General features: G+C 36.2%; 1 long non-coding RNA gene and 1 pseudogene across 2 annotated transcripts; both read left to right on the top strand.

Moving 5' to 3' along the window:
• Nucleotides 1-22,711: 22,711 nt before the first annotated feature.
• LOC307185985 lies at nucleotides 22,712-138,076 on the top strand. The gene is made up of 3 exons (XR_013828228.1): nucleotides 22,712-23,167; nucleotides 23,814-23,909; nucleotides 137,946-138,076. It is a non-coding gene; the product is annotated as an uncharacterized lncRNA (long non-coding RNA).
• A 115,849-nt stretch (nucleotides 138,077-253,925) lies between these two features.
• On the top strand, nucleotides 253,926-255,212 carry LOC307185888 (syntenin-1-like; annotated as a pseudogene). The gene is made up of 2 exons: nucleotides 253,926-253,958; nucleotides 254,205-255,212. The product of its transcript is annotated as a syntenin-1-like (transcript).
• Nucleotides 255,213-257,262: the final 2,050 nt, after the last annotated feature.

The following is a 257,262-nucleotide window of genomic DNA, read 5'->3' as shown; positions in this document are numbered from 1 at the left end:
CATATTCACCAGACATTGCACCTTCGGATTTCCATTTATTTCGGTCTTTACAAAGTTCTCTTAATGGGAAAAAATTCAATTCCCTGGAAGACTGTAAAAGGCACCTGGAACAGTTCTTTGCTCAAAAAGATAAAAACCTTTAGGAAGATGGAATTATGAAGTTGCCTGAAAAATGGCAGAGGTAGTGGAACAAAAGGGTGAATATGTTGTTCAATAAAATTCTTGGTGAAAAATGAAAAATGTGTCTTTTATTTTTACTCAAAAACCGAAGGCACTTTTTGTCCAACAAAATACATTGTGTCTAATTATCTTCAGTGGGTATGAAGGTCCTGGGATCTTTGGTATCGTTTGTTAGCTTTGAAAAATGCCTCAGTTAACTCCACCCCTCCATCAGTGCCCCCCATCCCCTTGCCCCCTTGGAAGTGAGAGACTGATTGGGAAGTTTTGGGGGCTGCTAAAGTCCATTTAATGTCTGGCTGAAAAAATGCTTTTGTCTTTCTTAGGCACACTGAGATAACTCTTGTATTCATTAATTTGCTCTTCTATCCTCACTCAACAAATATTTAAGAAGTATGTTACAACAAACACTAGAATAAAGAGTAATGAAGGTTTGACTATGTAGCCAAGTCTACTTTTACAGTTGGCAATATGGCAGCAAAAAAGCAAATGTACACTGGCTCACAGACCAATTTCCTTGCTTGAGACTCACTCACCTGAGAGGACTGTTACCTTTTCAGAAAGGATGGGTTGAAGAATTAAAGTGCAGTTTAACAGGCTGAGCAGAGATTCTTTCCTCTTTAGGAATATGGAGCCCAAATTGAAAAATAACCTGCCAACCCTACCCCTTCATCCCCCTGTGGAGAGGAAAAGGAAGAAAGAGAGAGAGAATATGAGAGAGAATAAGAGAGAGAGAAAATAAGAGAGAGAGAAGAAATGGACAGAGATACAAAGAAAAACCATTCTGTACCACTGGAGACATTCTTTGAAGGTTCTCTCTCTCTCTCTCTCTCTCTCTCTTTTTTTTTTTTCAGAGAATTCCAAAACAATAGGAAACATCCCCGACTCTGAAAGATGCAAAGAAATCTGCTACTGGTTCTGTGAGGAAACAAGGATTTATGATAGCTTTTGACATTGAATATAGTCTCTTTGGGCAGCTGGGTTCTGCTTCTTCAAGCATGTTTCAAGAGGTGGGAATAGGGCCATGAAAAAAGGACAGAATCAGAATCAGATGTATTGAGGCTCTGCTCTATCAGTTGCTAGATAAGACCTTTAATAATGTGCTTAGCTTGTCTAAATATTCTAGGTTCTATGTGGATGGGCTAATGTCCTTTATAAAGTTATTGTGAGGATTATATGAAACAATTGGCATATCACACTATCTTCAAAGTGTGCTTTCCATGTTAGCGTGTTATTTCTACTCTCCTAAGATTTTTCGAAGTTCAGGTAGAGATACGTAATTGATGTGGGGGTGAGTGATAATCTCATGAAAAAACATGGAGGTATATTTAGGGTGTACAATTATTCTTGTGTAGGAAATTAGAAGTTTGAGGTCATAATTGAAGTTTGCATTGCTTCTTCCTACTGACAGTTGGATCTTTCAAACAGAGACAGTAAAAAGTGAAAGATCTGCTATGCTTATGGTATAAGTGAGTAATAGTTTTCTGATGTATTCTTGGCTTTTAGTTAGGTATGGGGTTAGGGATGAAGAGCAATCCAGAAAAAACAGCTTTCATTCACGGGTGTGAATGCCAGGAGGTGGGGATCATTGGAGGCCATCTTAGAGGCTGCCTTTCACAGTAACCGAATTCCTACTTCTAACAAGAGCATGAAGATAATTGGAATTACTACCATTTTCAGGAAGGACCCTGCATTACCACTGCAAATGTAGTGTTGTTTTGAGCTAATTATAATTTATACTTGCTGAAATGTATGCACTAGTTAATGCATTTGTAGACTTGACCTTAAAACTTAACTTTTACGACCTTTTATTTTTTTGTGTATTTACTGCCTTTCTACATTTTTAATGGTATTCTGTTTTTATCAGTTCTTTGTTACCACTGCCCCATCCTCCCCTGATGGAAAAGAGAAATGTAAATATGTTTCAGAACTGGCATAGGGAATTGGATGCTGTATTCAGTTTAGGGCCAAGAATGATAAACTGTAGTTGACAGCTTGAACCCCAAAGATCATTTCCTCTGAAATATACTTTGAAAATACAAGTAGTCAAGATTAGGATAAAGTTGTTTTTTTTTCCCAATTCTAAAATTTTCTTATTATAATTAGGCAACTTACTGGGACAAGGACATTCAAGTTTTCAGTTTCTCCTATAGATAAGATTTAAAGGAGACAATAAAATCAAAGTATATAGCTGGAAGAGAATCTTAGAGATGACTTACTCATTCTCTCACTTTACAGATACAAAAAGTGAGCCCCTACAAGCCTCAGGTTCAAAGATACCTCAAACACAGTAATGTAAAACCAGACTCATGACCTTCCCTGCAAACATGGTCCATTTCAGTCAACGGCATATGCAAGCCCCAAACCTGTAGGTCCCTGTGAACACTCTCATCCACTATATCCAATTCATCGTGAAGTTCTATTCATTTCACTCCTCAAATAAAGTATATTTGAATCCATTTACTTTTTTCCTATGAAACACGTACCTGGTCTAAATGACCATAAACTACATTCTGGATTCCTGTAATGGTCTCTTCCCTGATTCTACTCTTGCACTTTTGTAATCCATTCTCCCCAGATTAGCACAATAATTCTTTTAAATGCAAATCTGATGCCATCACTTCCATTTCTTTACATTGCTGTTAACTTCAAGACCAAAATTGTTAAGAAGCCCTCCCAATATCCTGCAGGATCTGGCCTCTTCTGTCATATCTGATGATTCTCTCTTCCCCTTACCTAGGGACCTAAAGTTCCTTTTTAAACTACTCTGCTGCTTCAGGGCCTTCCTTTAAAGACTTTCCTCACCTGGACCAGTGTTCTCTGCTCCCTGTGTCCAAACTATTCATATCTTGGGTCAGATATAACTTCCTCTAAGAAGCATTCTTTAACCTTTCTGATGCAGTCAAGGTTCCCTTATATTCTAATGTCACATTTGTAATTATATTTTTAATTTGTGTGATTATTTGATTACTTCTTATTTTCCTCACCAGATTGTGTTAGGAGGACAGAGGAAATGAATGTTTTGTGCACCATATTATTTCACTATTGGGCACAGAATTTGAGATCTAGAAACACTTTTGTGAACAATGTCTGAATGAATGAGTTGCGTCTTGAACTCAGGTCCCTTAACTCAGGTCCGGTGTGATTTCTACCACATTTTGCTGCCTTTTCCTCTCTTGTTAAATAAATAATTCTATCTTTTAATTGAAAGTGGAAGAAGCATAGGAGTTTTAACTTGATAGTGAATTTAAAAATGGGAGGTGAATAATCACTGAAATGAAAAACCAAGGTCAATTGTTCATAATGGAATTGCGTAAATAAAAAAACGAAGCACACACAAGACAGTGCTAAAAAATACAGAGGGACATGGGGCAACAGGTAAAAATTAGTTATTTTAGCATTATCATGCTAAAATAAAAGCAGGGACTATATGTGTATGTTATAAGTGGGCCCAGTGTAGAAAGTAAGTTAGAAGGACACAGGAGCGGAGAAAAAGCATCTGTCACACAACCATTGCTAGCATACCTAAGAGAGATACGCAAAGCAATGGCTTCTTTTTAAGCTCTAAAATGTAATATCCCAGACTATTCACTTTTCTCTAGTTAGTCCTGAAAAACTGTACAAACACTGATCCTATTGATATTTGGTTATGGCATTCTCCTCTACCCTCACCCTCTGGAAAGATTAGCTTAAAGTAAGGAAAAAGAATTTTGATGACCTACTAACCTAGTTAGATTATTAGAGTCAGACTTTGGCCACAAAATGATTCCCTGTGATTCACACTGGGCCTTGAATAAATATCCTAAAACTTTTGGCAAAAGCTTTAAAACATTTTTTTGCACAATATTTTTTCCCAAACAATGAGAAGATCTACCTTGAAAGTTATGACTGAGGTGCTTGGAATTCTGCTGTCTCCTGTGGAGGAGGCAAATAGAAAAGACTGCCAAAAAAACTAAACCCCTGGAAAGGATGGACTTTAAGCCCTCTCTCAGGAAATGATCACTCTACATCTCACACCTGGGTAGAGGTATGCATTCTTACTAACATCCTGAGTAGGACTGTGTTATTTTAAAACTGGCAAATGAAAGACTTGCCTAGACCATATCTGACTGTGTAATTGTTATTAAGGATGATCACTCTAACAAGAAATTGCTTTTGCACAAGTATTCACAGGCACCAATTCAATAATTTTTGGATTCTATGCAACAGTAAAGTAATAAATATAATTTTAAAAGTACTTATGTTTGGAAAAAGGAAAAATTAGTGTCTAGAGAGAAAAGAAGAAAGAAGAAGTAAGATATCTGTATCTTTTTTACTTCATACAAAAATCTTTGCTATTTATATATAGTAGGTCAAAATTTTTCAAATAATGACTTATATGAAAATCTTAATTTCTAATGAAAGTGCCGAACTTGGATTTGATCCTGAACACATAGGCACATCGTGTCTGGTTGTTCAACCCCAAGGAAGCAGAATATATTAAATGAGGAATTGTATTTTCAACTTAAAAAAATCAATAATTGGGGATAGAATTTTCCTTTGCTATTTATTTTATATTACATGAAAACCCTTCAAGAAATACTTTACTTGTGATATTTGAACAGCGAATATCAGTGGCATTGTCGAAACTTAAGGCAATAATGCAAGTTATTTGCATTTTGGGGGCTTTAGTTTCTTAATCCATAAAATAAGGATAATTGTTCATTCCGTATATATATGCCTATTCTAACCACTTCATATAACAGTATTAAAATAAGCAGCAAAATTAAACTATAAAGGAAAACTAGGGAAGTAGGAAATTAAACACACCCCAAACATACACATACACACAGAAAGTAACTCACTTTCCAGGTCTCCCCACCTTTTTGTTAAAGGAAAAGTAAACACATTTTTGGTTTTCAAAGGTCTATCTTAGAAATGTTACTGTATCAATGACTACATTTACTAAGTAAAAAGAAACAATAATAAACTTCCCGATGCCATGGCTTAATTTAGTATGGGTTTCATACGTATCTCAATGGAATGTTTTTCTGCCTATAGACCCCGTTTCCTAAGGTTCTATGAAGCAGAGTTGGGCATCCTCTGTCCTTACTCCCCCAGCACCAATAAAAGTGTTAAAGCCTGTAGCCTGCAGTAGAGAAGCCACAACACATAAAACAATAAGTGTACCTTTTATAACTGGAAAAGTTTCATGGTGTAAGAAGATAGTACCGTTTAAGTAAAATGAGGATTTGATTATTTTAACTATGATTTGCAGTCACTAAGTACTAATTTTATGATCTATAAAATAATTGATGAGAATCCTGAAATGCCTTATTCCAATTTCAAATTATAAATGGAGGATTTATAAAACCATCTACCAAGTTTTTATGCAAAGAGGGCAATATTTTGAACAGTTATAAAGCTCATGGGATTTATCAAAGCAAAACAAATTAGAAGCATTCTCACTTTGCTTAGCTCTACAAGGCATAAACAGATTAACTGGTCTTTCTTTTATTTCTGAGATTTATATCTGATAGCTTGCTCTGAGCAATATGATTATGAGTGGAGAACAAGAGAATTTCTTATTCCTTTTAAATTCACGTTACTAAATCTCAGGGCTGCAGCCATTTGCTAAAATGCTCAGAGTTTTAGCACTTAACACCATCCTGCTTTGTGTAGATTAAAAATACACTCATTGACTACATGAATGAATAATTGTCAGAAATTGAATAGCTTATATGTTAAATTTCCATCCTTGAAAAAATATGCTGTTTTTGTTAAATCTTGAGATCTTTCTCTTAACCTATTTTTTGGAGTTCACAAGAGGCACAATATCAGACAATAGGTCAGAATTTAGAAAACATGGTTTCTCTGTTAAAAGAACATAACAACATAAAGAGAGTAGATATGTCTTACTTTATAGAAATTAACCTGCCCAGCATGTGTTATAGATAAAAAGAACAATGGGGTGGATGAATAAACCAATACGTCAGCTTATCTGGCCTAAATCAGATTTGTAATGGGCATTTTCCAAAGTGGGTGTGTTTTTCTGGTTTCCCGTCTGCCTGGTCCTCCTGATTTAGTGATGTGTTGTGGACTCCCTCCATTTGCAATCATTCTGATTCATTTCCTGGCTTTTAAAGTTCTTTCCTGGAATATTTTCTTCTTGGGCTGCCATCTCAGAAGCAGACCTCTCTTCCTTCTTTGGACTTATTCCAAAATCAACTATGTGCAACTCAGGCCTTTGTGTGAAGACTTGACAAACCAAGGCCCAGATCCATTTACTTTTAGCTGTAAAAGATAAAATAACCAGACGGAAGCAAAATACCTCCTTTAGTCTTTTTTACCTTGGTCTTTTAAACAAAAGTTTTTAAATAATTTTATTGACTTGTAGGAAAAACACAATTGATAGTGTTGACTAAGAGGATCTGTAACAATGAGAAAGCATGATAGGCACATTATTTTTATTTTTTTATTTTTTACATGTTTATTGGAGTATAATTGCTTTACAATTGTGTGTTAGTTTCTGCTTTATAACAAAGTGAATCAGTTATACATATACATATGTTCCCATATCTTCCCTCTTGCGTCTCCCTCGCTCCCACCCTCCCTATCCCACCCCTCTAGGTGGTCACAAAGCACCAAGCTGATCTCCCTGAGCTATGCAGCTGCTTCCCACTAGCTATCTATTTTACGTTTGGTAGTGTATATATATCCATGCCACTCTCTCGCTTTGTCACAGCTTACCCTTCCCCCTCCACATATCCTCAAGTCCATTCTCTAGTAGGTCTGTGTCTTTATTCCTATCTTACCTCTAGGTTCTTCATGACATTTTTTTCCCTTAAATTCCATATATATGCGTTAGCATACGGTATTTGTCTTTCTCCTTCTGACTTACTTCACTCTGTATGACAGACTCTAGGTCCATCCACCTCATTACAAATAGCTCAATTTCGTTTCTTTTTATGGCTGAGTAATATTCCATTGTATATATGTGCCACGTCTTCTTTATCCATTCATCCAAAGAGGGACACTTAGGTTGTTTCCATCTCTGGGCTATTGTAAATAGAGCTGCAATGAACATTTTGGTACATGACTCTTTTTGAATTATGGTTTTCTCAGGGTATATGCCCAGTAGTGGGATTGCTGGGTCATATTGTAGTTCTATTTGCAGTTTTTTAAGGAACCTCCATACTGTTCTCCATAGTGGCTGTATCAATTTACATTCCCACCAGCAGTTCAAGAGGCTTCCCTTTCCTCTGCACCCTCTCCAGCATTTATTGTTTATAGATTGTTTGATGATGGCCGTTCTGACTGGTGTGAGATGATATCTCATTGTAGTTTTGATTTGCATTTCTCTAATGATTAATGATGTTGAGCATTCTTTCATGTGTTTGTTGGCAGTCTGTATATCTTCTTTGGAGAAATGTCTATTTAGGCCTTCTGCACATTTTTGGATTGGGTTGTTTGTTTTTTTGTTATTGAGCTGCATGAGCTGCTTGTAAATTTTGGAGATTAATCCTTTGTCAGTTGCTTCATTTGCAAATATTATCTCCCATTCTGAAAGTTCTCTTTATGTCTTGTTTATGGTTTCCTTTGCTGTGCAAAAGCTTTGAAGTTTCATTAGGTCCCATTTTTTAATTTTTGTTTTTATTTCCATTTCTCTAGGAGGTGGGTCAAAAAAGATCTTGCTGTGATTTATGTCATAGAGTGTTCTGCCTATGTTTTCCTCTAAGAGTTTGATAGTTTCTGGCCTTACATTTAGGTCTTTAATCCATTTTGAGCCTATTTTTGTGTATGGTGTTAGGGAGTGATCTAATCTCATACTTTTACATGTAGCTGTCCAGTTTTCCCAGCACCACTTATTGAAGAGGCTGTCCTTTCTCCACTGTACATTCCTTCCTCCTTTATCAAAGATAAGGTGACCATATGTGCATGGGTTTATCTCTGGGCTTTCTATCCTGTTCCATTTTTCTATCTTTTTGTTTTTGTGCCAGTACCATACTGTCTTGATTACTGTAGCTTTGTAGTATAGTCTGAAGTCAGGGAGCCTGATTCCTCCAGCTCCATTTTTCTTTCTCAAGATTGCTTTGACTATTTGGGGTCTTATGGTAGGCACATTAATTCAGCATTACGAGGCACTTCTGTGTCCAGTGCACAGTCTCCAGTCATACATCCTGGGTCTTCTCCCTGTATCTTCCAGTAAATCCTTAATTGATTCAGAGGCTTACTGGATATCTCCATACCTCATTTCCATCCCTTGTATAAATGAGGAAAAAATTATGGTCACTACCGTCTTTTAGAAAATAGCTATTTAAATGTTTTGTTCTCTCTTTTTTTTTTTTGTGGTATGCGAGCCTCTCACTGTCGTGGCCTCTCCCGTTGTGGAGCACAGTCTCCAGACACGCAGGCTCAGCGGCCATGGCTCACGGGCCCAGCCGCTCCACGGCATGTGGGATCCTCCCGGACCGGGGCACAAACCCGTGTCCCCTGCATCGGCAGGCGGACTCTCAACCACTGCGCCACCAGGGAAGCCCTGTTCTCATTTTTTAAATCCATCAGTCTGAAGATTCACTCACTACTCCTCTAAAACTTTTGAATGTTTTAACAATCCATTTGTTGTAGAGTATAAGTAGCAAAAATAATTGCAGCTGTCCTTTGTATCTCAGTCTTCACTAAAACAAATTAATACTTGACTTCAAGCTGCTAAGCACCTAGAAGGTCTCAGAGGAAAGAATTAATGATTTTGTTTGCATCTTGTTTTCAGTTGGAATATAGTGGTACAAAAAGTATATTCTCAAGTTATGAAAAATATTCATGGTTATCTTTTAGTAGAAATATTTATTTTAGAATAACTAAAGTTCAATCTATTTATTTGTGCAATACAATTGCATATACTTATTTTTGTGTTAGTGACTGTAGAAGAGCATGCTTGCAACTTATTATTATTTTTTCCCAGCACATAATGGAAATTTGGAGATGTCCGTATGGTTTTGACTTCATGGTAATGATTTTTGTGCTTATGTAGGTCTTCCAAGTGAACAGAGAAAAATTCTCATTCCAAGACTACTGGTGTTAACCAACTGCCATTCAGATTTGAGGTCTGGGTAAAAAGAGAAGGAGAGAGAATGAGTATAGCACATAATCCAGAATGTGTAACATATTCTTCATATAAGCAGTCTGGTACATGGAACTCCTCCAAGCAAAATTATGCATCATGAATCTGTAAGAACACACTGCAGATTTAAAAAATGATTTCAGTTTCATTTCAAGGGTGGAGTGCCCCACAATAGAGATTATAGTAGGCTAGTGGCAACATGTACAGTAGATTGGCTCCCAAGCCTAGTTCATTGCTGGAATCTCCTGGTGTGACCCCAGCAATGCTAAAATCAGAAGTTCTAGCATATGTCCTGAGAATTCTATTATTTTAAATATTCAATATTTTAAAAATCTCTCTAGTATGGGAGTTATCCTTGTAGTGGTCAGAGAGTACACATGAAGTCAGAGAAGCCAGGGTCTAATTTTGCCAAGTCTCACTTTTCTTGTGATTAAATGGAGGGAAATGATACCTGTTCTGTAAAGTGCTGCAATATGAGAGTAAACCATATGCAAAGCACCTGCTAAAAAATTGTCTCTCAGAGGATAACCACTCTTTTAAAAATTGATAATAAATGTTATAATGCAAGGTGAAGAACTTCAACCAGGAGAACAAGATTTGTTAAGTGGGACTAGAGAAGAGTTCAGAAGCTGAGGGTTAAGAAATAATGTAATAAACAAGAAAAATGGTACATGAGGAAGTGGATGAGCAATTCATAGTGATGACAGAGATGCTGATGTGGGAGGTGTGAATAGTATAGGTCAGAACCATGGAGAAAGTGAGAACCAAGTTGTCAAATATTGTTGAAGGATCATCCTGGAGAGAGAAGCAACTCAGAACTCAGGGAGAAAGTCCCTGAAACCTAAATCAAGAACCAATGCAAAGAGCCTGGACAGCAGAGATCAGAACCTTCCACGTGTGAGAATGTGGCATATAGTCCAGCACTAGGTTACTGTTGGTACAGTCTTCCTAGATTTAGGGGATGGGAGCAGGGAATGGGGAGCACATAATTATGGATCATGAGTGAGCACAGGCAGTGCTGGACCATAGTGTCTGAGGTGATGGTACAATTCTCTCCATTTGCTTTTCTGTGGATATTAAGAAACTGATCAAAAGACCAAGGCAGTTGATATTGTTCTCACATTTGAGCAGAACATGAGGAAATAGATGTGTCTTTCATGACAATAATATGACACCATATTTTTATTAATTAGTGTAGAAGATTTTCTCTCAACATAAAGGTCGAAAAAAATGGGCGGCTTTGGATCTGAGAAAGGCAAAGACTTTCCTTGTGAGGAAAATATAAACTGAGACTTAGAGGTAAAAGTAACAGCATCATTTCAGAGGAGAAAGTGGTCAATCAACAGAGTTACGAGTAGATTGGAAGTGGATGCAATGATTGAAAATAGAACAATTAGAATATTACTGCTACATTTATTTGGGTGTTGCACTTACTGAAATTTTACTATCTAGTCCAGATCATAGGATAATATTAGATTTTAAAAAGCCAATTTTTATATTATTTTTTCCTATTTGATTTTGGTAAAGGCATTTTATTCCTTTGAGGTTCATAAAATTATTCACATGGTTTTAATCTTACTATTTAATTGTGTAAGTACCAGACAGAACTAGATTAATTTCTTGTTTGAATGTTGTTTACTCAAAATGTTTAACGATGTCATTTGAATACTTTGACTGAGGCATGACCATTTAAAAGCCTTCACAGAATCTAGGAAACTTTAGAGATCTGACTTTCTCTTATAACAAATATATTAAGATGTTACCTTTCCACATTAAATATTTATACATAATTAAATAAGTTGAGTTTCAGTGCAGTTGAAATAACGTACAATTTTGTACATACGTTATTATCAGTTAATAATAATTTCAATTTATAATTTTCTTTTCATATTTTTGAGCCCATAAAAATTTTAGAGTCTTGAAAATCTGACAAGCACAAAATGCAGTGCTTTTAAAGATTTATGGAAAAACAATTGGTCTAGGAGTAGGGAGTATTTTACATATGTAGGATAACCTCTTAGAAAAAGTACATCTTAAGACTCATTACAAAGGAGTAGAGAGAATATTTGTTGATCCATTAAATATCCCATTTCTCAAAATAATAGGATTTAGTGATTAGTTTGGGGGGTTGATATATTTACATTTATGTGGTCTCTTTCCTGAAGTATCTTGTAAACTACTTAAGACATATCTTTCTTTTTAGGCCTCGTTTTAACCTCAGGATCAGTCTAGCAACTTCTACTTAGTAAGAGTTTATAGATTAATTATTCCTTCAAATCTAACCACCTCCTTTATTTGTTTTTTTCGTTTTGCTTTAACACTGTGAGTATAGTTCCTATGTTGGTGGCAACTTGCAGAAATCATGAAAACGTGTCACTAATAGATTGTGCAATATTTAAGGATTTACTGTGACTTCCTATGTTCTAACCAACAGAAAAATATTTTAACAGGTCAGCATATGGGTCTTTGTATTAAAAATAACCTTCTCAAAGTTTACGTCTTTGCATATTATTGAGTCTAATGCCAGCGCTGAGCTAATATATAAGTAGAAAAAAACATCTGCCATTTCGCAGGCTTGCTAATAAAATTCTGTTACAAATTAACTGACCCCTTTGCTAAGAATTTTCTAGTATGAAGAAAATTTGTCTTATAAACATAGTAAAATCCAATATGTATAATATTTATGCCAGATCTAATTTCATCTACTTTTCCTTTTCAACTGACTGTTTAAAATCAAGTGGTGTTGAAAGGCATTGTGCCACATCTAAGCCTGAGATGCCTTAGAATTGTAACTTGGGTGGAGGTGCAAAAACAAACTGGTTCACAGGAAATTTATTGTAAAAAGGCCACAGGGACCACTAATTTCATGGTGCAGAGCAGATTCAGAAAATCACCTAAGCCTACAATGTTGCTGTCTTCGTATAGTCAAATAAAAAGATACAGTCGATATAACGGTGGAAGAATGAAATGGGTAAAATGGGAATAAATGTCCTAAATTATTATTAAATAGTGGAATTGACTTTTATTTTGAAGTTAAGTTTGTTTTTCTCTATTTTTGCTAACTTATTTTAAAAGAAAATGATATTACCTGTTAAAATGTCACTCATTTGGAAAAATATAAAAAATGTACCACAGATATTATCTCTATATACAAGTAATGGGGATTAAATGAAAAATGTTATTCTACTATATGACATTTGGGAGAAAGAGAACAATGAAATCATTTAGCAGTTTTTGAATTTGTAAAAACATAATGTGAAAAAAGTAGCCAGCATATCTAGCCAGCCTACATCATTACAGATTCTTACATGTCTATATTACTAAGAAAGAAACAAAAACAAATGAAAATTATAGAGGATGACATACACCATCTTAGTCATAGCTTTCCGTATGTTTCCTTAACAAGTTTTGGTTACATCTAAATGCTTCTAAATAGGAACAAAACAACTCATTAGATTTTTGCCTGAGCATGTGCAAGAAAGTATTTGTTCCTTAGAGAAAAGCAAAGGGAATGATATAAAGAGTGCAGAGAAGCAAGGAAAAAGACATCTGTGTGGTCTGATAGAATAACGGATGCAGAGTCTTGTAGAGAGATCCTTATGTATTTGAGAATGTGCTGGAACCCATGACAAGAACTTAGTCTAAGTAAAATAAAAACATTGCCAAATATAGAGGACCACAGAGTAGGGTCCCAAAGTATATTTGCTGAACCTAATTGGATAGCTTTCAATGTATTTGAATATCTGGTTCATGTTTAAAAAAAAAAAAGCACTGTTGAAAAAATCGGTAGCTGCTGCTCTCCTTCCCCAAAGCTATTACCATGGAAACCACACTCCACTTTTAAACAAGTATGAGTGTTTTGGTCTCACGTACTTAGTGATACTCTTTTGGCCATTTTCAAGATGGTGGTTTTTCTTTCCCAAACATTAAAGCCCAAATCCTGATGTAAGAAGCCCTGTGAAGACAAAACAAGGTCTCAAAACCCTTTGTTAAATGGAGATGAAATACCTACCTTTCAGTATAGCTATGAAGATTAAGTAAAATGATGTTTTAAAACACACTAGTATAATAATTGTGATAATAACACTAATAACAACTGTTATGGCTGAATTGTGTCTTCCTCAAAATTCATATTTTGAAGCCCTAATTTCTAGTACCTTAGAATGTGAATCTATTTGGAAATAGGACCTTTAAAGGGGTGATTAAGTTAAAATGAAGTCATTAGGGTGGGCCCTAATTCAATCTGACTAGTGTTCTTATAAGAATAAACTTGGACACAACAGAGAGACACTATGAATGCTCCAGCACAGAGGAAAGACCATGTGAGGATAGTGAGAGAAGGCGGCCATCTGCAAGCAAAGGAGAGAGACCTTGGAAGAAACCAAGCCTGCCAACACCTTAATCTTGAACATCTAGCTTCCTGAAATGTGAGAAAATACGTTTCTGTTGTTTAAGCCACCCAGTCTGTGGTATTCTGTTACTGCAGCCCTAGAAAACTAATATAATAACAGGGATTGAAAACTTACCATAGTTTTTACAATTACTACTGTTCCTTGGTACAGTCGCTGAATCAAATTAGAGGATGGGTGAGGATGTGAAGGGAGCACTCCTCCACCTTTGCCTTTAACATCCTGGTAGACCAGCTGTAGTTCAGGCAATTAATTGTGTCTTAGTATTGCAAGAACAGAGAGAAACAATCTCTGACAGTAACTGACAGGGTCCTTCACAGTTTATCTTTGGTGTGTTACTTAGCTCTGGATGGAATCTACCTAATTATCAAATAATTATTATTATTTATTATCAAATTATCAAATAAAATCTGCATATTATCAAATAAAATTATCAAATAAAATCTGCATATTTTATTAAAGTTTTATTCACCATTCTTCCTATGGAAATTTAAATACACAATAATGACTCAGATTTTACTTTTCTTTCAAATTTTCTTTCTTTCAAATTTTGAGCGTGGAGTGATTGGAAAGGAAAATCCATTCCATACAATGTATTTGTTTACTGTATTCTTGCAAGGCATCCTTCATATTGGTTCAACTTGGAAGATCTACCACTGTTTTCTAAGTAAGGCCAGTTTTACTTTCTCACATTTTAATACAGATTTATTTATTCTGGTGAATATGGTATGTTTATTCTTTCTTTCTTAGCAAGCAGGAAGAAGTCTGAACCCCAATTAAAAATGCAAATTTGGGTTTCCCTGGTGGCGCAGTGGTTGAGAGTCCGCCTGCCGATGCACGGGACACAGGTTCGTGCCCCGGTCCGGGAAGATCCCACATGCCGTGGAGCGGCTGGGCCCGTGAACCATGGCCGCTGAGCCTGCGCGTATGGAGCCTGTGCTCCGCAACGGGAGAGGCCACAACAGTGAGAGGCCCGCATACCGCAAAAAAAAAAAAAAAAAAAAAGCAAATTTATTCTAAGTCCAAAATTGGGGGAACCACTAAATAGATGGGCAAAAGTATTATGATGCTTTAAGAATGCCAGTAAAATTTCTGTTGGTTAAGATTTCTGTACGTGTGTATATATTATATATGCATATATATGTGTATTATCAATTACATATTAAAAGTCACCTATACTGTATGTTTACCTATCCATCTGTCTGTTATCTTCTATCAAATCCATTTTAACTTAGGACGTATGTATAGATTAGGTGATGATTAAACCTTAGAAAATTAATTAAAATGATAATTCTTTCTATGAGATTAAACATATCTCAAGCTATAGATACCAACCCACATGTTAATTTCAGTGTTGATCTTTTCCTTTAAAGAACAAGTCTGATTACCATTTGTAAATTATTTTTAAGGCAGTTAAATGACTAATATCTTGGCTCATTTACCTGAGAGAGAAAGCAAAATTGAGAAGACTCATTCAAAGGCATATTGACTACAAACTGTGGTAATGCTAGAGTTTCTAATAAAAATCAAATATGTAAGGTTTATTTATACACATTACTAATGCCTTGGGACATCTTAAATTTGCAGTATGTGTACACTAGTTTTTCTGCAATTTAATTGAATAAGGCATACTTTGTAACCTGCTTGTTTTGGTTACTGTTAGTTTCTTCCTGACTCTTCTAGTTTTTCTTCCCATGGTCAGTTAGTTTTTTATGTTTGTTAAAACACATGTTTAATCACAAAATGACATCCTTTAAACCAAGGAATAGATGTCTTTCATAGACTATCGTAGTATTACTAAAATTGTGCTAATTTTGTATTTTCTTTGCTGTGTATTTTTAAAATAAGCTTTGACAAGCCCTTACATTTATTTTTTCTCTAACCCTGCATATTTGTTATTTTGAAATCAGATACTGTTGCTTTTATACTCGGGTAAGAGAATAATTTTGCGTGTTAAAGAGCAGGTGAAACATTTAAATATTTTTGTTTTTGCATTGGAATAACTTACTTGGAAAAATAAATCAGTATAAACTAATATTTTAAGATTTTCTAGGGACTTCCCTGGTGGCGCAGTGGTTGAGAGTCTGCCTGCCGATGCAGGGGATGCGGGTTCGTGCCCCGGTCCGGGAAGATCCCACATGCCGCGGAGCAGCTAGGCATGTGAGCCATGGCTACTGAGCCTGTGCGTCCGGAGCCTGTGCTCCGCAACGGGAGAGGCCACAACAGTGAGTGCGAGGCCCGTGTACCGCAAAAAAAAAAAAAAAAAAAAGATTTTCTAGGTGCTTAATGCATAGTAGAATTGTAGTAGTTTTTGTTGGATGCATAAATGAACAATAATAAATTAAAATGTAACTACCATAATTTGGAAAAAACTTAAATTTTTAGTTTATCATTTTTTAAAGGAAAATATACGATATATACGATATATTTTCCTACCACTTTTATAGATATTTTGACTGACAGATTCTTTTCTCAAAAAGTAGCTCATTTGTAATATCATGAAGGTAGTAGTTTATTGAGAGTAAGTTTTGATAACTTGTCAATAGTAGTTGACTTCCACACTGTGACTTGTACTCACATTCCATTTGAAAACTGATCACCTTCACTGTTACTGAGAGTATCTGCCTATAGAGCATAAGAATACTAGATCACTCATTCTTGATTTGTTCATTATGAGTTTGGCCATTAGCTGATGACAGTGGCTGTGGTGGTCATATGGGAGGTTTTTTTTTTAACATCTTTATTGGAGTATAATTGCTTTACAATGGTGTGTTAGTTTCTACTTTATAACAAAGTGAATCAGCTATACATATACATATATCCCCATATCTCCTCTCTCTTACATCTCCCTCCCTCCCACCCTCCCTATCCCACCCCTCTAGGTGGTCACAAAGCACCAAGCTGACTCCCTCTGCTATGCGGCTGCTTCCCACTAGCTATCGGTTTTACATTTGGTAGTGTATGTATGCACATGCCACTCTCCACTTTGTCCCAGCTTACCCTTCTCCCTTCCCATGTCCTCAAGTCAATTCTCTAGTAGGTCTGCGTCCTTATTCCCATACTGCCCCTAGGTTCTTCATGACCTTTTTTTTTTTTTTTTTTTAGATTCTATATATATGTGTTAGCATATGGTATTTGTTTTTCTCTTTCTGACTTACTTCACTCTGTATGACAGACTCTAGGTCCATCAACCTCACTACAAATAACTCAATTTCGTTTCTTTTTATGGCTAATATTCCATTGTATATATGTGCCACATCTTCTTTATCCATTCATCTCTCAACAGAAACTTAGGTTGCTTCCATGTCCTGCCTTTGAAAATAGAGCTGCAATGAACATTGTGGTATGTGACTCTTTTAGAATTATGGTTTTCTCAGGGTATATGCCCAGTAGTGGGACTGCTGGGTTGTATGGTAGTTCTATTTTTAGTTTTTTAAGGAACCTCCATACTGTTCTCCATAGTGGCTGTATCAATTTACATTCCCACCAACAGTGCAAGAGGGTTCCCTTTTCTCCACAGCCTCTCCAGAATTTATTGTTTATAGATTTTTTTAAGGATGGCCATTCTGACTGGTGTGAGATGATATCTCATTGTAATTTTGATTAGCATTTCTCTAATGATTAATGATGTTGAGCATTCTTTCATGTGTTTGTTGGCAAGCTGTATATCTTCTTTGGAGAAATGTCTATTTAGGTTTTCTGCCTATTTTTGGATTGGGTTTTTTTTTTTTTTTTTTTTTTTGATGTTGAGCTGCATGAGCTGCTTGTAAATTTTGGAGATTAATCTTTTGTCAGTTGCTTCATTTGCAAATATTTTCTCCCATTCTGAGGGTTGTCTTTTCGTCTTGTTTATGGTTTCTTTTGCTGTGCAAAAGCTTTGAAGTTTCATTAGGTCCCATTTTTTAATTTTTGTTTTTATTTCCATTTCTCTAGGAGGTGGGTCAAAAAGGAACTTTCTGTGTTTTATGTCATAGAGTGTTCTGCCTATGTTTCCTCTAAGAGTTTTATAGTGTCTGACCTTACCTTTAGGTCTTTAATCATTTTGAGTTTATTTTTTTGTATGGTGTTAGGGAGTGTTCTAAATTCATTCTTTTATGTGTACCTGTCCAGTTTTCCTAGAATCACTTATTGAAGTGTATGCCTTTACTCCATTGTATATTCTTGCCTCCTTTATCAAAAATAAGGTGACCACGTGTGCGTGGGTTTATCTCTGGGCTTCCTGTCTTGTTCCATTGATCTATATTTCTGTTTTTGCATACTGTCTTGATTACTTTGTAGTATAGTTTGAAGTCCAGAAGCCTGATTTCTCCAGCTCCATTTTTCTTTCTCAAGATTAATTTGGCTATTTGGGGTCCTTTGTGTTTCCATACAAACTGTGAAGTTTTTTGTTCTAGTTCTGTGAAAAATGCCAGTGGTAGTTTGATAGGGATTGCATTGAATCAGTAGATTGCTTTGGGTAGTAGAGTCATTTTCACAATGTTGATTCTTACAATCCAAAAACATGGTATATCTCTCCATCTATTTGTATCATCTTTAATTTCTTTCATCAGTTTCATATAGTTTTCTGCATACAGGTCTTTTGTCTCCTTAGGTAGGTTTATTCCCAGGTATTTTATTCTTTTTGTTGCGGTGGTAAATGGGAGTGTTTCCTTAATTTCACTTTCAGATTTTTCATCATTAGTGTAGAGAAATGCCAGAGATTTCTGTGCATTAATTTTGTATCCTGCTACTTTACCAAATTCATTGATTAGCTCTAGTAGCTTTCTGGTAGCATCTTTAGGATTCTCTATGTATAGTATCATATCATCTGCAAATAATGACAGCTTTACTTCTTCCTTTCTGATATGGATTCATTGATTTCTTTTTCTTCTCTGAGTGCTGTGGCTAAAACTTCCAAAACAATGTTGAATAATAGTGGTGAGAGTGGAAAACCTTGTTTTGTTCCTGATCTTAGTGGAAATGCTTTCAGTTTTTCACCACTGAGGATGATGTTGGCTGTGGGTTTGTCATATATGGCCTTTAGTATGTTGAGATAAGTTCCCTCTATGCCTACTTTCTGCAGGGTTTTTATCATAAATTGGTGTTGAATTTTGTCGAAAGCTTTTTCTGCATCTATTGAGATGATCATATGGTTTTTATTCTTCAATTAGTTAATATGGTGTATCACATTGATTGATTTGCGTATATTGAAGAATCCTTGAATTCTTGGGATAAACCCCACTTGATCATGGTCTGTGATTCTTTTAATGTGCTGTTGGATTCTGTTTGGTAGTATTTAATTGAGGATTTTTGCATCTAAGTTCATCAGTGATATTGGCCTGTAGTTTTCTTTCTTTGTGACATCTTTTTCTGGTTTTGGTATCAGGGTGATGATGGCCTTGTAGAATGAGTTTGGGAGTGCTCCTCCCTCTCCTATATTTTAGAAGAGTTTGAGAAGGATAGGTGTTAACTCTTCTCTAAATGTTTGGTAGAATTCGCCTGTGAAGCCATCTGGTCCTGGGCTTTTGTTTGTTGGAAGATTTTTAATCACAGTTTCAATTTCAGTGCTTGTGATTGGTCTGTTCATATTTTCTATTTCTTCCTGGTTCAGTCTTGGAAGGCTGTGTTTTTCCAAGAAATTGTCCATTTCTTCCAGGTTGTCCATTTTATTGGCATATAGTTGCTTGTAGTAATCTCTCATGATCCTTTGTATTTTTGCAGTGTCAGTTGTTACTTCTTCTTTTTCATTTCTAACTCTATTGATTTGAGTCTTCACCCTTTTTTTCTTGATGAGTCTGGCTAATGGTTTATCAATTTTGTTTATCTTCTCAAAGAACCAGCTTTTAGTTTTATTCATCTTTGCTATTGTTTCCTTCATTTCTTTTTCATTTATTTCTGATCTGATCTTTATGATTTCTTTCCGTCTGCTAGCTTCGGGGTTTCTTTGTTCTTCTTTCTCTAATTGCTTGAGGTGTAAGGTTAGGTTGTTTATTTGAGATGTTTCTTGTTTCTTGAGATAGGATTGTACTGCTGTAAACTGCCCTCTTAGAACTGCTTTTGCCGCATCCCATAGGTTTTGGGTCGTCTTTATTTCATTGTCATTTTTTTCTAGGTATTTTTTGATCTCCTCTTTGATTCCTGCAGTGTTCTCTTGGTTATTAAGTAGTGTATTGTTTAGCCTCCATGTGTTTGTATTTTATACAGATTTTTTCCTGTAATTGATATCTAGTCTCATAGTGTTGCAGTCGGAAAAGATTCTTGATACAATTTCAATTTTCTTATATTTACCAAGGCTTGATTTGTGACCCCAGATATGATCTATCCTGGAGAATGTTCCATGAGCACTTGAGAAGAAAGTGTATTCTGTTGTTTTTGGATGGAATGTCCTATAAATATCAATTAAGTCCATCTTGTTTAATGTATCATTTAAAGCTTGTGTTTCCTTATTCATTTTAATTTTGGATGATCTGTCCATTGTTGAAAGTGGGGTGTTAAATTCCTCTACTATGATTGTGTTACTGTCTATTTCACCTTTTATTGGTGTTAGCCTTTGCCTTATGTATTGAGGTGCTCCTATGTTGGATGCATAAATATTTACAATTTTTATATCTCCTTCTTGGATTGATCCCTTGATCATTATGTAGTGTCCTTCTTAGTCTTTTGTAATAGTCTTTGTTTTAAAGTCTATTTTGTCTGATATGAGAATTGCTACTCCAGCTTTCTTTTGGTTTCCATTTGCATGGAATATCTTTTTCCATCCCCTCACTTTCAGTCTGTATGTGTCTCTAGGTCTGAAGTTTGTCTCTTGTAGACAGCATATTTATGGGTCTTGTTTTTGTATCCATTCAGCCAGTCTATGTCTTTTGGTTGGAACATTTAATCCACTTACATTTAAGGTAATTATCGATATGTATGTTCCTGTTACCTTTTTCTTAATTGTTTTGGGTTTGTTATTGTAGGTCGTTTCCTTCTCTTGTGTTTCCTGACTAGAGAAGTTTCTTTAGCATTTGTTGTAAAGCTGGTTTGGTGGTGCTGAATTCTCTTAGGTTTTGCTTGTCTCTAAATATTTTAATTTCTCCATCGAACCTGAATGATATCCTTGCTGGATAGAGTAATCCTGGTTGTAGGTTTTTCCCTTTCATCACTTTAAATATGTCCTGCCACTCCCTCCTGGCTTGCAGAGTTTCTGCTGAAAGATCACCTGCTAACCTTATGGGGATTCCCTTGTATGTGTTTTGTTGTTTTTCCCTTGTTGCTTTTAATATTTTTTCTATGTATTTAATTTTTGGTAGTTGGATTAATATGTGTCTTGGCATGTTTCTCCTTGGGTTTATCCTGTATGGGACTCTCTGTGCTTCCTGGACTTGATTAACTATTTCCTTTCCCATATTTGGGGAATTTTCAACTATAGTGTCTTCAAATAGTTTCTCAGCCCCCTTTTTTTTCTCTTCTTCTTCTGGGACCCCTATAATTCGAATGTTGGTGTGTTTAATGTTGTCCCAGAGTCTCTGAAACTGTACTCAATTCTTTTCATTCTTCTTTCTTTTTCTGCTCTGTGGTAGTTATTTCCACTATTTTATCTTCCAGGTCACTTATCCGTTCTTCTGCCTCAGTTATTCTGCTATTGATCCCTTCTAGAGAATTTTTAATTTCATTTATTCTGTTGTTCATCATTGTTTGTTTGCTCTTTAGTTCTTCTAGGTCCTTGTTAAACGTTTTTTTGTATTTTCTCCATTCTATTTCCAAGATTTTGAATCATGTTTTCTATCATTATTCTGAATTCTTTTTCAGGTAGACTGCCTATTTCCTCTTCATTTGTTTGGTCTGGTGGGTTTTTACCTTGCTCCTTCATCTGCTGTGTGTTTCTCTGTCTTTTCATTGTGCTTCACTTGCTGTGTTTGTGGTCTCCTTTTTGCAGGCTGCAGGTTCATAGTTCCCATTGTTTTTGTTGTCCTCCCACCAGTGGCTAAGGTTGGTTCAGTGAGTTGTGTAGGCTTCCTGGTGGAGGGAATAGTGCCTGTGTTCTTGTGGATGAAGCTGGATCTTGTCTTTCTGGTGGGCATGCCCGTGTGTCGTGTTGTGTTTTGGGGTGTCTCTGACGTTATTATGATTTTAGGCAGCCTCTCTGCTAATGGGTGGGGTTGTGTTCCCGTCTTGCTAGTTGTTTGGCATAGGGTGTCCAGCACTGTAGCTTGCTGGTTGTTGAGTGGAGCTGGGTCTTGGTGTTGAGATGGAGATCTCTGGGAGATTTTACCCATTTGATATTACATGTAGCTGAGAGGTCTCTGGCGCACCAGTGTGTTGAACTCGGATCTCCCACCTCAGAGGCACAGGCCTGACGCCCGGCCGGGGCACAAGAGCCTGTTATCCACATGGCTCAGAATAAAAGGGAGGAAAAAAAAGAAATAAAGAGAGAAATACTAAAGTAAAATAAAGTTATTAAAATAAAAAATAATTATTAAAAATCAAAAAAATTAAGAAAGTAATAAAGAAAATAATGAAAGAAAGAAGAGAGCAACCAAACCGAAGAAGATATCCACCAATGATAACAAGTGCTGAAAAGTATACTAAAAAAAAAAAAAAGGACAGAGAAAAATGACACAGAGAAGCATACACATACACACTCACAAAAAGAGAAAAAGGGAAAACATTATCTATATCTATATCTATATCTATATCTATATCTATATCTATATCTATATCTATATATATATCGTTGCTCCCAATGTCCACTGCCTCAATTTGGGATGATTCCACAGGTATTCCACAGATGCAGGGTACATGAAGTTGATTGTGGAGATTTAATCCGCTGCTCCTGAGGCTGCTGAGAGAGATTTCCTTTCTCTTCTTTGTTCTCACAGCTCCCGCGGTTCAGCTTTGGATTTGGCCCCGCCTCTGCGTGTAGGTCGCCTGAGGGCGCCTGTTCTTCGCTCAGACAGGACGGGGTTAAAGGAGCCGCTCTGGCTCACTCAGGCCGGGGGGAGGGAGGGTTACGGAGTTCGGGGCGGGCCTGCGGCGGCAGAGGCCGCCGTGACGTTGCACCGGCGTGAGGTGCGCCATGCGTTGTCCCGGGAAGTGGTTCCTGGATCAGGGACCCTGGCAGTGGCGGGCTGCACAGGCTCCTGGGAGGGGTGTGCAGAGTGACCTGTGCTCGCACACAGGCTTCTTGGTGGCGGCAGCAGCAGCCTTAGCATCTCATGCCCGTCTCTGCGGCCCGCGCTAATAGTCGCGGCTTGTGCCTGTCTCTGGAGCTTCTTTAAGCAGCGCTCTTAATCCTCTCTCCTCACGCACCAGGAAACAAAAGAGGCAAGAAAAAGTCTCTTGTCTCTTCGGCAGCTCCAGACCTTTTCCCGGACTCCCTCCCAGCTAGCCGTGGTGCACTAGGCCCTTCAGGCTGTGTTCACGCCGCCAACCCGTCCTCTCCCTGGATCCGACCGAAGCCTGAGACTCAGCTCCCAGCCCCGCCCGCCCCGGCGGGTGAGCAGAGAAGCCCCTCAGGCTGGTGAGTGCCGGTGGGCACCGATCCTCTGGGCGGGAATCTCTCCGCTTTGCCCTCCGCACCCCTGTGGCTGCGCTCTCCTCCGTATTTCCGAAGCTTCCCCCCTACGCCACCCGCAGTCTCCGCCCGCGAAGGGGCTTCCTAGTGTATGGAACCCTTTCCTCCTTCACGGCTCCCTCCCACTGGTGCAGGTCCCGTCCCTATCCTTTTGTCTCTTTTTTTCTTTTGCCCTACACAAGTACGTGGGGGAGTTTCTTGCCTTTTGGGAGGTCTGAGTTGTGCCCTTGTTCAAGTAGGTGTTTTGTAGGGGTTGTTCCACATGTAGATGTATTTCTGATGTATTTGTGGGGAGGAAGGGAATTCCCACGTCTTATTCTTCCGCCATCTCGAAGCTCCTGAGGGTGTGTTTTTTCTTTCTTGACACCATCCTGAAAAGTTTAGGAGTTGCTTTAAATTTCCTCTTTCCTCGTCTTTCCTTCCCTTCTGGATTGTGTATATGAATATCATTTTATAGCTCCATCATTGTTATAAATATAAACAGGAAACATTTATAGGGTACATTTTGTATTTACATTAATATATTGAAAGCTTTCTGATCCAAGCAATTGTGTCTTATCAACTTATTTTCTCCTACTTATATCCATTATAGGCTTTGGAATCAATATCAGATATTGAATATCTGTCGAATTAATGATTGGCCTGAGTATCCTTCTGAGAAGAAGTGTTCCATTATTAGCTGTATGAGGTAATGCTTAATTTGTTTTAAATTATGCTTTCAAGTTTTAAAGCATAGTCCTTTAACCCAGTATTTCCAGATTGGTGAACATACCTTATAGATACCATTTATGTGTTTTTAGAAAACCCATAAATGTCTGAATATATCTGGAATTGATCAGATTAAAATTTTTCCATTAAGAGAAATGGGCAAAGACTGAGTGCTTGCTGAAAAATAGAGTTGTATGTGTAGACTTGAATTTGCAGTTTGAGAGATGTGCACCCTGTGGGCAAATCGTGGTATCTGCATTCTATGAACTTACTAAATACTTGAAACAATCAATTGCATGTGTATGAAACAATTCTTAGACTTAGCTGATACGTGGTTAAACAATCAGAAGAATGGTACAGATAGTAAGTTCCATAAGAGTTCAAACACTATGGTCTGGAGGGGGTGAGAAAAATTTCACTGAAGGAAGTGGGACCTTAGAAAAGTTGTGAAAAATGCTTGGAAGCTGATGCAACATTGTATGGTTCAAAGTCCTGGGATACTGCTACCAGCCTGTGCTGGTATCACACTATCCCTAGCCTTGGGGAGCCGTTGACTATGTATGGTCTCATTAGTCCAAGACGTGTGGGACACCTATCTAATAAGCTTCCATACCATCAAGGGTAGTATTTTTGTACCAGATTAATAGTTCCGGTTGCTCTTCCTCCAAGAAATGGATCAGTGCTATCATATGTCATATCCCTGTTTAGCACCATCGTAACTAAAAATTTGATTTCAAGAGTACTCATCTTCACAGAAACTCTCATCCTTGTACTGTTCTGTCCAACCCTTAATCTGATTCTCCTACTCCCGTCCCATTTCCCTTTAGAGCCCTTGTTCTTGGTCAGAAAACTACCCTATATGTTCCAGCTCTTCTAGGAACATTCTCTTAGATTTTCATCTTAACAAAAATTGCTTGTCCCTTTATAACTGTTAGCTTTAATGTGGCCCTCTCAAGTAAAAGCTGCTTGTTCTTTCTCACACTGACTAAATGAGGTATAAGATAATGAAATAAAAATTCAAATTTTAAGGCAAAACAAGAAAAACTTAAACATAAAATTTTTCTTTGCCCTTTGGACCTCCTCTCTCCTCTCCAGTGTGCATTGTGCAACTGCATTATGTGTTAACTACACCTCCCAGTGGCAGAAGTACCTGCTCAACCATAAAGATCAATTTTTCTCCTGCTGCTGCCAGCCATATAACTCCTTAGAATATAACATTCCTTTCTAAATCCTGTAAGGGGTCACGATGACCCACCACTCACCTTGTACATGCAGATATCTTTGGTGAGCTTTATGGATAGTGCTAACGTATCATTTCCTTTAAAGATAGTGACTGGTGCAGAGCAGGCTGGTCAGAAGACCTGGGGAGATACTGTGAAGCACCTAGTGCAAGTTCTTAGCTTAAATACTTATGACCTTATTAATGTTACTAGCTGTATTACTTGTATTCTGCCCATTTTACAAGATTATTGTCTCTTGCATTACTAAACGTATGTCGGACCTTCAGATAAAATTAATCATGATTAGGTGACTTGAAATGATTGACCAAATATATAGTGCTATAAGATCAATCAGTCACGAAACGCCTCCCAAACATTTGTTGAAATTAAGACTGAAAAGGGAAGGGATTGTAAAATGAAGAATGTTGCCAACCATCCAGTCCTACAAGAATCAAGCCATTAGCCACTATAGTCACTGACGTATGATACACCCTGAAACGAATTCAGGGTGAGGTCAGAATGAGGCACTTTGTGCTCTGGGAAAACTTGCAGAGCTGGCCCTCAGATAGAAATTTTTAGGAGAAAATTTTATGAACCCAGTTTCTTGCATCTTCCCATACTTAGAAAAGCGCTAAAACCATTAACTAAGGTGTCTATTCTTCATGACTAGCAGCAACCATCTACTGAGATGTGTGCTTGACTGCACATACCCCTTTTGCCAAAATCACATACATAACTAGCCTCCCCCCTTACCTCATCAAAACAGTTCTCAGAGCTCTCTGAGAGATTGTCTCCCAGGTTATAATCCTCAGGTTGGCTTGAATAAAATTTTCCATTTCTTTCTCAGATTGACTGTTGATTAATTTTTCATTGACAAAGAGGTTGGGTTGGTGTTTTCTTTGATTTTTATTTCCCCTACTAGCTCTTCATTCTTCTCCCTCCTGCAAATGCCTACTACTACTCTTGAGGTTCATGCCACCAAATTATATCCCTCTTCCATATTTTTTTGTCATTGTTGTCTATTTACCTACTTATTAAAGCCCTTTTATTTAAGAATATAGATTCCTAAATTCTGTGTATTTCTTTGTGACTTCAGAACCACATAAATAAATCATTCAAAATTATAGCTTTTTGGTGCTTTGGTCTTCTCATCTTCAGATTTCTTTTTATTTCTCTTGTCCAGCCACTTTCATACTGGGTTTTTTCAGAAAATATACCACTTCTGAAATCTTGGTTTTCAATAACCCATTCACCCATAACCACTATCTACTTTTCTGGAACATTTATTCAAGTATCTCTACTGCCAAAATTTTTCAAGTACATCAAGACTGTAATCCCTACTCACATCTTTTTGGTGGTCCACTCCAAGGTTCATTTTTTTCTCCTATTCAGCCTACTTTGTCTTTATTCTAATTACTTTGTTGCAGTTTTCTTCAATTCCTTCTGCCCCTGTTCTTCCATTTCATTTACCTTGCAAAATGCTGCCATTTGCTTTTGTGACTGAACTTCAGTTGAGAATATTTGTTAGAGAAAGACCACATGGCTCTGTAATTTAAAATATCAAACTTCCACTCAATACTATTCATTGACTGCCATTTTCTTCTAATGGGATCATGTTTCCACTTTCAAGATAAAACTTCCCTCTCCAAACCACCTATAACTTCTCCTTCACTGTTACTCTCAATGGATCATTGTGCTGTTTTATTTCTTCCCCTTTCATTTTCACCAAAACCCCCGGTTACCGGATTTCCAGGCCCACCATTCTGTGCCCAGCATTCCACTGAAATCTTAGCTGGATCAACAGTAACCTTCCACTGTCTACATCTTGCTCAATTTCCCATAGATGGATAATTCCTTTTTTTTTCCCCCTCACCTTTGTCCTTTGGCTTCTGCTTCACGACCTATTGATTTTCTTTAACTTAATGGTACCTTGTTTGTTTCCTCTGCTGGCTACTCCTCCTCTATTAGACCTTTAAATGGCCCAGGTTTCCTAATTCTGGGTCCTAGATCTTCTTTGTGTCTTCAACATACTTTTTCTAAGTGATCTCATCATTTGACATAGATATGAATTCAGTATTTATTCTGATGACTTTCTAATGTTTATATTTATCCCTGAGCTCTTGACTTGTATTTCAAACGGTTTATCTGACATCACAACTGGATGCTTCACATACCTCTCAGGCATATCCTATTAGGAAGCAGAAACTCATGAGTTTCCATTCTAAATCTCCTCCTTAAACTCCTCTCTTTCTTTGACACCTTAGCAAATAACATCAAAATCCATCTAGTTGTCTCTTCTAGAAGCAAAAGAGTAATTTGTTATTTCTTTTCCTTGCTATACCAATCTATCAGTAAATTCTGTTGATTGTATCCCCAAATTATTCTCCAAATCTGTCTGTCTACTTCTCATCTCCACTTATCTATCTCAGTTCAGGTCACTATACTTTTTTTTTTGCCTTAAATATAGCTTACTAACTTATTTTTTTATGTCTATTATTGTTCCCTTCAAATCATTCCCTACAAAGAAGCGAGCATGATTTTTAATTAAATCTAATCATGCCATTCCTGTGCTTAACACCCATCAATGACTTCTAATTATACTTAGAATATAAAGCAGACTTCTTTCCATGACCTACAGAATCACACATGCTCTGGTCCCTGCCTACTCTTCAAATCCATTGCAAGCCACTCTCCTAATAGTTCACTATGTTATTGATACTCCGGTCTTTTAAAAATTTAATGAGCCCATCAAGGTTTTTCCCATCCAGACTTATTTGTAATCCTTGTTGCATCAGTATGAAAATCTTTCTGTAGGATTCAATTTCAATGCCATAAAAATTTCATTTTTGGGCTTCCCTGGTGGCGCACTGGTTGAGAGTCCGCCTGCCGATGCAGGGGACACGAGTTTGTGCCCTGGTCCGGGAAGATCCCATGTGCCGTGGAGCAGCTAGGCCCGTGAGCCGTGGCCACTGAGCCTGTGGGTCCGGAGCCTGTGCTCCGCAATGGGAGAGGCCACAACAGTGAGAGGCCCGCATACTGCAAAAAAAAAAAAAAAAAAGAATTTCATTTTTGTCTTCCTCATTCCCTATTGATTTCCCAGCATCTAGAATGGTGCCTGTCACACAGTAGGTGTTCAGTAAGCATTTACTGAATTAAATACATGAATACATTTCATCCCTAAGGTTTTAGCTGAAATTTCCGCTCCTCAGATGGGCCTTTGCTAAATCCTATTTCTGAGGTAGCTCCTACTCCAGATTAAATTACATTTCATCCACCCCTTACCATTGTCGTAGTATCCCATAACATTTTAATTTTCTTCCTAGCAGTTTTTATAATCTGCAATTATCTTGCTTATTTATTTACTTGCTCGATTATTATCTGTGTTCTCTAGTAGAATACAAAATCAGTGAGGGCATCTTCTGGCTTGTGTATCACTGAAACGTCAGTGCCAAGCACAGTATCTGCGCACAATAAGCCTGTACAAAACCCCCCAGGAAATATTATGAAACAAATTAAAAAATAAGGAAACAAGCAAGAGCAATATGAAAAGATTTCTGAGGAAAAGATGAGGGAAGATGAAGGCAGACTATGATAAACACAGTTTAGTGAAAGTAAATATAAAGAATCTGTTGTTTACCCCATTAAGATTACTTATAAAAATGCCAAATTGCACAGGTTCTTTTATTACTCATCTGGAGAGTACAATTTGTTCTTCCCCTTTATTTTTCCTCCTTTTTCTGAGCCAATTTCTTATCCATGATAAATGTTCTCCCAACCCCTAGTCATGCTGGTTGAAATTTTTTTTTTTCCAGTCTTTGATGTGGAAAATTTTCAGTGGCTTTGGAAATGTAAATAGATTAGTCAGACTTTTTTTTTTTTTCCCCTCTGCTAAACCAGGAATGTATTCCTCCTCCGATAGGATTTTATCTAGATGTTTAGTAATCCTGCATTTTATGCATGCCTGAACTTAACTCATAGCTGTCCCTATGCTGTTTTATGGTTGTCTGTCTTTTCTACAAAAAAATATTGTCTACCATGGTTTTGAGTTTTTTTTTAAAATTTATTTATGGCTGTGTTGGGTCTTCGTTTCTGTGCGAGGGCTTTCTCTAGTTGCGGCAAGTGGGGGCCGCTCTTCATCGCGGTGCGCGGGCCTCTCACTATCGCGGCCTCTCTTGTTGCAGAGCACAGGCTCCAGACGCGCAGACTCAGTAATTGTGGCTCACGGGCCTAGTTGCTCCGCGGCATGTGGGATCTTCCCAGACCAGGGCTTGAACCCGTTTCCCCTGCATTGGCAGGCAGATACTCAACCCCTGTGCCACCAGGGAAGCCCCATGGTTTTGAGTTTTTAATTTAAGATATCCGTTCATCGAAAAGTGTACAAAATATGAATATAGAGATCAATGATTAGCCACCTTTCAGATCAAGAAATTAAAAATTACCAGCACCACAAAAGACCTATTTTTAATGCACTCCCAATTGCTTTCATTTCCCTCCTCCACTATAGTTTGGTTTGATTTAAAATTCACACAAATAGAATCGTAAAATATGTATTTTTTTTAATGCCTGGCATCTTTCTTGCAACATTATGTCTCAAAGATTCATTCATGTTGTTATGAGTAGCAGTATTTCATTCTTTGTCATTGCTGTTTTTTGTTACACTGCACAAGGTTATCACAATTTATCTATCCATTTCATTACTGATGGCAATTGGGGTTGTTTCCAGTTTTTGGCTCTTATGAATAATGCTGAAAATTCTTCTACATGCCTCTTGAGATACTTGTGCAAGCATTTCTTTCGGGAACGTCCTGGTAATGGAATTGCTATCTTACAGGGTATGTATATATTCAGTTTTAGAAGATACTGCTTAACAGATTTCCAAATTCTTTGTATTGATTTAACATTAAGCAACAGAATATGAGAATTCCATTGTTTCATGTTCTTGCATCTCTTGATACAGAAAGTCCATTTGATTTTAGCCATTCTAGTGGGTATGCAGTAGTATTTTACTGTGCTATAATTTTCCGGGTGACTAGTTCTGTTCCACACTTTTTCATAGATTTATTGGTCATTTGGATATGTCTCTTGCCCATTTTTCTTTTGGGTTGTGTGTTTTTTCCCTATTGATTTTTGTATGTATGTTTTATTTATCCTGCATATAAGCCCCTTCTCAATCATATGTGTAGCAATATTTTGCTCATTTTTTTGACTTTTTTTAACTTTCTTAATGCCATCTTTTGATGAACGTAATTGCTACATATTAAAGTGGTTTAAATGATCATACCTCACCCTTATTGTTAGAACTGTTTGCTTCTTTTGTAAGAAATGAGCTACCTAACTCAAGGTTGTGAATACATGATTTTGTATTATCTTATCAAACTGTATTGCTCTCCTTTTCATATCTAGGTCTACTCTCTATCTGGAATTGTCTTTGTTTGTGAGATATGGGTAACATTCATTTTTTTCCATGTGGGTGTACAATTAAACCAACACCGTTTATGGTAAAGCCCATCCTTTATTCACTGTGTTTTAGGGCTACTTTGCCATAAATCCAGTGAGTATACTTATGGACTCTGTGTTCCATTACACTGGTCTATTTTTCTATCCTTATGCCAACAAAACACTGCCTTAATTATTGCAGCTTTATAATGTCTTGATTTCAGTAAAACAAATCCCACCTTATTTTCCTTCAAGAGTGCTTTTGCTATTCCTTTTTCTTTTTTTTAAAAACTATTTTTTTTTAGAGCAGTTTTGGGTTTACAATAAAATTGAGAGGAAAATACTAAGATTTTTCATATATTCCCTGCCTCCACACATGCATAGTCTCTCCCATTATCAACATCACTCACCAGAGAGGTAATTTTTTTTACTAAGAATGAACTTACAGTGACTCATCATAATCATCCAAAGTCCATTGTTTACCTTAGGGTTCACTTTTGGTGTTGTACATTCCATGGATTTGGGCAAATGCATAATGACATATATTTATCATTATAATGTCATACAAAGTATTTTCACTGCCTTAAAAATTCTCCGTGTTCTGCTTATTCACCTCTTCTTTCCCTTTTCCACCCTTGGCAACAACTGATTGTTTTATTGTCTCCACAGTTTTGCTTTTCAAGAATGTAATATCATTGAAATCATACAGTACATAGCTTTCTCAGATTGGCTCCTTTCACTTAGTAATATGCATTTAACATTCTTCCGTGGTTTTTCATGGCTTGACAGCTTATTACTTTTCTGCATCCTCACCAGCATTTGGTGTTGTCTGTGTTCTGGATTTTGGCCATTTTAATTGATGTATAGTGATATCTTATCACTGCTTTAATTTGCATTTTCCTAATGACATGTGATGTGGAGCATCTTTTCATATGCTTATTTGCCATCTGTATATCTTCCTTGATGAGGTGACTGTTAAGGTCTTTGGCCCATTTTTTACTTGGGCTGTTTGACCTTTGGCTGTTCTTAGCCCTTTGTGTTTTCTTATAAATTTTAGAATCACTTTGTCTAGCTCCACAAAAAAAACAAAAACAAAGAACGTGTTGAGATTCTGACTGGGATTGCATTGACTTTATAAATCAATTTGGGGAACTTAACTTCTTTATAACATTGACTCCTCCAATATATAATCACAACATTTCTTTACATTTTTGTAGCTCTTTTAAAATTTACATATAAGATTTATAATTTTCTATGTGGAAATGTTGCACATATTTTGTACATTTATTTTGAGTATTGATATTATTTGGTGCTATGTAAAGAGCATCTTTACATATATTTTTAAAATTATGTGGTTGTTTCTATTTAAAAGTAAATACAACTATTTCCTGATGGCTAAAACATCTCTTTTTGAAAATATAATGGTAGGCAACTGAGGGACTATGTAGAGAATAAAGGTAATGCTGAATATTTAAAGGTAAAATTCACATAGTTTTTGATGTTACTTGTGAATCATTCATTCATTCATTCATTCAAACCTTGATGAATACCTTCCATTTACCAGATACCATGAGATTCATGAGGGACATAAAATGGTCCCAAATACAATGTAACAATTCTGTAAAAGAGGCATGTATAGTACTGTATACATGCCTCTTTTACAGAATATATATATTTTATATATATATTTATATATTTTATATTTTATATATATTTGATGTTCTCTCTCTCTATATATTCTCTCTGTACATATATACACATTATGACATATATATAAATTTTCTTTTTTCATGTGTATCATCTAATTTAATCCCTTTGACAGTCTTGCGAATTTAGTTTTATTAATTCTTGTGGTTGGAATGGAAACTCATACAGGATAGATAATCTCTCCTTAGGTCCCACAAGTTATAATTAAGGGGCTGGTACTCAAACTCAGGTCCTGGTCTCTGAGGGAGGAGCCCATTCCCCTGTATCATAAACTTTCCTTGGCACTGAAGTCCCACCAGTCTATAAGGTGCAGGGTTCCCAGGGGAAACATTCTGATAAATAGAGGTCAATGATGAGATCAGCATGCATTCCCCTGGAATGTAAACTCCGTGAGAGCATGTGCATAGTAGATGACATGGCAAGGGAATGGCCTGCACAAATGAAATGATTACAGGCATCTCTTTGATCTTTAATGGTAAGTTTAGTTTTCTAAGTTGTTTTTCTCCAGCTTGCAAGCTAGGATCTGAGTCACACCACAATAAAGCAGTTGAAAGCACATTTTAGCTCAGACTTAAAGATCCTGAAAATAATCATAACAATTTTGAAAGCAAAAAGTGAATCATTTTTAGATATCACTTTATTCAAGTCATTTGCTGTAACTCCTTGTCATATATAATTAACTGGCTCATCAATTCACCTTCTGACCCTCAATAAATTTGAGAAACTTATAAAAAATATGTAATTCTCATTTGAAAGGTATATTGGACTGTATCCTCATGCCTATATCACTAGTACTTTGTCAAAACCTTGGGGAATGTGAGTTATCTGTTTCAAATCAATGGAGTAATTTTAGATATAATTTACTTAATTTCTTCTGTTAGTTACATATAACATGACAACAGTAATTGTAAATTTAATTCAGAATTTTTTTTTTTTTTTTTTTTGCGGTACACGGGCCTCTCACTGTTGTGGCCTCTCCCGTTGCGGAGCACAGGCTCCGGATGTGCGGGCTCAGCGGCCCATGGCTCACGGGCCCAGCCGCTCCGCGGCATGTGGGATCTTCCCGGACCGGGGCACGAACCCGTGTCCCCTGCATCGGCAGGCGGACTCTCAACCACTGTGCCACCAGGGAAGCCCAGAATTTTAATTTAATTTACAAATGTGTTACAGAATCGTAGAAATGGAATATTTTTCATATGTAAATATGAATTTTCTAGGTTTTCTATTCTGTTTTAGAGGGCTGTTTATTTCTGCTCTAGTAATACAAACCTACCCTAATCATTATAACTTTCTGCATTTTTAAGAACTGAGGTAAAATTAACATAACATAAAATTAATAATTTTAGGATATACAAATTAGCCATATTTAGTACATTCACTATATTGTGTAATCACAATCTCTATCTAACTCCAAAACATTTTTGTCACTCCAAAAGAAAATCCCATACCCATTAATAGGTCAGTCCCCAGGCCCCCTATCTCCAGACCCTGGAACCATCAATCTGCTTTCTGCCTCTATGGATTTACCTATTCTGTATATTTCATATACATGGAGTCATATAATAGGTGACCTTTGTGTCTGGCTTCTTTCACTTAACACATCGTTTTCAAGGTTCATTCATATTGTAGCATACGTCAATACTTCATTCCTTCTGACGGTTGAATAATATTCACTGTATGGCTGTACCACATTGGTTTATTCATTCATCAGTCGATGAACACTTGGATTGTTTCCACCATTTGGCTACTGTGAAGTGCTACAATGAATAAAATATTCTTTAAAGGTTACTTATTTTTTATCTCTCACCCAGTGCACCATTACCAACACTGGTCATATATACACAGTATGAGTCTGATGACGGTACTTCATAAAAGAAGCTATTCCAATATTAGTCAGCAGTAATTGTTGGATAATTTCTATATCTAGCCAAAAATTAGTGTTATCTAATTCCATTAAAATCACTTTAAAATGTATATGCCTATAAATCACTCAGAGGAGAAACTGAAAAAACATGCTTAGGATGATGCTTAGAAGAAACTGAAAAAAACATGCTTAGCTGCATATGATCATATTTAAAAAAACAATCAATTTATCTAATATTTTTTAATTAACTAAAAAATGCTTTAACTCCTTTTTACTCTAATGGGAAATCCTTAACTTATGCAGCTCTATGAACCTTGATTTCATTTACTTGGTAATTCCTAGAAATTTCTCCTCCTCAGACTATTCCCTGCATTCACAGGGATTTTTTATTTTTGACATTTGCAAGAATTTTTGAAAGCTATCTTTTTACTTAGAGCTGAAAATTCTGAAGTATTTCCTTGAGGATTCAAATTTTGTTTGTGTGGAAAAAGAGGGGACCAGGAGGAAGGAACCAATTCTAATAGTATTGCAGAAAGGCTACTGTTTAATGCTCCTCTCCTCTAAAAATAAATGCAAACCCCAAAACTAGCAATTTTTTTTTGCACTTTGACCTTGAATGCATCACATCACATCCTGTCAGTCACTCATTGACATTATTTGTCATCTAGAACATTTCATAGTATCACTTATGTCTGAGCCACTTCCCCTAATAAGGCTTTTAGGTGGATATGGATATGTAATAAATCCAAGTTTTACTCTCAGGTGAATTTACATTTTCTTGGCTATAGATAAGCAGTAACTGAAGTGAAAAGCTGTCTCTTCTTACCCCCTTTGGATGTAATGCCCCTGCAAGTGTCTCTTTGCCACCTCTGTGCTATTGATGGTGTCATTAGCTCAGTCTCAATAGGGACAAAGCATTTTATACATGGAACAGAAATGCTTTTATACTGCTAGATGAGTTTTCTGGGATTTCAAACACTGCCAGTTTTATTAAAGATGGATGCCTACACAGTGTAGGAACATTAATTGAAGTTTGTTCAAGGTACCCATTGTGAGAAGCTTGGTTTTTAAAAAATACCTTTATTTTCTTTTACTAGACTTCATTACAAAGGTTTCTTGCTTTATCTTACTTTTCTAGGCTTGTCTGTATTTGCACTTTGGCCAAAGCAAAAGATGAGTTCCAGGTTGTAAGCAAACATCCAATAGGCAGGACTAAAATTATTCGCAAGATAGCCTTTTGGAAAATAGTCCTTCTATTACAGACTGTTTGCGTACCCCAAACTCATGTTGAAACCCTACCCTCCCTTCTCATGTCATGGTATTAGGAGGTAGGGCTGTTGCGAGGCAATTAGGATTAGATGAGGACCTGAGGATAGAGCCCTCATGAATGGGATTTAGCACACTTATAAGAGTCATGAAAGAGCTTGCTTCCCTTCTCTGCTCTCTACCATGTGAGAATGCAAGGAGAAGTTGGCTATCAACAACCCAGAAGATGGCTCTCACCAGAACCTGACCATGCTGGCTCCCTGGTCTCAGACTTTCAGCCTCCAGAACTGAGAAGAAATAAACTTCTGTTGTTTATAAGCCACCCAGCGTATAGTGCATTTGTCATAGCAGCCTGAATGGACTAAGGCTTTGCTTTCCACTTAGAGTCTCTTATTTTATGAGACTTTATAAGAAAAAGAATGTTCTTAATAAGGCATTCAGTGCATTTAAAGGGCAGTGTTATTTATCTGTTTCTTCTCATGTTTGAAATTGTCTTATGTTTTCTTTGGTCAGCATAAATCAGGTCAGTGTTCTGTGGCCTGGGTGTAGACATGATATACACCTCCTGTGGTACACACAGGATAAGGGTCTGTACGTGATGCAGGATTCTAGAAAGGGATAAGTTGCTACAGATGTAAAATGAGATGAAGGGACTTGCCTGAGGTCAGGAGTACACCCAATGTCAATATTGGCAGAAGCAAAGTATCTACAGATCCCAAAGTCATGTTTTTTCACACAGTATTTTTGATGTAAAGGTGTAAAGAATTGCACAGGGGATGGCAGGGGCATGACATCAATCTTGATATGATTCTCCACTTACATGACAGTTGACTCCACCAAGAAATAAAGAGTGGTACTTGTTTTCCTATTAAAAACTGCGTAAACGGCAACTTTTTAAATAGTCTAGTCTTTTCTTATAATCAAGTTCCTTTGTCTAATAATTGTAGAAAAGAAAGGTGAAGATGTACAGTAACTTTTATAAAATAAGCAGTGATAACAATTTGATAAATGTATTTTGGATTTCATTTAAGCATTACTCCGTTAGATAATATATAACAACAAGAAGAGTAGAATAAACCATCTGGGTTGAAAACTGTAGGAGAAAGAGACTTAGTTGGAAGCTTGTACATTAAATGAAAATATTGTACTAGAAGAGTTTGATTTTTGCATGCATGGTGGCAGGCAATTAATTTCTTGGCTGTGTTAACTCATGTTTTTTAATTCAAAGCTAAACGTCTGGCATTTGAAAGAATGCTTAAAAATGCAACTTATAGATAAGCCTATTTAGAATACAGTAAACTGAGGGCATCGGGTAAGTAGAGTTATGAAAAAATCTGTGCTTGTAAACACCATGACTTCTTTCCCTGCCCTCAACTCTCTTCCCACCCCTAATGCATCTCTTAGGGGACTCCTTTTTCAAGCAATCATTTAATGAGGGGTTACTATGTGCCAGGTATTATACTAGGTGATTTACACAGATTATTACATTTAATTCTCAAAACAACCCTGTGAGTGAAGGTTAACTGGAACTGCTGTGAAACCTTTTTTGACGTGGAACTCACTCTGAATTGACAACTCAAACCTGGCATATTTTGTTCCAGAATCCAAAAAGACCCACCAAGCGTGTGTCTCTTTCTTTGTGGTAAGTGAGAGGGTATAGCAAATTTCTCTCTTTCTAAGTGATATCCTGACATTTCTTAGACATGGACCTCTGAAACTTCTCCAGTATATCTTTCACGCTCTGATGTGCATGGGTCTCATTAAGGCATCTAGGGTTCTTCATTCCTGATCCTAAGCTTCATTTAATATAACACTGTCAATATAATAAACAATCCAGCATGACATTCTATGGCATATAAAGACTATAGGGACTCTATGATGAGAGAGGGCCTGAGGCAAAATGGTAAAGATACACTTTGTCTCGGAGAAGCTAACTACTTCTCATTATCTTTTTAGATTTTTAAAAAATGCGTTAAGCCAATAGTTGTATTCTAGTACTGGGGACTATAGAGATTTTTCCTTATATGGAACTGCAGATTAAGTTTGTGATAAGGCTCAGTCATTTTCCAAGACTTATCAAGCTTTGCACCAGCCAAACAGGCTGTTGAAATGGGCATATGGTATGAATCAATTCTCCTGCACTTAAAACATCTTTTGTTACGGACTTAATGTTTTCAGTTTACCCAGGCAGTGGTATCACTTTTAGATTGCTGTATTTTGAGGAGGGTGGGGAAGAAAGGGTGAGGGGAGGGGAAGTTTACTGAAAGCAGAGAGAATATCTATATGGAGAGGGCCACTGGACAGAAGCTGTGACATTCAGAGGAGACGGAGCCAACTCCCGGCCTCCATCAAGGAGGGACCTAGGTAGGGCTTCCCTGGTGGCGCAGTGGTTGAGAGTCCACCTGCCGATGCAGGGGACACGGGTTCGTGCCCCGGTCCGGGAAGATCCCACATGCCGCGGAGCGGCTGGGCCCGTGAGCTATGGACGCTGAGCCTGCGCGTCTGGAGCCTGTGCTCCGCAACGGGAGAGGCCGCAACAGTGAGAGGCCCGTGTACCGCAAAAAAAAAAAAAAAAAAGGAGGGACCTAGGAAAAAACACAAATGCCCTGAACTCATTCTTCTCTACCCTCCCAAATGTGCTGATGCCTCCTATTGGCCAAACCAACCAGAAGCCAGAGGGGGCTGCAGCTATGCGTGCGTGCCACAGAGATCAGCCTCTGGGAGAACAAGCAGAATAAATAAGGATGAGAGTATGATGGGTGGGAATACTGATTACTGAAAATAGCCAAAATACAGGCCTTTCACAATTTAAGTACATTGCTGCTAGATGTGAGAGGGAAATGAACAAAGCTGTAAAATTATGACGTTTACAGCATCTTACACGTTTCTTTCAAGCATGAATCTTGGTCTACATTTTACTGACTCTGTTCTTGCATGTCACTGGAAGCTCAGTTAACTTCTGTGACCAGTTCTGAATTCTGTACTTGGGATCACCCTTTCCATCCTTCTTTGTTTAAAGCTGGTCATTTGAACCGCTTCCTACAGAACGGCTACATTTTCAAGCATCTAGATCTGAAGATGCAAAATAAGTAAATTAAAAAAAATAAGAATGCTTTGATTTCCAGGATCTTATTGGCTGGATAAACATCATTCCACCGAAGCTCTTCTCCATTAAAAATCTGCTCATATCTGTGTCTTTTCTCTCAGGGATTGACTAGGGATTATTTCTGTTCTCTCCTTTGGTTGGATGAAAGTATTTGGGGATGACACTTGCAAGTACCTTATGCCTCTCCTAGCTATTTCTTAAAATAACTATATTTGCTTGTTATTATTTTCTGTGTCATGTAATCAAATATTTACCTTCTCCATAGCAGCAATAACTGTTCTTAACACCATTTACTTGCTTCTACAATAGAGCTCTTTTGACTAATTCTTTTTTTTTAATTCTTTTTTTTTAATGTCCAAAAATGTGCGTTTTACATTACATGTTGGAGGGAGCTGGTGCCAACCAAGTGGCTGTGGAATGGAGAAGTTTTTGTTCTGTTTTGTTCAATCTTGTGTTTCTGGGTGGGGTTTTGAGCTCATAGATTGTGAAATACCAAAATCATATATGTGGAATCTAATGTACAATTATTTCTAAATCATAAATAAGCTGTAAGTAGTAAATTGAGATTCCAAGTATTTTAAGACACAACAAAGCAATACCTCTTTAATTTTCCACTTCAAAGAAAGCCCCTCACCAATCAAACGTTGTTTGCCTCACATTGAATTCTAAATAATGCAGGGGAATTGACATTCCAGAAGAAAGATACTCCTAAGACTGACAAGAATCCTCATTCCTGTCTGAATTTATATAGGCTAGAGTTTGAGTTTAACAACTATAGGAAAATTTAAAGGGAATAATTTAAAACTTAGAACATGTATTTTCTCTTACATTGGTTAAAGGACTTTGGACTACAAAAAAAAAAAAAGAAAAAAAGAATGAAATCACCCATGATAAAACATCTGGTTGAGTTTTGCTGTTTCTTTACATTTTAAGCATTCCAGCTTTCCAAATTTGAATGAATAATATTTAAGTGGGATAATTGTTACTGTTCATACTGCTTATCTTTCAAAAGAGAACATTGCATTGTTTGTGGAACCTTAGTACTGTGGGAAATTATTGTTTTTCATTCAATTTACTTGCTCAAACTTTTTGGTGAACATTGCATACCCTAGCAGAAATGGTGTGGTTTAGAAAGTAGATATTCTACTCTCAGTGACTCAAACTCTCTACTCAACCAAACCCAGGGTGAAAATGTCTGTTGGAACACAGAACTCCTTGTCCAGTAAGTGCACCCCTTAAAGAAAGGAATTTGGAAACTACAACTACTTAAAATTTAAGGCTGTTTTTAAGTGAAGAAGAATATTCTTGTTTGATTTTATTTCATGCAGATTTTGCTTTTACAAAATGTGGAACAGATGGAAAAATTCAATTACCATCGTAGCAGTTTTTGCATATCTATTCCATTTGAAAGATAAAGATGATGAATATAACTTCCAAATTACCATTAATTTATGTGTTTCAGTGAAGATCAGCTGGTGTATTATTCCTTAGATAATGAAACATTTTTAAAGAATTTTTATTATGGCAAATTTTAATTGTATAAAAAGTAAGAGAATAGTATAATGAAATCCCATTACTCATCATCAAGCTTTAGAAATCTTGAGCACAGAATTAGTATTTTCTATCATAATTTCAGAAAATTGGAGAATTATAAAGTCTACAAGACATCAGCCAAATATTATGACAGTATTTTGCAGATGTGGTGGTTGAGAGCTAAAGAAGTTGAACGAGAGCCATGTAGGGAGCCTAGGTCCATTCCTGGAAAGTGGTAGGTCACCACTGCTATTGGTAGTAGAGAAACTTCATCTTTGGTGAAAAATCTTTATCAGAAGTAGAAGAGCTTAGGGAAATGGTTGAGAAGCACGGATGTCTAAACCCCCCAAAGAAGGTGGAAACATTAACAATTAGAACCACCAGCTCTCAGAGGGGCAATCTGAAGTGGACAGTGTGTGGCCAAATCCCCAGATCCAACAGTTCTGTAAGCGGGATGTCCCCAACAGGCTGACACTCAGAGCCAACTACTCTGTGGTAGAATTATGGGTAGAGAAGAGCTGAGGCAGTGAGTGACAGATACTGAGGGGGATTATGCAGCCAATTACAGGGGGGAAAGAAAAGAGAGGCAGAAGCTAAGATCAGAATCAGAGATCAATTTTGATTGCCCTCCCGTTTGTTTGTTTGTTTTAACATCTTTACTGGAGTATAATTGCTTTACAATGGTGTGTTAATTTCTGCTTTATAACAAAGTGAATCAGCTATACATATACATATAATCCCCATATCTCCTCCCTCTTGAGCCACGTGTTTTTTAAAAATGCTAACTAAAAGAATTTTGGACTTTGATGATTACCTCTTTGTTTATGCATGAATTCTTTATGTAAGTGTCAAGTGGTGGTGCAGCTTCTTGTACTTTAGAAACATCTGGAAGCCAGTACTCGTGCTTGTGTAGAATCGTCACTGAGATTTTTTTTCCAGGACAGGGCCTAAGGTTCCAATAAGCAGGGCTTGCCTGAAACTCTGACATGCACGTGCCTACTTTTAATCAAGTGTACTAGAATCGTTTATCCACCGACTTCCTTTGAAGATAAAATGAGACAATAAAGTTTTATGTTTCTGTTATAGAAACTCCTAGTCTTTTAAAACATTACTTTTCTCTCCATTTTTTTTCTCTGAAAGTACTAATTAGGTAATAATCTCTTTGGCATGTCTTCAAATTGTCTTCTTCAAATTATAAAAAATGGATCACTTTTGGACATTTTCTAATTTCACAAATGAAAAACATAATATTTTAAAAATAATATTACCCTATAAAGCAAAATATCTTAAAATCTGGCCAAATATTTTGCTTATTTCATCTATTTTAACACGTGTGTTTTATAAAATCTCAAATCCTGTTGTAGTCCCTGAGTGTACATAAGGAATGCTGAATTTAGGCTACTATTTGGTCAATTGGTAGGAAACATCTTTCAGTTAATACAGTTTGTTGTTTTAGAAATTCAAACAAGCATATAAGCAATATCTCATTCAAAACTGAGTCTTTCGCAGTTTAGGAGTAAGTTAAATCAGACAACAGAATTTTTATGAGAATCAAAGTGTCTAAAGTGAGATTGGAACACTTACCAAAGAAAAGAAGTTTTTTTTTTTTTCTTTCTATAGTTCAATAGTTCAAAAAATATGTGAAGCAATCAGCAATCATTAGCATATTTTTTCTGGCATAGTTTTTCTGATTAGTCCACTCTAATTGAAGAGTAACCTTAGGGAATAGCTCACAAGGTGTTAAATTCGATTGGAGAAGAGCCACACATGGATCAGGGGACATGGATTCTATCAGTGTGGTTTAGCTGTACACTGCTCGGTGGCATCTGATGGGGCAGCCACGGAGAAACACAAGTGGGTTGGGGATAGTAAGGGAAGGTCACAGACAGGAAGTACACGTATGGTGCACAGATAAACTTCACTTAATTTGCATTTGTGCCTTTGGCTGATTTCATTAGGATAGTAACATTTCCATGTTTTCCTCTGTCCCTTGATTTGCTATTCAACAACGCTTATAATCAAGACTTTGATTCTAATGCCTGTCTAAACCTATTTTCTAAGTTTAAGTACTTTGTCATTTGTCCTTACCTTAGAGGAACTGACAAACTATACATTGTCACACTTAAAATCTTGGCTTTGTATTCTTTTGATCAAATATACCCACTTTTCTTACTCAACCTCATACCAAGACTGAATTAAAATTTTTTAAAAAGATTTCTTTTGGTTACTGAACGATTCCCTAATAAGTATTGGTGTTGAGGACAGAAAGCAAATTACCTCCCTATTTCTGCTTATTTTACTGCTCTGTTTCCAATGTAGGATGCTTATTCATTCAGCTACAGTAGGCCAAAAAAGAAGGGTAGTTCCAGCTGTGAAAAACTGATAATCTGAGCTTTTCTTGGACTAGAGGCTGATGAGTGAATGAAGATAAATATATCTGAATATTTATGAACACTATATATTCTAGATTTTGACAGTTTGATTTCACTCTCGCTTAGCTCTTTCCAAGTGACCAAGTAACCACTTGATGTATTAGAGCATTTTTAAAAAGGGGAGGGGGGAGACCCTCAGAGTACCTTTTTTTAAAATCACAGCATATGCCACCTTCATATGTCTTCCTCTACTTCCCCCCCCCCCCCCCCCGCCAGGTTACAAATATTCATCAGTCATTTCTACCTTTACCAATTAAACACTGATGAATTGAATGCCATTGATTACGAAGTGGTACACTGAAATACTATAATGTTAGATTGCATATCATTTAAAAATATCTTGATTACTTAAAAACTCAACTCTTCAAATATTCAGAACAAAACTACTGTGTTTTTACATTGATAAATTTCTAAACATGTCATGTTCTTAGAAAATAACTAATAGACTTGGAAAGTATATCATTATTGTCTATGTCTATCTCTCTCTAACCTGCTTCCTCTATTTGTATTTGTGTAAATATGTACAAAAATGTCTATAATATATACTAAGTATATTTTAAATGTTATAAATATATTGTCACAAGAAAATATAAAGGTTTGTTTATGATCTCAAAACAAAAATGCATTAAATGTTTGAAGTGTGTTTTAACATATGTGTGAATTCGTTGAAGCCAGAGGTGAAAAGGACTTTGCAGTGTAGTAGAATCAGTTCTGGTCTTTCTTTGTCTAATAAGTAAAGTGTCCTGTTTCTATGGAAATTGCTTTTGGGGAAAACAGTAACTACTATTTTAAGTATTAAAATACCCATGGTATCATAAAGTCAATAGAATGATTTACTGTTTAACGATAGAAACACTCTAACATTTAAAATATATTGTACATTTTGAGCACAGCACATATTTTATAGCTTAAAACTAAATTTCAAGGAGTTTCTTTTGTTATTAAACAAATGGTAAACTCAGTGCCCCTCCAAACATCTACTATATATTGCTTTTAAGAAAAATATTTTTTAAATTGTGTATAATATTTGGTAGTACATTGTGAAAAAAAGTCCCTTTGACCAAAGTTGGTCAAATTGGCCTGGATGGTAACGCCATAAAAGAAACAAGACAAAACAAAACTACGTTACCACAAAAAATAGAGACAATTTTTGTTGGAATAATTTTTACAGGTGATTTTTAACAGATTAAATATGACATATATGTTTTCATGTAATTAAATTGCATAACATTTTCTTTCATTTAGCCAAACATTACCTATTCTCTGCTAAATTAATATGACCCATTACATTCATGATGTACTGCAGAAATGCTCACTCAATTTCAGCATCTTCTATAGCACTTGTTGGAAAATATAGTAACTGTCTTCTTCAAAGTCAATGCAACTGCATCTTTGCAGCCCTGCCCAGAGCTTTTTGTAGATCATCTTGCTGTTTTGCATAGTACAATGATTATGTTCTCATTTGTCTGGATTAGCCATTGCTCCACACCACACTTGAGCAGTTGGATTCTGGAAGGCAATGGGCAGAGGTGGCAGTCTTTTCTTTTCAGATGTTCACGCCTCAAGGCATGTCCAGATTTGCAAAAGTTAAGAGGATTGGTGTTAGCTGGCTGAGAAAACAAGGAAAGGTTTGTTAACCAAAAGTTGAAGGAGCCTTCCTTCCTTGGTCTTCTGCCAGCTTTGGGCTCTTAACAAATCATTTGCAGACTACCTTGGTGCCTTTAAGATATATTAACAATATATCAGGCATTTCTTTCATCCTCCTTATTTACTTTCTCCTTTCTCTATTCCTTTCTCTCCTTTGTCAATAATGGGTTTGGGGAAGGGCTCTGTCAGATTTCGGGAAGTGTTGCCTCACTCAGAATAAAACTGATGTCAAGGGGTGGTGTCAGTGGAGATTTTCAGTTAAAAGCCTTCAATCAAAGCTCTATATTAAGGCAAGGGATACAATGTGAATGCTGATGTCACATAGGGTAACAATCCTTTGACCTAAAGCATATCATCTGTCTTTGTTGAAGTAATATTTCTTTTATCTTTCCTAAAGTAATTCTTTATGAACCACATGAGTTAGCAAGGTATTACACCAAAATAAACCACAAATCAAAACTAAAGCAAAACCCCCCAAAATTATGTTAATCACTTACCATCAAGAATCTTACATTGTAATAATATTTAAGGGAACTCTAAAAGTCTCCTTGATTTCTGAATTGCAAGCTCTATTTTCTAGATTTGTGCCTACTGATAATTTAAAGTTGATAGTTAGATCCTGTCTCCTGCTATCTATACTTTAACTTATATGGTACAAAAACATACTTCTGATTTATTTAAACAGTGTATTATATAAAAATAAATCTGTGTGTATTAGAAAATATTGAATATAAAGAATAATACATTAATTATTCAGGGTGTCCCAATCCAGAGAGGCTTCAAAATAAGAAAACTAAAACAAAATGAAAGAGAGAATTTTCAAATAAATATAGACAAAAATATCCCAGACGTGAAGAGAGACAAAAAATTTTTAGGTTAAAGGGGCTTGCCTGGTATCAGGCAGGATTAATGATAAGACCTACACACAAAGATATCCTGATGAAGTTTCAGAATTCTAAACCTAAACAGAGAATCCTAAAAGAGAGAAACAGATAACCCACAAAAAAAAAAAAATCAAGAATCTGACAAATCAACAATTGTAGCAGGAGAACATAGTTCTGTGGACTATGGCTTCTTCCCCATGTTTATATCTGCTTTCTGAATTTCAGAAATTAGTTACTATTATCATATCTGTTGATAACTCCAATGCTTATCTTTTATTTTCTTCACTATTGGGGTGAAGAAAATAGAAGACATTTGAAAATTAGTTTTGAAAATTAGTTTTCTGCCATATAATATTCTCTCAAGAGGGAAGAAGTCCACTACCCTGACCTAAAATTTAGAATCTTTAGATTCCTTAATCAAAATGTCTTCATTTAACTTAAGTAGATTTGTGATTGCTGTCTGGCCAGGACTTATATTGTCACCTGCCCTTTGTACTTTTGTGTCACTCAGCTGCCTGATTTCAATATTTTGCTTCAGAAGATGATGATTATCTTTCTGAATGGTACAGCTTACAGTGCTCGCGATATTGATGTTTTTACCTTGGTAAATATTTCTTAATATGATGACAGTGCTCTTCTGACTCACAATAAAATTTTAAAATATAAAAAATAGATTAAAGGCTATTACTGCACGTAATACTATAAAATTGAACATGCTGTAGTGCTATTGATGCATTTGAGCGTGGAGGTTGCAGTCCAGTCGCAGTGATGGGTAAGGCTGGTTGTCACAAATCTGTTTCTCAGCACTGAACTTTATCCCACTTAAATTGTCCAAAGAAATTCCAGAACATATAACAAAACGTCTCCTCTCCATTTTTATGTGAGATGAAAGAAAAATACTGCAGTAAGGATTTTGCTGACAAGTACATTGGAGGATCAACTACTATTTAGTTTTTATTCTTTTACATTAACAATGAAACAAAGCCTTAGGCAAACACTGATTCACTAGTTGTTACATAATTTTTTGACAAGAAGTTATATTATGAAAGCTCCCTTCTCAGAAGTAGGTATTTTCTTAGGAGTCTTTAAGATGTTTAAGTCTCTCTTCACACATTAGCTACTCTATAAATACTAAATGCTTTCTATAACAGTGCCATGTGAAGTTCTTTATCAAAGCCTCACAACAACCCTATAATGAATGTTCAATCATTATCCCCTTCTTTCAGATGAGGAAATGGTAGCTTACAGAGATTAAGTAGCAGGGACAGGGTACTAACCCAGGCCCAACTATCTGTGATCCTGCTGTGCTCCGCTCCCTCTTTTAAATGAAGGTATTTCCTGTTGTACATGTCTGATTAGGAACCCTCTCAGAGGGATTATTGTTGAAGAGCTCTAAAGAAGTTGCTAAGAACTTTCATAAGAATCTCATGTAAATTTCATTTCATATATAACTGTGTTCATGAACCATGTTAACCTAAAAAAATGGACTGCCAGATATTTCTCCAGCAAAAATGGGTTTATTCAGGATCAGCAGAGAATTGCAGTTTGGGGTCTGCAGCCATGTTGAGCCACACGCAAGTTCCCACACGGGAAGGGAAGGAGAACACTTTTATAGAGGGGAAAAGGGACTTGAGAGGGCTGTAGTAAACAACGGGTCTATGGCTTTTCATTGGCTGAGTCCTTGCCAGGAAAGAAGAGGCATCTTTTTTCTTCCTGTTGGGCTCTGCTCTCCTTATAGGGCATGCAAGTTCTCCCAACCCTATTTGACTGAGATTTCTGTTTATTAATTTTTTACAACCATTATGCAGGCTCAAGTCTCTTTTTGAAATCCTCTCTGTTACTGTACAACCTCAAAACAATTGCCAAATCCTGTTGTTTAGTATCTGTCTTCTCTACAAGGTAAGCTTTTGTCTTGTGAAGCAAGCACCATTTTGGTCTAATGATATTTCTTGTGTCTAGGAAAGTGTTTACTTAGAGGAGTTACTCAATAAACATTTGTTAGTGCAATGATATTTTTCTTACCTGTTTCCCCTTTTCAACTCCTGCTGTCACCAAAGATGAAGATAGAGTCTTCAAAACTTTTCACCTGGGCTGTTAAGTACAGTCACCTTCTCTTGGTTGACCTTTCAGTCTTCAGCCTCTTTCTGTTTCTCAAACCTGCCAAGCACATTGCTGCCCCAGGACCTTTGCACTCACTGTTCACTTGGTAGAAACAATCTTCTCCCAGGGGGCCATGTTGCTTGCTCCCATACCTCTCTTGGGTCTCTGCTCAAATGTCCTCCTATTAGTGAGAATGCCTGTTTAAAATAGCAGCCACTCTCCACCCATGGCTGGGTATCTGATTATTGAGATTTCATCCCGCTGTTTAAGGTTCAGCTTAATTCCTTAGGAATAGCTCAGGGTGAAGCCAGTGGGGTGGTAGTTCATACAATCCCAGAGGTAGGGGGTCAAATGTCGAAGGCCTGAGAGACAATTTTGAGAACTATAACTTTTGCTATGAATGGGAGAAGGAGTTATTGAAGGAGAGAAATGAACAGGGAGATCAATTAGAAGGATATTTACTACTCTAGGTGAGAGAGACAGACAGACAGAAAGAATGGTATCTTGGAACCAGGTGTTAACAGAGGAAGATATGGATAATGGATAATATATGCCAATGAAATAGATGTAGAGTGTGAGACAAAGAGAGGAGTCTAGAATGACCTTAAGGATTATGGCCTGAGAAATTGGAATGGTGGAATTTTTATTTACTAAGTCGAGAAAAAATTTGGGGGAACAGTTTTTAATGGGATGATAAAGATTTCAATCTAGGACATGTCAAGTTTGAGAAAATATTTGATATTTAAGTAAAAGGTGATAAATAACCAAATAGAGGGGTGAAGTAGACAGTTGCATGTAAAATTCTGGCATTTAAGGAATAAATCCAGACTTGGGATATGAATGTAGAAGTTGTCAGTGTGTGTGTGTGGTGAGGCTGGGAGAGATCACTAAGAAGTGAGGGCAAATAGAGAAGAGGTTCAGGCTGAGCCCTAGGACACTTCAGCCCTTAGATGCGGAGAAACCAGCAAAGGAGACTGGGAGAAAGCAGTCAATGTGATGGTAAGAGAACAAGTAGAGTGAGCTGTCTCAGAAGACAAAAGAAGGTGTTTCAAGGAGGAAGGAGAGATCAGCTGGGTCTGTACTTCTGATGAGTCATATAAGGTTTGGACTGAGAAATGACTAGTAGAATGAGAAACATAGAGGTCATGTCCAGCCTTTAAAAGAGTTCCGGTGTAGGCGAAAAAATCTGGTATTCAAAGGAGGTGATAGGATGTAACCCAAGAAAAGAAAATATGTGCAAAGAGGACGGGAGTGTGAGGCAGATTTTGGAGAAAACAAGTAGTTCCCTTTCTAAATGAGAATTAATGGGTAGTTCCTGGCCATCAAAGACTCATTACCTGGCATAGGTATGGGATGCATATATGTATGCATATATTTATGTGTGTGGTTGTATGAATGTGGACCATTCAAAGTTTAAGAGCAGGACGGTAACACATCCAAAATTATGCTTTAAAAATATTATGGTGGCATCAGTATAAGCAATGAATTTAGGAGACATAATGATTTCTCTAAGGGAATAGTGAACTGAATTAAAAAAATAAAGCTAAATTCAGCTTCACCTTTTTCATTGTTTCTTTAGATTTTTATTCAAACAAGCAGAGTTGACACAAAACAGTCTTGAGAAATGTGGGTAGTGAAATAACAATTGAAAATGCATGGTTTAAGCATGAAATTTAAAAAAATCAGATTACAGACTTAGATTTAGTGTTTGTGTGTTTTATAAAATCTCAAAAATATATAGAAAACATTCATTTTGAAATTCTTGAGAAAAGTGTACTTCATAATCTATGGCAAGGATGTTTACTAGTTCATCTAATATAAAAGTAAATATTTAACTACAAAAAAATGTTTCATATGTGGGCTGGTGAAACTGCTATGAATTATTCACTCCGTAAAATATATTTGTGTTTGTATTTTCATGGTCCATACAGCACTAATGTAAAACAGATTTTTAACAGTACTTGTACATTTGACAGAGCTGTCGTGGAGCTAATGTAATAATCCTGTATCCGTATATGATCAGTGATGTAATCATTTGATGTATATATTAATGTTTAGTAACTTATACCCAGAAACTGGTGATATTATAAACTGATTTTCCAGAATAATAATATAGTGATTGGAACATTGGATTAACTGTCAGGTAAATTAGACCTGGTTAGCAACTCTGGATCTGTTTCATCATCTCAGAAAAACAGTATTTACTTTGTCTTCTTTTTAAGGTGGAAGGAAGGATCAAAGAAAAAATAAGATACATCCTCTTCCAGTGCATCATTAATGTTTATTAATATTTTAATACTATTTTATATTAATAAAGTAGAAATTAATTTTAATTTATATTATTTCTCAGTTTGTAAATTGTACCAAGAACCTGTATATTAAAGTGTGAGTGTATATGTGTGTGTGTTTAAAAAAGAAACATTAGTGGAACAAGAAAGAATATTTTGGTATCTCATTTTTATTTGTTTCAGCAGATGTATTCGATTTTAAAATAGTAATATGAAATAAGAATTGAGCTGCTGAAATATTTTATAAACTATCTTATTACAACCAAATCCAGAGATCAAGTGTCACTTAGCTTTAGAAAACAACTTCATTTATTAAAAGAAAAACAATCTGTCTTTCTTTCATATGACTAATGATAAGTATATGTTAGTTTTCCTCATATGTTTGCTAGATTTCTTTTCCCACCCTATATGTGATGACTTAAATTCTGTAATTTCTGCCACATTTGGGTCCAGATCTTCACTCCCTCACAATGTTGGAATGCCTATTGTTTGCGTGCTAATCTGTCTCACGCATTCCTTCTTTCTCCTGTGCTTGAGCTCCATTTGTTCTTGATTCATATTATACAATTTGAAGAAAATCAGTTTTCAATTTGGCCCACTACAATACGCACATATCCTTAGCATACTCTAGACACACTGGAAGAGAATTTATCATTTTGGCCTCTGATGGGTGCTCTTTCCCAAGAAGGCTTATGAATACATTTATTTTACAAAGAAAAAGTAATAAAAAAGACAGTCTACCTTTAGGACAAAATAAAGTACAGGTTGCTTGTTGTTGTCACCCCAACTCTCTATGGATCTCTTGCATTTTCTGCATGCCTTGTGAGTCTTAGAAGATAGATGTATCTTCTTCTTCTTTACTCCCTCTTGAGTAAAAGGCAGGTATGTTTACTGCTCATTATAAAGGTTCAGGTTTCCTGAACTAAAGGTTTCTTTCCTATAATGCAAACAACTGCATATGCAGGTGTCACCTAGTCCTACTTTCATCACCCTGTGGGAACTGGGGGCTTAAGGAAGCTACACAAATATGCAGGCTACTTGTTGCACGCTATAGACTGTACGTTTGTGTCCCTCTAAAATTCATATGTTGAACTTAATCCCCAATGTGATGACTATTTGGAGGTGGGGCCTTTGAGAGGTGACTCCATCCTCATGAATGGGATTAGTGCCCTTATAAAAAAGACCCTTTTATAGAGAAAGAAAAAGAGCTCCCTTGCTCCTTCTTCCATGTGAGGACACAGAGAGAAGATGGCCACCTATGAAATAGGAAGTGAGTCTTCACCAGGCACTGAATCAGCCTTGATCTTGAACTTTCTAGCTTCCATAAGTGTAAGAAATAAGTTTCTGTTGTTTATAAGCCTCGCAGTCTATGGTATCTTTGTTACAGCAGCCTGAACAAACTAAGATATTGTGCTATGAGTAATAAAACTATTTCTCAAACTGTGGCAAGCTAAATAGTTAGCTTTCAAGTAAGATAGAATCTAATGACCTTCAGAGATTTTGACAGTTTTGGTGATGAAGATGGGATGCTGATAGAGACATGGCTTTCTGGAAGAAGGATGAAGGCCATGTGGGCCAATTAATGAGATCTGAGAGAAATCCATAGGTATCAGTAGCAAATGTCTTGGCCAAGTTGAATGGTCAACTGGGCAATAAAAGATCCTCTACTTTATTGACTGTTAATGAGGAGGAATTGGGGAAGTTAACTACAGACTAAAGCATGTCTTGGTTGTTCTTAACTCCCCTCTAGGTGGGAAGAATTCTTTATCAATATGGGGGACAGTCTCAGTTCTGCAGTTCAAAGATTCTTCATGGGTAGCCAGAAGATTCTTCCCCTGTGATGGTTAATTTTATATGTCAACCTATCTAGGCCCGCATACCCAGTTTTGGGTCAACTACCAGTCCAGATGTTGTTGTGAAGGTATTTTTTCAGATGTGATTAACATTTATATTAGTAGAATTTGAGTACAGCAGATTACCCTCTATAATATGGGTGGGCCTCATCCAACCAGTTGAAGGCCTTAAGGGAAAAGACTGAGGTCCCCCAGGGAAGAAAAAAATTGGTCTCTGAATGCTGTTGGATTCAAACCTGTAACATCATCTCTTCCATGGGTCTCTACCCTGCCAACCTGCCTTGCAAATTTAAGACTTGCTATTTTCCACAAACATGTGAGCCAATCCTTTTTGTTTTTGTAACATGTTTATAGGAGTATAATTGCTTTACAATGGTGTGTTAGTTTCTGCTTTATAACAGAGTGAATCAGCTATACATATATGTATATCCCCATATCTCATCCCACTAGCTATCTATTTTACATTTGGTAGTGTACATATGTCCATGCCACTCTCTCACTTCGTCCCAGCTTACCCTTCCCCCTCCCTGTATCCTCAAGTCTGTTCTCTATGACTGCATCTTTATTCCTGTCCTGCTCCTAGGTTCTTCAGAACCATTTTTTTTAAACATCTTTTTTGGAGTATAATCGCTTTACAATGGTGTGTTAGTTTCTGCTTTATAACAAAGTGAATCAGTTATACATATACATATGTTCCCATATCTCTTCCCTCTTGCGTCTCCCTCCCTCCCACCCTCCCTATCCCACCCCTCTAGGTGGTCACAAAGCACCGAGCTGATCTCCCTGTGCTATGCGGCTGCTTCCCACTAGCTATCTACTTTACGTTTGGTAGTGTATATATGTCCATGCCACTCTCTCGCTTTGTCACAGCTTACCCTTCCCCCTCCCCATATCCTCAAGTCCATTCTCTAGTAGGTCTGTGTCTTTATTCCCGTCTTACCCCTTGGTTCTTCATGACCTTTTTTTTTTTTTTTTTTAGATTTCATATATATGTGTTAGCATACGGTATTTGTTTTTCTCTTTCTGACTTACTTCACTTTGTATGACAGACTCTAGGTCCATCCACCTCACTACAAATAGCTCAATTTCGTTTCTTTTTATGGCTGAGTAATATTCCATTGTATATATGTGCCACATCTTTTTTATCCATTCATCTGTCGATAGACACCTAGGTTGTTTCCACGTCCTGGCTATTGTAAATAGAGCTGCAGTGAACATTGTGGTACATGACTCTTTTTGAATTATGGTTTTCTCAGGGCATATGCCCAATAGTGGGATTGCTGGGTCATATGGTAGTTCTGTTTTCAGTTTTTTGAGGAATCTCCATAGTGGCTGTATCAATTTACATTCCCACCAACAGTGCAAGAGTGTTCCATTTTCTCCACACCCTCTCCAGCATTTATTGTTTGTAGATATTTTGATGATGGCCATTCTGACCGGTGTGAGTTGATATCTCATTGTAGTTTTGATTTGCATTTCTCTAATGATTAGTGATGTTGAGCATCCTTTCATGTGTTTGTTGGCAATCTGTATGTCTTCTTTGGAGAAATGTCTATTTAGGTCTTCTGCCCGTTTTTGGATTGGGTTTTTTGTTATTTTGATACTGAGCTGCATGAGCTGCTTATAAATTTTGGAGATTAATCCTTTGTCAGTTTCTTCATTTGCAAATATTTTCTCCCATTCTGAGGGTTGTCCTTTCGTCTTGTTTATGGCTTCCTTTGCTGTGCAAAAGCTTTTAAGTTTCATTAGGTCTCTATTGTTTATTTTTGTTTTTATTTCCATTTCTCTAGGAGGTGGGTCAAAAAGGATCTTGCTGTGATTTATGTCATAGAGTGTTATGCCTCTGTTTTCCTCTAAGAGTCTGATAGTGTCTGGTCTTTAATCCATTTTGTGTTTATTTTTGTGTATGGTGTTAGGGAGTGTTCTAATTTCCTTCTTTTACATGTAGCTGTCCAGTTTTCCCAACACCACTTATTGTACAGGCTGTCTTTTCTCCATTGTATATTCTTGCCTCTTTTATCAAAAATAAGGTGACCGGGATTTCCCTGGTGGCACAGTGGTTGAGGGTCCGCCTGCCAATGCAGGGGACACGGGTTCGTGCCCCAGTCTGGGAGGATCCCATGTGCTGCGGAGCGGCTGGGCCCATGAGCCATGGCCACTGGGCCTGTGTGTCCGGAGCCTGGGCTCCGCAGCGGGAGAGGCCACAGTGGTGAGAGGCCCGTGTACCACACACACACACAAAAAACATAAGGTGACCATATGTGCCTGGGTACATCTCTGGGATTTCAATCCTCTTCCACTGACCTATATTTCTGTTTTTGTGCCAGTACCATACTGTCTTGATTACTGTAGCTTTGTAGTATAGTCTGAAGTGTGGGAGCCTGATTCCTCCAGCTCCGTTTTTCTTTCTCAAGATTGCCTTGGCTATACGGGGTCTTTTTGTTTCCACACAAATTGTGAAGTTTTTTGTTCTGGTCCTGTGAAAAATGCCATTGGTAGTTTGATAGGAATTGCATTGAATCTATAGATTGCTTTGGGTAGCATAGTCTTTTTAAAATGTTGATTCTTCCAATCCAAGAACATGGTATATCTCTCCATCTGTTGGTGTCATCTTTAATTTCTTTCATCAGTGTCTTATAGTTTTCTAAATACAGGTGTTTTGTCTCCTTAGGTAGGTTTATTCCTAGGTATTTTATTCTTTTTGTTGCAGTGGTAAACGGAGTGTTTCCTTAATTTCTCTTTCAGATGTTTCGTCATTAGTGTATAGGAATGCAAGAGATTTCTGTGCATTACTTTTGTATCCTGCTACTTTACCAAATTCAGTGACTAGCTCTAGTAGTTTTCTCTAGCATCTTTAGGATTCTCTATGTATAGAATCATGTCATCGGCAAACAGTGACAGCTTTACTTCTTCTTCTCCCATTTTAATTCCTTTTTTTCTTTTTCTTCTCTGATTACTGTGGCTGAAACTTCCAAAACTATGTTGAATAATAGTGGTAAGAGTGGACAACCTTGTCTTGTTCCTGATCTTAGAAGAAATGATTTCAGTTTTTCACCATTGAGAATGATGTTGGCTGTGGGAATGTCATATATCACCTTTATTATGTTGAGGTAATTTCCCTCTATGCCTACTTTCTGGAGGGTTTTTATCATAAATCGGTGTTGAATTTTGTCGAAAGCTTTTTTTGCATCTATTGAAATGATCATTTGATTTTTCTACTTCAGTTTGTTAATATGGTGTATCACAATGATTGATTTGTGCATATTGAAGAATCCTTGCATGCCTGGGATAAACCCCACTTGATTATGGTGTATGATCCTTTTAATATGCTGTTGGATTCTGTTTGATAGTATTTTGTTGAGGATTTTTGCATATATGTTCATTGGTGATATTGGCCTGTAGCTTTCTTTCTTTGTGACATCTTTGGTTTTGGTATCAGGGTGATGGTGGCCTTGTAGGATAAGCTGGGGAGTGTTCCTTCCTGTGCTATATTTTGGAAGAGTTTGAGAAGGACAGGTGTTACCTCTTCTCTGAATTTTTGATAGAGTTCGTCTGTGAAGCCATCTGGTCCTGGGCTTTTCTTTGTTGGAAGATTTTTAATCACAGTCTCAATTTCAGTGCTTGTGATTGGTCTGTTTATATTTTCTATTTCTTCCTGGTTCAGTCTTGGATATTTGTGCTTTTCTAAGAAATTGTCCATTCTTGCAGGTTATCCATTTAATTGGCCTATAGTTGCTTGTCATAATCTCTCATGATCCTTTGTATTTCTGCAATGTCAGTTGTTACTTCTCCTTTTTCATTTCTAATTCTATTGATTTGAGTCTTCTCCCTTTTTCTCTTAATGAGTCTGGCTAATGGTTTATCAGTTTTGTTTATCTTCTCAAAGAACCAACTTTTAGTTTTATTGATCATTACTATTGTTTCCTTCATTTCTTTTTCATTTATTTCTGATCTGATCTTTATGATTTCTTTCCTTCTGCTAACTTTGGGGGTTTTTTGTTCTTCTTTCTCTAATTGCTTTAGGTGTAAGGTTAGGTTGTTTATTTGAGGTGTTTCTTATTTCTTGAGCTAGGATTGTATTGCTATAAACTTCCCTCTTAGAACTGCTTTTGCTGCATCCCATAGGTTTTGGATCATTGTGTTTTCATTGTCATTTGTCTCTAGGTTTTTTTTTAATTTCCTCTTTGATTTCTTCAGTGATCTCTTGGTTATTCAGTAATGCATTTTTTAGCTTCCATGTGTTTGTATTTTTTTAGATTTTTTCCTGTAATTGATATCTAGTCTCAGTGTTGTGGTCAGAAGAGATACTTGTTATGGTTTCAATTTTCTTTAATTTACCAAGGCTTGGTTTGTGACACAAGATATGATCTATCCTGGAGAATGTTCCATAAGCACTTGAGAACAATGTGTATTCTGTTGTTTTTGGATGGAATGTCCTATAAATATCAATTAAGTCCATCTTGTTTAATGTATCATTTAAAGCTTGTGTTTCCTTATTTTTTATTTTTTTAATTTTTTTTCTTTTTTGCGGTACGCGGGCCTCTCACTATTGTGGCCTCTCCCATTGCGGAGCACAGGCTCCGGACGCGCAGGCTCAGCGTCCATGGCTCACGGGCCCAGCCGCTCCGCGGCATGTGGGATCTTCCCGGACCGGGTTACGAACCCATGTCCCCTGCATCGGCAGGCGGACTCAACCACTGCGCCACCGGGGAAGCCCGTGTTTCCTTATTTATTTTCATTTTGGATGATCTGTCCATTGCTGAAAGTGGGGTGTTAAGGTTCCCTACTATGATTGTGTTACTGTCAATTTCCCGTTTTATGGCTGTCAACATTTGCCTTATGTATTGAGGTGCTACTATGTAGGGTGCATAAATATTTATAATTGTTATATCTTCTTCTTGGATCGATCCCTTGATCATTATGTAGTGTCCTTCTTTGTCTCTTGTAATAGTCTTTATTTTAAAGTCTATTTTGTCTGATATGAGCTTTCTTACTCAAGCTTTCTTTTGATTTCCATTTGCATGAACTATCTTTTTCCATCCCCTCATTTTTAGTCTCTGTGTGTCCCTAGGTCTGAAGTGGGTCTTTTGTAGATAGCACATATATGGGTCTTGTTTCTGTATCCATTCAGCCAGTCTATGTCTTTTGGTTGGAGCATTTAATCCATTTACATTTAAGGTAATTACCGATGTGTGTGTTCCTATTACCATTTTCTTAATTGTTTTGGGTTTGTTACTGTAGGACTTTTACTTCTCTTGTATTTCCTGCCTAGAGAAGTTCCTTTAGCATTTGTTGCAAAGGTGGTTTGTTGGTGCTGAATTCTCTTAGCTTTTGCTTGTCTATAAAGGTTTTAATGTCTCCATCGGATCTGAATGAGATCCTTGCTGGGTAGAGTAATCTTGGTTGTAGGTTTTTCCCTTTCATCACTCTAAATATGTCCTGCCACTCCCTTCTGGCTTGCAGAGATTCTGCTGAAAGATCAGCTTTTAACCTTATGGGGATTCCCTTGTATGTTAAATGTTGTTTTTCCCTTGCTGCTTTTAATATTTTTTCTTTGTATTTAATTTTTGGTAGTTTGATTAATATGTGTCTTGTTGTTTTTCTCCTTGGATTTATCCTGCATGAGACTCTCTGTGCTTCCTGGACATGATTGACTATTTCATTTCCCATATTAGGGAAGTTTTCCACTATAATCTCTTCAAATATTTTCTCAGTCCCTCTCTTTTTCTCTTCTTCTTCTGAGACCCCTATAACTTGAATGTTGGTGCGTTTAATGTTGTCCCAGAGGTCTCTGAGACTGTCCTCAATTCTTTTCATTCTTTTTTCTTGATTCTGCTCTGCAGTAGTTATTTCTACTTTTTTATCTTCCAGGTCACTTATCTGTTCTTCTGCCTCAGTTATTCTGCTATTGATCCCTTCTAGAGAATTTTTAATTTCATTTGTTGTGTTGTTCATCATTGTTTGTTTGCTCTTTAGTTCTTCTAGGTCCTTGTTAAATGTTTCTTGTATTTTCTCCATTTCATTTCCAAGATTTTGGATCATCTTTACTATCATTACTCTGAATTCTTTTTCAGGTAGACAGCCTATTTCCTCTTCACTTGTTTGGTCTGGTGGGTTTTTATCTTGCTCCTTCATCTGCTGTGCGTTCCTCTGTCTTCTCATTTTGTTTAACTTACTGTGTTTGGGGTCTCCTTTTCACAGACTGCAGGTTCATAGTTCCCGTTGTTTCTGGTGTCTGCCTCCAGTGGCTAAGTTTGGTTTAGTGGGTTGTGTAGGCTTCCTGATGGAGGGGCCTGTTTTCTGGTAGATGAGGCTGGATCTTGTTTTTCTGGTGGGCCGGACCACGTCCGGTGGTGTGTTTTGTGGTGTTTGTGACCTTATTATAATTTTAGGCAGCCTTTCTGCTAATGGGTGGGGTTGTGTTCTTGTCTTGCTAGTTGTTTTGCATAGGTGTCCAGCACTGTAGCTTGCTGGTTGTTGAGTGGAGCTGGGTCTTAGGGTTGAGATGGAGAAATCTGGGAGAGCTTTCGCCATTTGATATTACTTGGAGCTGGGAAGTCCATCGTGGACCAATGTCCTGAACTCAGCTCTCCCACCTCAGAGGCACAGAGCTGACACCCAGCCAGGGCACCAAGACTGTGTCAGGCACATAGTTCAAAAGAAAAGGGAGAAAGAAAGAAAGAAAGAAAGAAAGAGAGAAAGAGAGAAAGAGAGAGAGAGGGAGGGAGGGAGGGAGATAAAATAAAGTTATTAAAATAAAAAATAATTATTAAAAATTTAAAAAGTAATTTAAAAAGAGAAAGAAGAGAGCAAGGAAACCAAAGAACAAATCCACCAATGATAACAAGCGCTAAAAACTATGCAGAAAAAAAAAAAAAAACCCTCAAAAAATGGAAAGACAGATCCCTAGGACAAATGGTAAAAGCCAAGCTATACAGACAGAATCACAGAAAGAACCATACACATACACACTCACAAAAAGACAAAACGGAAAAAAATACATATCCACAAAATCCACCACCTCAATTTGGGATGTTTCTCTATCTATTCAGTTATTCCACAGATTCAAAGTGCATCAAGTTGACTGTGGGGATTTAATCCGCTGCTCCTGAGGCTGCCGGGAGAGATTTCCTTTCTCTTCTTTGTTCTCACAGCTCCCAGGGTCTCAGCTTTGGATTTGGCCCCGCCTCTGCATGTAGGTCGCCGGAGGGCGTCTGTTCTTCGCCCAGACAGGACGTGGTTAAAGGAGCAGCTGCTTCGGGGGCTCTGGCTCACTCAGGCCGGGTGAGGGAGGGGCATGGAGTGCGGGGTGAGCCTGCGGCGGCAGAGGCCACCGTGACGTCGCACCGCCTGAGGCGCGCCGTGCGTTCTCCCGGGGAAGTAGTCCCTGCATCACGGGAGCCTGGCTGTGGCGGGCTGCACAGGCTCCCGGAAGTGGAGGTGTGGATAGTGACCTGTGCTTGCACACAGGCTTCTTGGTGGCGGCAGCAGCAGCCTTAGCATCCCATGCCCGTCTCTGGGTTCCGAGCCGATAGCCGCGGCTCGCGCCCCTGTCTGGAGCTCCTTTAAGCAGCGCTCTGAATCCCCTCTCCTCGCGCACCAGGAAACAAAGAGGGAAGAAAAAGTCTCTTGTGTCTTCGGCAGCTCCAGACCTTTTCCCGGACTCCCTCCCGGCTAGCTGTGGTGCACCAACCCCTTCAGGCTGTGTTCTCGCAGCCAACCCCAGTCCTCTCCCTGGGATCCGACCGAAGCCCGAGCCTCAACTCCCAGCCCCGCCCGACCCAGCGGGTGAGCAGACAAGCCTCTCGGGCTGGTGAGTGCTGGTCGGCACCGATCCTCTGTGTGGGAATCTCGCTGCTTTGCTCTCCGCACCCCTGTTGCTGTGCTGTCCTCCGTGGCCCCGAAGTTACCCCCCTCTGCCACCCGCAGTCTCCGCCCACGAGGGGACTTCCTAGTGTGTGGAAACCTTTCCTCCTTCACAGCTCCCTCCCAGAGGTGCAGGTCCTGTCCCTATTCTTTGTTTTTTCTTTTGCCCTACCCCGGTACGTGGGGAGTTTCTTGCCTTTTGGGAGGTCTGAGGTCTTCTGCCAGTGTTCAGTAGGTGTTCTGTAGGAGTTGTTCCACATGTAGATATATGTCTGATGTATTTGTGGGGAGCAAGGTGATCTTCACGTCTTACTCTTATGTCATCTTGAAGGTCGGATCCCTCATATTTTTAAAGGCTCTTATAATCTGATATGAAAAAGGCAACCCATGCAATAGAAAACAGCAAAGATGATGAACAGGTGAATCATTGCAGAACATCTCTCCCTGCTAACTTGGAATCACAGCAGAATATCTCAGAATGCCACAAACCTAACTTTCATATGCACTGGGAAACCAAAAAATTTGTGTGACTCACTTTCTTGCCATATTTGCCTTATTGTGGTGATCTGGAACTGAACCTGAAATATCTCAGTCATGTTTGTACTTTGTTTTGGCAGCCCAGCTGACTCATAGATTTTCTAAGATAGACCCTAAAAATTTATGGTATTTGTTAAGTTGTTTCTGTTCAGGACCCAAGGGGCCTGGTTGAGTTCAGTACCACCAGTTTCTCTCATCCTGCAATTGCAACTCTAATGAGATATTGTACGGAACAAATTAAATGGATTCGGTTCCAGCTCCTGTGGGTCAGATTAATCAGAGTTGGTGATGGAATGGCTTACTCATGAAAAATTTCACCAGATGTCAAGATGACTTAGAAGTGAGGGGTGGTTATTGTTGGGAGACAATATAGTTGTCTCATGTTTCTGAGGATGTTGTGAGCAGAGGCACTGACTATTGTTCTCGACTATCTTTACAAGGATGTTTGTAAAGGAACAGCCTTGAAAGACAGAGATAGTGTTTCCCTCTGGCACAGAAAGCAGGCTTGCTTATTGCTCATAATAAAAGATCTGAGTTCCCTAAGCTCAGGTTTCTTTCCTGTATTGCAACCCACGATGTGTGTGCAGTTGTTATTCAGCCTTCGTGTCGCCATCTGGAAATTGAGACTCTAGGAACTGCTATAAAATATGCTGATGCTCACACTGCTTGCAGTGCCTTGACTAATCAAGTGTTTGTCACTGACCTAGGAGGCTTGTGTCTTCTGCCAGCATTCATGAAACTGTAGCAAGCCTAACTTGTTAGCTTTTAAGCAGGGTAAACTCTCAGACCCTTAACAATACTTGAAAACTGGAGGAAAATTCTCCTTCTTATTGAAAGGAAAAACATAGGAAACAATTGAAATCTATTTCAAATAATCTGTTGGTCAATTGGGGGCCACAGTCCCCTTAATATCTGGGAAGATTTAAGGGCTTTTAATTCTCCCTCCTGTTTTCTGCACATTTCTAGATCAGTTGCAATGGATGCCTTCTGGACTCCTGCATAAACTTGATTCATTCTCTGAACGTGCTACTTATCTTGATTGTGGGGCTGCTTTTGTGGGAATATACACATGTCAAGACTCATAAAACTGTACATTATATATATGTGCAGCTTTTGTGTGTCAAGTATACCTCAATAAAACTGTAAAAGAAAAAGCAGAACATTTTTTTTTGCTGTTTGTGACTATCCTGTTAGATTACACATCTCAAAACCCACTCACCCCTAGATTTTCAATAAAGTAAAATATATGTATTCAGTAAAAATAATTTTGTATAAATATATATACATACATATATTTTTGAACTAAAGAATGGGACAAATATGACAGAGAAGAGCATAACAAAAATTCAGAAGGTAAATCAGGTTATGTAGGAGACTAGAAGATCACAAATTTTTTTTGGTCATTTTTATAATACTGTGTATGTTACTTCTACATATGGCTATAAACTGCTAAATACAACGTTATTTTTCTTTAAAGCTTTATTTTTTAAAAGGCAATAAAGATAAATTTAAAAGTCTTACATTTACTCACATTTTTACCATTTCTTCAGCATTCAGACCTCCCTCTATTTATCATTTTCCTGATGCCTGAAGGACTTTATATATACAAACTTTAATTTTAATATATATTAAAATTAAAAATGTTATATTATTTATTGTATAAATTATATGTAATTTTATAGTGCAAATCTATTAAGCTTTTGTACATCTGGAAATATTTTTATTATATATTGTTTTGGAAATTATTTTTACCAAGTATAGGGTTTTGGTTGACATTGTTTTTCTTTCAGTATGTTAAGACATGGCTCTCCTGTTTTCTGCCTTGCCCTGTGCTGACATGAAGTATTTGGTTATCTGTTCCTCTGGAAATGACGTGTCTTTTCGTTCCCTCTGACTGCTTTGAAGATCTGTTTTCATGTCTGTTTTCAAGCAATTTGATTCTGATGTGCCTTTGGTATGATGTTCTTCACATTTGGTGCTTGAGATTTGTTGGGCTTCTTCAGATCTGTGGATTATGCTTAATTTCAAAACTATTTGGCCATTATTTTTGTCCTATTCCCACCCTCCCCCTTCTTCTTCTTTTTTTTTTTAAAATTTATTTATTTATTTACTTATTTTTGGCTGTGTTGGGGCTTCATTGCTGTGTGCGGGTTTTCTCTAGTTGCGGCAAGCGGGGGCTACTCTTTGTGTCTGTGCGTGGGCTTCACGTTGGGGTGGCTTCTCTTGTGGAGCACGGGCTCGAGGCACGCAGGCTTCAGTATTTGTAGCACGTGGGCTCAGTAGTTGTGGCTCGCGGGCTCTAGAGAGCAGGCTCAGTAGTTGTGGCACGTGGGCTTAGTTGCCCCGTGGCATGTGGGAGCTTCTTGGGCCAGGGCTCGAACCCGTGTCCCTTGCATTGGCAGGCGAATTCTTAACCACTGCGCCACCAGGGAATCCCCTCCCCCTTCTTTTGGGGACTTGAATTACATGTACATTAGGTCACTTGAAGTTGTCCAACAGATCACTGCTCTTTTTGTGTTTTTTCAGTCTTTTCCTCTCTCCCTTTCATCTTGGATAGTTTCTGTTGCTATGTCTTAAAGTTTACTAATCATTTCTTCTTCAGTGTCTAGTCTGCCATTAACCCCATGCAGTGCACCTTGGGCTCCTAAGCGGGCGAGAGGAGCAGAGAGGGGCTCCAGCGGCTGGTGTCAGCAAACATGAATACCTGTGGGGTGAAAGCTGGTGAGATCTGCAGGATGTCCCTGGGAACTGTGCTGGCCTCGGTTGCTTCTTCAGTGGTGAAAACTTCTGGGTTTATACGTCCAAGCAGTTCACTGTTAACCATGATTGCTTCTGCTGTTGACTGTTACAGGTAGTCCCTGCTTTTCTTCCTTGTTTCTGACATCCCTGTATGTCTCACCTTTGCTGCTCTGGATGGGGTAATATCCAAGTGGGACCTTCCTGCCCTGAAAGGCCGGGGAAGCTGGTTACTCACCTGGCTTGCTCTCCCTTTTCCAGGGAGAACAACTCTTTCTAGCTAGGGAGATCCCTCTTGGCTCTGAGCAGTTTGGAAGATGGGATGATGCAGCCAGAAATGAAGCTGTCTTCTTTCTCTCTTTTTGTGGTTCTTCTCAGGTTTTTTTGTTCCACTGTGTTGCTGAAGTTTTTTGTTGATATTGTGTGAAGAGGAGGCTGGGGTCTCCTATGCTGCTGTAGTGGTCTGAAGCCTCCTCAAAAACTGCTGTTTTTGAGAGGAAACTCATTGGAGCAGATGATTAATCAATTTAAATTAGATTTTAACATTAAAAAAAATACTTCCTCTGAGAAAACTACTAAACCATTATCTGGTTTTTAATATTGACCATAGTTCAAAGTTAGTATTAATGGCCAGTGTGTAGCATTGTAAAATCTCAGATTCTATGCTTTTTTTTAAAGCCACAAAGTCACGTAAATTAGAATCATTAAATTCTAAATTTGAAACACATTCTTTTATACTGTATTCAATCTGAATACGTCTTTAATAGCACTGAGATCACTCATTTAGAATTTATTAAATTTCCCCCCATTTTATAATCTCTAATTTGAAAGCTCTTCCATGGTCAATAAAGAGTATTTAGGAAGAACATGATAGTGCCTTACTCAGAATAAGACAAGGACACAAAATCCTAATGAATCTTAATGTATGTGGAGCACTTTACACCAGCTCCCACACTCAGTTCTCATGAACAAGTAAAATAAATATGATCACTTCTAGTTTACAGATAAGAAATTGGGTTAAATGAGTTATACAGTATCATATAGGTAGGAAAGACCATTTTTCTATACTGAATCAATAAATATGTACTTTTATTTGGGGAGGGTATTATAAAATTTTTTTTCTCAAAAGCCAGTCTTTGCTTATGATGATGTACACTACCTTATTTTTTAAGAAATATTGATGAAAAACAAATGTGTATAAGAATTATTTTAAACTAGCTGTGATTTTTTTCATTAATATGTAACTACTTAAAATTTTTTCCAAAAATTTGAAAAGAATGGTAATTTATCAGGGTTCAGTTATAAAACATACTTAACAGAAAGCATAATAAATGAAATAATAGAAGAGGGAGTTTTAAAATGTACAATAGCAGTTTAGAGTAGATATCATAACAGAGCTCATTAGACCAAATGTAGATTCTGACAACTTCCTTATTGAATCATTTCTTTAAACTTAAAGACTTTGGAGAAATGTTCTGAAAAGTCCCTCAAAGATCATCTAATTTTTCCATACTTGACTTTTGAGAGTTGCTGCAAATAATCATGTTCTCTTTGAGCCTTTTCACACATCTTATTTGCTCTCTTTCCCTGTAACCTTCTCATGGCTCTTCGCTAGCAATTGTCTATTATTCTAGATCTCACACAAGCTCAACAGCTCTGCAGGTTTTCTTCAATCATTATGCAGTGCTTGTGATGATTTCTTTTTGTCGTTTTACAAATGAAGGAACAATGAAAGCGTAAGAAAAAAAATCCTTTGTAAAAAATACGTTTCCTTCTTTGTGGTGGTCCAAATTCCACTGGATATTACTCAATTTTGTCATAAACTTGTTTCATATTGTACTATGTAATATTTCATTCATAGAATTCTCTGCAGCGCACTTTTCATATTTTCTCTATTCCTTTAGGCAAATTCTCCCAGTTTTTATTTTTCTTCTGTTTCCAAGGCTCTGCATACATTTTCACGTTTCATTAGTAGTTAACTTCAAAATGCAATTAGAAAGAATTCCTTTGAGGATAGCAGGTATAAACTGGCTTCTTTCTGCTCCATCCTTTTTAAAGAGCATGGAAAGATTCTTTTCAACTAAGAATGTTTAGAACAGAGGCCAAAAAGAAAATCTCTAGGCAAATTATTGCTATTTTGGCATTAGTATAGCATATGTATTGGTCATTAAATAAGTCATGCCCCTGCATTTGTCTTTTATGTTGGTTTAGCAATAGTAAGTAACCCAGCTGAAAGACAAGCTTTTGGCACCCGGATTCTTTAAAAGTAAAAATACTACATTATGCTTCAGGTTCTCTTAGTTAACAAAATATCAGATTATTTTACTCTGTGTTTAAAACTCAGCATTGAGTAGTATACATGAAACATGACTCTTGGGTTAAGAATCATGGTACACCAAAGAATTGAGGAGAGTTTTATAAAAATATGCAGGAGACTTTCTTAAAATACTCCACAAACTATGCACCAGAGTCATGCAACTTTCAGAATGCCGTAGGATATCTCAGTGTATCAGGTATGGCAACTTCTAATTACCGGCTATTTGATTTTTTTTTTTTTTGCGGTACGCGGGCCTGCGCACTGTTGTGGCCTCTCCCATTGCGGAGCACAGGCTCCGGACACGCAGGCTCAGCGGCCATGGCTCACGGGCCCAGCCGCTCCGCGGCATGTGGGATCTTCCCAGACCGGGGCACGAACCTGTGTGCCCTGCATCGGTAGGCGGACTCTCAACCACTGTGCCACCAGGGAAGCCCGGCTATTTGATTTTATAAGGGCAATTATCCTGGTGAGAAATGAAGTAGAAAAATTTAAAGGTATGGACGTCTTTATGGGCATGTAAAAGAATATCCCAGGGAAGCTGCTGATGACCTTATTAATAATAAAAAGGAAACAAAATCAGAAGTATCCTGACTCTTAACAGCTGATTAGTTGTTATGTCAAGATGGTACATAATCAGTGTCAGCCAGAATTTTCTAGTCGATGATTCTATGGTGAAAAGTTCTCCATATTAAGGGCCAGGGGTTGTGTAAGGAAAATTGAGAAGTCCAAGAGCAGTCCTAGGCATTCACAGGTGCCAGATAGTGTAACTGTACTCCAGAGAGGAAGAAAGATTTAGAGATTATTTCACATGGTGATGCCCCCAACTCCAACATTGATTTGATACATTGATTCACCATTATGGACTGGATATTAAAGATTTATTTATTTATTTATTTGTTTATTGACAAGCAAGTTCTATTTAACTCTCAAGGAACAGAAAATCCTTGTTCATAAAACTTCTTACAGAACAAAGAAAAAAGCCAAGCCATTAAGTTTAATTTTGAAAACAAAGAACAGGTAAAAAATATTGGCTAACTTGACTTATGATATTGAAAAACACAAAGAATTCAAATCTAGCAACGTATTAAAAAATAGTACATTGTGACTAAGTTGAATTAATCATCAAAGTGAAAGGACGTTTCAGTGTTTAAAAAAATCTTTCACTATAATTTACCACATTAATGGCAAAGAATGAGAAATTGGGTGATCACATATTAAAGATTTATGAGTGGTTGAGTGTGTACTCTGGTGCAGACTTGCTTGCTTTCAAACCCTAGCTCTACTAGTTAATGACTATGTGACCTTGGACAAGTTAATCATATCACCTTTGTTCCAGTTTTCATATCTGTAAAATGGGGTCATAAGAGTATCTACTTTATAGTTTGTCGTGAGCAGTAAGGAGTGCATTGATGCAAAGCACTTAAATAGTCTAGTACATTTTCTGGTACTTAATAATTTTTAGCTTTAACTATTACATTAAAATATATAGTTCTAAAATATGATTCATTACTGCAATTTCAATTTATTTCTTCTTGAACATCTTTCTGTGTTGATTCAAAACAATTAGTCAATGCATTCTTTGACTTGATACCTTATACACTTGAGTTTCAACATCATAGGAGCAAGGGTAGAACATGCCATAGAGTCAGGCAGGGAGCTTAATATCCCCCAGAGACACTGATAGGAGCTTTTGTTGGTAGGATCTAACAGCGTCATAGAGGAGGGCATTGGATTAGGAAACAAAAAGACCTGATTTCTGGTTCTGACTCTGTCAGTGACTATTTGGTTTAGAATAAATAATAAACTTTAGTATGACATAATCATTATGGCCATGACAGGCTATACATCCTCCCATTCTAAGACTGCTATGCAAACACATATGATGCCTTCTTTGTATACTTCAGTCCAGCAGTAACAGTAATATGCTTTCGTAAATATAATTTTCTTTTTGGGGGGGGCATTGTCTCCAAAAAGTAACATTTTATTATTAAAGTTTTTTCAAATTATTATTTTTATTTAAATTATTTTAGTTGAAGTATAATTGGTTTACAATATTATAGTTTCAGTTGTATAATAGTGCTTAAAAATTTTTGTAGATTATACTCCATTTAAAATTATTATAAAGTATTAGCTATATTCCCTGTGCTGTAAAATACATCCCTATAGCCTATCCATTTTATACAACGTGGTTTGTATCTCTCAATCCCCTACCCCGATCCTGCCTCTCCCTGCCCCCTCCCCACTAGTAACCACCAGTCTGTTTTCTATACCTGTGAGTCTGTTTCTGTTTTGCTATATTCATTCATTTTATTAAAAACATTTTTTAAGCTCCATTTTTATTTTTTTCTTTTATTAAAGTACAGTTGCTATACAATAATATATGTTACAGGTACAATATAGTGAGAGCAAGTGGGCACTCAGCATGTGTTGGAGCGTGAGCTGAGGCAATCTGAACACCATTCAGAGCGCTGGGCCACTTCCGATCTGCTGTGTCCATGAGCACCAGTAATGGCTACCCCCGCCCCATTGAGATGCCACGTCAGGTCTGATCTGGCCCCATCCCCTATAACTTCATACTGTCCTCGGCCACAGCAGCCTGTGCTCTAGTGTGAAGGTATGCCAAGGAGCAAGTGGGTCCAGAGCAGGGGCTCAGTTCGGGCAGTTGCGGGAAACCAGTCAGAATCCTGAGCGATTTCAATTTACTTCCTCTGTCGTGTTTTGGGAATAAGCAAATGTGTGCATGCTCTTCACAAGCAGAGTCTGTGTTTATTACAACCCTCCTATAAGTCCCGTTGGTTTTCGAAACAGCTAAGGGGACTTATCCTCCTGGTGTTGGACCCTAGGGCTGGGGCACCCAATACGTGGATTGAACCAGTGACTCCCTAGGTAGAATCTGTGAGTCTGTGTAATCTTCCTCCTCTTCTGTGTCCTCTCCCGGGAGCACAGGTCCTGACCTGTTTGCTTCTCTTCCCTTCCTACCCAATTCCTCATGGATCTTTCTTATAGTCTTTGTTGTAGAAGAATCTTTATGCCAGTCTCCAGTTAGTTTTCAGTGAGAACTGCTCCACATGTAGATGTATTTTTGATATGTTCATGGCGCGATGCGACCTCTGTGTCCTCCTTACTCTGCCATCTTGATCTCCTTCTCCCATAAATATAATTTTCAATGCTGATGCTGTATAAGTTTTCAAAGTTCTTTTAAAAACATTTTAATAGTAACTACCTTAAACAATTATATTGGGCTGGTCAAAAAGTTCATTCTGGTTTTTCAGTAAGATGAACGAACTTTTTGGCCAACCCAATATTACATGAATTTATGCATGGCAACTTTGCTATTAAATCATTACACTTAAAATTTCTCCATCATCATTTAGTTTTAAGTAGAAGTAATCATTTTGCATCAATTCATTCACCCAATGCTTTAGTTTTATATTCTCCCCCTCTGCCCCCTCTTTTTCATGTTTATTCAATGTTGAATATACACTATGGGTTGAGAATTATGATGTTACACATATCATTTTATTAAATAGCTTCAGTTTTTTTACAACACTGTCTAATCCCCGCAAGAGTATAGGAAAGAAACAAATCATCAAAGGTAACTTTAAAACAAGAAAGAAGGGCTTCCCTGGTGGCACATTGGTTGAGAATCCGCCTGCCGATGCAGGGGACACGGGTTCGTGCCCGGCTCTGGGAAGATCCCACATGCCGCAGAGCGGCTGGGCCCGTGAGCCATGGCCGCTGAGCCTGCGCATCCGGAGCCTGTGCTCCGCAATGGGAGAGGCCACAACAGTGAGAGGCCCGCGTACTGCAAAAAAAAAAAAAAAAAAAAAAAAAAAAACAACAAGAAAGAAGAAGATAACATATGCATTTAAAGAAGCAAAGTTTGATTGTGAACATGAAATGAACTTTGAATTTATGAAAGGAAAGAAGACAATATTTTTACAGAAAGAAAAGCAGGGACTAAGAATCCCTTGCACTTACAAATTCTAGTCACATTGCTCTTGCTACAATTTTTAAGTTTAAGGCAAGAGTCCATTAAATGTTACTGACAAGATCTGATTAAAAATTGACACAGACATAGGCATTTAATGGCTGGCACTTACACTACTCTTAATTTCCTATCTCTCTAAAGAATGTATGAGAAGGAAAGTCTTATTGAATGAAATCTAGGCCAAGCAAGCAAATGGTGGTGGGATTTCTTTTAGATGAAGTAATTTAAAATTGAGATTTCTCAGAGAAGTATTTTTTCCTTGCAGACTTTTATAACAGTATCCTTAAAATCTGGTCATGGCAAACTGGAGAAAATGATCCTTTAAAACCTAAAATTATGCTCAATTCACTTCTTTGAAATCAGTTCTGGGAAAATATCCATATCATTTTGGAATAGCAAACAGATTTGTCTGGTGGAATTTTGCCAGAAAAGAAGTAATGTAGGCATGTTATGCTCTATTGTGGAAACATGAAGCATCCCTGTCTGCTAATGATTCATGAACAGGAAGATGAGGCATCCTTGCAGCTATTACCTCCTCTCTTAAGCTGAAATACCATGCTGTTCACATCATTGCACATATGTTCATGTTGGTTTAAATGTGTTGTCATTGTATATTATTATGCACAATGGTTAGCCTCCTATTTGAAAAAAACAAAACAAAACAAAAAAACCATTATATCACATAGCACTAAGTATTTTAGCTATTACTTCAACCTAGCTGAACTTCTACATTAAAATTACCTTGGTTATGTTACTAGGTTACATTTTATCTAAAAGAAAAGCAAGGCTTTGTAAGACTTGCTTAATTCTCTGTCCATTTAATAGCTAGACATTATTATTATAATGGGTAGCATTAGTAATAACAATTATCATATAATTGACAGTTACAGGAAGATAGCCAATGTGTTCATTCTATGGTATTAAATAAGGCACCTTGCTTCCATTATCTCATTTAATCTTTCAAACATTCCCCAAATGTATATGTCATACTTATTTTACATATGAGGAAACTGTAGCACAGAGAGGTTAAGCAGTGTGCCCAAAGTCACACAACTAACAATTAGCAGAGCTGTGATTCAAACACAGGTAAACTTTAATACAGGTTAAAGCTATAGGAGAAGGCTTATTGGAGGAAGTGGCTCTTAAAGTGTTTTAAAAACTAGTCATGAGTTGATGGGGAAAATACATTTCTGATATGTGGAATAATGTGGCCACCAAAGAGGGCCACTAAGGCAGAAAACGTGTGGGAAATATATTTGTATGAGCAAACTGGAGAGATGGATAGTAAAGAATGCAGAGAAAAATCCTATGTTACTCAAACAATAAAATGATTGTCTTTGCAAGAAAAAATTAATTAGTATCAGGCTTTAATATAATTCATTGGAAAAAGTGTCTCTAAAGTTTTGAGGGGAAAATATTATTTGAAGAAGAGTACCTATATTTCACATAGGAGACAGATTGAAAGGCATTCTCAGAAATTTGTGAAATGAGAAAGAACACAACTCCCACAGTTGCCCTGGAGAAGTGAAAAAGAAAAGGAAAACCCTGAAAAAATATGCTAACTGAGAAAAAGAAAACCCTCACGATTGGGAAAGGTGTAGCATAGTAGAAAGAAATGGATGATGAGACCAGTAAAACTTAAAGCTGTTGTCTATAAGTTGTTAATATTATTATAAAATAATGCAACTGTCAAATAGTTCATAAAAGTAAAGATAAATAGTGTAAAGTAATAATAAAATCTGGAGCTAAGTTCTTGAATTACTCCAACAAAACAGCAAGACAAAGAAGTATGAGGGAGGTGATTAGGGATAAAATTAAGTTTTATGTTAAAATGGGGATGTGAGTAGTTATTGCTTCTTTATTTATAATATGAGAGAAATACATGTTCACATTTAAGAAATATGAAGATAATTACTAATAGAATTAAAAACAAGATATAGAACTCCTAAATCATTAAAGAAAAAGCATGAACTCAGAAACCATGTTCAATACATGAAGATAAAAATAAAAGTTAAAGAAACATAAAAACTACTAAGGATAAAGCAGAAACTAACACACCCTTGTAAAGCAATTATACCCCAATAAAGATGTTTAAAAAAAAAAAAAAACTACTAAGGAAATATAAAATAAAATCACAAATAAGCAAGCTTATACACTTTTAAAATAAATATGATTGAGTACAAATTTTTATTAAGAGAAATGTTATAAAATAATTCAATGGTATACTATTATGAAACAAAAATCAAATGTTAAACTAAAGGAAAATTAAAATAAATATTGCAAATATTACCCAGTCATTGAAAGCAGAAGGAAATCAAGGGCAGCAGTAATAGTAACAGATCATATAATAATTCAGTGGAAAAGAATTAAAAATGTCAAAGAGAATTGTGTATATTTGAAATTGTCCAATCTACAATTAAGATATAGCAATCACAAACATTCATGTTTCAAATAACATAGTTCCAAAATGTGTAAAGCAAGAAATATTAAAAGTACAAAAAAGTAAAAGAAGGGGAAGAAGTTCCAAGCAAATAACATAGGAGGTTTTAACCTGAGTCTAGTATATATATATATATATATATACACACATTAAAATTCTCTTTTATCTGGGTTTTTGTGCTTGTCCAGTATTTTCACATCTGTTACCTAAAACTATCTTTAAATATGTGAAAGGCCTGTAAACAAAGATCCACTGGTTATTACTGTGGTCCATGCTCCTAAAAAGGTGGAATAGGTAAGGTGGGCTAGAGACAAATATAAAAAACAAACGTATTTTCTAGTTACAAAGGCTCTTAGTTGCGATTTGTAGTAGGTCTGAGTACAATATAAACCAAATAACATTGCACATGAAGTAATTCACTTCTGTTAAAACTTTTGTATGCTGTTCTGGGTGACGGGTGGGGACTATCAGTGGTATTTAATATCACAAAAGAAATATAGTTGTGTTCATTTTTTTAATCTAATATTTCACTTATTTTCCATTTCCATTCCTATTGGGGATGGATTCTCTTTTACAATAAGTATTTTAACACCTATTTCCCCAAATCTGTGGCTGCTGAATGCTGAACCAGTGTAACAATATCAGCCACAGTCAGACCATAGACACAGAGGACTCAGATTAAATTGTCTGATTAAAGAAACTAGAATAAGAAACATACTTGTCAGTACCAGCTGAATGGGTTAGGAGTGTTGTGAGACAAGCAGAAAAAGAACCAGATAAGAAAGGTCAAACTTTAAAATGCCCTAGGTCCTAAGTGAGAAGCAGCTAAATCCTGATATCAGAATTATATTTTGTACATTCTTTATAGTTACTATATATAACCACAGATAGTAAATTATATATAATTCTTAATGTAGAGTGTAAGTTCAGTAAGAATTAAAGCATTTGTTTTTAGGTGGTGAAATGAACTGGGAGGATTCTGCCACCAAGAGTGAGGAAAATTGAGGTTAATAGCATTCCTTAAAGAACAGTCTTAATGAGGCTTTTGTGTTAAAGAGGTTTCCATTTTCTGCCTCATTTCATAAAGACAATAAAGAAGTTTCCAAGATCAGTTATTTCATAGTCAAGAAAAACTAACCAGATACTACTCTCTGTGGAGGAGCACAATCTCTCCTTATATGTAGAACCTGGTTACTTGTTGGGCTTGGCATTGAAGTGAGTGGAGTCTTTGTCTTCAGGCTCTGAAAGCTCAATTCATCCATCCTCCCTGTTGCTAGAGCTGTCACACTGAGACTATTCTAGAAAGGTATATTCTCTAAGGTCTTGAAACTCAGAGCAAAAGAAATCACAACAAAGTTTCAAAGTCCAAGCTCAGTATTTCTCACACGGTCAAAAAAGAACCAGTTTCAGAGTAATTTTAGAAAATGTTAAAGCAAATGGTTCATTTGCCATATACTGGGACAGGCAGTGCATGCTTCTACATAGATCTAAGCTCCATTACACAGTCATCCCTTTGCAGAATTTCATGTTTATAGCATTTAAGTGGGGTAATTTCTTTACCTGTAGAAAGTTGCTAATTATTCTCAGATGAAGAAAAGCATGGGAATTGGAATAAAAATTGTTCTTCATTCTGAAAAAAAGCATGATTTGATACCATATAGTTTAAATATGGTATATCTATACTGTATGATAGTGAAAGAATGAAAGGAAAGATGTGCCTATACCAGATATAAATTGCAATTTAACTTGATATAAAATATTTGATTTTGTGAGAGAAAGTATGAAATTGAATTTATCAATACAATGAGCTTTAATTTTAAAATCGTTAGCTCCAATTTCTCTCCACAAATACATTTTTTAATGACAGGAGAAAGCAATAAGTGAATTTGTAATTAAGAAGGTGCATATTCAAAGAGACTTTTTTCTTTATCATGCATGTTTCACTACTTATGTACTATGAAAAGTAATTGTCAGTATTTGTTTTTAGTTATTATACTGACATTCTATTACTCTTTTCCAATTCCAATATCAATTAAATGAAAGCTTTGCATATGTATTTTTATTGTGATCCTTTCAAAGTTACCAGTTATTTCTTGTATAAATTCCTCTGTTAGATTAAAACCACCAAATATAGGTAGGTAAATCATACTTCCCTTACAGTTTAGAAAGTGGCATTTACACTGGCAAATCTCTCAACTATCATCTATTGAGTTTAACAAGGCCATCAGTAATTGTTCAATGGTGTAATCATTTTCTAATATGTTCTTTACTAGCATGCCATAATATATAACACCCAGAGGACTAAAAGGAATTTACAGTGAAATAGCATGAAATTAACTTGATAAGCCTTTCCATTCATCTTCAATAATGTTTTTTTTAACTTTAAACACTGGTGACTCTGTTTCAACATTGTGGAATAAGAGAAGTATTTTTCCACTCTAGTTAAATAATGTCATGATATTGTAGATTCTTCTGAGAAGCTGTACACATCTGTGCCTGACTGTGTTTAATGGGCTCAGGAAATGTGGGAAAAATGCCTTCCTTGTATTATTGACTACAACTTACATATTTCAAGTTGACTATTACATAGGACTTCTAAATATTTATTTATTTTTTCCTTTAGAGAAGAATGCTGAGATGGAGAGAAATATCTTTAAGAATTTTCTTCATTTGGTTTCAAAAAAAAGCATGAGGAATTTAATTCTAATGTTTTAAAAACTCTATCATAAAGAAAATGATAAGGGAATAATTCCATTCTCAAAGTAAACACCGGTATATTCGGGAAAATGTTAATAGGATATATATAACTTTGTATGAAGAGGGGACAGTCCTTCTCCAAATAATGCACATTATTTCTTTCTATTTCCTTAATTATTTTAATCAGAAAAAAGAACTAGAGTTCAGAATCAGGGTTTAATTCAGAGAGAGGAAATAGAAAATTATCAGGGGTGAGGTAATATGTAGACCCTCCCTAAATGCTACAAAATAATAATGAAACTTATGAATGTATTATTTAATTTTGTGAAATAATTTATAGCTTTCTTTATTCACTTCTCTTCCGTAACTGCAAAATCCCAAAAAGCAAATGATTAACAACTACAAAAAACATTGCAATCTGAGAAGGAACTGAGAAAACTGAGGGGCACAATAATTTTAGTACTACATTTGAACAGATTTGGGAAGGCAAAAAGAATTTAAAATATCAGACAAAAATATAATCTCAGAAGAAATAGAAAATACAAATTTTCAGTCAGCAATTTTCCCACCACCCAGAAATAAACTTCTCTGATTGCTGTGGCTAGGACTTCCAAAACTATGCTGAATAATAGTGGCAAAAGTGGACATCCTTGTCTTGTTCCTGTTCTTAGAGGAAAGGCTTTCAGTTTTTCACCATTGAGAATGATGTTTGCTGTGGGTCTGTCATATATGACCTTTATTATATTGAGGTAGGTTCCCTCTATGCCCACTTTCTGGAGAATTTTTATAATAAATGGGTGTTGAAGTTTGTCAAAAGCTTTTTCTGCATCTCTTGAGATGATCATATGGTTTTTATTCTTCAATTTGTTAACATGGTGTATCACATTGATTTATCTGCATATATTGAAGAATCCTTGCATCCTGGGATGAATCCCACTTGATCATGGTGTATGATGCTTTTAATGTGTTGTTGGATTTGGTCTGCTACTATTTTGTAGAGGATTTTTGTGTTATGCTCAGCAGCGATATTGGCCTGTAATTTTCTTTTTTTGTAATATCTTTGCCTGGTTTTTGTATCAGTGTGGTGGTGGCCTCATAGAATGAGCTTGGGAGTGCCCCTCACTCTGCAATGTTTTGGAAGAGTTTGAGAAGGATGGGTGTCAGCTCTTCTCTAAATTTTGATGGAATTTGCCTGTGAAGCCATCTGGTCTTGGACTTTGGTTTGTTGGAAGATTTTTAATCACAGGTTCAATTTCAGTGCTTGTGATTGGTCTGTTCATATTTTCTATTTTTTCCTGGTTCAGTCTTGGAAGGTTGTACTTTTCTAAACATTTGTCCATTTTTTCTAGGTTCTCCATTTTATTGGCATATAGTTGCTTGTAGTAGTCTTTTATGATCCTTTGTATTTCTGTGGTGTCTGTTGTAACTTCTCCTTTTTCATTTCTCATTCTGTTGATTTGAGTCCTCTCCATTGTTTTCCTGATGTGTCTGGCTAAAGGTTTATCAATTTAGTTTATCTTCTCAAATAACCAGCTTTTAGTTTCATTGATCTTTGCTATTAATTTCTTCATTTCTATTTTATTTATTTCTGCTCTGATCTCCATGATTTCTTTCCTTCCACTAACTTTGGTGGGTTTTTGTTGTTGCTGTTTTTCTTCTTCTTTCTCTAGTTACTTTAGGTGTAAGGTTAGGTTTTTTGTTAGAGATTTTTCTTGTTTCTTGAGGTAGGATTGTATTGCTACAAACTTCCCTCTTAGAACTGTTTTTGCTGCATCCCATAGGTTTTGGATCATTGCGTTTTCATTATCATTTGTCTCTAGGTGTTTTTTTTTTTTTCTCTTTGATTTCTTCAGTGATCTCTTGGTTATTTATAACATATTGTTTAGCCTCCATGTGTTTGTATTTTTTACAGATTTTTTCCTGTAATTGATATCTAGTCTCAGCGTTGTGGTCAGAAAAGATACTTGATATGATTTCAGTTTTCTTAAATTTACCAAGGCTTGATTTGTGACCCAAGATATGATCTATCCTGGAGAATGTTCCATGTGCACTTTTGAAGAAAGTGTATTCTGCTGCTTTCTGATTGAATGTCCTATAAATGTCTGTTAAGTCTATCTGGTTTCATGTGTCATTTAAGTCTTGTGTTTCCTTATTAATTTTCAGTCTGGATGATCTATCCATTGGTGTAAGTGGAGTGTTAAAGTCTCCCACTTTTGTTGTATTACCAGCAATTTCCCCTTTTATGGCTTTTTGCATTGGCCTTATGTATGAGGTTCTCCTATGTTGGATGCATAAATATTTACAGTTGCTCTATTTTCTTCTTGGATTGATCCCTTGATCATTATGTAGTGTCCTTCTTTGTCTCTTGTAATAGTCTTTATTTTAAAGTCTATTTTGTCTGATATGAGTATTGCTACTTTAGCTTTCTTTTGATTTCCATTTGCAGGGAATATCTTTTTGTCATCCCCCTCACTTTCAGTCTGTATGTGTTCCTAGGTCTGAAGTGGGTCTCTTGTAGACAGCATATATACAGGTCTTGTTTTTGTATCCATTCAGCCAGTCTGTGTCTTTTGGTTGGAGCATTTAATTCATTTACATTTAAAGTAATTATCAGTATGTATATTTCTATTATAATTTTCTTAATTGTTTTGGGTTTGTTATTGTAGGTCTTTTCCTTCTCTTGTGCTTCCTACCTAGAGAAGTTCCTTTAGCATTTGTTATAAAGCTGGTTTAGTGGTGCTGAATTCTCTTAGCTTTTGCTTGTCTGTAAAGGTTTTAATTTCTCCATCGAATCTGAATGAGATCCTTGCTGGGTAGAGTAATCTTGGTTGTAGGTTTTTCCCCTTCATCACTTTAAATATGTCCTGCCACTCCCTTCTGGCTTGCAGAGTTTCTGTTGAAAGATCAGCTCTTAACCTTATATGGATTCCCTTTTATGTTATTTGTTGTTTTTTCCTTGCTACTTTTAATATTTTTTCTTTGTAGTTAATTTTTTTTTAGTTTGATTAATATGTGTCTTGGAGGGTTTCTCTTTGGGTTTATTCTATATGGCACTTTCTGCACTTCCTGGACTTGGGTGACTATTTCGTTTTCCATATTCAGGAAGTTTTTATGTATAATCTCTTCAAACTTTTTCTTAGACCATTTCTCTTTTTCTTCTTCTGGGACCCCTATAATTTTAATTTTGGTGCATTTATTGTTGGCCAGAGGTCTCTGAGACTGTGCTCATTTCTTTTTTTTCTTTTTTCTTTATTCTGCTCCACACCAGTTATTTCTACCATTCTATCTTCCAGCTCACTTTTCCATTCTTCTGCCTCAGTTATTCTGCTATTGATTCTTTCTAGCATATTTTTTCATTTCAGTTATTGTGTTGTTCATCACTGATTGTTCTTTAGTTCTTCTAAGTCCTTGTTAAACATTTCTTGTATCTTCTCTATCTGTGCCTCCATTCTATTTCTGAGATCTTGGATCATCTTTATTATCATTACTCTGATTTCTTTTTCAGGTAAATTGCCTATTTCCTCTTCATTTATTTGGTCTTGTGGGTTTTTACCTTGTTCCTTCATCTGCAACGTATTTCTCTGTCACCTCATTTTGTCTAACTTACTGTGTTTGTGGTCTCCTTCCCTCAGGCTGCAGGGTCATAGTTCCTCTTGCTTCTGTTGTCTGCCCCCTGTGGGTGAGGTTGGTCCAGGGACTTGTGTAGGCTTCCTGGTGGGAGGCACTGGTGCCTGCTCTCTGGTGGGTGGAGCTGAGTCTTTTCCCTCTGATAGGCAGGGCCTCATCAGGTGGTGTGTTTTAGGGTGTCTGTGAGCTTATTACAACTTTAGGCAGCCTGTCTGCTTATGAGTGGGGCCGTGTTCCTGTCTTGCTGGTGGTTTGGTGTGAGGTATCCAGTACTGGAGCCTGCAGGCAGTTGGGTGGAGCCGGGTCTTTGTGTTGAGATGGATACCTCCAAGAGAGTGCACGCTGATTAATATTCCCTGGGCCTGGGAATTCTCTGGTGGTCCAGCATCCTGGACTTGGTGCTCCCACCCCAGAGGCCCACCCCCAACCCCTGGACAGGGAACCAAGAGCCTACAAGTCACTCAGTGTGGCCAGAGTAAAAGAAAATAAAAAGGAAAAAACCCAAACAAAACCCAAGACAAATAGCAAAAACAACAACAACAAAAAGCAACAACACAGAAGAAAAAGGAGAAAAGAAAAAAGAAAACAAACAGAAACCAAATCCAAGACGAATTATAAAAACAAATCCAAACAAAGAGAAACAAAGAAACAGACAAAAGCAAACCAAAAAAACCAAGAGAACAAAGAGCTCAAAAATGAAAACAATCAATAAAGACTAACAAAAAAACCCCACAAAAATAGAAAGCAAACTAAAAAAAAAAAGCTAAGAAAACATAAAACAAATGCACAAAACAGTAAAAAAAGAAGAGAACAGAGAGAAGAAAAAATACAAAACAGCAAAAAAGTTAAGTAAAAATAGAAAAATAAAAAATGTGTACAAAGTTAAAAAATAAAATAAAAAATGATAAAAACAGCAACAACTGAACAAAACGAAACAGAAAAAAAGAGTAATAGTAATATGAATATTTTCCTGGGGCCTCTGCTGTCAAGTGTCCTTGTTCCCACTGTGAGTCACAGCCAACCCCAGGAAGCTCTGCAATACCTCTAGGTAGGTCTCTGGACCCGCTGTTGGCACTGTGGGGGCAGCTCAGACTCTGAGTTGGCCCAGCTCCCACGTGTACTTGCCCCCAGATTCCACTGCTGCTAAACCTAGACCAGTGTCAGTTGCGAGAACACTTGTATATTCAGATATTCCACAGGCGCAGGATTTACCAAGCTGATCGTGGGGATTTAATCTGCGGCTTGTGCAGCCACACAGAGAGATTTCCATTCCTCCTCCTCAGTTTCTCTGCCCCTGGGGCTCAGCTTTGGTTTTGGCCCCGCCTCTGCATGTGAGTCAGACCCTCTGGCATCACAGACCCTCCGGCATCTGTTTCCTGCCTAGGCAAGAGGGAGTGAAAGCAGCAGCTGATTGGGGCACACTTACTCACTCAGGTTGGGGAGGGGTGCGGTGGCCACAGCTGGGGTGGCGCAAAGTGCCTGTGGCAGCAGAGACCGGCAGGCAGTTGCAACAGACTGTGTCGCGTTTGCTCTGGTGGGAGTCCCTCCCAGTGCCCATAGAGGCAGGGACTGGCGTATGGTGGTGGTGGTAGCCCCGCCTCTTGTGCGCCAGTCAACAATGGCGCCTTGTTTCCTAGACAGACCACGCTTCCTCTAGGGGCACTCCCGCTCATGGAACCCTTCACTCCCATCCTCTCTGTTGTGTCCACACAGCCAACAGTGGTCCTCTCTCTGGACCTGCTCTCCTAACTCCACACTTTAGCACTCAGCTCCTGCCAGCTTTAGCAGATTCCTGTCTCAGGCAGGCATGCCCAGGGCTGATTCCCAAGGAGGTTTTGGTATGGGTGGCACTCAGGACCCCTGAGCCTGTGTGGACAGAGGAGGCCTTGGACTGAGGGGTGGTGAGCCTGCTCAGATGGGTGCCCCTCCCAGTTCCCTCAGAGGCAGAAGTCGGTGGGTGGGGAAAGGGGTAGCAATGGCAGCCTCGCCCCTTGTGTGCCACTCAACAATGATACCTTGCTTCTATAGTGTCCCTGGTTTCTTCTGTAAATTATCCCAGCTGTGGAGCTCCTTACTCCCGTCCCTTTAGGCTGTATTTCACAGCCACTAGCTGTCCCCTCCCTGTGTCCATGCTCCAAACCCCACTTTCCAGTACGCAGCCCCACTCCAAAACAGAAGACACACGGCTCAAGCCGGGGTACACAGGGCTGCGGCACACGCCAGGCACATAGTTCTTACTTTGTCCCACCTTCCACACCATCCGCTGCGCTCCCCTTCGATCCCCTGGAGGTTCCTTCCTGTCCCAGCTGATTCCCCACCGTGAGGAGGTTTTTCTGAGTATGGGAACCGCTCCTCACCTTCAGCTTCCTGCCAGGGGTGCTGATTCCTTTTTTGATTCCTCTTTTCTTTCTTTCATCCTACCCAGTTGTGAGGGGATTTTTTTCTTGTCCTTTTAAGTGTCTGAAGTCTTCCGCTAATGTTTAGCAGGTGCCCTGTGAGAATTATTCCATTTGTAGATGTATTCTTGAGGTACTTGTGAGGAGATATGAATTCCGTATCCTCCTATTCCACCATCTTTACTTCTCCCCTTCCCATCCCCTGCTTTGCATAAACCATTATCACAGAGGTTTGCTCGTTATTTCTAGTTACTTCTTTGTGATTTTTCTGTTAAAATGTTTCCTAACCAGCTGTTTTACTATATAGGAAAGCAAATTTTACCCCAGCATTGGAGTGAAATTGGGGTAACCTAAGGTTAGCTGATTTCTCAAGAATTCTTAGGTGGATTACCAGGGGGATACAATTCATACTACAGAATAGCATATTGAGTAATGCAGTAGGGCAGTGAGTAAAATAACTGTTGGGAATCTCCTGGTGTTAATTATGTAGACAAAGTTTATGCTTCTGCACAAGTAAAAATGGATCAAGCAAGATATGTACATTATTTTCTTACTGTGTCAGGGTGTTGATTTGTTCTGTCTACAGAGTTCCAGCTAGAGAAAAAGACACCAGGGTATGGGAGGGTTGATACCTCCAGAGGAGCATGATGTGTAGGTAGGAGCAGAAAGTCTACCATGGAAAAATTTTAAGCCCTGTGCAAAGAAAATAACCAAAGCCATTTGCAGCTGAACTCATAAGCTGCAATAAAATGATAAAATGTAACAAAGCTGTAGCAATTATCATATTAATTTACCCATATATTTTTCTAATCCCTTTCACATACATCATTACAGCAATATACCCAGAGGTAGTAATTACAGGAAATTTCCAAGTCCTTTGTCAGAAACTCAGAAGACTTTGGCCCATTCAAAGTCTTACTACATTAGCAGAAGCTGTGTAAATGGGCCATTCTGTAGTTAGAAGGCAAGACCTATTGGCTTTGGTTCAGTTTTTAAGTGACAAGGGAAATTTCTTACTGGGTTTAATTGACTGTAAATTGCTATTTCTGTTTAACCAGAGCACATGAGTTTTGTAAAATACAATGCTTAAAGTATATAACTAACCATTATCCAAATGTGAAGTGGGAACTGATATCCTTGCTTAACATGGCAATAGTATCTGTCACTTTTTAGATTGAGAATATTTCACTTTTATGAAAAAATGGAATTTTTGCAGATTATATTATATGAAAATATATTGCTGCCCATAAAATAAGTAAAACCATACTATTTAATATTTTTAAGTTATTTCAAATATCAGAATTCAACTGTTAGTTAATTGGCACCTAAGAGTCTATAACTAAATCAGGTCTGGATGCTTAGTTTCTTAGTGTTTTGATACACAGGTAAATAAAAGGAAATAGAAAGAAAATTGTACTTTATATGAAAAAATTACTTCACATAAAGCAAAAGTTACACAATTATAATTTGACCTAGATCTTTGAAATTTAAACTCCTATAAAGGTAAAACGACTTTTTTTTTTTTTTAGCTTTGAGGAGGAGTCTGAGAAAGGCTGTTAAAATATGCATTTATTTTCATATTATAATCAACACCATCAATAGCATTAAAGGTCCACTGAGAACATATCACTGAAGTTGATCAACTTATAATGGATAAAAATTTGAGACAGCTATATATATTAATGTAATGGCTTGGATATTAGTTAGGATATTAATTGAAAAACAGTATTTGAAGCAGAAGGAATTTAATAAAGCTAATTGGTTACATATGTGATAAAAGAATTAAGAAGCCATCAGATTGGTGTGGCAACTTAGATTTAACAACTGCAGGAAGCCACCATCCCTAGGCTGGAGTGACACAGAGCAGAGGTAGTTTTATCAAAGCTTAGAGCACACGGTCACCTGTGATAATATGCAATCATAATGGGCCTATCAGTTGGAGTTGAAGAGAGAGAAAAAATGAATTGGGAATGCCAACTATGGCCCAGAGGAAGAAATATGGCTGGCTCCCTCTCTCTTTCTTCCCTCTTTCCAGTGACCTACAGTGTTTTCCTGAGTCATAACCAGCCAGGAGCCAAGAGACATGGAAGCCTGGAAATGCAGCTGGCAGGACTCAGTTCCTCCCATTCCTACAGCCACCTTACCTCCACGATACAATAGCAAGCAAAGAAAGAAGCAAGGAAAGGATCTCAGTGCAAACAGAACAAGGAAGAACCAAGATTATTAAGTAAATCATATAACTGATGAGCCAAAGGCAAAGGTTTCACACATCCCTCATATATTAACTCTTTATTGGTACTTGAACATTTAGAATATGGTAATAAAATTTCTAGGATATCTAATTTTTTCCTATTGTTTACTTAAATTTGGAAAGGAAGGTAAACATAGATTTTGCAAAATATGTGGAGAAAAATTATAAATTTTATCTTCTTTAAAATTTTATAATACCATGTAAACTTTTTAATGGAACTGTGATTTACTATTTCTTGGTTGAAGAGAGAAAAATCTCCTAAAATAAAAGGACGAGGGAAGGTCAAAGGATTGAGGGTAGACCTATGTTTTTTGCCACTGCATTAAGAAGTTGTGAGGGAGGTCATAGCTCCACCGTAGAATCCAGCAGGGTGATGCAGCTCCACTGTGATCTGACTAGTATCATAACCAGAAAGGAGAGCATGTAGAGTCACACCTCATACATGACAGAGAAGGCTAGACAGCAGAGAAGCTGGAAACCAAAGTTAGAAATTAATGGTACAGTTTCACTACAAAGAGAAATGTGCTTGTACAGACTAAGTTGCCCTTCAAATGTTCTGGTTTCTTCCTGAGGCTCCCAGGATCACTGAACTGGGGAAGTGAAATGTTATCAACCAGCCTCCAATTGAAACTTTATATCTGGGAATCCGGTTCTAATAGCAACCAGGTGGTCGGCAAATGGTTCTAAGAGCCCTCAGCCCTCTGGCTGACATCTGGCTTGGATAAATCACTCTCTATTGTAGGATGAGTCAACAGAGGAGAAAAACACCCCAACAAACTGAGGGTATGGAAATACTTTTCAACATTAAAAGGAATATAATTTAGAAGATGTGGTAAAAACATATACTTGGAAAAGATTTATTACAGAAAAATTGAAATACATTTTAAAAACTTTCTGCATGGAGCTAGTAAAAAAATTCAAGGGATTAGACTTTATGAAAAGAGCAAGGAACTATCCATTTAATATAAAAGGTGGAAGTAAAAAAAGAAACGGGAGATAAGAAAATATTGCAATTTTTAGTACAAAGCTAAAAATAGAATTGAAATCTGCATTAAACACTGAAGAACAGAATATTATATAAAATTAAATCAGCGATATAATAAACAAACTTGATAGATGTGAAGTGAAATATAATATGATAGAAGAAAGATAATGATAAGATTATTATGGATAAAGAAGACTTAATTTATTGATCTAATATAAGAAAAAGATTGTATTTCTGAATGAGAAAACAAAGTAAATACACAAAATCAGCAATGCAAAATACAATAAAAGGAATATATTCTGAAATAAGGAATACCTGAATGTGATTTAAAATTTTTCCTTATTTAGCAGGAAAAATTATTATGGTTAATTTTTTTTGTTTCAAGAATATGAAATAATTAGTCAAGCATACAAGAAATTTAGATGCAAGAATTTAGCTTTGATATGTCTTTGTATCTCCAGTACCTCTAATTGAGCCTGCCATGTTATCCCCATTTTATAGAGGATACACCAAGATTAGAAAAATTAAATAACTTTCTTAAAGTTCTGCAACATCTGCTCCACAAATATTACCTTGGTAAAGCTGGAAGGATTTATAATGTTAAATTATGGGCAAAATTCTTGATAAGAAAATTAATATGTGTATTGAACATGTTAAGTCCTCTAAGAGTTGAGATAGATTCCCAAAATATATGAAATATATTTTGAAAATATATGAAGAAAAATAATCATAAAAAGAAGACAAAGAAATGGGTCTCTAGGTTCAATTGAAGTGCCAGCCTGCTCTGCCCACAGAATCTCCCTTTAAGAATCAATGGCAAGGAGGTTGAAATGCTGGAAACTATTCCTGATGAATTCATGGCATAATTGGAGTAAAGAAATAAAAACTTGGATTGTGAAATAGTGTGTTAAATAGTACACAGGGATTTATAATAAAAAGCAATAGTCCATGCCCTATCCATGCCCTCTCACCTCTAATTCTCTCACCCAAAGTAATACTTTTAAGCTTCTTTGTTTCAGTTCTTCTGGCACATGCTTTTTTTCTTCCCAAATATAGTTACATATACCACTCTTTTTAATATCTCTATTGGTTAAATTTATGTAGGTAGTCAGCTATTTTGAAACCATTAAAATAATATCTTTTTTATTCCTTTCTTTTCTCCTATTTCATAGGTCAGGGGGTGGAAGTCAGATGGAATATGGAGAATATGATGTAGATGGAATTCATGCCAGGCAAAAGGGGAATAAATGAAAGCTCTTTGTAGTCAGTAGACTGTGGTACAGAGAAGAGGGGGAGAAGCAGTAGAAACACCTGCTTACATTACCTGTTTTCCCTGGCTCCCCAGCCCTAGGGATGGAGGGTGGAGTCCTCTGTGGTTGAGGGAAAGCCAGAGAGTGAGGTCTGCAGAAATGTATTTGTGCACAAACACAGCAGGATACACATGGAGGCTTATTTTGGTTACAGAGAGAAAGAATGTCATTAGACTTTGTGATATAGAATTGATTCACAAGTTCCTTATGTCCTGTGGGAACAGGGATGTAGCTGAGATGAAAACCAGCTGTCCTGCTCTGGGGGCAACAGCGGGGAGATTTGAGTGTGAACTAAGCCAGGTGCTGGAGTGGGGCTTTGCTGAGACCTGGAGGAATGGTCAGCCAGAGAGAAAGGTGGGGTTAAGTCAAAAAGGAAAGTTCATCAGGCCCAACAGAGCCAAGAGAATGAGACACAATTCTTCATTGCAAATGTTAGCAGGGGAAGCCAATGAGTACCCAGGCAAGTAAGGAACAGCACTGGGGAGGCCCGGGGACCTAGCGGAGTGTGGTACAGGAGCTGAGACAACCAACCTTCTCCTACTAGATTCCATATGAAGTTAGGGTTGGAGGGAGGGAAGGTAAATTAGGGGGAAGAAACCTTAAAGATAGGGCATTTACCTCGAATAAACTGAATTAGTCAAAAGAAACAAGTTTAAACTGACAACAGTGGGTTTAGCAGGAACTTTGTTAGAAAGATTAGATCAATTTTAGAAAAAAAACGACATTATTTTGTACTGTTGAGGGGTAGTGAGTCCATATTTCTGCACAAATTATGTATTCAAAGTTCTATTTATTATTCAATCAGTGTCTTTTATTTTCTCAGTTTGAAAGAAGAACATAATTTTTCTTTTGTCTTTCACTTTACCTTTCCTCCTCTTTCTGTCTCCCAGCAGCTGTCCCTGTACCTTTACAAACATGTTGCCAAGTGGATAAATATGGCAATATATTTTGTAACCATAATTAAGTCTTTTTAGCTTTTCCTAAAAGTTGATTCTAAAGGTAGAAAATTTAGGAGTCATCTTTGTGCTTTGCTGTATGTACTGTTTGGACTGTGTTTCATGCCACTAATTGAAGGTCATTGAATTCCTTTTCCAGTTTGAGTAGTTTCTTTATATTTGGACTCTATCTTGTATTGCATTTTGCTTTCCTGGGGTCTTACCTGGTTGCTCTCTATACCTGCTGAACCCTTGAATGCTGGGCCTTCCTTTTATTAATTTGCTTGGTTAGATCCTTTGTTTCCTTTTTTATGTTTAAACTCTTGTTTTTTTTCCAGAGTAAATCCTTCAATAAATTATGGAGAGAATATATGTGGGAGATAAATATTCTAATGCTTTGCGTGTCTAATGATATCTTTATCTTATCAACTGATTTAATAACTATGTGGGTGGATATGGAATTTGGGGCTAAAGTAACTTTTTCTACATTTTTGAAGGCATTGATTCATTGTGTTCTACCTGTAGTATGTCAGTTGGAAAGTGAGATGCCAATGTGATTCTCATTGCTTTGAACATAGCACATTTTTTTTCTCTTTCTGGATGATTTTATTCTGTTTTTTAAAAATTGAGATGTAATTGACATATAACATATTAGTTTCAGGTTACAACATGATTCGGTATATGTACATATTGCAAAATGGTCACCACGATAAGTCTAGTTCACATCCATCACTACACATAGTTAAATTTTTTTCTTGTGAGGAGAACTTTCAAGATCTATTCTCTTAGAAATTTTCAAACATACAATACAATATTATTAATTATAGTCACTGTGCTGTATGTTATATCACCATGAATTATTTATTTTATAATTGGAAGTTTTAATCTTTTGACCCCTTCACCCATTTCACCTACCCACCTACTCTCAAGGATGATTTTATTCTGGAAGTACTTAAGTTTCATACTTCTATGTCTAATTATGGCTCTTCTTTCATTTGTTCTGCTATTGAGGGGTAGTCCCTTTCAATCTGAAGGCTTGTTTCTTCTTCAGCTGGGGAAATTTTGCTTATTTTATTTTTAAAATAACTTCATCTTCTCAATCTTTTGTTTGTTTTTTTTTCTGTTTGTTGCATTTCCTGGATTTATCTTCCAGATCTCTTAATTTTTTCTCACATTTTTCTTTTGATTTTGTTTCCACTTTCTTGAAGCTTTCCTAAACTTTATATTTCAACTCTTCTATTTATTTTTAATTGATCATCATATATTTAATACATAATGCTATAGTTAATGGCCCCAAAGTGAAAACTACCAAATGCCATCACCAACGGGATTAGTGCCACACAGTGGAATAGAGTAGAATTCAATGGGATTAATACAACACATTGGATAAATTTCAGAACTTTAATGTTGAGTAAAAGAAATGAGGCATAAAAGAGTGTATAGATTTTAATGCCAATTATATGAGGCTAAAAGAAACAAATGAAATTAACCTATGCTATTAGAAGTTAGAATATGAATCACTTTTGTGGGGGGAAATAGAACTAGAAGGAACAGAAAAGTCTCTGTGTGCCCCAGTGCCCTGTTTCCATACATGGCTGCTAATTATAAAATGTGTGCAGTTTGTGAAAATTCATCAAGCCATGCAATCAGAGAAGAAAAAGAAATAAAAAAGGGACATGTGTTTAAAGGACAAAAATTAGAGATTTATAGCCATTTAACATAACCTGAAGGCATTATTAATATGCATAATATATGCATAACATGCATAATTAATATGCATAATATTGACCAAAATCTGGACCTTTCAGTCAAATCTTATTAGCTAATTCATTTTAATGCGGTTGATTTAACTTTATTGATTAGGTTCTGAATTTTATGTCAATGATAATATAGACACATAATCTAATTTCCACTATATATATATTTTTAAATGTACTTGTTTAAAGATGTTCAACTATTTCCTTTGCTTTCTGTATGCATTAATTAATTAATTTGAGCTTATATAATATATAACTGCATTCTTTAAAAAAACAATTTTATTAAGATACATAGTTGACCCTTGAGCAACACCGGTTTGAACTGCATAGGTTGACTTACATGTGAATTTTCTTCAATAGTCAATATTACAGTACCACAGGATCTGTGGTTTGTTGAATCCATGGGTGCAGAACTGTGGGTATAGAGGGCCAACCATAAGTTATACTTAGATTTTGGCTGTGCAGAGGATCAGCGCCCCTAACCCCCGTGTATTTTAAGGGTCAACTGTAATTCTAATTCACCCATTTAAAGTGCAAATTCAATGGGTTTTAGTGTGTTCACAGAGTTAATTGTGCAACCATCACCACAGTCAATTTTAGCACATTTTCAACACTTGAAAAAGAAACCCCATACCCATTAGTGATGGCTCCCTGTTTCCCTCCCTTTCTGCCCCCAGTCTTCTCTAACCATAATGGAATTAAGTTAGAAACAATCTAGACATCTCTGAAATGTTCCCCAAATATTTGGAACCTAAATCACACACTTATAAATAACGCTTAGATCAAAGGAAAAATAAAAAGAAAAATTAAAATGTATGAAAATGCAAAAACGCAACAAATCAAAGTTTGTAGAATGTCCTAAAGCAATGCTTATGGGGAAATTAATAACACTAAACACTTGTATTGAAAAGGAAAAATTCTCTAATCAATAATTTCACATTCCATTCTAAGAAAGTAGGAAAAAAGAGCAAATTAAATACAAAGTAAGTAGAAGAAAGGGTATAATAAAAACCAGAGCAGAAATTTACTTCAAGAATCAAGAAAACAATAAAATCCAAAGTTGGTTTTTTGAGAAAATCAATCAAATTGATAAATTCCCTCCAGACAGATTAGAAATAAAAGAGAGACAACACAAATTACCAATATCAGGAATGAGAGAGAAAACATAATCACTACATATTCTATTAAATATTAAAAGGATGATATTTCAATATTTAATATTAAAAGAATGATAAGGAAATATCTTGAACAACTTTTGTTGATAAGTTTGGCAATTCAGATGAAATGAACAAGTTCCTTGAAAGATACAAATATCCAAACTCACCTAAAAATAAATCCATAATGTAAATAGCCTTGTATCAATTTAAAAAATTAAATTGGTAATTTAAAATCTCACCAGAAAGGAAATGTCAGGCCCAGATGGCTTCACTATTGAATTTTGTCAAACATTTAAGGGATAAATAATTCCAATTCTTCTCAAGTTCTTCCAGAAAATTGTAAGGATGGGCTGTTTTCCAACTTATTGTGTAAAGCCAGATTAACTTGATACAACAGTAAGAAAAATACTTTACAAAAAGAAGAAAAATACAAATGGATATCCTTCATTAATATAGTTGTTAAAAATTTTAAACTAAACTTTAACAAACTGAATCTAGCAGCATAGAAAATAGATGTTGGATTAAGATGAGCTTATGTTTTTTTTCAGTTTGTGAATGTGATGACTTTCATTGGTTGTTTCTGAATGTTAACTATTCTTGCATTACAGGGACAAAACTCATAATAATAGCAAACTGAAAGAAGAAAAACCATATGATCATCTTAATCCAGCATACATTTTTGATATAAACTCTCAGAAATCTAGGAATAGAAAAAAACTTGCTTAACCTTATAAGGGCATCTATGAAAAACCTACAGTTAATGTCATAATTATTGGGGAACAATTAAATACTTTCTCCCTAAGGTCAGGAACAAATTGGATATCTTCTCTCACTACTTCTGTTTAACATTGAACTAGAATATTCTTGTCAATGCAATAAGGGAAGAAAAATTTTAAAATGGCATCCAGATTAGAAAAAAAAAAAGTAAAACAGTTTTATATGCAAATGACATGATTGTCCATGTAGAAAAATCTGATGGAATCTACAAATAAGCTGCTAGCACTGAAGAGTGAGTTTAATAAGTTTGCTGAATATCAGATAAATATAAAAAAGCAATTGTATTTCTATATACTACCAATAAACAATTTGAAATTAAAGTAGAGAATACCATTTACAATAGCATTATATCATGATATACTGAGAGGTAAATCTGATAAAAATTGAAAGTTATATACACTTAAAACTGAAAACATTGCTGAGAGAAATTAAAGGTCTAAATAAATAGATGTACCATATCCACAGATGAAGACTCAGTGGTATTAAAATGTTAATTTTCTCCAATGTAATTTACAAATCCAGCTCAATAACAGTAAGTTTTTTGGGGGTGAGTGTAGAAATTGATTAATTGATTCACTTGAAAATTCAGAGGACCTGGAATAGACAAACAAATTTTGAAGAAGAAAAATAAAGTTAGAAAGCTAACACTATTCATTTTCAAAATTAACAATGCTATAGTAATCAAGACAGTATGGTGTTGGTGTCAATATAGACAAATAGATGAATAAATAGAAATAGACCCTCATACCTGGCAACTGATTTATTATTACAAAGCAGCAAAGGTAATTCAGAGAAAAATGGTCTTTTCAAAATATGGTGCTGGAACAATTTTGATATCCATATGAAAAATTTATACCACTCATCATGTACAATACTTAGCTAAAATGCATGCTAGTCCTAAATGTAAGTCTTAAAACTATAAAACTTCTGGAAGAAAAAATAGAAAGCAACCTTAGTGACCTTGGATGAGGCATAGATTTTTAGATATAACACTAAAAGTCTGACCTATAAAAGAACAAATTGGTAAATTATACTTTATTAAAATTAAAAATGTCTTCTCTCTGAAAGAACTGTTAGAGAATGAATAAACAAACTAGAGACTGGAAGAATATTTGCAAATCAAATATCTAATAAAGGACTTCTGTTCAGACTATATAAAGAAGTCTCAAAACTTGAATAACAAAATAAAAATAAATTTTTTAAATGGGCAAAAGATTTAAATGAAAACTTCACTAAAGAAGATATATAAATGCGTGTAAGGAAAAACATGAATAAAATGCCTAACATGTTTAGTCATTAGGAAAAGGCAAAATAAAAAAGCAATGAGATGCCACTACAAACTGTTATAATGGCTAAAACTAAAAAGCTTGACTATACTAAGTGTTGGTGAAGATGTGTAGGAACTGGGGCTCTCTTACATTGGTATAACCACTTTGTAAAACCAGTTTGACAGTTTCTTAAAAAATTAAACATATACTTACCGTACAACCTAAGAATTGTACTTCTAAATATTTGCCTGAGCAAAGTGAAAGCCTATGATCCTGTAAAACTTGCAATAAAATATTTATAGTGGGCTTATTAATAATAGCCCCAAACTGGAAATAACCCGTATGTCTCTCAATAGGTGAATGGATATATATTTGTTCTATAGCCATATAATGGGACACTACTAATCAATAAAAAGACAATAAACTATTGAAACATGCTATAACATGAATAAAATAAAAATAATTATGCTGAATGAAAGAAGCTAGACAAAGAGTATGTGCTGTATGATTCCATTTATATAAAATCCTAGAAAATGTCACTAAATTATAGTGACATAAAGCAGATCACTGCTTGTGGAGGAGTGTGGAAGGGTATGGAAGATTACAAAAGGCATGAGGAAAGTTTTGGGTTGATGGATATATTCATTATATTGATTGTAGCAGTGGTTTTATTGATGTAGATATGTGCAGATTTGTCAAATTGGAAAAATTAAATATGTGCTTATGCTACATCAAATATACATCAACATATTTGTTAAATTAAAGAGAAGGAAAAAAAAGGAATTCACTGAGCACTTCATTCTTTACATTTCTAGTTTGAAATACCAAACATTTCAAAACATTTTGATTTTACTTTGTATGAATTTAGGTTGTTTAATGCCTCATTACCTGAACCTTTAAAGCTACTTAATGTTATTTCAGCATGGATTTCAAAAGTTGAAAGGATAATTTAGTCAAGCCTTTACTATAAGTCTTGGCTCATTTCCTAGAAATATAGCTAAATGATTATTAGAAGCTAAAAAGACATAGAGTGGGTACTTTAAAATTTTAAATATATATTTCATTAAATCTCTTGCTCATGTGCCCATTTGTTTTATAAGTACAAAATGCAGATATAAAATATCTGGTAATGTTATTGTTCAAAAATGGTCTCTTCAAAAAATAATTTTAATAAAATATCCTGAATGAGTGTAAATAATAGTATTAATAAAATCTAAATTATTTTGTTTTCCATATTATGTTCTAACGTTAGATAATTTTAATTGGCAAACAACATTACACATTTGAAATGAAAATTCTTGAGGCATGAAAAGGAATATTCCTTAATTCCATACCAGTACCTCTGCATGATGATACCTAGCTTGATATTCTAAAAATTTTAGAGTGGGTAGTTAAATACTACCTGGGCAGGGAGCTGTGTCATTCCAGATAGCTCTATATCTCTGCTCGTGTCATTAATAACTTCAAATTCAATTTCCCTATATAAAAAAGTTTAACAAAAGCTCAGCACTTCGTTAATTGTAAAGTACATGCTCTTTAAACTTATCTTAAAAGATATATCCTTATGTTACAGTTGTGTTTCATAACATGGAGGCAGTCATGTTCTATTTATATTACTTTGGATGAAGATATCAAATATTAGCAAGCACATATATATTTACACCTATTTACATGTCTTTTTACTTTTTTGATGCCTCTGTAACCACTACACAGTACAAGAGATAACAGAAAGATTAACTTTTGTTAATACAGATATCCCAGAAATCTACCAGATATAATTAATGAGGTTTTTGTTCTAATAACCAAATGCAGTCTGCATAAAAATATCAAAATTGATAAGTGTAGTTGCTAAGCAACAAGGTAGAAAAACCTAGGGCAAATTTAACTCAGGATGTGAGTGTCTTGATCTATAACCTTAGACTAGTCACTTCATCAGCCTCTGGCAAGGTTATACTTTGGATGGCAATACCAACTTATTCAGTAGTGTGTTTGGTATCATTAATATATTGGCTTCCAGTTCTAGGATAAGATGCCATACAGTCATTCCCCCCTATTTCTCCCCTCTAAATACAACTAAGTACCCAGAAGATCATTCAATAGACAATGATAAAAGAACTCTGAAAACTTGAAAGAAGAACATGGACTGCTTAGGGACCTTAGGACTTGAAAATAGGAAAATGATAAAGGAATTCAATAAAATTAAAAGCTGATTCTTCAAAAAAGTCAATACAATTGGTAAAACTCTACCAAGATTGACAAAGGTAAAATGTTGGGTTTTTAATATTCATCTTCATTCATTCTATCTTGTGCACATGAGGAGTTCTGGATCATAAAGAGTCTTCCCATTAAATACCTTACAACAAATAAATACATCCTGTTCACCCTCCCTCCAATTTTGCCCTCATCCATACCCTTAGGCAATGAGATAAGTCAGGTAAATTACCTTATGTGAATAGATGGATACCCCAAATGGGGGAGAAAAGGCAAAATGATTTTTCATTGCTTAATAAAAGGAAAGGAGGCAGCTGTTCCCCTTACTTTAGAGTATCCTCTTTACTGTGATTCTTTTGTATGTAAATAATATCTTTCCAGAAGACAGCCCAATTTGCCTCACACCTATAGATGTCTTCAAGTTTCTGGCCTCATTTCTTATTGAAATATAAATACCTAGGGAAATAATGTTCCAGAATTCCTACATCTTTGGGCTTAACCTCAGAACCTAGTTCAGGGCAATAGCCACCAGCCCCATCCAGAAAATAAAAGAAGCTTTACTATCCTTTCTGGTCACTGTAATTAACATGACCAAAGGATACAGATATCATTGTTATGATAGACAAAATATTTCAGGAGGCTCAGGCTTCTTACAGTGACAAATGGAATATTGCCTGCCATATCAGTAAACAAATGATGTCACAGTCATCAGCAATTGCAGCCCTTCAATGTGAGCTGGTGAGCCCCAAGGAAACTCAGAATGTGAAAACACAGGATACTGGCCCCAGATAGCTGAGGTACCAATCAAAGGAATGATTTTAGTGAGCCCAGACTCTTGCATCTTCCCATATATAAAAAAGCATTAAATTCCTTAAGTTGGGATTTCTGGTTTTCTTTAATTAATAGTAATCTTTAACTGCCTGCCCTTTACTGCAAAACTTCTATATAACTTAGCTCCTCCTTTGCCTCCTCAGAGCAGTTCTCTCAGGGTTACTTGAGATGCTTCCTCCTGAGCTTGAAGTCCTAAAAATTCCCACTAAATAAAGCATAACTCTCAACTTTTAGGTTGTGAATATTTTTTAAGCCGACATACGGAAATTTTATTTCCTCACAAAAAATGAGAAGAGACACAAATAGCCAAGGTCATAAATGAAACAGGGAATAGCAGAAGAATCCTTCAGCCATTAAAAGGAATATTACAGATATCTTTATGCTAATGACTTGGACAATTTAGAAGAAATAGACAAATTCCTCAAAATTCACAAACTACCATAACTCAGCCAAAATTAAATTGATAACTTAAATAGTTCTATAATTATAAAGGACATTAAATTTATAATTTAAAATCTGAAAAGAGAGACAGCAGAAGCAAGAAGAACTACAATCCTGAAGCCTGTGGAACAAAAACCACATTCACAGAAAGATAGACAAGATGAAAAGGCAGAGGGCTCTGTACCAGAGGAAGGAACAAGATAAAAGCCCAGAAAAACAACTAAATGAAGTGGAGATAGGCAATCTTCCAGAAAAAGAATTCAGAATAATGATAGTGAAGATGATCCAGGACCTCGGATAAAGAATGAAGGAAAAGATCAAGAAGATGCAAGAAATGTTTAACAAAGACCTAGAAGAATTAAAGAACAAACAAACAGAGATGAACAATAAAATAACTGAAATGAAAAGTACACTAGAAGGAATCAATAGCAGAGTAACTGAGGCAGAAGAATGGAAAAGTGACCTGGAAGGTAGAATGGTGGAATTCACTGCCATGGAACAGAATAAAGAAAAAAGAATGAAAAGAAATGGAGACAGCCTAAGAGACCTCTGGGACAACATTAAATGCAACAACATTTGCATTATAGGGGTCCCAGAAGGAGAAGAGAGAGAGAAAGGACCTGAGAAAATATTTGAAGAGATTATAGTCAAAAACTTCCTTAACATGGGAAAAGAAATAGCCACCCAAGTCCAGGAAGCACAGAGAGTCTCAGGTAGGATAAACCCAAGGAGAAACACACCGAGACACATAGTAATCAAATTGACAGAAATTAGAAACAAAGAAAAATTACTGAAAGCAACAAGGGAAAAATGACAAATAACATACAAGGGAACTCCCATAAGGTTAACAGCTGATTTCTCAGCAGAAACTCTAAAGCCAGAAGGAAGTGGCATGATATACTTAAAGTGATGAAAGGGAAGAACCTACAACCAAGATTACTCTACCCGGCAAGGATCTCATTCAGGTTCGATGGAGAAATCAAAAGCGTTACAGACAAGCAAAAACTAAGAGAATTCAGCATCACCAAACCAGCTCTACAAAAAAAACTAAAGAAACTTCTCTAAGTGGGAAACACGAGAGAAGAAAAGGACCTACAATAACAAACCCAAAACAATTAAGAAAATGGTCATAGGAACATACATCTCGATAATTACCTTAAATGTGAATGGATTAAATGCTTCAACCAAAAGACACAGGCTTGCTGAATGGATACACCCATATATATGCTGTCTACAAGAGACCCACTTCAGACCTCGGAACACATACAGACTGAAAGTGAGGGGATGGAAAAAGATATTCCATGCAAATGGAAATCAAAAGAAATCTGGAGTAGCTATACTCATATCAGATAAAATAGAATTTAAAGTAAAGAATGTTACAAGAGACAAGGAAGAACATTACATAATGATCAAGGGATCAATCCAAGAAGAAGATATAACAATTATAAATATATAGGCGTCCAACATAGGAGCACCTCAATACATAAGGCAACTGCTAACAGCTCTAAAAGAGGAAATCGACAGTAACACAGTAGTAGTGGGGGACTTTAACACCTCACTTACACAATGGACAGATCATCCAAACAGAAAATTAATAAGGAAACACAAGCTTTAAATGTCACAATAGGCCAGAGAGATTTAATTGATATTTATAGGACATTCCATCCCAAAACAGCAGATTACACTTTCTTCTCAAGTGCGCATGGAACAGTCTCCAGGATAGATCACATCTTGGGTCACAAATCAAGCCTCAGTAAATTTAAGAAAACTGAAATCCATCAAGCATCTTTTCTGACCACAATGCTATGAGATTAGAAATAAATTACAGGGGGAAAAAACGTAAAAAACACAAACACATGGAGGCTAAATAATACGTTACTAAATAACCAAGAGATCACTGAAGAAATCAAAGAGGAAATCAAAAAATACCTAGGACAAATGACAATGAAAACACGATCCAAAACCTATGGGATGCAGCAAAAGCAGGTCTAAGAGGGAATTTTATAGCTATACAAGCCTACCTCGAGAAACAAGAAAAATCTCAAATAAATAATCTAACCCTACACCTAAAGGAACTAGAGAAAGAACAAACAAAACCCAAAGTTAGCAGAAGGAAAGAAATCATAAAGATCAGAGCACAAATAAATGCAATAGAAACAAAGAAAACAGTAGCAAAGATAAATAAAAGTAAAAGCTGGTTCTTTGAGAAGATAAACAAAATTGATAAACCATTAGCCAGACTCATCAAGAAAAAGAGGGATGGGACTCAATTCGATAAAATTAGAAATGAAAGAGGAAAAGTTACAACAGACACTGCAGAAATACAAAGCATCCTAAGAGACTGTTACAAGCAACTGTATGCCAATAAAATGGACAATCTGGAAAAAATGGACAATTTTTAGAAAGGTATAACCTTCCAAGGCTGAACCAGGAAGAAATAGAAAATATGACCAGACCAATCCAAGTAATGAAATTGAAACTGTGATTAAACATCTTCCAACAAACAAAAGTCCAGGACCAGATTGCTTCACAGGTGAATTCTGTCAAACATTTAGAGAAGAGCTAACACCCATCCTTCTCAAACTCTTCCAAAAACTTTCAGACACAGGAGCACTCCCAAACTCATTCTACAAGGCCACCATCACCCTGATACCAAATCCAGACAAAGATACTACAAAAAAAGAAAATTACAGACCAGTACCACTGATGAAGATAGTTGCAAAAATCCTCAACAAAATACTAGCAAACAGAATCCAACAACACATTAAAAGGATCATACACCATGATCAGGTGAGATTGCACCTGATCATCCCTGAACCCAGTGATGCAAGGATTCTTCAATATATGCAAATCAATCAATGTGATACACCATATTAAAAATTTGAAGAATACAAACCATATGATCATCTCAATAGATGCAGAAAAAGCTTTCGACATAATTCAACATCCATTTATAATAAAAAATCTCTGGAAAGTGGGTATAGAAGAAACCTACCTCAACATAATAAAGGCCATACATGACAAACTCACAGCAAACATCATTCTCAATGGTGAAAAACTGAAAGCATTTCCTCTATGATCAGGAACAAGACAGGGATGTCCACTCTTACCACTATTATTCAACATAGTTTTGGAAGTCCTAGTCACGGCAATCAGAGAAGAAAAAGAAATAGAAGGAATCCAAATTGGAAAAGAAGATGTAAAACTGTCACTGTTTGCTGATGACATGATACTATACGTGGAGAATCCTAAAGATGCCACCCAGAACACTACTAGAGCTAATCAGTGAATTTGGTATAGTTGTAGGGTACAAAATTAATGCACAGAAATCTCTTGCATTCCTATATACTAATGATGATAAATCTGAAAGAAGAATTAAGTAAACACTCCCATTTACCATTGCAACAAGAAGAATAAAATACCTAGGGATAAACCTACTTAGGGAGACAAAAGACCTGTAGGCAGAAAACTAAAAGACCCTGATGAAAGAAATTGAAGATGATACCAACAGATGGAGAGATATACTATGTTCTTAGATTGGAAGAATCAATATTGTGAAAATGACTCTACTACCCAAAGCAATCTACAGATCCAATGCAATCCCTATCAAATTACCAATGGCATTTTTTACAGAACTAGAACAAAAAATCTTAAAATTTGTATGGAGCCACAAAAGACCCCAAATAGCCAAAGCAGTCTTGAGGGAAAAAAGCAGAGTTGGAGGAATCAGACTCCCTAATTTCAGACTATACTACAAAGCTACAGTAATCAAGACAATATGGCACTGGCACAAAAACAGAAATATAGATCAATGAAACAATTAGAAAGCCCAGAGAAAAACCCACGCACCTATGGTCAATTAATCTATGACAAAGGAGGCACAGATATACAATTGAGAAAAGACTGTCTCTTCAATAAGTGGTGCTGGGAAAACTGGACAGCTACATGTAAAAGAATGAAATTAGAACACTCCCTAACACCATACACAAAAATAAACTCAAAATGGATTTGAGACCTAAATGTAAGACCGGACACTATAAAACTTATAGAGGAAAACATAGGAAGAACACTCTTTGACATAAATCATAGCAAGATCTTTTTTGATCCACCTCCTAGAGAAACGGAAATAAAAACAAAAATAAACAAATGGGACCTAATGAAACTTAAAAGCTTTTCAACAGCAAAGGGAACCATAAACAAGACGAAAAGACACTCCTCAGAATGGGAGAAAATATTTGCAAATGAATCAACGGACAAAGGATTAATCTCCAATATATATAAACAGCTCATGCAGCTCAATATTAAAAAAACAAACAACCCAATCCAAAAATGGGCAGAAGACCTAAATAGACATTTCTCTAAAGAAGACATACAGATGGCCAAGAAGCATATGAAAAGCTGCCCAACATCACTAATTATTAGAGAAATGCAAATCGAAACTACAATGAGGTATCACCTCACACCAGTTAGAATGGGCATCATCAGAAAATCTACAAACAACAAATGCTGGAGAGGGTGTGGAGAAAAGGGAACCCTCTTGCACTGTTGGTGGGAATGTAAATTAGTACAGCTACTATGCAGAACAGCATGGACGTTCCTTAGAAAACTAAAAATAGACCCAGCAATCCCACTACTGGACATATACCCAGAGAAAGCCATAATTCAAAAAGACACATGCACCACAATGTTCATTGCAGCACTATTTACAACAGCCAGGTCATGGAAGCAGCCTAAGTGTCCATTGACAGACAAATGGATAAGGAAGATATGAGACATATATACAATGGAATATTACTCAGCCATAAAAAGGAACAACATTGTGTCATTTGCAGAGATGTGGATGGATCTAGAGACTGTCATACAGAGTGAAGTAAGTCAGAAAGAGCAAAGTGAATATCGTATATATGTGGAACCTAGAAAAATGGTACAGATAACCGGTTTTCAGGGCAGAAATTGAGACACAGATGTAGAGAACAAACGTATGGACACCAAGGGGGAAAGTGGTGGGGGTGTGGGTGGTGGTGTGAATATTTGGGAGATTGGGATTGACATGTATACACTGATGTGTATAAAATGGAGGTTACTTAAAAAACTACAAATAGAACTACTGTACGACTCAGCAATGCCACTACTGGGTATATACCCTGAGAAAACCATAATTCAAAAAGAGTCATGTACCAAAATGTTCATTGCAGCTCTATTTACAATAGCCAGGACATGGAAGCAACTTAAGTGTCCATCATCAGATGAATGGATAAAGAAGATGTGGCACATATATACAATGGAATATTACTCAGCCATAAAAAGAAACGAAATTGAGTTATTTGTAGTGAGGTGGATGGACATAGAGTCTGTCATACAGAGTGAAGTAAGTCAGAAAGAGAAAAACAAATACTGTATGCTAACACATATATATGGAATCTAAGAAAAAAAAAGGTCATGAAGAACCTAGGGGTAACACAGGAATAAAGACACAGACCTACTAGAGAATGGACTTGAGGATATGGGGAGGAGGAAGGGTAAGCTGTGACAAAGTGAGAGAGTGGCATGGACATATATACACTACCAAATGTATAATAGATAGCTAGTGGGAAGCAGCTGCATAGCACAGGGAGATCAGCTCAGTGGTTTGTGACAACCTAGAGGGGTTGGATCGGGAGGATGGGAGGGAGGGATACACAAGAGGGAAGAGATATGGGAACATATATATATGTATAACTGATTCACTTTGTTATAAAGCAGAACGTAACACACCAGTGTAAAGCAATTATACTCCATAAAGATGTTAAAAAAAAGTGGATGACTAATAAGAATAAAAAATATTAAATAAAATTTCTTCAGCAGCAGCAACATAAAAAAATAAAAAAATGAAATAAAATCTGCTGAAAAGAAATATCCAGGCACAGGTGGTTTCAATGAAGAATTTTACCAAATGCTCAATGAAGAATTAACAAAAATATTATGCAATGTCTTCCATAAGATATAAATGTAGGGAACACTTACTAACTTATAATAAGGCAAGTATTACCCTGACAACAAAAGGCTTTTGCACACAAACATGAAACATGAAAAGAAAATTATAAACCAGTATCTCTCAAGAACACAGATGCAAAAATTCCCCATAAAAGCTAGCCATCAGAGATGGCATCAAGGGAAATACCAGAGTAAAAACCTCTACAAATCCTCTCCCTGATAAAAGTGACAAGGACACTGGGAAAAACCATCAAAATCATCTTTTCAGAATTTTAAAAATTAACAAGGCTTGCAACCATCTGTGGACAATCTATCCAAGAAAAAATGACCAAATCTTATCATCAGGTTTGTGGCATTTTATTTTTCCTTAATTTTATCCTTCCCTCTCCCTTTCCAGTTCTGCGATAGCCTTGAAAACCAATAGCCCACAATCACAGTGAAAATCATTAGCCTGGCACACAATGGAGCACTCAAAAGAGCAGTTGGAGCTCTTTCAAAGGCTCATTTTCAGAAAATTGTCATTATTTGACCTGTCTGACAGTTTCCAGGAAATCTCCACTTGTAAGGATTTTCTTTATTTGACTTGACTCAGAGCTCACTCAGTGTGAACAGCCTTTTCCTCAGGGGCATTTGTTGAAAACAATTAGTGGCAATTGTTTAACTTAACAGCTTACTGAAGTGGCATTACGAGTTGGGGCAAACAATAAGCTAAACAAAAAGAAATTAGAAGGAAAGGCTGAGAGGGGAAATCTCCATGGGAGGCTTTGAAAAGTGTTGACATATTCTTGGGAAGCTGAAAGGCCACACATATATATAGGGCTCTGCACATGCTCAGGGAAGACCCAGTGCATCCCTATGCTCTCTCACCTTTTATTGATCTTGAGGCACTGCAGGAAATGAAAAGTCAGAGGAGTGAAGTGCCTAACTGGAGTGTTGAGGGTATGCTCTATCACATACACAGAGCCCCTTAACGAAGACTGGGAGACCTTTTAGTTCTATATATATATAAGGAAATTCTTGTCTAATAAGTAGCTGACTGCTAAGCTAACCAAGGAGAGACTTCACTGACCACACACAACAGAGAATAGACTTCACAAAGTTCAGGAAAGTGATTAAACAAACAAACAAAAAACAACAAGTCTTAGGGAGAAGGAAGAAACTGATATCCAGATTTGTCACATATTTAAAATGTCTAGTTTTCAAACAACAAAAAAACACAAGACCTACAAAGAAACAAGAATGTATGACCTGTACATAGAGGGAATAAGATAGTCAATAGAAACCATCCCTGGGGAAGTCTAGGTATTCAACTTACTAGACAAAGACTTTAAAATGGCTATCAAAGAACTAAAGAAAAGTATGAAGACAATGTTTCCTTAAATAAAGAATATCAGTAAAGAAGTAGATCCATATTTAAAAACAATAGATTTTGTGGAGTTGAAAAGTATAATAACTGAATTGAACAATTCAGCAGAGGGGCTCAACAGCAGATTTAAGCAGGCAGAAGAAGGAATTGGCAAATTGGAAGGTAAGGCAATTGAGATTATCATTTGGGAACAGAAAGATAAAGAATAAAGAAAAAAATAAGCAGAGACTTGGAGACCTGTGGAACACAATTAAACATACCAACATAAATACAACAGGAGTCCCAAAAGGAGAAGAAAAAGAGGCAAAAAGAATATTTGAATATTATGGTTGAAAACTTCCCAAATTTGATAAACAAAATTCATCTGCACATACAGGAAGCCCCATGAACTCCAAGTAGAATAACCTCAAAATGACCTTCATCTACACACATCATAATTAAACTGTTGAAAATCAAAAACAAAGACAGTCTTGAAAAAAACAAGAGAAGTGACTCATCACATACAAAAAACTCACTAAGATCAATAGTTATTTTACAGTCGGAAACCATGGAGGCCAGGAGGCAGTGGAATGACATATTCAAAGTGCTATAATTCGTGATGGTTATATAAAGCTATACAAGTGATAAAATTCCAGAAAGCTACCCATGTAAACACACACACACACATACAACTGGTGAAATATGAATAAGCTGCATGGTTTATACAAATGTCAGTTTCCTGGTTTATTACTGTACTCTAGTTATACAAGATGTTAACATTGGGGAAGACTGGATGAAGTGTGTACAGGACCTCTTTGTAAATTTCTTTGCAATTTTCTATGAATCTGTACTTATTCCAAAATGCATTTAAAATATATACATTTCATCTTAGGAGTACTCTGTAAAATATTACTGTTAAAGAGAGAATTCTCAAAGTTCCTGAAACAATACTCATCAAAGCTAAAGCCAGTTGCTGTAATTTTACTTTTCTCTCTATTCTCTGAAACTTTTAGAATGAGATAACCTGGTGCCAAGCTACTACTCTTACATTCCTGAAGCTGTCCTTGAATTGTAGTGTGACCTTAAGCTAACCATTGAATTTATGTACCCCTGAGAATCTTCAACTACTGCCTAACAAAGTGATTTTACACGTATTAGGCAGCATGTGTTTTAGTTCTTTGAAAAGAAGATCAAGATAGTAAAAAATTTTTGTAAGTAAAATAAGTTTATACTTACATTAGAAAATAGTCCAACAATGTAAACAGAAAGTAAAGGCTTTAATGAACAAATGTTGTATCTCAATGAAACTGGCCTATTTCATTTTATAAATTGCATGATATGCAAATCTGTGACTCCCAGTAATCTTAGTTAGCTCTCTTTTGTTAATATTTTTCACATGATCATTTTCATCCCTAAATATCATTTTCTGCTTTTTGTTAAGTTCTATGATGTTTAAGTTTGTAATATTCTGTTGCAGCCTTCTCACTTTAGTAATTTTTAAGTATCACATTAAATTAAAATGCTTTTGATCTCATTGACTGAGCTCTTACCCATCAACAGCAAGGCAAGTCATAAGAAAAACTGCAGTTTTTGCCTAATGTCTTAGGATTTAATTTACAGTATCTTGGGAAAAGTTCTATTTATATTGTGACTTGAAAAAAATTTGATTGCTTTTGGAGATTTTGAGAATTCTTTTGATTGATTGGCATGATCAAACTATAAGAATGTCATGGGATGTTCTTGCTTACATGATTTTCTCCTTAGAACAACAAACCTAATATACTAAAATATTCTGCAAAGCCTAAGCTAAAAATGCACCTGTGGCACTACTCAAATCATATTGAATGTGAATGACACAGATTATATTCAATAATATTCAATCACTGAAAATTAGAATGTTTAAAAAAATCTTTCTAGTGCCTACTCCCTTGTGATGTCAGAAATTCTTTCCCTTCCTTATGTAAACCTGAGCTTTAGACTTTCAGTTGCTCAGAAATCTTTATGAAACGGCTGCTGTGGTAAAGGCAAATTTAAGAGTTTCAGGATCAGAAAAAGAAAGGATAAAGAGCCAGAGTGGCCACCTTTAGAATTTGAAGAAAATACAAAATATGCTTATATATTGGTCTTTATAGAAAAAATGCTTCTTTAGAACAAATGTTTTATTTCACAGTTTTTAGAATTTTTCCCTGCTCCTGATTTAATTTGTTCTTCTGACCACCTTAGATAATCAGCACAGTAATGTAGTCATTTCTAGTGAAAATATAACTTGGAATTAGGACAAGATCCAGGAGTGTTAATAGGTGGTCCTTACAGGAAGTCAATTATAGACAAGTTCGTGGTTAGAATCTAGTTTCAGTGAACACAAGAGTTTGTTTCAGGCTTAAAACAAGGATGGGCTTTTATGCACAGAAATATCTTGAGAACTAAGGAGACTGCATTTTCGGCAGGGTGTGTGTAAAATGTAACCCCTTAAGAAAGAAAAGAAAAAGGACGTGTGATGTGTTTTTCTCCACCAGGATGACATTATGTTACAGCTTGAGAATGTATAAGAGTTGCATTCACTGAAGACATAAACACCAAAATATATTATAAGTGCCACTATGAGGGCTTAGTGCTAGGTTCTTTACAAAGTGTATTAAACAATGCAGGATTTGTTTTTCATTAGAAAATGTCCAATCACATCAAGTCGTGTAATCAACCCAATTTTTTTCTTTGTGGTTGAATTCAGTAAAGGCCTGACCTAGCAGAACATTTAGGTTTACTATTATTATATTATATCTAGAGCACATCTTGCTATATTAAAGGCATGATATAAATAGATTTTGAGTCTATAACCAATTTTCATGATTAAGAAGTTCCTTGTGTTTACTTTTTTTATGATTTGTTTTGTAGAATACCCCCCCCTCATTAAAAAAAGTGGAGTAGAAAGTACATTTGACCAATACTCCCTCTTTTATAAAAATGTATGCATCAGGTATTCAGAATTAGTTTAACAATAAACGTTGATTCATGACGCACTGTCATCAGTGAGCCATGCATGGCCACATTAAAAATTTTATTTTTATATGACACAAATGAACATATCTATTATACAAAACAGAAACGGACCTACAGACATAGAGAACAGACTTGTGGTTGCCAAAGGGGAGGGGACATGGGAGGGAAGAATTGGGAGTTTGGGATTAATAGAGGCAAACTAATATACATAGGATGGATAAATAACAAGGTCTTACTGTATAGCACAGGGAACTATATTCAATACCCTGTGATAAACCATAATTGAAAAGAATATGAAAAAAACATAATATGTATAACTGAGTCACTTTGCTATATAACAGAAACTAACACAACATTGCAAATCAACTATACTTGAATGAAATTTTAAAAAAATTTATTTTTAATAATATAGTTAATATTAATGAACCTACTACCAAACTGGAGATCTATAGGACTGACAATAGCTTACATTTATTGAGGTGTTCCTTCCCTTGAGTAAACACAAGTTTACTTAAGAAGTTTTTTTGTTGGTTTGGCTTTTTATTGAAGTATGATTTACATGCAATATTATATTAATTTCAGGTGTACAAAAATAATGATTTGATATTTTTATACATTACAAAATGATCACTACAATAGTCTAGTTACCATCTGTCACCATACAAAGTTATTACAATGCTATTGACTATATTTCCTATGTTGTATATTACATCCCTGTGACTTATAGCTGCAAGTTTGTACCTCTTAATTTCCTTCAGATATTTCACTCATCCCCCCATCTCCCTCCCCTCTGATGTCAGACCATCAGTTTTTTCTCTGTATGTATGGTCTGTTTCAGTTTTCTTATGTTTGTTAATTTGTTTCCAGATTTTTTGTATCAGTGAAATTATACAATATTAGTCTTTGTCTGATTTATTTCACTTAGCATAATGTGCTCTAGGTCCATTCCATGTTGTTGCAAATGGTAAAAGTCCCCTTTTGTAAATGGCTAAGATTCCATATATATACAATGGTGTCTTACTCAGACATAAAAAAATATATATAAAATACAGCTCCAGTTTAGTGGCTACACAAATTTTGCAACAATTTTTGTTCTGTAGAAAACAAACTTATGGTTACCAAGGGGGAAAGGGAGGGGGGGAGGGATGAATTGGGAGATTAGGATTGACATATACAGACTACTATATATAAAATAGATAACTAATAAGAACCTACTGTATAGTACAGGAAACTCTCCTCAATACTCTGTAAATGACCTATATGGGAAAGGAATCTAAAAAAGAGTGGATATATGTATATGTATAACTGATTCACTTTGCTGTACAGCAGAAAGTAACACAACACTGTAAATCAACTTTACTCCAATAAAAATTAGTTTACATTCCCACAGTGCCTGAGGGCTTCCTTTTCTCCATATCCTCAAAAACACTGATTATTTTTCTTTTTGATAATAGCCATTCTGACAGGTGAGAGGTGATATCTCATTAGGGTTTTATTTGCATTTCCCTGATGATTAGTGATACTGAATATCTTTTTACATGTCTGTTGGCCATCTGTATGTATTCCTTGGGAAAATGTCTATTTAGGTCATTTAAATTGGGTTAAATTAAATTAAAATTTTTAAAAATTTAAATTAGGTTCATTTTTTGATGTTGATTTGTATGAGTTCTTTACATATTTTGGATATTAATCCCTTATCAGATATAGTGCTTGCAAATACCTTCTCCCGTTCAGTAGGTGCCTTTTCATTTTGCTGATAATTTCTTTCACTGTTCACACGTTTGTTTTGCATCTTTATGATCATTACCTTGAACTCTTGTTTAAAAAAATTTGTATACAATTTTTAAAGGTTACTCTCCATTTCTTTCATTTGTAATATATTCCTCTGTCTCCTCGTTTTTCCTAATTCTCTGTGTTTTTTTCTATGTATTAGGTATGTTGGTTACCTTTCCTGATCTTGTAGAAGTAGCTTTTTATAGGATAAATCCTATGGGGACAGGTAGCACCTTTCCCTCTGGTCACCCGAGTTATATGCTCTAGGGATGCATCCTATGTGGGCTGTGTGAGCCCTTTTTTGTGGTGGGACTAAATGCTGTGGCCATGCTGGTAGGTGGAGCTGGCCTGGACCAGTTGGCTGCTAGGCCCTCCTCATGCAGTAGATGCTGGCCCACTGGTGGGTGGGGCTGGGTCCCCACATGGCTGGCTGCTTGTCCTGGAAAGTCTTAGAACTGGTACTGGCCTGCTGTTGAGCTGGTAAGTCCCTGGCACTAATAGACAAGAGGGAAGACCCAAATGGTACTTGCCAACACCAGTGTCCTCGTGGTAGAACGAGCCCCTAAAAATGGCTGCTGCCAGTGTCTTTTTTCTCAGGGGGAGTCCCAGTTGCCTCCTGCCTCTCTGGGGCGGGGGCTCTCCAAGACTAACAAGTGGGTCTGATTGAGGTTCCTTTCAAATTATTGCCTCTATGCTGGGACTAAGACCATGTGAGATTTTTACATGCACCTATTAAGAGATCTTGCACTGTACAGTCTCTTTGTCCTGGTTCCCAAACACAATTTCTGTTATAGAGAAGAGAGATTCCTTTAGAATACTTATACAAAATCTGAGTGCTGCAGAACACCACTTTGTTTCCAAGACAGTTTATGTCGTGTTAATGTATCTGTTTCTCTTATATACATACACACAAAGGAGCACACAAAAAATGTATAAATACACATCTGTATACATCTAACTTAAAAACAGACTTTCATAATGCTGTTTACCCACAAGTTAAAGCAAGTTGTGCCTCTCCTTATGTGTTTGTTGTTGTTTTTGCATCATCACTATTTCTTATTGATTGCAATTTATTTTTCTCTGCTTTTGCAGTCCTAAAGATTGATGCTGTTTGGGGGTCTAATTACCCAAGCCATTACCAATTATATTTTCAATGTGTTTTTTTCTAAAATGCCTGCAGTTTATGGCACTCCCCAAATTGCCTGTTTAGCTGAGGTGCTTGCTCAGCATTTCTTCCTTCCACAAGCGTGTCACCTTCAATGAAGTCTCACTTTCCCTACAGAATACTTTTTATTTGCATTTACATATGTCAGCCAAATCCTGTCCTTCTTTTGCACTTTGCATTTTAATTAAGGTTTCTTCACCATGAAATAACCATAATTTATAGGGAATTGGTCAGAAAATGCAAAGAAGAAATTAACAGGAAGACATATTTTAAGGAACCATCCAATTTTTCCTTTTTCAGCATTTTTATTAAAACACATAAATGATGTTTTTCAATCTAAAACTGTTGTTATTTCATAGTAATTGGGTCTTCTCAGAGACTATTTCTTAATTAACTGATACATTTAAAAATTCTTTTCTTAAGAAATGGCAGTAGTAATAGAACAGCTGAATTCTCCTCTCCCTAAAGGGACAGTTAAGTAGGTCCTTAGGTATATATCATTAACAATATTTAAGAATATTCAGGAAAAATTACAGGAACAAGAAACACACAGCTCTGAGAATCAGTTTAGCTTCTAGATCCTGGAAGGTGCTGTTTATTCCCATTGAGGGGTGGGGGAATGTGTTATGAATAAGAGCTGGAAATTCTAGAGGACTTGCTCAAAAATTGATATATCAAGCAAATAAAATATATGTAAAGGTATAGAAAAATTCAATAACAAGGTTAATATGCTTTTTTGTTTATATATGTATGTATATATATAGATAGCTTATGTGTATATATATATATATATATCTTTGTATATATATATAAAGATACAGAATTCACATTTCAAGCACATGTAGAATATTTACAGTCATTGAAAGTATGCTAGTCACCATAAAAGCCCCAATACTTTTCAAAAGATTAATCATACAGGCTAGATTCCCTAACCAGAATGCACTAAGATTAAAAAATCAGTAATAAATGGCTAGCTGTAAAATATCCTATGTGACTAGAAACATTTAAAAAAATACTAAATAACTGGTTAAAGAGGAACTCAGTAGTTAAATTACTAAATTTTTAGAACTAAATGATAAGGAAAACATTGTATGTCAAAATGTATGAAAAATATTTAATTTAGCACTTAGGAACAGTGATACATTTCAGGTACCAAAAATAACGAAAAAAATGAGATAAATGTTCATTTCAAGAAGACTGAAAAAGAGCAACAGTGTAAACCCAAAGAAACAAGAATAAGATTTAAAAAAAAAACAGTTGCAGATATCAGTTTCCATCAACCGGATCGACAAAAAAAATTATAAAATTAGGTAATATTAAGTACTGGCAAGGATGGTGGCAATAGGGACCTTCATTCACGGATGGTACAATGAAAACTGGTGAAGAAATTCTGAAGAACAATTTGGTGGTTACTTAGCGAAGTGATGAGTGTGTATATATATATAGCAATCGCATCTTTAATATAAACTGAAAAACTCAGAACACTTGCAAAGGTACACATGAGAATGTGCAAGAATGTTCACTGCAGTGCTGTTTAGGATAAACAGATGGAAACTGAATGACATCTATGACATAATAATCTTCATGTATTTTTAAAAAAATATAAGATAACATTTTTTAGAATAAACATATCTAAATAAATGTATAGACAGTGGATTAGAAGTTGTATTAGTTAAGAGACAGGCTAAGTTGCTATAACTAAGGGACTGAAATGTACAGAGACACAAATTAGATAAAAGTTAATTTTTGTCTTAAGTTGAAATCCAGAGGTAAGTAGTCACATGCTGGTGGGGTGGCTCTGCCATTAACACCTGGCTTCCAAGATTCCTCCACATCCTCCCAAAGATAAGAAAGAATGTGCACCTTTGCAAATGTAAGACAACTAGCAAGCTTCTCCCTCTTCCAGCAGGACACTTAAGCATGTTTATCCTTATTAAGCTGCTATAAATCTGACTGCCTGTAATGTGTTCTGATAATTGAATGACTATCAGTAATGACCAACCAAGTATAACCCAGTTCTAAATTTTCTTTCCTGTGAAAACCAACATTAAAAAGACACAAACATTTTTAATCTGCAAAGCTTTGGCGTTTATGATGTAATTTTGTATACATTAACTTATTTCACTGATTTGAAAACATGAATGTGAAACATTCATAAAGCAGACACTAGAAAGAAATCTGCTTCAAGTGTCTAAAACGTAGTATATTTCTTAGTTAAAGAGTTTCTTGGAATGCTACTTATGCTTGGTCAATCAGTATACTTTCATCCTCCAGCTGAAATGGGTCCTCTTGCTGACATTAATGTTTTGTCTTCATAGGACAGAACATAATTTGCATAGAATTAAAAATCTACCTGACTGTCATAGATATGTCAGAGAGAAGTGAGCATAGAAATCTTCCTTCTAATAGAGGCAAAATTCTGTCTAGCTGGTAACATAATTCCTATTTTGTCATGGTGTAAGCAGTTCAGTGCCTGGCATCTAGTCCACACTAAGTCAGTTGATGACTATTTGTCTCATCAGTGAAGGACACAGCAGTCTGGTGTTTCATGTTCTGCCTCTGTCTCACGTTTAAGCATCTTATTACTATGTCGTAGGACATAAGGAAGCAGATTAAAAAAAGATATAGAAAACTTATACACTTGAGAAGCAGCTCAAGGAGAAGTGTTTACAAATATTTAAAATTTATTTATAAGGCATGGAGAATATTTGCCTGCATCACTGCACTTAATGTGATCAGTTTAGGTTATTTAATTCACTTGGTTTTTCCCTTTGAGGACAATATAAGAATAACAGGCATTGACCCTGATTTTATTTATATTTGTGCCATGATTAATAGCACAAAATATTTAGTTCAGTTTATTTTCTTTGTCAGAATAGTTTTGATAAATGCGTTGCCTTGATTGTATGATATGGACCTTGCTCCTCAGTTTTCTCAGTCATAATGCTACCTCTGAATAAAATAGAGATTTATTGGTGACCCTCCAATCAGGCGAATAGATTGATAAAAATGACTGATATAGACCAAAAACAAACCCCAAAACAAAAAACCCACAAACTTTTCTTTGATGCACTTCTTTCCAAATATGGGAGAAATTTCCTGATATTCTGCTTATTAGTGGCTTTGTAATGAATTTTCCTCTCAATATAAGACTTCATCATAAAATATGTTTGAATTACTTTTCTTACCTGAGGACTGAAGTGTGCTACTTTGCACATTGAATAGAGGTCAATGCAGAAGGAATAGGATCACTGACTTTTACTTGCTGCAGCTTTCTTTTTTTTTTTTTTTGTGGTACGCGGGCCTCTCACTGTTGTGGCCTCTCACGTTGTGGAGCACAGGCTCCGGACGCGCAGGCTCAGCGGCCATGGCTCACGGGCCCAGCCACTCCGCGGCATGTGGGATCTTCCCGGACCGGGGCACGAACCCGTGTCCCCTGCATCGGCAGGCAGACTCTCAACCACTGTGCCACCAGGGAAGCCCTGCAGCTTTCTTGACAAGGCAAATTGCTCTAATAATATGAAGGTGCTTGGAACCTGAAGTTTATATCTTCTTTGAAAAAATGTCTGTTCAGATCTTATATCCATTTTTAAAATCAGTTTGTTTAGTTTTTTTGTTGTTGAGTTGTTCTTTTTATATATTTTGAATATTAACCCCTCATTGGATGTATGATTTGCAAATATCTTCTTTCATTCTGTAGTTTGCCTTTTCATTTTGATGATGGTTTCCTTTGCTGTTTTAAAGCTTTTTAGTTTGATGTAGTCCTATTTGTTTATTTTTGCTTTTGTTTCCTTTGCCTCTGGAATCAGATCCACAAAAACATTGCTAAAACTGATGCCAATGAGGTTTCTACCCGTGTTTTCTTCTCAGAATTTTATGGTCTCAGGTCTTACATTCAAGTCTTTTTCTATTTTGAGTTAATTTTTGTGTATGGTATAAGATAGTAGTCTAGTTTCTTTTTTTTACATGTGGCTCTCCAGTTTTCCCAACACCATTTATTGAAGAGACTTCCCTTTATAGTATATTCTTTGCTCTGTTGTAAATTAATTGCCCATAAATGAGTGGGTTTATTTTGGGGTTCTTAATCTGTATGTCTGTTTTTGTGCCACTTCCATACTGTTTGGATTACTATAGCTTTGCAGTACAGTTTGAGACCAGGGATCATGATTCTTCTAGCTTTGTTCTTTTTTCTCATGATTGTTTTGGCTATTCAAGGTCTTTGGTGGTTGTATATAAATTTTAAAATTACTTGTTCTCGTTCTGTGAAAAATGCCATTGGAATTTTGGTAAGGAATTCATTGAATGTATAGATTGCTTTCAGTAGTATGGACACTTTAACAACATTTATTTTTCCAGTTTGTGAACACAGAATATCTTCTCATTTATTTGTGTCTTCTTCATTTTCTTTTATCAATGTCTTACAGTTTTCAGTCTACAGGTCTTTCACCTCCTTGGTTGTTTATTCCTAGGTTTTTTTTTTTTTTTTTTTGATGCAATTGTAAATGGAGTTGTTTTCTTAATTTCTCTAATAGTTTATTATTAGTGTATAGAAACACCACAGATTTCTGTATCTTGATTTTTGTATTCTATGACTTTTTTTTATATAGTAGCATTTCATCTGCAAATAGTGGCAGTTTTAATTCTTCCTTTCTTATTTGAATGTCTTTTATTTCTTTTTCTTGTCTAATTGCCATGGCTAGAACTTCCAATACTATGTTGAATGAAAGTGGTGAGAGTGGACATCCTTGTCTTCTTCCTCATCTTAGAGGGATAATTTTCAGCTTTTCATCATTGAATATGATATTGGCTGTGGGTTTGTCATATATGGCCTTTATTATGTTGAGGTATGTTCCCTCTATATCCACTTTGTTAAGAATTTTTATTGTAAATCGATGTTGGATTTCATCAAAAGCTTTTACTGCATCTAGTGAGACAGTCATATGATTTTTATCTTTCATTTTGTTAATGTGATGTATCATGCTGATTGATTTGAACAATCTTTGCATCCCTGGGATAAATCCCACTTGATTGTGTTGTATGATCCTTTTGTGTATTGTTGAATTCAGTTTTCTAATATTTTATTGAGGATTTTTGCATCTGTGTTTGTCAAGAATGTTAGCATGTAATTTACTTTTTTTGTGGTGTCCTAGTCTGGTTTTAGTATAAGGGTAAAGTTGGCTTTGAAAAATGTGTTTAGAAGGTTTCCGTTCCTTTCAATTTGGGGGGAGTTTGAGAAACATAAGTACTAATTCTTTGAATATTCTGTGGAATTCACCATTCAAAGTCTTTAGTCCTGCACTTTTGTTTGTTGGGAGATTTTTGATTACTTTTAATTTTTTTCCTATGACAGTTGGCACTTGAACAAAGCAATGGTTAGGGGCACTGATGCCTTCGCACAGTTGAAAATCTGCGTATAACTTTACAGTCAGCCCTCCCTATCTTCAGTTCCCACATCCACAGATTCAACCAACCATGGATTGTGTAGTATTATAGTATATATTTATTTTAAAAAATTCACATATAAGTGGACCTGCACAGTTCAAACCCATCTTGTTCAAGGGTCAAACCTATTCAGTCTATTCAGATTTTCTGTTTCTTCATGATTCAATCTTGGAAGATTGTATGTTTCTAGGAATTGATACATTTCTTCTAGGTTGTCCAATTTGTTGTATAATAGTTCATAGTAGTCTCTTATGATCCTTTTATTTCTGTGGTATCAGTTGCAATGTTTCCTCTTTCATTTCTGATTTTATTTATTTGTGTTTTCTCTCTTTTTTCTTGGTGAGTCTATCTAGTTTTAATTTTGTCTTTTCAGAAAATTAGTTCTTACTTTCATTGATCTTTTCTATTTTTTTTAGTCTATATTTTATTGATTTCCACCCTGATCTTTATTGTTTTCTTCCTTCTGCTATTTTTGTGCTTAATCTGTTCTTCTTTTTCTAGTTCCTTTAGGTGTAAATTTAGATTGTTTATTTGGGATTTTTCTTGCTATGAACTTCCCTCTTAGAACCACTTTTGCTGCATTCTATAGGTTTTGGTATGCCATATTTCTGTTTTCATTTGCCCTCTAGGTATTTTTTGATTTCTCCGATGACCCATTGGTTTTTCAGTAGCACGTTGTCTAATCTTTACATTTTTATCGTTTTTTTTCTCATTTTTTCCTTGTGATTGATTTCTGGTTTCATACCATTGTAGTTGGAGAAGATGCTTGATATGATTTCAATCTTCTTGAATTTATTGATACTTGTTTTGTGACCTAATATATAATCTATACTGGAGAGTGTTCCATGTGTACTTGAGAAGAAGGTGTATTCTGCTGTTTTGGATGGAATGTTTTGTGTATATCTATTACGTTCATCAAGTCTAATGCATCGTTTAAGTCCAACTCTCTCCTTGTTGATTTTCCATCTGGAAGATTTATCCATTGATGTGATTACAATACAATACTATTATTGTATTTCTTTCAGTTTTTCACTTTAAGTCCATTAATACCTGCTTTATATATCTTGGTGCTCCTCTGTTGGGTGCATATACATTTATAACTTATATCTTCTTACTGGATTGACCCTTTTATCATTAGGTAATGCCCTTCTTTGTCCTTTATTACAGTCTTTGTTTTAAAGTCTACTTTGTCTGATATGAGTATAGCTACTCCAGGTTTCTTATTTCTATTTTCATGGAATACTTTTTTCCAGTCCTTCATTTTTTTGTGTGTGTGTCCTTTTAATGAAGTGAGTCTCTTGTAGGCACCATATAGATGGGTTTTGTTTTTTTATCCATTCTTCTACTTTATGTCTTTTAATTGGAGCATTTAGTCTATTTACATTTAAAGTAATTATTGATAGGTGTGTACTTATTGCCATTTTGTGAATTGTGTTCTGGGTGTTTTGTAGTTCCTTTCTGTTCCTTTGTTCTCCTCTTTCTCTCTTCCCTTCTATTTGGTAGTTTTCTTTAGTTTTATGTTTAGATTCCTTTCTCATTTTCCTTTGTGTATTTACTATAGGTGTTTTCCTTATGGTAACCATAAGGTTCACATATAACTGTGTGAACTATAACTATATAGCACATACTTACTATGTAAATAGTAGCATGTTTTCAGTTGGTAATGCAATTCAATGCTTTATCTTTTTATACCCCCCTACCTTTTATACTTTTGATGACATATTTTGCATCTTTTTATTTTATGCACTACTTAACTAATTATTGTCACTTTGGTTAATTTTACTACTTCTGTCTTCTAATCTTAATGCTGATTTATTAGTGATTGATCTACTACCTTTACTGTATATTTACTTTTTCCAGTGAAATTTTTACTTTCACATGTTTTCTTCTTATTGATCAGTGCCATTTCTATTCAGCTTAAAGAAGTCAATTTAATATTTCTTGTAGGGCCAGTTTAGTGGTAATAAACGCCTTTAGCTTTTGCTTATCTGGGAAACTCTTGATCTCTCATTCAATTCTGAATGGTAACCTTACTTGGTAGAGAGTTCTTGGTTGGGAGTGTTTTCCTTTGAGAGCTTTGAATTTGTCATGCCACTCCCTTCTGGCCTGTAAAGTTTCTGCTGAAAAATGTGCTCATAGCTTTAGGGGTTTCCCTTGTATATAACAAGTTGTTTTTCTCTTGCAGCTTTTAGGTTTTTTTAGCATTTCACTATTTTAATTATGATGTGTCTTGATGGGGCTCTCTTTGAGTTTATTTTATTTGGAATTCTCTGGTCTTCCTGGACCTGGATGTTTGTTTTCTTCCTTAGATTAGGGAAGTTTTCAGCCAGTATTGCTTCAAATATTTAATTTTATGGCCTTTTATCTCTCTCTTCTCCTTTTGGGACTCTCATAATGCAAGTGTTATTCCATTTAAGGTTGTCCCAAAGATCCCTTAAAGTATCTTCACTTTTTAAAATTATTTTTCATTTTGCTGCTCTGTCTGGGTGAGTTCGATTGTTTTGTCTTCCAGCTTGCAGATTTGTTCTTCTACCTCATCTGGTCTGCTGTTGAACTCCTCTAGAGTATTTTTCAATTTGGTTATAATTTTTTTGGTACTTTCTTATGTTTTCTATCTCTTTGTTGAAGTTCTGACTCTGTTTATCCATTCATCTCCCAAGATAGGTGAGCATCTTTGTGACAATTACTTTGAACTCTCTATCAGGTACATTGATTATCATTGTTTCATTTAGTTCTTTTTCTGAAGTTTTTGTCCTGCTCTTTCAATTGGGACATATTTTTCTGTCTCCTCATTTTGCCGAATTCTCTGTGTTTGTTTTTGTGTATTAGGTAAATCAACTATCTCTCCCAGTCTTGAAGGAGTGGGCTTAGTTAGGAGATGTTCTGTTGGGCTCAGAAAAACAACCTGCCTAGTTACCAGTGCCAGGCACTCAAGAAATGTTCAGTGTGTGGGCTTTGTTTGCCTTCGAGTTGTGGTAGGGCTATGGCTACTGCATTATGCTGGTGGGCAAAGCTTGCCCCCAGCCTGTCTGTGGGACTCAACTGTGGTTGTTGCAGTGTGTTTGTGGGCAGCATTGGCTCCTGCTGTGGGACCTGTCCATGACTTGAAAGAATTTTTTTTTTTTTTAGAATGAATCCAAGTTTATATCATTTTTCTAATATCCTAGTTAAAACTGTAGGGTAATATTTTGCATCAACATTATTAAATATACTTGTTTTTTCTTTCTTAGCTATTTTTGTCCAGTTTTGTATTCAATGTTATATTGAATTCATAGATAGCATTTGGAAACTTCCCTTACTCACATGCTTTGGAATACTTTAGTAAAAGTTATGTTCCCTGAAAGTGTGATAGATTTCACCTGTGTACTATCTAGTCTCTATCATTTCTCCCAATCAGCTCTATTATTTTTCTCATTCAACAAGTGTTAGATAATACTTAGTATCTTTATTTCTTTTGTGGTCAATTTTAGAAATTATTTGCCTAAGAAAGCAACTATTTTTTTTCCAGGTTGTCAAATTTAATTGCATATATTTGAACAAATTATGTTATTTTAACTTTCTTTCCATCTGTAATAATTTCCTCATATTTATCTCTGTGTTCTTGCATCTTCTCTCTTTTTTCTCAGTTAGCTTAGATATTTTATTGCTTACTTGTTGTTTTTGCAAAGAAATATCTCTAGAATTGATTTATTAGTTTTTTCTTTTTTTCAAATTTATTGTTTTTGTTATCTTTATTTTTTGTTTCTTTTAATTTACTTTATTTAACTTTTTCTAATGTTTTGTATTGAGTGGTTAATTCATGTAGTGACTTTTCTACTATAATTAGTATTTAAATAATAGATTTTTCCTCTATATGTTTAAAAAATATTTTCTATTTTCCAGATGTTTGTCTATTTCAGTTATTTTCTTTCTGAATCAAAATAAAAAAAATAATGTCCACATAATAGATGTTTTTGGTATTTTCTTTTTATTGTTACCTATATGTATTTACTTGGGATCAGATAATTTTATCTCATTATTTTATCTTTTTATAACATATTGGCATTTTCTTTGTGGAATAATAAAGTCAGATTTTAAAATACTACACAAACACTTGAAACAAAGGTGCGTTATTTGTCTTCAGAATTCAGAGATTAAGATATCTTTTTGATCCAAATTCATTGTTATTTAGACATCCTGTTTGTTCCTTTTATAAAAAATCTATTTGATTCTTTAAAGGATGAGAAAGTGAGTTAAAATCTCTTGACATTATTAATTCTTTGTGTATTTTTACCTTGCATCTCCTGAAGTGTTTTCATCATACATTGAGATTCTATTGATCAGATGTATAAATATTCACAATCTTTTGTGTAAACTTAACCAGTTATTATTAATGAAATTGTCATTTGTCTCATATAGTGCTTTTGCTCCAGTTTCTACCTTGACTAATATTAATATTTCATCCCTCTGTTTTCATTACATGTATTTTTCATCATTGAAAGTAAAATGATACTTTTATTTTCAATACTTGTACATCACTTGTCTTAATTTTTTCCCATTGTACAGGTTACTTTTGGGTTCTACTTTTAGATTCAGTCTATTTGTGTTAATAGACTAATTAATACTTTTTATACTATTTGATATGATTGGTGTTTTGATTGTTCTTAATTTTATTATATTTCCATTCTTGATAAAAGTGAGAGAATAGATTAGAATAGTAGGTTCCAGTCACACCTTTATTAAACTGCAAGAGCTGGAGAGAGACTCCTTTTGTCTTTCCTCTTTTGTTTTCTTCACCCTGATGATCTTGTTTGTCTTTAATTCTCTTAATCCTTGTTTGATGCAAGATAAAACTAGCATTGAATGTTTATAAATGTTTTCTTTTTTTCCCTGTGTTTTACCTATTTATACTATTCATTAGGATTAAAGGAAAGGAATCTGATTTCATTTCTCCATTCTAACGCAGAAAGCTGAAGCTTATAAGTTTTAACAGATGCATAGCATATCATATTATAGGTGTTCTGAATTTACTTAAAATATGGCTAATATATAGATTACTTCTAATATGTCAATATTACAGGTACTGCTGAGTGGAACATCATTGTACAGACATACTTCTTTTTATTTCGCTGCAATTTATTGCACTTCACAGATAGTGTGTTTTTTACAAATTGAAGGTTTGTGGTGATCCTTCATCAAGCAAGTTTTTTTGGCACCATTGTTCCAGAAACATTATTTTTTAATTAAGATATGATTGGTTTTCTTAGCCATAATGATTTTGCTTACTTAATACAGTACAGTATAGTGTAAATGTAACTTATTTGGGGAAACCAAAAAATTTGTGTTACTCACTTTATTGTGATATTTGCTTTATTGCGGTGGCCTGGAACCAAACCTGCAATATCTCCAAGGTATACCTGTACCTATATTTTGGTGCAATTGTGAAAATATCTCTGTAGAATAGAAACCTAGAAGTATAATTTTGGGACTATATACACTCATATATGCTCTACTAACAGTATATAAGGAAGGTTGTTTCCACATGGTCTAATCAACAGTGAACATTTTCAATATTTTCAATTATACTTTATTACTTTGATAAGTATAAAAGTGATATTTTGTTTCTATCTCTATTTCCCTTATTGGTAGTGTGTGTATGTTTGTGTAGTAGTTATGTTGTCTGTTTTTATTTTATTTTTTTCTGTGAATTTTTCTTTTCCTTATTAATATGTAGAAATATTTTATATATTCTGGCTATTCCTTTTCTGTTACACACACTGCAAATAGTTTCTCCTTGTCTCTCACTTGTATTTTAACTTTTATAGGGGTTATTGACATGTAATTTTAGTTGGCATACAATCAAACCTGCTAGATTTTTTCTTTCTTTTTGCTTATGATTCTCTAGATAACATGATTATTGTCAAGATCTACCAGATATCCAGCTGGTCAGTTAGGATAATGAGCCAAATTGAAACTAGCAATTAAGACTTTATTCACTTACTAAGAGAAAAGTGCTTGCTCCCTCAATGTTCCATTTTTCCCCGTGGATTGGTGCCAGGTGAGGGTCAGTCAGGTGATTTGCAGTGCAGGTGGAGGAAATTGTGTCTTTACTGAGGGAGCCCGGAACTAAAGTCTCCTGCTATTTTATGAACCTGAGTCCTGAAGTAGGGAGCGGAAGAAGGGGTAGGAGTGGAAAGTATTGAGTCATAATGGAAAAAAGTGCTTCAAGGATATTCCCCACCCCTTCAATGGGAAGTCTCAGTGGAGACACCTGAAAAATGTCTGACCAGAGACATCTTCCCTCTCCCACCCCTCAATAAGGAGCTCTTTGAATGGAGGCAGTAAGGCTAGGAATGCTGCTGTGTGTGTGAACATGTCCAAGAGGGTGGTCCAGGGGCTGAGAGGCTGAGTCTTTGAACTCCCTTCGAATGCGCTGATTCTGCACCAAGTTTGACATGGGGAGGGCATCTTTCCACCCATAAGAACTACTAGGTAAAGCTTTTGTAGTTACCTGTGGTTGGGCTTGAAAGATCACACATAAGATTTTGGCTTGGAGTCAGACTCCTCAATTATAAATAAAAATTACTCATGTTTTTATCTTTGTATTAGCTAGTGTGTGTGTGTGTGTGTGTGTGTAAACATTTAGCTTTTTACATTTTCTGGAATTAATTATCCTATGTTGCAGTAAGTAGTCATCTACTATATACTATTAAATCTAAAACTCTATTATAAGATTATTTTAATTTACATATCTGTAAGAAAGAAAAAAATACTTCCAATTAAACTATGACCCTTCATTAACTGTAAGACATAGACTGATTTCAGAAATAATAAAATATGAAAAAGTGTGTCTTAGAATCAGTGAAATGTAGTAACATTTTGTTACTAATCTATAACCAGTGGTCATTCTATCAATAGTTGAATACATACTTTTATCACTAGTGTGAAATATTTAAGAAAAAATAAGTCCACATAAACACAGGTTATTCTGACCCTCCAATCTGTTCTCTTACTCTTCCATCTATTATTACACTAATCAATTCACTTTTAAATTTGTGTTTATTTTTAAATACTGGAGAGTGTCTTACTCTTCAAAATTCTGTTGAATTTTTGGCATATTTTCTCTTACATATGAAGTTTAAAGATTTATAAAAATAATTTATTCAAGCTTTATAAAAAGAATTATTAGACATCATTATTATTTCACTGAATTAACACATAATTTTGGATAGTATTGACATCATTATAACATCAAGCTTTCTAATAGACATTTAATTTGTTCCATTATTTTGCACTTAGACAATGCATATTTACATACGTGTAAACTAAAATTTTGTATTTAGGTTAAATTTCTGAAAGTGAAATTGTTGAGTCAACGGATACTTAAATTTTATTTTTATTTATTTTTTATTTTTAACATCTTTATTGAAGTATAATTGCTTTACAATGGTGTCTTAGTTTCTGCTTTATAACAAAGTGAATCAGCTATACATATACATACATGCCATATCTCCTCCCTCTTGCGTCTCCCTCCCACCCTCCCTATCCCACTGCTCTAGGTGGTTACAAAGCACCAAGCTGATCTCCCTGTGCTATGTGGCTGCTTCCCACTAGCTATCTATTTTACATTTGGTAGTATATATAAGTCCATGTCACTCTCTCACTTCTTCCCAGCTTACCCTCCCGCCTCCCCGTGGCCTCAAGTCCATTCTCTACGTCTGTGTATTTATTCCTGTCCTGCCCCTAGGTTCTTTAGAACCATTTTTTTGTGTGTGATTCCAAATATATGTGTTAGCATATGGTATTTATTTTTCTCTTTCTGAGCTACTTCACTCTGTATGACAGTCTCTAGGTCCATCCACCTACTACAAATAACTCAATTTCATTTCTTTTTATGGCTGAGTAATATTCCATTGTATATATGTGCCACATCTTCTTATCCATTCATCTGTCGATGGACTCTTAAGTTGCTTCCATGTCCTGGCTACTGTAAACAGAGCTGCAATGAATATTGGTGTAGATGACTCTTCTTGAATTATGGTTTTCTCAGGGTATATGTCCAGTAGTGGGATTGCTGGGTCGTATGGTAGTTCTATTTTAGGTTTTTTAAGGAAAATCCATACTGTTCTCCATAGTGGCTGTATCAATTTACATTCCCACGAACAGTGCAAGAGGGTTCCCTTTTCTCCACACCCTCTTCAGCATTTATTGTTCGTATATTTTTGGATGATGGCCATTCTGACTGGTGTGAGGTGATACCACACTGTAGTTTTGATTTGCATTTCTCTAATGATTAGTGATGTTCAGCATCCTTTCATGAGTTTGTTGGCAGTCTGTATATCTTCTTTGGAGAAATGTCTATTTAGGTCTTCTGCCCATTTTGGATTAGGTTGTTTGTTTTTTTGATAATGAGCTGCTTGCAAACTTCGGAGATTAATCCTTTGTCAGTTGCTTCATTTGCAAATATTTTCTCCCATTCTGAAGGTTATCTTTTCATCTTGTTTATGGTTTCCTTTGCTGTGCAAAAGCTTTGAAATTTCATTAGGTCCCATTTGTTTATTTTGTTTTTATTTCCATTTCTGTAGGAGGTGGGTCATAAAGGATCTTACTGTGATTTATGTCATAGGGTGTTCTGCCTATGCTTTCCTCTAAGAGTCTGATGTTGTCTGGCCTGACATTTAGGTCTTTAATCCATTTGGAGTTTACTTTTGTCTATGGTGTTAGGGAGTGTTCTAAATTCATTCTTTTACATGTAGCTGTCCAGTTTTCCCAAAACCACTATTTAAGAGGCTGTCTTGTCTCCATTGTATATTCTTGCCTCTTTTATCAAAAACAAGGTGACCATATGTGCATGGGTTTATCTCTGGGCTTTCAGTCCTGTTCCATTGATCTATATTTCTGTTTTTGTGCCAATACCATACTGTCTTGATTAATGTACTTTGTAGTATAGTCTGAAGTCTGGGAGCCTGATTCCTCCAGCTCTGTTTTTCCTTCTCAAGCTTGCTTGGGCTGTTCAGGGTCTTTTGTGTTTCCATACAAATTGTGAAATTTTTCTAGTTCTGTGAAAAATGCCATTGGTACTTTGAAAGGGATTGCAATGAATCTATAGATTGATTTGGGTAGTATAGTCATTTTCACAGTGTTGATTCTTCCAGTCCAAGAACATGGTATATCTCTCCATCTTTCATCATTGTCTTATAGTGTTCTGCCTAGAGGTCTTTTGTCTCCTTAGGTAGGTTTATTCCTAGGTATTTTATTCTTTTTGTTGCAGTGGTAAATGGGAGTGTTTCCTTAATTTCTCTTGCAGATTTTTCATCATTAGTGAAAATGAATGCAAGAGATTTCTGTGCATTAATTTTGTATCCTGCTACTTTACCAAATTCGTTGATTAGCTCTAGTAGTTTTCTCCAGCATCTTTAGGATCCTCTATGTAGAGTATCATGTCTTCTCCAAACAGTTACAGCTTTACTTCTTCTTTTCCGATTTGGATTCCTCTGATTTCTTTTTCTTTTCTGATTGCTGTGGGTAAAACTTCCAAAACTATGTTCAATAATAGTGGTGAGAGTGGGCAACCTTGTCTTTTTCCTGATCTTAGTGGAAATGGTTTCATTTTCTCACCATTGAGGATGATGTTCTTGGTGGGTTTGTCATATATGGCCTTTATTATGTTGAGGTAAGTTCCCTCTATGCCTAGTTTCTGGAGGGTTTTTATCAAAAATGGGTGTTGAATTGTGTCGAAAGATTTCTCTGCATCTATTGAGATGATCATATTGTTTTTCTCCCTCAATTTTTTAATATGGTGTATCACATTGATTGATTTGCATATATTGAAGAATCCTTGCATTCCTGGGATAAACCCCACTTGATCATGTGTATGATCCTTTTAATGTGCTGTTGGACACCGTTTGATAGTATTTTGTTGAGGATTTTTGCATCTATATTCATCAGTGATATTATTCCGTAGTTTTCTTTTTTTGTGACGTCTTTGTCTGGTTTTGGTATCAGGTTGATGGTATCCTCGTAGAATGAGTTTGGGAGTGTTCCTCCCTCTGCTATATTTTGGAAGAGTTTGAGAAGGATAGGTGTTGGCTCTTCTCTAAATATTTTGATAGAATTCACCTTTGAAGCCTTCTGGTCCTGGGCTTTTGTTTGTTGCGAGATTTTTAATCACAGTTTCAATATCAGTGCTTGTGATTTGCCTGTTTATATTTTCTATTTCTTCCTCGTTCAGTTTTGGAAGGTTGTGCTTTTCTAAGAATTAGTCCATTTCTTCCGGGTTGTCCATTTAATAGGCATATAGTTGCTTGTAGTAATCTCTCATGATCCTTTGTACTTCTGCAGTGTCAGTTGTTACTTCCCCTTTTTCATTTCTAATTCTATTGATTTGAGTCTGCTCCCTTTTTTTCTTGATGAATCTGGCTAATGGTCTATCAATTTTGTTTATCTTCTCAAAGAACCAGCTTTTAGTTTTATTGATATTTGCTATTGTTTCCTTCATTCCTTTTTCATTTATTTTTTAAATTTAATTTTACTTATTGTTTTATACAGCAGGTTCTTATTAGTCATCAATTTTATACACATCAGTGTATACATGTCAATCCCAATCGCCCAATTCATCACACTACCATCCCCACCTCGCTGTGTCTTTCCCCCCTTGGTGTCCATACATTTGTTCTCTACATTTGTGTCTCAACTTCTGCCCTACAAACTGGTTCATCTGTTCCATTTTTCTTGGTTCCACATACATGCGTTAATATACGATATTTGTTTTTCTCTTTCTGACTTACTTCACTCTGTATGAGAGTCTCTAGATCTATCCACGTCTCAACAAATCTCAACAAGTGACCCAATTTCGTTCCTTTTTATGGCTGAGTAATATCCCATTGTATATATGTCCCACATCTGGATAAGACGAATGGATAAATTCGTCTGTCAATGGGCATTTAGGTTGCCTCCATGACCTGCCTATTGTAAATAGTGCTGCAATGAAATTGGGGTGCATGCGTCTTTCTGCATTATGGTTTTCTCTGGGTATATGCCCTGTAGTGGGATTGCTCGGTCATATGGTAATTTTATTTTTAGTTTTTTTAAGGAACGTCCATACTGTTCTCCATAGTGGCTGTATCAATTTACATTCCCACCAATAGTGCAAGAGGGTTCCCTTTTCTCCACACTCTCTCCAGTATTTGTTGTTTGTAGAATTTGATGATGCTCATTCTAACTGGTGTGAGGTGATACCTCACTGTAGTTTTGATTTGCCTTTCCCTAATAATTAGTGATGTTGAGCAGCTTTTCATGTGCTTCTTGGCCATCTGTATGTCTTTTTTGGAGAAATGTCTATTTAGGTCTTCTACACATTTTTGGATTGGGTTGTTTTTTTCTTTAATATTGAGCTGCATGCACTGTTTATATATTTTGGAGATTAATCCTTTGTCCGTTGATTTGTTTGCAAAAATTTTCTCCCATTCTGAGGGTTGTCTTTTCATATTGTTTATGGTTTCCTTTGCTGTGCAAAAGCTTTGAAGTTTCATTAGGTCCCATTTGTTTATTTTTTTAAAATTTCCATTACACTAGTAGTTGGATCGAAAAAGATCTTTCTGTGCTTTAAGTCAAAGAGTGTTCTTCCTATGTTTTCCTCTATGAGTTTTACAGTGTCCGGTCTTACACTTAGGTCTCAAATCCATTTTGAGTCTATTTTTGTGTATGGTGTTAAGGAGCATTCTAATTTCATTCTTTTACATGTAGCTGTCCAGTTTTCCAATCACCACTTATTGAAGAGGCTGTCTTTTCTCCATTGTATATCCTTGCCTCCTTTGTCATAGATTAGTTGACCATAGGTGCGTGGGTTTATCTCTGGGCTTTCTATCTTGTTCTATTGATCTTTGTTTCTGTTTTTGATCTATGTTTTGATCTAAACATTGATCTATGTTTCTGATTACTGCAGCTTTGTAGTACAGTCTGAAGTCAGGGAGTCTGATTCCTCCTGCTCCGTTTTTTTCCTTCAAAACTGTTTTGACTATTCGGGGTCTTTTGTGTCTCCATACAAATTTTAAGATTTTTTGTTCTAGTTCTGTAAAAAATGCCATTGGTAATTTGATAGGGATTCCATTGAATCTGTAGTTTGCTTTGGGTAGTATAGTCATTTTCACAATATTGATTCTTCCAATAGAAGAAAATGGTATATCTCTTCATCTGTTGGTATCATCTTTAATTTCTTTCATCAGGGTCTTACAGTTTTCTGCATACAGGTGTTTTGTCTCCCTAGGTAGGTTTATTCCTAGATATGTTATTCTTTTTGTTACAATGGTAAATGGGAGTGTTTCCTTAATTTCTCTTTCAGGTTTTTCATCATTAGTGTATAGGAATGCAAGAGATTTTTTTTTCATTTATTTCTGATCTGATCTTTATGATTTCTTTCCTTCTGCTAACTTTGGGAGTTTTTTTTTTTTTTTCTTCTTTATCTAGTTGCTTTAGATGTCAGGTTAGCTTGTTTATTTGAGATATTTCCTGTTTCTTGAGTTAGGATTTTATTGCTATAAACTTCTCTCTTAGAACTGCTTTGTCTGCATTACATTGGTTTTTGTTTGTCGTGTTTTCATTGTCATTTTTTTCTAGGTGTTTTTCGATTCCCTCTTTGATTTCTTCAGTGATCTCCTGGTTATTAAGTAGTGTATTGTTTAGCCTCCATTTGTTTGTATGTTTTACGGATTTTTTCCTGTTAACTGTTATGTTGTCTCATAGTGTTGTGGTCAGAAAAGATACTTGATACGATTTCAATTTTCTTTAATTTACCAAGGCTTGATTTGTAACCCAAGATATGATCTATCCAGGAGAATGTTCCATGAGCATTTGAGAAGAAAGTGTATTCTGTTGTTTTTTGTTGCAAGGTCCTATAAATATCAATTAAGTCCATCTTGTTTAATGTATCATTTAAAGCTTGTGTTTCCTTATTTATTTTAATTTTGGATGATCTGTCCATTGGTGAAAGTGGGGTGTTAAAAGTCCCCTACTATGATTGTGTTACTGTCAATTTCCTCTTTTATGGCTGTTAGCATTTCTTTATGTATTGAGGTGCTCCTATGTTGGGTGCATAAATATTTACAATTGTTATATCTTCTTTTTGGATTGATCCCTTGACCATTATGTACTGTCCTTCTTTGTCTCTTGTAATAGTCTTAGTTTTAAAGTCTATTTTATCTGATGTGAGAATTGCTACTCCAGCTTTCTTTTGGTTTCCATTTGCATGGAATATCTTGTTCCCTCCCCTCACTTTCAGTTTGAACGCGTCGGTAGGTCTGAAGTGGGTCTCTTTTAGACAGCATATATACGAGTCTTGTTCTTGTATCCATTCACCCAGTCTATGTCTTTTGGTTGGAGCATTTAATCCATTTACATTTAAGGTAATTATCAATATGTATGTTCCTATTACCATTTTCTTAATTGTTTTGGGTTTGTTATTGTAGGTCTTTTCCTTCTCTTGTGTTTCCTGCCTAGAGAAGTTCCTTTAGCATTTGTTGCAAAGCTGGTTTGTTGGTGCTGAATTCTCTTAGCTTTCACTGTCTGTAAAGGTTTAAATTTCTCCATGAAATCTGAATCAAATCCTTCCTGGATAGAGCAATCTTGGTTGTAGGTTTTTCCTTTTAATCACTTTAAATATGTCCTGCCCCTCCCTTCTGGCTTGCAGAGTTTCTGCTGAAAGATCAGCTGTTAACCTTGTGGGTATTCCCTTGTGTGTTATTTGTTGTTTTTCCCTTGCTGCTTTTAATATTTGTTGTTTGTATTTAATTTTTGATAGTTTGATTAATATGTGTCTTGGCGTGTTTCTCTTTGGATTTATCATGTATGGGACTCTCTGTGCTTCCTGGACTTGATTAACTATTTCCTTTCCCATATTATGGAAGTTTGCAACTATAATCTCTTCAAATATTTTCTCAATCCCTTTCTTTTCTCTTCTTCTTCTGGGACCCCTATAATTTGAATGTTGGTGTGTTTAATATTGTTCCAGAGGTCTCTCAGACTGTCCTCAATTCTTTTCCTTCTTTTTTCTTTATTCTGCTCTGCAGTAATTATTTCCACTGTTTTATCTTCCAGGTCCCTTATCCGTTCTTCTGCCTCAGTTATTCTGCTATTGATCCATTCTAGAGAATTTTAAATTTTTTTTATTGTGTTGTTCAGTATTGTTTGTTTGCTCTTTAGTTCTTCTAGGTCCTTGTTAAATATTTCTTTCATTTTCTCCATATATCCAAGATTTTGGATCACCTTTTCTATCATTATTCTGAATTCCTTTTCAGGTAGACTGCCTATTTCCTCTTCATTTGTTAAGTCTGGTGTGTTTTTTACTTTTCTCCTTCATCTGCTGAGTGTTTCTTTGTCTTCTCATTTTGCTTAACGTACTGTGTTTGGGGTCTCCTTTTCGCAGGCTGCAGGTTCATAGTTCCCATTGTTTTTTGGCTGCCCCCAGTGGCTAAGGTTGGGTCAGTGGGTTGTGTAGGCATTCTGGTGAGAGGGACTAGTGCCTGTGTTCTGGTCGTTGAGGCTGGATCTTGTTTTTCTGGTGGGCCCGTCCACGTTTGGTGGTGGGTTTTGGGGTGTCTGTGACGTTATTATGATTTTAGGCAGCCTCTCTGCTAATGGGTGGGGTTGTGTTCCTTTCTTGTTAATTGTGTGGAATAGGGTGTCCAGCACTGTAACTTGCTTGTCGTTGAGTGGAGCTGGGTTTTGGCTTGAGTTGGAGATCTCCTGGAGATTTACACCTTTTGATATTATGTGGAGCTAGGAGGTATCTCGTGGACCAGTGTCCTGAACTTGGCTCTCCCACCTCAGAGGCACAGCCCTGATGCCTGGCTGGAGCACCAAGAGCCTGTCATCCATGTGGCTCAGAATAAAAGGGAGAAAAGAAGGGGAAGGAAGGAAGGAAGGAAGGAAGGGATAAAATAAAATAAAACAGAATAAACAGTTATTAAAATAAAACAGAAAAAATAATTATTGAAAAAACATTTTTTTAAATAATTAAAAAAAAAGAAAGAACAACTAAACCAAAAAGCAAATTCACCAATGATAACAAGCACTGAAAACTATACTAAAACAAAAACAAAACAAAACCATATAAAAAACAAAAAAGAAGAACGGACAGACAGAACCCTAGGACAAATTGTAAAAGCAAGTCTTTACAGACAAAATCACACACAGAAGCATAAGCATACACACTCACAAAAAGAGAAAAAGGGAGAAAAAATATATATATATCATTGCTCCCAAAGTCCATCTCCTCATTTTGGGATAATTTGTTGTCTATTCAGGTATATTCCACCGATGCTGGGTACATCAAGTTGACTGTGGAGATTTAATCCGCTGCTCCTGAGGCTACTGGGAGAGACTTCCCTTTCTCTTCTTTGTTTGCAGTGCTCCTGGGGTTCAGCTTTGGATTTGTCCCTGCCTCTGCTTGTAGGTTGCCTGAGGGCGTCTGTTCCCGCCCAGACAGCACAGGGTTAATATAGCAGCTGATTAGGGGGCTCTGGCTCACTCAGGTCAGGGGAGTGATGGGTACGGAATGCGGGGTGAGCCTGCGGCGGTAGAGGCCAGTGTGACGTTGCACCAGCCTGAGGCACACAGTGTATTCTCCCGGGGAAGTTGTCCCTGGATCACGGGACCCTGGCAGTGGCGGGCTGCACAGGCTCCTGGGAGGGGAGGTGTGGAGTGTGACCTGTGCTTGCACACAGGCTTCTTGGTGACTGCAGCAGCAGCCTTAATGTCCCATGCCCGTCTCTGGGGTTCTCACTAATAGCTGCAGCTCGCGCCTCTCTCTGGAGCTCCTTTAAGCAGCGCTTTTAATACCCTCTCCTCGCGCACCAGGAAACAGAGTCAAGAAGAAGTCTCTTGCCTCTTCAGCAGTTTCAGACCTTTTCCCAGACTCCCTCCCGGCTAGCTGTGGTGCACTAGCTCCCTTCAGGCTGTGTTCATGCAGCCAACCCCAGTCCTCTCCTTGGGATCCGACCAAAGCTGGAGCCTCAGCTCCCAGCCCCCGCCCGTTCCAGCAGGGGAGCAGCAAACCTCTCGGGCTGGTGAGTTCTTGTTGGCCCTGATCCTCTGTGCGGGAATCTCTCCACTTTGCTCTCTGCACCGCTGTGGCTGCGCTCTCCTCCATGGCCCCGAAGCTCCCCGCTCCGCCACCCGCAGTCTCCACCTGCGAAGGGGCTTCCTAGTGTGTGGAAACCTTTCCTCCTTCACAGTTCCCTCCCACTGGTGCAGGTCCCGTCCCTATTCTTTTGTCTATGTTTATTCTTTTGCCCTACCCAGGTACGTGGGGAGTTTCTTGCCTTTTGGGAGGTCTGAGTTCTTCTGCCAGCCTTCAGTAGGTGTTCTGTAGAGTTGTTCCACATGAAGGTGTATTTCTGATGTATTTGTGGGGAGGAAGGTGATCTCAACATCTTACTCTTCTGTCATCTTGAAGCGCCTCCTCTGCTGTAGCTTTTGAAGTAGCTTATCAACTTGGCCCTTACCCCAAAGCAGTCATTGATGGACAAGACAAAATTACTATGGTTGAGTAAGTGCACTAAAATTCATTTCCAATTTCTTAGAGAATATCAAGTTTTTAAAATCCCTCAACACCAATAGGACTTCAGTCTAGAGAAACTGAGTAGTCCTCTAATACAGGGGTCCCCAACCCTGGTACCAGACTGCAGCCTGTTGGGAACCAGGCCGCACAGCAGGAGGTAAATGGTGGGTGAGCAAGCGAAGCTTCACCTGTCGCTCCCCATCGCTCACATTACTGCCTGAACACACCCCCACCCTGGAGAAAAATTGTCTTCCACGAAACTGATCCCTGGTGGCCAAAAGGTTGGGAACCACTGCTCTAATACATTCTGGCTTCATGGATTATGGCTACACTCTGCATGTTATATCCCCTTTTACCCAAGGGTGCATGGGCCTTCACCGATTGCACTGTTCTGTTGAGTTTTACTTAATTCTGTGGAAATATTCAAACAGATGAAGAATTTTATGTAAGATTTTTCTTTTAATTCAGGATGTCTTCTCACCATAGGTCTAAGATAAAGCCTACACCTGATGCTGTATTAAATTTCTGATTTCTAGTGGATATTTGTTCTCTGCAACCCAAATAGAAAGCAGATCCCTTGAGATTGTCTTAATGTATGTTAAAAATACCAACTAGAAATGGGAAATAAGAATAAATTAGTGGGTACTTCAGGAAGGAGATATCTTGGGGCAATGAATAAAATGATACCAGCAAGGAATACCATCTGTCTAGAAGAGTTGTGAACCACCGTAGAATGAGGCTACTATTTCAGCAACTATCAGGTGTGTTCCAAGAGACTTGACATGAAGGCTTCATAAAAAACAAAACAACTATGCTTACATTAAAGGAAAAGAAAAAAAATCCAAGAAACTCACCAACTAGAGGCAAATCAAGAAGGGGATGAAGAGCCTCCTTAGAAGCAGTGGGAAAAGTATCAGGGGATTTACCACTGCTTCCTACTTTTTCCAGTGGTCCTGTCAGTGTCCCGTCCAGTGGCTCTACTGGGTGGTGAGCCTGCCCTTGCGGTACGCAGGCCTCTCACTGTTGTGGCCTCTCCCGTTGCGGAGCACAGGCTCCGGACGCGCAGGCTCAGCGGCCATGGCTCACGGGCCTAGCTGCTCCGTGGCATGTGGGATCTTCCCAGACCGGGGCACGAACCCGTGTCCCCTGCATTGGCAGGTGGACTCTCAACCACTGCGCCACCAGGGAAGCCCCGAGCCTGCCCTTTGAGACTGAGTGGTAGGTATCCCTGCTCCCTGGGGTCTTTGCACTCTGGGCCTGTGGTGAAACTAGTGGCCCTGATAATCTCTGAATCACTTTTGGGTCTTTCTTCCTTTTTCTTAAAGGATAACACACATTTGCAGTTGAATAGCTCTCTGGTCCTGTCCTGTGAAATCCAGCAGTCTGATAGCTTTCTTCATTCTGTCCTGCCTTCTCTGTCCCCTTTAGTTCAAACTGGCAGTATCTCTACTGGTAGGTATAATCCCATTTCCATTCCTGACTTCTGCTGAGGTGGCTGATTAAGTCTATAAGTTGCGTCAGTGATCTTTTAATCGAATGGTTGTTCAGCCACACTCTTAGTGTTCTTTTCACACATTTTCTCATTTTTTGCAATATGGATAAGCTGAGCATTTACCAAACCTTCAGGTCCTGGTTCCTTTCTGCTTAACAATTCCTTCTTCAATTCATCTCTTTCTTTTCACCTTTTACTATAAGCAGTCAGAAGGAATCAAGCCACTCCTTCAACACTTTGCTTAGGAATCTCCTCAGCTAAATATTCAGTTTTATCACTTGCAAGTTTTACCTTCCAAAAAAGACTAGAACATAGTTCAGTCAAGTTATTTGCCACTTTGTAACAAGTATCACCTTTCCTCCAGTTTCCAAAAACATAGTCCCGGGCTTCCTTGGTGGTGCAGTGGTTGAGCGTCCGCCTGCCGATGCAGGGGACACGGGTTCGTGCCCCGGTCCGGGAAGATCCCACATGCCGCGGAGCGGCTGGGCCCGTGAGCCATGGCCGCTGAGCCTGCGCGTCCGGAGCCTGTGCTCCGCAACGGGAGAGGCCACAAGTGAGAGGCCCGCTTACCGCAAAAAAAAAACCAAAAAACAAAAGAAAACAAACAAAAAACATAGTCCCCATTTATGTCTGAAACCTCACCAGAATCACCCTTAATGTACATATTTCTAGCATGCGTTCAAAACTCTTCCAGCCTCTACCAATACCCAGTTCTAAAACCATTCCTACAGTTTTTAGGTATTTGTTACAGCAGCACCCTACTCTCAGTACCAGAAGCTGTCTTTGTCTGCTTAGGCTGCCATAACAAAATACCACAGACTGGGTGGCTTAAACAGCAAAGATTAATTTTCTCACAGTTCTTGAGGCTGGAAGGAGTCCAAGATCAGGGTTCAGGATTCTAGCATGGTTAAAGTCTGGTGATGGCTCTCTTCCTGGCTGTAGATGAATACTTTCTTGCTCTCTCCCTACTACGTGAGGACACAGGGAGAAGGCAGCATCTACAAGCTGGGAAGAAAGCCATCACCAGAAAGCAGCTATGCTGGCACCCTGATCTCAGATGTCCAACCTCCAGAACTGTGAGGAAATGAATCTCTGTTGTTTAGGCCCCTAGTCTGTGGTATTTTGTTATGGCAGCCCAAACAGTTTAAGACATTCTGATAGATCTTTGCCTGGACTTAATTTTCACTCTGTTGAACTTTCTCAATTACTTAGAATTATTATAAAAGTGGTGTAATTTTAGCTTCCTTGCATGTTCCTAAATGTATAAGAATAAAACATTGTGAGGATATATTCTTGGATCATGGTTTTTTCCTCTGGAAATCTATTTTCTTAGCTTACATGAGAAACTTGATGCTGTTTTGACTTCCTTTCTTCTGTAAGTAATCTATTATTTCCATCTGTAGACTTATAAAATTTTCTCTTTATCTCTGTCATTCAGAAGATTCTTTAGCTACCTCTTTTGAAATTAATCCTATTTTAAACTCAGTGAGTCTTTCTATTTGAAATTTTAAACCTTTATATTATTCAGGGAACTTTTCTTCCATTATCTGTTTGATTGTTTCTTCTTGATTATCCCTCTCTCTTTTTAGAAAGCCCTGGATTAGTTCCATATCTCTTATCTTTTTACTTGTGATTTCTATTATTTTTGCTTTATGTCTTCCTTTGACTTCCCCAAAAGTAATATGGTTTCCAGCATTTTTGAGTTTCATTATGGAAAGTAAAAATTTTGAAACTATATTTCTCTTTCCTAAAACTATTTATTTTGTAGTTCTCTGATTGTTCCATTGTGCTATGTTGTAAAACCTTAAGAATTTACATTACAGCTCCTTCAAGGTTGTCTTTTATTTTTCCAACTAAATATATCCTCAGTGGAAATCACTGCTCTGAACACTTGGCTTGGTCTCACTCCTTAAAATTAGTGTGTTCTTACGATTTGTAATCTTTCTCTGTCTACTCAATGTGTTTGGGTGAGAGTTTCCTCAAACATATTTTAGTCATCATTTCAGGTTCACCAGGAAACTGATTTGAAATGATTAGGGATACAAAATGTGCTTCTTTGCTATTAGGCAAGCAATAACTCAGTTGGCTCAACTGAGGTTAGATGTTCAGGCCTTTAGCTTTTCGTGCCTTTGTCAGTATAAATGGGAGAGAGTGAGCTTTCTCCCAAATGCACTGAAGGAGAGCAGTTGATTCCAACAGTCAATTTCTACTAAAATGTGGTTAACTACATCCTGATTATTGAAATTCCATCACAACTACACATATAGGGCAGGACAAAACCCTTTAGAGGCCCTACTCCTTGAAAAAAAAATGGTATGTCTCCTGTCCTCCCCACACACTATATATAATGCACAATAAAACTAATAAGCATAAGAAAACCCAACCATGTTGTGATCCTCACATGATACTTTAAAATCAAGCATCAAATACTATTAATGTTTAAATTTTCCTGTAATCCCCGCTTTAGTATTGCCAGAAGCACTTGCTTGTTTGATCAAGTAATAATCCAACAGTGTACATATTGTGAGCAGGTTGGGGGGCTCATCTATATGTGTTGAGGGAATCCATCCAGCTTTCTGAGCTGGAATGCTCTAGCAGCTATGAGTTCGAAGTCTTTGCTCTTATGCTATCAGGAAGCAGCACCTTCTCCCAGGCTTCTGGACCTGAGTCCTCCTCTGGGGCAGTAAGCAGGGACATTCTAATGCTAACTTCTCCTGGCACTGACTGCCCTATTCTTTCTGGAGTAGAAGCTTAAGATGTGTTTGGGAGCCCTATTATTTTCCAGGAATAAGTTTCACTCAAAATACAAGTTGAGCTGTCTCTAACAGAATAGGGAGAGAAAGGGAGTCATAGATATGTGCTCAGGCAGCTACTTTTCAAGAATTTCTGAAAACATGCTTTCAATATAATTTTTAGGAGATATCATTCAATTTCCATAAAATGAGGTGAACAAGGCTTATTTATAATTTGACAATTTGCTGTCCACAGAATGTTTCAACATTACTTGAATTCTTTTTTTATTGAAAAAAATTTATCTTAAGAACTAGAGCTGAAATTGTACATAAAATGATGTTGCCTTGAGTGCTTTTTATAAGAGTAAATGTTCTTCCAGGACTAGATTCAATTAACTACATTAGCTTAATGAGAAGTCCAAGTTCCCATCTACCATCTTTTTAAAAAAAATTTATTTATTTATTTTTGGCTGCCTTGGGTCTTCGTTGCTGTGTGCGGGTTTTCTCTAGTTGCAGCGAGCAGAGGCTACTCTTCGTTGCAGTGCACGGGCTTCTCATTGTGATGTCCTCTCTTGTTGCAGAGCACAGGCTCTAGGCACGCGGGCTTCAGTAGTTGTGGCACACAGGCTCAGTAGTTGTGGCTCACGGGCTCTAGAACGCAGGTTCGGTAGTTGTGGCGCACGGGCTTGGTTGCTCCATGGCATGTGGGATCTTCCCAGACCAGGGCTTGAACCTGTGTCCCCTGCATTGGCAGGCGGATTCTTAACCACTGTGCCACTAGGGAAGCCCCCATCTACCATCTTTGATGTTCACAATTATACTAAAGTTATCTGTATGAAAACTGGTGATTAGGGCAGGAAATTGATTTTACATTTTGAAATTCTAAATTGAGAGTTTCCTTGGAGATATGTGTTGATTGCATAGTTGGTATTTTGGAATGCTAATTATTTTTTCATCAAAATGGACACATACATGATCTTCTATTCATCCCATCTATGTCTGTTTCTCTTTGACTTGCTCAGATTCCTAATGGAGAAGAAAGTGTAGCCAGCAATATTACCTTCTTCCCAGCTTGACTTAAGGATGTACTTTATCCACACCTGGCTCTTTTCCAGAGTCAGAGAGTTCTGAGTCAGTTCTCTGCACCCCCTTTCCCTCACTTTTCAGTTGCACTCAAAAAAGTGAAAAATGACTTCTCATAAAAATGATGGGGGTAACTGTTGACATCAGAACAGGACTCTCTCATAGATTTCTGCCAAGATTTTATTCTCTGTGTAGAGAATTATTCACATCTTTATTTAGTACAACTGAGTAACCCAAATGGTTGAATAATAGTCACAGAGAAGATAGTAGGAGTAATTCTCTTATTGCAGAGAGAATTTTACTTATATTGACTTAAAACAAAGATATCAATTCCTTTACAATATCTGAAGAATATATATAATACTAAAATAAAAGGAAGACACTTATTTTTCATGCCCCACACTCAGAGGTAAAGGAAATCACATTTAATTCTTTAGTTTAGGGGTCACTTTTGATTCCTATCTCATCTTCCGTTTTTGTCTCCTTTCCATGGGAGGAGAGATGTCTTTTTGTACTCAGTGAGATTGGAAAAAAGGACATTCTTCCGGCACGTCTCTGTTACATAGAGTACAGGTAAAACGTACCCTTTCCCCACTCTTGTTCCTGTGAGGTGTGCTCTACAAGGAAACAAGATTGAGTGGCTGAGTGGCAGGGGCAGGAACTGTAATGCTGTTCTGTGCCCCTTTGGAGTAGGCCATGGTTCCCCAGCTGTAGGTAAAACAATCCAACACAGGAAAATAGAGGTCAAAAACCAGATATGTGTCAGCTTAGGGCCTTTGCATTCACTGTCTCCTCTACCTGAATGCTATTGAGAATGCTAATTCTCTCAAATATGCTGGTACCCTTTGTGTCTTTGCTCAAATATCCCTTTTTAGTGAGGCCTTTCCAGACCTCCCTTCTTAAAATAGCAATCATCTTTCTAGCGCTCCTTATACCCATTTCTGGATGTGGCATATAGCTTATTATTTCATCATTGTCTGTCTTTTCCCTAGAATGTAAGCTCCATAAGAATGTAACTTAACTGCTCTATCCCCAGTGCTTAGAATAGTTCCTAGCAAACCTCTTTAAGTATTTTTTTAAATTATTTTTTAAAATTTATTTTATTGAAGTATAGTTGATTTACAATGTTGTGTTAATTTCTACTGTACAGCAAAGTCATTCAGCTATACATATATATATATATATATATATATACATTCTTTTTCATATTCTTTTCCATTATGGTTTATCACAGGATATTGAATATAGTTCTCTGTGCTATACAGTAGGACCTTCTTGTTTATCCACTGTATATATAATAGTTTGCATCTGCCAAGCCCAAACTCCCAAGCCATTTCTCCTTCACCACCCCACCCACCTCTAAGTATTTTTTGAATAAATTAATCAATGTGTTCCATTTTAGTCTTTTAATCAAGCTGTGTTCTCAAAGTTAGTTTTACAAAAACAAAAAACAAAAAACCTGTTCTTTGGAAAATAGAGTTTGTACTACATTCTAGTTCCTATATAGTTCCTATGTATATTTCTCAAATTTGTTAGCCACTTTGGTGAAAAGGATTGTGATTTATGAGTACCCCTGGACCCAGAGAGTAATATGTGAAAATCACAGACTGTATCAGCCAAAGCTGGCAAGTTTTGTTGGGGAGGGGGTGTATGGGAAGACTGCATAGGGATTTGATAGATTCACTTTCATTTTTTGCTTTGATAATTATACACACACACACACACACACACACACACACACACACACATATATATCTGTGGCAGCTACCTCAGATTTAAGGGATTATGAGTCTCTATCCTCGTTATATTTTTGAGGACTTTACTTCAAATTTTCTAAAATGACTATACATGATCTATACACTACACAGGGAATAATAAGCTCTATTGAAGAATAATTCTAAAGCAAAGGAAGGAGCTTCCTTTGGTAATAATATGTTCCACTTGACATGTTGAAGAGAACTTTCTGTCCTCTGCTTGATAGCAACCCTGCTGGAATGCTGATACACACAGAACACCTGCACTTCTAGACTTGAAACCAATCCCAATTGTTCCCATGTTCATGCAGTGCATTTTCTCAGAGTAATGCTTTTATCATAACATTAATTTACTCATTTGAAGAGTAGGATAGTCTTCTAATGGGAGTAGTTTGTCTTCTAATTAAGGTGACTGGCAGGTTGCAGACACATGGTCCATTTTAAAAAGGATTTGATTTGAATTTAGACTCTTAGCTCCTCTCTGCAAAAGATTTTTTTATTAGCTCAATATTATACATTACACTTTTGCACTTTTCCCAAGAAAATAAGTTTATTAATTCATTAAAAAATTATTGACCACCTCCTAGGTTTCAGGCACTAGCTTAAGCACCAGCAACATGGTGTTGAATTCAAACAGACATGGTTCCTGACAGATTTTACTGTTCTCAAGGGACCCTGCTTAATTCTCAGATAGACCTTCCCTTCCAGCCATGCTATATTTTCAATAGCCTTTCTGTAGCCTCAGAAGCACCTTTGAAAGCTCTATAACTTTTCATATTTCTCACGTAGTTGTTTTGTTCTGTAAATTTTGTTTCAGAGCCAGATATGGCAATTTCAGCTGACTTCTAATGACTTTTTCAAAAAGGGGTTTCTTTATAATGTGAAGAATACACGTTCCTTGAATTATGTAAGGAAAAGTCAGCTACCTTTCTGCTGTTATTTTATGCTGGAACCACGTGCCAGTACACTTAGAATACAGTCACACACATATGCATTGCTTTCAAACTGGGGGTCTTATATTAACACTTACCCATGCGTGTAACTGTTATGCTTTATTCCCTATCTGAAATTTCCTCTTCCTCATTCCATTTACTTTCTCTCAGTCTTCTCTCAGATATCACCTATTCAGTCCATTTCAAGAAGGTTTGTCTCCCTTCTGAGCCGCTGAAGCACTGATGTTGTGCACCATATGGTTATTTGGCACTTACAGTGGGAAGAAGCTATTGTCTATCACTGTTATTCACAGTTGCCGTCTGCTTGGTGTGCAGCTATGCAAGCTATTTTTAATATGTTCAGCAAGAAGAGTGTCTGGTGCTTTTAAAACCAGAAATAAACTTACACGAATCTATAAACTTCAGTACAGAAGTTAAGTATATTTAATTTTAAATCCTTGAAATGTGAACAGAGTCTGTTGCTGATTAGAAAACGATAGTTATGAATAAATATGCCAAGCATAGCCATCATTTTTTGCTATTCCTTTTTGTCCCTGATTATATGAGGGGATGGTTGCAAATGGTCAGTTTCTTCCTGTTGCAGAACTGTAGCTAAAGTATTTGCAAAAACAGAGCCTGGTATAAATGCTCAAGACAGTGCTGTAAGAAATCTAAGTTTCAGTGGAGTAGGCTTAGGTTGCCCTGTCAGTTGAGGCTGTTCCAAAGGAGGCTTTAGGCACCCAGGTGTGTTTCATGTTTTCTCTCAATAGGGTTAAAATAACCTACTGAGAGTCGTTAAGCACTGATGATGGTTAATTTTAGTGTGACGATGCCTCACCATACATAGTGTAATAAAGACTGACTCCATTTTCTGATGTGTGACTGTTGACAACTTCTAAGCCCACCCTGTCTCTTCTTCTTTGCCCAGCTCTGGACAAGCTGATAAGAAAACCCAGGTGCTGCCTCCTTTGGCCCTGTTGATTCAAACCATGGAAGCTCCTGCCCATGCATGGGAACCTTCTTCCGGCCCTGCTCTCTAACTACGTTAAAAATCCCATGCTCTCTGAAGCTGTTTCAGACTTACTTGGGAGGCCTGCCCTGCTCTGCTCAGAAAAGCTTCAATTATGTAAGTAATAAACCATACCATTTCACACACTCCTGGTGTGTGTGATGTCATTGATCTTAACATGAACATTTTTTTTTGGGGGGGGCATCTGCTTTTAGCAGGGTAGCCATAAAAGCCTGTATTTGAATTATAAAATTTTGCCATAGATGGTGTTTGTTTAAAATGATAGACTTTAACGCTTCGCTATCTTTTAAACAGTAAAAACATAGGTTATTCGCTTACGATGACTCATGTATCTAAATATATGGGGAAACTGATATGCATTGGTCATAAAGCTGTAGCATAAAGCCATAACAGTGCTCGTCTGGTGACTGATTCTCAAGTTACAATTGTGAGCCTTAAAAATAAACAGGTTTATTCATCCGTGCTCAACCTAGACACTTGAACCAAAATAGGGGCTTCACGTGCCCTTCTTATAGCCCCGTAGATATTTAGGACTGGAATGTAGAGGACCTGTCATAGGGCTTCTTAATGGCTTGTGCTGTTAAGTTTGCATATAACCTAATCAACCAAGTGATCCTTGAGGGCAGGGGATCCTGCCAATTTAACTTCTGAATAACTTAGTAATAGTAATGCAGCTACTCTACTAGGTACCTTATTATTTATTTACCACTACATTTCAAGCATATTGATAAGCTCTTTTCATCTATTAACTGTGTAATTCTCCAAAAGCCTTTATAAGGTAGGTTGCAGAGATATCGCTCATGAGCAGATGACACTTGTATCAGATAATCTCCAGTCCAGGGTCCCACAGCTGGTATGTCAGGCCTGCTTGGCTCCAAAAGCTACTATTAACCTCCTTGCGCTTCGATCCCAGTCTCTTGTGTGCATTCTACTCTTGGTACGGCTAAAACGTATTGGATATTTATAACTACTTTTGTATGGAACATGCTCACAGAGAATCAAGGTAGCATTGTAAAAAGGGTATTGAATAGGTTTTTTGTACCGATAGCTTTGAATTTCTACCATGTTAGATATCAGCTGGTTGTCTGGAAAAAGTACCCTCCTAGTGACTTTATTTATTTATAAAATTATAGGGTTGGATTAGGTCAAGGGTTCTTATCCTGTGACTCAAAGAACCCTGAAATTATAGGCAAATGTTTTTTTTATGTGTGCATATGTATTTTTCTATGGACAGTACTCATAATATATCTCTTTCTCAACGGGTTTCATAAAAAATTATAAGAATGTTCAACTGGAGGATTAAATTATCTTGTAGTTATCAAAATATTGTGACTCCATCCAGCTTGAGGATGACAGAGAGGGAGCAGGAAGGATCAGGAAATGAGAAAGGATTATATTCCATATTTTAATTTAAACAATAATGTTTGGATAACATTTTTTTCTAAACCTGGCATTTAAAATAAAAACCTATAGAGCTTTCTTTTTAACAAAGCCCAAATCTACATCTTTATGTATAAGAGGGAGAAATAATAAATCTGGTTTGACCAAGATCCAAAACCATAGCCATTCCCTGCTTGAATGAATCAGTAAGTGTCTTTAGTTTGGGAAATAAAAGTGGAGAATTATCTATTACATTGCATTAGCTGACCTTGAGTCTTGTATCCTCTTGACTTCAGAGCTCATATCCAACTATTAAAAAGTCGTTTTCTTGTCTCTTTCAAATAAATAACTGAAAATTCTGAACTTTCTAATTATGTGGAGCTGTGGGATTTCAGGGGAAATAAAGAGCTTATTATCTTTCAATTCCTCAGATTTAAAAATAATGACATCCTGGTGTGTAATAACAGAGTACATGCATCCTGATCATATAACAAGAAGACCACCAGAGTGAGTGCAGCAGGGAAGATGCTATTTAACATCCTTGATTGCTTTTCAAAGGCACAGAAAGTTTTGATGAGAGAGCATCTGCTTCTTGTTAGAAATTTTTCCACAGTCAAAATTTTATGGAAAAAACAAATCTTACGGATCATAGGTAACACACAGTATCATTGTCTGGATTTATTAATTGTGCATGTCATTTGTCCATGAAATATACTTATTGCCATTAGATTGTAGTCATGTTTGAAAGAAAAAAGTGTGTCAAAAGGAGCATGATCAGTATTCCAATTAGTTTAAAGAAATTTAGCCAAATTTTCAAAAAAGTAATGTGTTCTTTCTGCAGTCATCACCCATTCACTTTAAAATTTGTGGCAATTTGCCTCTTACATCTCTAGCCAGTCTTCATCCCCTCTTTCTCTCTCCAACCTGGTTTTTGTTTTTCATTTTTTTAGTTCATTTTATTATTCATTCAACAAATTTTTATTAAGTATTATGTGCCAAACACTCTTCCAAATGCTTGGGATACACATTATTTACACAATGGACAAAATTAAATTTCTTCACCCACTGTACCTAGTTGGCAGCATGCCTCAATACAGTAGGGTGAAATATTCTGCTAAGTGGTGTTCCTGCTATCAGTTTTGCACAGTATAACCCAATGTCCATAGAACAGAAAAAGTGAGTTTTAAAAGTCAAATTTAAAAAATATTAGTCCTTTGCTACCTTCAACTGTAACTTAGCCACCTACAAAGCTCCCAATAATTTGGCCCTTCTTGGCTCTTAGCCTTACTCTTTTGTTTTTCGCTTTTTTATTTTTAATATCTTCATTGGAGTATAATTGCTTTACAATGGTGTTTTAGTTTCTGCTGTATAACAAAGTGAATCAGCATACATACAACCCCATATCTCCTCCCTCTTGCATCTCCCTCCCACCCTCCCTATCCCACCTCTCTAGGCGGTCACAAAGCACCGAGCTGATCTCCCTGTGCTATGTGGCTGCTTCCCACTAGCTATCTACCTTACGTTTGATAGTGTATATATGTCTGTGCCCCCTCTCGCTTCGTCGCAGCTTACCCTTCCCTGCTCTGTGTCCTCAAGTCCATTCTCTACATCTGTGTCTTTATTCCTGTCCTGCCCTTAGTTCTTCAGAACCATTTTTTTTTTTTAGATTCCATATATATGTGTTAGCATATGGTATTTGTTTTTCTCTTTCTGACTTACTTCAGTCTGTATGACAGACTCTAGGTCCATCCACCTCACCACAAATAACTTAATTTCATTTTTTTAATGGCTGAGTAATATTCCATTGTATATATGTGCCACATCTTCATTCATCTGTCGATAGACACTTAGTCCAACCTGTTTTTCCTCATTGCTCATCAAATAATCTTGTCACCAATTTTAGCAGTTATTTCTGAGTGATGGAGCTCTGCATCTGCTCAGAAGACACTACTTATCTCCAGCTCTTTTTTAGTAACGGTGTCTTCTGTTACTTTCTGTGATTAGTTTTACTCCTCTGGTTCTCCACCCTCATTTCTTTTCCTTCTACTTTCTAAAAATAGATTTTCACTAAGATAGTTTCAGTCCTTTCATTCTCTCTAAACTTTTTTCTTGAGTGATCTCATTTTAAGGGTATATTTCAAGTGGAACACAATCAATTAGCTCCCATACATTTACTAACATCATAAAATATTGGGTTGGCCAACATGTTCGTTTGGGTTTTTCCGTAATGTTATGGATTTTTGTATTTCCGAAAGAATTTTTATATTTCCAATATTATAATGGAAAGCAACTATGGTGGTTATTGAATAGACAGGCTTAATACTGAAGTGACTTACCGAAAATGCCCTAGTGAAAAGGGCAAATTAGACAGATCCAGGTGTTCTGATTCTAAATGTAATCCTTGTTCCATTATACCAGGAGCCACAGCTCAGAGAAGTAGAGGTGGAGAGGGAAGCCAAACACAGTCGTAGGTGAGGCTGCTCAATACACTTTAGTTGAAAGCAATTAGATACAAAAAAGGTTGCTTTAGGTGACAATTTGTCTAGATGACGATTTCGCTTCTGTAATTAATACTCCATGTCACTGGTTTGTTTGTTTTCCCTTCCATATTGGCATTTGCCATGGCCCCATTTCTCTTCGTTTCATGAAATACTCTACAGGCCTTCCAAAACATTTCCTTTCTTTTCTTTCTTTTTTTAAAATTTAAACTTGTTTAAAATTCTAAGCTACTTGCGAACAAAGGAAACTTGCCCAAGACATATGTATTTGGAATTTAGTAGAATACATAGCTTACTCTCTCACTAGTGTAACTGTTACTGAACCAGCTTCATCTTGCCCAACACAGAGCAAGCCAAAACACTGAGACACTGAGATTTGAAGCAAAGAGAGGGTTTATTCATAAGGCAGCCAAATGAGGAGAATGTAGGACAAGTTTCAGATCCGCCCACCTGAAGGCAAGTGGCTGGAGGTATTTCTGGGATAAAGAGTAAAGAAGCAGGGTGATCTATGAGTGGGGAGCATGGAGAAAGATGATTGGACAAATGTTCTGTGCAGGGGTAACTAAGCTAGAGGCCTCTGCACATTCAAAAACGGAGGCGCTTAGTACAATCTGAGGGTGGAGTTTTCAGCCCTCTGATGACACGTCAGTGGACATTCACAGAGCCTGGGTGGAGGGTCGGTGGTCCTATCTAATATTAACTGGCTCATCTGGAACTGGATACAGCTCACTCCAAGTTCTTGGACCACTTAGGCAAACATCTTATTTAGGCTATGTGCCACTTGAAGGACATGCAAGTCTTTTGTAGCAACAAGTAAAATGATCTTGGTTAGTGAAGGTAGGTTACAGGTGAAATGGATTTAACTAGTGATTATGCTAGGTTTCATAACTTCAATTCCTTTGGATGGGACTACTGAAATAAGTACAACCTATTACCCATCTACTAGGCTGCTTCACAAGTTTCCATTTGTAGTTGCAGTTACGTTACCTAAAATTTCCTTTCCCTAATATTTACATTCTCACTTTCTTTTTTTTAATAACATCTTTATTGGAGTATAATTGCTTTACAATTGTGTGTTAGTTTCTGCTTTATAACAAAGTGAATCAGCTATACATATACATATATCCCCCCCTCCCTCTTGTGTCTCCCTCCCACCCTCCCTATCCCACTCCTCTAGGTGGTCACAAAGCACCAAGCTGATCTCCCTGTGCTATGAGGCTGCTTCTCACTAGCTATCTATTTTACATTTGGTAGTGTATATATGTCCATGCCACTCTCTCACTTTGTCCCAGCTTACCCTTCCCCCTCCCCATGTCCTCAAGTCCATTCTCTATGTCTGCATCTTTATTCCTGTCCTGCCCAAAGTTACTCTCAGTGAAGCCTTCCTTGACCATCTTTTCTAAAATTTCAACCCCCAACCCTTCATATCCTTTTCTGTTTTTTTTTTCTTTACAGAGTACATACTGCTATCTAACATACTACATATTTTACTTATTTTGCTTATCACTTGATTCCCCTTTAGACTGTAAGCTCCCTGAGGGCAGGGTTACTGTCTGCTTTGCTCACTCTTCTATCTTCAGCACTAGGAGAAGTCCCGGATCCTGGCAGGTGCTTGTAACAGATGTCACTGTGTTCCACACAGAAACCTTGTTCACCTCAGTGAGATCAAATGAAGAAAATATGCTTCTAGAACAGGATGAAAGAAACTCAATTTCTTCATCAAAAACGTAAATAAAATGTCAGCATTGGAAGAGAGAATACCTACATAATATGAAATAGTCAAATCCTGTCTTCCACATCAAAAATCACTCTTTACTGACAGTCTTTGCTCTTGGGATCCTGATTAGCAATTCTATCCTTACCTTCAGGTGTCATTTCAAAACACTGAACACCTGAGATTAAGTGTCTGTTTTTTGTTAGGAAACAAATGCTTCTGCCAGTGTTGCCAAATTCCTTGATATTGAATAATATCATGGAAACAATGTTTTTCTATTCCTTTTTATGTTTTTTTCTTAAACAAAATACAGGTAACAAAGAAAGTGTGGATTGTTATCAGAATTCATTATCCAGGCATAAAGAAATTCAGATGTCAGGAAGCCAGCATGAATCCTCTCCATTCTTGCCCTCGAACAGGGTTGGAGGACAAGGTCATCAGGCAACTTTACTTCCTTTTTCTCATAAATTTTCTGATGCTTCTTCAGAGAAAAATTTTTTAAAAATGACTCTCTTCATTGCAATGTAAAAAGTAAAAATTTTTCAAAAGAAGGACCATTAAGACGGACTCAATTCACCTAATTCTACACCCAGAATCTGTAAAAATAGATTTTGATCTTGGAAAAGGCAGAAATTTTCATGGTGATCATATGTTTTTGAACCACGTACCTTCTTTTCCTTGCTTGGTGTAGCAAATAAGAGCATAAACTTTGAAGTGAGACAGACTGAGATTTCAGTCTGTGAAAATAGCTGTGTCACCTGGGACAAATAATTTTACCTGTTTAAATCTTAGTTTCCTACCCTATAATTTTGTTTAGCATATATATTAGGGCTGTTGTGCGTATTAAATGAGATAATTTATATGATATATATGATATAAAGTAGGCAAAGAGATACATAAAATTATTTCCTTCTCCTAACACACATACGCACACACATCCATTCTTCTTATAACGTTAATTTATTCCATTTAATTCCTAATTTAAAGAAAAGGGTGTCAAAGAATTTAATTTTTGACTATGCTCTAGTCCTGTCCTATTTATTTAGCATAGGTATTTTGGCAATTTGCTGACTATAACAAAAACCAATTCTGACATATTTTTAAAGAGGGTAAATAAAGTTGCAGAAACCGTGGTCAGAAAACTGGGTCAGAATTCCTAGATTTATTTTCTGTGGCTGAATATTGAGGTTGTACCGTGAATTTCTGTAACATTGGTGCTTTTCCAAGACATTACTGTCTCAGCAAGTCAAAGTTAATATACTCGAAAATATTATCCTTAAGATTACAGCTGTACTTTTTAGGGTAAATTACTTAGTTACCCTTTTTCATTTGGAGTGAAAATATGTTTCATTTATTATGGTTTTCCTTAGCAAAAGGATTTAAACTGCCTGAAAATCTGTTCTTGCTCTCTGTTCTCTTAATTCTCTACAAGTAAGAAATGTAATTGCAGTAAGCCTAAATCATCTGAACGTGGTCTTACATAGCCCTTTATGGCATTTCTAATTAAAATAGATGACAGAGTCTAAATTGTAAATAGATGTCTTTTGCTTAATGCATTCATTATTTTACATATTCATATAATTATTTAAATATTAGACAAATATAAAAATATATCTTCTACATATATGCTCATTTATGTTAATCTTTGGTCTTGTTACATGACTCCAAATTTGATTACAAAGACATAGCATTAAGACTGAACAAGTACCATAGTGAAGAATCTTTTATTTATTAACACTCTGAAGTGTTTCCTTGACCCTCCTTGAAAGAACTGTTATAGGTGTTAATTAGTATCCTTGTCAAACTGTCAAGCAGTTACCAAAATAGGAATCAAAAGATTATTGAGGCAGAGAGAAAGTAGAATCTTTAAATGTTTATTAGTTAGAAAATAAAGATACAAAGGGCTTGTTTCAAACAGCAATTTGTAGCTTTATTTATTTATTTTCTTTAACCTAAAAAAGGTCTTAGAAATCTTCTAGTTCAACATCAACACGTCCTTCACCATCATCCCGCACTCTCCCTCTGCAGGTGTGTGGTGTCCCACAGAGGTGCCCCTATAGGATCCCGTATTCTAGCTCCCTGTACGCATCCCCAGCTTCTGGCTGCTTTCCTGCTAATGTCTCTTCCCTGTGACCTTTGGAGGATTGCAATGGAGCTTCTCACCTGTAGAGGTTGCTAGAAGTACTGAGGGTTCTTAGAACATTTTCTACTCCCCTATCCCTCATGATCGATGACTGATGCAGGAGTACAAAAGCCCAGCTTCTTTGCCTGTGTGTGTGATCAACTTTGAGGTGTAACTTACACCCCAGAGCTCCTCATGATTTCAGGCTGTCTAGGAATTTTTCTGAAAACTCACCTGTGTGTGGTTTGTCTCGCTTCCCTTATTCCACTTTCCTCACCATCTTTCTGATTACTCCTGGAAGCATGTATTATATTTTTTCACTGGATCCTTGTCTTAAGTTGGCTTCCAGAAGAACTCACCCTGTGACACTTTGTATAGCATTTTATAAAGAAATATATTAGACCTAAGCAAGTTAAGTGGATACACTCATGAAATTTGCAAAATGAGAGAGGGCAGAGGGTGCCCATGTTGAAAAGGCAGCAAAGTCCTTAGACCAGTGATTTTAGTTGTGGATGCCCACTAGTGCCACATAGGGAGATTTTTTAAAAAACACTGATGCAAAAGCCACATTTTATACATATTGAATAAGAACCTCTAGGGGTCGAGGTATGGCAGTGGTATTTTTAAGTGGCCCGGGTGATTCTAGTGTGCAGCCAGGATTGAAAACCACTGCCACAGAGTTAAAACACATGGTAATATTTTTAACACATGGTAACATTTTTAACGTAAGTGGTGAAATAGAAGAAGCGTTGGTTAAGATGAATAACAAACAAGGGGAATTTGAATTTGGCAGTGTTAGAATATTCTCCTTATTCTTTCTTACTTGATAAGGAAACAGGAACAGATACGTTTTTTAAAGCAAAGTTTACAATTTTGAATGGCATGAATAAATAAGTAGAGCAGGCAAGACTACTCTTACAAAACCTTCCTTTATCGCTTGGTATTGAACATGTAGAAACAGTCTGTGCCTGCACCATATGCCCTTCCCCTCCCTTACTCCTACTTTATTTTGAAATGCATAGCCCTCTCTGCTGACCTTTTATTTTCCTATTTTGGACAGAATATGGATACCAGAAACATTTCATTCTTTTTTTTTTTTTTTAAATTTCTCGGCTATAAAAACGTTAGGCTACTGACACTTGTCCTCATGCCAGCGGAAACAATAGGAAGATGGAAATTCCCTAAAGCCATGAGGATAAGTTGCAACATCTCTCCAGCTGATCATTGTCTTTTGGGAACTCAGGGTCATTTGTACTGGAAATTTGATTTTTTAAAGAGATCCAATATCTAGATTTTATGGGAATTCACATATATTTAAATGTTAACAAATATATATGTTTTTAATTTAAGAAACTGTGATGACCAACATGCTCATCTGAACAACTGAGATAAATTTGTGTGATGGATTTTTCCTGCAGGTCACCAGTTTTTCACTTCTGGTTAAAGGTGTATTTGTAAATGTATAAATTTTTTGAAAACTACGAATTTAATTCAAAATTTTATTTCTCATTGATTTATCACCTAACTTTCAGTGATCTGTAAATTTTTCTAGCTTTATATGATTCAATCTTGCTCCCCTTCACACTGTACATTTACTTATGTATGCTTATGGACACATCGTATAATATATACACATGGAAATAAGCATGCACATATATTATTACTTTATATACATTCAAAGATTAAAATTTCCACCACAGGCTTCTGGATGGGAATATTCTAATAATGCTTAAGTAGGCTCTACATAGGCCAAACTAAAATATCTTTTAGTGGAATTTTATTTTTTTTATTGCAGCCACATTTCTTATGTCCTTTTTCCTTCCTGTTTCACAAAGCTTCTTACTAATCAGTAACCTGTATCTGTTCAATATATATATTTGCAGAAGTGCTGTGTTTATGTGAGTTTGGGGGTAAGAACATGTAATAGGAAGGAAAATAATGATCTAAAAATTTAAACATCTGTAGTTCCTATAAATCAAAATGTAAACCAGGGAGAGAGATTTGTATCTCTGAAACAACTTATTAAAGGAAACAATATGAAAAATGCTTTCTAGACTTTAAATGTAATCAGGTCCCAGAAAAAGGTACACAGTGAGAATCTTTGAAGCTGTAGAAGAAAAATGAGATAATATCTTTTCATGTCTACTTATTTATCATTGTAATTAAATATCACAATATTGGAAATTTGAGCTCAGTATGGAAGCAAGATAAAGATGACAATTTTTTTATAAGCCTGTCACATGAATATGGTTTATTTGGTGAGAAAAATCTTAATGTCTGAAAAGAAAGAGAATAGGAAAGGGAAGGGAGGGAAGGGAAGGCTGCTTGAAGGCCAGCTCTTGCTTAATTAGCAATCAGGGATGGAACAAGAAATATAAGGGCCTGAACAATCTTTTGTTCTGAGTGGGATGGGGCACAGAGATAATTACAGCAGGAGGTGTACAGCATTACAGTAGGCGTGTTTTCACATACCAAGAAGAGCCCTACTGTAGAGATGCTTATAAAATAGCTGTGATAGCATTTTGAATTCACACCAAATATTAAATAATAATATAATTTATGAGATGTCACAAAACTGTAGGATTTTACAGAAAGAGATGTGTAAGTGTTGTGAGTTCAAAGGAAAAAGAAAGTTCATGAAAGAGAAGTAAGAAGAGTTATACCTCAATTTGTTTGAAGGGTTAAACAATTTTTAGATCAAACGCTTGGTACTACTTCTAATTCTCTTTTCTTTAAATGAATAAACTTGCCTAAGTTGACATTCAGTTCTTGTTATATGCTATCTCTGTGTCCCCGTCAAGTAACTTGTAGTCTACTAAGAGTTCTATTGTTCTCTATTACTATTTAAAATAACAGGACAGGAATCCTGATTTCTTGCTAGTAAACGCCTATTTATTTCCTTTCCTTCATCTTCCTTCTTTCATTGGTTCCCCTTCTAATCATCTCCCAGAATTTTCTTTCAAAGTGATGCTAGTTACGAATGAAGACTTGGTATTCCTAACTGATTATTTAATCATGTTACAACATATTGGAAAATAAATAAGCTTAATTAGAGTCATATATTCATGCAAGTTCTTTAACATCAGATGTATTTTTAGAAAAATAAATATAAAACCATGACTGTGTAGTATTTGAATAAATATTTAATCCATGTTTTATACCATTTCTAACATACATATTGACCATTAGCTATACGAGATGTAAAATATATTAACACTAGATTTACTTTTGCGTGTTTAGTGTTACATATATTTGTATAAGACAGTTCATGTTCATTTTTTTAAATGGGAAAAAAGAGTGATACCTAATCACTTTTTAATTTTTTTGGTTTTGTTCACATGAAAGCATATTAACTGCAAAAGACCTTAATTACTGGTACCTTCTTCTTTTCCGTGTTCTTGTTTTACTTGTTCTTCTCATCCTCATCCTCTTCCTCCTATTTTTCTTTCTTCATCATTTAATTTTCATAGTAAGTGAGATATTGTGTGGTCTACTCCGAACAATAAAAAGGGTGTGCATTTGTCTGGGATATTGTCTGTAAAAAAGAAAACAATATTTCACATAAAATACTTCTATGTGCATTTAAAAAATGTGGAATAGGTACATACAGTGGAATATTCATCATAAAGAAGGAAATTCTGCCACTTGGGACAACGTGGATGAAACGAAAGAGCATTATGCTAAGTGAAATAAGTCAGAAAAAGACAAATACTGTATGGTATTACTTATATGTAGACTCTAAAAAACATATAAACAGAGAGTAGACTGGTAGTTGCCAGGGCTTGGGAGTGGGGAAAGTGAGTTGTTGGTCAAAGTTGTAAGATGAATAAGTTATAAGATGAATGAGTTCTGAGGATCCAATGTACAGCATGGTGAGTATAGTTAACAACACTAGATTGCATACTTGAAAGTTGCTGAGAGAATAGATCTTAAATGTTCTACCACACACATGCACATAAAGGTAATTATGTGCAGTGATGGAGGTGTTAACTAACCTTATTATTGTGTTAATAATTTCACAACGTATTTGTGTACCAAATCTTCATGTTGTGCACCTTAAATTTACACAGTGTTATATGTCAATTATATCTCAGTAAAGCTGGAAGAAAAAAGAAAAAAATGTGCCTTTTAATAATACTCATAAATGACAGGAGAAAATGAATAAGATGTAGCAGACTGATTCAAACAAATAAGGAGAGATAAGGAAGAAGTCATAGCGACAGGCTTTATATTGTGAGCAAGAAGAAACTTCCACAAAGAAAATTTGAAAATATGCATATGACTAATAGATCAAATGAAGAATTAAGTAAATAGAGTAGCAGAAACCTATTAACACCCATAAAAACAAAATGATTTTAGGAGATAAATAAAATGGTATTAAATATTTTATATGAGATTCAGGATTTGATTTATTTGATAAAATTAATTATACTGAATTATATTGATAAAATATACACGTATACATTTCATCTGTCATTTAGGTAAATATTCATGGAACAACAATTCCCATACATTAATAAATTAAAATAAAAACATAATACAAAATGTAAAAATTACATTTTAAAATTATGGATACCACATTCACTACCTTCAAACAGTAAGAAGAATAATTGTGATCATAAATTCTAGACAACTTTTTGTGGCTTACTTTATTCTTCATAATGTCATATTTCCATGGTGTTGACAGTAGGAAGGTACACTCTCTCTCTTTATCCAACCTCACTTATGGGGAGTGAGGAATGATGTTCTGCCCTGCTTAGAGTTCCCTCATTTTTGGTTAAACATTGTGGGAATGCAGCTAGTTTCCTCTATGAGTCTCCTTGAGAAAAGTAGAATATTTTCTTCTTTTGGGGGAATAAATACAGTAATACTAGGTTGCTCTCAAATTTTAATAGTCAAATGGAACATTAATTAATATGGAAAGGGAAGAAAGAAAAATACTCAGCAACACCATACATGTACCTCATACTTACAATTTTGTCTGTTTTTTTCCATTAATTTACTCATTTATTACTTATATCCTATTTACTCTGGAATAGGTTAGAAATGTTCTATCGATTAGGAACATAAATTAATTAAAAATTAAAAGTATTTTAATAGACTCATTAGAACACATATATAAGTAGGCAATTTCAATATTCCACTTTCAGTTAGGGATAGATCAACCAGACAGATGATCAGCAAGGAAACAACTTGAGGACTGGAACAACACCATAGACCAATTATTCCTAACAGACATATGCAAAACACTCTACACAAAAACAGCAGAACTAACATTCTTCTCAAGCATATATGGAACACTCTTTAGGATAGAGCATACATTAGGTCACAAAACTTAATACATTTAAGAAGATTGAGATCATACCCTGTTGTCATTTCTGACCACAGTGGAATAAAACTAGAAATCAATAGCAAAATAAAACTGGAAAATTCACAAATATATGAAAATTAAACAACACACTTTTGAACAATCACTAAAAGAAGAAATCACAAGGGAAATTTATGAATATTGAAGACATGAAAATGAAAACACAGCAAATCAAAACATGGGATATAGCAAAAGAAGTAATAGGAAGTTTATAGTGGTAAATACATTAAAAAATAAGAAAGATCTCAAATAAACAACTGAACCCCTATACCCCAGGCAACTAGAAAATGAAGAGCAAACTAAACCCAAATTTAGCAGAAGGAAAGATCAGAGTAGAAATAAGTAATAAGAAAATAGAAAAATTGAAAAAACTGAGTTGTTTCTCTGAAAAAAATCAACAAAATTGACAAGCCCTTAAGGTAAACTAAGAAAAACAGTATACTACCTGCATAAGACAAACACATAGACCAGTGGAACAACATGGAGAACCCAGAAATAAATTCTCATGTTTATGGTTAAGTGATCTTTGGCAAAATTGCTGATGCTACACAATGGAGAAAAGGTAGTCTTTTCAACTAATAGTGATGGAAAAACTGGATATCCACATATAAATAAATAAAGTTGGGCCATTACCTTATACCATATACAAAGATTCACTTACAATTGATTAAAGACTTAAACATAAGACCTGAACTCCTAGAAGAAAACAGGGGAAACACTTCATGACATTAAATTTGGCAATGATTTCTTGGACATGACATCAAAAGCATAGCCAACAAAAGCAAAAATAGACAAATGGGACTACATCAAACTTAAAAACTTCTGTGCAGAAAATGAAACAACCAACAGGGCAAAAATGCAATCCCTGGAATGGGAGAAAATATTTTTAAACCATATATCTGATAAAGGGTTGTATATGGAATACATAAAGAACTACAACTCAAAAACAAAAACAAAAAAATTTCATTTTAAAATGGGCAAAAGACTTGAACAAACATTTCTCCAAAGAAGAAATGTAAATGTCAACAGGAATATGTAAATATGGTCAACATCACTGATCATTACGGATTTTAAGTCAAAACTGTAATTAGATTTTACCTTATACCAATTAGGATGACTGTTACTAAAAAACAGAAAACAACAAGTGTTGATGAGGACATGGAGAAATCAGAACCATTGTGTAATGTTTGTTGGAATGTAAAATGGCACAGCCATTATGGAAAACAGTATGGTGGTTCCTCAAAAAATTACAAGTAAAACTACCATATGATCCAGCAAATCCTAGTTCTGGGTAATTATTTTAAAAATTGAAATCAAGATCCTGAAGAGATATTAGCACCCCCATATTCATTGCAGCATTATTCACAATAGCCAAGATGTGGAAACAGCTTAAATATCCATGGACGGATGAATGGATAAAGAAAAGATATTATATACAATAGAATATTATTCAGTCTTAAGAAGATAGGAAATTCTGCCGCATATGACAACATAAATAAACTTTGAGGATATTAGGCTAAGTGAAATTAGCCAGTCACCAAAAGACAAATACTAGATGAATATTTATGCCTCCACTTATATGAGGTATCTAGAATACTCTTAGAAACAGAAAGTAAAATGGTGGTTGCCAGGGGCTTGGGGGAAGGGAAAAAGTGACTGTTGTTCAATGGATATAGAGTTTCTGTTTTACAGGATGAAAAAGTTCTAGTGATCTGTTGTATAACAGTGTGCATATAGTTTGCTTTACATTTTAAAATGGTTAAGGTGATATGTTTTATGTTATGTGGTTTTTATCACAAAAAAAAAAGAATTATAGGACTTCCATGGTGGTCCAGTGGCTAAGACTCGGCCCTCCCAATGCAGGGGGTCTGAGTTCGATCCTTGGTCGGGGAACTAGATCCCACATGCCACAACTGAAAAAAAAAAAAAAAGAATTATCAGATGGAGGACACACACACACACATAGCCCTCAAAGAAAATAAAAACCAAGTGAGAAAATAAAGAAAATGGATAAAGCATTTAACATAGAATATATGAAGTAAGATAATAAAATTAAGGTAAGACTATTTGTTGTTTTAAGATGGGATAAACATACTCTTTAACAGAAAAATTCTCTGGATCAAAACCAATATCTAATTACCATATAAAAGAAGTACACCTACAAATGCTAAAACCATTAAAAGCAAAAAGAGGGCTTCCCTGGTGGCGCAGTGGTTGAGAGTCCGCCTGCCGATGCAGGGGACACGGGTTCGTGCCCCGGTCCGGGAATATCCCACATGCCGCGGAGCGGCTGGGCCCGTGAGCCATGGCTGCTGAGCCTGCGCGTCCGGAGCCTGTGCTCCACAATGGGAGAGGCCACAACAGTGAGAGGCCCGCGTATCGCAACAAAAACAAACAAACAAACAAAAAGAACTGAGGATGCTTACCATCACCTTTTATATTCAACATCCTTAGTACATTCCAGCAAATTTAATAGGTCAAGTAAAAAAAATTATTCTTATACGTATTGGCCAAGATTAGATAAAACTAATTCTATTGACAGCATGTAAAGTTTGTTTGCTGCCTACCCGATGGCCATTCCTACCATTTTTTTTTGGGGGGGGCTAAAAAACTACAATCTTATTTGGTACCCTCCCATTTCCTTGTTACTCATGGTTATGGACTGGATTAATAAAGTATTTGAATACATTAATAATTCATAACATAATATAGATCCCAGAGGATTTGTTTTAGTAGACTCCATGGCCAAATAAAGCCATATCACTCCAAGTTCCTTTAAGAAGGAATTTCCCAAACTATGGTTCGTTAAACACTAATGGTCTATTAGATGTTAATGTGATACAAAACAGAGTTCTTTGATTTCTAGAAATGCTGGGTTAAATGAGATATTTTTTACTATGGGACTCTAGATACTTTAATAGCTTACGACACAATGTGAATTTTCTAGAGGAGATCATACTATATAACATAACCTCTTCATCATAAAACTCTCTTTACAGAACACCCCTTACCATCATGAGTGACACCTGTGTTCCAAATGCATACTGTGGCATACAGGCTTAGGGAATTTGGCTATACATACACCAAGGTAATTAAAAGAAATGCCAATCAATAGATAACAGAATCATTAATCTATCCATTTGTATTAAAATTCCTTCTCTGAGATCCTTTGTTACACAAGGTAGCTTTTGTTCTCTCCTTTTACTGGCTTCTAAATTTAAAAATAAATTACACAATCTGTAGAATATCTTTACATTGTTTTTATTTTGAAACAATGACCAAGGTAATAGAAGCCAGGGTTTTGTCATTTCTTCCTAAATACATTCATTTAGCAAATATTAATTGAGAATTGTTTGTGTAAAAGGCTTGGCACTGTGAGAGATATTCATTAGTATTACACATGGCCCTTATACATAAGAAATCTGTAATATAAAAGAAGATATGACCATGTATGCAATAATTGCAACACATCAAGCATAAAATAAGTACCATATCCGTGGAACAAAATGCCATAGGAATTGATTGGAAAAGCAGATCACTTTTTCCTTTGAGAGACAACCAAAGAATACCTAATAAAGAGATAAAATATAAGTGAAGTGAGCACTTAAGCTTAATAGTCAATATTAATGTCTTCAATAAACAAGAAGGCAAGGCTAACTGAAGACCTGGAGTGTGTAGGAAATTCAGGCAAGAGAATTTGAGAAGATGAGAAAAGATTCGGAATTTGAGCTGTAAGCGATGGATTAATTTATGATCAAGAGATGAATAATAAGATTGTCAAGTAGCTTTGAGAGCCCAACTGAAAATAGTCAGCATGAATTTATGGTAGGTCAGGGAGCATGGTTCTATGATTAGCAAAGCCAAATGAGAGAAATGCTCTTCTTAACTATCTGTGGCAGACAATGTGGGAAAATTTAACTCTTTATTTCAGCAAAAAGTCTATTTTGAACTATAATAGGCCATTACTTTTCATTGTTAATTCCTCAGGTCATCAAACGTTTACATAGAGCCTGACATCAATATCAAAGAACTGTGCATTTCAATTTATGTTTCAGAGTGCCTTCAGAGTGCTGAAATATAGAATAATAGAGGACTCAGACTTTATCTCATGCTCCAGGCACTGTTGGTTTTCTATAAATATTATACAATGAGAGGGTAATGTCCTGTACAGTTGTATTTTGCTGAGAATACAGTGTGTTATGTTCCAAGTGGTTACACATGATTTATAATTGTTGGTAAGATTGTTCTGTCAGGCAGATGGTGTTATGGCTTATTTTCACTTATCACGTTCAATAAATCACTTTAAAAACAGGCCACAGCATAAATGAAGCACTACAAAACAGCACTTAAAAATTCATTTGTCTTAATATTGTGTTATGGAGAGCTTTAATGGGAAAACTAAATGGATTTTTTTTCTCTGAAGATCAAGTATACATCACCAATATTTTTTGGCCTGTTTCCATTAAAGGGATAATAGAGCTGGGATTATAGTGCATTACTTTATACTTTTATATGCTATATCCTTGTTGGGTATTTCCAACTCTTTCACCACATAAACTCCAAGTGCATAGTGTACTCCAAAATAGCCTCAAAAATGAAAGTCTTCAATAAGAAATTTCGCATTTTCTTACTATTGCAGTTTGCCGTTTCTCTTCCATTCACCTTCTGTGTATAAGCAGCAGGAAAGAGAAGGAAGAAAATCTTAAGAGGGAAAGAAAGAATGTGTTTGTTCCTGCAACTTGACCTGAAGAAATGAGCCCTGCCCTATATGAAAGCGATCATTTTCTAAGAGGATTAAAACCAAATTCTCTTATTGGAGATTGCTAGTGTAAAAGTCAAAAAACTGTCCTTACTTTAATGTAGCAGCCTCAAGGCACATGGACACGTGGATGGGGCACTGACCCTATTCAGTGCATAGATGGTCATTGCAGTATGCACAGAACAGGGAGGGCACCACTGTAAACACACCAAGCCCTAGCCACAGTTCCCAGAGGTGTGACAGCTTGTGTTGCATCATCTTATTCTGATTACACCCTGAGACCCAGTGCTTCTTCTCTATCTCTCCGTGGAGAGAAAACTTGGTGACTTACACAGCCGAGCCATGGTCTTAGAGAAAGATGGTCCAGACCAAGAAATGATCAAGTTAATAATAAATGCCTTCAAAACCTACAACATTCAGACTTTCTTTTTCTTCTTTCCTAGTTCAAAATTCATGACAGTTCTCTCGATTCCATCTCTGCTCATCTCTTCAAATATCTTGGCTAACTTGAGTGTCCCCTCTCAGTTCTGAATTACCAATACTACATCTCCACTGAATTATTCTCTTCAGCACACCAATATGGGCTAGTATCTCCCATATTTAAAATAGAAAAAAAAAACTGGCCTCACATCTTTCTGAGTTACCAACAATTTTTACTTCCTTAGAGAGCTTCCATTATTACATGGTTGACCAGAGTTCCCTGACTTTTCTCAACTGTCCAATAAATGTATGTCCCACCACAGGGAGAGAGTCCTTCTCATGCAGCACTTTCCATGTTTTGTCCAGCTGCCCATGGTATGAGGAATAGAAAAGGGAACTTGGGCATCCTACTGACTCTATTGCTTCTACACTTTCCTTAATACATCTTAGAGTACATGTGTGTCAGTGTCCTTTGCATGATAATCTCCAGAGACTTCCACGCTCAGCTGTAATGGGTACTCTCATATCCTCATTTTATTTAAGCTGTCAGTATCATTCAATATGTGGACCATTCCATCTTTCTTTTTCCCTTTCTTAGTTTTCATGACACTATACCAGTGGGTCTCCAACTTGAGAGTGCATCAAAATCAGCAGAAACACAGATGGCTGGGTCCCACCCCAGAGTTTCTGTATTAGTAGGTCTGAGGTGGGACCTGAGAATTTGCATTTCTGACATGTTCCTAGGTGATGCTGATGCCTTTGCTCTGGGGACCACACTTTGAAAACCATTCTGCACTCTCATGGAAACTTCATCTGTCTTTACAAGGTTCCCATTGAATTATGCCACTATTATAGACACTTATCATTCTCTTTGTCAGATTACCCTCCTTCAAATGACCTCTAATTTCTCCTCATAGTTCAGTCCCTCCTGTCAGTCTTCTGCTTGTACTATATAGTTTTACTCATTTTTTAAGATCTCTAGCCTACACATTTTGAATAAATTTGCCTAGTCATTAAGCCACAGTCATTACATGGTGTTGCGGTGAGGATTAGGTTGTAAATGTCAATTAATTTGGCCAAGACAGAGGGGTGCCATGATAATTAATAATGTAGGAACACTAACTATGGTAATCAGTCACAGACTATACACTATTTAAAATTAGGTCTTTAAAAGGTAAATCCAGAACCTAAAATATTTTTAAAACATTAAATTTTATATAGGTAATTCCTTTAAGTTACATCTCCATAGTTTGATTATTTTGACATGCCTTGTTTAAAATATGTAGCATCATTCATAGTTTAAACTTGTGTGGGTTTTTTTTTACATCTTTATTGGAGTATAATTGTTTTACAATGGTGTGTTAATTTCAGCTTTATAACAAAGTGAATCAGTTATACATATACATATGTTCCCATATCTCTTCCCTCTTGCGTCTCCCTCCCTCCCACCCTCCCTATCCCACCCCTCCAGGCGGTCACAAAGCACCGAGCTGATCTCCCTGTGCTATGTGGCTGCTTCCCACTAGCTATCTACCTTACGTTTGGTAGTGTATATATGTCCATGCCTCTCTCTCACTTTGTCATAGCTTACCCTTCCCCCTCCCCACATCCTCAAGTCCATTCTCTAGTAGGTCCGTGTCTTTATTCCCGTCTTACCCCTAGGTTCTTCGTGACATTTTTTTTTCTTAGATTCCATATATATGTGTAAGCATACGGTATTTGTCTTTCTCTTTCTGACTTACTTCACTCTGTATGACAGACTCTAGGTCTATCCACCTCATTACAAATAGCTCAATTTCGTTTCTTTTTATGGCTGAATAATATTCCATTGTATATATGTGCCACATCTTCTTTATCCATTTATCCGATGATGGACACGTAGGTTGTTTCCATCTCCGGGCTATTGTAAATAGAGCTGCAGTGAACATTTTGGTACATGACTCTTTTTGAATTATGGTTTTCTCAGGGTATATGCCCAGGAGTGGGATTGCTGGGTCATATGGTAGTTCTATTTGTAGTGTTTTAAGGAACCTCCACACTGTTCTCCACAGTGGCTGTATCAATTTACATTCCCACCAACAGTGCAAGAGGGTTCCCTTTTCTCCACATCCTCTCCAGCATTTATTGTTTCTAGATTTTTTGACGATGGCCATTCTGACTGGTGTGAGATGATATCTCATTGTAGTTTTGATTTGCATTTCTCTAATGATTAGTGATGTTGAGCATTCTTTCATGTGTTTGTTGGCAGTCTGTATATCTTCTTTGCAGAAATGGCTATTTAGGTCTTCTGCCCATTTTTGGATTGGGTTGTTTGTTTTTTTGTTATTGAGCTGCATGAGCCCCTTATAAATTTTGGAGATTAATCCTTTGTCAGTTGCTTCATTTGCAAATATTTTCTCCCATTCTGAGGGTTGTCTTTTGGTCTTGTTTATAGTTTCCTTTGCTGTGCAAAAGCTTTGAAGTTTCATTAGGTCCCATTTGTTTATTTTTGTTTTTATTTCCATTTCTCTAGGAGGTGGGTCAAAAAGGATCTTGCTGTGATTTATGTCATAGAGTGTTCTGCCTACGTTTTCCTCCAAAAGTTTTATTGTTTCTGGCCTTACATTTAGGTCTTTAATCCATTTTGGGCTTATTTTTGTGTGTGGTGTTAGGGAGTGATCTAATCTCATATTTTTACAAGTACCTGTCCAGTTTTCCCAGCACCACTTATTGAAGAGGCTGTCTTTTCTCCACTATACATTCCTGTCTCCTTTATCAAAGATAAGGTGACCATATGTGCATGGGTTTATCTCTGGGCTTTTCTGTCGTGTTCCATTGATCTATCTTTCTGGGTTTTGTGCCAGTGCCATACTGTCTTGATTACTGTTGCTTTGTAGTATAGTCCGAAGTCAGGGAGCCTGATTCCTCCAGCTCCGTTTTTCGTTCTCAAGATTGCTTTGGCTATTAGGGGTCTTTTGTGTTTCCATACAAATCGTGAAATTTTTTGTTCTAGTTCTGTGAAAAATACCAGTGGTAATTTGATAGGGATTGCCTTGAATCTGTAGATTGCTTTGGGTAGTGGAGTCATTTTCACAATGTTGATTCTTCCAATCCAAGAACATGGTATATCTCTCCATCTATTTGTATCATCTTTAATTTCTTCCATCAGTGTCTTATAATTTTCTGCATACACGACTTTTGTCTCCTTAGGTAGGTTTATTCCTAGATATTTTATTCTTTTTGTTGCAATGGTAAATGGGAGTGTTTTCTTGATTTCACTTTCAGATTTTTCATCATTAGTGTATAGGAATGCCAGAGATTTCTGTGCATTAATTTTCTATCCTGCTACTTTACCAAATTCATTGATTAGCTCTAGAAGTTTTCTGGTAGCATATTTAGGATTCTCTATGTATAGGATCATGTCATCTGAAAACAGTGACAGCTTTACTTCTTCTTTTCCGATTTGGATTCCTTTTATTTCCTTTTCTTCTCTGATTGCTGTGGCTAAAACTTCCAAAACTATGTTGAATAAGAGTGGTGAGAGTGGGCAACCTTGTCTTGTTCCTGATCTTAGTGGAAATGCTTTCAGTTTTTCACCATTGAGCACGATGTTAGATGTGGGTTTGTCATATATGGCCTTTATTATGTTGAGGAAAGTTCCCTCTGTGCCTACGTTCTGCAGGGTTTTTATTATAAATGGGTGTTGAATTTTGTCATAAGCTTTCTCTGCATCTATTGAGATGACCATATGGTTTTTCTCCTTCAATTTGTTAATATGGTGTATCTCATTGATTGATTTGTGTATATTGAAGAATCCTTGCATTACTGGAATAAACCCCACTTGATCATAGTGTATGATCCTTTTAATGTGCTGTTGGTTTCTGTTTGCTAGTATTTTGCTGAGGATTTTTGCATCTATGTTCATCAGTGATATTGACCTGTAGTTTTCTTTCTTTGTGACATCCTTGTCTGGTTTTTGTATCAAGGTGTTGGTGGCCTCATAGAATGAGTTTGGGAGTGTTCCTCTCTCTGCTATATTTTGGAAGAGTTTGAGAAGGATAGGTGTTAGCTCTTCTCTAAATGTTTGATAGAATTCACCGGTGAAGCCATGTGGTCCTGGGCTTTTGTTTGTTTCAATTTCAGTGCTTGTGATTGGTCTGTTCATATTTTCTATTTCTTCCTGATGCAGTCTTGGCAGGTGGTGCATTTCTAAGAATTTGTCCATTTCTTCCAGGTTGTCCATTTTATTGGCATATAATTGCTTGTAGTAATCTCTCATGATCTTTTGTATTTCCGCAGTGTCAGTTGTTACTTCTCCTTTTTCATTTCTAATTCTATTGATTTGAGTCTGCTCGCTTTTTTTCTTGATGAGTCTGGCTAATGGTTTATCAATTTTGTCTATCTTCTCAAAGAACCAGCTTTTAGTTTTATTGATCTTTGCTATCGTTTCCTTCATTTCTTTTTCATTTATTTCTGATCTGATTTTTATGATTTCCTTCCTTCTGCTAAGTTTGGGGGTTTTTTTGGTTCTTCTTTCTCTAATTGCCTTAGGTACAAGGTTAGGTTGTTTATTCGAGATGTTTCCTGTTTCTTAATATAGGATTGTATTGCTGTAAACTTCCCTCTTAGAACTGCTTTTGCTGCATCGCATAGATTTTGGGTCATTTTGTCTCCATTGTCTTTTGTTTCTAGGTATTTTTTAATTTCCTCTTTGATTTCTTCAGTGATCACTTCGTTATTAAGTAGTGTATTGTTTAGCCTCCATGTGTTTGTATTTTTTACAGATCTTTTCCTGTACTTGATATCTAGTCTCATAGCGTTGTGGTCGGAAAAGATACTTGATACAATTTCAATTTTCTTAAATTTACCAAGGCTTGATTTGTGACCCAAGATATGATCTATCCTGGAAAATGTTCCATGAGCACTTGAGAAAAGTGTGTATTTTGTTGTTTTTGGATGGAATGTCCTATAAATATCAGTTAAGTCCATCTTGTTTAATGTATCATTTAAAGCTTGTGTTTCCTTATTTATTTTCATTTTGGATGATCTGTCCATTGGTGAAAGTGGGGTGTTAAAGTCCCCTACTATGAATGTGTTACTGTTGATTTCCCCTTTTATGGCTGTTAGTATTTGCCTTATGTATTGAGGTGCTCCTATGTTGGATGCATAAATATTTACAATTGTTATATATTCTTCTTGGATTGATCCCTTGATCCTTAAGTAGTGTCCTTCTTTGTGTCTTCTAATAGTCTTTATTTTAAAGTCTATTTTGTCTGATATGAGAATTGCTACTCCAGCTTTCTTTTGGTTTCCATTTGCATGAAATATCTTTTTCCATCCCCTTACTTTCAGTCTGTATGTGTCCCTAGGGATGAAGTGGGTCTCTTGTAGACAGTAATTATATAGGTATTGTTTTTGTATCCATTCAGCCAATCTGTGCCTTTTGGTGGGAGCATTTAGTCCATTTACATTTAAGGTAATTATCGATATGTATGTTCCTGTTCACATTTTCTTAATTGTTTTGGGTTCGTTATTGTAGGTCTTTTCCTTCTCTTGTGTTTCTTGCCTAGAGAAGTTCCTCTAGCAGTTGTTGTAGAGCTGGTTTGGTGGTGCTGAACTCTCTCAGCCTTTGCTTGTCTGTAAAGGTTTTAATTTCTCCATCAAATCTGAATGAGATCCTTGCTGGGTAGAGTAATCTTGGTTGCAGGTTTTTCTCCTTCATCACTTTAAATATGTCCTGCCACTTCCTTCTCGCTTGCAGAGTTTCTGCTGAAAGATGAACCTTATGGGGATTCCCTTGTGTGTTATTTGTTGTTTTTCCCTTGCTGCTTTTAATATTTTTTCTTTGTATTTAATTTTTGACAGTTTGATTAGTATGTGTCTTGGCGTATTTCTCCTTGGATTTATCCTGTATGGGACTCTCTGTGCTTCCTGGACTTGATTAATTATTTCCTTTCCCATATTAGGGAAGTTTTCAACTATAATCTCTTCAAATATTTTTTCAGTCCCTTTCTTTTTCTCTTCTTCTGGAACCCCTATAATTCGAATGTTGGTGTGTTTAATGTTGTCCCAGAAGTCTCTGAGACTGTCCTCAGTTCTTTTCATTCTTTTTTCTTTATTCTGCTCTGCAGTAGTTATTTCCACTATTTTGTCTTCCTGGTCACTTATCCGTTCTTCTGCCTCAGTTATTCTGCTATTGCTCCCTTCTAGAGTATTTTAAATTTCATTTATTGTGTTGTTCATCATTAGTTCTTCTAGGTCCTTGTTAAATGTTTCTTGCGTTTTGTCTATTCTATTTCCAAGATTTTGGATCATCTTTACTATCATTATTCTGAATTCTTTTTCAGGTAGACTGCCTATTTCCTCTGCATTTGTTAGGTCTGGTGGGTTTTTATCTTGCTCCTTCATCTGCTGTGTGTTTTTCTGTCTTCTCATTTTGCTTATCTTACTGTGTTTGAGGTCTCCTTTTTGCAGGCTGCTGGTTCGTAGTTCCCGTTGTTTTTGGTGTCTGTCCCCAGTGGCTAAAGTTGGTTCAGTGGGTTGTGTAGGCTTCCTGGTGGAGGGGACTAGTGCCTGTGTTCTGGTGGATGAGACTGGATCTTGTCTTTCTGGTGGGCATGTCCTCGTATGGTGGTGTGTTTTGGGGTGTCTGTGGACTTATTATGATTTTAGGCAGCCTCTCTGCTAATGGGTGGGGTTGTGTTCCTGTCTTGCTAGTTGTTTGGCATAGGATGTCCAACACTGTAGCTTCCTGGTCGTTGAGTGAAGCTGGGTGCTGGTGTTGAGATGGAGATCTCTGGGAGATTTTCACCATTTGATATTATGTGGAGCTGGGAGGTCTCTTGTGGACCAGTGTCCTGAAGTTGGCTCTCCCACCTCATAGGCACAGCACTGACTCCTGGCTGCAGCACCAAGAGCCTTTCATCCACACAGCTCAGAATAAAAGGGAGAAAAAGTTAAAGAAAGAAGTAGTAGAAGTTGAAAGAAAGAAAGAAAGAAAGAAAGGAGGGAGGGAGGAGGGAAGGAAGAAAAAAAGAAAGAAGATAAAGTAAAATAACATAAGATAAAATATAATAAAGTTATTAAAATAAAAAAATAATTATTAATTTAATAGAAAAAAAATTCAAAAAACGGACGGATAGAACCCTAGGACAAATGGTGGAAGCAAAGCTATAAAGACAAAATCTCACACAGAAGCATACACATACACAGTCACAAAAAGAGGAAAAGGGGAAGAAATCATAAATCTGGCTCTCAAAGTCCACCTCCTCAATTTGGGATGATTCGTTGTCTATTCATGTATTCCACAGGTGCAGGGTACATCAAGTTGATTGTGAAGCTTTAATCCGCTGCTTCTGAGGCTGCTGGGAAAGATTTCCCTTTCTCTTCTTTGTTCTCACAGCTCCCAGGGGCTCAGCTTTGGATTTGGCCCCGCCTCTGCGTATAGGTCGCCAGAGGGCGTCTCTTCTTAGCTCAGACAGGACGGGGTTAAAGGACCAGCTGCTTCGGGGGCTCTGGCTCACTCAGGCCGGGGGGAGGGAGGGGCACGTAGTGCGGGGCGGGCCTGCGGCGGCAGAGTCCGGCGTGACATTGCACCAGCCTGAGGTGCGCCGTGTGTTCTCCCGGGCAAGTTGTCCCTGGATCCTGGGACCCTGGCAGCGGAGGGCTGCACAGGCTCCCCGGAAGGGGCGTGCGGATAGCGACCTGTGCTTGCACACAGGCTTCTTGGTGGCGGCAGCAGCAGCCTTAGTGTCTCATGCCCGTCTCTGGGGTCCGTGCTGTTAGCCGCGGCTTGCGCCCGTCTCTGGAGCTCCTTTATGCAGCGCTCTTAATCCCCTTTCCCAGGTACGTGGGGAGTTTCTTGCCCTTTGGGAGGTCTGAGGTCTTCTGCCAGCGTTCAGTAGGTGTTCTGTAGGAGTTGTTCCACGTGTAAAGGTATTTCTGGTGTATCTGTGGGGAGGAAGGTGATCCCTGCGTCTTACTCTTCCGCCATCTTCCCGGAAGTCTCTCCATAGTTTAAACTTTTAATGTAAATAATCTGACTAGATAAACTATTTTAAGTTTTATTTTCAGTCATTGCCAGAACAGATTTTTATAAGGCAGGCATTCTATCAAGTTTCATAATATTTATTACATAATTTTATCCAATGCTAGAAATTTTATTGGTAATATGCCCTAAGAAAAGCAGTTACTTAACAAAGTGAAGATGTAGTTATTCAAACAAATGGCTTTTTGACAGCATAATTTCATGTTGGACAGAAACACTCATCACCTTTTTTCTATAAAGAAAGCAATATTTATTTCTAGAAACGCATTATAATTGCATTGTTTTTTGAAGTTATATAATCATACTTTTCATGTTGAAAGAAATCTGGCATTGCTATGCAGCTCACTTTATTGCATACAGGCGGGAAGGGATGTAAATCATCTTGAGAATTCCTCATTCCTTTACCATGTCTATCTTTCTTTTTCTTTTTAATAGTTAATTAATTCAATGTCTGTCTTTCTTCCTGTTCTTTAGATTTTCATGACTTTTAATTTTGGTTAACAAAATGCAACTGTTTGTGATGTATCTGAGTAATTTTATGCAGTAAACAAGTTCCTCAAAATTATTTGTAAATTGATTCATTTGGAAAAATGTAAAATGAGGTTTAATACTTATATGAGATTTATTTTTCAATAAAATTATTCACAAATAATGTAGCTTTCTGAAAGATTATTTTTCAGACCTATAGTTCTGAAAATTGGGCAGCTGTATTCTATAGTGTGGCTGCTGAACAGAGCTTAACTCTCTAATGAGATTCCTAACGGACCTGTGATGAACATTTGGTGTAATTGAAAAATAAATATTTTTGTTTTAAGCCACTGATGTTTTGGAAACTGTTAGTTAACACAGTGTGATTTAGTCTATCCCAACTGTGTTAACAGGCATATTTGTGGGGTTTGATTATGGACCCTTTTGTTTGAGTTTTTAATTTCTCTGCATTAAAAACTACAACTTGCTACTTACCAACAAAATATATCAAAGGTGACAGGAGATGCAAGATTATCTTCCATGAGATTGAAATACTTATCTTGCTAAGAGGCTTTCTCCTTTGCTGCCTTTGAAAAAAAAAGTTGCCATGTTGTAAGATGCTGTATGAACAGGACCACACAGCAGGAAGTTAAGGACAGCCTTAGGCTGACACCCAGCAAAAAATTGAGGCCCGCAGTCTGGTAGCCTGCAAGCAAATAGAAGCTGCCAATAACTTTATGAGCTTGAAAGTAGATCCTTTCCTGGGTGACCCCAGATGAGAATCCAGTCCTGTCTGACACTGTGGCCTTGCAGGGGACCCAGCTAAACCATGCCTGGATTCTTGACCTACAGATACTGTGAAATAATATATGTATATTGTTTTTAGCTGGAAAGTTCATGGTAATATTGTTATATAGAAATATATAACTAAACAACTGAGGATCTAGTTCTGTGATTTTTTTCTAATTCAACAAAAAGGAGAGATTTCACTGGTTTTATTGTAGTGACTTCCAAGAATAATAATGGAGCCAATTATAAACTATTCTGAAGGTTCAATTTAATTTCAATAGCTTTGTGAGCCTTATATAGCATTTACTATCATAAATGATATAGAAGATTAGATGTTTTGATCTTTTGACTAGTTAATAATCATTGAAGAATATTTTAGACTATTTCATTATTTCTGTCCAGGTTCATTGTATGGCTATGAGTACTTTATGAAATATACACTTTTCTGTATGTATATTGTTCTTCAATGAAACATGGAAAAGTATAGTCATATTGGTTTGAAGTATAGACAATCTGTATAATTATTTTTTTACTAAGATCTAGAGTGAATATAAAATAACTAGAACCAATAAGGTAATTTTAACATCACAATTAATAATTTTACCTTAGGATTTGTAAAGGCAGGCATCTTTGAAAAATAAAGCAACATCAGAAAGCAATAAATTAAAATAAAAGATGTGACAGATAGATTGATCAATAGATGGAGGATGATAAATAAATTGTTCTAAAATAGTGTATGTTTACCCTAATTTTCTCTTCTGACAATAGAGCTACAGATGTTTGGTTTTACAGGCCTTCTAATTAATTGTATCTTCAATTTCATACCTATTACTGCAGTCTAGTCTCTTCATTTCTTGGGTTGTCATTTCAGTCTAACTAAGGTACTTAAAAAGGTATTCTTACTATTATTCTCCATAACCCTGTGCTTATGAGTAATGGCTCACTGGTTAATTCTATTATGTATAGTCTCCTCTCATTCACCTAGCTTTCCAAGTAAGGAATGCTGCTAAAGACTCACCGAATTACTTTTTATTGCAGAAATTGGATCATGATTTCATGTTTAGTAAAAGTCTTGTTGCTGTGCTCAGTCTGATAGATGGTCCAATATATCTTCCCACAGCTCACAGCAAAAGACTAACTGCAAAAAAAAAAAAAAAAGACTAACTGCATAATGTATTACTGTGGGATACTGGAAAAATACACATGAATCTACATCTATATATCATTGTTCTAAAGTCTTTATCTCCAGATCTGTGAGGCATATTATCAATCTCAGCTGAACCGTAGAGCAGTTATTGTGTCATTGTCCTTGGTGAAAGTAATTGACGACACTGCTGGCAGATTTGTGGCAGGGAAAAAGCTATATAATTTTCAAGGCTTTGAATTCATGGTTGTGGAGAACGGTGGAATGGAGTAACCTACCAAGGTTGATGAGTTCTATGTTAAAGATGGAAAACATGCAGCAGGTTACACAAATACATTCTCTGTACTTTTTGCTCCTGGGCCTTTATTCACAAAAAGTTTCTAACTTTCCTTCCCCCAGCTCCACATTTACCTCTAGAATATATATAAGAGTGATTAAAAATCATTGCTTACCTGTCCTTTAAGTTACAATTTATGTTCCAACTTCTTCATACAATTTCTTGGACTTCACTGTCTTCCCTTTACTAATTTTTTAAACTATGCATCTCAAACATGTGACTAGGAATTTAATAATTTCTGTTCATATACTGGTTTCATTCTTCTTCAGTGATTTAATCTCGAGATAACTTACATTTTTAAATGGGATGAACTTTGTATGTACTTAATCATTCATTTTTATTTAAAACATGTACTAATTTCTTTAGTATGCACCAGGCCAAATTGATTGATTGGTTTGGTTTTTTTCTCCCTTTCTTTTATTTTTTAGTAATATTTACTAGAATTACTGAATGCTTACTATATGTGTGAGGCACAGTGAGGAGTATATATAGAAAAGTAGATATAATGGGCATACCTACCTAAGGAATTCTTGTATAAGAAAGGAGACTACATCAAACTTCATTTTCACAAGCATCCCTAGGCTCCCTGGGAGAAATGATGAAGGGGATTGTGAGACTGAAATCAGGCTTTCAACCCTGTATCAAATGTCCTGCAGTGGTAGTAGTGGGAGCACAAAGGTGCTCTGCTTTCTCTGTTTTCTAGGGAGATTTAGAGCTCCAGAAACTTGGGGAATTTCTAAAGTAGGGGGAAAAAAATCCAAATACACATGCCCAGTGATGGAGTGGATAGAACAGTATGGTATCGCTCATATGAATTCTAGCTCAGAGCTTAAAAAAATGCTCTACATTTCTCAATAGGAAAGACCTTAAAACTGAAAGAATAATACAACCTGTTGAGGAGTAAGTTATCCACATTCTCTTCTAAAGAGTAGCTCAGCCTAACATAAAGATCTAAAGACACTTGAAGGAAAATTGCTTCTCCCAAGTCCTGGGAGTACAGTGTCCATGGCAAAAGCAGCCCAGAGAACTGAGTGCCAAGAATGCTCAGAAGAATGAAGAACCAGTGAGAGCGTCTGTGAAGGAGGCATGGACTTAGGGTCAGTACCACTGAAACTTCTCCCAGACTAGACTATCTCCAAGAAAAGGCCCATGTACTAGGACTCCTTAGAAATGACATGAATAAAAGAAATGGAGATAGCTAACATTTTCAAATCCCTACTCTCTGACAAGCATCTGTTAAGCTCTTTGCATGTTTTATTTTCTTAAAAAGCATCTGACACAGGCACTATCACCATTTTACAGGTGCAGAAACAGAGGCCACAGAACATTACCCAAGCCCACACAGACTTTAGGAAAAATTCAGGATTCCTGAGCTAGTCTAGTACACTGGGGACTCCAGCATCTGGTTCCTGCCTACGTCTCCACCTCTATCTCCTTTTACTTTTGCTTCAATTGTAAGTTTCCTCAATGCTGCTCTAGAAGGATGTTTCCTATCTCCCTACCTTTTATGTTGTTTCCCATTACAAGAACACCTACCCTGCCCCCTTGTCCTTCTTCAGCTTGCTGAAACCCACTGCAGTTACCTCCTTCATAAATCTTTAATAGCAGAGAGGGTTAGCTGCCTCTGAGCTTATGTGACACCTATGAATATTTCCAACACAGCCTTTACCTTCACTGGAGTACCAAACTACACTGAGAGCAGGAACTCTGTTTTAACACTCTGTATAACATGTGCTTGACATGAACTTGGGGGGTAAAATCAGGATTCAAATCAATGGCTCTGTGATTCCAATGTTTATTCCAAAGAAGATATATATGCTCATGATAATTATTGCACAAGGTAGTTAGTGAAAATCTCCATTGACAAAGTTCAGATAAAATGCTGTGGGAATTCATAAGTGTAGAATTCTCTAGACTAGAAGGAATTTGACCTGTCTTCCCAGTATCCTTCTTTTTCCACAGCTAAGTATTTCTTATCCCAAACTGTAGAATTTCCTTGTCAATTACACTCCCTGGACACAGAAAGAATTCATAGGAGCTAGCCAACACCTGTTTTTTTTTTTTTTTTTTGGTTTTTTTTTTTTTTTTTTTTTTTTGCAGTATGCGGGCCGGCCTCTCACTGTTTTGGCCTCTCCCGTTGCGGAGCAACAGGCTCCAGACGCGCAGGCTCAGCGGCCATGGCTCACGGGCCCAGCCGCTCCGCGGTATGTGAGATCTTCCCGGACCGGGGCACGAACCCATGTCCCCTGCATCGGCAGGCGGACTCTCAACCACTGCGCCACCAGGGAAGCCCCCCAACACCTGTTTTTTAATTGAAGTACGTTTCTTAATTTAGTGGTAGAGTCAAAAGAATTCACATTTTCTTACACAAAATTTGTTCTTTGTTAGTAGAGGCACAAAAATAGTTTTATGTTTTTTAATTGCACTTTCATGTTGACATTTTGGCTAACAAGTTCTACTCATAAAGATTCTGTTCCTTTATAATTTGTCATTGTAGGGCTTCCCTGGTGGCACAGTGGTTAAGAATCTGCCTGCTAATGCAGGGGACATGGGTTCGAGCCCTGATCTGGGAAGATCCCACATGTCTCAAAGCAACTAAGCCTATGCGCCACAGCTACTGAGCCTGCACTCTAGAGACCCCGAGCCACAACTACTGAGCCTGCATGACGCAACTACTGAAGCCTGCGCACCTAGAGCCCATGTTCAGCAACAACACAAGCCACTGCAATGAGAAGCCCGTGCACTGCAACAAAGAGTAGCCCCCACTCTCTGCATCTAGAGAAAGCCCACATGCAGCAATGAAGACCCAAAGCAGCCAAAAAAAAAAAAAAAGTCATTGTATTATTGACAAACGTATTTTAGTATTATTACATGATTTTTAATAATAGTGATTTCCTATGGATGTTATTTTGATTTTACTGAAACTTCTGGGATTTAAATAGAATTTTTGGGGAGAAGAGATCAGAAGAGCCATACAATTTCATTAGCACTTTAAGGTATGAATCCACTAATTTCTAAAAGAGGAAGTTAAAAAGGTTTAAATTATATCAGGAACTCTTTGGGTTAAATTCAAAGAAAGATTTCCAGACAGTAAAGTATGTTATGCATGAGCAAAAAAATGATAGACTGGAGCCTTAGAGCCTCATTGTCATTAAATGAGCATGGAGATTCCTATCTGCTTAGAATAGCTAAATTTAGGTAATGTCTGCCAAGAAGTAGATGAGGTGAAGCAAAAACGATAGCATTAGCTGGATGACTTCTAGAAGAACTTTTCAAGATTGTTGGAAGGGTTTATGAATGCATTAAATGAATGCAGTAAAGTAATAAGCTACAAATGTCAAACAGTTCATTTTTGTTTATCCCCTGAAGAATTTCAGGGACTGAAACAAGGGTTACAGAAATTTAGCTCCATCCTAGATACTTCCAACAGAGAAAAGTAATAACCAGTATTTTGTAGGAAAAGAAGTCAAAGGAAAGAGTTTAATATCAGGTACCCATCACTGATTCGGGTTATTTTATATAAAAATTCATAAAAATCAGCTTTATGTGAGTAAATATTTTAAAAGAGATTTTTTAAAGTGTGTGTGGTAGGCCAAATAATGACCCTCCAATGATGTCTATACCCTAATCCCCAGAGCCTGTGAGTATATTACCTTACATAGCAAAAGGGATTTTGCAGAGAGAACTAAGGTTACTAATTAACTGACCTTACAAAGAAGACACTATCTTGGATTGCCTGGTTGGTTCCAGTGTGATCACATGAACTCGTAAGTGAAAGAGGAAGACAGAGGAATCAGTAAGAAATGTGACTAGGAAAGAAGCATGAGAGATTTGAAGCATCAGAGGAACTTGGACCACAGTCGCTGGCTTTGAAGATGGAAGAAGGAGGCCAGGAGTCAAGAAATTCAAGTGGCTCTAGACAGCCACTAACGAACTGGGGATGTCAATCCTATAATGAAAAGGAATTCTGCCAACAACCTGAATGAGCAAGGAAATGGATTCTCTCTAGAGATTCCAGCTAGGAATGCGACCTTGCCACACCTTGATGAGACCCCTTCAGACTTCTGGCCTACAGACTTGTAAGGTCATGAATGTGTGTGTGGTTTTTTAGCTGCTAAATTGTGGCAATTTTGTTGGGCAGAAATTGAAATCGAATACAGCATGCAACCTGTTATATAACAACATTTAAGTATTTGTAATTCGTGACACAATGTATGCACTCATGAAGAGTATCATGCTTTTAGTATTCTGATTTATAAAAGATGGTTCGAAATATTAAGTGAAAATATAAATTTTCTCCTCATGCCCAGGAGAATGCAGCATCTCAGGATCACAGAGCCATGGAAACGGCATGAAAGCTGACAGCCATTCCAAAGCTAAGAGATGAGACGGTTGTCTGTACTCAGGGCCCCATATGGCCACACAGAGTCATCTGTGCTGATGAATGCCAGGATGCTAGGTGTTAGCAGAAGAGGATGCAAGAGGAGGGAACAATGCTGCCTGCCTGGGATGGTGCAGCATAACTTGAAATAGAGATTTGATAAGTGCACCACTTATCAAAACAAAGATCCTGCACAAATACCACCTTTCAGGCATGTTTCTGATCTCCAAGGCCTGCTGACAGTATTTGGCAAGAAATGAGACCAGAGCAGCTTTTTCACATACTTTCCACTTAGACTTAGGCGTCCTTTAACCCTGGTTTGGCTGCCCTTATTGCCTTCCTCATTTTGAGATGTCACTCATTCCACTATCATGCCATCTCTGTTCTGACCCGTTCACTGGGAAGAACCAAGACAGCTCTAGACTGTGTGGCATATCAGGGTATGCCTGCTGCATACCTAAGCGGGTATTAGCTGGAAGATGTGCATTATTGTCTGGGTTCACGTCTGCTATGTGGGCATTTACCAGGATGGCAAATGCTGGATATGTTTTCTGTGCTGTAATGTCGATGTAAATGCAGCATTTGCCATTTGGGTGCATACTTTCTACATTTCATCCCTAAGACAATTCTCCAAAGAGAAGCAGCAGCTGAAAAACACAGATACCAACTCTTGGAAAATAAGCCTCTGTTTTATACACAGTTAAGTTGCAGAAATAATAACGTAAGCTATTTACTGTAGACATTTCATTTGACCATACGTAAGCAGAAAGGGCTTCTTTCCAGGGTTGCTAATATTATTACTTTCTTTCCTAATTACCTCAGGAATCTGTGTTTCCTGAAAGAAGCAACACAGAGAAACATTCCATTTGAAACAAGCTTCACTTAAGCTTTTCTAAGCACAAAAACAAAAGTGCATATTAATCAGGAAGGAAAGTGAGTGAATCATTCCCCACTACAACAACTTAGGATGTGGTGAAACAGGTTTTATTTACTGTACTGCTTCAAAAAAAAAAAAAAAAAGAATCATTCCACTGTAACGTGGAAGACACTGTGTATACAGGATATTTCTGAGAGTTTAGGTTCTATAACAAATCTGTTTTAATACTCTGTTCTACCTCAATACTGAATACTTTAAAGGGATTCTTTAATGCAATATGATGATAAGCACATGAAATTTTACATTAAAATGTCAAAGGTTAATAGTGGTTGAAATGTAGGTATGAATCCTATGTACCCATTTAAAAGGGAGGGTGGAAATGAGGGTTTATCAAAGCCTTTTTGGCCACCATATTGAGAAAATTAAGAATAAAAACAAAGAAGAAATGAGAGTTGGACAGAAGGAAAAGTAAAAGTTTCTGGACAATAAGGATAAAATCCCTGGATCCAGTCATGCTTGGGGCCAGATCCTTTCAACTTTTAAGTAGTCAGTACCCCCTCTACGTAAATCACACAGTTGGGTGTTGAGGAGCTGGCATCAGTATGTGCATTATCCCAAGATTTTAGGAATGACAGTATGCATGTGTAAAATGATAATGCATTTCACGTGTCAGAATGCCTCGTCAAAGACTTATGTAAACAAAATGTGTTAAAATGATTTCAGTAGAAGGGGGTACATCTATAGTTGGAGATGTGAATAAAAGTTGAATGAACAGGATTGCGTGTTCTCTACAGTGGTTGGTGTAATTCAAATGAATAGAGGGAAAACATTTTTTAAATTAATAATTTATTTTTTAGATTTTTTTTTGATGTGGACCACTTTTAAAGCCTTTATTGAATTTGTTACAATATTGCTTCTGTTTTATGTTTTAGTTTTTTGGCCGCGAGGCATCTGGGATCTTAGCTCCCTGACCAGGGATCAAACCCTCACCCCCTGCATTGGAAGGTGAAGTCTTAACCACTGGACTGCCAGGGAAGTCTCCTAAAATTCATAATTTTGATAGATCTTAACTAGGACACGGTCACATCTTATAAAGGTTTGTTTCTAAAACCATTACCAAAAAAAAAACACCAATCACATCTAATGAAAATTACTCTTCTTAAATTTTATCATTTTTTAAAAAGTTAGTAATGCATGACTGAGGGTTTTTAGTAAGATTAGACTTCCCATGGATTTCTTGTGCTCTTAAACCTTGTGCTCTCATTCTTCTATTATGGTCTTAGGTGGTACTATAGGTCAGCACAGGTCAGGGCTGCCATGTGTGGCCACTTGGGCTGGTAATGCTTAAATCGAAGGGCATCTGATTTAGACTTTGATGTGTGAAGTATCCTGGAATGATGCAATGTGGAGATTGTAAGCATTTGGATAAACTGAATACATGATACTATGTGTGCTTGATGGAACTAGTTTCAGAAAACTGCACAACCTACAAGTTAGAAATAATGATTAATGTCACCATGCTTATATTCAAGTAAAATCATCTTTAGAACACTTTCACTTATTCACTTATGCAAAAATATTTTCTAAGCAACTATCATGCTCTAGGAACTTCATTAAAGTGTAAAGATATCATGATGGTAAGCAACAGATATGACTGGTATGTTCATGGAGTGTACATTATAATGAAAGACACAGTCAAATACACATCCTTTTTTTTTTTAACATCTTTATTGGAGTATATTTGCTTTACAATGGTGTGTTAGTTTCTGCTTTATAACAAAGTGAATCAGTTATACATATGTTCCCATATCTCTTCCCTCTTGCGTCTCCCTCCCTCCCACCCTCCCTATCCCACCCCTCTAGGTAGTCACAAACCACCAAGCTGATCTCCCTGTGCTATGCGGCTGCTTCCCACTAGCTATCTATTTTACATTTGGTAGTGTATATATGTCCATGCCACTCTCTCACTTTGTCACAGCTTACCCTTCCCCCTCCCCATATCCTCAAGTCCATTCTTTAGTAGGTCTGTGTCTTTATTCCTGCCTTACCCCTAGGTTCTTCATGACATTTTTTTTTTCTTAGATTCCATATAAATGTGTTAGCATATGGTATTTGTTTTTCTCCTTCTGACTTATTTCACTCTATGACAGACTCTAGGTCCATCTATCTCACTACAAATAACTCAGTTTCATTTCTTTTTATGGCAGAGTAATATTCAATTGTATATATGTGCCACATCTTCTTTATCCATTCATCCGATGATGGACACTTAGGTTGCTTCCATGTCCTGGCTATTGTAAATAGAGCTGCAATGAACATTGCGGTACATGACGCTTTTTGAATTGTGGTTTTCTCAGGGTATATGCCCAGTAGTGGGATTGCTGGGTCGTATGGTAGTTCTATTTTTAGTTTTTTAAGGAACCTCCATACTGTTCTCCATAGTGGTTGTATCAATTTACATTCCCACCAACAGTGCAAGAGTGTTCCCTTTTCTCCACACCCTCTCCAGTATTTATTGTTTGTAGATTTTTTTTTTTTTTTTTTTTTGCGGTACGTGGGCCTCTCCCGTTGTGGAGCACAGGCTCTGGACGTGCAGGCTCAGCGGCCATGGCTCACGGGCCTAGCCGCTCCGCGGCATGTGGGATCTTCCCGGACTGGGGCACGAACTCGTGTCCCCTGCATCAGCAGGCAGACTCTCAACCACTGCGCCACCAGGGAAGCCCTGTAGATTTTTTGATGATGGCCATTCTGACCGGTGTGAGATGATATCTCATTGTAGTTTTGATTTGCATTTCTCTAGTGATTAATGATGTTGAGCATTCTTTCATGTATTTGTTTACAATCTGTATATCTTCTTTGGAGAAATGTCTATTTAAGGTCTTCTGCCCATTTTTGGATCGAGTTGTTTGTTTTTTTGATATTGAGCTGCATGTGCTTCTTGTAAATTTTGGAGATTAATACTTTGTCAGTTGCTTCATTTGCAAATATTGTCTCCCATTCTGAGGGTTGTCTTTTTGTCTTGTTTATGGTTTCCTTTGCCGTGCAAAATCTTTGAAGTTTCATTAGGTCCCATTTGTTTATTTTTGTTTTTATTTCCATTTCTCTAGGAGGTGGGTCAAAAAGGATCTTGCTGTGATTTATGTCATAGAGTGTTCTCCCTATGTTTTCCTCTAAGAGTTTGATACTGTCTGGCCTTACATTTAGGTCTTTAATCCATTTTGAGTTTATTTTTGTGTATGGTGTTAAGGAGTGTTCTAATTTCATACTTTTATATGTACCTGTCCAGTTTTCCCAGCACCACTTATTGAAGAGGCTGTCTTTTCTCCACTGTATACTCTTGCCTCCTTTATCAAAGATAAGGTGACCATATGTGCGTGTGTTTATCTCTGGGCTTTCTATCCTGTTCCATTGATCTATGTTTCTGTGCCAGCACCATACTGTCTTGATTACTGTAGCTTTGTAGTATAGTCTGAAGTCAGGGAGCCTGATTCCTCCAGCTCCGTTTCTCTTTCTCAAGATGGCTTTGGCTATTCGGGATGTTTTGTGTTTCCATACAAGTTGTGAAAAATTTTTTTCTATTTCTGTGAAAAATGCCAGTGGTAGTTTGATAGGAACTGCATTGAATCTGTAGATTGCTTTGGGTAGTAGAGTCATTTTCACAATGTTGATTCTTCCAATCCAAGAACATGATATATCTCTCCATCTATTTGTATCATCCTTAATTTCTTTCATCAGCGTCTTATAATTTTCTGCTTACAGGTCTTTTGTCTCCTGAGGTAGGTTTATTCCTAGATATTTTATTCTTTTTGTTTCAATGGTAAATGGAGTGTTTTCTCAATTTCACTTTTTTATTTTTCATCATTAGTGTATAGGAATGCCAGAGATTTCTTTGCATTAATTTTGTATCCTGCTACTTTACCAAATTCATTGATTAGCTCTAGTACTGGTAGCATCTCTAGGATTCTCTATGTATAGTATCTTGTCATCTGCAAACAGTGACAGCTTTACTTCTTTGCCAATTTGGATTCCTTTTATTTCTTTTTCTTCTCTGATTGCTGTGGGGAAAACTTCCAAAACTATGTTGAATAATAGTGGTGAGAGTGGGCAACCTTGTCTTGTTCCTGTTCTTAGTGGAAATGGTTTCAGTTTTTCACCATTGAGGACGATGTTGGCTGTGGGTTTGTTATATATGGCCTTTATTATATTGAGGAAAGTTCCCTCTATGCCTACTTTCTGGAGGGTTTTTATCATAAATAGGTGTTGAATTTTGTCGAAATCAAATACACATTCTTATTGTGACATGGATAAATGCTATGATGAGGGAGTTAAAAGGTACTGTGGGAAGATGGGGGAAGGACATTTAAATTGAAATCTAATTAATGAATGAGACCAAAGGGTTTTAAATATTATATGAGTATCATGTGTTTTAGTATGTAGGGCTTACTTTTTCATACTCTGTGTGTTGAAAAAAGCAACAAAAGTCAACCAGAGAAATGAAAAGTAAGGTTTCCTGGAGTTCCATTATCATAGCTTCTCACCAATCAGTTACTATACTGAATGCAATCATTTTGCTAGTTTGTTTTTGTTCTTACTTTTACTGTTCTTTGTTGTCTTTGGTCACAACTAGAGTTAAAAGAATATTTTTCTTGTGGCAGATGTCCCTCATCATATCAATGTATTGACCAGTGGGATGAATATCAAAAACTGGAGTTCTAAAAAGCCATCCACTACCTGTTTTAGTGTACCTCTCTCTTGAGCAAACCAATGAGAAGTGTTTTTATAAAACAGCTTTATAAGCTGTCTGCTCTGCAAATTTCTTCTCTGCTTATTTATTCTCTCACAAATGGCCCAAAGCAGGTCACAGGCCCAGTGATCTCTCCCTTGTTCTCCCTTCAAATAGGGAGTTTACCTCAGGTCTTCCGGTGAACCCTTGCTCTCTAAAGGAGCTGAACTCAGTGTTCAGTTATGTTGAAAGGCCTTTTATGATATTGCTGTTAGCTTAGGGTCTGTACCCCTCTCTTGCCCTGAAATGTACAGGCATGTTAAGCTTCTCTATTCACTGTAATTCTTGGCTACATGCAACACACCCTCCTGCACCCTAGGACACCGACCTAATCTTTTCTAGAGAAGGTACATACAATATGCAAGTAAAGAATACATCATTGAGAATGGTAGCACTGAGATGATTGGGAATATGTAAACCTAGCCTGGCTAAGAAAGCAAAAATAAGAACTAGGAAGCCATATTCATGGATTTTTAACAGGACCCAGAGGAAAATTCCAAGAATAAAACTCATAAATCCTTGGTTGAGTGTGCTCAGAAAAAAGCAAAAAATGAAAAAATAAATACATAAATTGTGTTAAAGATATTATGTACCTATGCACATGAATTCCCAAATAAAGAATGAGAAACAAAGATAGGTTTGTTTACACTGATTTTTCCTAATTCTTGTTAGGATAGTGTTGTTAACACTGATTTGTCCTAATTAATTAATCAGGTAAGGTTGGAATTGATTTGGCCTCCTAATAAAAATTAATTCAGCCTATTATTTCTAATCAGAAAATAAAATACCATTATTATTATGCTTCAGTTAATTGGAAACTATAATAATTGATATAAGTAGAGCTAGCTATGTACATTTAAATAAAAATACCAGTTGATAACCAAATTCATTAATCATAAATTTACCTTTAAAGCTTTGAGAAAATTAGGATAAAATCCTGTAAAATTAACCAGATTAGGACATCCCTCAAATTGGAAAAGAACCCAGATTAGGCTGAGTTAACTAGTCACTACAGAGAATTCTTGTTCTAGAAGCATGCAGGTTCACCAGCTGTGGTAAGCTTTGTGGCTTCCTTTCGCATTGTTTGTTCCTTTCCCATGTATTGCCACAGATGATGCTCTTAGGAAAATTATGCCTCAGAAGTTCTCAGAACCTTTATCACTTCAAACAAGGACCTCTTTATATAAGTGCCTAGATTGCCATTTCTGATTAAGCTATAATGATTGTTTGGCCCAATTTTATATTATTATCTAATTTGGATAAATGAAAGACTACATGTTATATACATGCAGGTGGCTTCTCCACTAGCTCATCCTCCTATACCCTCCCCCACCCCAACTGGAAGATAACCAGTATCTTGATGTTTGTGTTTATTGCTTTCTTTCTATTTGTTAAACTTGTTTCATTGCACATGTATGAGTCTTTTAACAATACATTGTTTAGTTTTGCTTGTGTTTTAGCTTTGTAAAAATAGTATCATACTATATATGTAGTTTTTATGACTTTCTTTTTCTATTCAAAAGTGTGTTTCTAGAATCCATCCATTTTATTGCATGTGGCTCTTTTTCATTGCTGTGTGATATTCGGCTGTGTGAATATATCACAATTGATCATTTATTCTCCTATATTTGGATGCTGGTGTTGCTTTCAATATTTTTCTGTAATGAGTAGTGATGAAAGAGTGATAATGAGTGGTACTAAGACTTTTTTTTGTATTTTGATACACATTTTCAGGAATTTCTCTAGAGTATATATTTGAGGAGTTGAATTGATGGGTTACAGGGTATGTGAATATTCATTACAAAATAATGCTAAATTGTTTTCCAAAGTGGTTGTATTATTTTACATTTCCACCTCAATGCATAAGAGTTCTGGTTATCTACAAACTTTCCAAAGCTCAGAATTGTCAAAGTATTTTTGTTTTTCTGGTCTAGTACATATAAATCATTTGGGTGTTAATTTTCATTTCGCTGATTACTAAGGTTGAATATATTTTTATATATTTATTATTCATTTAGGTTTTTCCTTCTGTAAAATGGCTATTCTCTTACTCATACTTTTATTAGATATTTTGTATTTTTTTAAACTTATTCGAACATTTTATGTATTCTGGTTTATGAATCATTGGGCAGTTATATGTATTACAAATCCCTCACTCCAGTTTGTAGTTTATAACTTCTTTTTCTTCTTTTTTGGGGGCGGGGGGAGAACGGATATCTTTTATTGAATAGGAGTTCTTAATTTTAATATAAGCACATTAATTAAAATTTTAATGGACAGTACTTTTTTGTTCCCTTGGGAAAAAATTCTTTCTTATATGGAATAAACAACAAAAGGATTTTTTTCCTTATATTTTCTTCTAAAAGGTTTAAAGTTTTGCCTTTTATATTTAAGCCTTTAGTCTATTTACAGCTGATTTTTATATTGTTGTGAGGTTGATGTTTAATTTCTTTTTTTCCTTTGGTTAACTATTCCTCTCACCATAATTTATTGAAATTTCCCTTCTTTTCCTGCAGCATATCTTTTGTCATATACCATATCCATATAGCTACTGGAGTTTTCCTGTGCTCTCTTCTTGGTCTAGAAAGAACTTCTGATCTGTTTAATACAGCCATACCTTGCTTCATTTTATTGCACTTCACAGATACTGTGTTTCTTACAAATTGAAGGTGTGTGGCAACCCTGCATCAAGCAAGTTTATTGACACTATGTTTTTCAATAGCATTTGCTCACTTCCTGTCTCTGCATCACGTGTTAGTAATTCTGATAATATTTTAAACCCTTGACCAACAAAAAGATTACAACTCACTGAAGACTCAGATGATGATTACCATTTTTAATTAGAATATGTACATTGTTTTTTCAGACATAATGCTATTGCACACCTAATACACTATAGTATAAGGTAAATATAACTTTTATATGCCCTGAGAAACCAAAAAATTTGTGTGACTCGCTTTATAGCAATATTTACTTTATTTTGGTGGTCTGGAACAGAACCCACAATATCTCTGAGGTATGCCTGTACTTCATTCCTGGCCTTCACCTGAGCATAGCTATGTCTGTTTTTCAACTCTGCATTCTTGGCTATCCTGTTCAGGATTTAACTTGTAAGAATAGTGGTGTTTTCAACATTTTCTTAAATAAGGAGAAAAAAGCTCACCTGTCCTGTTATTCTCCTGCTGTACTATTTTTGTTTGTATGTCCTTTGCACACTTTTCCACAAATGTTGAAAAATCAGGAAGCACAGATTCTTCTTAGGAAAACATGCTCCACCAACACCTGCAAAAACTAAAGCCAAAATAAAAATATATACATTCCTCAGTTAGCACTGCTGATGAATGCCTCATCCTTCTTAACTAAGAGGAATTTTAGACATTTCCTTGGATTTGGGCAAAAATCAGTGTCTTACACACTATGGTTTGCAGGAGACTGTCCCAAATTCTTTAGAAGCTCTTCATTATATGATAGTTTGCTATCTTCTACCAAAAATATATCCTTGGATGTGGCAGCTGGAATGGAAAAGTGGATTGTGAAGATTTAATCGGTTTTCAGAAACATTGGTACCATTTAACTATTGACTGAAAAGGACCTCCCAGCTTAAATATTGACTAACATGAACCTCTAGTCTCTGGCAAAATTTTAAGGTTATAGTTTACTAAGGAATGTGGTTTGGCAAAGATTTTTCATTTAAACAATTGGGTATTGTTTGCCATCTTAACCTCTTTGCAATGCCTCTTTGAAAACTGTAGAAAAAAGCACTGTAAGTATCTAACATAAATAAAACAGTTATAAGCAAACATTGGAACTAAATACCAGATTCAAGTGTGAGCTGGTAGAAGAATGTATTATGGTTGGCATCATCTTTGGTCCTCTGAGACTTTGGAATTTAAGTAGTGCTACCAATATTGCCCTTTTCTAAATAAAGTGGAAAAGGTTTCTTGGACAAAATTAAGCATGATTCAAGATATGGATCCGTAAAGAACATTTGACACTAAAGACCCACAAATTAGACTTTATCTAAACAATTATATATCTATATTTATATCTTTATACAGTCAAAAAATATTTTTTCAGTGTAACAAAGTATTTCTGAAATACCCTGAATTATAACTGTAACTTTTCTGCTATTAATAAAAATGGTATTATAATTATTCATTAAAAGTAAATAAAAATTATTATTGTACAAAAGTCACTTGATTTCACAGAGCTGCACAAAAGGGATAATTAGATGAGTCTGGTGTGAAGTAATAATTTTATTAATACTTATATATAATGTTAATTTGAATTTGGTTACAAATTTATGAAAATGTTTCAAAATATCTAGAAAAGATGTTTAAATGAGTAATATATATATACACGTAATTGTTAATATAACACAAACTGAATAATATAACTGTTAATGTAGAATCAAGGCTCAGGTGCTTTAGGCAAATTAAATAAGAAATTTTGAAAGATGCAAAAGCATGCAAAGTAAAAATATGTATGTAAAAATTCTCAAAGGAAAACTTATTTATGACATAGAAAATGTTATATATTTTACCAAAATGAATTTTTCAAATACTTTGTTAGGTGAATTAAATATTAGATGAATTGTGTTTGATTATACAACTTTTTTTTTTTTAAAGAAGATGTTGGGGATAGTTTTTATTAATTAATTTATTTTTGCTGTATTGGGTCTTAGTTTCTGTATGAGGGCTTTCTCTAGTTGTGGCAAGCGGGAGCCACTCTTCATCGCGGTGCATGGGCCTCTCACTATTGCAGCCTCTCTTGTTGCGGAGCACAGGCTCCAGATGCGCAGGCTCAGCAGTTGTGGCTCACGGGCCTAGTTGCTCCGCAGCATGTGGGATCTTCCCGGACCGGGGCACGAACCCGTGTCCCCTGCATTGGCAGGCAGATTCTCAACCACTGCGCCACCAGGGAAGCCCAGATTTTACAACTTTAATTGTATTCCTAGAGCCTGATTTGAGCAAGATCTTAAAGAATTGATTGGATTTTAAGTAGATTAGTGGATATGTATCAAGGGAGTCGGGGCATTGCTAACAGGCTGGATTATCTAGTAAGTTAATGAGAAGAAATGTCAGTGGGCCCCAAGGAGTGAGGAGCTGGAAATGTCATTGTATAAATCTCCAAAATGAATTTTCTACCATAGAGAGTAAAGTGTGCAGTGTTCGTCCATTTATGCCATCTGGATCTTACAATCCAGTGGGAAGACGTACATTCATTATTGAGCACTTACTAGCTATTAGGCATGTTTGTACACCCTGAACATTGAGCAAAACAGAAAAAAAAAGTGCCTGCCTTCATAGATCTTATATTCTAAACATAACAATTTCAATTAGGATTAAAGTTTTGGGGGAAGGGCAGTGATGGGAAAGTAGGATTTAATTTATAAAACAGACCAGGAAGTGGAGTAAAGACAAAAGTTTTTATTATTTTATGATCAGCTGAAGGACTAAAATCAAGTGAGAGATACATAGATAGACAGGTAACCTTGTGTGATACCTAGACATTATTATATATCTCTGGACAATATATGAAGAGACCATGGGTGATGTGGGAAGAAACTGAACCCAGAACTAAGAAGCTAGGTGATGTGATATGTTAAAGGCAATATTTACTACTTATACATAAACATGCTGATGTTTCATGATGTTGCTAAAGTATAAAAGATTTGGTAAAACCCAGTTTTGGCTTCTCATTTCAGGGCAGGACAGGTTGAATACCATTATTTCCAATCTAACCCTGTTTCCCTTAAGGAACTGAGATGACAGAAACCAAGTTCACTGGATATCATCACACTTCACATCTCCTGGTGAGGTTTGCTCAGAATTTATCCTTTTTTTTACAGCAGTATACTGTAACCTTTGTAAGATGAATGTGTCAAAATGCTCATTTCCACCAAGCCTCATCTCAGTGCTCTGTAGGACTTTGACAAAACATCACAGAAACTAGCCCGCATTGACAATTTAATACAGCTTTTAGTGACTTCCTCAGCAGGTATCACTTGCTCCCTTGTCTGCTGGTCCACCATTAAATGGAGCTTTGTCTGGATTTCACTGGTCTGTTGCCTGTTTATGACACATATTTCACTGCCTTGTGGATTATAGTACTGCAGATTTTTTAAAAAAACTTTTACATAGGTCTCTTTTTTTCCTCATATTTCACATTTCAATATGTAATCTTTACACTTAAACTCCATTTGAACAAATTATGTCTTTCTCTTTAAAAATGAAAGTACCAAATGCAGAGAGAGAGGTAGTGGTCTATGGTGAGGAGCAGAAGGCAGTCAGCAGAAACCATGAAGTCTAGTCATGGCATTTATCCCATTCATTCTGCTGTGATATCTGTGGCCCAGTCATGGTCTTCAAATGCTCACTCCATCATCCACTCTGGTGTCTCCTTAGCTAACTTCCAACTTCTCTGGTAGAGAAGGTTCAGCTGCTCTCTTGTGACACTTAGGCCTTAGGTCTTAGGATATTCAGAGTGTGGACATCAGACTGTCTCTGACCAAGATATTATACTTTGCCATTCCTAATTTGTTGTTAACATATAACTGTGACATGAAAAATTTCTCCTTAGATTGCTGGCCCTCAGAATTCTGAACAGGAAATTGGGATTTGGTCCAAATTTAGCTGAGAATTAAGGTGGTTCTAAGTGATTCCCATCTCCCACCTCCATCCCAGAAACTCAACCAGGAGCACTGGGAAAATTCACAGGCACTCCCACCAACATTGAAATATCCTCCATCATCTCCTTCAACTCTTATTCCTTCTCCCCTCTTGGAGAATCTTGCATGCATGCATGATTCCTTATGGGAAGACAATTATTAACTCTGCTAGATGGTATCTTCTCCTAAATCTTTTTATCTTACATCTGATGGTGATACTTTTCAACTTACATCCATTTGGGGACAATAGTGACCTCATGGCTGAACCCAAATGAGAATTGACAAAACCTTTCCCTGGTCCTCTTACCAAATCTCTGCCTTCTTTATTATCTTTCTTTCCCTGCCAAATTGAAAAAAAAAAAAAAACAAACTAAGGCATTCTCAGTGTCTTGTCTCCTCTACCATTCTTACAGTCTGCTGTCAAAAGCATTATCATGATGCTGACTATGACAGGTCAGGTTACTCCTTTATCCTAAAAGCATTATTGACTTCCCATTGCCCACAGTTAGTCTCATTGTTTAAAAATTCAAAATCCTAAATGATCTGACCCAAATTTGCCTTCCCAGCACTACATTCTACCCCTGTATTTAATTTTTACCCTCTCGGCAAATTTGAATTCCTTAATATTTTTCATACATGTTATTTTTGTATCCATTCCTCCATGCCTTATTAAATACCAGAAGTGTCTTTATGGTACCATTTTAACATGTTTGAGTTCTGGTGAATTTGCAGGGTTCAGCTAAAATTTTTCCCCAAATTGCCAACACACATACACACACACAGAGAAACTTTTTTGTCCAAACTTCCAAAATCCTTTCCTTATACTTCTCTTAGCCACTTCTCTATCTCATATTACACCTATTTAAGGCCAAGTCAACCCTTGTACTAGACTACATGTTAAGTTTCTTAAGTTCAAACAAGTTTTTGTTAATACTTATATCCCAGAAAAGTCAGTAATAATGTATAAAATGCAAAATAGTCAACATACTTTTGTAAAAAGTGATTAATTTTATATTTGAATTATTTTCTTAGTAGATTATTTTGGTATTGCATCAAAGAGAGAAGATTTTGGTGAGGTTTTATTTTACCTAAATCAGTTGTATCATATCATTGTGTGTGTGTATATTCATGCACACACACATCATTGCAAGACATATGAATGATTTTTAACTCTAAACAATAATAAGCTAAGCAGCCGTGTTCTAATTTTTGGAAACTTTAATTTCCAAACGTAAAGTAATAGGAAAAAATAAAAGGCTTTTGTATTTTCAGTTGTTAATTTACTTTGGCTTTTAGAAGGAAAGAGAAACCTTCAACTTAATATGTCCATCAATCTTTTTTGACCAGCTTCACCATGTTCTGCATTCATTTAATTTTATTACCTAGCAAAAGTGTTCAACATTGTCATTCAGCCCATCAGTATGATATGAAATAAGCAATTCATGCCATTTTTAGGGCATCTCCTTTGTAGCACGGTTTCAGTTTATTAAAGCTATTTATTCACTCATGAAATTGTAATGAACCATATTTTCACACTCTTTACTAGAATTAGCCCAAGGAGCTTAAAAAAATAAGTTGAGCAAGGTGAAAATGAAATTTAGTATATGTATGCTATTTTAAGTCCTTAAACTGAATGTGTAATATGAAATCCATGAAGTTAAAAGATGATTTGCAGAATTAAAGAAGGGAGTAAAATGTCCTGGTATGTAAAAGGAATAAAGTTTACAGAGGAAGGAGTGGCTAGATTAAACTGTGAAGAGAGGGGAAATAACAGAATTTGTTTGATGTTAGTCAGTAAAATAACTTAAAAGGTGACATAATAATCAAGACTGCTAGGAGACAGTGAAAGAAAGCAAGCAAATCAGTGAACAATGTTAACAGAAAGACCACTTATGGGAGAAAAAGAAAAATGCAATATTTCATGGACTTCATAAAGACCCAGAAAAAATATTGAAGGTTTAGAACTCTGGGGTTTAATTGTTTAACTTTTGTTTTTTTCAAGAAGTATTAAAATTACTGTTCACCTAAGTCACCTAGAAATATAATTTTATCACCAAAGAAGGGAACGTAAAGGACCTAAGGGTCCTTTAAAAGATCTTTTTACCAGATGTAAGCTCTATAGAGTTTATGTAATAAAACAATGGTAAGAAAAATCAGATGCTGAAGAAGCCCTGCAAGTTGTGCTTCTCTTTTAAGGCTTTAAAAATAACATTTTTGTTTTTGTTTTATAACTGTTGTTTGCTCCACAATACTCTATCTTATTTAGATTCAAACTACAGAAACATTTTTTAAGGACTGTTCATGAGGCTTAATAATAATCTATTTCCTTTATTATTTATCTTTGTGAAACCTACTGAATTTTTCTCTACATTGTTTTATTTTGATGGAGAGAAGGAGGGCTAGGAATGTCACTTTACGATATTGAACAGATGGATGAGAATAATTGAGCAATATTGAATGCTTTAGCTACTGGCTAACCTAGCAAAATAGATTTAATATTTCTATAGGGTTTAAAGGGTATCATGTTGCTTTATCATTTTTGTTTCTGGAAATTAAACTTTGAAATTTTTAAAGGAAGAAGTCAGAGGAGACATTGGTAAAAAAACGTATTGAAAAAAGACAAGGCTTGTTCGCTTCTCTCCCATGAGGCCCTCAGTGAAGATCTCTTATTTCTTGGGTTCGAATGTACCCAATTTTATTTGATGTCATCAAATTATGTTTCAGTAATTTGGGCATCATTATGGTATATAGGATCTAGAAATGTCAACTAGATGAACTAACAAGGAATTATGCCACTGACTTAATAAATTACTACAAGGAATTCATGTAACTTGTCTGGGTCACAATTTTCTAGGATTATTATTTTCTGGGATAATTATTTCTCTATTTGGCAGGGAAATAAAAAGCGCAGAATTTTTTTTCGAGCACTCATGTCTTTTTTTAGTCAGAAGTCTATTTTTATGGCAAAGTAATTATGAATATGTGGAAAATCCAATGAGGGCAAATATTTTTTTTTCTTTTTATTTTTTTTTTAGTTTTATTTTTTTTAACATCTTTATTGGGGTATAATTGCTTTACAATGGTGTGTTAGTTTCTGCTTTATAATAAAGTGAATCAGTCATACATAAACATATGTTCCCATATGTCTTCCCTCTTGCGTCTCCCTCCCTCCCACCCTCCCTATCCCACCCCTCCAGGCGGTCAATTTCACATTTTCTTAAAGAAATTTTTATTTTCACCTGAATTTTCTTTTAATTTTTGAATTTTCTTTTATTTTTTTTTATACAGCAGGTTCTTATTAGGCATCAATTTTATACACATTAGTGTATACATGTCAATCCCAATCACGTCATTCATCACACTACCACCACCACCCCCCTGCGGCTTTCCCCCCGTGATGTCCATACGTTTGTTCTTTACATCTGTGTCTCAATTTCTGCCCTGCAAACCAGTTCATCTGTACCATTTTTCGAGGTTCCACATACATGCGTTAATATACGATATTTGTTTTTCTGTTTCTGACTTACTTCAATCTGTGTGACAGTCTCTAGATCCATCCATGTCTCAACAAATAACCCAATTTCGTTCCTTTTTATGGCTGAGTAATATCCCATTGTATACATGTACCACAACTTCTTTATCCATTCATCTGTCGATGGGCATTTAGGTTGCTTCCATGACCTGGTTATTGTAAATAGTGCTGTAGTGAACATTGGAGGGCATGTATCTTTTTGAATTATGGTTTTCTCTGGGTATATGCCCAGTAGTGGGATTGCTAGATCATTTGGTAATCTATTTTTAGTTTTTTAAGGAACCTCCATACTGTTCTCCATAGTGGCTGTATCAATTTACATTTCCACAAATAGTGCAAGAGAGTTCCCTTTTCTCCACACCCTCTCCAGTATTTGTTGTTTGTAGATTTTCTGATGATGCCCATTCTAACTGGTGAGAGGTTATACCTCATTGTAGTTTTGATTTGCATTTCTCTCATAATTAGTGATGTTGAGCAACTTTTCACGTGCTTCTTGCCCATCTGTATGTCGTCTTTGGAGAAATGTCTATTTAGGTCTTCTGCCCATTTTTGGATTGGGTTGTTTGTTTTTGTAATATTGAGCTGCATTAGCTGTTTATATATTTTGCAGATTAATCCTTTGTCCGTTGATTCATTTGCAAATATTTTCTCCCATTCTGACTGTTGTCTTTTCGTCTTGTTTATGATTCCCCTTGCTGTGCAAAAGCTTTGAAGTTTCATTAGGTCCCATTTGTTTATTTTTGTTTTTATTTCCATTACTCTAGGAGGTGGATCAAAAAAGATCTTGCTGTGATTTATGTCAAAGAGTGTTCTTCCTATGTTTTCCTCTAAGAGTTTTATAGTGTCCGGTGTTACATTTAGGTCTCTAATCCATTTTGAGTTTATTTTTGTGTATGGTGTTAGGGAGTGTTCTAATATCATTCTTTTACATGTAGTTCTCCAGTTTTCCCAGCACCACTTGCTGAAGTGACTGTCTTTTCTCTATTGTATATCCTTGCCTCCTTTGTCATAGATTAATTGACCATATGTTCATGGATTTATCTCTGGGCTTTCTATCTTGTTCCATTGATCTATGTTTCTGTTTTTGTGCCGGTACCATTTGTCTTGATTACTGTAGCTTTGTAGTATATTCTGAAGTCAGGCAGTCTGAATCCTCCAGCTCCGTTTTTTCCCCTCAACAGTGCTTTGGCTATTCGGGGTCTTTTGTGTCTCCATACAAATTTTAAGATTTTTTTGTTCTAGTTCCGTAAAAAATGCCATTGGTAATTTGATGGGGATTGCGTTGAATCTATAGATTGCTTTCGGTAGTATAGTCATTTTCACAGTATTGATTCTTCCAATCCAAGAACATGGTATATCTCTCCATCTGTTGGTATCATCTTTAATTTCTTTCATCAGTGTCTTATAGTTTTCTGCATACAGGTCTTTTGTCTTCTTAGGTAGGTTTATTCCTAGGTATTTTATTCTATTTGTTGCAATAGTAAATGGGAGTGTTTCCTTAATTTCTCTTTCATATTTTTCATCATTAGTGTATAGGCATACAAGAGATTTCTGTGCATTAATTTTGTGTCCTGCAACTTTACCAAATTCATTGATTAGCTCTAGTAGTTTTCTGGTAGCATCTTTAGGATTCTCTATGTATAGTATCATGTCATCTGCAAACAGTGAGAGTTTTATTTCTTCTTTTCCAACTTGTATTCCTTTTATTTCTTTTTCTTCTCTGATTGCCTTGGCTAGGACTTCCAAAACTATGTTGAATAATAGTGGTGAGAGTGGACATCCGTGTCTTTTCCTGTTCTTAGAGGAAATGCTTTCTGTTTTTCACCATTGAGAATGATGTTTGCTGTGGATTTGTTGTATATGGCCTTTATTATGATGAGGTAAGTTCCCTCTATGCCCACTTTCTGGAGAGTTTTTATCATAAATTGGTGTTGAATTTTGTCAAAGATTTTTCTTCATCTATTGAGATGTTCATATGGTTTTTATTCTTCAGTTTGTTAACATGGTGTATCACATTGATTGATTTGCGTATATTGAAGAATCCTTGCATCCCTGGGATAAATCCCACTTGGTCATGGTGTATGATCCTTTTCATGTGTTGTTGGATTTGGCTTGCTAGTATTTTGTTGAGGATTTTTGCATCTGTATTCATCAGTGATATTGGTCTGTAATTTTCTTTTGTTTTAATATCTTTGTCTGGTTTTGGTATCAGGGTGATGGTGGCCTCATAGAATGAGTTTGGAAGTGTTCCTTCCTCTGCAAATTTTTGGAAGAGTTTAGAAGGATGGGTGTTAGCTCTTCTCTAAATCTTTGATAGAATTCACCTGTGAAGCCATCTGGTCCTGGACTTTTGTTTGTTGGGAGATTTTTAATTACAGTTTCAATTTCATTACTTGTGATTGGTCTGTTCATATTTTCTATTTCTGTCTGGTTCAGTCGGGGAAGGTTACACCTTTCTAAGAATGCATCCATTTCTTCCAGGCTGTCCATTTTATTGGCATAGAGTTGCTTGTAGTAGTCTCTTAGGATGCTTTGTATTTCTGCAGTGTCTGTTGTAACTTCCCCTTTCATTTCTAATTTTAATGATTTGAGTCCTCTCTCTCTTTTTCTTGATGAGTTTGGCTAATAGTTTATCAATATTGTTTTTTTTCTCAAAGAACTAGCTTTTAGTTTTATTGATCTTTGCTATTGTTTTCTTTGTTTCTTTTTCATTTATTTCTGCTCTGATCTTTATGATTTCCTTCCTTCTGCTAACTTTGGGTTTTGTTTGTTCTTTCTCTAGTTCCTTTAGGTGTAAGATTAGATTGTTTATTTGAGATTTTTCTTTTTTCTTGAGGTAGGATTGTATAGCTATAAACTTCCCTCTTAGAACTGCCTTTGCTGCATCCCATAGGTTTTGGATCGTCATGTTTTCATTGTCATTTGTCTCTAGGTATCTTTTGATTTCCTCAGTGATCTCTTCGTTATTTAGTAACATATTGTTTAGCCTCCATGTGTTTGTGTATTTACCTTTTTCCCCTGTAATTCATTTCTAATCTCATAGTGTTGTTGTCATAAAAGATGCATGGTATGATTTCAATTTTCTTAAATTTACTGAGGCTTTATTTGTGACCCAAGATGTGATCTATCCTGGAGAATGTTCCATGCGCACTTGAGAAGAAAGTGTAATCTGCTGTTTTTGGATGGAATGTCCTATAAATATCAATTAAATCTATCTGGTCTATTATGTCATTTAAAGCTTCTGCTTCCTTATTTATTTTCATTTTTGATGATCTGTCCTTTGGTGTAAGTGAGGTGTTAAAGTCCCCCACTATTATTTTGTTACTGTCGATTTCCTCTTTTATAGCTGTTAGCAGTTGCCTTATGTATTGAGGTGCTCCTATGTTGGGTGCACATATATTTATAATTGTTATATCTTCTTCTTGGATTGATCCCTTGATCATTATGTAGTGTCCTTCCTTGTCTCTTGTAACATTCTTTATTTTAAAGTCTATTTTATCTAATACGAATATAGCTACTTCAGCTTTCTTTTGATTTCCATTTGCATTGAATATCTTTTTCCATCCCCTCACTTTCAGTCTGTATGTGTCCCTAGGTCTGAAGTGGGTCTCTTGTAGACAGTATATAGATGGGTCTTGTTTTTGTATCCATTCAGCAAGCCTGTGTCTTTTGGTTGGAGTATTTAATTCATTCATGTTTAAGGTAATTATCGATATGTATGTTCCTATGACCATTTTCTTAATTGTTTTGGGTTTGTTTTTGTAGGTCCTTTTCTTCTATCGTGTTTCCCACTTAGAGAAGTTCCTGTAGCATTTGTTTTAGAGCTGGTTTGGTGGTGTTGAATTCTCTTAGCTTTTGCTTGTCTGTAAAGTTTTTGATTTCTCCATCGAATCTGAATGAGACCCTTGCTGGCGAGAGTAATCTTGGTTGTAGTTTCTTCCCTTTCATCACTTTAAGTATATCATGCCACTCCCTTCTGGCTTGTAGAATTTCTGCTGAGAAATCAGCTGTTAACCTTATGGGAGTTCCCTTGTATGTTATTTGTCATTTTTCTCTTGCTGCTTTCAATAATTTTTCTTTGTCTTTAATTTTTGTCAATTTGATTACTATGTTTCTTGGCATGTTTCTCCTTGGGTTTATCCTGTATGGGACTCTCTGCACTTCCTGGACCTGGGTAGCTATTTCCTTTCCCATGTTAGGGAAGTTTTTGACTGTAATCTCTTCAAATATTTTCTCTGATGCTTTCTCTCTCTCTTTTCCTTCTGGACCTCTATAATGCGAATGTTGTGTTTAATGTTGTCCCAGAGTTCTCTTAGGCTGTCTTCATTTCTTTTTATTCTTTTTTCTTTGTTATTCCGCAGAAGTGAATTCCACCATTCTGTCTTCCAGGTCACTTATCCGTTTTGCCTCAGTTATTCTGCTATTGATTCCTTCTAGTGTAGTTTTCATTTCAGTTATTGTATTGTTCATCTTTGTTTGTTTGTTCTTCAATTCTTCTAGGTCTTTGTTAAACATTTCTTGCATCTTCTTGATCTTTGCCTCCATTCTTTCTCTGAGGTCCTGGATTGTCTTCACTATCATTATTCTGAATTTTATTTCTGGAAAGTTGCCTATCTCCACTTCATGTTGTTGTTTTTCTGAGGTTTTATCTTGTTCCTTCACCTGTGTACATAGCCCTCTGCCTTTTCATCTTGTCTATCTTTCTGTGAATGTGGTTTTTGGTCCACAGGCTGCAGTTTTGTAGTTCTTCTTGCTTCTGCTGTCTGCCCTCTCCAGAAGTCTTTTCTGAAAGTTAGGCTTGTCTTGCAAAGTTACTCCTGGAGCAGACTGTCCCAGAGGGCAGTATTATTATAGTACCATTACTCTGATTAAATAGTTCTGTCTTATCTGTAACACTAAGGTCACGTGTTAAACACTTATGGCTTTCCTTGAACTCAGTGTGTTTGACAAAATATATTTTATGAAGAATTCAAATTAATGTTATTTTAAAAGGAGTTATAAAACATGTTATTAACTTTTTGCATATTTATTTATATGAATGTGTTTCACACTTTGAATTTTGAAGAAACTTTAGAAATTTCTCAAGGCATATGATAAAGCTCAGTATTATAGACAAAGGTTCTAGACTTGTGTGATATTGGTTTAGTCACTTCCTCCGGGGGTCAGTTTCCTGTATTGTAAGGTGAGGAAATAAATTAATTGATACATAAGGTCTCTTACAGATCTATACATCTAAAATTCATGTTGTTTTACCTAAAATTTTAAATAAATTTTTTATTTTAGAATATATTTATAGTTAAAGAAAAGTGTGAAGAGAGTATCACGGTTACCCTTGTTAGTAACATTTTATATTAGTATGGTATATTTGTCACAATTAATGAACCAATTGATATATAATTATCAACTAAAGTTCATACTTAGATATCCTAATGGTCTTTTTATATTTCAGTATCCCATCTAGGATACCATATTATATTTTGTCATCACATCTCCTTAGTCTCTTCTTGGCTGTGACAGATTCCCATACTTTCCTCATTTTTTGATGACATTGATAGTCTTGAGGAGTAGTAGTTAAGTATATTTTCCTCTACTGGGATTTGTCTGATGTTTCTCTTGTGACTAGGGTGTGGTTCTAGGTTTTGGTAGGAAGACCACAGAGGTAAAGTGCCATTTTCATCACATATTAAGGGTACAAGATGTATCACTGTTGTTAACTTTGGTAACCTGAGGAAGTGTTTCCCAGGTCTCTTGACTATAAAGTTACTCTTTCCTTTGCCTTCCTATATCTACTCTTTGGAAGAAAGTCATTATGAGTAGCCCATACTTAAGTAGCGGGGAGTTATGCTCTATCTTCTTGTGGGTAGAGTATCTACAATAATTGTTTGCAATTCTATTGCAGGCAGATTTCTCTGATCTCACTGAATTATGTACTTAATCAGTTATTTATATCTGTATGGAATAAGGAACATTTATTTTATAATTTAAGTTATCATACAATATTATTTATTGCTCAAATTGTTCTAGCTGTTTCGTTTTGCTGTTTTGATCAATAGTTTTGTCTTTTGACATTTGTCTATAGACATTTGTCTTCAGAATGTCATATAAATGTAATCATAACGTTGGTAGCATTTTCAGACTAGTTTCTACCACTTAGCAATATGCATTTGAAGTTCATGCATGTCTTTTCATGACTTGATAGCACATTCCTTTTTATTGCAGAAAAGGATTCCTTTGTGTGGATATATCATAGTTTGTTTATCCATTAACCTGCTGAAGGACATCTTGTTGGCTTCTGGTTTTTGGCAGCTAGGAATAAAGTTGTTAGAAACATTCATGTACAGGTGTTTGTGTAGACATAAATTTTAAAATCAGTTGGATAAAAACTTAGGAGTGTGATTTCTGGATTATATGGTAATAGTATGTTTAGCTTTGTAAACTGCCAAACTGCTTTCCAAAGTGGCCACACCATTTGTATGTTATGTACTGTATTCCCACCAGCAGTGGATGAGAGCTTCTGTTGCTCTGCATCCTAGCCAGCAGTTGGTATTATCTTTTTTTTTAGCCCTTTAAATAGGTTTGTAATGGTATCTGATGTATCTCATTATTATTGTAATCTGCATTTCCCTATTGACAATGATTTAGCATTTTCTCACATGCTTATTTGCCATCTGTATATCTTCTTTGATACAGCCTCTATTTAGATCTTTTACCTATTTTTAAATTTATTTTTAAGTTGAAATATAGTTGATTTACAATGTTATATTAGTTTCAGGTATACAACATAGTGATTCAATATTTTTATCAATTATATTCCATTTAAAGGTATTATAAAATATTTGCTATACTATTTGTGCTATGCATTACATTCTTGTATCTTATTTATTTTATACCTAGTAGTTTGTACCTCTTAATCTCCTTCCCCCAGCTTTCCCCTCTCTCCATCATTCTCCCCAGTGATAACCACTAGTTTGTTCTCTGTACCTGTGAGTCGGTTTTTATTTTGCTTTATTCATTCATTTATTTCATTTTCTAGATTCCACATATAAGTAAAAACATACTAAGCATAACACCCTCCAGGTCCGTCTTTGTTGTTGCAAATTTCAAATTTTCATCATTTTTTATGGCTGAGTAATATTCCATTCTGTGTATATACCACAGCTTCATCATCCATCTGTTGATGGACATTTAGGTTGCTTCTATATCTTGACTATTATAAAGAATGCTTCTAGGAATATTGGGGTGCATGTATCTTTTCAAATTAGTGTTTTCATATTATTTAGATATATACCCAGGAGTGGAATCGCTGGATCATATGACAGTTCTGTTTTTAATTTTTGAGGAGCCTCCATACGGTATTCCATAGTGACTGTACCAATTTACATTCCCACCAACAGTGCACAGGGTTACCTTTTCTCCACATCTTACAAACATTTATTATTTGTTGCATTTTGGAAGGTAGCCATTCTGACAGGTGTGATGTGTTATCTCATTGTGGTTTTGATTTGCATTTCCCTAATGATTAGTGATGCTTTTAATTGAGTTGTTTATTTCTTATTGTTGAGGGTTTTTTTTAACATCTTTATTGGAGTATAATTGCTTTACAATGGTGTGTTAGTTTCTGCTTTATAACAAAGTGAATCAGTTATACATATACATATGTTCCCATATCTCTACCCTCTTGTGTCTCCCTCCCTCCCAACTTCCCTATCCCACCCCTCTAGGTAGTCACAAACCACCGAGCTGATCTCCCTGTGCTATGTGGCTGCTTCCCACTAGCTATCTATTTTACGTTTGGTAGTGTATATATGTCCATGCCACTCTCTCACTTTGTCACAGCTTACCCTTCCCCATCCCCATATCCTCAAGTCCGTTCTCTAGTAGGTCTGTGTCTTTATTTCCGTCTTACCCCTAGGTTCTTCATGACCTTTTTTTTTTTTTTCTTAGATTCCATATATATGTGTTAGCATACAGTATTTGTTTTTCTCTTTCTGACTTACTTCACTCTGTATGACAGACTCTGCGTCCATCCACCTCACTACAAATAACTCAATTTTGTTTCTTTTTATGTCTGAGTAATATTCCATTGTATATATGTGCCACATCTTCTTTATCCATTCATCTGTTGATGGACACTTAGGTTGCTTCCATATCCTGGCTATTGTAAATAGAGCTGCAATGAACATTTTGGTACATGACTCTTTTTGAATTATGGTTTTCTCAGGGTATATGCCCAGTAGTGGGATTGCTGGGTCTTATGGTAGTTCTCTTTGTAGGTTTTTTTGTTTTGTTTTTGTTTGTTATTTTTTCAGTACACGGGCCTCTCACTGTTGTGGCCTCTCCCGTTGCGGAGCACAGGCTCTGGACATGCAGGCTCATTGGCCATGGCTCATGGGCCCAGCCGCTCCGCGGCATGTGGGATCTTCCTGGACCAGGGCACGAACCCGTGTCCCCTGCATCGGCAGGTGGACTCTCAACCACTGTGCCACTAGGGAAGCTTGAAACCCTGGTTCTTTAATATTGTGTTTGGGGGACAATTTTGAGGGCTGAAGGGAAAAATAACATATGCTTAGATATATTTTTTGTTATTTAAGGTTATGAATAACATTATGGTAACAAAAGATGAAAAGCAACAGCAATATCTCTGAAAATGCATTTTGGTTTGCCTAGAGTTCACCAAAAAATCAATTTAAAACTCTTATACTCAACTATACTACCCTACTTAAGCAATGCAGGGCATCATCCAAGCAGAATGTTGTCCCCAAAATATCTGTGTCATAAAACTTTGAAAGTGAAATTCAGTTCAACTCAACTCAATTAAAAAAAAAAATGGTGTCTTGAGTGCTTACTATCTTTTTCCAAGAATAACTCTATTCTTGATAAATGAAAGTTGGTACACCACAACCTTTATCCATAAGAAGCCCAGTGTTGCAAGAAAAATATACATATGCACAACTAATTATAATACAAGTCAAAGTATGGTGATGCTAGAATTAAAATTCACAATTATACATATGAATTACATATATTCATTTGATTCATATGTAAAGTTTAATATACTTCCAAGCCCCAAAGTACTTCCATAACAAGTAGAGGGAAATTTCAGGTCTAGATTTAGCAACAATGCAATTCACATATCATTAATGGTGGAGTAAAACTGAGTAATAAAATTCTGGGTCATTCTCATTTTTGTCATTTTGATGAATGTTTCCTCAAAACTTCTCATGATCTGTATAATAGTCCCTAGAATAATTCCACTGGTTTTGTTTCCCAGACTGCTCAAAGATTTCAGGTAAGGTAGAAAATCTGAGTGAAGACCAGGTAGACATATGGAATAGGTAAATTTTGCACAGGTTTGAGAAACACAGAAGGAATATTATAAAGTGAAGTAGACTCTGGCACCCTGTCCACTTTTTACAGAAAATGTCAAGTTTTGGCTAGTTCAACATGTCATCAATGATCTCTTAGATAAAAGCATAGATGAGCACAGCAGCTGTACCTGGATATGGTGCAGTTTCCTTACTTAATTGTTTTTCTATGGTCACAACTGAAATATAGTCACACATTCTCCCAACATGACTGCTAATGGAAGAGGTTTTTTAAAATTATGTTATGTGAGGTAATTCTAAATGTCTGCTTGTCTATCCACCACATGTTGGTATTGTGTCTAGCTACCACAACGAATTTATATGTTTATAAGAAACTCTGGATTCCTTCCACATATGGTAGTAACAAAACAGACATTCCATTCTCATTGCTTTGTACATGGAAAATGCCATTTTTAGAATTTTTCCAAGTATGCCAAGAAACTGTACTGTTTGGCCTGAGAAAGCTCAATGGCATGTATCTGCCAGCTCCTGCTACTATTGTGAGGTCATTGCTAAGCATTTTATAAAGTGCTTATACCAAGAGCTTTTCCACGCTGGTGATTAATAGGCTTTTCCTGAGAAGTAAATGTAATACAGCTACTTTTCTGTTTGATTCCAAATAAATTATGTCTATAAACATAAATCAGTATATTCTTTTGGCCCAGTATATATATTGTTTTACGTATTGCATAAACATAAGAGTCAAACAGACCTTGAAAAATCATCTAGTATATCATCCTACCTTCATTCAATGTAATATCCAAATAATATTCAAAATATGCAACAACCAGTATGACCACTGCACCATATGTTAGTCCTTTAGGTGCTGGATAAGGGATGGTTCAGGGCTCTGGTGTAGAAGCCAAGTAACCAAGGTAACAGTAAAGCATTTGGGGAATTAGGGAGCCACTTTTTATCAACCTGAATAATTGATATAGGTCAGTACAGGTCCATATTTTATCAACTGGTACATACTAATATCAGCCCTGGTAATATCCAAACTAAGCATGTTTCCTATGACGCTAATACACATCTCTAATTGATCATGGCACCATTCCTACTGAGTTCAAATAAGATATCAGGTTCTATCTCAGGTATTCTTCAGGGCCTCATTATCAATCAAACCAAGTTGTCTGTTTTGAGGAGAAAAACGCAAAAAACAAAGACACTGTTCATCTGTGATCTAAAAGAGTTGTACAGAAATAAGAATTCAAAGCTTTCTTTTAATGCCAGCTATTTATTATGGTCAATGTTATCAAGGAAATCTTTCTCACATCTTCCATATAACACTCATATTTCCTACTCAAGGAGAAAGCTTATCTAATTCCATGGGCTCACATTGATATTCAAACACATCTTTCTTTGAAGTCTTAAATATTTTGTCTGAATCAAACAAGTTAACGCTTGTATACACAATAATTTGTATTATCTTCTAATTGTTTCATGTTTGGAAGCCTTGCTCCTTTTAGCAAGGTGAACTGTGGTTTAAGGGTCATATTTTCTATGTATTGTGGATTTACCACTGCATTGTACAATATATATAGTCGATATTATTACTATTTCTATTGCTTATATTTATCACATATATAATATACATTATATACATTGCTTATATTTACTATTATTTATATATCTATTGCTACTTCAACAAATTATTACAAACTTGCTTAAGGTAACACAAATATATTATGTAGGTTTGAAGTACAACATGGATCTCACTGGGCTAAATTAAAGGTGTTATCGGGGCTGATTCTTTTGTGAAAACCATAGGGGAGATCAGTTTCTTTGACTTTTCTAGCTCCTAGGGCCATCTGCATTCCCTGGCTCCTGGCCCCTTTTTACCATCTTCAAAGTCAGCAGCAGTGGACCAAGCCTTTCTGATGTCATATCACTCTGAGTTAGTGGAATTCATGTTATTAGATTGGGTTCAGCCAGTTAATCCAAAATAATCTCCCACCTCAAGGCCTTTACCCTTAATCACATCTCCAAAGTCCCTTTTGCCATATAAGGTAACATATTCACAGGTTTTGGGGATTAGAGCATGAACATCTTCGGGGAGACATTATTCCACTTACCACAAAACTAATTAATTTATTCATCCAATTCATTTTGTTTTATCCTCAGGGAAAATGAATAGCTAGTCAATAAATTAGATGCAACTGAAAACTACTGAATTACTTTATAGATGTGGGTGAAAGGCATCACTTCTCCTGTCAGTAGTAGTATTTATTTTCTTCATTTAAATATATTCTAGGTCAATTTAAAGTCAACGATAATGATCCCGTTGAGCACTGAAATCCCTTAATGTTAAAAGCACCCATTTCTTCTTCCTACTTGTACTGCCCCTCACGTGACCAATTCTATAGTAAAAGCCTATAATGGCCTTCGGTTGGCAGATGTTTTTCATGGGAAAAGTTTCCAAAGTTACCTAAGGCTCTTCTCGAGTCTTCTGCTGACCCTGGTATGTACTATGTGATTGGTTGTCACAGTGTTCAAAGGCCTCATGGAGAAGACACGAATATTAACATGTGAAGAGCCCAGGAGAATTTGACCAGGCTGAACCTTGGAGAATTATATTCTGTTTCAATTTTGTCATTCCAGTATATTAATTTTAATCCCGGCTTTATTGCCTATTATCTTTTCACTTAACCTTTCTTTGATTTAGTTTTCTCATCTATAAAATAATTAAATGAGATAATGCAATTATCAGTATTCAGGAAATGTTTTCTTTTTTCCATTTTCTCCCTCATTTTAAAATATTTTTAGTGGAAATGACTAACTTTGACATACCTTATTAATTAGTATATTTCTTACCATTCACTTACTACCTTATAGAAAAACACCCTTTAAGTTTTATGAACGCATCCTTTCTTCCTATCTTCTCATAACTAGTTGTATCAAGGAATGGACATTATATATTATTCATGAAAGCAAACTATTTAGATATTTCCATATATATTACCTTTATAATTTTTTCCTACATTTTATTAAACAGAGACCATGTCTAATTTATCATTATTTTCTCATATACATCTAATAACTGCTGTGCATACAATAGATATTTGTCAGATGAACACACAGGACTTCAAGTCACTGCATGTATTTGATTTCCATATTTTTGGTGAATTCAAGTTATAATAGTTTTATTTATAGATGATGAATCTGCCTCATGTATACCTTCCTTAGAAGTAGCTTAAAGAACTTAATATAAAGATTCTCTTCCTACATCTATAAATATCCAGGAATTCAGTGTCAATATTTAGGCAATCTCATTATAAAATATTTATCTTATGGTCTTAATTTAAATTGCCTCTGTTGCTTTTAAAAGAAGAATACAACTAAAAGTACAAATTATTCTCAATTTTTCTTGGTATATTTAGAGTGATATGATTTCTTTCCTTGGAAACAGATTGGTAAGGTACTGGCAGAACAGTAATAAGGTCCAGGCTTATAGGATAGGACCTATCTGGACCGTCCAAGAAGGAGAAGGAGAATGTTTCCTCTGGGCTCATGAACTCATACACATCTAATTCCAAAAAGTTATTGCCACCATCTCCACTGCAAGGCATTGAGATAAAGACAGTACCACCTTCACTCACTCCACCTTCTATTTCTAACTGCCCTTGAAAATTTATTTTCTATTTTTTAATCATTTGTTTTATGTAAGCATACATAATGAAAAGGGAAGTAACAGTAGAAATAGAAAATCTGTAAGATGATTTGCCCTGGTCATTGATCCTCATTTTAATGATCCTGATTTCTAACTTACTTGATCTTCCAGCTATAAATTATTCTCTTTCATTCACAGCATAAATCTACTTGCTCTTATTAAAATGTGGTCAGAAAATAAATCACTCTGCCATTTAAAAAAAGGTTTCATTTTGATTTCAAAGGCACTATGCTTGTGTGAGAACGATGGGTTTTGCTCTAAACATGCTGACTCCATAATGCTTTAGCGGATGATGGAAAGTAGCAAAAGAGGTGAACAAAACCAGTTAACTTATGAGTACCTAATTTTTCCAGCACTTTGTTGAGGACTTAATAATAAATTTATGAATTTAATCAATTCCAGAACTTGTGCCCTACATCCTTAGTCCTTTCTTTCTCCTTGTTGCATTATACTGTATATTTCAATTTTAAAAAATTACAAAGTAATTGAGGTTTGCTGTATATTGCACTGCAAAAATAGCCAATGGCTCTGTTTCACCTTTTCTTTGTTCTCTTGAATGTATTCTCATACCATGTTTCACATTGGATAAGAATTGTGTATTTTATTTCTGTGAAGCCAGGCAATACGGGAGTTTTACTGCATGCTGGTCTTCTGATCATCCCCTGTATGAACAAAACCTTGGATGTCACAGCCACTGGTGCCATGCTGCTCATGCAAGGACTCGGGCATGTGCAAGAAAATTTGGTTTTGGAACCATATCTATCTTATAATTTCCAGAGTAAAATAGCCAAGGTTCCTCCTAGTTAAAACCCACACATCAAGAAAGTTTTGGTGTGTTCCAAACCTTCTTGGCACTGAGGAGTATTGAACAAAAGCTGTGTGGCAAACTTACTCAAGAGCACTGTCACCCTGCATGTGTTCCTTACCATTATGCCAGCACCTGGAATCATGGCTTCTCCTAAAGTCATTTGTTTAAGATTCCAGCATGCTACTCTCCTTCACATATGCTACTCTTCCTGAATATAAAATATCACCAGATTTCCTCATCACAAGCTTGTTTGCCTTTCTTGCTTTCTTTCTGTTTTCTAATACTTTAGCAATAATAACAACTAACTTTTATTGAGCAGTCCCCAAGCATCAAACTCCAAGTTAAGCACTTTATGAGCATGATGATACTGAAGCAGCATCATAACCTTATAATACAGGTTCAATTATCAAACCTGTTTTAGATGAAGAAGCAGAGGCTAAGACTCTGTGTTATAAGGAATAATTATGTCACTCAAAATGGAGTTTTTTGATGGTTGGTCTAGTGTGGATATGGAATAACACCATGCAGAGGCATATGAAAGTGAAAGAGACTTATTATACCCACAAGTCCTAGAAGAGGGAGGCACGCCACACCATGCCATGCCACAAACAGGGGACCACACAGGAGGAGGGCCATGGGAGTGAACTCAGCAAAGCAGATGCGGAGAAGAGAGACTGGGGATCTGTGGGCAAGTGCCTTTATTGGGAGTCAGGGTGGGGTACACAAGCAAAGAGGTAAGGGGAATTTCATCAATGTGTTTGAATGTCACTAGGTCAATCAGAGGAAGGCAAGAAGGGGAACTTCTTCAGAGACCAACCTTATCACACTGGTGTACCTGGTCAACTGGGAGTGGTACCCACAGCCTGTTTATGAGGATGTTGAGGCATCGGGAAAATCTGAAGTTTTAAAAATTTACAATATAGACTCTAACCCAAATGTGTCCAATTCCCAAGTGTCTCCTCAAAACCACTAAACTTTCCTGCTATTGATAAAATCCCTTTGGTCACAGACCTTTACATATATTAAAATATGTGTGTGTGTGTGTGTGTGTGTGTGTGTGTGTGTGTGTGTGTATCCTCATTTCCATGCTTTGTATTCAGCTACTTCAGGTTAAATAATTCTAAAATCTTATATTTGTAGCCTTTTAAAAAAATTGAAGTATAGGGTATTTACAATACTATATCAGTTTCAGTGAACAACATTGTGATTCAATATTATTATAGGTTATACTCCACTTAAAGTTATCATAAAATATTGGCTATATTCCCTGTGCTGTACAATATATCCTGTAGCTTGTGTATTTTTTTTTTTTCGCGGTACGCGGGCCTCTCACCGTTGTGGCCTCTCCCGTTGCAGAACACAGGCTCCGGATGCTCAGGCTCAGCGGCCATGGCTCACGGGCCTAGCCACTCTGCGGCATGTGGGATCTTCCCGGACCGGGGCACGAACCCATGTCCCCTGCATCGGCAGGCGGACTCTCAACCACTGTGCCACCAGGGAAGCCCTAGCTTGTGTATTTTATATATTATATATAGTGGTTTGTACCTCTTAACTCCCTACCCTTATCTTTCCCCTCCCCCATTCCCTCTCCTCACTGGTAACCACTAGTTTGTACTCTATACCTGTATGTTTCTGTTTTGTTATATTCATTAGTTTGTTTTATTTTTTAGATTTGACATATAAGTGATAACATACAGTGTTTGTCTTTGTCTGATATTTCACTAAGCATAATACCCTCCAGGTCCATCTTGCTGTCAATGGCAGAATTTCACTTTTTTATGGCTGAGGGATATTCCATTGTATATAAATACCACATCCATTAATTTGTTAATGGACAAACAGGTTGCTTCCATATCTTGGTTACTGTAAATAATGCCGCAATGAACATTGGGGTGCATATATCTTTTAGAATTAGTGTTTTTGTTTTCTCTAGATATATACCCAGGAGTGGCATTGCTGGATCATATGGCAGTTCTATTTTTATTTTTTTGAGGAAGCTCCATACTGTTTTCCATAGTGGCCACACCAATTTGACAGGTGTGATGTGTTACCTCATCGTGGTTTTGATTTGCATTTCTCTGATGATTAGCGATGTTGAGCATATTTTCATGTGCCTGTTGGCTGTCTGTATTTCTTCTTTGGAAAAATATCTGTTCAGATTTTATGCCCATTTTTTAATTGAATTGTTTGGGTTTTTTAATACTGAGTTGTATATATATTTTGCTGTTTATATAATTTGGATGTTAACTCCTTATTGGTCATATCCTTTGCAAATACTTTCTCCCATTCATATGTTGTCTTTTCATTTTGTTGATAATTTCCTTCGCTGTGCAAAAGCTTTTAGTTTAATTAAGTCCCATTTGTTTATTTTTGGTTTTGTTTCCTTTGCCATAGGAGACAGACACAAAACAATATTGCTACAATTTAAGTCAAAGAGTGTTCGGCTTGTTTCCTTCTAGGAGTTTTATAGTTTCTGATCTTACATTTAGGTCTTTAATTCAAGTTTATTTTTGTATATGATGTGAGAAAATGTTCTAATTTCATTCTTTTACATGTAGCTGTCCAGTTTTCCTAGCACCACTTACTGAAGAGACTGTCTTTTCTCCATTGTATATTCTTGCCTCCTGTGTCATAAATTAATTGACCATAAGTGAGTGGATTTATTTCTGCATTTCCTATTCTTCTGTTCCATTGATCCATGTGTTTATTTTTGTTTCAATAAAATACTGTTTTGATTACAACAGCTTCGTAGAATAGTCTGAAGTCAAGGAGTTGTGATACCTCCAGGTGTGTCCTTTTTTCTCAAGGTTGCTTTGGCTATTCAGTCTTTTGTGGTTCCAAATTAATTTTAGAATTGTTTGTTCTAGTTCTGTTGAAAATGTCATGCGTATTTTGATAAGGATTGCATTAAATCTGTAGATTGCTTTGGGCAGTATGGACACTTTAACATTCTTCTAATTCATGAACTCAGAATACCTTTCTATTTCTTTGTGTCATCTTTGATTTCATTCATCAATGTTTTATAGTTTTCATAGCAGAGATCTTTCACCTCCTTGGTTAAGCTTATCTCTAGGTATTTTATTCTTTTTGATGTGATTTTAAACTGGATTGTTTTCTTGCTTTTTCTTGGTGATAGTTCGTTATCAGTATATAGAAATGCAACATATTTCTGTATACTAATCTTGTATCTTGCAAGTTTACTGACTTCATTTATTAGTTCTAATAGTTTTTTGGTGGAGACTTTAGGGTTTTCTATACTTTCAGTATGAGTAAGCTGAGGGTTTGTCATAAATCGCCTTTATTATGTTGAAATATGTTCCATGTATACCAAATTCGACCAGAGTTTTTATCATGAATGAATGTTGAATTTTGTCAAATGCTTTTTCTGTGTCTGAGATGATCATGTGATTTGTATTTTTCCTTTTGTTAATGTGGTATATTACACTGATTGATTTGCAGATATTGAACCATGCATACATCCCTGGAATAAATCCCACTTGACTATGATGTATGGTCCTTTTTATATATTGTAGAATTCATTTTGCTAATATTTTGTTGAGGATTTTTGAGTCTATATTCATCAGAGATATTGTCCTATAGTTTTCTCTTTTTGTAGTGTCTTTGTCTGGTTTTGCCAACAGAGTGATGGTGGCCTCATAGAATGAATTTGAGAGTGTTCTGTCCTCTTCAAATTTTTTGGAATAGTTTGAGAAGGATAGGCTCTTCTTTGTATGTTTAGTAGAATTCCCCTGTGAAACTATTCAGTCCTGGACTATTGCTTGCTGATAAGTTTGTTTTTTTTATTACTAATTCAATTTCACTACTAGTGATTGGTCTATTCACATTGTGTATTTCTTCCTGATTCAGTCTTGAAAGAATGTATATTTCTCGGAATTTATCACTTTCTTCTAGGTTGTACAATTTGTTGGCATAGAACTGTTCACAGTATTCTCTTATAATTTTTTGTGTTCCTTGTGACATGGGTTGTAATTTCTCCTCTTTCATTTCTTATTTTGTTTATTTGGGTCCTCTCCCATTTTTTTTGGTAAGCCTTATCAATTTTCTTTATCTTTTCTTTACCTTTTCCAAAAACCAGCTCTTAATTTCATTGATATTTCCTATTGTTTTTTGGTCTCTATTTTATTTATTTCCCTTCTGATCTTTATTACTTCCTTCCTTCTGCTGAATTTGGGGTTTGTTCCTTCTTTTTCTAATAACTTTAGGTGGTAGGTTAGGTTGTTGGAGATTTTTCTTGTTTCTTGAGGTATCATTGTAAACTTTCCTCTCAAAACTGCTTTTGCTGAGTTCCATAGATTTTTGAAAGTTGTGTTTTTATTTTCATTGGTCTCAAGGTATTTTCTGATTTCTTCCTTAACTCTTCAGTGACCCACTGGTTTTTTTAGTAGCATGTTGTTTAGTCTCCACGTGTTTGTGTTTTTGCCATTTTTTTCCCTGTAATTCATTTCTAGTTTCATACTGTTGTGGTCAGAAAAAATACTTTATATAATTTGTATCCTCTTAAATTTGTTGAGATTTGTTTTGTAGCCTAACATGTGATCTGTCCTGGAGAATGGTCTATGTGATCTTGAAAAGAATGTGTCTTCTGCTGTTTTTGAAGGGAATGTCTTGTAGATAACTATTAAGTCCAACTAGTCTAATGTGTCATTGAGGACTACTGTTTCCTTGTTGATTTTCTGTGTGGATGATCTTTCCATTGATGTAAGTGGAGTTTTAACATCCCCTACTATTATTGTATTATTGTCAATTTCTCCCCCTTTGTCTGTTAATATTTGCTTTATACCTTTAGGTTCTCCTGTATTGGGCGCATATGTGTTACAGAGAATAATACACTTTTCTTGTATTGATTCCTTTATTATTATCTAATGCCCTTCTTTGTATTTTGTTATAAACTTTCTTTAATCTATTTTGTCTGATTTGAGTATTGCTACCCTCTCTTTCTCTTTGTTTCCATTTGTGTGGAATAGCTTTTTCCATCCCCTCGCTTTCAGCTTGTGTCTGTCTTTAGCTCTTATGTGAGTCTCTTGTAAGCAACATATAGATTCATCTTGTTTTTTAATCCAGTCAGCCACCCTATATCTTCTAATTGGATCATTTAGTCCATTGCATTTAAACTGATTATTGATAGGTATGTAGCTATTACCATTTTTTACTTGTTTTCTGGTTGTTTTGTAGTTCTTATCTGTTATTTTCTTCTTCTTTTGGTTTCTTCCCTTGTGGGGTTTTTTTTTGGTTTTTTTTGGTTTTTTTTTTTGTGGTACGTGGACCTCTCACTGTTGTGGCCTCTCCCGTTGTGGAGCACAGGCTCCGGATGTGCAGGCTCAGCGGCCATGGCTCACGGGCCCAGCTGCTCCGCAGCATGTGGGATCTTCCCGGACCGGGGCACGAACCTGCGTCCCCTGCATCGGCAGGTGGACTCTCAACCACTGCACCACCAGGGAAGCCCTGATGATTTTCTTAATGATATGCTTGTGTTCCTCTTTCTCTAGTTGTGCATGTATTATAGGTTTTTGATTTATGGTTACCATGGGTATATACATGCTTACCTATATCTACTAGTTTTAAACTGGTAGTCATTTAAGTTTAAATACATTCTAAAAGATCTACATATTTTTAAACCCCTCCTCCACATTTTGTGTTTTTGATGTCATATTTTACATCTTCAAATTTATCCCTTAACAGTTTATTGTAATTATAGACGATTTTACAGTTTTTTTGCGTTTTAATCTTTGAACTAGCTTATTTAAATGGTTGACCCACAGCCTTTACTAAATAGTCTTTACTAGTGGGATTTTTTTCCTTTCCTATTAATTCTTATCTCTTGTTGTAGCCTTTTCTTTTCCACTTAAGAAAGATCTTTTAACATTCTTTAAGGGTTGGTGTAGCATTAATGAACTCTCATTTTTTTGCTTGTCTGAAAATTTCTTTATCTCTCCTTCAACTCTGAATGATAATCTTGCTGAGTAGAATACCCTAGGTTGCAGTTTTTTCCCCCCTTCATCACTTTAAATGTATCACGCCACTCCCTTCTAACCTGCAAATTTTCTGCAGAAAAATCAGCTGATAGCTTTATGGAGGTTCTGTCATATGTGACTCTTTGTTTTTCTCTTGCTGCCTTTAGAATTCTCTCTTTACCTTTTGCCATTTTAATTATGCTATGTCTTTGTGTGGGTCTTTTTGTGTTCATTGTATTTGGGACTGTGTGCTTCCTATACCTGGATATATGTTTCCTTCTTCAGGTTCAAGAAATTTTCAGCAATAATTTCATCAAATACATTTTCTGACCCTTTTCTCTTTCTCTCCTTCTGGGACCGCTATAATGCAAATGTTAGTATGCTTATTGTTGTCCCAGAGGTCCCTTAAACTGTTCTCATTTTTAAATTAGTTTTTCTTTTTGTTGTTCTGATTGGGTGGTCTCCATTATCCTTTCTGATCACTTATGCATTCTTCTGTATCAATTAGTCTGTTCTTAATTCCTTCTAGCATGTTTTTCATTTTAGTTTTTGTGTTCTTCAGCTCTGACTGGTTCTTTTTTTTATATTTTCTATTTCCTTGTTAAAACTCTGTGTTCATCTCTTCTTTTCCATAGTTTATTAAGCATTCTTATTACCAATACTTTGAACTCTATACATGTTACATTAGTTGTTTTTTCAGGGTATTTTTCTTGTTCTTTCATTTGAAACAAATTCCTCTGTACTCTCATTTTGCTTAACTTTCTCAGTCTCTATGAAATTAGAGTAAAACGGTTATCTATCCCAGTCCTGAAAGGGTATCATTGTGTGGGTACATCACTGTACAGTCTACGTGTGCCCAGTGCCTTTGTTAGGAGAGCTGGGTCAGAAGTGAATATGAGTCACATCTCCCCCCAAGGTGTGCTGGCAGCTATCACCTTGAAGGGAGTTGAGGCTGGAGATGAAGGGGCTAGAGCCAGAGCCAGTTGTGAGCTGGGGTTTCTCCTATACTTAGTGACCGACACCATGCTTTGGGGGTGGGGGAAGGTCCCAGGGTGCTAAAGCAGAAACCCTGAGGGTAGGGTCTGAGCTGGTTCTATTGCCTCTAAGTGCACGCTATCCCCCCTTCCTGCATTGGCACATTTGCCACAGAAAGGAGCAGCGCTGGAACAAGAGGAGCCAGAGTAGGTGCACACTTGAGTGGTCCAGGCACACCAGTCAGAGTTCCAGACCACTCCCAATTTGCTGCCACCAAGAGCACCAGCAATAATCACCCCTGCCCCATTCAGACTAGTGCTGGGTCTGAACCAGTTCTTGTTCTCCACAACTGCACACTCTATTCATCAGTGGCAGTTTTCATCCAAGTGGGTAGTTGTACCACAGAGCAAGAGGTGCCAGAGCGGGCACTTGGCCTGGGTTGGGGCATGCCCTGGGGCAGTTGCTGGAAACCATCCAGAATCTCAGGTGGTCTCAATCTTCCTCTCCTTTGGTTTGGGAGCAAACAAGCCGGTGTGTACACTCTTCATGAATGGAGTCCAAGTTTCTCATAGCCCCCCTGCCAGTCCCGCTGGTCTTCAAACCAGCCAAGGGGACTTATCTTCCCAGTGTCCAAGCCCAGGGCTGGGACATCCAATATATGGTTTGAACCACTCACTCTTCAGGGAGGATTCTGAGTCTGTGTAACAGGTCCTGACCTGATTGTTTCTCTTTCCTTCTTAGCCAAATCCACGTGGATCGTTCTTACAGTCTTGGTGTATAAGAGTCTTTCTGCCAATCTCCGGTTTGTTTTCAGTGAGAACTACTTCACATGTAGATGCATTTTCGATGTGTTCTTGGGGGGAGGTGAGCTCAGCATCCTCCTACTCCACCATCTTGACCTCCCCAGTTATATCCTTAAATACTGGTTGTTGTCTTACAATATGACATTTGAACAGATTAATCATTGTCACTAGATCTTCCCCAGAAGACAAAAAAAGTCAGATTGAACATGCAGATTTTAGTCAGCTTAAAAGAGTTTTTAATCAAGAGAGAATGAACAGAAAAGTATGCCTTTATTCATGGGAGAAATAAACAGGTTTTCAAATGTAAATGACAAGTATTATTAAAATAGCTCCCTGTGTTTTTATATCCAGTTTAGAATTTATAAATATGGAACTTAAAATAGACATTTTAACCATTCAGTGTAACTATTTCTCTTTGAAATATACATTCTTGTGAATTATTGCATTCAAACAAAGAGCTCAATTTTAGTCAGATATAATTTTATTACTATCACTGCATCTTACTCCCACTGGCCCCCAAATTAGATCCACTTTTGGTTTTTATTAAAAACACAGAATATTAAATCTCAGAAAAACATCAAGGTCATGAAGTAAATCCCCTCCTTTGAGAAACAAGGAAAGTAAGTACCAATTCCATGATGATAAAGTGTTTACATATGTATATGGCTACTCAGAAAAATTTTCCAGTCTCCTTGAAGCTAAGCTCCTTGTATCTAAGCTGTGTATCCTTGTGACTAAAATCTGTAGAAGGAATGAAAACAGAACTATATTTTGGTAGTTTCCAGAAATCTTCCCAAAGGGACAATTGGAATGTTTCTTTTTCCCTCTTCTTTATATTTTCCTTATTTTGCTGCAGGAGCTTGAAGGTGACCCACTTAGGCCAAAAGAATGATGGTTGTAGCCCAGAAAGAGAATAGAAAGGGAAATAAACTTCACTTAAACCACTGCTATTTTTCTGTCACTCACAGATAAGCCTAATTCCAGCTAGCACACAAGTACATTGTCAGGAGATAATCATAAATCCCTTCTTGTACCCTACCACAGTCTACATTTTTACAGACAGGAACATGGAAATAAAAGAGATAAATTTTCCTCAAATACAAGCCAGTAAAATATATGCCCTTTGGATAGATTAGTGAGTTGTGGGAGTGAAAGTAAATAAGAGTATCTATAGCTTTATACCTGAAGAGTTTTTTTCATTTCTATTTTTAAGAACTTCACTGAGGTATAATTGATGTAAAATCAGTTGAAGAATGTAAAGTGTACAGTTTAATAGGGTTTAATATATATGTACACCAGGGCAGAAACCAGAGTGAGGTGGGTGAAGCACTCATCTTGGGTGCATTATTTAAGAGAGCACAAAAAACACAGTTATTAAGGTAAATAATATTTTTTAAAAATTGAATTGACATGCTATACCTCTAGGCCATCTACCTCCTTTTGTAAATAAAGTTTCATTGGAACCAGAGCTTGGAGTAGAGTGTGCTGAGTGAGATAGGGTCCTGTAAGTGCAGTCAAATCTTGTCTTTACTTAAAATTTTGGTATTTTGTTCATGTTTTTAAAATAATTTGAATGTTTAAAAATATTGCACTGAATATTATTTATCTTGATTACTGAGTGTTTGCCTTCTCCCTTCATCCCCTTCTGACATCTCACCAAGTAAAAGGTGCAATCTAAGGAGAATTTACACTGCCTTAAGAGAAGGCTTATACTGGAAATCAGGATAGCCAGCTTTGTTTCTGACTGACATTAGGGGAAGGTCATTCCACAATGTTGTGCTAAACACTGTCCTGGGATAGCACGCTATTTATCACTAGAAGAAATTGTTTTGTAGTACAATGTGTCAGAAAAAGATTTTACTCTTAAGTTGATGTTTATTAGTAGGACTTAGGCAGAAAACATACTGGAATTTGTACCAAAACACATGTAGTCAAATCATTAGTTAGAATTGCATTTTGGGGTTTTAGAAAGTATTAATTTAAAAATATGTTTGTATAAGCAGCATAAAACCATGCTATGTAAGGCAAGTGCAATGTACTCAGGAGATATCTGACTTAAGCTGTATGTGTAAATAGATGTGAATATGTATCAAAATAACACACAGATTTAGAGGGGCTTCCTGACTCAGATTCATGAAGAATCACGTTTCTGAAATTCTTGGACTGTTACTCATTTTCAAAGGGGCATATGTTAGAAAATAAGGAATATTAAGTTTGAATTACAGTTTTACAATAAGTAGCGTATTTGCTTTAAGCAGCGTCATCTTGAGAATTAAACATTGATTCAAAGAAACATAGCACCATGTACTCTTCTCTTTCTGGGATAAATAAGAATATGTTGAGAAAACTATAATGATGAGACTATTCCATTAATGTCTTATTTACGTGAATACAACACATCATTTTAACTTTGCATCTATAACCTGTGTATTGAGCTTCTTATCCATTTGTTCATGTACTTAATTCATTCATTAGTGTTTTTTAAGAATGTTTTCAGTGGTAGTGGGAGTGAATAGTCAGGGATGTCAGTTCCAGGATTTAGCCATTGATCTGATCTTTTTTTCACTCTTTCCTTCTCTTTTTTCCTACCTCTCCACCTTCCCATTTCTATTGTTTGGTAGGGGGAAGCATCCAAAACTGAGAATAGAAAATAGGACAAAGGCACTATAGTGGTCTTGATGTTGGCTGCCATCTCATTTATTTTTCCAAGAGTTAATCTCTTGCCAATAGTCATCACTGAACCTATATTGGTAAGATGTATGTCACATGTGATTCACTACTGTTCTACCTGCTGAACAACGGAGCAATGGAAAAGTGGAAACAAATACTGTTTTACCAGACAAAATGAATTACCACTCACTGGCAGGTGGGGTGGACTGCTTACGCAATCCTATACATGCCCTGAGGATAACCATCCCCAAGGGATCATATTCTCTCAGCTGTAGGTTAGTGACGCAGCAGTCAGAGGGTGGAGAGGTGCCGGGAACAGCACAATTGTCTTGCACTGAGATAACCTTCTCCATTGCACTTAGATATCTAAAAAAAAAAAGACAAGGGGATATCCCCTCTTTGTTCCCCCCTCCCCCCCCCCCCCCCCCCCGCCCCTCCGCTCTACCCTAGACTGAACTGAAGGTCAGTTGTGGTGAAACATCATCCTGGAAACATTCCTTATCTTTTGGCTACCTGTTTTGGGCTCATTGCTTGCTTATCAGATCATGTTTATATATATTACCTGCCTTTTCCTCAGAGTTATTTGCATTTCCAGAAGAGGGTTCTATCCAAGCAGTCCTCATTCATTGAAGATTGAAATGAGTGCTCATTACAGTTTGGTAGGTACTGGAGGACTCATGGATCTCTACTAAGGTAGTGGCCCTGACAAGGCAAGACAATATGAATACTTCCAGAAATGCCCCTCCTTGTAGGGAAAGAATATCTGAAATTTTGGAAGGGAGAGACATAGTAACTGTCTTGCACTTATGAGATAATGGAAGCAAAGTTAACATACAAAATTAATAGTCTCTGATTACGCAAACAATGAGACAGTGTAATGGAAAAGAAAACCACACTTACATGACTATAACATGAGGTAAATTACTTAAGAATAAACTTAAGAAATATGCAAAACCTATATGAGGAAAAGTTTAAAACTCATGAAAACCACAAAAGTAGGCTTCATCAAATGAAAAGTCATCTGTTGTTCTAATTCAACATTATAAAGCTGTCATGCATGATGTTATCTTTTTTAGATAATTTATAAATTTAATGTGATCTTATTTAAAATACCACCAAGTTATTTTTTTCCTGGAGTAGACAAGTTGACTCTAAAGTTTATATTGAATAATCAAAGTATAATATTTGCTTATAAAATCTTGAAGCAGAAGATTAATTGCAAGTGATTAGTTTAATAGTTATTAAAATGTGCTCCAAAGCTTCCATACTTAAAATAGTGTGATGCTGAGAAAAAATCAGATGCTTATTGAAGAAGAAGTACAGAAATTAAAAAGATATAAGATTGAAAATATCAGAAGGAAGCATAATTATCTGCCGTTCATTATGGGATTGTTAAAGACTTTAGCAGAACACCAGCAGTTAATACCACTAGTAGAAAAGGCAAAAGAAAAACAGAATGCAAAGAAAGCACAGGAAACCAAATGAAGAAGATGCTTTGGGATGTGTACACATTTCTGCTTCTGCACTTATTTTCAAGGAAACCATTAAGTATAAAGAACTTTGAGCAACATCCTAATCGACTCAGTGCACGTTTGGCAATAGTCCCAGTCTGTCTCGTCTTCAGTACATGGATTCATAACCTTTCCCTGCCTGCATCATGTGCATGTGGTGCATATTAAATAAAAGTGGTGTTCACAGTGCTTGCCCAAATCCCATTATATGACATTGGATCTGAGAACTCCTGTTGGTTCTCTGGATAGATAACTACCGTAATGAACCGTAATGAACTACCGTAATGAAAACGGACAAATGATATTCTCTACCTGTAACTGTTATAATTAATCTTCCAATCTTCCAGCTTGGTTAAATGCTTAAAACTTATAAATGTCAGATCTTGATTAAAAAAAATAATAATAAATAAATAGTGTGATGCTGACACTTTAACAGAAGATTAAAAGGAAAGAATAGCAAAGTCAGAAATAGACCCATGGGCTTCCCTGGTGGCACAGTGGTTGAGAGTCTGCCTGCTGATGCAGGGGACACGGGTTCGTGCCCCGGTCCAGGAAGATCCCACATGCCGCGGAGCGGCTGGGCCCGTGAGCCATGGCCACTGAGCCTGCGCGTCCGGAGCCTGTGCTCCACAACGGGAGAGGCCACAGCAGTGACAGGCCCGTGTACTGCAAAAAAAAAAAAAAAAAATAGACCCACATCCACATGGAAATTTAATATATGATAAATGTGGAATGTCTAGGCAATCTCAAAAGAGGTCAAATTTTAATAAAAGATGTTGGGACAAACAACAGGGGAAAAAATTAAACTTGAAACCATACTTCACAACACTGAAAAAATGAACTCCAAATAAATCACAAAATTAAATATTAAAAAAAACTACAGAAGAACTAGAAATAAAGCATGCAGATTCCTTTATATTCTGGATATAGGGAATGTCTTTCTAACTATTATCTAAAATCAGAACCAAAAAAAGAAAGATAGATAAGATGGGTAAATTCAATTACCTCTAAGACACACTTCTGCATGCCCCACCCCCAAAACTCCAAACAAAAGCTACAACAAATAAATTCAAAAACAAATGATAAACTGGGAGGAAATACATGCAATATATATAATAAAGAACTGATAATGTTAACAAATAAACTTTAAAAAACTGATGCTAAAAAGGCTAAATAAAAACACTAGAAAAGGGCACATAAGTCTCATAAGAGACAGTTCAGAGAAATACAAAAGAATATGTGTAAATAAATATCCAGAAGTAAAGGGAGGACCTGAAATATATTTAAAGAAAAAATGGCCAAAATTTTCCTGAATTTAATAAAAATTATAAACCCACAGATCCAAGAAACACCAATAATAAAGCCCAAGCAGGATAAACACAGAGAAAACCACACCAAAGCCCATCATGCAAAACTAGAAGGAGAAAAAAATGAAAGCAGCCAGGGGGTGGAGTGGGGGAAGGAGCACATTACACATAGTTAACGCCTGAATGTGTCCTCTCTTCAAATTCATATGTTATAGTTCTTAACCCCAGTACTTTAGAATATGACTGTGTTAGATGTTAGATGAGGTCATATAGGTGGGACCTAACACTGTCTTTACAAGATTGGTGATCTTTACAAGATCTTGTAAAGATTGGTGTCTTTACAAGAAGAGGAAATTTGGACTCAAAGACACAAGAGGCATGCCCAAAGAGGAAAGACCATACAAGGACACAGTGAGAAGGTGGCTATCTACAAGCCAAGAGAGAGGCCTCAGAAGAAACCAACCTGCCTGCACCTTGATCTTGGATGTCTAATTGCCAGAACTGTGAAAAATAAATTACTTTTGTTTAAGGCACCCAGTCTGTTGTATTTTGTTATGGCAGCACTAGCAAACTAATACACACGTGGACAGAGAAACAAAGAATGACCCCAGATCAGCTCTTCATATCTATAAAGTATAGAAAGGCACATCTCAGGGGCTGTGTTGCTATTAATGTAGGGCATTATGAGAGCACAGAAAGAAATGGAAATAAGTTATTGGTGGACCTTCTATACCATATTAAAGATCTTTTAATCTTGTAACTCTTGCCCAGCACTTTCCAAAGTATGATCCTAAGAACTCAGTTCTATAGGATGCCAATAACTTTTCTCTTGAAAATAGGAAGAGTTTTAGAAAATATTGTAATTACTATAAACCAAATACTTTTGTTGTTGTTGTTTCTTCCATTGTTTCTGTTTATTTTTTATTGAAATATAGTTGACATACAATATTATGTTAGTTTCAGGTGTAGTGATTTGACATTTGCATACATTATGAAGTGATCACCATGATAAGTCTAGTAACCATCTGTCCCCATACAAAGTTATTACAATATTATTGACCATATTTTTTATGCTATACATTACATACCCATGGCTTATTTATTTTATACCTGGAGGTTTATATCTGCTAATCCCCTTCACCTTTTTCTCCCACCCTCACTCCCTTCCCCTGTGGCAACCACCCATCTCTTCTCTGTACCTATGGGTCTGTTTTTGTTTGGGTAAACCAAATACTTTTCTTGTTTCAGGGAAAATGTATCCACCAAATAGCATAAGTAATGTGCAATTAATTTTCACCAAATGACCTAAAACAAACAATTGAATTAATCTATTTTGGACCTTACATGTTCACTGATAATATGTGAAAACTGCCAGAAGGAAATATATCTTCCTCCAAAACATGTTTGAATTATGCTGATCTAATCAAAAGATAGAATGACCACAAATTAAACACTTGAAATATTCTTAGTAATTCTTGACTGATTGTGTGTAAATGTTTTGCTTAATTGTGACCAGGAGTATGAAGTATGGGGGAGACAAAACAGCATTTCTTCTTTAATTAGATCTCCATGTATAATTAAATAGGCTTTGAGCTACATTTTAGGACAAGGGAAAACCAACTCTAGGATGATCTTCTACTTCCAGTCTGGACTTTTACAACAAATTAAGGTTTTGCTGGAAAATATTTTACTGATAATCTCACAAAAGCCTATCATGACTAAATTCACAGTGATGGTGGTTTTATGGTAAATGAAGAAGTAGAATGCATATAACAACTTCTTTTCGAATCAAACCCAACTGCCTGCTAGACAGTATTCTAGTATACCTTCATTATGACTAGGAATAGCCAGCTGCATTTCCATTTTCATAAATCATTATTTGATGAACTATTTCTTAAGATCTGTGGTAATTCTAAATTCTGTGGATTTAGCTCTTGTTGTGTCTGTTTCCCAATGCTTTTAAGATTAAAGTGCTTCAAATTTACTGTGGTTTTAATGACTCAGAATACTCCCACCTGCCACAGAATATCATTTGTTTGTTCAAAGTGACCTTTGTTTTCTTGGGAAAGAACACTATACAGATGACATGGTTTTTCTAGGTTTCCACAGCTGCTTATGAGAGCCCGTTGTCAAAGAAAAAAAAAATCAGACTGATGTATTTACTTTTTAAAGCAGAGAAAATGTAAATAGTTTTATATGAGTTTTAGTTTCATAACAGTTACACTCTCCATCTCAATTATTCAAATATGAATAAAAGTGAATTCCTTCAAGATTGGTACAAAGCTAAATGCTTGATTGAATAAACAGACTTATGAACAGACTTCTTAGGAAAATAAATGGGGGGTGAAAGGGAGTTGAAACAAACGAAAAAATCCCCGTAGAATCATAGAATGTTAGAGCTTGCAGTTCCCTTAGAAACTTAGTTTTCAGATAAATAAACTGATAACTAGATAGGTTAAGTGATTTGCCCAAGATTATACAAGTAGGAGATTCTATGGCATTGTCTTGGAGTTGAAACAATTTGAGTGCCAAATAAACAATTACTCAACCTGTTCCACTTGAAGTGTATTTCAACATTTAGGAGGTTGAGTGTTTGTTATTAACATTTCCTATGGCTTGTTCCCTAAGTGTGGGAAATCTCTGCTGTGCCACTACCTGACTTAACAAGATCAGCTATTTACAAACTGTCGGCCTAGCCAGGACTTATTCTCTCCATGAAACAAACCACTGTTTTCAGAAGTCTCCTCCCAATCGCCCTTGGCATTTTCCTTCTTACTTCATTCTCTTCTCCAGGCTCCACAATTTACTACCTGTTAATTCATCTCTGTGGTCCTCAGTTTCCTCATTTGGAAAATGTGAAGTGTAATAATAGGACATCCGCCACAGGGTTGTTCTTAAAATGAACCATGATCATGTATGTAAAGCATTTGGCATGGTGCCTGGAGCAACATCAGTTCTCAAAATTCTAGGAGTGATTTTATTTAAAAAGCAATCTAATTCTGTTAAGAATTTCTCATTTTTAGTTTTTCTTGTTCTACTTTTACATCTGAGGGGAAAAAGAAATACTGTATCTGGCAATAAAGCATGCAGAATCTTGTCATTTTGCTTTATTATGACAGTGTATTCCTGTCTTCAACTATCTGATTACTTAAATGGAAGTGAATGGAAGGGCAGAAAAGAGAGAAAAAATAATTTTTTGTGACTGTTGTGTTTGTTTTTTTCCTGTTAATGGCATTGAAAACAATAACTGGTTAGAGTTACCTGTCTTATTCAAAATATGACCCCTTTCCACTAAATATTTGTTTATTTATCACAGATGCACTATTAGTGCATGTGTAAAAATCTAGTTACAGTGTTGATGTCTGTTTTTGCTCTTCCCTGTAACCTCATTTCTTTATAAATTTATCACATAACATTTTCGTAAATTTAAAATTCTAGCTATTTGACAAAATAATTATTCCAAATAATGAGATAAAAATTTATATAACTCCAAGGTAAAAGTCATTAGAACTTTTAAATTTTATGACTTATCCTATAAGTGATCCTCATCCTCTTGATGTCAGCCACTGTACTTGGATTTGGAACTAGGGAAGAAAAAAAGATGTGACCAATTCAAAGTTGCATTTATTAATCTTGAATGACAGTACAAAGTCTGGCACTTGGTTGGATCAAAACTAGAAGAACCATTACAGCCTATTCATTGTTATCATTTATATAAAAAAATTGTCAACCACTTTAGGAGACTGTTCCCTACCCTCTGCCCCCCTTCACTGGGAATTTCCCACACCAGCAGTGCCTGATGTACTGTAGAGTCCAATCAGCTTTGTGAGTAGCATGTAACCAGGAAGGATGAGAATCCAAGAATAACAAGGCAATGAATGACCAATGATCAATCAGAATTTTCCATTCCAATTTGAAACAAGGCACCCAGAAAACATGATTCAGAGCCACAACGGCCATGGTAAGCCATGTGAATTTTTGTGAATAATTCTAGGCCAGTTTGGAGCAAGAAGTAGGAGACATGACAAGAAAGGAGCAATGAGAAATAATGTGACTCCACAGAGATGGAAAGAGTGGCTCCCTCAGGTCCTGACAACTTCACAATGCATGACTCACTTCCACAAATCTCCTTGTGCTTTTCCCCCATACCCCTTCAGTAAATTTCCTCTTTGCTGTGGTTTGAATGTTTGTGCCTCCCAGTTCCTCCCAAATCAATATGTTGAAATCCTAACCCCACAAGGAGATAGTATTAGGAGGCAGAGCCTTTGGGAGGTAATTAGGTCATGAGGGCGGAGCCCTCCTGAATGGGATTAGTGCCCTTATAAAAGAGGTTCCAGAGAGATCCCTCTTCCCCTTCTGCCATGTGAGGATACAATAAGAAGTCTGAAACTCAGAAGAGGGCCCTCACTGTGCTGGCACTCTGATCTTGGACTTCCATCCTCTAGAATTATTGAGAAATAAATTTCTGTTGTTTATAAGCCACTAGGTTATGGTATTTTGTTATAGAAGCCCAAGTGGATCAGGACACTGCTTATTTGAATGGATTTCTCTTTCTTGCCATCAAAGAAGCTTCAGTACTACTCTTGGTGATGCACTTTGCAAAGTGATCTAATGGAGCCTGTGAAGGCAGGGTCATTTCAGAAAGACACTCTGGGTCTATGTTGTTGGCACAGCGATTCAAATGTCCTGCTCAGTGGCTTAATTCACATAGTTTAGTTGTTTGAATATCAGCAAAATTTGATGATACTTTCTCAGGGATTAACTCTTGGAGTTAATAGTCTCAAGATTTGTCTGAAAATATTACCAATAAGTCACTGAAGAGACTTTCATAATATGACAAAGTGGCCCAAATGAGAGTAATTTCTTATCTCCAGTTGGCTTTGGTATTAAATACAAAAGGCTAATTCTAAAAGCATGTACTTCGGTCACAGTCTCTTTTAAACTGATTACAATGCCAAATCAGAGACATAAATGTTTAATAAAATTTGAAATATATTTCTTTTTTTTTTTTTAATTCATTAATTTATTTATTTTTGGCTGTGTTGGGTCTTTGTTTCTGTGCAAGGTCTTTCTCTAGTTGCGGCGAGCAGGGGCCACTCTTCATCGCGGTGTGCAGGCCTCTATCGCAGCCTCTCGTTGCGGAGCACAGGCTCCAGAAGCGCAGGCTCAGTAGTTGTGGCTCACGGGCCCAGTTGCTCCGCGGCATGTGGGATATTCCCAGACCAGGGCTCGAACCCGTGTCCCCTGCATTGGCAGGCAGATTCTCAACCACTGTGCCACCAGGGAAGCCCTATATTTCTTCTTAATGCTGAATTTAATACAAGCATCATATCTTTCACTTCTGGAATCTCCATATTGCCTATAGAGTAAAATCTAGATAGCATGGCACAGGTACCATAAATGCAGCGTTAATATGCCTTTTCAGACTCAGCATTCTCACACTGGTCACTCTCTAAGCTACAGTCACAAAGAAGCACTTGCTACTTGCACAAAACACCATGCTTGTGATTTGAACATTCTAATACTATCAAACTAACATCCAAGCAAATCCCATTTCCTACCTCTCAACCTCAAATCTGGAGCTATACAGAGGTCAGCATTTGGGAGTGAAATATTCTGTAAGGAGATCAAAGACTTTAGGGAAATAAAACAGCTGGTTTTTGTGGTTTGCAAGAAGAGAGATTCACTTGGGCAGCAGAGCAGGGTTACCTGGGACCTTGAAGAGAGAGAAGGGATCACAAGTTGAGCAGATATAAATATTAACCCAATATTTATTTTCTTGATTTTCTTTAGGGACACTGGAGACAAAGAGAAGGAAAGGTTCTTGCTAATGACTGACAAAACTTACCATAAAACACTTTTTAAAAAATACTTTTTTCTTAAGCCAGTTTGTTTGGTACACAGAAACTTCTAACAAAGATTAAGAGTAGAAGGATTTTTTGCATCAGGATTGTTAATTCCTGGAATTGATATGTGGCATGAGACCGGAAGTCTCAGAGTCTATAGCGTTTTATTTTATTTTCAATGTTTATATGTGGGTTTCTTTTTCATTTTCATGTCTTTTCTCCTCTCTTCCATTTCTGCAGGACAAGAGAATGATTCCATTCTTTGTTGAATGTCAGGTCTCACTATAGCTAGATATAAGGAGGGAAAAAGAACTTTACGATGCATAAAAAGAGGAGAGGCAATGTTTGAGGACTAACATAAGATAGAGGTCGTTGCTTCAAATTTAGCTTCTAACAATATGGGCAATTGAGAAATGCCAAGAGCTGAGCAAAGGGTTTTGGCAACCATGAGATTTGGGAACAAAGTCCATGGCAGAGGCCATGTTAATTCTCATTGGGCCACTGGCGGTAGAGATTATGAAGTTTCAACAGCAAAAGCACAGGGTTTTGGATTCTACATGGTGAAAACATATAGCAGTAAATTAATTATTTAACAGAATTTCCTCTTAAATGAGTTTGTTATTAATTTTTTTAATATAATAGTGTTTATTTATTTTTACTTGTTGACAGTTTGCTTTATTTATTTATTTATGGCTGTGTTGGGACTTCGTTTATGTGCCAGGGCTTTCTCTAGTTGTGGCGAGCGGGGGCCACTCTTCATCGCGGTGCGCGGGCCTCTCACTATCACGGCCTCTCTTGTTGCGGAGCACAGGCTCCAGATGCACAGGCTCAGTAATTGTGGCTCACGGGCCCAGTTGCTCCGTGGCATGTGGGATCTTCCCAGACCAGGGCTCGAACCCGTGTCCCCTGCATTGGCAGGCAGATTCTCAACCACTGTGCCATCAGGGAAGCCCTGTTATTAATTTTTAACAACTAATATTCACAGATTGATACCCTGGATAATGTTAAACTGAGAAGATTTTATCTTTTCTCCATCCCCCATTTTGCCAGAAAACATCACATCTCTGCTCTGATCTTTGATGAGTATGTGATATGTCAGTAAAATGAGGCAAAATCTTAAGATTTTTATTTCTATAACTCTTCGGAAGAACAGATGTCTTTCTGCTGGAAATACTGCCTTGAAGAATTTTGTAAAGTTGAAGCTGCTGAGGACCACCATGGTGAACATTCTGCCTGTGAATTGTTGACTTAAAACAAATAGACTGCCAGATATTTCACCAGCAAAGATGGATTTATTTGGGATCATCAAAGAATTGCAATTCATGGTGTGCAGCCATGGGGAGCCGTGTGTGAGTCCCCAGGCAAGGGAAGGAGAATGCTTTTATACAGGGAAAAAGGAAGTTTGGAGGACTAAAGTCAACAAAGAGTCCTTGGTTTTTCATTGGTTGAGCCCTTGCCAGGAAAGAAGAGGAGTCTTTCTTCTTCCTGTTGGGCTCTGCTATCCTCCCAGGTTGTGAGAGCTTCCCCTACTGCTCTCCCAACTCTAATTGAGGTTTCTGTTTATTAATTTTTTACATAGTGAATCCAGCTTGGAAAAATAGAGAGCCCAGGAAATGGAAAAGAGGAGAGAGACCTGATGACACAGTTGGAGCCCTTAGATCCAGAAGCATCGTAGATTGTTCTATGAGGGACAGTACATTTTGTATTTTGATATAAGCCAGTAGAGTTGAATTCCTGGCTGATACCATCATTTTGTTTGAAATAGTTTCTTTTAAGAACTTGCATTTACTTTTTGTGAGTTTTTTTTGGTAGGGGACTAGTTTTGCGATAGTCTTTTAATTTCTGTTGACTATTCAGATATTTAAATGAATTAATCCAACCTCGGAAATGTTACAGATGCTGGTTGATGACTTTGGAGATAGGTGCTGAGAAACAAATTAAAATCCTACTAAGTTCCTAAGTTAGAACCTGTTTGCTGAGAGTGAGAAAATTTGAGGGGAGGATAAATTTAGAATAGCTTTTAATATATATTTTTTTTTTTTTGGTACGTGGTCCTCTCATTGTTGTGGCCTCTCCCATTGCGGAACACAGGCTTCGGAGGCGCAGGCTCAGTGGCCATGGCTCACGGGCCTAGCCGCTCCGCGGCATGTGGGATCTTCCCAGACCGGGGCACGAACCTGTGTCCCCTGCATCGGCAGGCGCACTCTCAACCACTGCACTACCAGGGAAGCCCTTAAATTTCATTTTTTGTGAAATCTTAATAAGTAAAAGAGGATGCTAGTTTGTGGTACTTTTATTTGACTGGCATTCTATTTGAGCTAAGCCACCATACGGTGCAAATTGAAAACCCTCCCCTAGTGAATGGGGTTGAATATTGTGACTAGGCACACTTTGGAATTTATAAAACTTTAGGGAGTGATTTTTCAATCTAGCATTTGCTGAAACCTTGGAGATAACCTAATTAATGTCTGTTCAGACACATTTCTGAGGCAAAAGCAGAACATCCCTTCTCTCTTTTCCTGGGAATATCTACAAAAGAAGCAGTTGTATACTTTCGGGGAGTGGATTTTAGAGGATGAGAACAGAATTACCTTGATGTGCTTTGTATCTTATCCCAGTGGGGGATCATAGGCTGGCTTCTGAAAACCCATCGAGCGTAGGAGAGATGGCAGTTGTCAACCTTTCTCCCATACCTGGTTCACATTCCCTTCCTAGATTTCTGTGACTAGTAATAGAGGTAAAATCTAATACATGGCCCTTACTATATATCAGGCATTGTTCTTAGTACTTTATATATGCTTATTGATTTAATCCTCATAAACACCTGATGAGGTGGGTAATTTTATTATCCCAAATTCATGCATGAGGGAAGAGCATAGAAAGGCTAAGCAACTTGTCCAACTTGTCCACAGCTCATAAAATGTAGAGCTGGGATTTGAACACAGGTGACCTGGTCTATACATTTCTTGCTCCTCTAAGCGTAAAAGGAGGTGCTATTCTGGTAGAGAGGGTGTAAGATGTTCACTTGAGCTATATTTTACCAAAAAGCGGGCTACTGTGCCTCTTTAGCTTTTTCTGGTACAATGTAGTTTTATCCAGAAATGGACACAAGGTCTTTCACAGGGCCCAAGTATCTGTCTCTCTATATCTATCTATGCATCTATGTATCTATGTATCTATCTATCTGTCTATCTATCTTCTCTCTGTCTCTGTCCCCACCTCTTCCCTCTCCACATCTCTCTGTCTCATTTTTTTCACCACTAAGATACATCTGGACACGTTGGTCCCAATATTAATATTTAAGAGCAATGCAGGCTTCTGTGTGTCAGCTAATCCTTTACCAGAAATCTGCATTGAGACCTGTTCAGATATGATTTAAAAGGCCATTTGATCTCTATTCTGCTTGTGTTGTGTGTAACTATTTGGAGATCAGGTGGGATTGATTATGAGTGATTGGCAGGGCAGGATTTGGGCTCTTTATGTTGTTCAGAGTTAATACCATCCAGTGGTATGAAAACATCACTTGATTTCTGTGTTATTAACTCGCCTTACAGTAATCAAGGCTTTTTAAAGATTTATAGTGTGTGAACAGTTACATTCATTGACCATCAGACTGTGGGCCCTAGTTGACTATACAAAATATTCTAAAGTAGTTCTTGCACTTGAGTATATGAATATTTTTAAATGACACAGTGAGGGGTTCCTTGATTATTTTCATTTATCTTGCACCTATTTTTCATGCCTTATTTGTCAATTAACACAAATCCAAAATACATGTTTTTTTGCGGTATGCGGGCTTCTCACTGTTGTGGCCTCTCCCGTTGCGGAGCCCAGGCTCCGGACGTGCAGGCTCAGCGGCCATGGCTCACGGGCCCAGCCGCTCTGTGGCATGTGGGATCTTCCCGGGCCGGGGCACGAACCTGTGTCCCCTGCATCGGCAGGTGGACTCTCAACCACTGTGTCACCAGGGAAGCCCCCCAAATGCATGTTTTTTAAGAAGTTTTCTTTTTTTTAATTTCATTGTCTAATGCTTAGAGAGAAAACTATCAGTGGGTCAGAGAGAACAGCTCATATATAACAGGCCAGAGATATACTAATGCTAGCTGGAAAAGCAAACCAGATGATTACAGCCTTTGAGGTTTGGACTTCTTGAATCTGCATGTAGAACCTGAATTTCAAACCATTTAAAAAAAACAAAAACCATTTAGATTGTATATAGTTAATCAAAGATAATGTTGTCCTGAAAAACAAAATGTACTTAGTACATTACTGAGACTCATGGCATAAAGTTGGTGCCCGTTAGTCAAAGACCACCAAGAATACATCTGTAGTCAAATAAACTTTATTTATTGATATCTGTTGCAGCACAGAAGACCTTGTACCATGGGAACCATGGGGTTCCTCAGTAAGAAGTGGTAGAAGGAAATTGTTATAGGATTTGGGCTTGTGGCAGGTGATTTGGGGGAGGGTTCAAGGAAGCTGTTAGAAAGAAAGAGTAATTCTATGATTGGATATCTTATCTTAGAAGCCAGAAGAGTGAGGCTAAAGCTATAATTCGTTTAACATTTTAAAAGTTACAGTCACTCATGTCAGCTGGGAGAGAGAAGTATTTGCTCATTTTGGAGTTTTCATAGTGACTTAATGTGTATCTGTGTTCAAACATGATTATGAACTGGTTTTTGTCTCACTTCACCATGGTCACAGAGTGGCCTTCTCTGATGTTGGTTGTCTGTGGAATTATGTTTAACAGAAGAGCATGGCCTCAATGTGAGTACTAGTCTAGCTCTGGGTACCCTTTGTCTTAGTCAGCTCTGGCTGTTATAGCAAAATCCCATAAACTGGTGGCTTGTAAACGAGATAAGAGGCTCAGTCTCTATAGCCTAATTACCTCTCACTTCCCAATGCTATCATATTGGGATTAGGGCTTCAACCTATGAATTTTGGAGGTACACATTCCGTCCATTGTACCTTCCTTCAAAGGATGAAGTATAACAAGAATAGAAATAGCAACAATTACCACTTCCTTTTAAGAAAAATATTGGAGTTAGCTGTTTCTTCAGCTAAATGTATGGGAAAATAAATGTTTTGCTTCCGAGTGGGAAAAGAGCTACCATGATTTCAAGTTAACCAAGTATTCAGCAGCCCTTTCCTTTAGAAAGCAGAATTCCTCCAGTTCTGAACAAATACCCTTACACTCACCGTTTTCTATTCTTTAAACCAGGCAGTGTTCACAAGCAGTAAGACCACTGTCTTAGGAAAATAATAGGTAACAGAGCTCTTCTGCAAATTGTAAAATATTCTGTCTCATTAAAGAAGTGTGAACTCAGCAATGTGATATACTGATACTCCAAAATCTTAGTGGAACTTAATTTTTTGCAGTTTATTTCTTAAATATTAATTTTTTGCAGTTTATTTCTTAAATAACTTTTCCATTTATGTATGGGAAAATTGGAAAACTTCAATAATGAAATCAGTTTCACCACGTACAGTATGATTTACAGTGCTTTCTGCTCTTTGTACTAGTTGAAGACAAGCTCATGAATCAGTGTAGATCAAGGTTTTTTTATTTAGTTTTAGAATCAAGTTTTTGCTGTCAAAATTCCATTTATCAGGCTGATATTTGGAAAATGTTCTAAAAACATTTATTTCAGTCTTTAAGATCTTTAGCTGGAAATTGAAGAATAGTAAAAAATAAAATAGTATTTTCCTGTATTTGGTTGAGCTGAATAATGAACTGTTCTTTGTTACTTAAGACTAATTTTTAAGATTTCCTCTACCACAACTCCTTTATTTTAACAGCTTTTAGTCAAGGTCCCATTCAGATTGCTCAAATCCATCATAGTATACCAGAATATATTGTTCTTCTATTGAAAATTTATTTAGACATCCATCTGGGATTTTAGTCCTTCAATATAAAAAACAATCACGTGAATGAAATATTCTTTGCATTATATATGAAAGTAATATACAGGTTCCTTAAACAATTGTTTATTCAGTAATAGGATCTAGAAAACTGCCTACTATCATGTAATCGTTTCAATGTGTCAAATTTTTTCTTTTGATTATAGTTAAGCTCTTTGCATGGGTAGCATGTAGAATGATATCTGACTCATGGTAACCTGCTGAACTCACAGTGTCCAGATTCTGCAGGTGTGGAAAAATATATAATTCTTATAAGACAGATGAGCCCCTCGGGTTCCTAGAGAGTCTGTGCTTTGTCTAAAACAATTCATTTCTTTTATGTTTGGTCTAATTTTTCATTTGATTACATTATGGTTTTTTTTTTCCCCCAGTAGGAGCGTTACTTAGTAAAGTTCTTAAGTTGCCTGAGGGGAGAGATTGTATCTAATACCTGCTAGTTTGCTAGAGGTCCAAGAACAAAACTAGTCACTGGTAAATCCTCAAAATATATTCCTTGACTTACTGAAAGGTAGTCTGGGCTATTGTTTGAATTATATTTCTATTTCTACCCTTGTGTTCAACAAATTCAGATGACTGTATGAGAAATTCTGCTTTACTGAGCTTCAAATATTTGAGAGTGATTTTATCTCCTCATTCTCTTCATGATTAACTGTGAAAAAGTTTGAATTTGGATCCTTTTCAGTCCTTCCTTAGGACCACAGTAGAGAGCTATTATTTTGATCACTTTGCAGCTGCAATTATAAAGATATGCTGAGCTACTAGAATCACAGATAACACAATTAAAAATATTTTAAGAACTCTAAAATTCATCATAATTTACAGGTAAAACAATAGACCTAAGGAGAAGATAGACCCATTTCTATTAGGTTTAAGAATAGGATTTAAAATATGATCTAATTCTCTCAGATAAATTATGCTGTTTATTGATATAAAGATCTTCATTACTGATGACCCATTCTCCTTGAGTATGCAAAAAGCACTATCCCTAGGGATTACTTGAAATAATCAAGGTTTTTTCATTGTTAACAAAAGATATTATTGATACTATAGATACACTAATATTAATATTACATTTTTAATAATACAAAGCATGTATCACAAGGGCATAGTTTCTCATAAGTAGTATTACTAGAGGCCAAAATGATAGAGGAAGCAGAGATATGCATACCAGTATATAATATAAGGGACTTAAATATTAAAATATAGACTTTACTAATGAAAAAATCAAATGTATCAGAAAATATGTACAGAATATCAGAGAGAGAGTGAAATATTCAAAATTACCAATATAGGAAAGGATATATAAAGGATAAATAGAAGAGATTAAGGGGATGGCCTGGCAGGGCTCTGTAGGTTACCTCTTCACTAGGGCAGAACAGACATTAAAAAGGATGTTCTATGCTTATCAGCTACTTGAAGTAGACTTCTATTAGCTGCAGGCCAGCCAGTTCCTGATTTACGTGTCTGGTATAGTGGGAAGCTGGTTCCCTGCTTACACACTTCCCTATACCTAGGACTACTTAACCTTCACCTATAGGCTCAGCTCTAACACAGTCTATTGGATGACTTTGGCCCAAGGCAAAAAATATTACAAAGATCCATGGATTCATAGCATGACAGTTCAGCATCAAATTGGCTGTATTGCTCTATTGCTAGAACCCTGCTCATCTTGCATCCTAATTCTGTTCAGTATATCTCTTTGCCCTGTTCTTTGTGGCTCGGCTTAGTCTTGTAACCTGTGTCTACTGATTGGTTTTCATCTTATTCTTCATGAAATAAGCTTTCAGTAAACCCAACACATACTATTTAAACAGTAAGGACAATTTATTTGTTCCCATTACTGGAAGATTCAGGATAATTTGAGTTTCAGGGATTGTTTGATTCAGCAGCTCAAGATTATTATCGGAGACCTAATTGCCTTTCCATTTCTATTCTGTCTTTCTTGCATCAGCTGAATTCTAAGGCAAATAATTTAATTCACTGTTGCAACAGGTAAGACCCGAATTCTTAGAGACTACACAATAAAGATTAATTTCCTGCTCACATTATCATCTAATGTGAATGTTTCTGATTGAGCAGCCTTCTACGTTGTCATTGAGGGACCAAGGTTCCTCCCAATGTGTGGTTCCACTCTCTTCTGAGTCCTCAGAGGTCTCTACAATCAGGCGAAGAGAGCATGGGGGAGGATACCTACATCTTATCACTTTGCTGAGAAGTGATGCAAACACTTCAGGTTACATTGCAGTCACCAGAATTTAGTCACATGGATATGTGATATCCCTAAAGGCAGAGGGTATGGAAATCATCTTGTATCCTCAAGAAGGAACAGGAAACAGGTTTTGGTGATCACATAGCATTCTCTGCTGTAGCTGACTTCTCAACAGAAAGGAAAAATGGCTGTAGCACTTCTAGGATTCACATCCCACACCACATCATCCCAAACTGTAGAGTGGACTGGTTTCTGGTAACAAATCAAATGAGAATGAGAAAACCTCTTTCCCTAAATCTCCAGCAAGCCTTCACTTGCCTCTTATTAGCACAGAAGGTCTTAAGTGAATTACTGAGCCAGACCCTTACGCTGGGCCAGGAAAATACCACGTATTGCTTCATAGTCACCCTAACGACGTAAAAATAAATGAGACCACTTTTAACCCAGTCAACCCTTCTCCTGGAGCTAGGAGTGAGTTAACCTCACCTGAAGGACATGGACTTCATGCAGAATGATACATTCTTATATTATATTATTGGTAACAAAGGGAAAGGAAGAATCTATATTGTTGTGTCCCCTTACGATGCATAAGTCTTTGTCTCTCTCTAAGATGGATTTGCCCACCCTTGTGCATATACAGTCCTCATGGGACTTTAAATCAATCCCCAAGTTTCTAGTGTAAATGACTACTGTGTCCAAACTTCAGCGTGCCATCTACTTCAAAATCTTTCAATGCTATGCTCTACTGCCTGGGAAAATGTCTGCCTGATTTCTACCAAAAGCGTCTTCACCCCTCTAACTCTGCAAAGCCAGTTTATTGACTGTCTTGATAGATAGACCTTTTCTGGCTTTAATCCTTGTTATCAGATCACAATCTGGTCTATCAGATCACAATCTAGACTCCAGTACTGACATTCCGAGGAAGTCGGGATGAAGATTGCTATCCTTGTCTCATGATTTAAATAACTGAGATGTGATAATCTCCAATTTTGATGGGGAAGAAGTAGAGAACAAGAAGAAAGAAAGTAGGAAGAGGACCTGAGGGACGGCTATGTAATAACTGTACTTGCAATTATTTTTGAGCTCTTACAGATGGTGGGCCAGACAGCTACATAAAGTCTTACTTTATTAAATTTTCATAGCAGCCCTATGTGATAGATACTCTGCATTTGCTATTTTACAGATGAGGAAATGGAAGCTTGCAGTGGCTAAATGTCTTCCCCAATGATGTACATTTCAACATACGTAGGCCATGAGTGATGAGGCCAACATATAAACCCAGACTGTATGCCTATGACAAAAGACAAAAAAAAAAAAAAAGGTAAATTGGGACTCTAAAAGTAAAATGTGCCAATTTCTCAGTTTTGTCTAAAACTGAACCCTTTTACATTTATTAAATCAAAATTCTGTTTATTCATTTACTATTTTGAGATACTTAATATTGCAAGGCACTGTGCTAAGATGTGTGAGTGGATGAAAGGATGAATTATTACATGAGGTGGCCTTAAGGAACCTCTTATATAGGAAAAAATATATCAAATGTGATATTAATATATTTAAAACACAGTAAATTCAATAGATAAAATACATTAGATATTAAATATGTAAATATATTAAAATATAAAAATATCAATGTCAACGTGTATGTCAGAGATTGGTGGCGCACTTACAATGACTAAAGAGTAAATAAGAGGTGTGGAAACAGAGCATTGGGCATAAGCTGCTTTTCTAAGAATCTTTGAAGAGAATAGACCTGGTGTGGCTTAGGGTCAAAGAAGAGTTATTACATCATTTTATTTTAGAATTTAAGAAAATTGAATAAATATAAATTCAGATGAAAGAGCAAGGAAAAGGAGAGCCTGAAAATTAAACAGAAAAGGAGGGGAAAAATTCAGTCACTTTTGTTCCATAGATGTATATAGACTTTTTTTTTTCACATACACACACTGTATTTTATTTTTACAAGAGATAAATAAACTGACACCAAGCATTGTAAATGGATGACCACAATGTATATAGACTTTTAATGGCCTACAGTCATTGGTTTCTAAACAGTACTTTCTTCCCTGTGTTTTTCTTTGGCTGTTTATTTTAATCTCCTTTGGATGCCAGGCTCAGAGTTGGGTGACTTAAACTCCTCAGTTCATGCTACAGCATCATGACCAGTGGTTCTGTGCAATATCCTGCTCTTACTTCAGTTACTTACATTTTTGTTTCCTCTTATGTCCCCACTCCCAAGTCCCTCCTCTCCAGTACTCCAAAGGCAACCATTTAAATCAATTTAATGTGTTTACTTTTGTTTCATTCTGTTGGTGCAAAATTTATGTATATTTTGAAATTATGTAAATGGTGTTGTTTTACATATTTCACTTTTTCTTTTGCTGTCTTTATCTCTTATTTTCCCCTCAGCACCATAACTTTAAAGTTAGTCACACGTGTTGCTATGTGTTCTCCGTTGGTTCTGTCTCCTACGTGAGACCCCACGGTGTGTATTCCTCCCATTTTTCCTTTGACTTTCCTAGTTTGGGACCAGAGGGACTCCAATTCTTCACCTCCACAAATAGTGTTGCAAAGAACGGCCCTAGTGTGTTACCTATGGCTCAAGTTGAGAATTTCCTTGGGATAAAAAAATATAGAGAAAATTTTTGGTTTCTGCAAAGAAAGCTACTAGGATTTAGACTTAGATAACATTGAATATATAAATTAATCTATGGATGTTTGATGTTTTTATAATATTAACTCATCGCATCCAAGAGCATAAAAGTCTCCAAATTAAATTTTTTCTCTATAGATGTCTCATACATGTTTGATTTACATTATATTTAGGATGCTTCTTAGTTTTTCTATTTGAACTTATTTTTATATATAGTACCTTATTTTTAATTTTTTTTTTTTAGTGATTATGCTGGTGTCAACAAATTCAATGTAACTGATTTATATCCAGAAAATTTATTGAGCTCTCACTTCTTCAAATAATCCATCTCTTCTGTTAGTTTTTTCCTGGTAAATAATCATATAATCCGTAAATAAGAAATTCTCTTCCCTTTTAATACTTAAGCCTCTTCTTTTTCTTTCGTTATGGCTTGGACCTAGAATTCCAGTATCATGTTAAATCAGTGATAATATACTTTTTTCTCTAGCCCTTGAATTTAAAAAGAGTGAGTACACCGTTATTTCTTCCATTATGTTTAAGCTTTGCCACAAATATTTTTTATATAAAAATTTTACCAAGTTGAAAAAATGTCCTTCTCTTCCTGGATTGCCAAGAATTTTCATCATAAATATCAAATGTTTCTTCTATATTGATTGAGATATTCCTTAGTTTTATCATTTAGACTAAGGATTGACAAACTTTTTCAGCAAAGGGCCATATAGTAAATATTTTAGGTAGCAGACTACATACAGTTTCTGTCACATATTCATTGTTTTGTTAGTTTGTTTAGAACCCTTTAAAACTGTAAAAACCATTCTAATATCAAGGATCATATAAAACCAAGCTACAGGTTGGGTTTGACCCATGGGCTGTAGTTTATCAATCCCTACTTTAGATTATTAATGTGATAAATTATAAGGACAAATTGATGCTGAAAATCCTTGAATACTGAAATTAACACTACTTGATAATGTTATACTATTTTTAATAACATTTTGAATTTTATCACCTATATATTTTGTTTCTAGGTTCATAAGTGTAATAGACCTAAAATTATATTTTCTTGTATTATTTGTGTGACTTTGAATATATATTCACAGGCCTAATATTAGGTTGTACCTTATGAAATCTCTACTAATAAGATGAGCTGTAGAGCTTTCATGATTTTTTATAAGACAGTAATTAACTAGTTATTTACAGCTTGGCTGAATTAATTTATAAACCAAATGGATCTAAGTTGTCCTAAAAGGGAAATATTTTCATTAACACTGCAGTTGTTTAGTACTTATTAGTCTATTTGAGTTCCATATTTTTCTTGATCCAATTTTTAGTATTTTTTTTCTAGAAATTTATTCATGTGATCCAGTTTTCATATGTGTTGGTGAATTTTAATAGTTTCTTGCTTTTCTTTTAATCTTTGTGTCTCAGTGGTGATTTTCTATTTCCGTCCTGTAGTTTGTTTTTTTGAATCTTTTCCCTTTTTACTCCTCTCTTTTTTCTCTCTTAATCAGATTTGCCAGCAATCTATCTTATTAATCTTTTTAATAAACGTGATTTTGAATTTGTTAATATTCTCTATTTATTCTTTATTTGTTTCTGCCCTTGGCTTTATTTCCTACGTTCTTCTTTGAGTTCAGTTTCTTGTTCTATTTCTAGCTTCTTGGGCTGAATATTAGCTTATTAATCCTTCTTAACTCCTGATAAAAGCATTTAAAGCTATCAGTATTCCTCCAAGTATGGCTTTAGCAGTTTCCAACAAATGCTGATATATATACACACATATATATATATAAACTATTGTTATATAATATATATATTAATACACAATATAAAATATATAACTATTACATATCTATACAAATATACAATTATCTATGTATTATTTTTTCATTACTAAATTGTAACTCTTTACATTTCCTTTATAATTTTCTAGTTTTGCCAAAGACTGTTTAGCAACGTTATTTAATTGAAAAACATATGGGTTTTTCTTAGCTGCTCTTTCTTATTTATTTCTAATTTCACTTCATTTTGGTAGAAGAAAAAAGTACTAATCCTTTGGAATTTATTCTCTTATGACCTAATACATAATCTATTTTTTAATGTTCTTTGTGTTACAGAAAAGATCTGTATTTAATGTCCGTTGAATAAAGCAGGAATGATAGACAGATAGATATATATACTAGCTCAAGATTTTTCATTGTATTCTTCAAATCTTCATTATCCATGTTTATTTTTGGTCTACTTGTTCTATCAGTTTCTAAGAAAATTATTCTAGAAACAAAAAACTAAGATTGTTGATTTATATTTGTCTTCCTGCTATTTAGTTGTAGCTTTTATATATTTGGAGTCCACTGAATTAGATGGGCATATGTTTATGACAGATATATCATCTTGTCCTGTTTTATTTTTACAGAAATAATACCCTTATCATATCTTTTTATATTAAAATCTGTTTTATCGGGTGTTGATATTGCTTCCCCAGGTGTGTGTTTTGGTTTTTTTTTAGTCTTATTTACCAGGTATATATCTCTCCATCCTTTTATTTTCACTCTGTTTGGTGTTTTTAAGTAGATCTCTTACAAGGAATACATTAGTTGGATTCTGTTTCTGAATACAATCTGAAAGTCTCAATTAACATATTTTATTTTGCTTAATATGAGGCAAATTTTCCAATCACAGTTTCATCTGTAAACCCTTAGGGAGAAATGAATTCCAGCTCTGCAGTGTGGAAAGGGAAGTAGGAAAGGAGCAAGAGCCTGGACAATCTACATGTTTCCATCACCTCAGCAGGGATTTTTCCCTCCCTGGTTATTAATTCATCAGAATCAATGTCAGCAGTCTGGGGTGTTGCTGCCAATTTCCAGTAACAAAGAGAAAGCAACAATTATCCAGAGTTAACAGGGGGAGAATCAAAAGCAAAATTTTATAAAGATTTTCCTTAATTTTTTTCTCACCACCACCCTCAGTGGCCTATGCCAATTTTCAGCCATTTACTATTCACCATCTAAATGCATACGGATTTAGGGATTATGATTTGACTGTTGGATCTAAAAAGATTTTACCTAGCCCCAGGTCACAAATACTTTCCCATGTTCTCTTCTAGAAATTTTATAGAAAAAAATTTTTACATTTAGATCAATGATTAATCCTTTTTTTTTTTTTTTTTTTTTTGCGGTACAGGGGTCTCTCACTGCTGTGGCCTCTCCTGTTGTGGAGCACAGGCTCCGGATGCGCAGGCTCAGCAGCCATGGCTCACGGGCCCCGCCGCTCCGCGGCATGTGGGATCTTCCCGGACCTGGGCACGAACCCGTGTCCCCTGCATCGGCAGGTGGACTCTCAAGCACTGTGCCACCAGGGAAGCCCTCAATGATTAATCTTGAGTGAATTTTTTTGTGTTATAAGGTATGGATCAAAGTTCATATTTTTGCATATGGATAACCAATTGTCCTAGCACCATTCATTGAAAAGGTTATTCTTTCCTCTTGTCACCTCTGCCAAAAATAATTTGACAAAAAGAAAATCAATTGACCATATACGTATAGGTCTTTTCCTGAACTTCCTTTTCGGTTCTATTGACGTATTTATCGATCTCCCATGTCAATAGCACACTGTCTTAATTAATATTACCTTATAATTAATTTTGAAATTAGGTTTTAAGTCTAAAAGCTTGTTATTTTTCAAAATAATTGTGAATTTTATAGATCAAATTCATTTGTATGAATTTTACAATCAGTATGTGATTTTCTACAAAAAGATGCTCAGATTTTTTTTGATAGTGGGTGGAGATTGTAATTAATCTATAGATTCAGTGAAGGGGAAATTAATATCTTAATAATACTGAGCTTTCTATTCCTGAACACAGTACATCTCTCCATTTATTTGGGTTTTTTTAAACTCTGTCACAGTAAAGTTTTTGTGGTTTTCAGTTACAGGTCTTGCATATTTTTTGACAAGTTTATCCCCAAGAATTTCATAATTTGATGAAAATGGCATCTTAAATTTCAATTTCAGATTGCTTGATGTTAGTTTATGGAAAAACAATTGATTTCTTTATGTTGACCTTGTAATATACAACCTTGTTAAACTCACTATCGTTTTTATAAATTTCTTACTATTTTCTACATATACAATCAGATTGTAAGTATAGTTTTACTTGTTTATTTCTAATCTAAATACTTTTATATATATATTTTTTGTTGCCTATTACTTCTGAATAGAATCGTCAGCACAATGTTGAACAGAAATCATAAGAGTGGACATTTTTGCCTTGTTCCTTATGTTTGGGGTAAAGTATTCAGTCTTTCTTCGTTAAGGTCAAGGAAGTCCCTTCTATTTTTTATTTGCTGACAGGTTTGTCAAACGCTTTTTTCTGCATCTAATGAGGGGATTATGTATATATTACTCTGCGGACATGTGAATTATAGTGATTAATTCTTAAATATTAAACAAAACCTGTATTCCTGTAATAACTTCCCTTTGATCATGTTTTATTTTTCTTATAAACCATTGGTATAGATTTGCTAAAAAGTTACGAAAATTTTCACCTCTTTTTGTGAGGTTGGTGAGGCCATGCTTTTCTATTCTTGCATTGTCTTAGAAATCAGAAAAATACTGAGTTCATGGAATGAGTTTTGTGCAGTATTCTCTCTTCCTAACTTTCCTGGAAGAATTTATGTATAATTGTTATTATTTCTTTCTTAAATATTTGGTCAAATTCATCAGTGAAACAATTCAGGCCCCGAGTTTCCTTTGTGGAAAAGTTTTTAACTACAAAGCCAACATCTTTAATAAATGTAGGGCTATTCTGTTTAACCATTCCTTCCTGGTGGGGTGGGTGGAGGGATAAATTAGGAGTTTGGGATTAACATATACACACTACTATATATAAATTAGATAATCAACAACAACCTACTGTATAGCACAGGGAAATCTACTCAGCATTCTGTAATAACCTATGTGGGAAAAGAATCTGAAAAAGAATAGATATATGTATATGTATAACTGAATCACTTTTCTATACACCTGAAACTAACACAACATTGTAAATCAACTATACTCCAATATTCAATATAAAATAAATTAAAAAAAATTAAAGAAACCATTTCTTCCTGATGAGCCTTGCTAGTTCATGCCTGTCAATGAATTTCACCTAGATTATCAAATTTATTGTCATTAAGTTGTTCATAATGTTTCTTTATTATCATTTAAACATCTATTAAGTCTGTAGTTACATCCTCTAATATTCCTGATGTTGGTCATTTGTGCCTTCTTTCCTTTTTCTCCCAATCAGTCTGGCTAGACATTGATCAATTTTGCTCATCTTCTCAAAGAATCAGCTTTTTGTTTCATTGATTTTTTTCTGTTTTCATGTGTGTGTTTTATGTTATTGATTTCTGTTCTTAACTTTTTATTTACTCTTCTGCTTACTTTGAATTTAATGTGCTCTTCTTTTTCTAATATTTAAAGGTAGAAGCTGAAGTCATTGATTTCAAATATTCCTTCTCTTCTAATACAGGCACTTAGTTCTATGAATTTCTCTCTAAGCAGTGCTTTATCTGAATCTCACAAGTTTGACTACTTTGGCAAAGATGTATTCTCATTTTCGTTTAGATAAAAATATTTTCTAGTTCCTACTTCAATTTCTTCTATGACTAATGGCTTGGTTAGAAGTCTTTTAGTCTCCAAATATTTGGAGACTTTGTAAATATCCTTTTAATTGATTTCTAGTTTAACCATTGTTGTTGCTTTAAGCCACTGAGTTTGGGGGTTATGTGTTGTGCAGTAATTTGGTAATTGATAAAGAACGCATGAATATCTAGGTAAATGGGATACTGTATCCCATTGGTAAAGTTAGGATTTTGTAAAGAAAACAGGAAGAGATTTAATACAATAAATTACATGCATGCAAAAGCATTAGAAAAGCTAGAAAAACAAAGGTCAGGAAAGGCATCACTGACTTTCAGGAAATCTGGAAGTTGTAGACAATGGCAAAGAGAATGATCAGACCTATCAACTGCCTGTAGCACTGACACAGGTGATTCACAGAACACCTGAAGCCACTGAAAAAACGTCACATCTATCTTTTGCTCGCTGGCCTACTGCTGCCGGAGTGAAATGGCTCTGATTCTCTTTCACCTTACAGTTATTGTGTGGTGGCTCTCAACGGTGAAACCTAAACTAGTATCGGATCTTGGGAAAAGTAGGTTACAGGCTTTGCAGATTCTGGAGAGACAAAATGATAAGATAATTCTTAATTATCTTTTGGCTAAATACTAAACTAGGGTAAAGATTCTCCATATCTTTCTTGTCTTGTTGGAGGGTTTCCTCCTGAGCCACTCAAGTAGTGACCATAACTGCTGGGAGTGGAACTAAAGTTGATGGACTAGGTACAAATTCCAGTGCTGTTTTTTCAAGTCCCTTGGGATGCATCAGAGAATCTGCCCTAATTGAGTTCCCTTAGTGGTGTGTGTATACATGCAAACTGCACACCATGCAGGGACACATGGTGTTCCATAATTCAAAAAACAATGATTTCAACACTTACAAAGTACTTTCATACATGTCATCTCATTTTATCCTTATAACACTTCTCAAATTTGACAAGAAAACAGAGATGCAACGAAATGAAGTTGAATTTAAAAAGTCATGTGATTATCAGAAGGACAGATTTATATCAGATCTGATGCTAATCCAGTGCTCATGTTATTTTCAGCTTTCTCATCTCCAATGGATGAGGGCAAGATTACATAACAAAAGGTCAACTCCTAATATTATATAATTGCATGATTTCTGGCAGTGAGGTGTCTGGGAGATACTGCTGAATGTGTAGTGATTGCAAATTGGAGTAAAATGTGTAGTTAGGTTACATGGAAGAAGTTTGGTAACCAGTGTTACCTAATTTCACATTAAAGGTTTTATTATGTACAATGGTATATCAGAAATATTCCACCACTCCTATAGTAGGTAATAATTTAGTCATTATATTGATTTCAATGAAGTCTCCTTTCTTTCTCCTCATCTTTACAGTATTAGTATTGAGTTATATGTCTCATATTGATGAAGTATATGATTCTACTGCTTTTGTCTTGAAAATTTTAAATGTTAGCAGATTATAGCTTTCACTGTATTTTTCTTTAGAGATGATTAGCACAGCTGACTACTCCTTTAAAGTGAATTTAAGCAATACTTTACATCTGATGAAGAAAAAAAAAAATCAAGGGAAGCACCCTGAATTTAAGAAAGTTTAAAATAGTTCTGTTGTTTTGGGGGGACTAAATTCATTTCTGAAGCTATTATCTTTAAAAAGTCTTTAATTATCTTAAACTATTAAGAAAAGAATCGCACCATAAGTAACAACCTAAATGGGAAAACAATTTGAAAAAGAATAGATACTTGTATATGTATAACTTGCTGTACACCTGAAACTAACAACACAACATTGTTAATCAACTATACTCCAATATAAAATAAAAATTGAAAAAAATAAAAAGAATTCTTTCCAAAAAAAGAAAAAGATTGAGTTAGGCTGAAAATGTCTTTTGAGGGTTCTTTTTTTAAATTAAATACTATACATCTACTGTATTGTCGATGAAAATGAAATTTGATTCATGCAATAAATAAATTGATACCTGTAAATGAGTCTGAGCTTAAATAATGAAAGACATAAGCAGAATGACAATCTCTATAATAGATTTTTAACATATACATACACTTTTTTATTGAAGTACAGTTGATTTACAATATTGTGTTAGTTTCAGGTGTACAGCACAGTAATTCATATATATATATTCATATATGTATATTCATATATATATATTCATATATATATTCTTTTTCAGATTCTTTTCCCTTATAGGTTATTACAAAATGTTGAGTGTACTTCCCTGTGCTATACAGTAGGTCCTTGTTGGTTATCTATTTTATATGTAGTAATGTGTATATGTTAATCCCAACCTCCTAATTTATCCCTCCTACCCTTTCCCCTTTGGTAAGCAAAAGTTTGTTTTCTATGTCTGTGAGTCTCTCTTCTGTAAATAAGTTCTATTTGTATCTTATGTGGCACATATATGTATGTATATATGTATAATAGAATATTACTCAGCCATAAAAAAGAATGAAATAATGTCATTTGCAGCAAATGGATGAACCTGGAGATAATCATACTAAGTTAAGTAAGCCAGACAGAGAAAGACAAATATCATATGATATTGCTTATATGTGGAATCTATACATACATATTTTAAAGCTTTTGCTATTCAAAAATTTTTAAGATTTAAAGAATATAAAAGGATAGCTTTTATAAGACAAAACTCTGTTTTCAATAGATTCTTATTACAAATCTAAGATGAGAATAATGGTGAACAGTTGTTGAAGACTTTTTATCCTTTCCTGCACAGTTAGGTTTGTGGTGCAAGCTACTTTCGGCAAAGTTTTTGGCCTTGAACCTTGGATCTGTGCCCTCAAATATGTAATGGCAGATAATGATCAAATTAGTGTGCATAAATCTAGACTTTAGAGATGATGCCAACTTCTGTCATATTCTGGTAGAGATTTTTAGTTGCATTTAGCTTCAAGCTGCAGTGAGGTGATCTTCCAGGAGCCACATATCCTTTGTAAAGGATGCCAGCCCAAGTCCTGAGGACTGTTTAATCACAAAGATCTGCATTTAATTCACAACATAAAAAGAAGCGTCCTCTAAGTATTTTCCAGAATTCTTAATCTCAAAGTCAGTGCTATATAATATCTGTATTAGGATGAGAAAAAGGAGACTTTATAGGAGAATTTCTCAAAGAATATGCATCCAATGCTATGGAACAAACAATTATTATGGAATTTTTGCTGGTTTGTTTTGTTTTATTTCATTTTAATTTTCTGATGAAAGCATTTGGAACACCCAAGGATATTACACATGTGCATTCACATAAAAAATATTGCACATAATTTCAGGGGTTCATAGACCTGCTTTGAAACCTAAGGTTGGTCCAGGGATTTTAGGTAAGGATTCTTCCTAGTTGAGGCATTTTCAAATATACCTATCAGAACTGCACATGAACAGTTTTGGCTCCCCATAATTTCCATTTGGTGTAAGGTCATTAACCTATATTGAGAGATTCTGTTTATTTCTGTAAGAATGCAGAAAATTGTGGAAAATTTCATGAAAAGGAGCCATTCCCTATGCCCATCTCCCATTTGAGTGGGTGGCATGCTTTTCCTTTTGAAAACCAATGTGGGCGGCCCAAAGAGATACCTGTAAAATGAGGAACCTACATTGTGTTTTCTGGTGTGATATGTATTTAGCCATCAGACTTCCTGTTCTTTGTGTTACCAAAGCATGGGTAAAAAAAACATGAGAGGTGAAGGTTTGCTGGGAAGCCTGAGAGAAGTAAGAGAGAAAAACAGTGTCATATCAATGTCTCTGTTCTGAGAACTCACAAGTGTCTCTGTTCTGAGAACTCACCAGGAGACTAGGTAACCCATGGAACCACGGTTGAACATTAGACTATAGGAGTGTGGGTCAAAGGCATGTACTTTTCAGAGGAATGAAGTATGAGGCTGCCAGGAGGATGAAAATATGTGGCTTAATTTTAGAAGGGGCCACCAATGCCCAGGTGAGCTGTACGGGAGTGAGCCATTCACCTATAGGGCGAACATGTCAACATCAAACCCACAGCCAATGAGCAAGTTGAGGAGTTTGCACTAATTAAAGGGAGGACTGTAGTTTTGTCATGGGTGGTTATCCAAGGAAACTGCCTCCCTTCCCCTTCCCTCCACTTAGCTCTAACATTTCTAGAAAGGTACACATTAGGGGGAGTGTAGGGTTGAGATTTGGGAACCGGAATATCCTCCCCACACATACACACACTTCTAAACCTCCAAACCACTAAAGTGGAACCTCCTAGGCATGGGGTGAGTAGGAAAACAATAGTGATTGTTTAATAATAGAAAGTTATTGAAGATAAATTGTACAAATGGATTGAGCTAAGGTCATGAGAGAGGACTACAAGGTGAATGTGTTCCCTGGAGATGTTCAGTGATCAACCTGTCAACTGTGGATGGACTGACTACTCCACACAGCACACTCAGTGCTGGTGGTTAAAAAAATAAAGCCATTTTATATTTATGTATTAGCCTTGATGCTATTCAAATGCTTAGTTTGTTGCCTGGGACATAAAAGGTACACAATAAACAGTATTTTCTTCTTTCCCAAACTTGTTCCATTTTTCTAGGAGATTTAACAAATCAAAGTTTCAGGTGCAATTTTACAAATGCCATATGTTCATTAAATAATAGATATCAGGGCTTCCCTGGTGGCAGAGTGGTTAAGAATCCACCTGGTAGTGCAGGGGACACGGGTTCAAGCTCTGGTCCGGGAAGATCCCACATGCCGAGGAGCAACTAAGCCCCTGCGCCACAACTACTGAGCCTGCGCTCTGGAGCCCGCGAGCCACAACAACTGAAGCCTGCGCGCCTAGAGCCCGTGCTCTGCAACAAGAGAAGCCATGGCAACTAGAAGCCCGCGCACCACAATGAAGAGTAGATGCCACTCACTGCAGCTAGAGAAAGCCTAAGTGTAACAAAGACCCGATGCAGCCAAAAAAAAAAAAAAGATCAAATTTTTTGAGGAACCCATGCTTTTTCCATAATGACTACACTAATTTATATTCCTAGCAACAGTGCACAAGGGTTCCCTTTTCTCAATATCCTCACCAAGATTTACAATGGAATATTATTCAGTTATAAAAAAGAATGAAACTTTGCCATTTGTGACCACATGGATGGACCTGGAGGGCATAATGCTAAGTGAAATAAGTCAGACAGAGTATACTGTGTATTTTCACTTACATGTGGGATCTAAAAAATAAAACAAATGAACAATTATAACAAAACAGAAACAGACTCATAGATACGGAGAACCAACTAGTGGTTACCAGAAGGAAGGGTGAGAGAGGCAAAACAGTGAAGGGAATTGAGAGGTACAAACTACTATGTATAAAATAAATAAGTTACAAGAAACTAATGTATAGCATAGGGAATATCTTCAATATTTTATAATAACTTTGTATGGGGTATAATCTATAAAAATATCAAATTACTGTGTTGTACACCTGAAACTAATATAATCTTGTAGGTCAACTATACTTAAGTAAAAACATAGGTATCAAAAGTCTTCAGCATTTTTATGTGTATGTGTGGAGTCAATAAATTCTTTTCAACAAATAGATATTGCCAGTCAAGTATGTACACATGGCTCCATTTGATAATCTTTAGGAAACTGGATTATAATCAGAAGTAGCCTTAAACTCTAGGGGAGCTGCTTATAGTTCAGAAAATTTTAAGATTGTGAAAAAAAATTCTTGCTGTCTGCCACTATTACAATGAATTTGAGCTAAGTTCAGTAAGTTTAGATTTAAGAACTATTTATGTGTCCAAATACCAACCATTAACAATAGAAGAGTACTAATTTTTTGACACCCTACTAAATGCCAACATCTTTATAAAAATTATAATTCTTACAACAACACAAAAGGTAGGTTTTCAGTTGGAAAAACAATAAAAAGAAGCAAAAACCCTGAGACATAGGGAAGTTATTTTTAAAAAATCTCTGTGATTGGGCAAGTTATTGGAAGTGTAGCTGTTCTAGTAGTGATAGTAGTCTTATGGTGGTGATAATATGTGGCTTGTCCAAGATAAGGAAGGTGCTAAGCTACTAAATGTTCAAGGTTAGACACTCCCTTGTCTGTCTTCAGAGCTCTCGATTTTTCACATCACACTGCTTCTCACAGAAATTGAAACGTTCAGTTGGTTCTCTTTCCTTCACATCATTCTCAAGCTTCTACAACTACGTCTGAGCTTCACAAGTGGCCACAAACACAATCTTATTTAATTCCAAGTTCTACCTGTGTCTCAAAACACCATTTTAAAAATAAAAAACAAGTTGTTTTTCACCTACAAAATGTGAAAAGTAATGGCTTTGACCTGTAGCTCAAGGTCCTGACTTGTTTAAAATTCATCCCAAAGGGCTTGCTGATGTGAATCAAATGTCCCAACTCCCAGGTATACATTCTCTAGCAGCCTCAGACTACTTACAAAGGCAAAGAAGGTTTAGTAAAATATTTTTCTCCAGCCTAGACTGATCTCAGAAGAACATTTTTAAAAAATAGTCATTAATCCTTTGGTGAACTGAGGCATAGCTGAGCCAGAGGAATAAAAGTTGTCAGCATTTGATGATCTGAGGGAAGCTTAAGTGTAGAAAACTATTTCTAGTTTGCAATATTAGAAAGCACTCGGTCATTTAAAAAGTATTCCAATCTCTTCTTCAAGCAACTTTAGACTCTGAAGTGCATCATAGATATATTCGTTTCTAGCTTACATAAATACCAGTAAGAACGTAGTACAGTGTAAAATATTGCCAGATATTGACAAATCCTTTGTAGATGGACCAAAAAAAAAATCTCATTTGTAAATGAATAATTATAGACCCAGTTAGACTCTTCTGGGAGAAAAAAATAATTATACCTAAAGAAGGGTGCCTATTCTTGAACATGTCAAATTCCAATGTTATTTCATAATCACATAGGTAATAAATGTAGTAAATGAAATAGTCCTCTGTGTTTGGGAATTAAAGCTCTCCTAGTATGTTTGAAATTCTTACAACAAAAAGTAGATATTATATATTTGCTTACCAAGTAAGGAAAGTCTTACTCCAGGCAGTGGAATATTTTGCTCGTGATGGCATATTCTCTCATGTATGCATTTTTTAATAAAGAAATTTTATAGAAACCTAACGTTTATAGAAGCCTAAAAATTATTATAGTTAATATAAATTCATTCCTAGGTAAGATATTTAAACAAAATGTTGAAAGTGGAGTTTTGAGGCAAAATACAAAGAGACAATTAAATAGGCCTATTCGTTGCTTTATTGTAAATAACTGACATGGCTATTGCTAACAGATTTTTAGGCTTGTTATTTGACCTTTAGTATTATTATGGTGGACCCCTCTTTCAAGCATAGATTTTTTTTAGGTTGAGTGGACACCGGGCACTTGTGAGTACAGTGTTAAGTACAGAAACCACTTTACCTAATTTGGACAACCTGGGAAATGAAAAACAGAAAAAATACTCTTCTTTTGTGAGTCTTCATGTAAATCTCTGAATTTTGGATTATTATCGTAAGATGAAATATTTGAGTGGTCAAACTGCCAAGGGATTAAAAAGGATTAAGTGTGAGGTGACTAGAAACTAGAACATACTCCCAGCAGAAGCCAAGAAAAAAATAAAAACAGTAATAAAACAGTGCTTTTACTATTAAAAATGAACCAGAGTGTTCTTTCATGGGTTCATTATATTATGCGGCCTGACATTGTCATCAGGTTGATCAATAATCAAATGTTCAACATATTTCTTAACTATAATCCTACCACCTGGATATTAATGAGAAATGAACAAAGTAAATTATTGAGGTGGAGGACTAATGAAAGCATAAGGAATGACATGCTGGTAGGTGACACAGCTCCCCAGAAATATTTCAGAGTCTGTTCTGAACCAATAAAATTACAGTGACAATAATTCTGATCATTACCTGTATTATGTATCCATTTTCTTTATCTTTTAATCTTCCAATTTTCACTCCTCTAGAGACAAAGTACAAGAATCTCAAGTAATAATCTGACAAGCAAAGATTGCAACACAGGAGGTGAACCGTAAATATTAGTAGAGGGTGATGATGATAGGGAACGTAAAGAAAATTTTTAGTGCAATAATGATCAGCACAGGTTTTTTTTGTTTTAGTAGTTAAAGTAAGACCTATTTAGCCAAGAGTTTGATGATTCCACATGTACCCAAGTTTCACATAAATATTCTGTGAAAATGGGGTTATTCTAAAGACAGACTAGGCTGTGGTCAATACTTTTTTTTTTTTTTTTTTTTTTTTTGCGGTTCGCGGGCCTCTCACTGTTGTGACCTCTCCCGTTGTGGAGCACAGGCTCCGGACGCGCAGGTGCAGCGGCCATGGCTCACGGGCCCAGCCGCTCCGCGGCATGTGGGATCTTCCTGGACCGGGGTATGAACCCGTGTCCCCTGCATCGGCAGGCGGACTCTCAACCACTGCGCCACCAGGGAAGCCCGGTCAATACTTTTTACATGACCATTTCAACCCAGAACATGTGTTATAATGCCCAGGTGGTGTTTACTGAGCAGAGCACTGTGCAGTTCATTCATACACCCTTTCAATTAATGTTTGTCGAGAGCCTAGGTGCCAGGTACTGGCATACAAAGTAAACAAAATCCCTTTTTCATGGAGTTTATAATATAATGGAGGTACACAAACAAAACAAATTGTAATCAACAGTTCAGATGGTAATAAGTGCAATCCAAAGAAAAATAAAGCAAGATAAGGGGTTAGAGATTGGTGATGGTGGTAAGGGAGAGCTATTTTATATAGGGTGGTCATGGTAGATTTCTCTGGCAAGATGACATTTGATAAGAAACCAAAGGAAGTGACAAAGTGAGCCAGTGGATATTTAGGGTGGAACATTACAGACAGAGAGAAGAGGAAATGCAAAGATCCTGAGATAAAGCATACTTGGCCTGTTGGAGAAGCAGTGAGGAGTTCAGCGTGGCAGGAGTGGAGTTGGTGAGGGTCAGAATGGGAATGGAAGGCGAGTTCCCAGCGGTGGGGCGGGTGGGCAGATCCAGGAGGAACATGCAGGCCTTTGCAGGGACCTTGGCTTTTATTGTACGTGAAATGATAAACATTGGATGGTTTTGCACAGGACAGTGACGAGATCTACTATTTCTTAAAAGGATTACTATAGTTGCTGTGTTGAGAAGAAACTATAGTTATACAAAGATGAAAGTAAAAAGACCACTGAGGAGACTTGCAAGAGTCTAGGTAAGGGAAAATGGTGATTTGTTCCTGGTGGGTAGTTGTAGCAGTGGAGATGGTGAGAAGTGGTAAAATTTTGAATAAATTTTGAAGGGTGAGTTGATAGGATATACTGATAGATGAAATGTGGGATATGAGAGACAGAGGAAGTTAAGGATGAGTCTGAGTCTGAGATTTTTTGCCTAAAAACTGGAAGGAAGAAGTAGTCTTTCACCGAAATAGAAAAGGAGGATGGGGCTTGAGGGGTAGAACTGGGGATCAAAGAGTTCAGATTTGAGATTATCAGATTTAAGATGCTTATTAAGTATCCAAGAAGAAATGTTGAGTAGACAGTGAGATACAGAGCAGGAATTAAATAGCAATAATGTAGATGACATTGTCAGATGTTTGCTATTTGGGAAGTCAAAAGAAAAAGTACACAGTAAATAACTCAGAAATATTACAATTAAAATATATAATAAAATTAAATATATATGTATTAAAATAATTCCCCTAATTCATGATATCTTCAAAATATTAAAATAAATATTAACTTTTAAGATTTCTCTATGGAAAGAACTCTGTGACTTGTACGAGAAACCTGTATCAAAAATGTTAAAATCAACCTCCAAAAATTATGGAGGTTAAGAATCTCTACTTAAGAAAATAAAAATGAAAAATTTTTGATCCTGAAATTATCAGCTCACTAGCATTTCTAACTCCTTATTTAAAAGAAAAAAAAAACACCTTACATAAATGAATATGCTGCTTTGTAAGTTAGTAGTGCATAAACCAAATTAAACCTTCAAGTCAGAAATTGTTCCCCCTATTGGAAGCATGTATAGTATTTTACCTGAAAATTTCCAGAAAGTCAGATAGTCAGCTCTACAAAATTCAACTGAGGGCAATTAAAGGTAAATATGTTTCTTTTAAACTTGAAAGAACCTGATGTTAGAACTACCTTGAATGTCTCTCCAAAGTTCTACTGAGTAATATTTGTAGAAAAGGGATACCAATTCTTTCCTTAAAGGAAACATCGTAAAATAATTATGGAGATATCCCAGATTTCTTTGCTACTGAAAAGGAAGAGAAATTTAAGAAAGAAATATCAAGTTGCTGGCCCTCTGTACAAATAATCAAGTATGTCAGAAAGGGCCAAGAAGATGGAAACATGACCTTTTTTAAATGAAGGGTTCTTTTTGGAGATAGGGTTAGAAAATACATTTAAATAGATTGAGGATGGAGGTTTAAAAAAACTTTAACATGTAGAATGAATTACCTGAATTGCCTGTTAACATTATGAGCAAGCCCTTCTCCCATAGCAACCACTGAAATCAGTGCAGAGAGAAATGAGCCGTCTCTGGTTCCTGATATGAATCTTTTCCCTAAATAGTCCAATGCAATTGCTAATACTTGTTTAGCTGCAGACCAAACATAAGTAATTGTCTGTGTGTCTTTCATTCATGCTTGCATATATATGTTTATCTTAGAATTGCCTATAATGTATCTTCAGGAAAAGATTTCGAAAGCAAGTTAGCACTAACTAGGAACAAGACTATACTTACGGATAAAATATGTAACTCATCCTCTGCCCAAAGAAGCAAGCATCCCAACATGTTATACACAATGACTTATTTTAGGGCTCACTTTACACAGATATCACTGTGCTCCTGCAATGTAAACGTAGACATCTTTTGAATCAGATGGACATAAATTTAACATTATTTTGAGTAACCCAATGAAATTTCATTGTTTCCTAAAGATGACGAATATGCCATTATTTACCACACAGGAATAGACATATACTTGTATATCTAGTGAATGAATATATTTCACAAATTCTTTTGAGACCCACAGGACAATGCTCTTAGAAAAATCTTGGAAAGTTACAATTATGAAAGAAATGCCTATATCCTTTCCATCTCATCTTTATCAGGAGTTAATCTAAGCAGAGCTGTATAAGATTTCAACTGGAATCAAGAATGCTGTATGGTTTCCTCTAATTATATCATTACTTTGCCTAGATAGTTGAGAAATTTTTGCTAACTCATAGCACACTCTGAATTCACTTTCCTGATCTCCACTTTAAGCAGCATCAGGAGAGTCATTCTAGATGGAAGTGGTATTTTGCAGTTGCAAGAGGTTAGATAGAGAATCATTTTCATGTGTAAACACTGAGGAGCATCCCCGCACTGTCCTGCAATCTGCAGATTGGCATATGATAGAAGTATATGTATGGAGCATAACTAGTTAGTAAATAATAATACTGTTGAATTTTTCAAAATGACTGTACTTGAAGAGTTGGCTTCAAATTAAGGAAAATGTTTATTTTTGCCAAATGACAATTTGATGGAAAAAAAAAACTGAAAGGAGGTAGGTGGAGAGCAGACGAGAAAACAGGTATTTACTACTCTAGTTGATGCCACAATAAACCTTTTGTTGTAAGTGTAATGATGAACTCAGCAAAATTTCCAATACTCAGTCAGTCGCTGATCCAGCCATTTTAAGTGGTTCTGAACTATTTTAAGAAAGATGATGGAGTGTTAATCTGATTATGAGAAATTGTTCTTCTTGGGTTGACTTCATTAAAAATCGTTTTGGAAACAAACATCTCAGCTTCAATAACATCACACAGGTAAAAAAGAAATCTTCTAGCACGTTCGAAAAAGCTTCTCCTTGCAACCACACATGACTAGTATAAGGATAAAGAAATCACGCTCAGTATATCATATTCTGTCATCCCATGCCAACCTCACACGTTTGTTTTCATTCTTTTCTATTGCTTACTTCACCTCAGGAGCCTTTAAACTCTTCTAATTTCGAAAATCAAAACAAAATAACCCATGGAATTATTTTGTTTTCCAATGAGTATCAGGCCATCAAAGACTCTCCTGATGACTAAAGTAGAGAGAGCGTGGAGAGGTGTGATGTTGGGTGGTTTCAGTAACCAGAGGAAGCTTGGAAGAGGGTGTAGAATTAACATCTGGCAAGGAGAGCTGGATGGCCCAGGACAATAGATATACAAGGATACTCAGATGTGAAGTAAACCCTTAGTCCCAAGAGCACAATCAGCGTTTTTAAAGTTAAAACCATGACTCCTGGTACTGTTTGAAAACCTGAACTTACCCTCTACCAGTTGTCATCTGGCTTTTTAAAATTACAGGACACGGTTGTCCCTGTATCTCATCTCTGTCCTTTTCACTTCTGTTTTCCCTCAGTTCTCATCCACATGCTGAACTAAAGCACAAATGCTTCCCTTTTCCTCCCCATTTTTTCTTTGAAATCTATTAACAGTGCAGATTTTAAGGTGTATATCATGTATTTCAGAGAGCGCAACAAAAGCAAAAGAAGCAACATCAATGGCTCCCCTATGAGCTATCACCTCATAACTAGTGTAATAACTTCTTTTAAAAAAATGGTAAAGCTGATTTTTCCAAAGTGCATTTAGCTATGTCATCTGCATGGAAGACATAATTGAGTTACCTTGGTCTTACAGAAACTTCTGTTTATTGAATAAGACATTTACTTCCACCAATTTTCTGAATGAAATTACGATTTTCATTGTGTTTGTATGGAGGATTCTTACTTTCCTAGAGCTGAATACAATAATTTATATATCAATTAGTAGAACATATGATCCAAGGTTAACCTTTTGTTCTCCCCTTATGATAAACAAAAGTGAAAATATTAAACCCACACTAAATATAAAGATTTACAGAGAACACTATTTATTGAACATTTCCCATATACCAGATATCGTGCCAAGTGCTTTAAATGGGCTGTGTCATTTATTCCTGACAAAGGCCATGGGGGCGATTCAATTCACAGTTGGGAAGACTGACACCCAGTGGGGTAAAGAATTTATCAAAAGTCAACCACTAGAAAGTAGCAAAATTAAGATTTGAATAAAAGTCTGATTTCAAAAACTTTGCTTTAAACAACTACATTAAATTATTTTCAGTAAAGAAATTGAGGAGATTTTAAATGTGAAAGAATCCTACTGTATTATATAAAATAAAATATTAAGAAGGAAGAACGTTACCTGCCTGGCTTGAATCTCTACCTGCTACTTTAAAAAGGATGCTTTTCATTCATTTTGCTATTTCACTGAGTCTAAAACTATTCTCTAACTTTAACAATAATGATTTACTTGTAATCTTGTATTGAATTTATATTATCCTTGAATTGAGAAAAATTGTCAACTTTAGTCTACCATTCTGTTCCTGACTGTTCATCATCTCCATTCCATATTGGTCTATTAATTAATTTACCTTAATCTCAGAAGATAGGCCCTACTTATGTCATTCCTGTGCTATTTTAGAAATATATTTTATTTTTAAATGTGATATATTTAAAATATATTTTAAGTATATTTAAATCGCAAGAAACACATTTTTGTTATTGATATTTAAATTTTCTACAATTCAGTTACACAAGGAATCCCTAATTTACAAATTATTTTTCTTCTGAAAAGTTCATTTATGGGTCAGTGAAACGTGGAACATATTTTCCTTACAAACAAAGTTGCAAATGAGAATTTGGTCCTCAGGCCAGTCATCAAAGCCTTAAAAGTCCATAATGAAAGCTGAACCACAGTCCTTGTGATACATATTACTGAGTTCCCAGTCTTCAGAGCAGGTCATTAGTGATTCAGAAATTTAAGGTAGAGTAGAAAGACAGATTCAATTAAATGCAAATATTTAATAGAAGTTATGCATTTATAATAAGAAATAATACATAAAGAACAACCTATAATAATATGTTACTTCCTCTTGTTATAAAACTGTGCTCAGTAAGCGTGATATAATTGTTGAGTCACTAAAATGTAGACCTCTGTTTTTGATGTAACACCCCTGAAGGAGATGGATTAGAGAGAAGCACTTGGAATAACAAGAACTGAGGGATGAATTTAGTGAGAAGACTGCCCCTCACCCCACCCTTCACCCTGTACCAGTGTGGTATGCATGCTCAATTCCACAGCTCCCTTACACTGTATGTACCAAAGGTCCACACAGTGGAGTGTGCCATTCCCAGGAAGAGTACAAAGCAACTTTGTGAAAGAAAACATTCTTATATTTTATATACATATATATTTCGATGTAAGATAGAAAGGAGTTAAGCTCTCTTGACCTTTCATACCCAACAGAAAGGACTTAAGCTTTCTTGACCTTTCATACCCAACTGAACCTGGAATCCTCATTTAGTCCAAATGGTTTTCTGATATATATAGTATTTGGGGTATTGAGGGGACAGTGGATGATTACTGTGGTGGTGTTCTTCTTTTTTTAAGTAACTCTTTGTCAAAATATACTTAAAGTGCACAAATCATAAGTGTACTGCTATGATATGTGAATTTTTACAAAATGAATGCAGCCAGATCTATATAACAGAATACCACAGCAGCTCAAAAGCCTCCTCAGGTGCCTGCCCGCTTATCATCCACCTCCCCCAAAGGTAAAGACTCTCCTGACTTCCATCAACATAGCTTCGTTTTGCCTACTTTTGAACTTTATATAAATGGAATCACACAGTCCATGCTCATTTTTGTGTCAAAGTTTTTTTCTCAACATTATGTTTTGTGAGATTTCTTCCAAGTTGTTCTAAGTACTTTGTTCATTTTAGTGACTGCATATTATTCCATTGTGTAAATATGTCACAATTTATTCATTTATTATAATGCTTATGGAAATTTATGATGTTTTCAGTTTGGAGTTTTGGGAGTGATGCTGCTCTAAACACTTTCGTACATGTCTTTTGAGGAACATATGTACACACTTCTGGCGAGTATATATCTAGAAATGGGATAACTGTGTTATAGGATAAGTGCATATTGTTTTCCAAGGTGATTGTTCCAATTTACACTCCTGCCGGCAGGTCATGACTGTTCCAGTTGCTTCATATAACTCACCAATATTCATTATTATTTTCTTTAATTTTAACCATTCTGGATATGCAATAATATAACTGTGATTTTAATTTGCATTTCCTTGATTACCAGGGAGATGGATCATCTTTTCACATACTTACTAGTCATTGGGGAATCATCTTTTGTGAAGCAAGTTTTAAGTCTTTTGCCCATTTTTAAATTGAATTATCTATTTTTGTTATTGATTTTTAATCTTTATGTATTTTTTATACGAGTCCTTTGTCAGTCCTTTTCCAGAAAAATGTATTATGAATACCTTCTCCCACTCCATGGCTTGTCTTTTCCATTTTCTTATTGGCATCTTTGATAAACAGAAGTTATCAATATTAGTCAAGTCCAATTTATCAATCTTTTCTTTTACGGTTAATACTTTTTTGTGTGTCTGCTTACAAAATTTTTGCCCACCCTCATGATGGTGAAGATAATCTCTCATGTTATCATCTAAAAGATTTATGGTTTCCTTTCACATTTATGTCTACTTGGAATTAATGTTTATGTATGGTTACACTCCATTTTTTCCCATGGGGCTATCTAGTAAACCCAGTACCATTTATTGAAAAGACTATTCATGTCCTCATGGAGTGTTCTTTTTGTGTATTTGCTTTTGTCCTTGTTGGACACATTACAGTTTACATGTGCCCAATTAAAAGGATTTATGAATTCATTTTCTTAAAGAGTAAAATAGTATAGTATTTCATAATAAGATGTAGCTTATCAGAACTTTTGGTATTTATAGATGTTCACTGATTATTTCATGGCAAAGAAGCTAAGGTGAGTTCCAAATTTATTTTACAGAAAAGATGAGTTCCAAATAGCTTTTCTTTTTCTGTGATGACCACTGGCTGGCAGGGGTATACTTCATGAAGTTATTTTCAATTAAAAAAAAATCAATCTTTCTTTTCAAAAGGAAGGTTAAGTGAAACAAAAAATCGAGTAAGCAAATGCTTTTCAAGTGAAAGTACCAAAAATAGCAAATGGATATGTATACTAGGAAATACTTCATGTCATATGATTTTGCTGCTGAAAATAGGTTACAGATTTCACATTCTTAAAAGTGAAAAACTTGGCAAGAGAATTTTATAACCTGTTTTAAAATATTATAAGCAAATAATTTTAGTTAATTTTGAACACATTTATTACAAATATAAAAATATAATATCTTCTGATTAGTTTCCGTAATAACTGATTAACAAGCCTTAGGACGTATAAACTTTGCTTCTTGAATTTCAGCAAGTCTTTGTATAATGGATGGCTAGGAATAAAACTCCAAGTATCATTATTTAGTAAGTTTAGCCAAGATTTATATATCTTTTGAGATTTCTTTATTAACTGTAGTGATTAGACCCAAGGCTCAAAATAAACTAAACTCAACAAGATTTTCTAATCTCTGTATGACAAATTGTTAAACCAAGATTTAAAAAACAAAGTGGCATTCAGTCACATTACTCTAAAGATGTCATCAGTATAACTTTTAATGAAGGTCTATTAGTTTTCTATTGATACACAGCAAATTACAAATTCAGTGGCTTAAAACAACACTCATGTGTTAGTACTCAGTTCTGCAGGTCAGAAGTCCAGCACAACCTGGCTGAGTTCATGCTCAGGGTATCACAGAGTTGATAGCAAGATGTTGGCTGGACTAAGAGTTGCTCTCAGCTCTGGAGGCAGCCTGCATTCCTTGTCATGTGGCCTCATCCATTTAGAAGCCAGAAACAGTGCAATGAATCTTCTCATGCTTTGAGTCTCTGACTTTCTCTTTGATCCCTGCTTTTAAAGGGCTCATGTGATTAGGTCGGGCCCACCCAAAGAATCTCTCTAGGAGACGGAAGGCGTGAGGGGAAGGCACGGGCGGAAGGCTGGGACGCGCGGCGCGGGCGGTCCTCGGGCGCGCACCGTCCTCCTCTCTCTGGGTCTCAGAAGTCTGAGCCAGTGACCGGCGGCGGCTGCAGCGCGTGGGTCCCTGAGGCCTCGTGTGCCTCCAGCTTCCTCTGCTGACAGAGCTCAGCATCTTGCCACCTGGCAGAAGAGCAGATAATTAGAGGGCCCATCTCCATTTCCACAGAGCAGCCAATTACGGGTGGATTTTGATGGGGAGGAAAATCCTGCAAAAATGTCTCTGTACCCATCTCTTGAAGACCTGAAGGTAGACAAGGTGATTCAGTTTTTATGGAACTGAACTTTAAATTAACCATAGTAGACTTTGAGCAGAGGTTTTTTTTTATTTTGAAAGCAGCAGTTGATACTGGCAAATGTTGGATTGGAAGATAAAGAGGGCTACAATCTACATCAGGCTGACCTCTTTAAGGAGAAGCAAATTATATGGGTATTTCCATTAGAAGACTTTTTATGTCCTGAGCAGAAAGCTAGCTGCCTGGAGATGTAACAGCAAGCTCAAACTGCCTTTTCTGCAAACCCTGCCAATCCAGCAATTCTATCTGAAGCTTCTGCTCCCATCTCTCAAGATGGAAATCTCTATCCTAACCTGTATCCGGAGCTCTCTCAGTACATGGACCTTAGTTTAAATGAAGAAGAAATACGTGCAAATATGGCCATGGTCCCTGGAGCACCAAGTCAGGGGCAGTTGGTAGCAAGAGCTTCCAGTATGAACTATATGGTGGCTCCTGTAACTGGTAATGATACTGGAATCCACAGAGCAGAAGTTAAGCAAGGGATTCGGGAAGTCATTTTGTGTAAGGATCAAGATGGAAAAATTGGGCTCAGGCTTAAATCCATAGATAATGGTATATTTGTTCAGCTAGTCCAGGCAAATTCTCCATCCTCGCTGGTTGGTCTGCGATTCGGGGACCAGGTGCTCCAGATCAATGGGGAGAACTGTGGTGGCTGGATCTCCAACCGAGCACACAAGGTGCTCAAGCAGGCTTTTGTAGAGAAGATTACTATGACCATTCGTGACAGGCCCTTTGAACGGACAATTACCATGCATAAGGACAGTACTGGATATGTTGGCTTTGTCTTTAAAAATGGAAAAATCACATCCATAGTTCTGCAGCTGGAAACGGTCTTCTCACGGAACACAACATCTGTGAGGTCAACTGACAGAATGTCATTGGACTGAAGGGCTCTCAAATCGCAGACATACTGTCAACAGCTGGGAATGTAGTTACTATTACAATCATGCCTGTTTTTATATTTGAACATATTATTAAACGGATGGCACCAAGCATTATGAAAAGCTTGATGGATCACACCATTCCTGAGGTTTAGAAGTCACGGCACAGTAGAAACTTCACTGAAGTTCTCCCGTTTACATCTCTGGCAACGTACCTTTCTATTATGCACATGAAGCTTTCTAGGAGCCAGCAAGCATTTGCTGCATGAGGACCTTCCTGTCTTACAGCAGGGCTGGGGAATCTTACTGTTTGATCTGATATCTTGTTCAGACTTCAAGATAGTTGTATCCTTATCCTGATTTTACAGTTGAAAGACTTACTTTCATAGACTAGTGTCTTTACTGGAAACCAGATGCTTTTACAACCCGTGTCATTAGGATGACTGATACAGGCTCAGCTTTGTTGGAACCAGTCACCTTCGATCCTGGGTATCAGGTAGTGCTGTTCATATCACTTTAGTTCTATGGTATATGTGCATTTTTACTGTTACCATAGTACATTTAGAATGATTACTTTTTTCTTTCAGTTCTGTTTGTATAAGACACCAATTAAGTAACACTGGTTTCATTCCATGTAAGCATTATTATACAGTGTATGTAGGCTGCAAGAGACTATATTGACTATCATTACGTTTTAACTACCTTTACTTAATATGCTTGGACTGTCACCTTAACAAACAACGTTAAGCATCTAGAATAAAAGCCAAACTATTGCTGCCTTTCTAAAACCCCAAATGCAGTTCTCTGTTAAACTGAAACGGACACTAGCCCAGAGCAGTGTAACGGTACATATTGAGCAATAGCACAGCTGCTTAGTTGCATTTGAGATTTTCTAGTCCTCGTGTAATGGAAACTTTTCCTCTAAAAGTTACTGGTGTCACTTTCTGAGAAATGAATCACTATATATGTAATGGAAAAATTCTTGTACTAAATAGGATAAACTTTGACTTCTTTTTCATGTGTAGATTAAGTGGGATAATACCTGGTTTTGGCACTTACATGTAACCTAGCTGCTCTGGGATGTCTTAGAATGCTATCCTGCTCATTTGTTCCATTTCCTGACCCCTCCCTGCAAACAGAATGACAGTGACACTTCATCCTGATTTGTTTTTCCTTCTCTTTGGTTTATGCCTATTCTATTTTAATTGAAAATGTATAAATAAAGTTAGATTTTAGTCTGAAAAAAAAAGAATCTATTTTAAGGTAAACTGATTCTAGATCTTAATTACATTTGCAAAATACCTTCACAGCAAAGCTAGATTAGCCCTTGGTTGAATGCAATAAATGGGAGTCCCGGGTACACTAGGGGCTAGGATACGTTGTAGGGCCAACCTTAGAATTCTGCCTACCACAGGGCCAAAAAGTTACATGCATATCTTGATTATTACAGAATAATGATGGGGTTTTTTTGCAGCTGGAAAATAGGAACTGTTTTTAATTTATTTTTTATTGAAGTATAGTTGATGTACAATGTTGTGTTACTTTCTGGTATACAGCAAAGTGATTCAATTATATATATAATAGAGTATATGTATTCTATTACCTGTTCTTTTCCATTATGGTTTATCATAGGATATTGAATATAGTTCCCTTTGCTGTATAGTAGGACCTTGTTGTTTATCCATTTTATAATTATTTGCATCTGCTAATCCCAAACTCCCAATCCATCCCTCCCCCACCTCTCCTCTTCCTTAGCAACCATAAGTCTGTTCTCTATGTCTGTGAGTCTATTTCGTTAATAAGTTCATTTGTGTCATATTTTAGATTCCACATATAAGTGATATCATATGGTATTTGTCTTTCTCTTTCTGACTTCACTTAGTATGGTAAACTCTCGTTCTATCCATGTTGCTGCAAATGGCATTATTTCATTCTTTCTAATGGATGAATAGTATTCCATTGTGTGTGTGTGTATATATATATATATATATATATATATATATATATATATACACACACACCACATCTTCTTTATCCCAGAATAGTGATTTTGATGTATGTAAGATAAGAAATAAATCTTATGAGCTAAATACAAAATCATTTATAAATTATCAATGTTCCATTTATTATTCAAACATTGTCGGCTCATCAGTAGAACATCAAATTGTCTACAGGGAACAATTTGATTTAACAATTTGTTATTCTAATTTATAACTTTTACATGTTTAAATATAGAGTATATGGACTGGCCTTATATATATGGTATATAAGGATGGGTTTGTTCTTTTCCCACTAAATAGGGCACTCTCTTTTTTTTAAAGCTAAGTGATTAAGGCGCTTACTAATATTAGCACATGTTGGGCTGTTTTGTAAGACA

The sequence above is a fragment of the Stenella coeruleoalba genome (assembly GCF_951394435.1).
Source record: "Stenella coeruleoalba genome assembly, chromosome: 4".
NCBI lineage: Eukaryota > Metazoa > Chordata > Mammalia > Artiodactyla > Delphinidae > Stenella > Stenella coeruleoalba.
Note: the sequence above shows the minus strand (reverse complement) of the source record. Positions and strands in the feature narration are given on the sequence as shown.